General features: G+C 32.4%; 3 protein-coding genes across 3 annotated transcripts in view; all 3 read left to right on the top strand.

Annotated features, from left to right (window-relative positions):
• The window catches only part of LOC130452446 (myogenesis-regulating glycosidase-like), a 19,976-nt gene extending 16,129 nt beyond the window's left edge, over positions 1–3,847 (top strand). The window contains exons 10-12 of the mRNA XM_056791729.1: positions 714–852; positions 1,723–1,885; positions 3,633–3,847. Of these exons, the coding sequence (XP_056647707.1) occupies positions 714–852; positions 1,723–1,885; positions 3,633–3,823 (493 nt within the window). The 3' untranslated portion in view covers positions 3,824–3,847. The remainder of the gene's footprint in view (positions 1–713; positions 853–1,722; positions 1,886–3,632) is intronic.
• A 1,476-nt stretch (positions 3,848–5,323) lies between these two features.
• LOC130452447 (GATA zinc finger domain-containing protein 14-like) lies at positions 5,324–6,537 on the top strand. Its single transcript, XM_056791730.1, has 2 exons — positions 5,324–5,614; positions 5,827–6,537. The coding sequence occupies exons 1-2, from the start codon at positions 5,430–5,432 to the stop codon at positions 6,476–6,478; spliced, it is 837 nt and encodes a 278-aa protein (XP_056647708.1). The 5' UTR covers positions 5,324–5,429; the 3' UTR covers positions 6,479–6,537.
• Positions 6,538–53,191: 46,654 nt separating this feature from the next.
• LOC130452448 (leucine-rich repeat-containing protein 24-like) lies at positions 53,192–229,881 on the top strand. Its single transcript, XM_056791732.1, has 3 exons — positions 53,192–53,360; positions 173,564–175,281; positions 224,922–229,881. The coding sequence occupies exons 2-3, from the start codon at positions 173,646–173,648 to the stop codon at positions 225,203–225,205; spliced, it is 1,920 nt and encodes a 639-aa protein (XP_056647710.1). The 5' UTR covers positions 53,192–53,360; positions 173,564–173,645; the 3' UTR covers positions 225,206–229,881.
• Positions 229,882–288,358: the final 58,477 nt, after the last annotated feature.

Genomic DNA, 288,358 nt, shown 5'->3' on the forward strand with positions numbered 1-288,358 from the left:
GAGGTCGGTCCTATGTAGGCAGCGTCATAATTAATACAAGGCACTTGATATATGATATTACATCTTCTGTTTTTAGGTGTTTTAGTTTTCAATTTATTAAAATATTTGGATAACGTATCATGATCTTTATGACTTATACTAATATATTTATTAAAATAATTTGATAGAAGTTGAGAAAATCCTTGTACATATGGTAAGGAAAAAATGATAAACAACATATCCAAGAAAACAAGATGAACAGACACTACAATCAAATAAAAAATAGAACAGATACGAAACATCAAAACATAAAACATTTGATATCTTAATGTTCTATTTTATGAGCGGTTTCTTATTGGGAACGTAGCAATGAGAAACCAAAGTGATATTTTCCGAGCTTTCGCACTTTTGTATTCATCTTCTGGGACTGAAATTATGGTCAAACACAATATAAGAAATTTTATATTTTTTATAAATATTTAAATATATTTAAGTTAGTCCACTTTGGGGTTTCATTACCACGTTCCCAATAAGAAACCGCGCTTATAAATATATATATATATATATATATATATATATATATATTTGATTATTATATATATATATATATATATATATATATATATATATATATATATATATATTTGATTATTATATATATATATATATATATATATATATATATATATATATATATATATATATATTTGATTATTTGATTTCATTATATGTAGAGTACTTCCTGATATGGTTGGTGGTAACGGATATAGACAGCAGCCGAATGCGGAATTGATAGTTAGGTGGACACAAGCCAATGCATTCATGCCATCGATTCAATTAGGTTTCTTACCATGGGACTACCCAAGTGATGAGGTAATAAGTTTTATTATATCTTATGGCTTATTTTGAAATAGTCTAAAAAATGGTCTGCAATATGATACAATATCTACATATGATTGAATTGTGATTATTTTCTCAAATGTATACAGAGTGAGTGAGAGCTCGAATCATTTATACCGCGAGATCTCGAGGATTTGTATAGTTTCTGATATACTTATAGTTCATTAAAGGTCTGATATCGGCAATTTTCCGTTTTTTCGACATAATTGGTTCTGCGTGACGACTTGTCCTCTTATCTCGTTTTCTACTTCTCCATAACTGATTATGCCATGGTAATTGAATTTCATTCTCTGTCGTACTATGTAATCTTTTAATTATAACTTCACTCTAACGGATTCTTTTGATATTTTCATGCATAATGTTTTTCAGTAGAAATAGTCATATTATGCTGGATTTCTGTAGGATTCGAGGTATTTAATAATCTTCAAAAGCTTCATTTTCGACACATATCAGCACAGGATTCCAATTTCTCTTGTAACTATCCTAAAAAAGTTCATAAGTTAGTCTCAGGACTACATGTGGTGAATAACCCTGTATAGTTTATTTTCTCCCTTATAAATTGAGCTTGATAATTATTAACAAAAGTTTCAGTATGTGTGATTATGCTACAATATTCATAGTGAGTAATATTATTTGTTGTTTATTCTCAACGTTTTGTGGGCATTCTAAAACTTGTTATAGATTGAATGAAATCCTCATTTCATTGAAATTTTGACCACAACAGTTTACAAACATTAAATAAATATGATCAATTTGAGTTCAGTGGAATACCAGTACAGATATTGTGGATATACTGACTTCATAATTTTCTGAAAATTATTTTATTTGTTTATTTAATTTCAGTTTGACACAGTGGAAATTGTTAGAAAATTTGTTAATTTGCATGAAGAATATTCCGATGATATAATCAAAGCAATGAAGGACTGTATTGAAAATGGAAATCCAGTGAACCCTCCAATATGGTGGATCGATCCCACTGATAGTTATGCATTCTCAATCGCGGACGGTAAATGTTTTTTTACAATTTTTTAGCCACTAGAAATCTGGATTATCAATCTTTCCTACCATAAAACATTCGAATACGTCAAAATTTGAAAACTATTTAGGACTGTACGTCTTTGGATGGTCTAATATTATCTAAGTCAGATGTATGTCAGTGCTGCAGCTACATAATATTTTTATGAATGAAAATAGTATCACTGTTTAATTAATCCACTTAGAGTGATATTGACCGATCGTTATACTTATTAAAAATAATCAGTTTCTCTCACTTATAGTAATCTTGAATGAATACACAGTTTATTAGATATATCTATCCCTATTGACAGAAGAAACAAGGCGTACAATAATCTTCTGATTAATAACACATGTTGGTTGGTTGGTTGAGAAGAGATAACATTTGTCTAGTATCATCTGGGTAAAGTTGTTCTTGTCTTGGCAGTTATGGTTTTTATGAGTGCCAAAAGCCATATATAATTTGCTACAGAAAAAGTCTCACAGTTTGCGAAAAAGAAATATCGATTAAGCTACAAACTCAACCCTATGAAGGGTAGAGTTAAAGAGAACCATCTCTGTGCTACAGAAAGTGTCCATCTAATCCTTTACGTTGCTACTATAGCATGAGTAAATTTTAAATAAGGTAACATAAGTAATCTGTCGGTTTTAATTCAATGCCCAAAGATTTTTTAAAAATTTCTAATTTTGCCGGAGTCTGTAAATTAATAAAAAAAGATATATATTTTTTGTATAAATTTCAATTGTATGAATTTGTGAATATATAATTAAAAAATATATTTGAAATTAAACGTGTTACATACTGTAGGTCTAAAGAAAGATAATGACTTCGGCATACTACTTGAGTTACTTTTCATTTTATGTCCTCTCGGACAACTTTTCACTGAACAAATTTTTCCCGTTATGATTCTATTGTCTATTAAAGTTTTGTGATAACTGTTACTTTATAATTACTTGTGAAAATTCTTACAAATTCACAATAATTTATTAACTTTCAGCGTTATAAGCTTTTCTAGGTTATATTTACAAAATTATTTTGGACTACGTGAAGAGCTTGGAATTTCTATATCAATATTTAATTAACGACTCTAGTCATTTGAAATATTAAATTTTCTAACACCGCATACTTCATCTATCTCAAATAATATGATATCTCGTCCGACAGGAGCTCTACTTTGGTAAAATTTTGAATTATAATTTACCGTCTACAAGCGGACAATTTTTAAGCTTTTATATTGTGCTTTTGTGATCAATCGTCAAGTAAGCTTCCTCAGAAGAAAAATGAATTTGTTAAGGGAGGTAAAAAAAAAGGAACTCGAACTGCATGAAGTGTTATTGATAATTTTGTTTTGAATTAATGACAAAATTTTGATATAAATATAAAAGTGGGTGAGTGTGGTGAGAGTACACATCCTAATTCTTTGAAAATGAACTAGAAAAAGTACCTCCACATGTACCACTTAATATAACACTTGTTAAATTCAATGAAAGCAATAAAAATAGCCCTTATTTTGAAAATATACCTGTCAGAACTAACAAGCCGTAGAAAACAGAAAGTCTTGACAGCGAACGCTCAACATGTTCCCGATCATTACCGTTACCGATAGGTAGCAGTAGCGTTATTATAAATTTTAATATTACGTAATAAAATCTCACTTTTAACACTTACGCATTACATAAACTAACAGTATCTACAGTGTTTAAAGGATGATTACAATATAATTATTATTGGTTTTCAGAATTTCTTCTTGGTGAAAATATTTTGGTAGCTCCAATTTTGGAAGAAGCTGCTAAACAAAGGTCTGTTTACTTACCGAAAGGAAAATGGAGGGATGCGAACAACAACGATATTATTTATACGGGTCCTTTGAACATTACAAATTACATAGCTGATATTGATATTCTCCCGTATTTTATTAAGCTTGAATAGAATATATCAATATTTAATTATTAATTGTTATTTCATTCACCTTTTCTTACTCTGAATGTGAAGAATAGTTGCATTATGTTGAGTGGAACAGAATATAACACTAACATGTCGGAAGTTTCAAAAGTATCTTGATCAATAAAGAAAAAAATCTTAGTATCCGAGAAGATATCCTTAAGGTGAAGCTACAGTTGATTAGAACTAGATAAGAAATAAAAATAGAAACTATCTCTTAGAAACAACTGCCAGCCAATGAATACTGACTCCAAAAAAAGCATTTTCTGTTTGAAATTGGCCCATTTATTGTTTTCTGATGTTAGTTTGAATTCATTAATTTCCTTCCCCAAGAAGGGATGCAATTCAACTCCAGATTATGAACACATATCGGTACAAAATAACTTTTAAACGTCAATTTTTATCTTCCTTCAAAAAAATTATTGGAAAAAAAACTAATTTTGTAACAGGAGAGACCTAAAATCGAGAACATTGTTTCTAACGAAAAATTGAGCTCGCTTCACCCACTATTGCGTGAAGAAACACACTTTACCATCACCATTGAATCAACAAACTTTTGTATTTTGATAAAATTTTGGTTACTAAAACAATATTGTATGCAATTTGTGTATAAAGGCTTTTTTCGACTCATGTGATAGACGATATTCGCATTCGTCGACAAAAAGGCTACTTTACTCACTTATTACATAATCGGAAATAACTATTTATTGTGTCTTTTTCCAGTAGTGTTCAGAATAGCAAGCCCTTTGATTTTTATTCATTATGTCTATATATACGTTGTTTTGAACTAGTGCTGCTCTACATTTATTTAATCAGATATCTAATCACTTCATAATAAATTATGAGTAGTAAAATCATGTACAGGGTGATCTAATCTTACGACAAATTTCGGTATATGGGTTATTTTGGAAGATTTTAGAAAATTATATTGAGACAAATATTAATGTCAACAAGGTCCATATTTTATTACCTCGGAATATAGAGAATGTTGTATAACTTCGTTACAAACAAAACAAAAAATTGTTCAAGTAAGTATCCCTCTATATTACACCTACTTTGGATTGCTTATATTTCTTGAAACTTTTGGCGTTATACAGATTCCCTTAAGAAATATAGACACGTTTATGTAAAAATCGTAGATAAATGAACCCTTTCTAGCTTACTGTACGTATTCATATTCAATTACATTCTGTTTTGTATATAGGGTGGACGGAAACTTAATTCTCTCATTTACTCCCTTCTTCCAAATGACGCCTCATATTTTTATAGCACAAATATTATTTATTTATGTTACTTGAATTTTTTTAACAGTTTCTAGGTTTCGAGATAATTTCAAAATTTGCATCTCAAAACCATTTTTTTCCTAAAATAACTCATATCTTGAAGTTTGTCGTAAGATTGGTACACCCTGTATAGTATGATTTAGTTCTGTATATTCCATTTCTAACAGTTTAAATGTTTGCCTCCATTGATCTTTGACACTTTGATAATAAATGCGACCTATTAATCAGTAAGGTTGAAAAATTCAAGATTTCATGAATCAGATTATCATAGTTTTATTCTTTGAAGTTGTGTATAATTGAGAGCCAAAAAAATGAAGGCCCATATTATATTGGCATTATACATGCTTTATATATTTGACGTAAGCTCTGCTGACAGTGGAGACGATATTAAAGCAAGAGTTGATGCTTTGAATAAAAGAAATCAACAAGGGCTTCCCAATCAAGTAGGAACCCAACGAAATCAACAAGGGCTCCCTAATCAAATAGGGACTCATCAGTAAGTATGATTTTAATTTCATGTGATCCAATAGTTTTCTGGAGTACCACATCAATCGTATCAAATAATATACAGTTACTCGATAAATGTAATTTTTTTTATCAATTTTTATTTTTTGAGATATTTTAGAGGGATAGTGCATAGAGTTAGGAAAATTTGACAACGTATTTTTTTAATTTTCTTCTCCATTGATATACTTAATTTTTTCATAGTAATGGAGTGAAGACATCACTAAACAATACTGAGAACCGATACCCCAACTCAAATGGGAGCTACGGAAACCAAAGCAATCGTCCATTGTATCCAAACATTCAAAGCCAAAACTCACCAAATAATCCAAATGTAGGAAGCTACGGTAATAGACAACCCAATCAATTAGGTACACAAGGAAATGTTCCAAATCCTAACAATTTCGGTATTCCTTATCAAAACAATAATGGGTTGCCAAGTCAAAATAATTTTGGCATACCTAATCAATTACCTAATTCTGGAAATCAAGGTCAATATACAGGAAATCAAGGTTATCCTAATCAAGGTAATATGGGATACCCAAATTGGGCTAATCCAGGACTAGGAAATCAAAATACAAAAAGTCCCAATAGTCTTGGTTACACTAATCAAGGATATGGACAACAAGGTTATGTAAATCCAGGAAATCAAGGTTATCCAAATGCTGGAAATCAACTATACCCCAATGTAGGGAATCAAGGATATCCGATAACTGGAAATCAAGGATATTCTGCCTCTGGAAATCAAGGATATTCTGCCACTGGAAATCAAGGATATCCGATGACTGGAAGTCAAGGATATCCTGCCACTGGAAATCAAGGAAATGTTGGAGGTTATAAAACTCATCATTATTGATAAGTGTTACCATTGAAATGTTTGTTTATACTAATTATTAATAAAACTATTATATCTAATATATATATATATATATATATATATATATATATATATATATATATATATTTATACGTATTTATCATTAATTTAGGCATGAATTCCATTGAGAACGACACCTTTTTTCGAGACTATCTGTTCTAAACTAAAATGAAGGTCAATACAGAATGATAGATTTCAATAGACCTGGAGATAGAATTCCATCTCAAGTGAATATCTATTAATAACTGAGTTCAATTTTATACTGTTAAGATCTTTTTATATACATTTCGTGATGATTTGTTTTGATTTTAGGTCCCTCTCCATAGAAACTCAGTTTGACATTTCGATTTACCATCGGTCGTTAACAAATTAGAACTTGACATTGACAATTTGCGTAATTATATTATTTAATATATTATCTATATCATGAGTATCGAAATAAATATAAAAACAAAATGGAAATATTCTAAGAAGAAAAATCAAGTTTCCCTTTGTTTTTTAAAATCCAAAAATATGTAACAGCCAATAAATACATTTCACCTTATCATTTAGGTCTTCCATATAATTAATAGCTTCCTCGTTCCTATGTATGGGAACCATTTCTAAAAATTCTTTTTTCCGTGTATTAGATTCCGTTCCAAGAATTTCCGAATTGCGTTCCAAGAATTCTCGAATCTTTATAATTATAATAATGTTTATTTGATATTCCACTGTTCTTTAATGGAATTTTATTTGCTTTATCCTATTGATGGCCTTTTCATCTATTTTCTAAATATTGACATGTCTGCCCCATGTAGATAGCGTCACAATCGTTTGATATATATATATTATATATATATTTATTGAGTTGTTGGGAAAGTTCTTATACATATGGTATAATAATTATATTAATGGCTGGCTACATATTTTTGAAATTGGAAAATTAAGAAAAAATGATTATTCTTTTTTTAAAATCGATTTCCATTTTGTTTTTAATTTATTTTGATATTCATAATTTGATCAATATAACTACGCAAATTGTCATTGTCAAGGCATATTTTGATAAAGACCGAAGCAGGTCGAAACATCAAATTTTCACCCATTTCTTTTAAACTTTACTTATGAAAAGACACCTAAAATCAGGTCAAATCATTACGAAACAACCAAGTATTTATGGAAGGTGGACGTTAATTACGGAAATGTCCACTTTGTTTCGAGCTGGTACAGTCATTTCTTAACCAAAAAGGGACAAAAAAATTGAAGAGGTGATTAGGTGAATATTTAGGATTTTGATTAAAATGGTAGTGAGGGGTAACCTCACTTACAAGTGATATATATATGAAACATATATATAAAAGGAGTAGTATATCTAGTATAGATACAGCAGATCTGAATAACTCAAAGGTAGGGTAAAAAACACTTCTTTCAATTTGCAATTTGTGATAGGAGGAGATGTGAAAAATTCTCTTACAGATATAGAAAGGGTCATAAGTGATTTTAGTATGAAGTGATTGACATAAATGATATATTTTAAGAAAGATTTTTGTGAAATAAATTCTGGATGTGTTTAACTGCTAGTTTTTTATGTAAAAAGCAAGCACAAAAGGATAAACCCTTTTTGACTCGAATAATTCGCGTGGTCTTTGCCGTGTCGAGTGGCTACTGGATATTGATCTTGTATTTATGTAGGTTGTAGTGTACAGGGATGAATTGCCTTGGTAACTGATTCCGCAGGCTTGCACTTCACCAAAAGAAGGAGCAGGATATAGTTAGATAAGTTCTGGGCGTCTGCAGGCGAACTCGGTTCATGAGCCTCGTCTGACGTGTTAGTAGGTCTTGTAAATACTAGTTTAAGGGGGATTATGTTGTACAGAAGAGTATTTGCTGTAGTAATATCGGTAAAACATAGGAAGGTCGGCGACCTTTCTTCTATGCTCTAAGCTATCGAAGTTTCCGGTCAGCTCTGTATCGCCTATAAGTCGAATTGCTTTTTTCTGTATTCTGTATTGAGTCGAGTATATATCTCTTAGGTATTTTAGATTAGTTCACCAGTTAGGTACCAACGATTTTGAAAAGTGAGTTACCTGTCTAGAGGTATATGCGGCTTGCCTCTTCTGGCTTTGAAAAGCTTGAATGTAACTACCGCACTCCTTGTTTATGGATTGCCTCGCACTCCCAAAGCAGGTACTGTGGAAATTTCGGTGGAAAATAATGAGGAATAATTTAGTAGTTTCTAATTTTTTCGATAAACATGAGTCGTAGCTCTTCAAATAAATATACATTTCGGACCCTAATTACAGGCAAGATTTTTTTGGTATTGTGGTGGTGTTGGAGTTGGCAATCGTCTTTAGAGCAAGGCTGCAAGGGACAGATGAAATGATTTTTTCCGTCTTATACAGGGAATAAATGTATTCTAGGAAGTGGGCGTAGAATAAACTTTATTTCAATTTAAATTACAGGCTAAAAGATAAAGTTTTGTCGCGCAACACTAGTTAGTTTCTATTGAAACCACTCGGCACAAGCAACTTTAACATTATTTTGACGTCTCCTGTCGTTCTCAACATTGTAATATTAAGCCTCTGGAATTTCACTCATGAATTTCCAAATATCAACTCAAATAATGATAGCAAACAAAAGTTTTTCGATAACTTGAAATACATTAAAAATATTTATGTTATTAGTACAAATTCCAGTCAACAATTGATATAAATTTGGATAAATAGGAAAAAACTGATTGTGTAATGTGTATTTGATAAAAATTTCATGCTACGAGATTTTCGTTACTTATTTATTATGCTGCTTTTCGAAGAATTGAGCTGTTTTGCATCATTTCTTCAAAATATCAAAGATAAAAGACAAAATGTGTGCAAATAATCGACAAACCTAGTAGAATGATATTAAAACTTCGATTTATATCTCCTCAAGGATTCCGTAACTCAAAACTTTTTTTAATGGGAGAATTAATAGTATCTCTTCTTTCGGTCTTATTGTGTCCAAGCCCAGTATATGCTACAATCCAATGCTACAGTTATGGCAATAAATGCATTTGGGGGCTATAAATATTTGGGCGAGCAGCGAAAGTATGTAAAAAAGAAGGGAAAATCTGAGACAGGTGATTTATGTGGCTGTCCTACACAATTGAGAACTTGGATAATACTAATATATTAATTATAACTAGAACTAAAACTAAACTAAGAAGTTCTTTTCAGCTTTGTTACTTTGGTAACTCTCGAACGATTTTTATTCTATTATAAAATAACATCATTTTATTACTGTGAGAACATAAGAATGGTAAAGCTAAGAGTAATTCTTGTAGATGCTCACCATTCAATTCAATATTTGGATACATCAAAACCAGTATCATACCCATCAAATACATAATAGAGAATAAAGAGGAACTGAGAAAAATATGGCAGACTACCAGTGATTTCACTGGCAAAACCCAGCAAAACACATACGTAAAAGGGGCATTGAAAGAATATAATCATCAAGAGATCAATTACTTTCTTCAAACTTGTCTAGCATAGGAGACAAAAACTATTCTTTATGGAAACTTAGAAAAATACTGTAAACACAGATATAACTCTTATCAGAAAAACTGATGGAACCTGGACAAGAAGAGATAAAAAGGAAGCCAGCACCTTAGGTAAACATCTTAATACAACGTTTTAACAGCAAATTGGAGAGATTTCTGCTGAAGCCCAAATTGTTCATAACCGGCACATTTTATGAGCCGTATAAGATGAGTTTTCCTATCAATAAGTTTAAGATTACCGGTATCAAAGAAGCAATCGAATATCTGAATAATAACGGCCCAAACATTCGGCAGTTGAAATAATTATATACGTATTCAAGGTTGTTCAAAGACTGGCCTTCTATCCCTCAAAGTGAAATGTAGCTCGAATAGTTTTACTCCCTAATCCCAACAATGATTCCACACAACCCTCACTCTAACGTCCATTAAGCTTCCTACTTTCTAAAGGGATTAAACATGATCATAACTGAAGATAATTCATTCCACAAACACACCAATTCGGATTACCACAACAACACAGCACAATAGAAAAAGTTCACAAAGTAGTTCAGAACCGCAAAAGAAGCACTGGAAGCAAGAAAGTATTGTAGACCGGATTTTTTTAATGTCTCAAAGTCTTTTTACAAGATGTGGTACCAAAGGCTAATTTGAGAAAACAATGCCACTTCTAACATCATACTTAACCGAGAGCTTTTTCCAGATAAAATCCACTATGATGTAGCTTAAGTAAGTGTCCTCTGACTTACACTGTACCTCCTATATACCGTGTAGATGCCAACATCAGACAATATCACTATCGCAATCTATGATACCGTCGTCATGGTTTCTTATGAATTCCTAGCGTCCTAGCATGTTTTTAGCCAAGGCAAATTAAAGTTATAAGCTCTAAGTCAACATACATAACATCAACGTTAAGAGAGGGCATTGTCCCAACTGTAAGTATGAACAACTCTAAATCACATGGAGAAAACATTTATGAACAAAAAACCCACAACACAATCTACAGAAACATGTACTGGTTTATTACCCGCAACTCCCATCTTAATGTAGACAAACTGCTAATTTATAAGTGTGTATTGAAGCCTGTTTAGATATATTGTCCTCAAATCTGGGGAACCGCAAGTGATTCAGTTACGCGAATTATGCGGTGCTTCCAGTCAAAAGTATCAGGACAAATTTGCTATGCCCCTTGATTCATTCCTAACAACATATTACATAGAAACCTCCATAATAACGATTAAAGTTATCGACACTCCAGTGCTTATCAAGTACCTACCACCATACTAATACTTAGTGAACAATCTTCCAACTTCACTACAAACCAGAGGACTGAAAAGACAAGACGCACTGGACTTCAATGTTAGTGCATAATTGAATGTATAAATTATTTGAACCAGTGCTCATAGAAAAACTAGGTTTAATACCGATTATGTCAATCCCCATTCTTAAGCAATCATATTGTTTCTTGTTTTGTATAAAAGATTGCAATTATCAAAGATATTGAAATTTTCATTTCAATTGTAAAGATTTTTAACTATTAAATAGTTTTCGATAACGGTAAAAAAGTATCTCTAGAAAATTGAAATAAACATCCCTAGTTTCATTATTTTTCATTTAAAACTAACAGGTTGGAATCGATTCATTTTATTTGGGTTAGTGGATTTTTGTTTGGATTTTGTTAGTTATTCCGACACGGTATTCGACGCACTTGTCTTTTTTCTTTAAACATCATTTCTTTGTTAGGTTCGCACAGGACCCCTTGGGCAATAGTCCAGTTAATAGAAATTTTCGCGTGGAATTTTGATAATAACGATTTCTTTGAAAATTCGACTTTGCGTAGCATTTATTAAAACATTCCTCAATATATACCCTGTGCCGAAGTGTTCTTTTACCCTAGGAGTGAAAGGAGATAAAAACTTTTATGGGCAATGTCACCTCTCAAATCGATGGATTGAATAGTTGTCTGAAAATTTTTTAAATGGATTCCCGTGTTACTCACGATTGAAACTGCATTTTTTACTGTCGAAACGCCTGTTTTTTGACGTTTTTCTCACAAATAACTCAAATAGCTTCAACATTATCAAAAAATTATTAATAAAAAGATATAGACAATGAAAAAACGCAGAAAATCATGTTTCATTGACCTCCATGAATTATTACCCGTTGAAAATGGTTAGTTTTCCAAAACATCGGAATATTCTTCAATCAAACGTGATGATAAATTATTTGCATACCAGGACTTTTTCTAAAACTGTGTGTGTTCATGTTTCGTGCTAAAGCGATTATACAGATAAAAATATGTTGAAGCTGCTGAACGAAAAGATATAGAGCAAAGAGTTTTGAATATTAGCTGCCCCAAAATTAAAATTACGAAGATCCTATAGATCAATCAATTAAAATAGTTGAAGTGAGGTTTGTGATAAGATTTTAAATGGAAGAATTGTTCCAAAAAACTTATTTCGAAATTTTCCTTTTCAAATGGATTATTTAAGGGACCTTTGTTTGTCGAATTGATCATAAACTTATTTGAGAGTGTAAACAGACTATTAATAATTCATATTAACTTTATTTCACCGTTGGACTGAACTACAAGAAGAAACATGGTTAACATCAATTTTATGATGACATCCTGGATATTTTCGTAATATTCACCCACTAAACGATTACGGGAGCCAAGGATCTGACAGGTGAATCACTGGGGACAAGCGGATTATCTTGTAACCCTCAAGGTAAATGTCTGTTTTGCCTTTCTACTAATTTCCACATTCACCATCCACTCACTCCCACAATAGAGAATATAGAAAAAAAGGTTTGTGAATAATTATTTGTGAAACTGTTCACAGACCATTTCATATATTTTTGTTGACGAACAAAACAAAAACTAATATTTATTTGAACTAATGACAGCATTTCAACTTCTTCCTACTCCCTTCACTGAACACACGTTTCTGCAAGTTTTACGTTGGTTTAATACAAACCGCACACTGTTTACTTAAGAACGACTCAATAAATCTAATAAGAACGTTGAAAAATATTTTGTTAGTTCGTTTCCTGTGCTGTTGGCTATTTAGTCAATTTTTCATCGTCGTGCCGAGCTTAACGATTCCCCTAAAACTGTTTTGACCTCCAGACTAAAATTCCGAAGCATTTTTCTGAACATCATTCATTTATTCTTCTCATTCTTGTCACGAACATAAGTACAGATACCACCCTTCAATTTAATTTCTGTCTGAAGACTCCTGGAGATAGATATAGAGAGGCAAGTAACTTTTTGATATAGTCATTGGCGTGCCATTGAAAATTTATTTTATATAAATATAAGCAGTTTAGACAATTTGAAAATGCTAAGCAACAGCTCATAGACCAAGTATATTAATTTCTCTAGGACTACATCGATTATGTAAGTCTTTACAACACTATAATATGCACCCCACAAAAATTATCGCATCACTGATATTTGATATATGATAGGATATTTTTAATACTTAATTTTAGTTTTTTGGGACAATATGTATATGTATCAACTGAATAGATACACCAGTCTCTTATCATGGGCAAAAAAATATCACAATTCCTTACAAATTTTTTTGGAAGCAAAAATGCTCGAGTAAATCATTTCTGTCTTGGAGAATGCATCGAGATTGAGAAATTTCTAAACAAATTGTGTTATTGTAAAGTGAGAATTCAAATTTATTTTGTTAATAATGGATGTGCGCCAACGTTTAACAAGACATGTGATGATGTGTGTGATCAGATAGACGTGTACCAGTATATAGGCGACGTGGTTAACGGCACGATCAGGTTAATTTTAGTTGGCTCTATGATGGTTTGGGGAGGAAATTCTTTAGAGGGTCTCACGGAGTTAATACCAGTGAATGATGGAAGACTTTAATGCTGATAGGTACGTAACCAATATCCTAGAACCCCATGTAGTGCCCTATATGCCTCATATACCCAGATTTGAAATTATGAGTCCAAACGGAAATACTATCTTTTTTAACATTAATAATTATTCGATATACTCTGTATAATATGATGATTGACCTGTTATTTTTTCTCCTCTCGTTTTTAAAACAAGAGTTTATAGTATTCTATACACACGGGAAGACGGATGTAAGACAAACAATACTCTATATCTCGCATATTTTGAATTATACAGGGTGGTCCACTTAAGAACCCTCAATGAGCAAAAATGAGGACTCTATACAAAGTTGCAGTTCAGTTCTTTTGGTAATTGAATTGTTATAATTTTCTTTAAATGAATGGAAAAATTTTATTCAGGGAACGAGTAGAAATATTGGTGTTAGATTTTTGTGACGGAAACTATAGAAGTAGTGTGGAAGAATATAGGAGAAAGTTTCTTAATCTCGTGGTTCCTTTCAGAGAAACATTTTTTAATGTTGAAGAATGCGCTGGCTAAACAGTAGAGTTTTTGAGTGTTAATCGAGAAGGCCCTATTCAAATGAATGTGCGACATAAAGAACTCATATAAAGTATAATATTTGGTATTTTTAAATTGAAAGGCTGCAAAGGAATCATCTCACGTCGAAATTTTCAAACCATATTTTAGGTCCTATAGCAACTTAGGGATGTAGCTTGGTATGGAAGTAAGTTGCCCCAAATTCTATTCTGGGCTGTTTTATACACACTTTGTTGGTTCTTATGAGAAACAACCTGTATATTGAAAATAAAATATGCCAATTTTGGTCTTTGTTTTATATACATTATATGAAAATGGAAATGAAAGAATGGAACAATAAATCAATAGACGGAACATTTTTGGAATAAATACCATTAAACAAATGTTTGATGGTACATTACGTTAATTCTGTTATAAAAAAAATGCCAAGATTTCTAAAAAACTTCTCACAAATGGGCAATTTTATGTGTTGATAAATAAAGCACTCATATCAATGAAGCAATGATATCACTGTAAGTTACACGTTTCGGGTTTTGAGTAGATTATGACATCATTTATATCTGCCATAAGTACTAGAAAATAACAAGGACAAAAGGGGAGTTAACGATGCCAATTCTATGTAAATGTGCTGGAAAACGATCCTGGTTGAATATTAGTCATGTTATCACCGTTGTACGCTATCTGGGGGAAAAGAGAGAGTTTCGTCTGGATGAGGTATTTTGAACCTTTAAGGGTTATACCAATGCTTAATCGTATATTCTACCATATTTCTCACACGTTTTTATGTGTTAATTTTCGTTCGAAGAATAGTTGTTCCTCTTCAAAATTACGATATTATTGACACACTTGAGAGTATTTTATGAGATTTCTAGCTACCACACGAAGTGGTTACACACTGTAAAATTTGAGTATGTTCTTGTTAGATTTTTCCGTACATTTCTATATAATTATTAAATATTCATATTTTTGGGTATAACTAATATTTTTTGGTAATGTTCTCTTCATCTAAATGTGACAGTTCATTAATTGATTGTAAAAACTAGTAAAATTTGAATTACATATTTCTATGTATATTTATATCGTAATAAGAATTTCATTAAAAGGCCTACTGTTGATAAATTAGTGAAATTGTGAAAATAAACTGCTGCAGTAACAGATTTTCACTAATCATGTCGCAATAGACTATTCTACATTAATACATGGATAAAAATCAATAAAATTTAATTCAAAATGTCTAGATCATTCTAAATAGAAAGTTAATGAACAGATGAAAAATTAGATGATCTAGAGCCTAAGGTTGTGAATTTACCTTGCTAGCACTTTGATCTATTGATCTATTGTGTACCCCGGACTGTTCAGCATTCTGGTGGCTATGCGGCTTACCTCTACCAGCTAAAAAGCTTCAATGTAATTACCGTAGTCTTAGTTTATGGATTATCTTGCACTTAGAAAGGAACTGTACGTGGGCTTCCTTTGTTGTTTTTTCTAAAGTGACAAGAGCTGTCGAGAGTTTCTCGGATGTTCTTCAGGTGGTAGTATACCGGGCAGTGTCTAATAACCATAGCTGTAAGTCTGCTTAGCTCCTCTTTGTTAAATGGAAGATCCATTTCAGACCAGTTTGTGAAATAGAAAAGGAATTTTTTCGATGGTTTCAGACCTTGGGTCATATTCCATGCTTCCGATTTTTACTTTTTTCCCTCTTCTATATGACCATGACTTCTATAAAAGGAATTTTACGCCTTTTTGCTCTAGATGTCCATTGCCATATACTCCGGTGTGGCCAGGTACCCGCTTTACAGTAACTTGTTTGCTCCCATCGAGTTAAAAATTCGATTCTAACTCTGACTCAATTATATAAAAGTTAAGTGTTTGCAGGTCTGTTCTGTTATCCGACAGGATGAATATCTTTGTGGTAGTTACATTGTGCACAGTAAGCTCTGCATGTATTGGAAGTTATGAATAAATAATTAAGCAACTTTAAAAAATATTTTTCGGATTTTCACTAATAGCATATTATCGAGTTTTCTAGAACAGATAATATGCTTCAAAATGATCACATTTACTGAAATAAGTTTTGAACTTGGAGCTTGGAACTGCACATATTTCTAATTTCACTTCTCAAGGTATAGATGTGGCTAGTATTAGCAGATAATTGATTACCGATTCCAAATTAACCTCGTGTAAATGCAGACAGTTTACTCGCTACTCGCTACTACGATTTTAACATGTTTGATAATACGAGCGCTTGAAATGGCTGCAGTAGTCACGTGACTATTAGCGCTAATGAATTCGGACGTCATTAGCGGCGTGTGACGCTCGCCTAGCGCTAGTCACCACTCGACAGCTGTTGTTTGTTTGTCAAGAACAGAGGCTGTAGGCTGTCGGAGGTGAAGTGTAATGTTAACCAGGTGAAGAAATTTAAACAAATATTAAAAATTTACTTTTGTTTGTGAGATAGTCCTAACGCCAATACTATCAACAAAATGTTTCATCATTTAAAAAGACGGATTGGAAACCAAAATCAAATTAGTGAAAGACTACTACGATTTTTGTTTATTAGGAGGTTACGAGTGCCATTGTTTTTTTAAAAGTGAAAGGTTCCATTATTAGAGTATTCTGTACGGTTTTTATTAGCAAGTTCCCTGAAACGAGTATATTCTCGCCTCTTAATCCAATTTCGAACCCACAATGTCCATTTACTTTCATAATTATCCTTTTCACACAAGTCTTTACACCAGTTCCTAACATTTGCATCCACTAAAAATTTCATATTTATAGCTGACTAGCTCTAAAATTAGCAGCTAATGTTAGTTTAAGCCACATCGAAAGTCATAGAAAATCATCACACGAACATACTCGTGATTTAACATTTTTTATCAAGTTTCAAATATCGTTCTGAGTACGTTCACCATTAAAAATATCAAACGATGGCAATGTAAGATTTGACATTTTCACACTAGTGGTGCCGTATCCCAAAACTTATATAGCAACTCTCGTAGTATGCCGAATTAATATTGATTCGAACTTGTGGACTCGACTAGCAAAAACAGACATTAAGTGAGGACTAATATCGAAAGGTTAAAATAAGGTCCGCGTCTAATTGGAAATCAAATGAGAAACCTCATACGATATGAAATGAAGCAATCTAGCAATAATCTTTTGTGGATATTGGATATGCGATTTTCTCATCCAACGAGGATTGCTGCGTGATCAGTATAAACAATTATGCCGGTTCAGGTTCTAAAAAACACTTGAAAAAAAACTACTTTGGCTGGACAGAATTCATTATCATGTGAAATTATTAATACAGATGTCTATCTCTAGGTAAGTTAAAAAAATCTTGTAGTTATATTGATATAAGATTCATATGTAGTTTGACACCTCAAAATCAAAAGTTGATTACTGTAAATGAACTAACATTGGCCAACAGTCTCAATTTATGAATATAAGTGTTAAACTAGAATCGATGAATTTTTTAAAATACCTTGGTGCTTCATAATTTATTTATATTCTATTTTCCACTATATTTCACGTTTTGTCTTGCACACAATGATTACTAGATAAACCAGAAAAATAAATCTAACGCAATAAATCAAAAGTTCTGGCTGGTCACTCTGCTTAGTAAACCCCTGCCTTAGTAAACCTCAATCAAATAATTTCGAGTAGGAAATTCGAGGTGCAATGATTTATCATTCTGCTAAAAACGCATTGCAACTAACCGCATTTCCTATTTCAGGAAATATTCGATTACATAACAAATATATGCTACCGTTATTTTGCAGATTATCTGTCCATATCAGTTGAAGTGCAAAAATTGATTCAATTCTTACAAGAACTGTATAATCTGCAGAATACCTATGTTATTTGCAGATTAACGATCATGCATACGGTAAATTCCAAGAAACAAGTAGATCAACTTTTCTTGACACACACTAGATTCAGATCTTGCATATAAATGCTTAGAAACTCCAATTTCAGTGCCCAGTTTGTGTAGTCTATTATCAGATCTCTCAAAATCTACGGCTAAAATTGAACGAGGATTAGTTTCTGATCTACCTTTCTCAAGTATTTTTATTCTGACTGTAGTTCTTTTTTGTATATAGGATGAGTAGCATCAGAAACTGATATCATTTTCTTAGCTTATTTATCCAAATCTTCTTAGGCCTTTCCACGTTGTTTTTTTATTCATATTGTTTTTACATATTTCACATAAAATCTTCTTCTCCAGACTCGTATCATCACAAATTGCATGATCAAATGAATTACCTTCAATGCAGGTACGAGAATCTGATGACTCTAGATTAAACTACATACAGTACTGATACGATAACCTGATCATTATGTATTAGGAGTATATTAGAATGAATACGCTCCTCAGCTAATTCTTGATTTTTGAAAGGTACTTGATCTGAGATAACTGGATTTTGAACAACAGTAATATTACTTTTGTCTCTAGTGAGTTCATTTGTGAAAGGATCTTTCAAGTTTGTGAGGGTTTTCGTGATTTCGTCTTGATCATCCTGTAAGGAAATTACAATGGAGTCCTCAAAATTTTCATTCAATAATGACTGTAAAGGTGTTTTTTCAAACAAATCAATTTCCGCGTCGTGTAAGTTTTCACAATTTTCTTCTCTATGCCACGAGTGGTATAATAAATGAAGCCAATCCAACTTATGTAGCATCACCAAACATATTTTTATGTGGACTTTCCAACATTTGATCTCAAAATCTAAGTGTTAGGTACAGGAGCTCAATGTATCAAGTAATGATAAGCTACTTCATGTGCGACTTGGCATTCTTGCCATTCTTCTGACTTTTTTGTTTCTGTTGACAATTTTCACACACATTGCACATTCAATCCTCCCATAATGATGAGCAGACAGAATTCCATAAAAAATTACAATTCACAATCATTTGCTATTAAGGTATTCGATTTTATAATGTATTATAAGGAAAATATACTGAAACGTATAAAATTGGCATTACTTTGATGAAAAAAAATGCAATAAAACAAAATGAGGACAACTTAATTACACTCAAAGATTATTATTCATTGATATAGTTACTGAAAATATATCTTAGTTTGAAACTGAAAGTTTTCGATACCATTTTGGTTTCATCTATCGTAGTAATCTATCAAATTCCAACTAACTAGAATATTGTGCACCAAGAGGCAAGAGAAAGGGGCTTATTATACCTCGTGACACGGTATTACTGCAGAAAAGTAGCAGAGTAGGATTATCGTTGTATTTAATAAAACTGACAACATCAAAAACGACTTCGAATTCCAGTTTAAGCCCGTCCTCTAGCGTGACGGAAATCAGTCTATCATTATTATATATTGGATAAAATGTCCTATCAAAGCTGTCGAACCGAGCGCATTCCCACTTCAAAGAATCGTGAAAGTTGAATGACTACGTAGAAAGAACAATGAAACTGCAATTAAAGCAGAGTTAATAGTAATTATCCAACTACGTGTAACCAATTCCATTTAATACTTGTCGATAATATGGCTTTTAGGTAGATGCCGTATCGTAGTTTTACAACTGCCATGCTATCATTATTAGATTAACCCTATTGAAGTTATTTTATCGAAGGCAATTAGTTAACGATACGTACAGCTACCCAAACAAAAAAAAGCCGTGTGGCAGTATAATTTTTGGGACATGTGGTTAATATTTTTGTTGAGATCTTAAATCGTAGAAAGATAATGACCCTTCCATATCAATAATGATATTTTTATAATTAAATGAATGATTAAATGGTCATGAAATTAAGTATTACTCAATTAACAAACGTAGTAATGTCAGAATATCACAAATAATTCAGATTTCTCTGCTAATGAAGCGTGAATCTTCAGTGACGAGTGCGAATAGACGCCAGTGATACCGTGCGGCGAGCAATTTTGCGATTATATCAAGTGAAAGGGGGAAAATAATCAATTGACCATTGCGTCGCGAATTATATCCCAAAAGTATTTGCTACTCAAAATTCGTTTATAAATTTATGTTTAAGTTTTATGTTGTAATGGTCAACGTCTCAAGAAAATAACGAAGTTGACTCTCGAAATATACGGGGATGGTCCCAGAAGTACCTACATGGCCCAACAAAGAAAACATGAAAATATAAGTATTTTTGAATGTCATCTCTTTTTAGCTCCATACACTTTTCCCAGCGATGTTCAATAAGTTCGATACTCTTTTCATAATAAGAACCATCAAGGTCCTCGAAATAGGCTTCAACTGCCATATGACTTCTTTATTGTTGGAAAAGCTTTGACCTCCGAGCCATTTTTTGAAGCTTGGGAACAGAAAAACAGAAAATAAGCTAAAGGGGCGAATAAGGCGCATGAGCTGGTTCATTGTCTTGATGAAATACTTTCCTTCTTAGCTAAATTCGGCCGTTTTTGCTTGATTTCTTCGCTCAAGCGTCGCAATTTGTATAATACTTGCCGTTGATAGTTTTCCCTTTTCAAGATATTCAATGAAAATTAACCCACGCGCATCCCAAAAAAACTGATACCATGACCTGTTCTTCAAATGGTACAGGCTCTGGCTTCTTTGGAGCTAGTTCTCTCTTTTCAGTCCATTGTTTTGACTTTTTTTTTTATTTTGGGTGCGGGTGTGAAGTGATGAACCCACGTTTCATCCATGGTTACGAAACGGCGTGAAAGTCGGCTTTATTTCTGTGAAACATTGCCACACACTCGATGGAAACATATTCACGGCACCGTTTTTGTTCCATTCTGAGTAAACGCGGCACCTATCTTGCGCACATCTTTTTCATGTCCAAATTCTCAGTTAATATGCGATGTACCGCAATTTTTAGAATGACTATGTCTGATAGCTCGCTCACTTTCAGTCGATGATGATCCAATACCGCTTTGTGGATTTCCGGACTTCTCACCTCATTTGGTCGACCACTGCGACTCTGGTCGTACGGCATCGTTTTAACTCTGCTACATAATATTTTCTGTCGATAACGAAGGTGCAGTCTCATCCAGGCTAGAATCTATTCCAGTTTTTATATTGGCTTCAGATGAAAGTATTATATCGCATGACCAATTTTTTCCATGTTTACACATTCACTGAAAACGTTCATTATTTATGGCTACCAAACAAATACCTAACAACGTGGCATCTTCAAATTTGGAACATATGATGTATAGATTGTGTACGTTCTAATCCTGTTGTATTTTTTTTATCAACTACCGCCATCTCTAGCTCAGACCAGATATTTCTGGGACCATCTTCGTATAACAACTACGAAAAAATATTTGACTTGACAAACTTAGAAGTAATGTGGAATATCCTAGAAGCGTGTGGACTATTCGATAAGTACACCAAGATTATACAATTTTGTTATAACAATTCTACAACCAGGATACGAAACGAAACAATTATTATTATCCTATGGAATGAAAATCCGAAAAAAAGGAAGAAAAAGATGTGTGCTGTAGCCAACTATGACTGATAGTGTTATAGATCGGATAATGAGTAAAACAGGAAAAAATGTCTGGAATAGAATCAACTAGAAACTATTCGAAAAACTGGAGGACCTGGAATTTGCGGATGACATTTGTCTATTAACAACAAATAGAATTCCCCTGCAAGTGAAAACTAACAGGCCTCACATTTGCTCAACACCAGTTGGATTAAACATAAGCAGTGATATCAAAAATATTACATTAAAACCGAAACTGGCAGTGCCATACAAAATAAGGTACTGAAAATAACAAAATTATTAATAGTGGTTTAAATCAATATGAAATCTATTTCTGTAATAATGGGCCGAAGCTTGGAAATATAATAATCCTAGAAAATGAATAAACAGATGCCTACGAATGAATTATGTAAATCTTTCACGATAATCGACCAATAAATATACGGTCTTTGGGCTGTTTGGCCGTCTTCAGTTGTGTCTTGCTCTTGACTATTATACAGTAATGTTTTCAATTTGAGCGAAATTCAATTCCTTATTTTTTCACCCTTATTTGATTATAAGAATGCATTTGAAGTATTATGATGCTACAAGTTTGCTGATGTTAATCTCTTTTTGATCTATTAAATATTTGCTGGTATTGTTTACTCCAATATTGTAATATATTGATGCTGAAAAGTTACAAAAACAGACGTCCTAGTTCTTAAAAAGACAAAAACTGTTTTTAAACAAGAGTTTTGGTAAGATCTCAATCAACATAAAGAATTTTAGTTTTTTGGTAGTGTTGGTGTTTTGTTTTTAGGAGTTCATTATTATGAGTTACACTTATCAATTCGTGTTTAACCATTTCCTCTCGTTTGGGAAAAAAATCAATATTGAAGTATAAGAGAAAAATGGATATATGGCATTATATCATATACTTGAAAAGAAACTATTATTAACAAATTCATTCATGGAGTTGTTCCTTTCTATTAGTTTAAGTGTATACAGAAAACTCTTTTAGAACATGACACCTATGAAATTCAATAAAAATTACATTTGTCAATTTATGTTTGTAAAAAGTTGAATTGAAAGGGATTATTTGATAGTGATGAAGAATCTCATTCGACACCATATTCTTAAATCAAATTCTCATCTCATTCGTTTTGCTTAATAATTAGATTTCTAATGAACCAGTTAATTTTACTCATCTTTAAACGGTAGTTGGAGAAATTTATTGAACTAATATTTTATTCAAATTTGTGGAGAAATTACTACCTACGTTACTGAGTTTGAGGTTTAGGGGTTGAATCTAAGTTGTGTATAATTGATTTTGTTTTGCTTTGACGGGCTTAAATTAATGAGTGAGGTTGGCACAAATAATTATTTCGTGACAAAATATCTCGGGGTCGGTTTTAGTGAATCTTCTTCCTTTTATGTAATTTCTGTTTTAATTAACAGATGACTCTCAATAAATATTTTCAAACAAACCTCTGTTTATAAAGAATTTTGAAATAAATATCATAATCTGTTGGTAATATAGAGTATAAAAAATTATTGGATAGATTTAGTTTCTAGGAAAACAGTTAAAAAGGGAGATTTCTGATTCTTTTATATGGTTATCATTTGAAAAAGTAGTGGACTTGAGCTTTTAAATGTGTATGTTATCATTTATCAAATTATGTGGGTTTCTATATACTACAAATGTGATTAAACTTATGGAAAATGGAGTCGACCTAGTACTATCCGTCCTTCAATAAGATATTATACTTCTAACAAGAATTACACAAAACTTTTCAAATCAACTGATCATCACATTTGTGTTGTCTTGCCTTTTTTAGCTTATGGCTTCATTGTTTCTTAGGAAATTCCATTTTTACATAAAAATCTTTAGTTTAATCTATATTAAGGCCAATGTCAATTTATTCAAGATTTTTTTCAATTCTGCTGTCTGTTTTAACAACCACAACAACACAGCCATTGTTCGAACTTCAGTTTTATTGGTTTTGTCATAATTTCGTAGATTGTGATTTTCATTATGGTATAACTTAGATCATCCAAGTTTTACCTCCAATCACTATCTGATATAACTTCCGATAGATTGAGAGCTCCGTATACTTCAAAAAACTATTGAGATAATCATGGAATCGTAAATCATTAATAAATACGTATAATGCAGTGAGTAGACTCTAAATTGAAAGAGGCTTTCAAATAGTTACAAGCAACTATACCCATCGATGAAAAATATCGTACTCTCGTCAATGCCATGCCGTAAGATGTAGATACAGCTTGTTAATCTTAAAAACACCCCTGTGATTGTGATACGCCGTAGACAAACCAGCCTCACTACCTAATAAATACAAAGAGCGCATTTAAAAATTGTATTATTGCACTTCCCACTATATATTACTCAAAATATTCGAGCAATCAAAGTCGTTAAATTATAAACAACGTACAATAAGTTTTCAACCAAAAAGCAGATGTTGGGCCTCCCATAATAAATATTTGCAACTTTCTTTAATCTCGAGGTTTCATTTCTTCCAAATATTTTAATATCCAAAATTTAAATGGTTCATTAACGTGTTTCTGCAGCAGTGTATAAATTTGACCGAAATAAGTTTTCATTGAATTCATGAAATTTTTCATAATCAATAACAACTTTTTGTTTAAAAATTTGAATGGAAATCACTCTACTCTTCACAAAAAGAGAACATCATAGTTCACCTTACCATTATATTGTTTCTTTCTGGATTTTAGGTCTCTTCAAAATGTCAAATCAAATATCTCTCTCAAAATATTTTTTAGTTTAGTCGAAACGTCAATTCATTTCTACTAATTTTGAAACAGAAGAGACCTAAAATCAAAAACATTTAGAAATATAAACAATATGAAAAGCTCTAAGAAATAAGAAATTAGAGAAACTTACCATTATATTAACAAATTAGGCAAATCATAAGCTTGAAAATTCTGAAATTATTATTAAAATTTAGAATAGAAACAAGCCTGAATACATATGCAATAATTCTCAGCATGTTTCATCGACTGTACTTTTAGAAAATGGTATGTCATGTTATCCTCCTCACAATTCAGTTTTTGTTTATCCTCTGCGTATTTCAGGGATCTTTTTTCGTTTTCAAGGAAACATGGGGGATTGTTTATAACCGAAACACTGATCTGTTGATAAATTTTATTTGGACGTTTGGTCGAACCTACTGAACTGTGCTATTTTGAATTAAACCCTAGACGAAACGAACTTAGCTAGAATTTTACGAGTGGAAAAAAGGTATAGTGAGATGCCGTTTTCATGAGCTTCTCATTGACCCTACACACAACATACCTTCTTATTTGAAAAAAAGGTGGGTTAGGCTACAGTCGAGAGGCTGAAAGATATATTTCTATTTCATTTCCAACAAATACGTCCAACGTAAAATCAAATCACTTATTTCAGCCTTCTTTCCTAGTTGCACTGCATTGGATAGTTAATTAATTTTCTTCATCTGAATCGCTGAAAATAATCTTGATAAAAGAAAACTAATAATGAAAAGAGATAATCATTAAATCCAATTAACAAGAAGAAATTATGATGAGAAAATATATCCGCACAGATACATAATACCATAAATAAACTACGAAATCAACAAGACGAAACGGGGTTATATTTGCAAGGGAATACATAAATTTGAGTTTACAAATAGGGTTATATATTGTTCAATCAAGGTCTTGATTGCGGTCTCTCTATGTCTCATACCAAGCAGATTATCAGGAGAAACACGAACTGAATAATTGTTTGAATGAAACAGGACACTATACAATCAAATCGCATTAGAAGTGATATCATGTTATTTCTTCAATAATTACGTTCACAATACAGGATCTAATCACTGATGAGATAGATTTAGATGTTAATAGTGGAAGAAATATTTGTATATGAGTTGTTAAAGTTGAACTGAAGTGAATAATTACAGAAAACCATTACCATCCTACAAGTGAAGTTTTTATTAGTTTTTTATGTTAGCTAAATAAGAATTAGCGGAATGGTATGCCGGCGGAATTTCTGAAATTGGATAAACAGCGTCTAATAACACTCCGTTTGTGGGCGACATCCCCTACTTATTTTTCACATATTTTTCCTTTTTTTCTTCATATTTCCACTTCTAGCCGTTAAACACTCGAAAGCAAGTAATGGAGTGTTTGACGACATTGTTACTATTTATAAAAGTAGATTGATTCTACAAAATACAAATATATAACATTTATAAACAAATAAAGAAACAGTTAGGAATATTTGCTGCACGAGACTGGCGCTTTCAATACTCACGTGTATAGTTCTTCCAATATCAATTGCAGAAGATAGAGGATCAATCAATATTTCATAAATACGCCCGGGACTCATACCAAATTAAGAAATGAAAAATAATGTTTACTGCCCGTATAATATTTAGTAATTATCTAATAAACCATCAGTCCACGTGGACTCTCATCTCTACTGTTTACCAATGAAATCATCGAATCGTAAACATAAATGCATTTTTATTGGCCGAAGCTGTATGTACACAATTTCTTCGAAATATTCCTGGCAGACATTGGCGTCGCTAGGCGAGATTGATCTAATTAACAAATTCATTTGAATAAATAGAAACATTGGTGTTCTTTAGACCATGGTCGAATGAAAGACACAGTCTAATTTAGAAGTATTTATAAAAATAATAAATTTATAAAATGAGGTATCTACGCCTATGGTAGATCAAATAAAATTGTCGGCGAGGGTTTTTATAATCTGCAATTGATTTTGGAAGAACTATAAATGTTTACTGAGAAATTTACGACAGTTTTAAACTTGCATTGCTCTTATCGTTAGAGTATAAGATGTTTCGATCAGTACATCTATAATCGATGCAGAGTTAACTTGTCGACGTTTTAAGCGTGAATTCTGTATTTCCGAATTGCTTGTTGGTGTTAATCAGTAGAAATACTTCTATTTTGGGTTGTATAAGTATGATTTGTGGTTAATATCGTGTATTGATTTACTGTTTAATTATGCCACGCGAATGTGAGTAAAGTTGTTGGTCAGGACAAGACTTGGGCTCCTTTAGTTTGCTCTAAGACTTTTTACAGTAGTTTGACCAAATGGCTCAAAGGTACATGTAAATCAATGGTATTATCTATGCGGATTGTGTGAACGTTGCTTTCATCTTACAGACTGTTACTTTCTTATTACTACTGTTACTTTCGTAACGTCTGATTTTCGAGCAAAATTAAACATACAATTCGGTATCCCAATGTTCCTTTAGCTTTAAGACCTGTACTTCACGAGTCTTTCCCATTGTTCACAAAAGAAAAATGTTTACGTTGACCAGCTCTATATGTTTTTTCAAACTTGAAATGGGTAGAAGAACTTATATTTAATGATAGATATTCACATATCCTATTCCACTTTTTCTGCCCGTATAATATTTAGTAATTATCTAATAAACCATCAGTCCACGTGGACTCTCATCTCTACTGTTTACCAATGAAATCATCGAATCGTAAACATAAATGCATTTTTATTGGCCGAAGCTGTATGTACACAATTTCTTCGAAATATTCCTGGCAGACATTGGCGTCGCTAGGCGAGATTGATCTAATTAACAAATTCATTTGAATAAATAGAAACATTGGTGTTCTTTAGACCATGGTCGAATGAAAGACACAGTCTAATTTAGAAGTATTTATAAAAATAATAAATTTATAAAATGAGGTATCTACGCCTATGGTAGATCAAATAAAATTGTCGGCGAGGGTTTTTATAATCTGCAATTGATTTTGGAAGAACTATAAATGTTTACTGAGAAATTTACGACAGTTTTAAACTTGCATTGCTCTTATCGTTAGAGTATAAGATGTTTCGATCAGTACATCTATAATCGATGCAGAGTTAACTTGTCGACGTTTTAAGCGTGAATTCTGTATTTCCGAATTGCTTGTTGGTGTTAATCAGTAGAAATACTTCTATTTTGGGTTGTATAAGTATGATTTGTGGTTAATATCGTGTATTGATTTACTGTTTAATTATGCCACGCGAATGTGAGTAAAGTTGTTGGTCAGGACAAGACTTGAGCTCCTTTAGTTTGCTCTAAGACTTTTTACAGTAGTTTGACCAAATGGCTCAAAGGTACATGTAAATCAATGGTATTATCTATGCGGATTGTGTGAACGTTGCTTTCATCTTACAGACTGTTACTTTCTTATTACTACTGTTACTTTCGTAACGTCTGATTTTCGAGCAAAATTAAACATACAATTCGGTATCCCAATGTTCCTTTAGCTTTAAGACCTGTACTTCACGAGTCTTTCCCATTGTTCACAAAAGAAAAATGTTTACGTTGACCAGCTCTATATGTTTTTTCAAACTTGAAATGGGTAGAAGAACTTATATTTAATGATAGATATTCACATATCCTATTCCACTTTTTCCAATCAGAGATTTTCACTCTACTTGAATGCTAGTGGCACATTTCTCATAATCAAAATAATATTGTCATCTGAAATCTGATTTGGTGAGCATATTAAACAATATTTCAACTTTACCGAACAGCAACCAGTTATTGAGCACTGATCATATTTAAATAAATTTTTTGAGAAATTATGTTATACTTCCTTAAAATAGGTAGAAAATTCCATCATTTCTCACAACAGTAATAATTTCTTGTACTTTCAAGTTTTCAAATTTTCCTTGATTATCTCAAAAACTATAAGGAAATATCCAAAATACTCATTTTTCACAAAACTAGTTGTAGAAATCTGAATGAGATTTTCTCTTGTTATTTTCTCGGAAAATATACTTACAGTTCATATAAAATGCGTGTTATATTTCCTTCTTGTTTGCACATTCTCGTAAGAAATAGAGCGAAAATTGGTGTATTCCATAATGCTGAAACTGTTAAGAAAAACAGATATGGAAAGAACATCCAAATTCAAAGAAAGATTTATTTACCTTAAAAGCATCAATTTTAAACATGGCTTCATTGCGTAAGTCACAGAAAAATAACTATGTACTTCTGAGACATGGAAATGATTTGATCAATAAATTGTATAATTCTGATCAGATTCCGCAGCAATCATATGATCTGTGATGTGAACGTCATAAGCAGATTCCACTGTTTCAGTCTTGAACTGAACACTTTTTTTCTTTGAGCAAAACCAAATCTCTCATGAGATTATTAAGCTCCAATTGGTTAATCAAGTGCGGTGCTCGAGGACTGACAGGGGCTGTAAATTCTGTTTCAATTTCGTCGTTTTCAAAACTGCTTGAATTTTTTTTTTCAGCATTTTAAGCTAGAGATAGCACAGAAATTTCTTTCGAATGAGGTATTATCTTTTGCGGCATTGCTAAATATTGTCCATCAAACCAACCGACCAAATCTCTTTGAAATTAGGTAGAGGTACAGCAGATGAATATTGTTTGGTGATTTTTGATAGTATTAATGCACGTATAAATTTTCAAACTCATAGAATTCAAAATAAATTCAATATTCAAATTGACGATGATAGAAATATTTCTAGTCTACTTTGGTGTTTCGTTGTCACGTTCTTAAAAAGAAACCGCTCTCTGGGGTCTCGTATACACTGCGACCCAAAGAATCTATTGTGTCCCCCTATCTTGCTGCGATACTGGAGAATCGAGAACCTAATGTTCAAGGCTAATCCATTAATTCCACTTTTTAAAATGTCTAGAATGTGGGATGGCTTCAACTGCGAGAGATCTTCGTCTTCTATTTCAAGCGCTCCCAAGTGTAGTGCTCAGGAGTTCCTTTGTGTTCCACACTTCGAGAGAATGGGGATAGAGGCTTCGTTCTCTGTGCAACAAAATCTGCACGCCGCATTATCTGCTAGATCTAGCGTCTTCAGGTGTTTTTTGAGGCGACAGTGCCCCGATAGAGCTTCTGTTAGTACTTGTAGATACTAAATACTAGACTTGTTGATATATTCAGCAGATCTACTCTAGTTATAGATTCCCAGGAGAGTCTTTGCTTATCTCAGCCCCTGTAGGTTGTCCCAATAATTGGTTTTGCTCGTATCTACCTTCTTTTCCAGTGCTTTTTGCATTATGCTGTAGCTAATATAACAGAAAAGTTCGGGTCACATGAAAGGCTTGTTTATCCCCGCTTTAGAGTTATCAGCTATTTCATTTTCCTAGGATATTTTTTGTAGAGAATTTTGTACCCTACATTCTTTGTTACGGCAGTTTTTTTCGAATTTCCAATAGTTTTCGAGTTGTTCGCGTTTCAAAACTTCTTTGAGTTTCAAGCCTCAAAGATTCTAAAATCCGTACCCGTTATTTGGTTAAGAGTAGCTGAACTAATCCAGAATCTATAAAATCAAAGCTGCCCAATTTAATTTAAGGTTTTTTTCTCAAAATAGCCTAATTAGCCAAGAGTATCCTTCAATAACTTTTTTCATATCAGTCACATGAAAGACAGAAAAATAGATTTTCAGAATTTGAATTATGTTAGAAATTGGTATTTTGTTGAGCAGGGCTATACCTCAAGAAATTAAAATTGGAATCGGGAATTTTTTATCCCTTACCAGAGTCGTTTCATTTATATTGGGAGCTATTGTAACTTCATGGTGATGAGTAAAAATATTGTTACAATAAAATAACTATATCCTCCGGTTTAGAGTTATCGGAAATAAGACATCGATCGTTATTGTAAATTTACCGGTATGTTCATATGTTACGGATACAAATTGGTTTTTACGATAACATTTATGCCGAACAAAGCCATAACTTCGCACCTAAATAGAATGAGTTATATATGTACCTGAACATTTAGGGTAATGTCGTAAATTTCTTTTTATTGTTACGATAACAATCGGTCCATTCGAATGAACACTTTGCGTAGATTTGCTCTACAAGCTATTTTCCGTATATTCTGCATTTCTCAGGGAATTTCTGATATTAGTTTGATAGAATATATCTCTATAATGGCTTTGCTCGTTTACCATACTTTCAACTTGAGATTTGGAGCTTTGTTTCGGATAAATCGTGGTTTTTGTTTTGGTACAATGATTTTTTTTATATTCATACGTATAGTCACCATTTTCTGTATGATTAACAAAATGTATATGCAGTCCAATTGACCAGATATACCATATAAATTATAGAATTATTAAGCCTACCAATTTTTTACAACTATAGAATAACGTCAAAATATCATTTTCTAAATACTTGTCTAGTTTTCGAGATATATAGTATAGTCCACTTTTATGATTGAGAGAGTAATAAAATTAACCTGCTTGTAACTTTTAGAAAAAGTGCAATTTCAGTAGAAGTATGAGGAATACTGTTTATGTAGGTATAACGATTTAAACTTTCATTTTCAAAGAACCTAAAGTTCATGAAGAATTATTTATAACTGTTGTAACCAATATTCACAATGAGTGTGTCGATCTTTTCATCAGTAATATTGTCCAGCTTTCACTTTTTCTCTTTTATTTTTTTTATATAAAAACTTTCATAAAACTACATTTTTTATGTAAGTTGGTTGACACATTAGGCATTAACTAGATCAAATTCATAAAATCCTGATATACTATAACATTTACAATACAATGGTATTTCCCAATCTCATTTCTATTATTGTGAGATCAAAATCAAACACATTTTTACCCAAAGTCCAACAAAATCAAAGTCGAATTTGCTCCAAATTATATGTAATAAATTTGTTTAAACTCTAATACTTGGTATTTCAAAATATTTTTGTTTTTGCTCTTTTTCGTCAAAATAGCCCTTTAGTCAGCAGCACTTTGTCAAACAGATCGGTCTATCTCCTACACAATCGGCGCTGATGACGTAGTACTTATTTGGAATGGATCTCGGACAGTATAAAATATATTCAGACTTCTAAACTTCTTAAGAGAGTTAATACTAATCCTATCGACATGAAATTAACACTATCATTCTTGTAAAATCAATTCGTACATATTTTCGTTGAAAAAGAACATACTTTTCCAAAATAACAATTTGTGTGTTTGTATGTAAATAATTTATAGCAATCAAATATTGATGTTTTCTCATTAACTGTTAACGAACCAGTTTTTCACCGTTTACGTGGCGCTTCCAAGTTTCCTCCAATCACATTAGAATGAATAAAATATTGCACACTGCACGTTGCAAATTGCAGCTAAACTGAACAGTTAAAAATACACATCTTGGATCTGCTTAGTACATGGAAAAATAAATTCGATGAAATTTATCGGAGGGAGTTCTTGGAACTAAAATAAAACCAAATTTCTAATATTCTTTAGCTAGATACCAAAGACCAATGAAAGCATGAAAACTTATTTAAGCTCAAGTACATTTATGAAAATTTTAGGGGATATTTAGATTATTCTATAATAATATTTAAAATAACCGTTTTGGGAATATTTAGATTACTCTATAATGATATTTGAAATAACTGTTTTGGATTAGTGAGTAGGTTTTATCACTCTTTCGTACATAAAAATCGACTATAGAAAAAAAGAGTATTTAGTCCAATGTCCTTGCCTCGGAAATCGAAAAATTACACCAAATGCTTCCAAATAAATTTTCAACTATATTTTGGCACCAGGAATAATTTACTTTCAATCTCAATCTCAAGAACTTCCATACAATGTATTGTGAGGATTGCTGTAGTTATAGTGTAGATAGTGTGTTCAGTATGAATATTACCGATCGTTCTAAAAACTCTAACCTCTACAGGAACTCGGGTTTCCGGTTGATCAAACGAAATTTTCTCAACAAAGTCGTTAAAATTGCAAAAACTTATCAAATTTTTCGTTTTTTGAGTATGTCAAAAATAAGGAGGGCATACGAAAAAGTAAAAGTTTGGAGTGAAAGATGCAGATCGTCAGTTTAAACATCAAAATATGTCGTAGTACGTACGTAACAGTAGATAAAAAATTAAATGGAATCCTAGGGCACTCCTGTTTTCTCTATATTGTTATTGAAGGAGGGTACAGCGCTTTGGCATCTGCAATATTTTCGATTTCAGCAGTTTTTTTTGGAACAATATATGTTGTCTTTCAAAAGAATGTCAAATTGAAACGTAGCTAGACCTATCTGTTTTTGAGGGTGAGGAAATCTTCCAAAGACTTCTAAGAAAGGTTCCCAGGTGAGTTGGTTTCGTTCGGTCGCCCGGACGCCTAATAGCTATAAACCCACCCTTTTTTACACCGGCACATGTGGAAGCAAACATAACCTCATATGAGCAGGCTGTACTCTCTCACTAAACTGTGAAAAAAGTGAGTGTGGTAACTAAACAGAGGTATAGAATTATGGGAATCTCCCCAGACGCCATAGGTAAATGTTAAAAAGATAGATTAGTAAATGATATTACGGTATAGATAAGACTATACAGGGTCTTTCAAAACGTTCACATGCAAATTATATCACTGCATTAAGCGAAAAAAATCGATCAAAAATCTCTAAATAATCACATGTTTCTAACACATAGATTAATTGAAAATTAACAATAAGTTTCAGCTAATCAAAGCTTGTGGAACGCTTAAGTTCCTCCCTATCGAGCGGTCAAGAGAGCCATAGAAGTATTTAGCTGCTGCCGCATTTTTGAACTTACTTTTGTTTCTAAAACGTACTCGAAAGTTTTTCGGCGCAAATTATTATCGATTGTTGAACAGCTGCGCACGTCCAGTGGCAAAAGTCGCAGTTAAATAATTATTAAAAAAATTGTTTAAATAAAAACACAAATAAGACATAAATAGAACGGTCAAAGTGTATGAATAAAACCTCATGTACATTAAAATATTAAAATTCCGTTTCCGTTCTCTTAGTTCTTTTCTTTCGTTGTCTTCGTCTCGGTCATTTCACCATTTTCCTCAGATAATGCTTGTGTTGTCGAGATGAAATTTCATTTGATCCCGCTCCCAATTAGTATCATTTTCCACTAATAATAATACAAGGTCCTAGTTTTATGTCCAGTAATCCGTTTTATAAAATATTCCAGAGGGTCGGTGCTAATCTAACCTAATCTCATATAACCTAAACTATACCTCACCTTACCTAACCTAACCTAACTATTTAGGTATTATTGTATCAATGTTACTCTTGAATGGTAATTTGATAGTGTGTAATTATTTGTTTTCCTTTTTGGTTCCGATATAAACACCTGGCAACCAATTCAGCTATAAGTATTGAAGGATGCTTTAAATCCTGATAACTAATTGGCATGTCGGATTAGTGAAGCTGAATTTACCATCTGTTTTTTTATTTTCATAATTGTAGTTTTAACTATATTGACGCAACTAGTTTCCTCGCTGACAATCAGCCTAAGGTTATCTGTCAGACATATACAATTACATTTCTTTTTTTATTCTCCCAATTGTAGAGCTAGGTGGCGGGTAACATACGTTTCAATTTGTTCTTTTTCCCTTATTTCATTCCCATTAAATGTACCTCGTATTGCAATTTAAAATTCAAATCGGTTTCATTTACTTGGAAAATTAAGGAAATTTCCTAAAAGAATTTACCCAGGGCCATTTCGTTAGGTTAATAATTTAAACTTGAAAGATTTTCTTCTGGAATATTTATGTTTGACTTCTTGAAAAACATTTTCGCTAATTACCGAGTCGAAGGGTAGGTGAAATCCCGGTGGATTTTCATTTTATCCTGAAATGTCTTTTTGAAATGGTGTACATTAATAATTGAAATAAGTGATATAATTGAGACAATTGGACAAAAATTTTTTAAAACATTAGGTGCAAATTGATAATTATTTTTTTTAGATATCAAATTTAGTCATTTATATTAAAATTATATTAAAATGTAGATAACAATTACGATCAGTCGCCGTTTCAGAAAGCCATTGTTCTGAAAGATCCACAATGAGACGTGGACGAACACAACGCGTTCTAAACGTCAAATATTTTTCAGAATCCGGTGTAGCTGATTTGGGAGATTAGCTACACGAACTATCTGAAGTGAAATTTAAATTAAATCTTAGCCACTACCTTACCTAACCTAACCTAGCCTAACCTGGGAGTAAGGATACTGATTTATATATTATTTTAACCAGGTATGTATACTCCTACTACTTTCAGTGTTGTATTGTTCATTTGTATGTCTTGTTGTATTTTAAATTACCTTGGTATTTGCTGAATTCTCTTAAATTTTGAGACCTACTCCAATGCTCGTGATGTATTCATTAGTTGCTGTTTGTGATCAGTACCATATCGTCAACGAATCAAAGTGATTGACGTATTCTTCGTTTTGTTGTTAGAGTTGAGTTTCCAGAACGTTTCTTCTAGTGTCATTATAGAGAGTTTGAGAAATGTGGTGTCATTTTGTCGTACACCTCTGGCGGTTGGGCAGAGATTCTTTATATATCATTTCTCTAGCTTCCTTATATGTTGACTGAAGTATCTATAGATTGTTTTTCAACACTTTTAACACCTTGATTTGTTAGTGCTCCTTTCATGGCTTTGCGGTATACCGAGACAAATGCTTTATCAAAGTCGATATGGCTCATGCTAATAGTAGTTCGAATAGTTTCGTTCAGATAATAACCTCTCTCAGTGTTATATGATCTTTTGTAATGAAGCGACTCCCAAATCTAGCCTGTTCTCTATCTTCCTTTTGTATGGGCTTGGGCTGTGTGGACAGTTTCAGGCTGTGTAGAAAGTTTCCGACCTCACCTAAAGATCTCAACACTTATCATTATAAGTTGGGGAATATATTGAGCATCGAGATGTCATTAGATATTTATTTTTGGGACGCGTCGATTCACTACACACTTGAAACGAAAAAACAGTCATAACAGTGTTATCTGGTGGAAAAGTGATGAGGAATGTTTTTTAGGACAGTCAAGGAATTCAAAAAGATGAAATCATAACAAAAGAGTATAACGGAATATTGTTTGATAATGTATAGGTAGAAATCGCAAAAAAGCGACCGAATCGAAAGAGATTTAAGTGCTACGAACAAGGGAAATGGGTCCTTAGGCCGGCCCTGTCCAGCTACACTTGAATTTTAAAATTCGGCTAATTCGTGTGACGTCTTTCACATTTTTTATAAATGGCGAAAGCGCCTTTTAGAACATTTTATTGTAGCGGATGGTTTAGTATTTCTTTTAAGTAATTTCTAGGAAAGTCTATTTGATTATTTCTTCTGTTTTTGTTCTAGAACTTTGTAGAATTACTTTCCTTGGCTAAATTTCCTGAATTGTCTTTGGATTTCGGTTCACCTTCCACCTTATCCACCAAATCTAGTCCCCAGTGACTTTTCCTTGTCCGATAACTTTAAAATTTTGCTTTGTATGTATGAATAATTCCAAATCGTGAAACTGAAAATTATTTCTTGGAATTGACAATAATTGTAATGACATATGAATATGAGATAGTAGCAATATTTCCATCTCAATATCGGGTTAAAAATACTTATAATACTGTGAATGGGATCAACAAAAAATCCGTGTTGACAACAGATACTCGACACAGGTGTTCTATGATCACGTGATTTGGGAATATTTTTTTAATTAACTATTTAATTCAACTATTACTTTCCATTTCCACTCAGGAATCGGTGTTACGTGTGGTTTTCACATTACGACTCTCATGTTCACCACAGGCGTCATTCAAAACCACATAATAATAATTTTATAGAACGTGAATAGATAGAGGAAGACCACCTGCTTGGCTTACTCGATAAAAGGGATTATTAGAAAATGATTTTTTCCCTTGGAGCTATATAAAAAATCAAATGTTGTATCAATAAATCAAATCGAAACAGAAAGATAAGAGTAGGTTTCAATAATATTGATGTAATATTATAAAAGGATCATCCGCGTTTTTCACTATATAATTATTACAAAAATTCGACCTAATTCTTATATTAGTGACTAAAGATTTCTTTACGGGTTTAATCGGTATATCAAGATCATTTATACAGGCATCGACAAAGAACTTAAAAATTAAATGAAAAAATTATAGAATGTATGAAAAAACCTTAAGTTCACTTTTCGCCTCACCTTGTATAGACGTTTGTTGAGATTCTAATGGAGATACTGCCATATTATTATGAAACCTGTCGAAAACTGGAACATTGTATGTGGGCGAAAATTGGGAGAGGCGCGTTCGAAGTTTATAATTCTATTCTAATTTGCACTTCACACATTTTCCAAGGTTCTACATGGATAATATTGAATTTATATTGAAAAATCAGTATTTTTCATATGTCCGTCTTAAAATATGTATCAATATGATGTGAATATCAATATTTGAATGAATAGAATTAGCTTTTAAGTATGAAGCAATTCATGTAAATGTAAATGTCCTAGGTTGGAATTTTAAAAAAGATAATTCCAGTTATCATACATTTCCAGAATCTAAATGAACAGTATAGTTTCCAAAAAATTTTTTTCTGTCGATTCATCAGTCGATTTGAATGTTTGTAGGTACTTCTTGTGACTAGTTGTTATTCACTTCATAGCAAAAATATCCACGCGGATTGAGAATATTCACTGGACTATAATGACTTTGTTATCGGCTACGTTCGAGTATCTACTCAGTTACTATGAAAATTTTACACTCTACCTGAAAGAGAGAAATCCACTGTTACAACGTGACAGTTTTATCAAGAAACTTTTGAAATCGTTCCATAATTACATCCTCAGGGAAATTGAAGTCATAAATTTCATAAACTTCTCTACTAACTTTAATTCATATCAGTTTGAGTAATAAAAATGTGATTTTGAGAGCTGGAACATTTTTCCTTCCAACTTTTGAAAACTCCAAGAATTCACTTTGTTGCTGTATTTAATGTTTTTAAAACAACATAATGATGGTGGCTGTTGTAGCGAATGTATAACTTTTTATGTTTCAATGGTTGAACGAGGTTTTATGATTATCCATTTTTTTTTCTCGGTTGAGGATTATTACTCTTAATGTTCGTATGAAAGCCGTGGAAAATTGAATTAATTGACTTTATTTAGAAAGTTATGTGGGTAAATAGAATATAGAGAGATCCGTAAAAGGCACGATACACATATATACTGTATGTCTATGCCCTGTTACGTCACGTGGAAATCAAAATGTGTAGTAAAATGTATGTTGTATACCTGTTATGAAATTTCGATTTCAAGTGTAATATTTGATGAAAATCTTAATATATAAAAATTTGGTGTCCGTGTGTATGTTCTGAATGAACTCAAACACGAGTCCACTGATATTCATGAAAGTTGGCACAAATTTGTAATTTGGTTCAACTTAAACGATGGTATAGTTATTATTCAAATTAATGGTCTCAATAATTAATAATTAATAATAAACTGATCATCAACGTTGATTGTTGTTATTAATCGTAGTTTCCATAAGACTGGAACTGATGGCGCCTTAAGCGAAATTCTTTACAGAAAACTGTGAAAATTTGTCCTTTGCACCTCATAGATGGTGCCATACTGCAATGCGTTGCGTACATTAGTTCAAATATTTTTTTGTTACTTCCAACTTACAGTTATTTAGTTTCGCATTAAAAATTCAATTATTATTTTTAGTAAAATATCACGCAAAAAATCGAACATTAATGCCCGTAGCAAGAAGACTCGATGTGCACGTGTTGAAAGAGCTCATGAATCAGACGAACAGAGAGTAGAAAGAAATGCAGCTCAAAGAATTCGCACAGCTGAAATTCGTTCACGAGAACAGCATGATAATCGTCGACAAGAAAATGCATTGAGAACTAGGGTGGCACGTCAACAACACATAGATTCGTATAGAGAGCAAAACCGAGAAAATCATCGAACCAACCGCGCAGTAACACGTGGATCATTCGTTCTTCTTGCATTTATTTATGATCGAACCAGTCATCAATTACTCGGCTGATTCCAAAATTACTATTGGTGCGATGGACAAAATATGCAATCATTGTCAGGCGTTAAAATTTCGCAATACCAAACAACCAGCATGTGTTACACATCAGAAAAAGTTATATTGAAACCATTCCCTACTCCACGTGAAGCTTAGAAATCCCTTCTTCCTGGTATTTCAAATGAATCAAAATTATTTTTTTGTAAGACACGAAAATTTAATTCTTGCTTCGGAACATCCAAAGTTGGTGATTTTTCATCTGATGGTTGTAATTTTGAGACAACATTCAAAATTCAAGGCCAGGTATATCATAAAATTGGATCATTGATGCCAATGCCAAATGGAGATCCAAAATTTGTTCAGATCTATAACAGCAACGCTGCTATTGTGTCTATATATGTACTATTCAAATGATTATTGAATTTACCAGTTAAATTTCACGTTCTTAAGGCCGCATACTGTTTACAAGGAATTGCCTGTTCCGTAAAATAAGAGACTGTTTAAAAAATGATAAGGAAACTTAACTCCAAAATATTGTTTCTAATATATATTTCATTCATTTCTTTAAGTTAATATGGTAATTTACAATGTAGATAAGCGATATTTTAAACCTAGACAATTTGGAATATATGGAACTACCCTCTTCGAAATGAATGGAACAAACACGCGCTAAAATAAATAAAACATAAATAAGGGGTATCGTATCTTAATCTTTCCAACCAGACTGAAACCGTTTTTGTTTATAATTCTAGAAGTGTATCAACATAAAATTAGTATAATTATTGGAAAAATAAGCATTGTTATTTCGTGATTCCCGACATTCATTTACTATATTTGAAATTGATTTTATGTTCTTTCTTTTCTATTTCGATAATTTAATATAAGTACAATCTATTAAAAGAAAATAATAACAATTAGGCCAACTCTATATCCGCTAAATACAAAAAAAGATCACAAACCCACAAAAACCCAGTAAATACGTATAACTCCAGCCCAATCTTAATGGACTTGAAAACATTCTGATTCCAGCGTGACATCATGCACGACGCGTGTCAAATCCAGCATACCGGTGTATGTGTATCGTGGTAAAAGGTAACAAATAAACGAATTTGGAAACAAATTTATTGTTCCAGTACTGTGGCATCTGGTTTTTTCATTGGAAATTGGATTGGAACATCATATTATCAGAACGTTGCACTTACAAAAGCGGCTCGATGTTTGCAGTTATAAGTGCTTATACGATCTTGTTGCAGAACTGTGGCGATAGGATAGAATATATACTCACTGTTTGGGGTGATTCAAAACTTTGTATGCATTTAAAGACCAAAGAGAAAGATTTTTTCGATTATTACTCCATAATTTTCAAATCAAAAAATATTCCGAAAACGGTACACAGTGTCGAGTTTTATCAAGAGTATATTTTTGGTGTGAAATTAAATGATATTTAAGTTTGATTATTAGATAAATTCAAGATTGAATGGATTAGCTTCCAAAACATATTCGTATAAAATATCAATACAATGTTGTGTTGCGGCAAAATCGTAAAACGTGTATAAGGATAACGATACGAAGAAAAATAGTGAACCAAAACAATGATCAGTCCATGATCATCACGTGAACATCCCTGGAGAAACGGTAGCTGCATCGTTATTGGTTTGTTGCGTAATTCTCCTGAACATGCCTGACACGGATACAGCTGATGACGTTGTTGACATTAGTTATACCCCGCATAAGAAAAGAGCTAAAAAGCGTCATTTTAACGCTAGCGGATATCAAATGAATGCGAATATTTATAAAAATGGCATGCAGAAATTGATAACAAGTTATTTCTAAAACGGAAAATATTTCGGAGTGCCTTCTTCAAGTGTCTACCGAATATATAGTTCTAAGAGTAATTAACGAATTGGATTGACTTTCCAACGGATTGAAAAACCCATGAAGTAGGTAATATTTGGAAAAACTATTTTACAGGCTTTTATTTAGTGTCACTTATCTGTGTATGTATGAGTATAATCAAATTTAAGTTAATTTTGATTGACATCTACTTATAGCACATAGCACTATATATATTTTGATCATACGCTATCTCCAAAACTATGGAACATAAATGAATATTCAATTCCCTTATTTTTATATATAATTTCTTACTTAATTGTCTATTTCTACATAACAACTAATAACAACTAATTGAGCTTCCTCCATTTTTAGAGCTATTCTGTGAGTCCGCTAAAATTTCATTGAAATAAAAGCTTGTTTCTAAAAAAATCTTTTTACTATTATTTATTATTGGGTTGACTTAGATAATTTCCATATTTACTACAATTCAAGAGAGTTCAATTAATAGCAGGTTTTATGTTTTGTATAAGCGCCGAGTTTCAAAGGGAAAATTGAATTTTAGGAAAAGGAAAGAGACTAATAATTAATAACGTCAGAAGTGAAGATGGTTTTCTGCCAGATGCTTGGGTATTTGAATCGAAAAAAACCCGTAGACTATCATGAGGAAAAGGACGGGATGTCTGTCGAAAATTGTTTTTTGAAAACTCTATCGAAGTTTGAAGAGAATTGTGTTGTCGTATTAGACAATGCTTCGTATCACACGAGGGAACTTGAGAAAATTTCAACAATGGCAACAGGAAAGCAGGTATTCAATAATGATTTACTTCTAAAAATATCGATTTTAATGTAACGATATTCAAGTCGGAGCTTTTATAAACTGTCAAAGACATAAAAATAAGTATAATTCAAACATTACTGATGAACTGGCCAAAAAGCGAAATAAAACCATTTTACGATTCACCATTGTGAACTCAATCCCATTGAGTTGATCTAGGCAGTTGCAATTTTGCTATTTTCCTTCGATAGAGTATAGCAGTTAAATAAGGGATATGTGAACATATACATTGAACAATGTTTTAAAAATTTCCCTGATTAAAATAATAGGTTTTAAAAGACGAACAAATGGCATATTTCACTCCATTTACGGCAAAAACCTATAGAAACTAGCGAGAGAATCCTATCACATTGTGTATGCCAACACATAACATTCTACGGCGAATTTCAAAAATATGGAAAATATCTAAAAAATCAAACGACCCAACAAAGTTGGTCATACATATGCGCTAGCTTGTATTTCAATGCCTCAATGGAGGCTCTATATGTTACTGGAGGAGTTATTTCTAAGTATCAACTGGCTGAGGAAAGATATTAGTGATGTCAAAGTAGAGAACGAACTTCTGAATATGAAAGGAAGTTGCCTAAACCATTAACAAGTTGCATTCGATATAAGATAGGATAGAAGTGACGGCATGAACCAAGAAATTGATACAGAACGTGAGGAATTGGTATGACCGTCTTCTATTTGACTAACATTGATAAATAAATCAGATGAAAGACTACGGAAAATACAAGAGGACAAGGCGTAACACACTCTAATGGAATGCGGAAGGTAGGGTAGCACCAGAGACTTGGAAGAACGACAGTTCAACGAAAACGAAGATAGAAAGAACTGAAACCCTGTTGGGAACATAGTTGAGGGAGTTCTGAAAACTAAGTAGGTAGACAAAAGGAAAAAGTTTGGGTAGAGTGGAGGATAGGAAACACTGGCTCTCCGTAGTATACAATTTGATGTAAATCCGGGGGTTGGTCGTATAATGTAGTTGAAACGAAGGATTTTTTAGTGGGTAGTAGCAGGAATATTCAGTCCTCCCCCCAATCAACTGTGAGGTTGAGATGCATTTGCTCCTTTAAAATAAAATTCACGATGTATGATATCAACGCATTCAGACTTGTTGGGCCGTTTGTACATTCGTCTAATGCTGATTAATTTTCCTTTTTTAATAAAAAACTACAAAATATTTGTATGGGGAAAAAGGTTCAGAGAACAATTTAATTGTTTTGTCTTCAATATCCAAACATATAATATCGTTAAGTTTGATTAATTCTTTGAGAGTCTTTTGTACTCCTTCTCTTCTCGTCTTTGTTTGTATAATAATACTTGTACTTATTTCCTAGTATTAACTGAAACAAGTGTTTCAAAAAACTTATACATAAACTTATAATTAAAAAATTTTACCTGACAAATAAGGATGACAAGCCACTAAACGAAAAAGATTCAGTATCTGCAGCTCTTATCTATAAAGAGTTTATGATAACATAACAGAGGCACGTATCATAACTTTTTAGAAAAAACATAATGATTGAATCACTTAATTCATTTCAGTCAACTGTTTAACACTTTGTCAAACTGAATAAATTCCATTTTTCAAACTAAAAATGTATAGATTGAACAAAGATTGAACATATTCATCATTATTCTAGTTACTATTCTGTTCATTAAGTTGTCAGCATACTTTTTTCATTTCTTGCTCGAATCATGTATCAATGAAAAAGTAACCTTGCAAAAATTCCAATTTCCAAGAACGATATGTATTCCTTAGAGGAATAATGAAGCACATTCTGCAAAGATATTACTGTGATGAACGGTAGCTTAATCATAATGTAAGATGGCGGTATTAGAAGATTAGGTCATAATGAAATACCCACAGAACAGGATAAATGGTCCGAAAGAAATAGAGAGCGCGGCCTGGTAATTGTAGGTTCCTTTTTACATAAAATGAGGTGCCGACAACTTACTTTTTGTATGAATCTTTTCACAGCCCAGGAAAATTTTCTGTCGTATTTTTATGATAAGTAACAATAACTTATCTTATGGAGTTTCAATAACATATTCGGGATGAATCGATTTTTCTTAACTTTATTCGTTTATTCCAGGCAGAACTTCATCAACAAGTTAAAATTTGATTGAAAACCAATCTTTTTGAATACAGAAAAACGAAATACGTGATGTAATTAGCGACCAATGGCTATTCCATTGGAATTATAATGACGGCAGTGAAATGATAGGACACCATAGTGGATTTTCTGGCATATTTACAGAACTGTTGAAGTGATAAGTTTTGGATTTATTGCTCATGGTGGCTAAGCACCATTTGTTTTCATTCGATTGAGTTTGATAGCTGATCGTTATGCTTATATAAATGGTCGTCTATATCATCGAACATGAATGTGATAAGGAGGAAATTGTTCCATGTGTACCGTACCATCCTTTCAGACACTGGTGAAATTGATACAAGTACGTAAATTCATGTTAGTTGAAGTGGGATACAAAAACTTCGACCAACTACTTTTGTCTATCCTTAGACTAGTAAGTACAGATCATAATGTTTTAGTACATCATACTCTAGTTGTGAGGCTATCCTATAAAAAAAATCAAGGTAGTTAACTTATTTCTTACGGATGTAACACTTGTAGTCTGACAGGGGCATCTAGTGAATAAATAGTGCAGTGTTGCTCAAAAATTGGAGTGAATACATTTTCTATTAATTATTCAAAGCAAATTCTTGATACTTAGCATTATTCTTGTACTGCATTGATGAAAAACTGCAAACTTAATGCCAGCTATCCTTGAAGACGATCTGATAAATGGTCTATAAATTCGTAATTCACGCTGTTGTAGTATTATTATTTATCTGGGATAAACTCTACGCTCTCTTTCAATGAGTTATAATCTCTGGTTTTAAGAGCCACACAGAATATTTACTAAAGATATTTATGCTACGAATGATAATATCTGTTGTTTGAACAAAATAAATTCAATATATTTTCATACACTCAAATTTGAAGGTAAAACGCCACGAAATCTCCAAAATCCATCTTCATGGTTGTATGGAATATGCGTTAGGAGCTCAAAAAATACTATGGCTCAATCAGATTCTACGTATATATTGACAAATATTAATGATTGTATGAATTTGTAGGGCAAGGAAATCCCTAAAAACTAGAACAAGTCATAATTCATAACACTCCACAAAAAAGGTCTCAAGAAAGAATGCAATAACTACCGGGAAATAACAACAGTACTAAAAATTAATTTGGACAAATAACACGAAGAAAATGTAGGAGAGTACCAAGGAGGCTTTAAAAGAGGGAGATAAATGATAGACTAACTTCAGTTGCTGGTATATTTTAGAAATATTGACAGAAACACATAAAAATCGATTTGTTTTGACGAAACATGAAGATATTCATATGTAAAATATTTCGTGCATTTAACGTGGGTGCTATAACGAATTTTCATTAAGTCTTTTCTCCTGAAATACTACTTTTGTATAATGAATGAATTTTTAAGATAGTAGAGAACATAATTTTGATATATGTAACCATTCTATTTGTTATAACTTGTCACCATTTTATGAATTATATATTACGATAAGGTTATATAATATCTATACGTACTAAGTACTGATATCAGATTATATCCTTTTGTTAGTTTTATTTATGCAACTATTTAAATTTATGTATTATAATCAAGAAAGGAGAAATAGAAAGATAATAGTAAAAAGTAGTGAAGCAGCAGGAATGGTATCAAAGATACTGAGATATATCACGAACAGAACATTACCTATCAATATGTCAAGGCCAGAGTTCGTGCTACGGACTTTGCAGATCACTGTCTTCCCTTTTTTATGATACGTTTAAACGCGAGCTTCTTCTTTACAATATTCTAAGCTAATAACTTATAATCAGATGTATTACAGTCTTGTCCCAAAACTTTAAAGGTTCCATGGTTTAAAATATCGTGTTACTCTCTCGGTTTAAAAATTTTATGTTTCTTTTTAAACTGTAGACCAAAAAGTAAATAAGACCTGTCATCATGATGCTACTCTTGTAATGAGGGAAACGCGAGTTTGAAAACAACCCCAAGATCAAATCAAACTTGCCTTCATTTGACAAGCTATTTAACTGCAGCCTCGATCTTCTAACCGAACGTAGAAACCCTATCTTTTTTTGGCTGCTTGTTATGGTCATGATGTACAACAATACCTTGGTTATAGAGCCAAAATTGCCTCGAATAAAAAATTTCGCCAACAGACAATCGAAACAAATTTCGAAAGAAATTTCTCTATGAATATTCATGTATTTGAAAAATGTTTTTGCTCTCAACTTATGAAGCCTATATTTGGTACGAAATTCTATCATATTCACCACAAACTCCTTACAAATAAAACATGTATCTGACTGTGAATTTCCAAAGCCGAGGTCAGAGTTTTGAGAAAAGCTTTATTTTGCTCAGCCTTAGAATATTTGAAATGTGTTGTGTCACAAAATACTTTGTATATCTTCTGTGTTATCAAATCAAACAGAAAGTTCCTTCTTGTGTATTTTTCACGCGAGCAGTGACTTTCTCTGCATTTCTTACTGCTTATGTTTGTCTGTATCGCTTCCGAAATATTTTTATTAATTTGTTTTTGTACCCGACCTCATCGTTTTTCAACTGATAGTTCTCCAGAAATTTTTTAAAAATACCAAACTCTACTTGCATCCAAAAAAAAAAAAAGTTCAGAATGACAAATATATAGAAGGGACTTTTTGACCTACGAGTTATCGTTTGAAAGATAGCAGCACAAACAGAAACATTGCCTCTAGAAATTTTCATGGATTGTTTGAGCGAGTTTTCTGTTTCGCCTTAGTCTTAGTATTTTTGAGCTCAGATACAACAACAACAAATTTGAAAATATCTACTTATCAAGTATTTAATTTCTTGTCAATTCTCCTGGATTACAAACAAACTTCGAAAACAAAAACAAACCTTTTATTTTGTTTTCGAAGTTATTACATGCAATGTCCGCTTCTCCTATTCTCTCTTTACTGTAGCACGTAATTTTTGGTCTCACTTTATCGCAATTTTCATACATACTAAATTGCCGTCCCTTTTTTGTAAGGTTGAGGTTTTTATTGAATTGTCCAGATTATATTTGATTCATTTTTCAAAAATAATAACAAAGCACAAAACAAGTGTTGACACTGGTGTGAATAAGCACTTCACTGGACAGAAATGCTTTATTTAAATGATGTAGGTGCGTTACTTTTCGAATTTTTGAAAAGAATGGGAATAGTTATTGAGTTTATCCGCAATTTGGTAACGCTATAGATCCCCGACACTACCGCGTGGTCGGGTATACAATATGTATTATAAGTGAAAAATTTTGAATATTACCATTAATTATTGCTACAATTAAGAACCATATCACAGTCATTGTAACAAGAAGAATTTTTAAAATGTTTTCTCCGAATATATATCAACATCATCAGTAGATAGTTACATAATAGTTACATTGTAATTGAAGGATTCCAAACCATATAACAAAGTCGTCTATACGAGCATCCAGCCAGAAAACAAGCGGCCATTTCTGTGTCACATTAATTGACTACGGTATCTATAGGTGTTATAAAATACAAAGTAAGTTTTCCGTATAATTGAATTGACCTGACACGAGGATTGTTTCAAATAATTATTCTAACCTATTTATAGTCTCGTAAAATTAGATAAATTGCAGAGTTTACATATAAAAGAACTTTTCTATCAAAATAGGCTTTACTTCTAATAGAAAAGTAGAACTTGAATGATAATTAATCTTAATACATATATAGGTATAGTAATAGACGTAAATTCGTTGCTAAAAAAACAGGGAGTGTATTGAATTTTTGACTTCTAGCAACAATCAAGCTAAAAAGTGAAATATAATTCTTGCCATAAGACTAATATTACTGACAAGAGAACTAATGTCACTTTTATAACAGCGTAAGGTGTTTGCCAAAACATTTTAAACCTAACGTTGTATATAGTCTCATACCTAGTCCAGGGACTTTAGGTCTTCCTCTTCTTTATTCTCTTTTCTTTGCTGAATATGGTCATATAGAAATTTAAAACCCATGGCACTCGTTATAATTTTTTACTATGTCCATTTCGACTCAGGTCTTAGTTGAAACATGTCATAGAAAGCACCCCACCCTTTCATAGTAGTGACATTAAACCTTAACCGAAAATGTGGCAACTGGCAGACTACAGCGCGCAAAAATTTGTAAACTATTTGTAAATCAACACGATCAAGCCGTGTAATCCTAAGGGATTGGGTAGCTTTCTTATCCCCGAGTTTCGAATTTCTAACAGAATTTAGATATACAATGGAAAGTGAAATCAGTTCTAGATGCCACCTTCCTGTTAGTGCTTTTTCACATTATAAATAATGGCTGAACTGTCAAGAATGTATTAATGTGATTGAAACAAACTGTGATGCAGTGGATTGACGAATTCGAAGATGACGCAAATCATATAGACGAAATCATGGAAGCTCAGTATGACAGTTCCTCAGATAGTTTGAGAAAACTAAGCCTCGAAAAATGTGAAAAAGGAGAAGGCGGAATATCAGGAAGACAACACTGTTAGCACAGTTCGCAAGAAGCCAGCTAAATACGTTTGCAGCAGGCTCGGGATAGTTTGTTTTTTATCTTACACTTGAAAATATAACATTGCAATAGAATTCCTGATTCTCAAAAGTGAAGCACGTGATTCTGGAGAAGAAGCCACGCCTCTTTCCATTTGAAATTTTTATTTTCTGAGAGGAAATTGATTGAAGTATTGCGTTACATGAAGTTTATTCAAAGAATCATATTGGAAAATGTAATTTTCTTATATCTGGACAAATAGTTATATATTATCAGGCATAAAAAGTTGAAAATCCCGAAGGATCTGTCCCTGTGTTCAGATCTTTCATTCCATAAACATCTAGTCGTATTTCGGACCGCAAGAGCTGATGTGTGGGATGACGAACTCAGTATATAATTGTGAAATCTGACCTGAACGGCCGATCAGGTATTTCATAGTTGCTTAAAATCCTGACGGAGGGATTTTATGAATTACTTCCCTTGCTATGTATAGTTAAATCACGTCGTTTATCTTTTGTTCACTCCATACTGCTGTAATAAATACAATAAAAATAACTAGCACGCTACAAAACACGTGATTACTCACACAAGTAGAGTGGACAGAGCTAGAGGAAAAACCGCAGTCCTAATCGTTCGCCGATATTGACTGTCGTTGTGCATTAACGAGCAGAAAATTTGAAAGAACTAATCGATGCGGGATCAAAATGTTCTAAAATCTTTTCCGTGTATGTATAGCTATGTGGTAAAATACCAGCAATCCAACATTATTGTGGTTTTTAAGTAAACATGATATCAGTACAAAGTTTTTCTACTTGTAATTGAGAGATTTCCACGTTGAAGAATATTAATTTATAATTTAAATTTGACGTATTTCGGGATTTCTTATTTCTTCCATTTGCCCCTTAACACACTGTATATGTTGGTTGATCTGAATGCATTGTATGAAATATATTGAGAAACCAATATATGGTGTTAAATTCTCTAAAAAATTTTCGGTTGTTATAAATCACCTTGTAGATCGGTCTCCTAACAAAAATCATAATAAAAATAATAAATGATAAAATCGAACACTGCTATTTCTAGTATTGTTTGCAGAGAAACACTGTATGAGAAAACAATGTATAAGAAGACAAAAATTGTGAAAATCACGTGGAATGTATAGAGCACATAGGAACGAGGTATCTTCAAAATATAGAAGAAATGAAGACAAAGTACAATATAGACCTCAAACAGATCAGAAGTTGAATAGTAAAAAAAGTTAAATAAAAATAAATAATGAATAATAAATAAAAGGAAGATACATATCATTTAGCAATGAGAAAAAAAAACAGATATTGTGGAGTAGAATTTTATTTTCAATACTTAGACCCATGACAAATGAGTGCATTTGAAAGGATATCAGGATATCAGAAAGCGATACCAGAAAGATTATTCCACATAAAATTACAAGTCAAATATAGAAAGATAATCATTATAAATGAACATCACCAACAGAAAAAAAGGACCAGGAAACAATAAGATCTATGATACCATAAATAAAGTAATACAAAACACCCCAGGATATGATGTTAAAATAATAATTGGAGACTTAAATGGGAAAAGAAAAGGTATATCGCAATATTACGAGAGGTAATAGTCTACATAAAAGTAGTAACGAAAATGGTAGTAAATTAATTGAAAATCGAACGAGAATAGCAAGCGCGGTCTTTGTTTACAAACACATTCATAAAATGACAAGGATAAAAATTCAAATTCAATAGAAGGTCCAGTCAGAATGACGATCAGAAATTGAAAAAGAATCTGAAATAGGAATATTCGAAAAGCTAACAAAAAAAAAAGAATATATAAGCTACAAATCAGTTGAAGAGGAATGAGGACAGTACAAACAGAGGACCTTTGCCTAGAAAAGATAAAACACAGAAGAAAAGTGAAATAGTTTGTTGTCGAGTGCAAGGTAGCAACGATAGAAATATAACAAACATGATGAGAACAACAAAAAAGGGAAAAAGAATATTGACAAAACGATCGACAGAAAGGAACAGCTGAAAAAACAGTTAAAACAAATGAAATGTCACTATGATAATAATGAGATTAACAATTTCATGTAAAAGTAGAGAAATCTAGACAACATATGACGATAAGATCGAACTATTAAAGAGACTGAGAAGGTCAACTAGAAAACAGAAAAATAATGGAGACCAAAATGTTGGACAAGACCCCAACAGAATAATAAGTATCCACATTTACAAATGATCTGAATAATAATAAAAATGCCGGAGAAAACGGAAAAGCCCGTAGAAATTATAATATATGGTGAAAAACACAACAAAGTAATCTCTCACACAGGTTGTGGTAAGAGGAGAAAATGTCAGATACATTGAAAATCTAAGACCAGGTCTTATAAATTATAAGAATAGGTTGAATATGAAGGCAACAATGCTGCAAACTATAAAGGAGGATCAAGAGCAGGGCGATCCCTGATCCAAAACAACAGCCACGAACAGAATGTGGGGTTACATCGTCATTTCATTGAATTTGAACCGGCTTACGACTCAATACACAAAAAGATTAAGATACTTGAAAAAGAAATACCGAAAAAATGAGAAATGTTATCAAAACAACATAGGCCAATAGAAGTAATAGAATTTTGATAGGAAACGATCGGATAATTTTGGAGTGATTAAAGGACTAAGGCAAATCGATCCTTTCTATATAAACCTATTCAGTATTATATTAGGATTGATAATAAAACAAAGAAACATACAAAAAACAGGGTTTTGTCTATGTCTTTGTCTATGAAGCATAGAATATTGTATATGTCGATGAAATAGTGTAACTAAGGAAGGTTTTTAATAAATTTGTGGAAGACAAAGCGAAATACATAGATAAGCGCTCTTAAGTCATAGATAAAATCAGATACACGAAAAAATTATACCTTTGAAAAAGTTAATTGATGACATTCTAGTTAACTTAAACTTAAATTTGAAATTTTGTTTTCCTTTCTCTTGATTGACCTTGTAGTGCGGAATCCTAACATAAATCATTAATGATAAAATGAACTTTATCAATTCTAGTATTGTTTTCAGACGTCACAAAGAGGTAACAAACGTACATTCAACAGTCAATCAAACGGTTACTCATAATGACTGACAAAAAACAGTTTTTGAAACTTTTTGTTAACGAACTGTAAAAACTAGACTGCTCTCACAACATGTTCGAACTCAACATGTTCGAACTTTTTATTGTGATCTCTTTTCTGTATTCATCACACAAAAGCGAATACTAATAAAAACTTTCTATCTATCTACATTCAACGTACTAAACCAGTGTTACACAAAAAGAAGGAAATGTATTTCTGTCCTTTCAGTTCAATTAATTACATGAAATGGACTCTAATTCAATAGCTCTGGTTTAAGTATTTGAATTAGACGAAAAAGGGATTTGGTTGGTTATTGAAATACGTCTCCACCACTCGATTATATAGTTGTGGAACCAAAAAGTAATCCAAATGAAGTTAAAAAATTAACTAATCGTGAATTTAACGAATAACTAATCTACAAATTATAAACAGCAGCTTACTAATAAGTTACTTTAAAAATATATACGAGGATAATAGAGATAAGGATAAAAAATTGAGAAGGCGCAAAGTACCTATAGAAAAAGGAAGCAACAACAGTTAGTGCCATAAGGAAGATAGGGATGAGAATAACATTTTTTTCGCGTTAAAAAGACTTAACGATGAAAAGGATTCCTTTTTTCACGTATTGTATCACAGAAGTCACTTCTGATTTATTGATTCTTCTTCTTCATCGTACGTTAGGACTTAGTCCTATGTTTGCATCAATGGTTGCCTAGCTGCAGATGGGATGATGAAGAGCAGTCGGTTTTTCTTCCTTTGCAATCTTTGCCAACCTGTCATTTGACATTCTCTCCACGTGGTCTCTCCATTCCTTAGGCCGATATCTCGCCAATCTCACTACATCCTGGATGTCACATATCTCCCTTATTCCATCATTTCTCTTGTGGTCAAATAATGAATGTCCAGCTATTGATCACAGCGTTCGCATTTCAGTAGTTCTTACAAGCCGCTTAGTTATGGCGTTCTCTGCTCTGGTCTCTATCGCGTATGTCATTACTGGTCTCACACGGGTCTTGTATATTCTGGCTTTGCTCCTGGTAATCAAATATTTCTTACGCCAAATTACATCTCTCAGATACACTGATATTAATGACGCCTCTTCTATATACAATTTCATATACAACTAGTTTATATAGGTTGGTATTTTGTTGGTCACAAAGAACCGCTTACATCAGTCTGAAACGACTCCAAGCTATATTTTTTGACTAATTATTAATCAAAAACGATTACCAATCAATGCCAAATTTTAGAATTGAATCCAGAGCCACAGGTTACAGCAATGTCTAGTACCTTTGCCAGTGCATGCAAATAATTTTGCTTATTGTTCAATCAAAGTCCCAATTTTGAGAAAACGATGGAATGTATAATCAGATAACTCCATTATTGGCACGAAGTTTCAGTCTCTTTTAGGAAATTAATAGAGCATAAATTATTAACAAAAGTGTAGGCTTTCTAAGTAGTTTATAAACAATTACGAACCCTTCGACATTTCTCCCATTCCTCTCTAAATCTTTCGTGCAAGAACAATTTAGAGTATATTCTAAATTATGATTCAAATTTTAGCCTCCAACAGATGTGCCAATGAAATATTCAAAGAAATACATTAAGGCGGATTTAGAAAAGAAACAAAAAAAAACAAAATTAAAAATTGAGTTTACTGTTGGTTTTAACAAATTTTTTCCCTTAAGTATAAATAATAAATCACTTAGTTTGATTCCAAAATGTGGCAACGAATTATAAGCGAATGATTCACGTTACTAGAATTAGGAAAGAAGAAGAGATCTGAAGTCAAGTCAAGAAAGCTATAAAATTGATGGGATTATGACATGGTAGATCGACTTCTTCCTGTTGCCTCGATCCTTAGACCGATAACTAGTCATGAGAAATCGGTATTTAAGTGAATAATCTCGGAAATCATTTCTTGAAATCAACGTAACAGACGACTCAGTACTTCTAAACAAAAACTTCCATCTCACATGTACTCTCAAAGATTACCAACGTTTTATGTGTGATACTTCGACCGGTAGGGAGCGCTCAACTTCACAAAACTCCCTCGCCAGTTGGTAGTTCAGTTTCGAGCTGATCTTCGCGGCCTACATTTCATAGAAGTTCCTAAAGGCAACTCCCACTTCGTACGTTAAATCCAGCGGTGTTACGGTTTTCCGAACAAATGAAATCGGTTGAATTATTTTAAAAAGACGACGTATACTGAGATTGGATTTCATGTAAAATGTTGCATGTAAGTTTTTTGTTAAAACTTTGTTTCTAGCGTTTGAAATAAAAATCGGTGTAAAATTGTGAATGAATATATTTAATGTATATGTATTGAAACTTACCGTACTTATAATATCTATTCACATAGCGGTATCGACACGTTTTATTAAATTCTTAAAAACGATGAAGCATTTAAAAGATGTAGTTATTGGAATGTGTTATTGCATGGAGCGCGTTCATAATACAATATAAAAATATGGAAATTCTTTTACACCGCATCCCTTTTGGACTTCCCAAACTATTTTGACTCTGCTTCGTTTATTGTTCCACTGCTTGTTTCTCGTTATAGAACTCATTCTTTTAGCTGATCTATCTGTCCTTATTTTTTTATGCAAGAATCAATTTTATGTAATTCTCTCTTTATTTTAATAACGTATATACATTTTTCTGATATCAACCCATATCAACCAAGCTTTACTTCTAACTTTCTGTGTTATTGATGTTATAAACAATTACTTATTTTAAAAAGGCAAATGAACACTATCTATTTCACTCCAGAAATGTTTTTGTCCTAAAATACTCATTTCAATTTTTAATTTTTACCAGTTTAGTTCCAAACAGCGTTCACAAGTTGACATGTAGTAGCTGTCTATCTACTAACGATGGTACAACCCGTCGTTATCTTGTTGTTCGACGCTCCCAGCGTTTAAGTATTTTCCTCTAACTTCTGGAAAATGATTATAATCAACCCCAAATTCCTCGGTTTTCAAACATCCATCAAATACAAGTCATTTATCATGAAGATTTCTCCATCATGGGAGAAATAAACTTTAATCAATAGTTTCAACCATAAATAACATGAAACATAGAATATTGGAAAATAAATTTCACATTCCGAATTAGAATTCGTTCAGTTCATTTACTATATGGAGTAATATTTCAATTAACCTGGCTGGTGAATTGAAAAATCATCATTTTTGCACTGTTGAGTAATTTTGGAACTCGAGTTTAGAGTTAGTCAGATGGAATTTGTCAGAGAAAGTCATGAATATTATTAGTAATCTGTGAAATGCTTCTTTCTTTTGGAGTTTATCTTGAAAACGTCGCGAAATTTCAGAAATGTTTTTCAATTGAAAATAGATCGTCGATGTCGAAGAAAATAGGGTGAGTTTTCGACAACCTGGTATTAGTCTTGGTAATTGATAGAGGAAAGCATTTGGTCCTGCGCTCTCATAACAATTTTGATGAAGTATAAAAATTGTACATTCTTTTGAAATCAAAGAGATGTATAAAACTGATTTAGAAAATTCCTTGCAGTGTGACAGTAGGTGAAATTAACGTAATTTTAACGGAGCTGGAATTTTTGGAACCAATGGTGATATTCATACTTAATACATTGCTTACACTATCACTACACCACTACACGCTCACAATTACACTGTCTGACGCGTTTTTCGATAACCAAGTTATCGTTTCTGGAGACTGAAGATAAATTCAAAGCTAATAACTTCACTTACCCTTTGTATACTAAATTTTTTTCTTTGGCAGCGAACATTTTTTTCTCAATTATAGAGTAAGGAGTAGGTCCTTTGTCCTTTGTCTACTCTGAAATGTATTCAACAATTCATTAATGAATACATTTTTGAAATATTTAACATTATACCTATCTGTTTGGCAATTACGACTGGTAGCGTGATAGACAATACTCGAATTTCCGGTCCGTCTATATTTTAAATGAGCTATGTGTTCTTTAAATCAGACATTAACAGTTTTCTTAGCCTGCCCGACATACGTCACGTTGAAAAACCACCCGTCGTTCGACTTTGGCGAGTGTACAAAAATAACAGAGTTTCAAGTGTTTCAAAAATTAAAACTCTCTTCTAGTAACCACCTTTCAAGGGTTATATCACGAAAAGAAGTAGGTCGAGAAAACTTGGTTGAAGTAAAAAGCTATCTTAATTTCACCTCCCGAATTTCGTCGCATGCATTTGGAAAAACCCTGTATATATGACTATTTTCGTGTCTTAAGGAGTACCTCTTTAATTGAGGTTCTTTTGATATTTTCAAAATTTGACGTATTAAATTTTTATGTTCCTTACTAATATTGGTTTCTAACCTTAAATTTTAAATTAGAGGCACTCTAATTTCTTTCCTTTCCTTTGTCTTCTGTCTTTGCTGCCAGCGTGGTATTATCTTCATATAACATCATGCAGTAACAACTGAGATAGTTTATTAACAGATGATGATCTCCCATCTTCCCATATAACCCTTCGTTAAACTTTTAAACCTAATAGAAACCATCCAGAAGAAATAAAAAAACAGTAGCAGATATTTAAAAAAAGTTTTTCATTTCAATCCATCTAAAAAACCTTGATTATGTGATTTTTGGTTGCATATAACTTAACAATTTTAATTTCAATACGACAATGTACAATTTAGCGAAATTATTCAGATTAATGTCTGATTAAACCCAATTGAAAATTAAAATTTCATACATACAGTATAATTCAAAAAGAAATTATTTGATCTACCTAATTCACACCTCATCACAAGCTCAAAGTATAAAACGGTTAATGCATCCAGCATTGGATTAAGAAATAATGGGGCCTGTGGCTAAAATCGACTTACGAGCCCACTTAAGGAAATTGAAAAATTTCTTTCTCATAAAAATTCATATTCTGTATTTATTTCGTTTTCAATGCACAGCCTTGTTAATTACGACAATCGCGCATATAACATTATAGAGCGATGTACATTTTTTATTTTCTTCGAAACCGAGAACAACCTTTCTGCTTCACAATTCGCTATAGGTATCAATTATCTCAATTCGTGTGATTTCGCTTACGCCCTTCTGTCAGAGCTCCGTCGATGTGAATATGCACATAATAAATCATTTACTTCGACATATGGCGGACTGAATAAGTGGCATTTCAATGGTTTTTTTAGAAAATTTCTAATAAATAAATTCCATAATTTTTCTACATGAATGAAATTGAACTGTTCCAACAGCTAATAATTGCTTTTGAGTGCCTCTTTTCCTTGTGTGTAAGTTACTTGTGAATCACTCTTCTACATTCCCCAATTTACATATGCTGCTTTCTTTTTGTCGCTTATTTGATACTAAATTGTATATCGTCAATTTCGGTACGTGTCCTGTCTAACGTCGCTTCCTATCCATCAATGTCCTCCTAGCTAGTCTCATTAGCACTCACATATCTTCCGTTTTCTGAAGTCTTCTAGTCTTGAGTGTAAGTAATTGTCAGTCTAATTATTGTATTGTGAGTTGTTTCCCCTCAAGTATGATAGTTTTGTTGATCTTTTCCTCGAACTTAGCTCGACGTTCACATACATTGACACTTCTACACTAAAATATCAGAACCTCATCACTTGTCGAAAAAGACAGTTTTATCTTCCTATTATTATCATCATATTGAGTCCTTTAGCTACCTAATCATGAATTCTTGAGAGGATCTGTTTTCACTTCCTGCATGTCACATTGTCGAAATAACCTACGATGTTAACATATCTTTCACAAAATATGTATCTTTTCATTTCATGTATATTTTTTAAACAATGTCCATGACGATGTTAAAACGAAGTGAGGAAGTGAGCTTTGTGAATTCCTTTGTCTTATATCCTTTCCTGCCAGTATTGGTTTTATGTCCTTTTTATTAATTCTGACGTGATTTCGGATAACTTTTCCTAGGTTTTCATTGTTTTGCTAGAATCTTGAGGAACTTGACTTGCGTGTAAAAGATATATGACTTCCCCGAGTTCAATGCAATCGAGAACTTTTTCTCGGTCTGCAAAACAAAGATATACAAGTTTGTTATCTTCCATGGAATTTTCTCTCATGACAAAAACTGTTACTGTTCGTCTGAAAGTATAATCAAGCTGTCGATTCTATTCACTATGATATCTGTATATTGAATAGATTATGAACTTTGAAGTAATTTAAGATCTTTTCATCGTCCTTTTAAAACAGAGGTAGTGATAATCAAGCGCCACCGACAGTAGCCCGATAATTTAATTCTTTACCAAAACTTGAAAAACATGTTCTGTGGTATCTCACTTCAAATTTATTTATATATGCGTACAGAAGGTTAAGTTTTGTGACAGGGGGTAGATTATCTCTTGAATGTGGGATTTGTATCCGATAGAGACAGATATATGACTAATAATGGGAATAAAATCTATACATAATTATGTCACATAATGTATTCTTCTTTTCCGTGATAGGCATAGGGATGCTGATGCTGTATACCCTAGATAATATTGACCTACAGCCTGCGGACCCGCCAACATCTGTTGCCCCGAGGTACTGAGATTCATGTCAAATTCCACGTTGTTCTTGGCGCAGACTGTACAAGCTTGGAACTATGTGGCTTATTCTGACCTTACACGCAGAAGACAATCATAAATCATCGTCGCTTCAGTAGTTACTCGTTGGTGAAATTGCGTCAAATTTTATAATAAACCAAAAAATAAACCAAACTTATGATATGTAGGTAAATAATCGTGAAAGTCCGGGCCGAGTCTTGTGTGAGGTAGCAACAGTAAAATGAAGATTTTCATGTAATTTTGACAATTCCAATATCAATACAACTGTGCTTACAAAAAGTGACTGCGTGAACAGTATTTCATGGAAAATTCATATATACATATCTAAAAAGACTCTCAGTGATTGGCCTTATTGAAAGGTGATAGGAAACAACCAATAATTTATATTACATTACCTTAAACTTCAGTCATGCAATATCAAAAAGTCCCGCTGAAGCTTATGTCAAGGTGAAGAAAACAGAACTTCTCCGGAGTGTAGACAAAAAAAAGTGAATACGGAAAATTTCCTTCTGCAGATGAGGATCTGATAGTTTATCACAGCCTTTCTTCACTAAATAAATTAAGTCATTATAATATATTGAAGGTTAAGAAAGATTATCTAAGTAAGATACTGATATGAATAGATTGTACGTAGGTATCTCAAATCGATATGCATACCATCATGGTAAGCGACAGTCTAACCAGGAAACTAGAAAAAGTTAAAGAGCCTAAAGAGAAAGTGCTATGTTGTTTCAAAGATATTCAAGCTGTCTACTGCAGCATATTTCACCTATTAAACACTGGTAATACGAGAAGTCTAACAAACCATTTTCAATATAAATCTAGGGGATAGAATAATAACTTTGGAACCGGGGGACGGTTGCCCACAAGGCTACTATGGTCATTACTAGCCTATTAAACTGTTTGCCAATGCAGAATATGAAGTTGAATATGTCGTTGCGTGCGTGCGGGGTCAGCATGATGATATCATATGGGATCAAATGAAATCTGCACTGAAAATCGCTCATAGAGAGTATGTCAATGAAAATTTGAGCATGTATCCCTCAAAGACTATCCTAGTTCTATTAACTAGGAGAAACAACTACTTACCATGTCAGATATTGTATATCTCAGGATTACCTTCGATCAGAGACTAGCTTGGATACTAACTTTAAAGCATATAGCACAAATTGTACGAATAAGCCAAGCAGCTTTCGAATGGTGTCCAAGAACAGAAACATTAAGGAATCAACACTAAATAAGCTGCAAACAGCTCCTTGTCTTACAATAACAGATGCGTTACTATGATGTTCCACAGCAGCACTAGTGGTCATCTTAGTATTGCCTGACTAGAGACGTCTATAAGAAGTAAGGGAATAAAGTGGGCAATAAAGTAGGCAATAACAGCATGCAAGGCACCGGACATGAAGCCCGGTGCCCTAACTAAAAATCTAAGCATTTTGAAGGATTGTAAGGAGTCGATAATGCCACGGATGCCATATCTTCAAAACTAAGCTTTATCAAAAACAGAATAACAAGTCGACAGCAACGGATAATGTAGAGTTTTGGTTCTTACGAGGCCTACTGTTATTCGACACATACGAAAAAGCTGTTCACCTGACGGAAAAGTTGAGTCAATTCTTTTCATAGGATCACAACCTTTATACATTTCTCGAAAAGCCATTAAGTCACGGTCATGAATTGGAAAAACAAAAAGAGATCAGAAACATAGAGTAAAACCTCGCCCCAAGTTTGAAACAATCGAAGAGATTTTTTCCTTATTCTGCCAAGAGATCTCAAAAGGCCTCTTAATTGAACAAAGATGAGCAAAGGATGAATGATCATTGGACACTATCGGGTGAATGATTATCTGAAGAACATCGTAGGATCTCCCAACATCTCCAGTCGTTTCTACAAGAAAACAAAAGAAATCGCTTGACACTTCCTCTGTGAGTGCGACACTGTCCGAGGTACATAATAGATCCAAGTGTTAGCAAGGTAGATTCACGGCTTTTGCGCCTTATCTAATCGAACAAAACTCAAATATTTGGAGATATCCATCCTAATTCTGCATGAAAATAGGGGTTTTGATGAAAATAAGTTCCGTTTTTATTCTCTTGCAGAAGTTTTGCAATAACATTAAGAGTAAGAGAAAATTCATAATATTGGCAAAAAAATGTTTAGTACTAACCATAGATCACAATCGTCGGTATTTTATACCGATTTTTATACTAAAGTCGGTACATATACCCTCTCAAAAGATATCATAACGTTAATTACTCATAGGCTCCCAAACTCTTTACTTCGAAGAATTATTTATATAGAAACAATGTACCAGTACATTCCGCACATAATGAGTGCATAAAAATTTATATAGATTTAATGATGATGAATAATCGTTGGCACTTGGCCCAATTTCCATTACAAGTGTTCATATATCTTTGAATCGAACCAATAAAAAGGTGCTCGCCATATCCAACTACTTCCAATACAAAACATAACAATACAAAGTTCGCCGGGTTAGCTAGTCCCCTATATCTCATTTGCGTACGCCACGATAAGTAAAATATTAATATGCCTGTGGTATTCTCATTTAGATATTTCTTATCAAATCAAAAAAGGGTCACGTTATTATTGTGAGACACAGATTTATAATTAAGAAGGTATCGATATAAGCAAGAGATACTTTTCACACCGTAATCGATTGAACTGAAAATTCCCCTAGATAAACTGTAGGAAAAGAAAAAATGATTAATAATTATTTCTATATTTGAACCGATTCTAAATTATACAAATTAAAATTCTTCGTCTAAGTTCGAGTGATCACGTTTCAGAGCACTACGTGGGAATCCTATGAAAATCGCTCAACTTTCGCGGAAAATTTCTGTAATTTTCATTTGAGAGTCGAAATGCTATAAAAAAGGGGGTTTCTCCGACCGATCGATCTAATTGGGAGTATGAAAGCAAAAATATATTCTGCTCCATACTGCTTCACATGTAGTACCGAGATTACTAAGAAACCAAAAGATCAGCTTTATAAATACAGATTAAATTTCAAATATAGATAATATTATTTGAAATACATTTCCATTTTTATACATATATATACAGGGGGTTTCAAAAAAAGTGATCTCGTCTCTATGATATACAGAAAACTGAAAAATCTTATATTATTAAACAAAATTTCAAGTGAACTTGAATATCATAAAAATTACAAGATGAAAATTTAAAAAAAGGCTAATAATATAAAATAGAATTCAATTAGAGTAGATGTTCAAAATGTCCTCCGTATTCACGATTATACAAATCTATCCTTTTTTCCAAAGAATCCGTTAATGCGGTTAGCCTTAAATCTTCTTATATCTCGTATAAGTGATTGCTTGAAAAATCCAGGTACATATCACGATTCCAATTTCCAGGTAGAATGTGATAACATATCAATTTATTACCAAAAGTTGCTGCCAAAACATTAACTTTGAATATCTCATCACACCAATAGTGTACATTATGGGTGTCGAAATTTTGATTGATGGCGTCTTTTTCTTGACAAAAATCCCCTCTAACTAACTAGAAGACTAATTTGTTTGTCCTGCCATATTCCTGACGCTGACTGTTGGATTTTGATGAACTAAATTTAAAATCATATTTTCCTTATTAATGGTTCTTGTTGTTCTTGGCGTACCATAATTTATTTTTTTAGGTCTCACATTCCTAGTTCCTCGACAACGGGGTTCAATTGCTCTAAATGATTTTTCACTTGGTAAGTTTCTTCGAAGAAACTTTTCTGTACAATACGTAACAGCTGCACTGTAGTTTCCTAAACACACGCCTAAGGTTAATAACATGTCAGTTATTCAAAATTTCAGTACATTTGGATGAACAATATCTCATTCAACAAATAACAAGGTTCCAGAAATTAATCATTATTTATTCAACGTCATAAATATCAATGAATGACAATTTTCAATGGCAAATTCAGAGATGATGCTATTGCCATCTAAAATTCAAAGTTAAAACCTGAGTATGAAACAAACACTTTGAGTCCCAGAACCGCACGTCATAATCATCGAATGGTTGTTTGTTTTATACTAAGGCCTCCAATTGTTTGAATTACTGGAACACCAACCTTATTTACCAGATGTGGCTCTGTCCGACTATCATATCTTTCCTCAACTGAAAAAAAGTTTAAAAGGTCGTAAATTTTCTTTCAACGAGGAGTTGTGGTTTGCAGAGCGAGAAGAACCATTTTTGTTAAAGGTCTGGAGACGCTGCAGGTTCGCTGTAATAAATGTATTCAATTAAGAGGAGAATATGTTGAGTAATAAAATATTTTGACATGAAATTTTGTTTGGTTCTATAGTAGGCTAAGAATTTTTCAAAATACTCTCTTAATTAATTTTCTTGATGTCACATTATATAAAATTAACAATAAAATGAGAATAGAATCGTATACGAAAGCAATTTGATCCTCAGGATATTTAAACTTCGATTCGTGTCTGCCTATGTCACAAAAAAGTTCAGTGATGATAAGTTTGGCTGATAGATCTATCCAACTATCAGGTCCTGAATTTAGATGTTTAGCTATTCAAAAAGCAAAAACTGCATTGAAAGAAAATAATTATCCGGAAAAAATAATAACATATCCAAGAAAAGGATAAACACATACTACAATCAATTAAAAAACAAAACAGAAACGAAAATTCAAAACATAAAACATTTTTCCTTACGATATGTACAAGGACTTTCCCAATAATTATCGAATTATATCAATAAATATGATATTAGTATAAGTCATAAAGGACATAATACATTATCCGAATATTTCACTAAATCTAATTAGTTTCTTGTACAAGATCGATTATATAAAAACTTTTTCCACCACAATGATATGTAGCGTAATTCCATGGTTTTTTATATTTCAGTATGTTTCTAATTACACGTTTTTTGACTAAAAACAGAGAAGATTCTAAAATTTTGGTTCAATTTCAAAAACAGCAAACGTCTGAGTGGAGTTGATCAAGTTAAGAGTCAATAGAAATATCCTTCTATTTATTATTAATGTAAGATGATAAACATTCTGAGATAAAGCTGCTCCCTAAACTCTAAAATGTTCACTGTAGCAGAAGGGTTAATGTCAACATGACTATTAAATACCCAGTACTGCTTGTTATTCCTCCAAAATTTACTTAATAAAACTAACATGTGGTGATTCAGATCCATGAGAGAAGCTAATTAATAAGAGATGTTCATACATGTTTAGTTAAGAACAAAATTGTTTCTTTGATCTAGATAATAATACAATAACCTAAAAAAAGAGGAAAAGCTTTTATGTAATCGAAATCTACCAGGAAAATATCCATGAATGGTTGATAATACGAGAGTTGCTACTTGAGTTTTGAGATATGATAACATAGGTGTGAATATGTCAATGCTGACATTGCCATCATAAAATTTGATATTTTCAATGTACTCAGAATGGGTTTTGTTTACACATACTTGGAATATTCATTTTGATAAAAAAATGGAATTAAACCGCGATCATTTCCATCCGATGATTTTGTATGACATACGACGTGGATTAAACCAATAGCAGTGTGCCGATCAACTCGCTTCAAGTTTTGGTAATGACGCATTTCGCTACAGGATGAATTTCGTGAAAGTCGTCCAAAATGGGCTGTGTGCCAGAAAACATCGATGGTGTGAACTGATATTGCAAGATCCTCATTTGACATACTTAGACATTAGGTACAATCGTATACATTCAATATTGCATGAACATTTGGCTGTCAAAAATATTTGTTCGCATAGTTTTTTCAGAATATTTGGACATGTCGCCACTGTTCAATTAGAGCAGCGTGGAACGGTCAATTCTGTATGCTATACCTGTTTGTGAGAAGTGTTTGTAAAAATAAAGGAAACTAATCGCAGAAGAATCATTCTCCATCACGACAATGCCAGCTTTTACACAAAAGTTCAAATAAAAACGTTTTGGAACAGTCAAAACATCGAATTGATGAGTCATCCGCCTTGTTTCGCACCCAATGATTTCTTATTTTCGCAGATGAAAAAAAAGTTACAAGGTCAAAGATTTTCTTTACCTGAAGATGCATTCAAATCCCATATTTTAGAGGTACCTATGTCGGAATGGAATTAGACAATTGATTCAAACGCGTCTCATTTTACACCTTAAAGTGGCAACTCTCGTACCATTTTTAGTTATCCTATTCAAATCATTATCCAACTTCTTTTGTTTCTGAATGCTCCTGTTACACATATTTCAACATACTGGAATAACAACACCTTATATTTTCTCATAATATGTGCTTGTTCCATTATATTATGGTGGAGGTGGAGGTGGAGGATGGAGGTCCTAACGTCCTCCATCCGACGATCTGTATCAAAAGTCTGTTTTTTTGGTTTTCTTATTACTCCAGAATGAAAGTTTTTAGGTCTTTATCGTCTTCAAATGTTATTAACCGTGAGTATGAATGCGTTTATAGCATTGACCCTAGGAAGTGGTAAGTGGTCTAGAGAGTGCTTGGAATTTCGGGATAAATATACGTAAGAAAATTTGTTAGGGGAAATAGTGCGCACAGACCTAATGACTACGCAAAGTAACTGTACGAGGACCATAAAACATTTGAAGATTTCATGATATTGTTAAGTAGTCTCATAACAAAACAGGATTTCTCTATGCGTGAATCTTTACCAGTCTCTCAACATTAACTTGTCCATTACCAGTCTTTTTTAGAATATTGATTTTCTCAACATCTAGTGATTTTTCAGCAAGACACTTCCAAAATCCCGTCACTTTTTAATTGCATTTATTCTATTGTTTTTATCCGACTAGTCTCTCAATCTTATTGCCCACAACATCACATCATCCACCAAATTTTTTCCAGAAGTTTTGCCACTATTTCTGTTGTTCTTTGCACATGCGATCTTTATTGTTTCAAGGCGTAATCTGAGATCTTATGTGACGAGCACCATTGCACATTATCAGAAAGGTTTATAAAAAACATCTTCAAATGAAATTTCAACCAAACACGTTAAAAATCACACATTTCAAATAAAGATGCAAAAATTTGACATACACTTATTACAAACAAAAATTTGATGAATACTTTGATCGCCTACAAAGCTCTTGACTCTCAGTGATATACTCAAATTTCTGTCTAAACTCATTCCTTTGTATATTTATTAAATCAATTATTTTTCTTCTTTTAACAGTAGCATCATAAATTTTGCAAAATAGTGTATAATTTACAATTTTCTCTGCAGTTCAGAGCGTACTGATATTCTTTGTTAGACGTTGTTTTTCTTTATTTTCAAAGCTCTGATAACGTTTGATTATTTCTCTTGATTATTTTTATTGTCCTTTTTAATAATAAAAATTGAGCAGTGGATAATTGGCAATTTTGTATTTCACAGAAGTAACAGTTGTGACTGATCCAAATAAGAAAACATTATATCGAAAAAAAGTATAACGTACTCGATTAACAAAATGTGGGTATTGAGATACTCATTATATAACCCACTGGAAACGTTCCCAAAATAGTTGACGTCAAACAAGAATTTTTGATGATACAGGATAACCTCGAGAACTCTAGGATGATGTTTAGAAATCGAGCGAGAACGCAATTAAACTCATGCAAAGTTTTTTCTAACTCGTACAAGATAATTTTGAAATATTAAGAAAGCGGTGTAGCCTCAGGAAACCATTTATCTTTAGTTTGACTTCATTGCTCACCAAAAATATCAGCATAACATACTTGGGAACGGATTTTCTTAACATTCTAAAAAAATGACAAGTGCACAGAAAATACTCATTTGAAAAGTCGTTGAAAATAATGTACTATTATAGGAGAACATCAAAAAAGTTGTCATTCACTCAATTATAATTAGTATCTAACTGAACGATCAGCTCACAATGATGAAAATAGGTTTTCAGAACTATTGGAAGAGAAAATAACCGTGCGTAATTATCATCAATAGTTAACGATAATCTGTAGCTGTTAAAAGAGCTGAATATTCGTAAATAATATACTTTTCTAACTTATCAATTGACTACTAATAATGAGAGATAAACTTAGGCACTAGCGCAAATCATTGGTATATGCCTCAGCAATTACTGGGTATATCCGTCAAGGTTTAGATTTAAATATTTATCAATCGGAATGGAACAATTTGTCGTCATTAATCAAAATACGATCCTTCTTCATCAATAAACTTCGGCCATCGAGATTTCGATGCAGTTTTTGCTTCCTGGAAGGCTTCGACAGGGATGTCTCTCAGCGACCTCGTCATAATAATTCTAATATTGTCCAGAGTCTCCAGATGTGGTTTGGGTCGAGAGAACAGAAATTTCTTGGTGGAGCTTCCAGGAATCCTCGATATCCGGCCTGACGCGGTTGACTTATTGTTTCAATATTCATACCACTTCAACGTAAAATTCAGTACTAAAGGATCGAGAGACAATCATCCTCAGAGGCTTTCAGAAGCATTGCGAAAGTCTCGCGAAAAACTTGATTTCGCACCGCTACTCGATCGTTATTTCTAATCTGACCTCGTCCGCGTCCTGTCGCTTCAGAAACTCGGAGCTTGGTCTATTGTATTGTCAAAACCTACCTCTATCTAGCTTTTACGCCCAAACGCGCACTGCGACGTAGTCGCTTCATAAAACAATTTAATGTATTATTTTCCAGACATAGTACTCAATTTTGACTGAACCTGAAACCAAACCATAGAAGTTAAATAATAATAGATTGACATATTTACCTATACACTTCCGTTTCAAAAATGTAATGTTATTGGCGTAAGAAAGAAAGTGCTTTATTTGACAATTGATTAATTAGGACAAGCTGATTACACTGTTCACACTACCACAACACCAAAACTCAAAATTGACACGTGTTTCTATTACCAAGTTATCGTCTTCAGAGACTAGAGATACACTAAAACCTATTTACTTAAACTTCCTATTTATACTCTCCCACTATTGAACTTCCTTCCGCGAAAAACAATTCCAGAGGATAAATCCACTTCGGTGGGAAATTTGAGAATTATTCCTTAACTAATAAACTATGGAGTGGACTGTTAATAATAAGCATTTGGTTTCTGTTTAAACAATACTCAAATTTAACAATCTCAATGTTTTCAAATGCAATTAACAATTTATTGGTAGCATTTTTGAGAACATGGCAAAAACGCAGTTAAAGCTCATGTAATATAATTCAGAGAAAGACCTTGGACGTATTTATTGCAAATAACATAAATTTTGTTCCTTTGATCGTATATAGGGTTGTTATAAAGCTGTTAGAAATAACATATCAACATACTCTTTCTGATTATAATATGATTGGAGAACAACAAAAAAGTTACATATATATTTTGAGTGTTATCGACGGGTAAATTAATGGAGCGGATGTTGAAAATGTTTTCTACTCTCTACTTGGCAGACCTCCAGGCGATAATAATCCTAAGTCAATGTTGAATAGCGTACAAAAAAAGTGAAAAGTGGTTGAATTTTTCTTAACAACTTTCTTGCCTTAATAAATATTGGATTATTTTATTACTAGAATATCTGGAATAAATCGAATTCGACAGTGTAATTTATTAATGCGTGTCCCTTTCAATTTATCATATTAAACATGTACTTATATTATAAGAGAGGAAGTGAATCAAAAGATGTGAGATGTGGAAATTGACTACGAAGTCAAATTAAATATTCTATAATTTGATTTGTGATAATCACAAAATTGGAGAGCATACTACAAGTGGCCGGCTATATATTTTGGACGAATATGAAAAATTGCACACTGCAGATCCACATTTGTCAACAATCTCATTTGCCCAAAATTATGCTGCATCCTTGGTATGAAAAATATACTTCGACCAAGACCTTATGAAGGATGACTATGTCAATAAATATACTTCTGTCTAATCCCGTTACTATTTATCTAAATAGAGTAGTTAACAAGATTCATCATATTTTCAGGAAAGATAGTCCGCATGGAATATACGAAGCTTGTACCCAGCGGGTTGAAAAAATAAATTTTTTTACAAGTATCATCAACGGGATTAGTTATAGTTGTCGAATTTTATAATGGAGTAGATCCAGGTATTTCTTTTAAAATACTATGATTTAAAAAAGCGGGCCTATCCCCACATATTTGTGTTATTGTCAGAGAGTATCTCGATGAAATATTTGCATGCTACTAGTTGAAGATGAGTAAAATTGGATAACGACCAAGATCACCAGACTCTAAAACTAAATTGGATCACTTTCGTTAGAGACATTCGAAAGACAAAGTTTATCAACATAGAAAAGCTAATATTGAAGATCTAAAAAATATAATTAGAGTATATTACTCGTAAATCGGCATACCAGGAAAATCTATATGGAATTACCTAGACGGTTTTTAGGAGACAAAATCCATTTTCAAAATGGGTTGAGAGTTTCAATTGAGAAAATGTTTTAATATCCTAGAAATATATGTCCAGTGAAAAATTAATTTTAAGTTACGAAAATATCTACAGGGTGCCTAATTTTTTCAAGTACAGGAAAACTCCTTTCATTACTGCCTCTAGAACTTTTTGAAGTTCAAAGTCTTGTTTCTGTAATTTTTTCCGCAAATTAGTTTTTCAATAGGTTATTCACTACACTCACTCATGTCAAGGGCTTCGAAATACGAGAAGCAGAAAATATGGTTCAATTTTCATTTTTGCAGAATCCATTGAGATTATGAAGTTAATCGATCTTACTCTGGGAGGATTATCTAGATATAAGAAACAAATTCACATTCATTAAAGCAAATTTATTAAAACTAACTTTCTGCCCTATTAATATTTTCAATGGGTGGAATAGTTATTTGTATGAAAGTGCTACTTATTTTTAGATGACGCATAAGATCCAAAACTTTTTCTGAGAAAGGAAAATAAATAATAGAGAATTATAAACATTTTATTTATTGAACAATATAATGTCCTTAATGATATTTGCAATGTCAATATCAATAATATGCAAAAAGTAATGTTGATCTACTAGATGTTGATGGAATCTCTGTAGCAAAGCATTCAATCCATAATTTTGTTTTTACTATGCTGTCGTTTTTTTATTTCCATTCGTAGCCTACTAGTTTAACTACACTAGTTCAGGAAGTGTCTTTTGGTATATTTTTGCATCAGATTTCTAGCAATATCAGAAATTTCTTTTTTTCCTTCAACTACCTCCGAGAGCATCGTTTTAAAACCTGCCATCCATTTACCATTCACAATATTATTTGGAGAAAACATGTTTTGGTTAAATTTCGTTTTTCACATGGTTTTCAATTATTCCGAAAGAGCTCCTATTCTTTAATTATGAATTATACAACCCATAATTCATAAGTTATTCTGAGAAATAATCATAATTATACTACTGATGTTAATCTGAAGCTATGGAAGGAGTCAAAGAACATCAAACAAATCTTCTGTTTATGCTTGAGACTAATAATTATATCAACATTCTTTTCTGCATTATTTTGGAACCTGTTGTGAAATTCCTTTCAAAATTATGGCGATATCGAAAGAAATATTGATTTTAAGTGTTTCTAATTTCGTGAATAACGATTAAAAACTATTAATAAAGAAGTTTGTTAAGGATTCTCTCCACATCATTTTAAAGAATATTAATTCTCCAAATTTCCTCATCTTATTGAAAAAAAAGACAATTAATCTTTAAAATTGCTATAGATGGTGGGAGGGCGCACATTTTCAAGTTGATGAGAATTTAGAAGTGGAGTAGAATTCTATGAAAAAATATTCTTATAGAATATAAAAAATAGAACAAGGGCCAGTGACCAATTTTAGGTGGTCATTTCAAAAGTCATGAAACTTTTCATAGTCAAACATTAATATCTACAGACGCTGAAAAGCCACTTCTGGCAGCCCTATGTGACCGGGATGAACTACCCTAAATTTTTAAAGAGAGTCAGAAATAAGACTCAATTTTGTTAAAATATAAGTCATAAAATCCTAGGAAATTACTTTCGACAGTATTATTACTTCAAAAAATTTTTGGCAGAACATTTAGATCCCTCCTAATTGTTGACAGAACATTCTAAATTTTTATAAAAAAAATCCAAATTTGTCTTTTCATCAGTCTTGAAATTTTAGCATAATAAATAAAATTGATTAATAAGTCATAATATCTAATGCCAGAAAGAAATTTCAACAGTCTGCCAGAGCGAAAAACGTGTTCGTGCGAGTGCGAGCAATGCATATGGAAACCTGTAAGTGTGAGAGCGCTTATTGAGCGTCTGTAGACTTTATTGGACAAAATATAATCTAGTGGAGTAGGAAATGAAAGAGTCGGCTCGAATAGCTCTAAGTTGACGATAAATTATGTTTTGGCGTGCTGGCTCAGAAGCTTAGTTATTTCACAATTTAATTATCAGAGTTATGATCTACCTCTCTAACCTATCTTTATCCAGGCTTAGATATAAGAAATGAAAAAAATGAAGAAATCTAAATGTTTCGTATGAATGCCAAGTACATCATAATTGAAATTCACAGGAAATTCCTGGATAGGGGCCCAAGAGGAGACAAAGTTATGATACAGGGCGTTTCGGGACTTGGTGATTAGATGACGTGAAAATAATACTGTGACATGAGAAAAATTTATAGTTATAGGCCTTTAAAGTTGCTAAATCAGAACTTATATTTGAGTATATTTTCGAAATTATACAATCGAACATCATGAACTTTTCATTGATGATTACTACTATCTGAAGGTCAGGGGCGACTCATGCCCGATGGTTTACAATTTACAATTTACAATAACTTCTTCACAATCTAAGGATAGCAAAAATAAATTTTTCAATCGCTTTTTCAATAAAAAGGTATGTTTGGTTTAGAAGATATGTAGATTTTCAGATCGTTATATTTTTTTTATGGAAAATTCTGTGGAAGATAGATCGCAACTTACGGAAAATAGATTTTTCTACATTAAATAACTTTGTTTCTATTATTTTTTATGATATTTTAGGAAGCGTCTTACCGAAAAAACATGGTAAGGTCAACAACGAACTATAACAATAATAGTTGATCCTGATCCCACAACTAGCTTACGCAAAATATCACTAAATTTAACGCATAAACGATAACTATCCATAGGATTCTCTAGGAGAAGCTTCTCTACCCTTTTTAACATAACATTTTATTTGATAAGTTGTAGGCTAACCAAATACATTTTTCTATATTTCAAATTTTTCCCTATGTAACACGATGTTCGACACTATGCAGTTCAATTAGAAATGTTTGATCAACAATACGTTATACTGAATAGACCATCAGGAATTGAATTTTGTGAAATTCAATCGCAAAAGGTAAATAGAAACTCTCATATTTTTTTCCGATGAATAGTTGATCTCCACAATTACAACATTGAAATAGTATTCGAGACCGTACAACACAAATGCCATTGATGTTAATGTTTGGACGGTATTATTGATACAACTATTATTTAAACAGATCTTATTAGAAATACAGTAGCAATTTCAACAATATTTTTCCCTAGCAGGACGGTACAATACTTTGATTCCCCAGTTTGCATTGTGCACAAGAAAAAAACATTATGAATAGAATACTGGTAAAAATATGTTAAAAACCAAATCGGCGATTGCACATTTACGCAGTATCTTTTTAAAATTGACTACTCAGTCAATACAAGTGAATTGGAAAATGTTATTGAAGAATAAGAATAAATTGATGAATTATCAATAGTAATATGGATGACAACAGGCTAACACAAACGTGGCGCAAAAAAGAAGATAAAATATAAATATGAAATATTAAATCAAATTGGATGCTAAATAAGTAAATCAATTATACATCAATAATAATAATTAATTATGACATACAGATATCAGCGTTTTGAAGACTATACTAAACCGCGCCACAAGATTCTCAACTAGGTACAGATGTTTGACTATAATCTTGAAGAGCCAAATAAATTAGTTTTAATTAACAGAATGGAAAGTCTATACCCAATAACCTGGTACCTATTTTACCAAACTGGGGTAATAATCTGAAAGCTCAAACAACTGGACAAAAATATACAAGTTTCATTATTAATGAAAATAAAGGAGTTATTTACAGTTCACTAAATATTGTAAATTGATTGACTGGAAAAGTAAGGGTTATCCAGATGGGGTTACCCAGATAAATAAATTGATGAAAAACAAGTACGAACGTGTAATAATCTAGTGGTTTGCAATATAAAACAATGTCAATGTCACAATTGGTTATCTCTGACCAATGCTTCCGTCCAATTTTAAACAACCAATATACTTTACGAAACAAAATAAAATACATTAAACATGACCTTAAATAAGAGTTATACATAAACTGTACAGGAAAATTACTAAATATGACTTTAAAACGCTGCAAAAAATCAAGGACTGAAAATAAATCAAAAGAAAACAAAGTCTATGGTACTCGGACAAAATGTGATTGGTAGAAAAGAATACATAGAGATCAAAGCGGAATAGGACAAGAATATGAGAATTGTGAATTCGAACACTGTCAAATAACAATGGAGAGCGGACTGAAATTGAAATGAATATCCAAAGGAAGTTATGCCATGAAAATATTGACTAAATATAAAGAGCAGAGGAGTTATCTACAGCAGCAAAAATTAGTTTATATCGAACAATAATGCGACCAATAGTTACACACGGAAGTGTAACATAGGTTTCAATAAAGGCTAAATAAACAAAACTGGTTATATGGGAACGGAATGTGTTGAGCAAGATTTTTGGATAACTAAAAAGTGAAGGACTTTAAAGAAAAAGAATTAACAAAAAATTGAAGGATTTGTATAAATACCTATCAATAACAAGATACATGAAAGCCCAAAGAGTTAGATGTTTGGAACATACTAAAAGAATGCCAGGAAATAGATTTGCAAGAAGGGGTAGGGGGTACAAGAAGAAGGGTAGACCATAGAAAAATGGTTGAAGACAGAAGGATATTAGAGAGGTAGAACGGAATTGAAGCGCAAAAGTACAAAATCGCATTTTGTGGAAAAGAAATGTGAAGAGCTGATGAAGAAAGGAAAATAAATCATGTACCTTGAAGGCCTGTAGTATTGTAAACATATATTGTTTAGTTAATTCAGTATTTTATAAACTGTCTGATATGTCTGTTTTATTTAAAAACGTACATTTTATATATTTTGTACATTACTTTATTATAACCCCATATATGATTACATTCATTCCATTTTTATTTTCATAATAACTGTTAATGATCTCCATACTGCGACACTGTTTTAAAAACCTGGAAAACCTCTTTATAAGACTACTGTGTAGTCAAAATTCAACACACGAGTATTATCAGATTACGGTTCCGTGGTAAATTGTAGTTTATAAAGTTTTGGAAACACTTTGAAGTTCTGTATGGTTGGACTTCAAGTTTGGTTAATACCAACACTGAAAATAAAACTATGAGACCGAACGACTATTGTATAAGCGTTTCTGTAATGGACTCGAAATACAACTGATTCATAGAATCTGTTAGACATGTGGTAGCAGTTTGGAAATGAAATTTATTGAGAACAAGCTCAATAGTCGTTCACTGATGTTACATTGAACTCAATTTTATCGGTTTTACGTTATTAAATTGTTTGATCAGCTGAAACGCACATACATTTGCAGAAGAAATAATTTCATCAAATGTTCACTTCCACTAAAATATAAAATTATGTTAGTATACCGTAGGGAATTATATCTATCCAAATTTTGAAAATTTTTAGTTAGGTTTCTTTTTCATTTAGACAAAAATCGCGCGAGAGTTAGTTTCTTAGAAGACTTTTATTTTTTGTCTGTTAGTTGATTTGAGAAATTCTATTCATATATCATGAATAATTCAATTGTGAAACTTTTTTTATTTTCATAATTTTCCAAAAAACTTCGTCATTTTCGAAGAAAAGTTGAATAATTGGAAACATGTTTTCAACAATGTTATTTAAATGGTTACAAAGAGTGAAGAGTTGACTCTTTCGCAAGTTTCACACTCATTCGAACAGGACGTTTTCTATGAACACTTTCCTGTCAACAATAGAAAATCTGTGAGGAACTACGCGATTAGTAAACCTCCTTCAATATTCTTCCACGCTTTTTTTCCAAAATTAAAATTTTACAGCCATTAGAAAAAGAATACCAATTCTATATGGTTATTGTCATTTGATGTATAAATCCATATCAACTCATGACTCTCTTTAGCTTCTTAAATAACATTCTCAAATATCTTAGAAGTTTATAAAAAATTCAAAAATAAATTATGGTATAAAAATGAAATTCCACACATCAAATCACTAATAAAAACCTTCTATGAAAGTAAGGTCACCCCTAAATAATTCCCCATAATGGTTTGATCACGTTCCAGAATAGATTATATTTTGGACTCTCCTATACGCCTCGGCTATATGTCGGTTCTTCTTATACGGACAATCTGTAGTTTTTTCTAAATTTTTTTTTTCACTACCCAATTTTGATATGAAATTGTGTATTTAAGTATAAAATTTATTTTTTTGCTATTTTTCGGGTACATATGTTTATATTCCATCGATATAAATTTCTATAGGTTATTGTCAACAAACTTGGCGAAATAATTATTGTTTTCTCATCATTCTCCAGTTTTCTATTTACAACAAGAAAGTTTTTCAAAGTCACTAAAAATGTGTGGTGCCTGGCGTTGTCGTGATGGTTCTTTTGACAAACTCAGGGTAATGTTCAGTTTTCTTCTGTAATCTAGTGAATTGTTAACAGTATATAACTAAATCGATCGTTTGACCATGTTTCTAACTCCTAAGGCCCCTTGACATGGTGCAAGACAACGTGCAATGCAATGCAAGACGCAATATTTCTTGATCAAAAACATGCGCTGATAGAGTTCAACTGATAGTTTCATACAAAATCTCGCATCTAGTTGATGCAATTTTTATTGTGTGCAAGTTGAAATTCTAGGGAGAAGTCTAGTTACTTTTCGCGTAACAACCGTCCGGTCCATCAGGCTCAAAGAGTGAGGCAGCGACAGATATCATTATTGCCAATTATTCACCAACCACTTTTTTCTTGTTCATTTTACTTAGCTTTGTTATTTTCATTTTTAAACCTATATTAAATATAATTTGACAATTTACTTATGGAATTTTTGTGGTAGAGTAGCCATGATGCAGTGGTAAGAGACTTGTATAATGTCAAACGACGTGCAATATTATACTATGAAATATTGTGAATTTTGAAAAAATTTCGTGCAATTTCTAGAAAATTGTCTTGCATCATGTCAAGCTGCCTTTACACAATATGAACAACATCACCTTTGCAGTCCTCTCTCCCACTTCACGACGGTCCTACTACGATGGTTTGATTTCAAATTTCTCTTATTGTATTCATTTTTTTGGCTCATTTTTCATGAATAGCTTAATTTAATTTTGTGTCATATATTTCTAATTAACAAATTTTATAGAGTCAACAACATACCAAAACATCAAGTTTTTTTGTAAATCCAAACTTTTTTTAACGACATGGATGTGAATTTCTCGATCAAAATGACATCGGTTTGCTTAGTTACAGGCCAGCCGAAGCAGCACATAAGGAAGCTATGTTTTTTTCTTATTCTTTATTTGAAAAATACCAATATTTGTAGCATCTTATAGTTAATAATTTAAGCAGCATATTTTTTAAACAGTCCAAGGTTATATTGGAAAAGTTAACTTGGTCGTTAAGTTTTCTAGTCGTCTTAATTCCTTCTTTAACAACAACGAAAGATTGCGGAATCGGACTAATACTTTATGTATAATACGATGATCAAGGAAAATAGTTTTTTTTATCATTATGTTCTGCCTCGATTGAAATATTGTGATAATTGTAATAATGGTACAATTTGTCAATATTCTTTGAAATACGATCACCCTGCATCAATACACAGATTTCTACACGGTACAGGCTTTAACGGGAATGCCGTGAAGCCCTTCAACGACCTCGTCGTAATGGCATTGATGTCAACCAGGGTCTCTAGATGTAGTTCTTTTAGCAGCCACCTGAGCTTAAGGAACAAAATGATCTTTGGGAGGTCAACATTGGTACTGTAGACCATCTGAGATAACGCTGATTGCGATTTTTGTCATGTAGTCGCTCGTGAGGAAGTTTCCTATAATCCTTGATGTCGGTTGACTCTTTCCTTCCGTCTTTATAACACTTTTATCAGTAACGGTTTGTCCCCATGGCAAAAATTGGCTGTGATGTCTCTGAACATCTTATGCTGCCTTTCTGACTGAAATTTTGAGAGATCATCATTCCTAAAGTCTTCATGAAGCATAAAAGCATTACAAGTCCTTTGAGTTCTTAAGCCTCGCGCAAAACTTGATTGCTTATCGCTCGATCGTTTTTTTCATCTTAATTTTTACCGTGCAGAGAGCTTGCACTAATATAGACCTTTTGTCTCTCCAGAAGCTTTTACTGCAGCCTGGTCCTCTGTGTTGCCAAGACACACTGCTACGTAGCCCTACGTTCGAATGCGCGATTCGACGAACATTCGCTTCGAAATAGATTAACATATTTTCCGGATATATCACGTATATTTTTTCATGAGAATTTTAAAATGCAGAAAAGTATGCGAAAGAATTACCGTTCCGATTTCTCCGAAGTATTTCTCTTTCTTCTGTCGTCAGTGTGCTTTTAGATTAATATAGGATAAATAATTCTGTTTCAAATGTGAATTTAGAATATTTTATGTTTCTCTATCTAAAATTAACAAATAAATTTCGAATATAGTGAACATATGAAACTCCAACACGTGGAACTTTCCAACTAACTTTACGAATACTGTTAATCAGACACTCGAATAATTCTCAGTTGAGAACAGTGTAAGCAGTTCGATTTATCATTTCTGCTGCTTCGATTAACGACTATATTTCAAAATCATGTTCTGTTTCCGTTAGTTACTAAAGAGCAACTCCACTATAATTAATCCAATTTGTCAACTACACAGTTTTTTTATTTCAATTCAAAATTCGAATATAATTTATGCACACAAACAATGTGATATCACAATTATAATGAAAAAGTTCCTTGCGAATATCTCGGTATTATAACCCTATTCTATTAAAAGTTGGCAAACCAGACCGAATTCATACATCCGAGGATTCGATGCAGACATTTTGAAACAAACTTCGTCGGCATTGTTCAAGTTAAGCATGAAAATCCTTCCACAAAATTAATATTCTCAGCTAGAATAACTTCTTTTGAAGTTTTCTTTGAGATTCGTCGTGAATGATTTTGTTTTCTGGAAAATACGAGTACATGATTTGAAACGTGAGACTGCAATCATTGTAAAGGACGTCTTTGAGTGTTCTTTTCTCCGTGATAGAATTATTTTCCAAGAACTCACGTTCTTATTTGTTACAAAACATAGCTTAATATATCTAATATGGTTGATAGAAGAATTGATTTATAATAAAAAAAGGGAAAAGACTAAAATAATAGAACGCGATCGTAACACCATAAGTATTTTAAGGATAGATTATCTATCAAAATTTCTGATAACATTGAAAATCATTCAGCTTTAAACCTAAAAAGTTACTCTGGATAAAACTCGATACTGTGTACCATCTTCAGAATATTCTGATTTGGACAATATGTAATAATAATAACCCATAGTGGTATGGAGTGATGATAAAATCATTCATTGATGAAATAAAAACAAGAAGACAAAATAGACCAGGTACATAAAGTAAAGTTTAATAAGAACTAGCTGAGGGATATAACAATGGAATAGACGAGTTTATAAGGAAGATGGTATCTGGTCTAGCAGACACGATGAAACACTGTCGTTTCTCTTAGAAACTCGTTTTCTGACCACCACCGTCATAGAAAGAGGCAGACTCTGCCAGAAGGTTGAGGCACCAAAGCAGGGCTCTCGTTAAATCGCTTCCCAGATCTTTACTACAGAAAGTATCACTTGGGTTATCAAATCTCCGAAAACAGACAGAATCCACCCGATTCTACTCCAAGAAGTGCTACTAATCCTTATAAGGAGGCTTATGGTCCTATTTTTTGCTTACTTCATATGGAGTTATGTCTCTAATATCTGGAATCTGCTTCATCCCAAAAGCAGGAAGAAAACCTAGCTCAGTAGCTAAATCTTCTAAATCGTCCTATCAGTCTACGATTAACTTCTTTCTTCTTGAAGACGATGGTGAAAATTTTTGATTCCTACGTTAGAACGGAACTGCTAACAGATGTCCCTCTACATAGAAATAATTTGTTTACTAAAATGGTGAGTCAACTGGCTCTGCCTTGTATATTCTAAGCAGGAAACTGGAAAAAGCTATCAAGTATGGGAAGTTAGCACAATGTCCATTTATAGATATTATAAGTGCTTCCTTCAGAATGTCAATATATTACATCAATCAGGCACTGGTAAAAGTCGAACCAAACTGGTGACTTGTATCATGGCAACCTTGAATAATCGCATTATTGATGTGAATATAGGGAAATAAATCATTAAATGAAAAACCGGGAGACGGTTACCCACAAGACGGCTGCCTATCGTCACTACTATAGTCATTAGTAGTCGACCATATGCTAAAAAATCTAATCAACGTAGAATATGGAGTCTGCGGAAACGCTGATGTGCTAGCGATGATTGTGCGGGTTCAGCATGATGGTATCGTAGAGGATTAAATCCTATCTGCCCCAAAATTCTCCCAGAGATGGTATGTCAGAGAAGGTCTGAGCATAAAATACTTAAAGACTACCCTAGTTTCATTCACTGGGACAAAATGCGTTCCAAATATCCTCAGAATTAACGAGGTCGCACTAACCCTTAAGTCAGTGACCCATAAGGCACGAATTGATCTGTAGAACTGCTGTAGAATGGTCGGAAAAACATTGGGACTTGAAACCCAAAGTTATGTACAAACTCTTTGTACGTGCTATCATAAGTTATGCCGCTTTCATTTGGTGGCCAAGAACAAAATCCAAAATTGGGGAAATTGCCCTAAGTAAGTTACAAAAGGCGACTTACCTTAAGAAAACAGGCGCTATTTTAGACTTACCCCCTTAAAAGACCTGTATAGAAAGTGGAGCAATAAAGGCCATGCAGGAAACAGAGTATTTAGCCAGGAGACCTGACTGGTTATTTCAGCATTCTAAAGGAATGTAAGGTGCCCATAGATATGATCGCGTCTATGACTACTTAACAAGATTATTTTTTACTGCAAAATTATAATAACAAGTTGACAGCTATGGACAAATGATGAGTGATGACTCGAAAATGTTAAATGGACGAATAGGGGCAGGAATATATGGACCAGGAGCCAAGCTTTGTATCCTAATAGTTTCAGAACCCTCCATATTCTAGGAGAAAGATACCCTTTTCTTACATGGACAGCTCATTGCGCACAATTTAACTTCCGTAATGTGAAGATAGTTATCCTATTAGTTAGAAAAACAGCCCTACAAATACTTTACTCTCATAAAATTGAGTCAAAGCTAGTATGAGATTGCATCGAATTTTTGAACTCAATGAAAGTTACTTTGGGGTGAGTACCTGGCCACACCATAGTAAACATACAAGCAAATCACTTTGAAAATTGAGTCTTAGTTGGTTTGGTTGACTTAATATAATACAAGAATTGAGTTTTTACATTTAATTTATGAAATACGACTTGAGAAAAAAAGTACGCATGATTAAGATCGATTAAAGTTGATGGTGGGCTATATTGTGTAGAGAATGGAGTTGGAAACAAGCAAGGTAGTGTGCTCTGATAGTAAAACTTGGTTACGTGAAGGTTTACAACGAAAAGTAAATAGTTTTGACGAAATAAGTGAGTTTTCCTTAATCTCCATTACCTATTCTTTCATTCCTTCAACCGAATGATGAGTAACATACTGTTAGAACTAATTATTGTATTGAAAAAATATTCTATTGAGGGAAAAAAACCAAATGCGGTGACTATCGAAGAACCAGAACATACTGCTGCTACTGTATGAAACCATCTAAAATTTATTATATTCAAATGGTTAAAAAGTCCCTAAATAGCTCTTACCACTGTCAAAAAAGACGAACAGATAATTTTTCATCTCCTTAACATCAAATGTATCGATCGATTTTTATACATCCCTCACTGAACCGGCTTGAGATTTCTGAGAACAGACAGATCTTAGAAATACTTTTCCATAAATCTTCCAAAGCCCTTTTAGAGAAATTCAATATTTATATGAATTTTGCTAGCTTTTCCCACGCTTCATATCTGGCATTTAAACCCGTGAATATTGATCATACTTATTATTGAAATGCTATTTCCAATTCCAGTCTGGAATTGAAAAATATTTTTCCAGGCAAAAATCACACGGTAGGGAAGTTTCGTTGATATATTTACGTCGAATATGTTTTTCATTCAAACATATTAACGGTAAATACGATAGAAAACATTTTTTTCCACGCCAACATTTTTATTATTCATTTTACGCGCTATTTATGTATTTATATTAATTTTTCTTATTAGAACATTTTCTAGTTTGATTTTATTGTGTTATTTTGATGATAATGATGTAGGTGATCTATTGATTAATATAAATACGCAAATTGTCAGTGTCAATATCATATTTTTACTTAAAGAAAAGTCGAAACGTCAAATTTTATCTTCCATCCGAAAATTATTAAAAAAACTAATTTTAAAACAGAAGAGACCTAAAATAAAGAACATTTAGATACATTAATATAACAAAATGTCTAAGAAATAAGAAATATATATGTATATATATAAATATGAGGTATTTTCCAGCTAGATCATGAGCCTTTTCATAGTGAGATTGTTCAAAATTGAACATTAAATGTATTAACTCTGAATATATTCCGAGATTTCGAATAATTATGTATTCATCGTATGGGAATGAATTAGTTAAGAATTCGGGTTTGGTAAATTTTGTAATTTCTTTCAAAAGACATCAGATTCATCAAATTTAAATATTCAAATTGAAGCTTGAATAGGAATATTGAATAATGAAGGAATATTAAGAGAATCAATAGGCTCAATATTCCAACGTGCATCAATCGTCTAAGTCATCATAGTCTAAGAAAAAGTAACCGTACTATCGTCACCGAATTGAAAATACCTCGACATACCTACTACCAAAAGCTTTGGCGGTAGAAAACGTTCAGGATGGCCTCGGAAAGACACATCCGCTGCAGATTAACGTATTATGTTGATCAGTAAATGTGATCGATAACTCACGGGTCCAGAGGTAGCAGCTCAAATCAATTAATCTAGGGATCTGCCTTTGAGTACTTCGAAAGTAGATAGAAAATTGAGACAAGCTGGCCTTTTTTGAAGGGTGGTAGTGAATAAACCTCTTTTGAGACATCTAAATAAAATTAAAAAGTTGTGTGCTAAGGAACAAAAAATTGAACGTATGAAGAGTGGGAAAATGGATATTAGATCAATGTGCAATCCTGACTGTAAAACACGGCGGAGGCTCGGTGATGGTTTAGGGATATTTCAGAGAAAAGCCAACTAAAAGTCTGTGGAAAATTCAAGGGATGTTGGAGAAAATAGGAAAATAGGCTATAAAAATATTAAAGGAAAATGTAGTGCGTTACGCCAGCGCCTGATGGGCAAAAAATGTAGTTTCAAAATAACGATGCACATTTAAGAATTATTTTCTAAAAATATCTTGTGAGTTAGTGGAGTGCATGTGGTAATACAAGTTAATGGCCAGCAAGATCTCTGAGCTTAGCGCCGTTAGATTATTTTCTATGAGGATACCTGACAAACAAGATTCATCAAAAATCTGGCTAGCATCGAAAATGTAAAGAAGAATATTAGTTTTGCTAAGATAAGGGTAGAGAACATTTGATACCTATACTTATATTAAAGAAGTTGTTGTTATTTTCAGTGGGTTTGGGTTCTTTGTTGGGAAATGATGAAGCCCAAAGTTGATAAAATGTTCAGTTTATTGAACATAGTTTCGAAGGGTACCTGTCAATGCACACAAAAATCAGTATCTAACTTTTACAATTTTGATAAGAAAAATATTCAGGACTTCATTTGAAAGCAATTTATTTGTTTACAATTCTTACAATAATTGATGAACAAAGTTTTGGCATGTGGCGACAAGATTTGAATACAAAAATAAAGCTTAATTTGATACGAAATGAACATACATATTGTTCAAAAAAATTACTCCTATTGTAATACAATTTGAGTTCATATACACTGATCAGTAATTTTAGCCATCAAATGTTGATCAAAACCATGGTAATTTTACAAAAATATTTTCCCGTATAAAGTATAAATATTACAAAAGCTTCTTTGATATAGGTATAGGTAGTAAATGTTCTCTACACTGATCTTAGCAAAACTAGTCTATGGAAATTGTATTATAGTCTTAGCTCGTATATTTGATCCCATAATAATAATTTTAAGATCTTCAATACTAGCCAGACTTTTGATAAATCTTGTTTGTCAGGTATCTTCATAGAAAATTATTTAACGGTACTGGCCAATAACTTCTACTGCCTCATGCACTCTACTATCTTGCAAGATATTTGTAGAAAATAATTCTTAAATGTGCATCGTTATTTTAAAACCACTGTGTTTCAATAGAGACATCATTTTCTTCGTTGGAAAACGAAAAACCTTGAGCAGGTTATAATTCAAACCATAAGAAGTCGAAATATTATTTAGCTGTAAACTATATCACAAAAAAGTATATTTCCAATAAACTTATATCTGCTCATGTATTTTTTTCTGAGGACGCTGCATTTGAGCTTCATAAATGCAGTGGAGATTTTCGTGACTACAGAAACGATATTTGTACCCGTTGATCACTCCATTCAACCACAATACATGAGTGGTATTTATATATTCTAATGAAATATCAATAAATATGGATATAGCATAGGACATGAAGCAAAATCCAATTTTTCATACAAGTCTAAAACATATTACCGACATGTGCAAGTGTTTCTTCTTAGCTTGTTCCAAGAACATACAAGAAGGATTGGGTGATAGGTCAGAAGAACTTTCAATAGTATTAACAGACAAATCCTGGGGAATGTAGAAAATGATTTATAAAAATGCAAGGACATATCCAATGCAATTGAAAAATAAATGTATAAAACATAGGTAGAACCAAGTTGTGATATCTGGAACCTTTGATGATATTCATACTGAACACACTGTTTACACTACCACTACACCAACACTCACAATTACAATGTCTGACGCGCATTTCGATAATAAAGTTATTATCTTCAGAGACTGAATTTCACCCAAGTCATTTGTGATAGTTCAGAATACTTTTTTTAAGAAAACTTGGTATATCTCATTATCATTGCGATATGATCATTATATTTTGTTCTATCCTAAATTACTATAAATGTTTGTAAACTAAAGGCCTTACTCCTCTATCGTTGTTTACGACTAAATAATTCTTGTAGCTTTTTTATCATATCACTATCCAATTCATATTTTTTAACGCGACGTATCTAGTTTTTTTGAACGAAAATAAAACGTATCCAATTTTTTCATTGTGCAGTAACGAAATCGGAAAATGTAGAACTTGCAACAAAAAGAAGAAATATATGTGTTTCAAACGACGTTTGAAGCTTATTTAGGACTGCTATATATAACCATCCTGTAGAGAGATAAACGAAATCTTGTCCATCTTGTCCCTTTTTAATAAAAGGAAAGTTTATCTATTTAGGCCTACAAAGGATGCAAAATACGAAAAAGAGGTAGTGTAAAATTAACTGTATGAAAAAGTTCCGACCTCAATTTGAAGGTCAGGATAAATAAAGCAGGGAAATATATTGACGCGAACATCGAAAGATTCTAACTAAAATTTCAGCCATTATTCAGGCTTACTTTTTATTTGACAATTTATTATCGAGTTATTAGATATTTGATTATAAAAGGCAATATGCTTTCGCTGTGTAGTCATTAATAATCATAAAATTTTACGCAGCTGAATTCAAAAGTGTCCGAACCAGCAGGAATAACAACAAGCGTTCGGACGCCTACAAATACGACAATCAGCGATATCATAGAAAGAATTTATCAAATTGTACTAGACGATCATTAAATTGAGGTAAGAGATTCATTTGCTTTATACTGACTGAAGAAATATGCAAGCGTAAGTTATCTACGCGTTAAGTGCCACGTTTGCTCAATTTGGACCAAATTTACATTCCAATTAACATTTTCCAAGCCTTATTGATGTGATGTTACTGAAATGAAGAGGATATTTTCCGTCGATTCACAACTGTAGGCGAAAACTGGATTCACCACTACACTCATGAAAATCTTGAAATGAAATGGATAAATGCTTCTATAGACCGGAAAAGTAACAGCGACCGTTTTTCGAAATAATAATAGAATTGGGTTTTTGGAAATAAAAATTATTGATTTTTTTCATATATTTTAACACTTTATTAACAATAATATTAATATTTAATGCAAATAATTAAACTTCTTTCTCATAATTTATTATAAACAATTGAAAATTGATCAAATTTGATAAAAAATGATTTTTCATTAGTTGTAACCTCATAACGTTATAACTATTTAACAGTCCAGCGTTTACTATTAAAAACGAGTTGTTAGTTGGTAAGGATTAGCTAAGTGTGATGAAGGATTTATTAAGGGAAAGTCTGATAATATTCCTGATGTTGATATAATTATAATAACCAATTTTTCAAAAAATTACGCTCGGTTTCATTCTTCTGAAGTTCGAGGTGCCGAGGCATCAAGGTAAGTATATTAAAAAATAATATAATGAATGAAAATCTTCAATTACTTAATATTCATTATATTAAAGATAATTATTAATTTCATAAATTGTAGAGCAACGACAAAGTTATGTTCAACTAAAGACCGCTTGACATGGTGCAAGACAACGCGCAAGAAATTGCGTGCAATTTCATCAAAATATTACATAGACGAATATTGCATGTCGTTTGACATTATGAAAGTCTCTTACCACCGCATCATGATTGCCACTAATCAAAATTCTAAAAGTAAAAATAGGCAGTTTAAAATTGAAAATAACAGAGATGATTAGAGTAAACAAGAAAAAAGTGACCAGTGCATTACTGGCAATAATTATATCTGCCCCTGACTTGCTTTTGGAGTCTAATGGATAGATTAGCTAGAGAATCGGATGAGGAAAACATAGAAAAATTAGTTGAGTATGGATGAAGAAACATTTGAAATTTGAATTTGAAATTTGAAAAGTCCTAATGAAAATAAAGCGTAATATTAGTAGATTAGAAACTCAGCGCATGCTTTTGATTAAGAAATATTGCGTCTTGCATTGCATTTTGCATTACATGTTGTATTGCATCATATCAAGCGGTCTTTAGTCGTTATAATAATATTTGTATTGTAAAAATATGTATTTCCAAAACACGGAATTCGGAGTAAAGCTTATTCAGTTACTTTAATTATTGATAATTTATATTCCTATTAAATAAGATGTTCGATGTTATGAGCAATAATAAGCTTCAAAAACTTGTTGTTTTTGTAGTACATAATGGTACAAAACAAGAAATATAACTTTTGAGGATCGACATTTTCAATATAAATTTGGACATTTAACAATCACAACAAAATTAAAATTATCAAAACACATTTTCACTTTCTCCTCCCCAGTTCTCGTTTTAAAATGCCATAAAATGGAAATACTAAATACCTACTATGTTGCTGACACTGCAAATTCCGAAATGTGCTAAACGAATTTATTGAAAATGGTGCGTACGGCAACAGTATTACCTAAATCGCAAGCTGACGTTTCGCTAAGCCAAATGTTCGCCGTGTTTAGCGCTTTCGACACGTATCGATTCCAAGAAATATTACGAGAATACAGGTGTTCTCCTATCATAAATATTGCATATTCTGAGAATCGAAGGGAGACCTTTTTACTGAATGGTTTAATCATTTAAACACCGAAAAATTAAAGCTATTTAGATATAATTGAATTTAGTGTGATTTCTTCTTCTCCAATAACACATTTACATTCCGACTTAATATTAGTTTCCCTAGTAAAAATTGATCTTGATCAACAAAGCTGACATTGAACAAACTTCCTAACAAGAGTGAGCAGAGTAAAATGGAGGTGAATCCCAGTGATGTCTTGTATATGTAACAGAATGTTTTAGTTATCTCCTAATTTGATAAAGACGGGAGAGAGTCACGAGATCAGACACTAATGAATTATACGAATCTCAATTTCGTATTCAGAAGACTCAAAGTCAGTTAAATGAACCCCAAAACCCACTTTCTTAATCAACTTTGATCGAATTGCCATAATAAAGTGAATTTTGGTAATTGAGTTAGTAAGACCGATATGATGTGGATATTGTGAATGTTTGATCAATAAACGTGATCCAGGAGAATAAATGTCTCTGAAATTTTAGAATGTGAAGTTTCAATTAAATTAACGGCATGTTGATAGGTTTTCACATACAAAGTAGGCTTTTTGTTACCGCTCTCTAAAACAACACAAATGATGGAAAAAGGAGACAAAATTGTAAGCAAACACGGCATAAAATCTTCTCACATCCCTGCATGAAGAAGAACAATGAGATGCATAGAAAAACATAGGACTAAATCGGGAATAACAGAAATAAGAAGTCATGCTATGGGCATAACATGCTTTCCATTGATTTTCAACAATCCCTACAGATTAGAAACTAATAAAATTCTTCCTCACAGTTACCGTCCGACTGCTTCAATCCCAACAATTGCAAGGTCATGTGGAAAGTCGCTCACCAACAAATAATAGTCATCTTGAGCCTACTACAATCATCAATACAGTATTCGTAAACATAGTTCCACCGGAGATCTCTTGACTTATGTTACCAATGTGTAGGCTGAAGCTGTAAAAAGCAAGATGCAAGGGGATATTTTGAACTTCTGCAAGTTGTGATGTTCGAGAAAGACCTGCTTTGGTAGCTAATTCCACATGCTTGCACTCCTCCGAAGAAAGAAGCCCCGATAATTTGTTCTGGACTTCTGCAGGCGAACTAGGTGTTCATGAGCCACATCTACCTGTCCAGTAGTTTGTGCTAATACTGTAGGATTATGCTGGACAACTTGGAAAATCATCGGTACAACAGCGTCAACTCTAAATCGCTTGTGAGTTGAATTGCTCTGTTGTTAATTGAGTTCAGCCTCCTAAGGGTATACTTGGAAGCCGAGCTACAAATGTGTGCACAATACTACAAAGATGGACGAATCTGGGTATTATAGAGGATAAGAAGTTGTTGCGGGTTATCAGCTTTTTGGTCTTACGGAGGGCTTCAAGTTTTTGTGAAGCTATAGAGAAATTTAGTAAATCCCAAACAACTGTTTTGAACATTTTAAAGGCTTTTGACCGGATGTGGCATACGAAACTTATGAAATAATTAAGATCATACGGTTTGCAGTTCTCATTTTCAAATAGCTCAGTAGCTTCCACAAAGATCGATACATACATTGTTACACTTCAAAAGGATTTGAGGTCAACCCCTGTGTTTCCTAGGGTTGCATCTTGTAGCCTACTCTCTTTCCAATGTAAATCAACGGTCTACTCAATGAAAATGGAAATAGCACCCTGGTTTTGACGTTTAAATCAGCTGTCTCAGACACAATCTGCTGATTTTACAAAGAAAGCTGGCGCTGTGGCTCTGAATTTGTTCCTGTCTAGAATTAGGGGAAAGTTAGGACAGCGTGGCATGCACAAGATTGTTCAGAAATAGAGCGTTATGGAAGCAGGCATGCCTTTGTGTACTTACATAAGAATGTCAAGGTTGTTGTAATAGATGAGAATCCGATATATTATTATTTTATTATTTAATAGCCAGACTTCGTAATTTTGTAATCAGTTGCATTGACAAAACAATACTTTCTTCTTCAAATGGGGTTGGTTTCCAGAATTTCCTATCCTAAAATGTCTCAATGTTGATTTCATGAAATTTTGCGAGCCACACCCAATCGCCCGTACCAATTGATTATTCTGTGACTAGTTTATAATTATCAAAATTATGTCGAAATACGATTATCGAACAAAAATATTTTCAAATAAATCCATTGTTTGCGCTCCTGGTTTTGGAGAAAATACATTACTTAATCATATTCTTAATAATCGGAAAATCCATTAAAAAAGCATATTCGTACGAATCCGATCGTTAAGGTATAATTGAATTGTGAAAACCCCTTTAGGTAGGTATTACGCTTTTTATGAGTAATGTCGTAGAGATTCAATCTCCGAAACCTATAACCCGTATTGAGGAAATTCTTGACCCAACGTGGACAAGGAATAACTGAAAATCGATACCGAAGTTCCAAACTTTGGTCTCGATCTGCAGTAAATTGAAATTCTCAACTAAGTTAGATTGAGTAAACCGTTCTCTGGCGTGATTGATCGAAGATTTCTCTTCGAATTAATTCAAAATCCGGTATTATGTCCTCCAGAACGATTTTCAGTGCGACGTTTTTCATTTCAAATGTGTTACTCAATTATTCAATCGATTTTATTGGAAATTGTGAAGGATAGTGACCGGAAATCGGGACTCTATAACGGCGTGATTAATTTAAAATATCCAATATCTGAACTGAAATACAAGATCCGCGTTTTAGTTTCTGAATTTATATTCCTAAACCTCCATACAAGCTATTTCAGTGAAAATTAGTTGAATAAATTCAAATATAAATACGAGTTGAAGTGGGAATTAATGGTGAAATGGAAACGAATCAATAGTTTGATATAAAATCTTAATTGTTCTCCTCCATCATTTCCATTCAATAGCAATGCACGTATTCCAATATTGAATTCACAACCGGAAGCCTTTCTGGAAAGTCTCTTTCCCACCTATCTGCTGTTTTAGTAGAAAACAACAAACATTTTTTGAGTCCCATCAAATTTTTATCACCTCTCACATCATCTCTCCCATATATATATATATATATATATATATATATATATATATATATATATTTCCGAAGACGAAGAGCTGAAAAACATTTTTTGAGAAAAATAGTAAGCACATCAACTATTGAGAAGAAAAGAACTTTCTTTGAATGTATAGTCCAAATGTTTTCCACTGTTTTTCTAATAGAAATAGCTCTTCAGCAGATATTTGGCAGAAAGTACGCCGATTTCCTATTTATTGCTTCTTGATTTCTGTGTATTAGTTGCGTAGATGTGAACATTCGAATTGTGATAAAGCCAAGGTTTGTCTTAGAAGGTTACCGTGTCATTCACGAATATTAAAAATATTACAAAGATTTAGTTTTTCTGTCCATATTTCCAAAAACTCTATTTAGGGAATGACGTAATCCAGTTCAAAATATTGTGGTTATATGTTTTAATTGGGTCACTTTCAGTACAACTAGTTATATGGACGAAGGTCTATATAATTATAATATTTGAAGCGGGGCTCATCTAACAAAGAAACAATGCCTGATTTTTTTATTTTTCAACAAAGTCTTCTTCTATATGCTAAGCTTTTTTATCCTTTTTATCCAAATAATTGTTGCCATCTTTCGTATCAAAATAGGCGTATACAAATGTGATAACGTCGTCGCCTGATGGAAATCTTTCTTCTGCAAATGAAACTTAGAGGTTAGGAAACAGAGAAAAGTCACGGGGGCAAATCATTGTGAATACCGTTGAGGGTTAACCAATAGAGGCCAGGTCGTTGAATTTTAGCCATGGTGATCGCCGAAGTATGAGAAGGAGATTACTTCAAAAACAGTCACCCTAATTCAATTTATCTCTTCACTCGATCAAGCAATGATACGTAATAGTCTCCTGGGATTGGTTTCCTTTTTTGACTTTATCTACAGTTATAATTCTATGAAAACACAACTCATTCTGTTTAAGACGCTTCAATGAGACCTGGAAGATATTTTTTGATAACTTCTTCTATCTCTGTTAATCTGACGATCGTCTAGTACCATTTGTTTTGACGAACGCTCTTCTTCAGCTGTGGTGAGGCTCTAAAGGGGGGAGGAAGCAGTGGCGCCATTTGCTTCTTCCCCCCAAGAATCAGAGGAAGTACTTCGAGCATCAGATTTATTAAAAGGTTAAAGGCAATTACAGAGAGAATCTCGTATTATTCCATGCCTTATTAACAACAATTTTATATTGGTTTTATATTTTTGTAAATTGCTTCAAACGGGGTGGACTGATCTTGTCAGGGTTATCATATTAAACATGACATGGCTGCGCTTAAGGATGACTGAAGCTCAATTGATTGAAATGTGTTCTCAGTATTTTATCGACTTATTCATTCTTGTTGTATGTCTATATGTTAGAATCAACATTAAAGCTTGAATCTTCAATTCTTCTAAGATTCTGTTTATGAAATTTCAAAATTCGGCGAATTCGCGCGGTGCATTTGATACATTCTTTTTATAAATACCGGACGCGCCTTTGACAAACTTTTCAATATAGAAGGCGGTTTATTACAGTATTTCTTTCAAATAATTTCTATGACAGGCTATTCATTTCTTTTGTCTCTTTTTGTCTAGAACTTTATTGAATTCTATTTATGGTATATAAATAAGATCATATAGCGCAGTTAGTTTAGTTTTAGATAAATATTCGTAGTGACAAATTATAATAAAATGAATCATCATAAATTTTAATACAACTACCAATATACGAAATTTGAGAAAATTATATTGACAATTATAGAAAATATTTATGGCTATGTCCTAAAACAGATGACATGTTTATTTGTCTAGTATAGACCAGGCAAATGTACGAACACGGAGGCTGGAAATTTACAAATTTCGCTGAAGGATATGTTCAGCAATCTCCTAGAAGCAAGCGAAAAATTTGAGACCAAATTATGTGACGTACTGAAGTTAATTAAATTTATTGTAATCAAACAAGTAAGAGTACTTTCGGGGGATACCAGCTGAATAATATCACGAAAATGGCGTTGGCTATAGCTCTCACTTCTAGTGGTATTCTAATAACAACTTTTCAAAATTGCACGTTTGCGATTAGTATAAACAATTAATCTACCACAAATTAAAAATATAGATATATAATGCAACACCTCCTTCTTAGTTTTAGTTCTTTAATAAATTTTTTCTACGTCCGTTATAATATTCACGTTTTTTTCATTCATTTGTATTAACAAAGAATTTCTCAATCGGTCAGAAAGCGCGGCAAAAAGTATCCTAGTGATTCATTTTTCCACTCTTTTACGTTAAAAAAAAGGCTATAACGTTTCATTTTGTAACGCAATTATAAAATTGTTTCATCCAAATAGTGAGCGCCTCGAAAGTTTTCTTTTTATCAATTCGTTTTTTCGATAAACTGTCACACTTTTATTTCTTGATATTCGTCAAGAAAATCCGTTTTATGTCTATTTGAATTTACCTAATCCAAAAAACTACACTGTGTATACATTTCGACGCTCTTCGGCGTCTCTATTAGTAGTAATATCATTCAACTAAAAAAGCACCGTGGGTGGAAATCCAACACAGTTGCGGAGGGTTACGTAGACGAAATGGATTCCGCGGTAGAAATTTTAATGAGAACAACTAGTTCTAGTTCAAGCAGTATTGTAAATGTTCACGATCCTACCAACAATGCAATAAGTACTAATACAACTTTGGACGATGTTACTTCTATGAATTTGTTAAATGCTGTCAATTCATGTACCAAAAGTAATGTAATTTCTTCACTTCAAATTAATAATGTCCACAGTTGTACTTTTAATATTACTATTTGTTTCACTACTTTCGAAATTGAAAATGATAAAAGTTTTGACGAATTTTTTAAAGTCTATGGAGGTACAAAAAATTTTGTATGAAACTCGTGAGTTAAGTAACTTTTTCTCGTTCGTAGGAATTGCCTTTCTACTCGTGAAAAAAGTATTATTTTACTCCCTTGTTGCATAAATAACTATTGTTTGTTTGTAAGCTAAAGGAGAAAAAATCATAGGTATAACATGGAAGGAAAACTACCCTTCGCTACGCGCTGGGCATTAAATGCTCGGGAGGAGAAGTAGCACTTTCCTCCCTTGTTATCCAAATAACTAATCTCAACTCATATTGATAAGTGCTGACATTCCGATTGAAGTCGGAAATTGTTCCAGATAATCCGATTAGATTTAGGATATTTCATTTTGTCATATTTTATGTAATCGTTATTGTAAAATGCACCATAATAAAAATATTTAAACAAATTTAAATTCTTACATAACGGATATTTTAATTGGGAGGTTATTTTCAGTCTATCTTTCCCCCTCACAAAACTTCTCCTTTTTTCTTATTTAGGATGTTTTCAAAGTTTGAGTTTCGCATGTCTTAATTTAACTTTGTTTTCTAAACAAAAGTTTAGTCGTAACTTATTTTTCTTAATTATAAATACGTTTCTTCTTAAATGTATTAGGAATTTATCTAATGGAACTTTTCCTTCCATTAGATGTCGTAGCATACAAGAGTTTTCAAACTCAATTTATCAATAGAAATTGAGGAAAACAAAAATTCAGTCAATAAGCCTCTTTCATGTATTTTCTTCGAAAACAATTCCAGAATATTCGATAGCTACTTGATCTATTGACGAGGAAGAAGTTTAATTGCAGATCCGCAATTATTATTTAACATTTGTTTTCCCGGCGAATACACATTTTATTTGAATGGAGCAATAAACAGGCAATAAACAGTTACTGGGTTGATTTCCTAGATGACAGGTTTCCTGGATTGTGCATTGGAAGGAGAGGCCCAATTAAATGATCTGCCAGGTCACCGGATTTATCACCTTTAGACGTTTTTTCTTTGGGAACATTTAAAAAATGAAGCCCGAGTCCATAGAAGAGCTTCGCCAATGAATCACAACAGAGTGCAGAAACATAACACTTGATATGCTGCAAAATGCCAGAAATAGATTTAAACAAAATCTGTATTATTGTATGGAATCAAATGGGTCACATTCTCAACATATATTGATGTAAAGTTTTAATAAATCAATTTAACGGTGATGTGTTCCAGCATTTTTGAATTTAATTACAGAAAAAAAGAGAAAAGCTAGGTGCAAACTTTTCGTTGGACCCCTCTGTATACAAATTTTTAAACAGAGGGTCAACTTTTAATGAGGTTTCATCTATGTAGGTTCCACCGATCCTGGGATATTTCTTTTTTTACGAAAAGAACGAGTTGGCGCAGAAATTTTATCATGTTGAATTCATTAGCAATTTCTCATTCATCGATTATCTTCTTAATATATTTGTGTGGATTGTGGTTATAATAATACTACACGATATTAGAGTAGAATAAAAAACTAATAATTGAAAAGCCCTCAATTGCCTGTGAGGTATAAAAACATTGATTATGGATACCTTGAATTATCAATTGTGAGATTTGTTGTTCTTTTATGAAATTTTCGTTCACTAGAAGAAATTGTTTTACCCTGAGTTCAAAACCAGAATTCTGCACAGTGTGTATTTTGAATAATGTTGTGAATAATATCTAGATCCAAATTTCTTAAGAACATTGTCGCTTTTAAAAATTTCACTGAATAATTGCTGGCGATTCAAATATAAATCAAAAAATATAAAAATACATATCAAATAGAGAAGGATGACAGGACTAATCAAATGACAAAGCTAAAGCGAAGCTAGTGACTGAGTATATTGAACTACCTATCTCTATAGAGAAAAAAATTTATATTTAACGGGAGTAATTTTGAGAAATATATAATTTTTTTAATATATTCAAATACCTCCCTATATTTTCACTAAACTTACCAATTCAGTTCCCGAATTCACGTGTCGTGATTTATGTCCTGAATTCTCATTTCCTCATAAGGCTGGGAACCTTGCTTGTCTAGAATGCTATTATAAACTTTAATGCCTCTAATCTAGTTACTAAAATCCGTTGTAATCCCTTAGGATCTTGTCAGTGAAATTTTGAGATAATTCCTGGGTGAGTAACCACCCTGAAACCAGATACAAAGGCAATTATAGTTTCAGAATGTGATCGTTCTTATTATTTATTAATGATATTTCCGATTGAAAATTAAATGAATCAAATTTTCAATCATAAGAATTGCAAGAATAAATTTAACCTCGGGGGTAATTTTGAGAATTACAGGATTTCAATGAACATTAGAAATGGAAATACTTCCAAGATTTGATTTCCTCAATTAGAAGCATGAACAAAGTCTTCAGAAGAAAAAATGATGAGAAAAAAGACGATATAAAAAGGCTTTAGAAGCATATTTAGGTTTTTTGGTCAACGTGAGAGAACAATTTCGTTACTGAAGAAGATATACAACCGAATAATTAATTTGATAAGAAAAGATTTATAGGATTTTTTTTATATCAACACGACAGTGCAGCAGTTTATTTCATAAATTAATGTAGACGTGGCTCTTGCCCAGCGCACCATCAATGAAAGAGTATTTTTCCATGTTTTTGAAAGTCAATAAATTTATTTTTGGGAAAAAAAAATTTCAATTAGAAAAGACAACGTTAATAAAGCTTTTTGAGACCTAGTGGCATTTTGAGAACACTTACTGCGTAAATTCCATTAACTAAAACTCGATCATAAAACCTCCACCAGCTGTCAACTAAGTACTTCGACATTTATAGTCATAATTCTGTAACGTTTTCCGTATTTATTTACACAAGTTCTATTCGTTAGGTGAATTAATAAACACTATCTCTCACGTTCTTAATTTATTTACACATTATACAATACACTTAACTTATAATAATTTACTTTTAAATATCACTCAAATAATTTCTTCCATTACTTTTACTAAGTCGTTATTTTCACTACCACTATTCATTTAAAACTATCTATTTGCGCTACATTAACTTATTTATATACCACAAATATGTTTCTACAAAATTCTAGAACAGAAAGAAACACAAAAAATAAATAAATAGACTTTTCTAGAAATTATTCAAAAGAAATACTGTAATAAATTGCCTTCTATAATAAAAAATTCATCAGGCGCGCCCACCATTTGTAAAAAAAAAATTAAAGGCGAAACACTAATTCGCCGAATTTTAAAATTACATTGTAGCTAGACAGGGTCGACCTAAGGACCCATTTCACGAGCTTAATCGTGACAATACCACTAGACACACGACAAGTCCCTACGCTCGAATCGACATCTCTTTGCGATAGTTTCTGATAATTCTCTTTTGTCTAACCACTCATTTCCCATGTTTGGGTTGTCTAGATAAATCCATTTTTCCCGCAAGTATCAATGCATCTAATGAAGTGATCATATTTTGGCAGGGCAAGGAGCTGTTTCAATACATCTCGACGATTCGCTTGAATCGCGGTTAATTCGATAACCAACGATGTGCGGTTCGTTCATTAACTATGTCTTCCCCTTCAATTCCACATATAATCCGTAAATGTCACGACTACTTTGAACTTTTGTTTCCAATAATGTACAAACAATACACGAAATTTTGAATTAGCCTGTATAAATTTTCACATATGAAAGTCGTCATTACTTACGAGGTACTCTCTGGAGAAAAAAATCTTTTCAACTACTCGAAAGCTGCCTTGTTGTGATAGAATATTTTAAATATTCCAATTTTGGCAAACGCAAGTGCAACATTACTATATACAGAGAGTCTGAAGTTTGAAGGAAATATTAAGTATAATAACCTCCGGTTTAAGAGTTTATTTTGATGAAAATAAATTTTTCTCTCATTCTACGAGTTTTTAACTGATAGATTCTAAAAATTTGTGAAATAAAACATGGATTTGATATAATATATTTCACTTTAATCAATTATCACATCAGGTATGTTGGAATATTCTCAATAATAAAATAACTGTAAATAACCAAACTCACAATGAGAGCTTCGTAAAAAATACCACGGTGCACAACATAAATTTGTTGTTCGTTGTTCGTTATTTACGACGGTGAGATAACATAAAGTTTCTCAGTGGAATAAATATTTTGGGAAAGTTTAAACAACCCAAAAAGCGTTTCGGAACGTTGAACATATATAGAATCTACATACCGTTATAATATTTTGGAGTACGAAATTCTGTCAAACTCATTAGTCGACTGGGTAGAAATTAATGGAAAAATCATGTCGGAAAAATATGGAAAATAAATGAATATAAATATATGAGAAGAAAATCGCAAACAGATATATTGAAATGAGGAACTTTCGTAATATATTCAAGGACTTAATATAATACCGGTCATCAAATAAAGAAAATGCTATCAAGGATGTTACCACTTTGTAAAACCATGATTGGCTTACAAAGGTAGGTAACGATCATTGAGGATTGTACAGAATTGTTCTTATTGTAACCAGCGGAGATAATTTAGTCTAGTTAAAGCTGGTACATGCTGCATATATTGGTTTTCAACTCCTTTTAGGTGATTTCTTCGATTCTCGTCGTTAATGTTTCAACATTATGTTTCCACAACGGATGAAGAATTTTTAGGTGGAATGTTATTAGTTCTTGTCTGTCTTTTTAATAGGGACCACATTAATTCGATTGGATCTAAAACACGTACGAAGGTAATCCAAAAACAGTGTGAACATTCTTTGTTAATAATGTTTGTTTCTGATACAACTATGAAAAATGTAAATCTTGTTAAAGTAGGAATTCCTGCATGTCTGCTTTGGAGAATATTTGATTGGAATTTTTACAAGTTTGTCTCTAATGATACGATGTGTTATCTCACACAATTACACTGTTTGCATTCAGTGCTGGTTCCATTTTGTTTAACCAGGACTCCCTTCAATATCCTTATGGTAATCTAACGAACTATCCCCAACATGCTTCAAACTTAATGAAAATGCATCATTCACCACCTTGTACCCCACCGCAATTTAATATGCATATGCGTTTACATCCGGAATGGGATGCTTTCGTTCCACATTTCCAATTATATTTTATCCAGGCTTTACGAACAGTATCGTGGCTGCCAAACCATATTTCATCCAAGTAATAGATTTGTCCTCCCCTATCCCTATACTCTCGAATTCTTGTTGAAAATTCGTTTTTCCCTTTATCATACAAATACTTTCCATTACTGTTTGCCTTATGTACTGTTTTATATCTAAAGCATACCTCAAAGATATGTTTCTTTTTTACTACTGCAAGAATACCTCGAAGATCTGGAATTATGTTTGATGCGGATATACTATGAATTGTTTCGCATATAGGAGCTAACCTATCAGGTTTGATTTTAATTCCATCAAAAATTCTTTATTTGTCTAATTGTCCCATCTTGCTTCTCAATTTTCTAGAGTGTATTCTAAAAAGTATTTGTATAGAGCTTCAAGAATATATATATATATATATATATATATATATATATATATATATATATATATATATATATATATATATATATATATATATATATATATATATATGAAGAGAAAGAAACGATGGAACTGCTAATTTTCCGAAACAATTGATTCGTAGATATATAGAAGCCTTGATTCATTGGCCTCATTCATTAATAGATTGGAATCTTTTGACCTGCACATTTTCTTGTTGTATCTTAAGAAAAACGTCTATGGTACAGAGGTAAATTCACGTCACAATTGGAAGAAAAAACTCTACGCCCCTTTGGTGACATCATACCTAATTTCCAATCGCTTAGGAGATAAATGGATTCTCTAGAAAAAATCTTATATTTGGGTCTATGCGAAAACGGACGACATTTTGAACACTTACCTTGATTATATTATGTATGATCCTAGTTTTAAGTTCAATGGATTATCTAGAAAAAAAGATAGATTTGGGTAGTGGTTCCGGAAAAATTGTGAAAAATGTGTGAAGTTACTTATGAAGACGATTTCCAATCTTCTGTGGTTTCGGGTCACAGATTATAACTGATCCCAAGCATGCTCCATGGAATTTAGGAGCACGTACCTAGGCGGAAGTAGCAGATGAACAAATCTCTCACTCCTTCTAAGACCACCGCAGCTAGAATGGTGCTAGCAATATCATAAATCAACATGACATATTCCAAAATATTATGTCTTCGAACCAATTTCTTAGAGCAGTAGTAGACCAAAGTCGTAGGAAGTATCTCAAATATTGATGTGAAAATTCCGAAGAATATGCTAGAAAATTGTCGTGATGAAGCCGCCAATCACTGCTATTCCAAAGCTGATGCTATTTCATAAAATTCATTCATTGCCTCAACTTTTCATTCTTGTGAAGTTTCGGAGTATATTTGTGATAAAAACACCCACACCATCCATCCAAACAGTATCTACTTGGCTTCATATCTTACGTACTTGATTGGCGGTTTAGCCAATATAGCAGTTATCCCCATTCTTTGGGGATAGTTAAAATTCCATTGAAATTTTGAGATATATAATACTGTAAATTATAACAATAAAAAGTAGCAATAATGATAATACACTGAGATTCAATTGAGGTATGATATTGAAAAATGTCAGCAACTCTTCAGGTATTACTCGAGTAAGAAATTCTTAAGATCTCGTTAAGAACGCAGAAGATTATGAAATAATTTGAGTTCTCAATTATAAAGTAATCAATACATTTGCGGATTAAAGAAAATTGATAACAATCCAACTAGAATATATTACACGACACGTCTTCGTGTATTATTTGGCAAGCCTACAAAGTGATAATGGTATAAGTTATGCTCAGGTGTTTACGTTCCCGACAACAATATCTAAAGAATTATAATTACGATATATTACAAACGTGACACTTACTTAGAAAGCTTTGTTTTCAATTGTACTTCTACGCAACGATAACCTTGTTTTGATACTAATCTGTTTCGATTCTAATAAGTGGAGAGCACAAAAGTTGAGCTGAAATACAGTGAAACACATATTAAAATTCACAAGAATGTGCCTTTGAAATGTACCACTTAAGTTTCTCCATTTCTCTCCAAGTTGAGAGACAATTTTTATCAATTGTGGTAACAGAAATATAGATGATTGAATTCTCAAGTACAGATTTATATGTTCACTTGTACAAACGGATGTTTGATTAAACTATGAACGTGAGACATTGATACAAATATATGCACGTTTTTTAAACTGACGAGTACTGAACATGTGATGATTTATTCTATACGGAATTTTGATCAAGTCCAGAATAAAACAATCAACCAGTAACTTAGGAAAACGCCAGAACACATGTATTGATTTGACGTTTGAATGATTTGTTGATAATGATATTTTTCTAGATCAAATTAGCTGCATTTCAGCATTTTCTGGCTAGGTCGTGTGTATTTATGGTCTTTGAGAAGTTCTAAAGTGCCAAAAAAATGAAATCTTATCATAATTTCTTCATCTACGCCCCTCATCCTCCATCGTCTACTTGTTAGACTAGCTATATGGCAAAACGCAATGAAATCTTAGTTCAATTTCTAAGATCTTCAATATTTACTAGATTGTTTTGATTAATCTTGTTTGTTACATATCTTCTAATTTTCTAGCTTCTGGGGATCTTGGGGGAGTTCTAGGACTCATTAAAGTAGAGAAAAATGGACTAGCGGGTAAACTAGCTTAAGTTAGTAACGTGGAGAAACCCTTCATAGGACTTGAACCCTTCTATGGAATCAACTGCAGGAAAATATGGAGAGAACTCTAGAGAACAAGATATATAGGGAAAAAAACCAATTTCCGGAACAAACCACAGGGGTCAAGATAGGCGAAGACTCTTCTGGGAAACTGAACCAGACAAGATCTGTTGAATATATCGACCTAGGTGAGAACAATATACGAATACAGACAGGTGTCCCGTTAAGGCATTGCCGTCTCATTGTATGCATGAAGAAGGTAGGTTGAGCATAGAATGCAGCGTGCATAGTCTAAGTACTACGTGGAGGTGTAAACATGCCACACACATTCCCTGGAAAAGTGAGAGATTTCGGAGCTTCAGAACATTATACCTGAAAGCGTATAAATTAAATAGGAGTGGAAGATGGTTGGCAGCTGAATCCATCCAACATACTGAACTTGAATGAGTGGAATTCATGGATCATCTGTGAACACTGAGCAAAGGAGATACAATAGTTACAATGATACTCTAAATTATATACATTTAAATATTCATTGGTGGGCAACCAATAAACTGAGTAATAGTACTGGCCTTCAACAATTGATACCATGGATCTGAGACTGATTTTAAGTTTGTTTTACATAGCAGTACAAAATATGGTCTTTTTTAGCTTCAGAGATGAATAAGAAATTTTCGCAAAAATATATGTTCAATATTGGGGAAGTTTTCCGAATTAAAGTAACTCGCCCAATTTCTAAGCAGTAGTCGGATGTCATATGAATGTCTCGTCTGTCTTGAAATTTATTTACCATTGTTTTACTCATGTTTTGGTGAGAAAGTACTATTTTTCTTCGTTAAATTCTCCCAAATTCTATTGGAATTGATCTGGGTGATTGTTGACAGACTATAATATATACTCATGCTAAAGTCTAATTTCTTTAATCGAACTCTCATATTCTCTACTACTCTCCATAGCTGTCCACCTTATGCTTTCCGTGGAAATTTAATAAGACTGCTACAAAAGATTTCCACTTGAGCCTTTCCATATTTGAGGTCTATCAAAGATACCTGCTTCTAATTTTTCGATACCAGAACCAGGAAATTTCTGAGGAATTAATTGAAAAAACATTAACCATTTTTGTCAAGAGCCCTAACAAATTGCTTCATTGCTATTTTTTTTGCTTGAAAATGAACAAATAATTTTCTCTCTTCAAATCAAGGGATATTTCCCTAACAATAAGAGTATCTTCTTTTGGAGTCCAATCACGTGATTTGGTCGACTGACTCGTAGACAAGTATAGATATTCAGTATAACCATTCAAATGGCCTAATAAATAATTAAACAGCTTCAAATCTGCATACCACTCAGCTATGTTCAGTATATTTCATTTTATGCAAAAGTGTCGAAACTACCCCATATTATTTTCTCACATATCTTGAGTAAACAATTGAAAGGACAGCATATTTATTTCCATTATGCAGAAGAACTGCTTTGGGACTTCCTCAGCATGTTTCTTGAAAAAGTTCTAATCTCTGATGGGTCATTCTATATACAAAGTCATGATTTACTTGGGAAGAAATAGATGTTTCATTTCGATCTTTTTGGGATTTCTGCACTACCTGGTGAGAAACTCGTATTAGAACATTTTTGGATGAGAAATGGGTGTTTGTTCTTCAGGAATTTTCGGGTATTTCCATTTATGGCAATTGTTTTTGTTGATACCCACTATATTGAGCATAGAAAAATAACAGTTGTCATAATTTTCTGCTCTAGTCATATCATAGGCACTTTAAACTTCAAGAATATACGTGTGCCTTCTTCCATTGTCACAGATGTTCAAACGCATATTTCACGTACACTTTGAGGCACACACACACACACACTTCATTTTGGTATCGAACTTCAATACCGAGGTTAACGAAATACAAACGACTCACAGTGTTTGTAATTGTTTCGAGCAATATATGTATATTCACCATAAACATAGCAGAATAAATCGGAATGTTATTGTCTTCGTAGTAATGACTATTTGCGAGAAAATTAAAACAGTTCTAAAAAGAGGTTAGTTGAAAAACTAGAGCTGATGAATTAAAATGACGTATGTCAATATGTTGCACCTTACCAATTTTATTGACACTGTACATAAAAAGAGCTGCAACAAAGAAATTTTCCATTTCTCGAAATAGTGGTTGAATTTTTCTAGAAGTATTTCAAAACTATAATAAATGCTTTGATGGCAGTTGATATACTCAAACATAAAACATAACTCGTTAGATCTTAAAATGAAATATGGTGAAAATAAATGAAAATATCTTTGAATAAATCATGTGTTTGTACAATATATTCCCATACACTGTATTTCTTGTACATTTGCCAGTCGGATCGTTTGTAATACTTTCACTCATCTTTTTACGAAATAAATCATGAAATATCTTGAAAAGCAGGAAAATGTATTACCTTCTAATAGACGGTTTCAATGCGACAACTGATGACTTGATTGAGAAGAGGTATGTATCGTTTATGTAACCAAAATTCTGTTTCAAGATATTTGAACGGAATAATCAAGTCACCCTCCGAGAAAAGCTATTAGAGGCTTATCTGTCATCCTATTCGAGGATTAAGGAACCCTCACTGAAGGGATATTTACCCACTTTATCAGCCGTATATCCACAAGAGATATTTCCAAGGACTAACGATATCTACAAATAGAAATATTTTGTAACTGATTTATGAAGTGTGGTTACATCAGGTCCTGTTTTACTAATCTCGTTTAATTAATCACATTATAAATTGAAACCGCTGAAGCCAATGGAATATAAATGGACGTAGGCTAGAATTTATTGAAAACTAAGCAATACCAGTTCAGTATTTGGAGCAAATCTTATTATATATATCCAAAAATTTCATGGAAATAGTATTCTGTTATGAATCCAATGTAAGATTTAAATAATGACAATAACATTTGAACATGTACTTAAATATATCTAAATTAAATCACACAAGTATAAACAGTAACAATGGACGGCTTTAATATTTTCTGCATCCAAATTCATTATTTTCCCAAAAAAATTATTTGATAGATACTTTAGAAATTATGTATAAAATTGATAAAACTACTTGTTATTAGCAATAAATGAAGCAAAAAGAAGAAAACAGTTTTTGGCATTAAATTACTGATCATCAATAGATCATCAGGTCAAAATGTGGTAAATTCACGGCCTTTACGCTATAGCTTATCTAATCTAATGTTCTTGATTCAATATAATATTCTTCGAATTTAATATGTATAGATGTGCTGATGGTTGCATCTCGATTTTGTAGCTTTAGGACTGCGGGCTTATATAGCTCGTCCACTACGTCTATCTTTCTCACTCTTATGCAAAGGATACAAAAAGAAATTTATGAATCCTGGCAAATCTAATCAGAAAAATGAGATATTTTGATCGAATTATTGCATTAATGTCAGTCTCTGACAAATAATCAAAGTTAAAATTGAATCTGATCTCTCAAATTAAGGTAAAATCGAGTCTAAAAGTCAGTTATAAAGATGAAGATGAAAATTAGTGATTTTTCAAGAGGTATGGGATTTGATTTTCGAAAAAACAACAAAAAATTTGAGAAAATATTGATGAAATCTTTATTGGAATCGATAGAACGATTAGTATCATTTGATGTTTGAAGATGATTTCATGCAAATGTTGACCGCAGCTCCGCTTTAGTTAGCCCATGCACACTCTCTCCAACATATCGGCCGGTATTTCACGAATAAATGCTTCAATATTGGCTTCCAGTGCGTCAATAGTTGCTGGTTCATCCCTGTGGACATTAGCCTTAACAGTCCCACAAGAAATAGTCCAAAAGCGTTGAATCCGATTATCTAAGCGGCCAATTAACGTGAGATGAACTGTTCACCAAAGGCGGCTCTGAATTTGGCCATTATTTCGAGTGCCATATGGCATGTGGCACCGTCTTATTCTTATCTCTTATTTCTTATCCATTCACAGTAACGTTCCGGCTATCGCCCGATGATGCTACCGGCCCATAATCCACACTAAACAGTGACTTTTTTGGGATGCTTGGTAGTTCATGCAATGCTTCTTGCTGATCTTCACTCCAGATGTGGCAATTGTGGTTGTTGACGTATTCATTCAACCAGAAATGAGCTTCCTGCAACTTTACCAGCGCCCATTCTCCAAATGTTGAGACGTTGTGGGAGATCGTGTGGCTTTAATTCTTGCACCAGCCGTATCTTTTAAGGTTTCACACCTAAGTCCTTTCACAAATTTTCCGCGTTGTGGAGTAACAGAAGCCCAATTGCTGCGAACGGCGATGAATCGACTAAAAACGTTTTTCAAAAAGGGAACAACTGGTCTACAGATTCGAAGAAAAAGCTGTTAAGACAAGAGTTCAATTAAAAATTAATTACTTCATTTCAACAACGAAATAGTGCTACGGACACTCAAGAAAACAAATAATTTTGTAAAAAAATATATGATAATGTCAAAATAAATCGATACAAGAGATTTTGCCCTTGTTTCCGCTTCTTTCCAATAAACAAGTCTAACTTGTTATGATCACATAAGATAATGCGAAGTGAAAAATTGTTACGACTAGATTACAGTAACCAATAAAAGGAAAATATTTGTCGTTCGATAAATAGCATTGAAAAAATCTTCATGTAAAACCCTATAAAAAAGTCTAATAAGTTATTTGTTCAGTATCCCCCAACAAATATACTGGCTTTTACATATTACCCAGTGGATATTATTGACTAGAGCGATAAATTTGTGATTATACTACTACTGTATTGAAGAGGGCATTGTCAGAAGAAATCACATTATCCAAAAAATTTTTGTAGCTCCAATATTCACCTTACACCTTTGAACAATATTCTAAAGTTTTGCCTCGTCGCCTTATTGTAGAATGTGTGGAAATTTCCGTTTGAAACGTTAGTCTTGTTTGTTTTGGGACACTAAATACTAGATGTGGCAATTGAACAATAGGACAGGTGATATAAAATATTTCATTTTGAGTTTGATTTGACCATAGGAAAGAGGTAGAAGTCGCACAGCGTAATATCTGGCGAATAAGGTTGGTGGTCTAGCCCTGGGATGTTGTATTTTACCAGAATGAGGACTAGTTTTACACATACTTTTCGCATGTTTATAATTTGCATTTGAAAAATGCCGCACACATTCTTCGACAATTTTTATAGATTTAGCAATCGCACGATATTTTTATCCAGTTTCGACGTGGAAGGGCAACCCGAACGTTAATCATCTTCAACATCTTCTCGGCCAACTTGAAAACGCTTGAATACAATTGTTTCAATAAATTATAAGTTTAAGCTGATGTTTTTTAAGTTCTATGTGAAATTTCACATCAATCCGTTGCTTTATTTTTACGTCGATCATTTTTAAGGCAAAGCAAAAAAAAACAGTCTCCATACAACAACACCAGAACAGCTACACTGGTTTGTCTACAGGCACGTTATGCATCGCATTCGAAAGAGGCGGTTTAAGGCTAAACAGCTTTGGCGCTTGTGTACTTTTTCTGTAACAGCGCTAGTTTCTTTACTTAATAAACTTAGTAGTTTCTCAATGAATATATAAATTTATATGGGCATTTCTCAGACTTTTATTAGTTTAAATTATAACATAAATCAAAATACATTGGTTTTTTTCAATTTATTTTTTTGACGCATTAATCACATAGGATTATTAAGAAATTTGGTGTATTCAGAAAACGATTGGGGAATTGAGAACTTAACAATAGCTTAGTCATATAATCTATATTTTATTGATCATATTGTATGTGCCTAGTTCAATATCTTACCTATATTCTGATCAACTGGTTTCCTTTGTGATTGCGGGAGTTAATTATTTTTCCATTTGTTTCTATATTTTTTACATTCGATGTGTTTGACTCTCACTATCACACATTTCGCTTATAGATAGTGGTGTGTGATATATGTATAACCGATTTGAGTTGGAATTATTTTGCACCATATCGAATAATCTGCAAATGAAACTGCAGACAGATTCAAAATTTTGATTAAAGTTCATATCCTAATCTTCTACGACGTTTTACTCTATGGCAAAATAGATTTACTTCGATATTGCTGTTTATAGCGTATTAGGGATTTAATATTGTTTTCACCTTCGTATATTCGCTTTCGAGAATTGAAATACGGAAATTTAGCGTTGGTTGCGTCCAATTTTATAACAGCAGTTTCGCAAAGGAACCTTTTATGTTTAGAAAGTGGAGAAATATTTAAATTATGCCGGAAATATCGACCGCGTCGTGATGGGGAAACGAAAACCCTTGTCTTGCGAAACTAGAATTCTGCAAATTGTAATTCTGTGGTAAAAGCATGTTGGGCTTTTGAGGCACATCATTCAACAATTTCAATGTGTATCTACATTGACAATGTTATATTTATAGCAGTTTTCGGAAAAGCTTTTTCTCAGCTTTTTCAACGAAAACAAATTAAAAAAGTATTCACGTTAAAAATCAGAAACTTGTCAATACAATTCCAGACGTGTCCGTTATTTTTATATCAGTAGAAATTCTGTTGACGTGGTACATGTACTAATCTAATGTGTCACTCACAGATCATTCATGAATTGCAACAATATTTTTCATAGCAATTTTGGTTGTACAAAGTTGTACACAACCACGGTACTAGGCTATTTACTTTTAATAAGTTCGTAACAAAAAAAACTAAGAAAGCTTGTAACAAACAATGTGAAAGTATACAACGAAATGCGTATTTAGCTTATCCTGAGAATTTGATTTTTTGTATGGTGGTAGATTCGCGCCCACCCATCAGAAAGCTTGCTATAAGCAGACTTCTTGAAGCTAGAAGTTCTAAAAATACATCCATGTAAGATTTTTTGGGATACCCACAATTTAATTGATTATTTTTATACCAGTAGATGGATAAATTCTACTGACGTGGTTTATGTGCTAATCGAATGTGTCCCTCACAGATCATTCATGACTTGCAACAATATGTGAATACCACATAACTGACTATTTACAGAGTAAAGTTTTGTTAGGACATGTGGTATTAAGTAGAAATATTTGGAAAAACCGACACAGAAAATTGCATGTATTGTCAGTTAAAAGACAACACCGAACACACTAGAGGAAAAGAAAAGAAGCATTCCGAGAACCAAGTTTCAGTTTGATACTTGAGTTCCAAGAGAAACTTCCATTTAAGGAGGGGGTAATGTTAAAACTCGTCCCCGACATGAAACCGGCCCTGTACGGTTATGATGGAATCCTAAAATTCGGCGAAGTCACGATACGTTTGACATACATATTATAATCTGCGGAATTCGTTTGAGGTTTGTTATTATGTATGTTTTTATCATAGCCGACAGTTTACTCACATTATTTTCAAAATAATGCCTAGAAAGGTTTTGTTATTTATTTGTTTACTTTTTAGAATTCTAGAAGTGAGAGACAGTGTTTATAAATTCGTCCCACGAATAGAAAGAGTGTAAATAAATAACAAAAACCTCACAATATGCAACATGTACCAGTTTCAAATAGATTTGTACATGATTTAATCGACAGTGATTCATAATAAGTGTGTTGTAGTATATGTATTACTTAATGTTTCTAAATGTTCTTGATTTTAGGTATCTTCTGTTTTAAAATTAGTTTAGAAGCAATAATATATCAAAAGGTCTAATGAGAGATTAAAGAAATTTGTATCAAATAATTGGGGAAATTTGAAAAAAATTTCCAAATACGCCTTCTAGTGGAAGACTAAAAATTCTGAGAATATTTTCCATTTGTTTCTCGGGTCCATTTTAGTTGTAATTTATTTCTCCCTGAAACTGTAATATAATCCGTTCTTGAATTATGACCGACAGCCGTTTGCAATTACCTAGCTGATACAAAAATGTCATCTGATATTTTCTGTATAATTCGAAAATATAAACAATTATAGGTTCCATTCAAAATGTAAATATTTTATTTTCTGTATAACCAGAAGTGCCACATCTAAGATAACATATTTAAACAAAACTTTACAATTTGATATTTCTAACTGTATCCGCCTTTAAGTTTAATTGAAATTTTCAAATTTTTAGTGCCAAATCCCGTATGCACAATATAAACCGTGAAGTTAATTTTATTATTATGAATATTCACATACTTATAGATATTATCTTTATTTCTCCCACAATTTTTTGAAAATACTTAAATTTATTATTTAAACTAAATCAAAGTATAACTGGGATGTCTCTACATGTAAGTATTTTCACTCTAATATATAATACTGATGAGTTTCCAACTCTACTGAATGTTGTAATGTCTTTGGGGCTTACTGATACGTTAACGTAGACTTCAACTTTTGATCGACCGTATAAGATACGTGACATTTATGTGCGGTGACACCAGAAACATTCGTTGTAATAACGGCACTAAGATAAATTCAAAATCGATGTGGTAACCGTTGAAGTGAAACGTTTTCCAAAATCCGGACATAACTTAAAGAGTTAATCAATGTTGTTACCTCAATTCTATTTTTATTGCTTACTAAACTTCGGCTAAAGATCGTTTCGAAAACTTTAAATGTATTTTCCATCTTTATATCAGAATTTTAGATGTATTAGAGTTAGTTTTAGTTGATAATATAGGTCTCCAGAAGTTTGCATTGAGATCGAGAACTTTCTAAGCAAATTGTGTTATTGTATAGTGAAAATTTAAATATATTTTGTTAATAATAGTTGTACGTCAACGTTTAACAAGACGAGTGACGAATGAAGAAGCCGCTAGAATCATCGCGCCCATACTAGATGGCCGCAGTCAAAGGTACGTCGCCGGGGTAATTGGAGTTCAACAAAGCACAATATCCAGAGTTGTTATTCGCTACCAAGAAATAGGGCAGCTAACCAGAAGATCCGGACAAGGCCGCGGAAGGGTAACTTCGGTAGTAGATGATCGTTATTTGAGGTTAACGGCATACCACCGCTCGAAGGCTGCAAACAGATCTGTTGGCTGCTCATAATGTCCGAATAAGCCTACAAATAGTTCGATATAGGCCGAGAGAAGCAGGTATACGAGCTAGAGTGCCAGCTAGAGATCCACGTCTTACCAGAGAACATCGAGTAGCCGGATTGGAATTTGATCGAGAACACGCAAATTGGAATATTCAAGATTGGTCCAATATTTTCTTCACGGAGTTAGTACCAATGAATGATGGAAGTCTTAATGCTTACAGGTACATAACCAATATCCTAGAACCCAATGTAGTGCCCTATATGCCTCATATCGGTGACAACTCTGTGCTAATGCTCGATAATGCTCGCCCACACACTGCTAAAGTGGTTTGGCACCCTGAATTGGCCTGCACGTAGCTCGGACCTTAACCCAATAGAGCATGTCTGGGACCATCTAGGATGGCAAATTCAGCAGCAGCCGGCACCAATAAGAACACTAGATGATCTTCAAATTGTTCGTTTTAACTTCTGGGAAAATATGCCACAAGTATACGCCCAGAACCTGTGTAGAAGCCTTCCAAGACGAATTAGAGCGAGGGGCGCTATAGATGTTTTGTACAATTTTTTCGATATTTTCTATGTTTTGGTAAATTAAACTTTTTGTCCTCTGTAGATTAAACTAATATAAAATAAATGTTGCAAAAGGCGTATCTATTGGTGTTTTAATTCATAATAATAAGAAAATTCTAAAAACAGGCAACACATTTGAAATATTTAAAAAATAATGAGTAAGCGATAATTTTTGTGGGGCGTATATTTCATTTTTTCAACGATTTTTCTAGGATTCTTTGGACTCAGTTGATTGATTTTCCTGTCCCTGCACCATCAAAATAATCAGTAGTTGTTGGACAGACTATATAGTTCTCGTGGAAGCTAGTCGGGGTTCAGATCATCGAATTTGTTTTAGTGCGCAATTTTTTCTTTGTTTCTATAGAAACTTTTGATTGTTTTCTTGAATTGATACTATAATGTTCAGTAATAGATAATGTAAATGCAGAAGATCCCTCAATACTTCTCAAGTCAAGCCTTCATAATATCATAATCAGAAACAAGTCTAAATCAACACACTGATTTTTTTCCTAATTAATTTATATGCTTGAAGTTGTTCCCTTTATAAATTTTCATGAAAATTCTCAAGAAAATGCACATGACATTTAAGAAATATCGTTTAGAAAATTGGTATTACAAAGAAAATTATAAACAAGTCATTTGTGGTGATCTCTATGTTTAAGACGGGAGACTTATTGGTCGATAGTACCTATATTTTAAGTTTATCAGTGAATTTTCGAAGTTTCATATCAAAAGCTCGTCTATTATGAATCCGCAATCGTTTAAAGCTCTACTACTATATTTGAACTCAACGAGAATTGCCGCAGCTTATGAAACTCGAGAACGTTAATAAAGAGCGCACCTAAAACATGTTCTAGAGAAATACATCAAACGTTAATTAAAATTCTCAAAGCAAACTATAGAATGTACCTAGTAGCCAGAAGCAACTATTTATGCTACCGAGTGTACGTAAGGCTTTAATATACACTCCTAAACAAAGACCTTCAAATTGTCGGTAATTTCGGTTTAATGTATACACTTGCACAGCACAAAGTGACGATTGATCGTTTAAACACTTACAACATATACGGTCTCAGCCAATATTGATAGGTCTGGAAAAGGGTCGATGCTAAATTCATATAGGGATGTTTCTTTTCGGAATCTACTATCTGTCTAATATTTGTAAACAATAAGTAGAAAGGATAACTTTACAGCTTTTGACATTTGAAATTATTCTTCTGTTTTAATTACATTGGTACAACTAAATCTAGTCGGTCTGTCGGTTTAGAATATTTTAGATGACGCAATTCTCATGTTGTGTTAAATAATTTCTGATACAATTCGCGGACGAAGTGCTTCGGTGGCTTAAAATTGGCCTATTTCTCATAAAATTTGCCAACGACTTTGCGAACAGTGCTTGCACATGCCAATTTTTTTTTTGTTTTATGTGGTCAAATTTAATATGAATACAAAAATAAACGATGAATTTCTTCTCCAGTTTGTAACCAATTACAAACCACTTCATCACATTATTTGAAATCAAAATGAGAAAAATAGTGCGCATGTGTCATGCACGACACGAAATACAAAATCTTGGAGTGTGCAACCTATGTGGACCGTTTCAGTACTGAATTACATTAGAAATGCTAACATTATTTCTTGTATGCCAAGCATAAGTGCTATATTTCAGAAGCCTTCAATAACCATCAAGATCTATATTAGACAAACCTGCTAATTTACACCGCAACATCTGATAATCTTGGTGCAGCGTCGCCAACTTTCGCGCACAGAACCAAAAATAAATATTTTTTAGTTAAGTTCTGGATATTAAGCCATCGGATCTCTCTGGTACATAAAATGAACGAAACAGATGTTCTTAAAAAAAGTTCAAAATATAGTTGTAGTCAATTCTTATGTAGGTGCTTCTTATGAAAAACTTACAGAATAATAGGCACTACATGAATACTCTTCTGTGCACGTAGAAAATAAAAAAATCATGTCATTAGCCAGCGGCAAAACAGCATTGATCGAGGTCACGAGAAAAGAAAACAGCACTGGTCGACAAAAAAGACTTTTTTGTAGTAACTCAAGAATGAATGACACAGTGCGATAAAATTGGTAAAATATTTAATATTTATTAAAAAAATAATTTCATCTTTTTTATATTGACATTTTATGAGGTGTTGCACTTTCTCTTTTCAAAAACTGGCAGTAATAACCCATAATGGCCGAATTCTATCGTCCTTTCCATTTCCATTGTTCTAATATTTTGGTGGAACCGTGCTGATCACTGACAACTCCCAAATTTTCGGAAGAAAATGTCAAATAGGAATGGAGAAAATGAATTGTAAATGTCAATTTGTAGGCGTCTAGAAGTTCATCAACTAACTGTTGGTAGTTTGGATCCATATTGTTGCCCTAGAATCCCCCCACTCTTTATCCATAGCCTTTACAAAGTTCCCCATAAATCCAAGTTTAATGTTAAGGGAGGCAGAAGGAAATTTTGAGATCTACAAGGGGTATAAACTTAACATTTTGGGATCCCGGTTGAAACTCAGTTCTTGCTTGCAAATTTTTTTACATAGTGTTTATCTACTACCCGACTATCCCATATACAAAGAAAACAGCAATGTTTCGTGAACCCTCCCTAAAGTCCCATAAATATTCCAATCATCTTCAGGTCCCCACATATTATCTGCCACTTATACTTGTATTTAATTTTTTCTAAAAGCAAGCGAATATTTTCATAAGTTTCTTTCATCTTCACAGAATGAGTAACTGGTTTAGACGGTTTCAAATTTCCATTGTGTCATAACAATGCTTTTGAACTGTATTTAGACGAGTTCATAAATAGGTGCCACTCACTGGAATTATTTTCAATATCAAGTTCCTTCATTAGACCATCAATATTCGTACACGTACGCAACGAACGAATTTTCCATACTGTAGAATGCAGAAAATGTTGCATTTCTTTTTCTAAAGGTCGTGATTTTTATCTCTAACAAGTTCTTTCCCTTAAGACAAGAAGCAAGAAGTTCAAACTGTTGCTTTGATAACCTCAAATCACGTGCTAAATCATTCAACTAACTTTGAACAATCAAATATGGCTCGCCGGAATTGGTACTTGGAGTAAAAATAGGGTCGGTGCATTGTTCTTGGGAGCTTCCTGATGATACGTTGTCTCCAGTATCTTCTAAAACAATATTTTGCGGATTCATTCATCCACTGCATCAATGACACGTTTCAAGTAACACAGCACGCGTGAGGGCCCACTGCTTGTCTTGGTCTCTAATTAAAGTACCAAAATATTTGAAATAGGCTTTTTGACAGGGATAATTAAGTTTTTGAAAAGTGGTACGTGTTATGGCTTTATAAATATTTTTTCTATTAATTATTTTAAAAATGAAAGTCTCACCTGTGCTACGAAAATCTTGTCGGCCATTGCAATCAGCAAAGCCAATGCTTTCGAATTAATCATTGCAACGAAAGGTTCAGTTTATATTTTCTTTTTCTCCACATAATTCCTATAATACAAGTTTAGAACTAAGTTCCATTTTTTATATTACTAAACCACAATGGCTGAATAGGGGTTGAGAATTCTAGTAAGTAAACGCAGCAGTTGCAATAGGCAGTTAACATTATGCAATAACTTTCTTTCTAAATTAGATGTTAACGATCTATCCAGTATTACTTTTATTTAACAATCTTTTGTTCCAAAATAATGAGCAGTACCTACGAAAAATAATGGGTACTACATTGTAACCAGATACAGTGCGCGTTACTACGTCTACACACTTGACATAAACCATGCGTGTTGCAAAAAATTTTGCCGAATGCTACGAAATACAAGAATTTAAGTGAGACATTGATCCGACTTCAAATGTATGGAATAACCCCTCTTGTAATCACGTTGCTAATTAGATTGCTTAGAATGTATATATTTTGTATTGCTGGACAAAGGCTCTTTCAAACAACAAGTATTTAAAAATCACATAAGCAGAATCGGATTTTTTTCATAAAAAATTTACCTCCCCCACCTCTTGTTTGAAGAGATAGATAGATTTGTGAAATGAGATGTGCTAGAATCAATTGAAAAAAGGCTTATACTATAAAAAAACCACTTAATTGGATAAATTTTTGGAAATTTAGCTTTTTTAATTTCATAATTTCAAATTCAAATTTATATTTCCACTTGTTTCTCGAAGTCATTATAATTTTTACCCCGAATCTGTAGTATAATCCGTTTCTGAGATATGGCCGACGGCCGTTCTTAGTTCCGATACATTAAAATGACTGGGAACTGAGATTTAGGGCCAGTGCGTTTCGGAATAAAAAAACATTCCTAAAGCTTTATACTTGAGAAACTTTTTGATTGCATTGGATTTAGAAGTTGACGTGCCTAAGTAGACACAAACTTTTAACTAACCTTATTGTTTGAGCTTGGTTGAGAATTACAATGGGTAAAGAAGTTACTCAATACGGCCAAGAAAATAAACAAACTCGAGAATGAGCTTGGATAAGTTTTTAAGTGGAATTTTATTTTATTCAGACTTAACAAACTGTCGGAATATTGTATTTTCCGCAGTAAGTTTTGTTATTATTTCGGGAGAAATTGTAGCGAAAATAGTTTGGGCTAATAAAGTTTTTATTTGGAATAAATAATATTAAGAACTTTTATATAAACTCAACAGTTTTTTCTGCAACTAGAGAAAAATATAATCTGATCAAGTTTATTGATGATTTTTTGAGATGTTTTGATATAATTTTGAATATGGGTGATAAAATAACAATTATACCAGTCTACACAATTTCTGTAACACAGTCCAACAAGTATTGTTAAAGTGGTAATACCTCCAAATAAGAGAGAAAATATTCATAAGTGATTAGTAAATTTTATGAGAAGTTGTAAAATTGAAAGCTAAATATCTCATGTTATATTTGTGGAAAATTCATGGTTTCAAGCCATACCAATTTCTGCAAATGTGAAAAAGGCTGAGTTTTGGTGTTGTAATCGAAAATTATGACAAAATGTGTATGTGCTGTAGTGTGTCATTGGTTCAATGAATGGAAGTGAAGTTAAGAAGTATTCCTTTTTGCAGTTGTAATGGTACATCGAGAACCCAACAATCATTTTGATTCCTGTCAGTTTTGTATTATGGCGACTATAGGGTGCTCTTTAAAATAAAAACGTGTAATAAAATATCCTAATTTGCAATCTGCCTTAAGATCTGTTCCTTATTTGCCCGTACCAACGGAGTTCTTAGATTGACAAGAGACTTTTTAGAGAAATAAGATAATAACTGAAGCTCCAAGGAATGGTGTACTCTATTCACACCTTACTATGACTGCCCTTTAACTTGGTGCACCATTCTGTAATTCTCATAGTTTGAAGATCATCAACCATTTCAATTTCAAATTCCCTCTTCTCTTCCTATTGTATACTTTAACATTCAAAACTTTTTATAGTATTTGGCACTATTCTATTTGTTGAATATATCCGAAGTCATTAGATTCTTCAAGTTTTGATACATAGATCTGCATTTTGGTATATCCAAATTTGCAGTCTGTCTTAAGACCTCTTCCTTATTTGCCAGTACTATGGAGCCTCTAGATTGGCAAGATATTTTCAGATCAATAAGATAACGTAAGCTCCAAGGAATGATTCCACATATTAATAATGGAAAGACCATCATGTTTTTGTACTTATATTGATGGTTCCTTGCAGAAACTCGAAATCAAGCATTTTCCTTGTAAATGACGTTTGTTAATAAACTCACCAAAATAAAGTTCAAAAGCTCTAATAATACATAATGGGAATTCAAAATCTCCTGTTCTTTTAATATTCAAACTATAGAGTCTTCAAAAAAACAGATGGTTTAACCGCAGTGTACAACTGGTAAAATGGAACTGTACTGTTTAAAGTTCCGTCAAACAGTGAACAATATAAAAAGTGGAAAGGCGTAACCCTGGCATTGTTGGGCTGAAACAAACTCTATTTGTTTGTGAGAAAATTTCTAGGAAAGTTATATTCTAAGGAAGTGGTTAAAACATGATTGGAATGGCACTAATTGCCATTCAGAAAGTAAGTAGTGTATTGGGAGTATGAGATTTTATGAAGGATAAATTCTAGAAAATGAATGTGAATAAATTTGTTAGAAATATTTTATTGGAAAAATTAACATTTCAACTGATGTAATATTTTTCAGATAATTCTTTGCGAACCAAATTAATAAACTGGGGAAAACAAAACAAGATTTTGTGGGGATTCTAGAGCAATGTATTTTGGCGGAGACTAAAACATCAGCAAGAAAAAGATGATCTAAAGTTGAAACACAATCAAGACAAAATTGAACAGGATTTAAAACATAGAGAAAAGGAGCATGGAATTGAAATTTCAATTTTGAATACAATTTCCCACAATTTATATCAAAATATTCTCATAGTAACTGAATTATTTATTTCAACAATAATGTATTAATCTTGGTGAGATGAATAAAAAAAAAGAAATTTATAACACGAGAGTTTCCATATATCAATAAGTCTAACAAATTATAACGTCAAACATGGAATACAGCACAGAAATGCTTACAATAAACCTAAATATTGTGTTATTATATTCTGTCTAACTGAATTGTGTCTATTAAATAGATGTAGGTATATTTGTCACTACTGAATCAATCTAGTTGTTGTGTCATTCGATAATTGCTGCTTTATTTTCATCGATAGTGATTTCAGGCTCATATCTGTCTCTTATTCAAAATATTACCTCCAGGTGATAATATTTTTATGTGGGTTCAATCTACTGCACTTATATATTTATGATAATGGTTTTTACGGCGAATTTCTTCTTGATCCTTATGCAGCTGCTGTTTTGTCTCAGAAATGTCAATTATATCAGTCCTATTCAAGTTATTACTTTCCCGATTACTCGGCTTACAGTGGACTTAGAATATATATAACAACATTATTATGTAATACACATCTTACGGCTGTTTCCATACTTTATAACAGTTTCTACACATTATAACACCTGACTACTTGTGAAATCTCTCGTATATTTTATAACTTTCTATAGAGTGGAAGCTGCTCCGACTAAGAAAGACGGAATGGAAATGATCTCTCTATCCTTGGTTCTGCTCATTCTCAAGCACGCGCAGTATAGATAAAGTGTCTCAAACGAGAGAGAGAAAATGAATTATTACAACGTAACGTAGGGACGTTGTCGATATATGTTATCAATTAATATTGTGTTAGAACTAGGACGAAAGTAGTGTCAGGTATTTTTTGCTTACGTAATTTATAAAAAAAGAGAAGCGTACTTCATTCTATGTTCTCGTAATGTTGAATTTGCGCTTTGTTTTCTGAATTTTCAATTGTTACTAAGAGGGTTATTTGAAAATCATTTACATTGATAAGTTCCAACTTATGCAGCTCATGCCTTGTACAAGCTCCCATAATACCAAAAATACATGCTATCTACGAAAATAACGTAGAGATTTTCGCTAATTCAGCTACCATTCGCCATCTATTTGTTTTTCAACACAAATTGATTGAATAATCACCATAAGTATATCGTAAAATAACGTATCAAAACAGTTTCTCGTATTAATTTAACCACGATCATTGATTCAATGTTATAATTATATTTACATACACATGTCCGTGTTTAGATAATGCCTAAATCATGAATTGCAGGAATTTGTAATTAAATTAACGTTGCATAATTGATAAACAGGAATTTACCAACCTCATTTGCATCTCCGTTTTTAGACAACAGCTGTTGACGTGATGCTAAGTTGGTTGAATATATATTCAACCTACTGGTTGTTTACCAGCTAGAGATTCCATTGAACTTAACAGATGATAGTAGAAATGTGAATTAATATTAATGCTGAGTGTGTCAAATTTCAGTTTTAATAGAGAGATCTTGTTTGGCATTCGAGGTAAATTTAATATATATTACTCTAAACTTCAATAATTTTTACCATTCCACCAAATAACTTAACCTAAAAAACTTTACCATTGAAAACACAAATAAGGTGATTAAAATTGCCCTCTTGATTTCATTTTTCAAAAATCGCAAATAATATGCAAAATTCCTCCAAATTTCATGAAATTACGATTTTTGTATCATCTGATATCAGTTAACAAACTCTAATGGGATTGTTTGAGAAATTTACTACCTCAATCTTTAGATGTCAGTATTTATTCATATAATATCTTTGCGCAGTGAAATATCAGCCATTTTGAATGCAAAATTTCAGTTCAGTTTGACTATTATATGAATTTATCGTTGTAAAATGGAGAATAAATAGAATATTTGTTTCTGAATTGCAATACGCCTAGGCAATTGAAGAGTACAGAAGACTGCAAAATTCTGGGCACCTGAAATCAAACATGGCCGTATTAGCTTGACTGATGACGAGCTTTCGGGACAAACAAGAACGACGAAAACCAACGATAACATCGGAAAAGTCTATTGTCATATGAAAACTATGCTTTTGCCATATATTTACTGAATCATGCGCAAGCTATCCGCAGCTTTGGTGTCGCTCAGATTCAACCAAATCCGCATTCAAATGAATATGTTATTGACGCGATACAAGCAACAAGTAGGATTTTTTGCACCGATTCATAACATAAGATGGAACCGCAACAACTATATTCAAATCCTACAAATGTTTTTTAGTTTTCCAAATGCTTTAACTCTTATTTTATTGAATTTTGACTACAAGGATTAGTTTTTACCTCTCACAATAATTTGTACATATTGGCAAAAAGCAGATCTTAGTTAAGGGCAAATAGAACTCAATTTCAAAGTATCACGCAGCTCTATACGTCTTGATGGAATTGTAAGGTGATACCATATTTTTACCTTTGTTCCCTAGACTATCACTGGTCACATCAATTACAAATTCCAACTGTTTTTGAAATTTGATGTCTCCTTTTTTTTAGTTAACGGCGAATAAAGTGAGGGGCCCTGGGTGTTCTTGACTAAATGTCTATGTTATTCACAAAATAAAAGTAATACTCCGATGTTACTTTGTTCCAGCACTGGATTTATGTTTGGAAGAGGGAATGATTTCACGAGGATTATTAGTAATACTTTTGAATAAATTCTCATTTACCATGTTAAATCCTCAAATCAAAAATGTTAGCATCTAGTATAGATGTTTCTTCTTCAATTCTGTAATTTCTTCCTTCACAAAATGCCCAAAATTGTTTCCATATTGTTGATTTTGATTTCCTAGTATTGGACGGTATTGAATCTACCCCAACTTTTATTAATATTTTCTTCCAATTGCAACATTCTTTTCTCAATATTGAAACTTTGATATGTTCTCAAAGATTATGTCACATATGTAAATTTTTGGTGCGATTTTATTCCGAAAATTTGCCTTGGCATTTCGAAAAATTTTTCGGAAATAAATCAAGCTATAAGGAGATTTTTAGTGAAAATATCGAGAAAGCTCCAAAAATAAACGATTATGAGTAGCAAGAAATTATATCCGAATAATCGATTATTTTCTTGGACCCTTATTCATACATATTCAGTGGTCCAATGACAGTTAAGAGATGGATTAATTCACAAATTGGATTCAATAACCTACTGAATCATTCACGAACTCTAATTCAGTGTGTCAGTAGTTAGCGAAGTTTGACTTCCGTTATATCTGCTTGTGTGGTTTTTCATTCATAACGAACTGTAACATCAATTTTTTAAAATAAAATTTTCAAAAAATCTGGTTCGGTTTAATCGCTGAAAGAACATGTTAATAAAATTTTATTAATCAAAATGTGTTCATATTATCCTTAAACGTAGAACTCGTACTCGATCGGTTGCACTAAATCGCATCTCAAAATCTCAATAAAACCCAACTTAATCAAAATTGTTAATGTCCATAAAATGAACAGCGATCGAATTGAATATATATAAAATCATTTTAGAACTTAGGTTAGGTAAAACTTAGAAATTGAAAACACCCACTTTTAAAAAATCATTTTCTATATTTTGCTGTATATTATTAACATTTTGTTTTCTTGATTCATTAAAGAATTTAGGAAAATGATCACGGGTTGATATGATATGATATTCCTTGCGAGAAAAAGTTGATTATGGTTTCCTGACTTCACCGTTCTACGAGTCGATTTTTAAGGTTCATGTCGAGTTACAACTAAAAAATGATGATCGATTATTTTCCATTGCTTGAGTAGTATTTGTTTCGATCATGTATGAAATTTTCTTTCTTAAGGCTGAAAATTGCTTCCAAACGTATCTTTGAGTTTTCTGCATGTACAGAGGTGTTACAGATCCAATTGCCTCAATGACTGTTAAACTTGAAGCTATTCCGAAGGAATTCATTGCGATGTCAAATCGTAATTTCTTCTAGCTAATTTTATCTTGAATTATATAATTGTGGTTATATTTCAGGTTATGAATTTTTATATTCACGGTTTGATCATATTTTAGTTACAGTTATCAAAATTTCTTAGTTTACCTTCATAAATTTGAACTGATTTCCTTTTCAGATTATATACAAAAAACACTTTTTCCCAAGATTAATGATCTCCATCCTGTTTTCCATATAAAACACCTAATATATATCCTGATACTTTTTCATTACGTTGAAAAAGATCCCAAAAATGTCGCATATTTCATTTCCAGTCCTTATAAAAAGATGTTGCGATATAAAATAGTCGCTTTCAGAGAAATAAATAAAGCGAAGAAACATTTTGGGTCATTAGCGCACGTTGTTGATATTGTAGAATTGTGAAAGAGGAACTGTATTGTAAAATGACTTGTTAAATATACATTGGGGTTTCAGTATATTCAGGAGATTCACAGAAATAATTGTTAAAATTATTTCAGCCTTTCTCATCATGACGTCTTTCACCACGTAGGAGGCACCATAACTTCATATGGAGTAGCCAACATATCAAAATGAAAAAAGTAAGCTATAATTGCCACGAGAAGAATATCATACATTCTGATACTGCAACCATTGAATAGAGTAGTATGACGTTTAATTTATAGTTTTATTACTTGAATATTTTGCTGGAGCATGCGATGCAGCCCTGCCATCATAGCTTAGCAAACTCGAAAATCGAGTCTTTCACGCATATTTTGTCCCAAGAAAGATTGTATACATCAAAATTGTGGAAAATCTTTTCTATAAAAATAAATTTCCTATAATACTATAGATGGAGATTTCAAAATAAACTCATTTTGAACCCTCAACTTTACTGAAATGGCTAGGGAATTTGTTATTTGTTTTTTGCAAAATGGTAGTTCATTTTCGTTTTGACTTCACTGTTGCATAGCTAGAGTTTCAGAAATGATTTCATATAACAAGAATAGTCCCTTCATTTCTTTGTGTATATTCATTCAACACTTCTATTTTGTTGTTTCCTCCGCAGAAAATACACGCTTCCAAATTCAGAGTACTAAATATGACAATAATATACAAAATGCCATTGTTTTGATTGGATATTGGATATTGTGGATATTGGCACACAGAAAGTAACACGAGCGGAGTTCAATGTAATGTGATGATGATCAAGGATAAGCTTGCTACGCTATCGACTAGATTCTCTTTATTCTAAACAAATGAAACCCTGCCACGTGACGATAACTCGCGAGTATGTTTGATATTCCTCAAGGTTCTGGAGCACCAGCAATATATCCCCCTAAGAGAATTAGGCTCATTAAACACAAAATAAAAATATGGGAGTGCCAGAAGAATTTTTAAATATTTTAAATTAGTTCCCGATTATTGGAAGATTCGAGTTGCTAAGCAATTTACTTGGACTTCTAACTCCTGAGCTGCTTTTATAACCATCTCAAATAATGTTGAATTATATTCGATAACGTCATAACCATATAGATAAAGGCCAAGTTACAGTTTATAGATTTTCAAGTGAAGTAGCAGTAATAATATATTAACAACAAAGTATCATCATTTTATGTAATATTCAAAGTAGTCGCTCTTGGTAGCTGTGGGAAAATATTTTCTCACTCATTCATTTTAAATCTCTTTAAAGCGATAGTTTTATGTATTTAAAAAAAAAAATTTTGAGTTATGTAAACTGTTCGGAGTTTTTGATATCTTTTATTCTTGTTTCGTTTTTAGTTCCTTGAGATGTAGAATTCATGTTGAACGTGTGCGAACCAACTCTTTTATTATGCACTTTAATTCAAACGAAGAGATGGCATATAGAAACTGCACTCACAAACGGACGAATTGAAAAAAAAAAAGATTTTTTTATGTTTCTCCAATTCCGGAGAAGGATCAAAGTTTTAGTTTTCAACTAAGAGGATATGAAGCTTAGTTAAGTGATAAAGTTTAACAACTCGCTTTCCTGTGATTTGAATGGAGTTTGAAATTTTTCAAGAAAATTCATAAATAGAACTAAAAGTATAATAGTTGGAAATATCCTACAGTATATTATCAGCTTTAAAACTGTAATTTTTCTATTGATCTTGTGTATGGGTGAGTAGTTATAATATTTCTTCATTCTAGCTGTCCCGGCAAACGTTGTTCTGTCATATAAATTATATCTACGAAATATCTTTCTAGTTCAATACAAATAACTAACTTACTTTGAGTGTGTAGGGATGTACTTGTAACCCAAAGCGTTCTAGATAATGAAAGTATGTTATAATTAGAGTAATAAATTAATCTTTATTAAAGTAAAAAATTTATCTTAAGTTACAATGCTCGATCGCCGTCTAAACATCGAAAATAATTATTCATATTTTTACTATCAATTATGTCTGTTAAAAAAATAAAGATTAATATCTCGGCGCAATAAAATGTACAATATTCTTGGTTAGTCCATCTTTAGCCAACACAAACAAACTGTATGGCCATAGCGAATGCCAATCTAATTGGGAATTGAGTGCGTTTGAATTTAATTGGTACATTTGTAGGAATCATAGGGATTCGTGGCAGTAACACATTTTCGCATTGAAACTTCCTATTCAAAATGATGGCTTCGATAACGTTTCGGAAGAGTTCAATTACAAATACCGCGACACGAAATTTTTTTATATTAGAGACTGGTCTGATCAACAGAGATTATTCATTGGTTGCATGAGATGATTTTTTTTAATTATTAACACAAAATGAAATATGTAATTACAGTGTATAAAATGTAACCTGTACATTTGTTTGATAGCTTTTTTTCTCCTTATCAGGTATTTACATGCGTATATCGACTTTTCTTTCTTTGGGAGCTATATAGGTCGAAAATGAAAAAAGGAATCTAAATAATATAAGGAATCATTTAAAGAATCATTTCAGTTCAATTAATTGAACAACTTCATTACAATGACTTTGACAATAAGCAATGAAAATAATATGGTGGTATAAAATGAACAGTATCAATGAGGGAAATCACTAGAAATCTTCATCATGACTTTTTCAAGTTGTTCAACCTTTCTGGGTATAGTTATTTTGTGAAATCCTTACGTTTTGTTGGCTATGAAATTAATGCACCATAATCAATTTAAAATATCAAATCATCTACTTGTTCTTGACCTTCATGCGTGGACAATCCAACCTGTTGCCAAATTACCGAAAGCAGTATATTTTTTAAATCCATTGAGCTCACAACTTTCAAATGAAGTAGTATAATCACCTATACTATAAATAAAGATCTTGGTTTCAGTTAATTTTCATTGTCATTATGATAAATATTGGAAATTTTATTTATAGATAATACACAATCTAGATATAACATCATATTGAGTTTTGAGTTGTTATGAAAGTAGATTTATTGATAAAGTTTTGAACTTCTATCAATGATATATGGGTCGCTTTCATCAACAAACTTTTCTCACTTACCGATAAAACCGTGATTCCGACATTGTAGAACTTCCGATGTTTCTGGACAAAAAACTGAGCTAACCAATTTTCACACAATTTTACTTTATCTTTACACTATAAAGATAATTTTACAGAGACTGGAAATAACGATAGACCAACGAAATAAGGTTGGAGTAACTTATATGGTTGAAACATCAAGTCATCCTAACCAAACTGTCGCAATATTTGCAGTTATTTGCAGCTTCGAGTCTAGAACGTTTTTGTTCGTGATACACTTATAAACGTCTTTTGAAGCACCGCGATTGATTTTTTTTAACATTTCCTTGCATCAATCAACACAAACTTATTTTTCAGCGATGGTCAAATTATGCGGTATCCACGCAAACACTTATTTTAGACAAGAAAATGTTCATGCAATAGTGAATATATGCGAGTGGAACTAATGTCCAAGAATGCTTCAATCTCACGGTGTGTCACATGACGATCTTGCGATATCAGTTTACGAACGGCATCGATGTTATCTGGCAGATTTGGACAACGAAATTTATAGGGAATGCGACAACGATTGATTCCAGAAGACCAGCGAAACACGGTGACTTCATGCGAGTTAATTGGCAATCTGCTGTTGGTTTAATCCTCGCCGAAAGTCATAGAAAATAATCGCCCGAAAATGTCAGCAATTTTATTTCATGAGTATATATTTACATAGGTGTTGCCATATCTTAAAACTTAAGTTGCAGCCCTCGTACGAAGTTTCTTAGAGATGTCACTGAATTAAATATGTATTTATACTTTCTGAAGAATTTTATCGACTTTGTAAAAGTTGACCGACCAGAGCGACGTTCAACTCTCAGGTCGAAATCAAGCCAACAAATTCAATGAAATGGCGCTGCACTTTTTTGTATTTGGAAGTGCCCAAAATTTTACGAATGTGGCCATTCGTAATATACATTACTATAGTTTATTATTATTCCTCATACATCATATATACCTTATTAGGTATGCAAAGGGACCACAGAGTGACCCAACGAATATATAAGCCACTTACATAGTTTGGAATTGATTTCAATGTAAAATTTTTTCTTTTTATCAATTGCAGGTAGTACCACCCCGGTTGAGGTCAATATATGGGCTTAGCCTATTGTTATCCATTCACAAACACCAAAAATAGTGTGCCAAAGGCGTGCCGGTAGGATACTCATAAAAAGAAAAGCCGAATCTGAAATAGGGCTGGAATTAGGTAGAGGTACTAATAGAAGGTTAAACGGTACCTGTTAAACGCAAAACGCAACTGTATAATCTACTACTCCAGTAATCCATACATAATATTTCGATATTGACATTTCAGCCCACAAAACATACTTTTCCTAATTCTCTTACGCAATTACTTGAAATTTTAATATCAAGACCTAAACCTATGACCGACACCGAAATTGAGCCGAACTGAACGGAATTTCTCATTTTATTACTCTATACCTTTATGAAGTAGACTATAGACGTAATCAATTTCAATGGAAATAACCAAAATAATTTTCCCTGCAACTATCATTATTCTTTTCTTGCATTGTTTATATATCATTTTCTTCTGGATGTGGAACGATTAAAATTCTGACAAACATAGTAGTTTACGGTATAAATATTTCTTCTTTTCCCAGTGGTAATTATATGTTGAGCTCAGACGTTTACTGTCGAGGCGTCAACAGAGGCATTGTAATCCGAGCGAAACATATAATGACGCCGAGTGATATGGTACGAGAGGCAACATCAGGAAAACAAGAATTTCAGGCCAGTTTTTAGATATACTATTGTTAAACCTTCAGCCAAACCGAATAATTGCACTAGAACTGTCAATTCTTTGAATATCAACTTCTATATGTGAATTTGGAGACGGTTTATCTGGCAGGGTTTGGCTAACATATACTACGCAGTATTTGATATCAAATTTAAACTAGATGTGCTGGTAATATTTACCGTTGACGATAAATTAATTTCAGATAGATTAGTTTTGTTGTAGAATTTTTGTGGATCAGGTGAAGTAAATAATAAACTCGTGAAAACTGAATACTTTAATTAAAACTCGTAACTCGAACGTTTACAAGTAAAGCAAATAACCGACTGACTCTAGTAAAAATACGATACACTTTTTAGACCTCTTTAAACAAGAACAGAGCGTCATTCTTATCGTTAGCAAAACATACACATAAACGAAAAACTAAACCAGTAGATATAAAAACGGTCAACAAATGTATCGATTACAAAAAACTCGTATGTCAGCCTAAAAATGCCGACACGCTAGTCAGTGATGCTTTTAAACACTTCAATAAGTTTTTCTGTACTTGAGCTGTAAAGCTGCTGTAACAATTTTTGTGACATCCATCAGTATCAAGAACTTGCTTCGGTAACTGTACACTAGCATATTTCAGATTGAGAACATTGAAAATAACAGCAACAAATACACCAATGTGACTAAACCAACGCAATCTTGACTACAAACAGCTGGTGTAGTCAAACTCGCTTGCGCAATTTACTCGTGATTGTCTGTACTCTTCCAACATACCCAATGACTTTTCACTTTTAAGTCGGCGTTTAGTAATCGAATTATTGTTCAGTAAATCTATTTAAGGTATTTAGATACTTAAATAACAGTTTTTTTACTCAAAATTAGCGTCTGGCACAGTTTGAACAACAAGAAAAATATCTTGCAACTTGATTGAATTTATATGTGACAAAAAATAGAAGGCATTGTGTGTATCTCAATCGAACCTAACCTAACCTAATCAATCATGTATTGATACGATTAGCGCTAGAATTACCTATTTCGACACGAAGGCGTGGTTTGCAATTTTTGCCTCATTTTTCAAAAGCATAAAGAAAACTGCAATTTATTTATCATTTAGTAGTAAAATAACGAAAATCATTATTTTCCTTGTAAATTAATGTAATATAATAGAATAAAGTTATAATGCCAGAAACATGTAATTGATTATGGAAAGATCCTTCCTCTGTTTCGGTATTAGAACAAAGTTCCTCTTGCACGTGTAAAAATGTACTCCATTCTCAAACGTTTTTGGTAATTTTCTGTAGTGGGTTAGTGCCCCTTAATAACAGTCATGAAATATGGACAAAACAGACAAAATTTCTTGACTACACCTAACCTCAATATGAATGGATGGTTTCATATATTGAAATTATTATGTGTCACTCTCTAAAGACGTGAATTGATTGTGGGGGTTGAAGCCATTGAAGTTTTTCATCCGACATTCTGCTTACAGGAGTTTTTGTTGATTTAAGTAAACTTTTGAATTTAAATCAAAGTTAACTGTCAAATACTAAGCACAGAGCAATCTAATGTTTTTTTAAAAAAATTATTACACCGCAATTCTTAACTATTCAACTCCCAGACGATGAATTAACTAGAAAGCTTATAATATATTAAAGTTAATACACTTTGGTGTTTAATTTTGTCACATTCCCAAATTGTCAAAAATAAACACTGAAGGGTCAAAATATCAAACAAATTCCATGAAAATAAAGTCAACGCCATTGATAACCAACTAACCTCACTTATCCTATGAAATTCAACTTCACCCATAACGATATAACCTATAAAATTAAATGTCATTCATTATAGAACCAATGAATATTTAGCTACATTTATAACGACCTAGCGTATAAAAATTTATTGTCATTCATGAACAAAAAGCAATCAATATTCAACATAATTAACAACAACCTAACCTTATCTAACGATTTCTATCGTAATCCGAATTAATATTTCAATAAAGCTATCAAGCGTCAAAATGAATACCAAATTGAATTTTGAAATCCATGAACTAAATTTTTCTACAAGAAATAATACAATTTGAAACCGCCGAATCTTAACTAATTATTGTTAATTAATTTTATTATCGTTACACATTTATATATATTTTCATATAATAACATTTGTATACGTGTACAAATACATTTGAATTATTTTTTCCAGAAATGGAAATTTCCTTTTAATCCAGATTCGTGCGCCATTGAAATACATATAGTTCCAAGTGCTTAAACCATAAATAAAACCAAAATATAATGAATTTTTCTTTTATTTCGATGTTGAAAGTTTCACGGCGTTCTTCTAAAACAAAGAAAATAGAACAAAAGATATTATACACAAGTTACCGAATACAGAGGACATTTTGTTGGATGCAAATATATTTAAGCGTTCTGAAGTCTTAGAAGTAGGTCAAGTGAAAACATACCGCATAATAGGTTGATTTTTGCTATGTACGAGGGATATTTGAGATACACTTATATATAATTATATTTAGATTATTCACAATGAATTGGAGAATACATCCTATCGTTCGAGAGATTGAATCTGCAGTATCGTCAATTTGCTAATTGTACATTATGGGAAAAATTAAACAACAAAGTTTCAAAAAAGAACTACAAGACGATATTTATTGTTTATTGTTTATTGCTGCAACGCTCGTCAGCGTTGTTCATAACAATAGCGCGTAAATGTAATTTTTCTGTATCATTCAATAATAAGTTTGCCTTTGTATTTTTCTTCGACCTAATGGATTAACTATTATGAATTGGTGGAATCATTTTTTCTTTTCCAAATCAACTCACAATCTGTTTTTATTGAAACAATAAGTGAATAGTAGTTGAATATAGGATAATGAGTGGTGGGATTGAACCTTGATTTTCCGCCCTAATTATATAGTCTATGCAAGTACTGGGAAGCTTGTCCCATATAAGATGACAATAAGTTTATTAAAAATGCTGTAGTTGGTTGAAATATAACAGTGAACATAAAAATCATTAAAAAATTAAGACTACACCTAATCCATGTGAAATATTTTGAAATCTGTTAGCGATATCCTTCGGGGTAAATATTTTGATTATATATCAGATGAAATATTTTGATATTAGGTTTTTGGCCTGTTCATTGGGGACATCTCTGGATAAGATTTTTTTTTTGTGAAAACAGGTTTGTCTCAAATATCAATGCCTTATTCTCGAGAATAGAACATTGTGATTTTCCTTCAATTATCCGATATAGATGTCTACGTTTAAATTCGAGCTGATTTCTTTTCGTGATGAGGTGTTTCTTCTCAGAAAGTTTCCCACCTAGATGGATTCCAAAATAATTCGCATTATTCCTCAGTCGATATTGTTTTTAATTTATTATAACGAATGGACAGTAACCTCGTCTGTATGTGTAGGTCTCCCGAATAGATTTAAACTCGCAAGCTTGAAATCGCCTTTTTTTACCATTGTTGCAGCCTCAAAATTTGTTTGAAAGATTTTTTATTCAGTTTAATGATCTAGGTGTAAAGGTACTAAGCCAGTGTCATCGGCAAATCATGCATGTTCGATGTGGGTAAATCGAGTGCACGAAAAAGATATAGAAAAGAGATTTGAATCGCTACCTTGGGGAACACCTTTGTTGATTGAATGATTAAAGTGAAAGAATTTTTTGATTTTGTGAAGTAGACCTAAGTGCCCGATTTCAGGCCTGCCTTATATCGAGAAATATATCGGAATCATTTTTTTTTAACCTCCAGATCTTTCATGTTGGAATAACTTGTTTTTCACTTAGAATTTGAAAAATTGTAATAAGTATATAGGCGGCTACACTTCTTCAGCCGGTCTCGCTGACTTCCCAGATTCAGATTTAGAAAATATTCCAGCCAATTTCAAAATAAACTAATATATATTCCAGTTATTGACTTGAATTGATGCCACATTCAATATCTATGTATCTAAGTTTTAAAATATATGTATAACAATGAATCAAACTTCACACAATGATCATCAAAAGTAAGCTTTTATATTAGATCTTCAGCATTGGTTTTGTAACATCTTAATTTTTTGATCAATTTCAAATGAGAAATCAACTAGTATTGATTATTTCTCCAGCGTGTATAACTGATCGCGCACAGTCTTCCACGTAATAATGATTAACATCTCTATTTGATCTTGATTAATTTTATCACAACCTTTAACCAATTTCAGAACCAAATCATTGAATTATTTTGGTGTTTTTTATGAGCGAAAGGAAAAAAAATCTGCAAAGTGATGATAGTTGATGATGGCCTGCAGTATGAGCCTCTCTTGCTACGTGTATCAATTACCAAGGAACCGCATTAGCATTACTTCATGTTATTACTACTCCTTATCATTGTTAATATCCGCGATTATTGCCCTGATCGTTTTTTCACTTCTTTGCTATTCCAGAACGCTACTTCCTATTTTGCTAGTGGAGTCGTATTTCAACGTCGACAATTGAGAAAGTTTGCACAGTGCAATGAACATCGCAAACATACGCTGAAAATAGGCATTGTATATTAATAAACTATCCATGTACCTGTACTCTAATAAACTATCCATGTACCTATAAGACACATTGACGAACCTGATCAATAAATTTCTGCATCCAATTCCAAGTTTCGCGGATTCCCAACACTCTTGCCAGAGGATAAATATCCACTCGCGTTCTAAGGTTCCGATGTCCGTCACAACACCTCCATCAGTCCATTACACATCAGAAATGCGTTTCTTTTGAATGGTAGTACCCTAAATGGTACCTCAATGGTAGTACCCTAAATGACACAGCACAGATGGCGTTCTTTAGTCACGTGTCAACTTTTGCACTTAGCTATAGTTCGTCACAACGTCGTCATCACAATCTACAAGAAATACTTGAACAGGTGGATCGTTTAACAGAAATACATTGTAAAGAATCCAAAGCTCAGATAAGGCCCTGAATAATGTCTCTATAACGGCTAGCAAGTAGAGGAGTCTGTAGAACCTGGAAGACAAAAGTTTATAGAGAAAAACTCTCTCCTCGTCTAATAATACGAAACTTCGAGTCTCCATTTGTTTAAAACCTCAGACAAATATGCTGACGGTGTTAATATTGAGAAGTAGTATTTTGGGCTCTCTTATGAGACTTTGAGGACTTTGACAACGTTATTCACTTGGATTATATACTTATTACATTAAAATGTCTCGAAAGAGCTGCATTGGCGAATTATATCTAGATATAATTACTACTAGAGCATTTCTAGTAGTAATTATCTCAATTTCTATAGATTGAACCTTTGAAATTATATTTTTCGCAAACTACTTGTAATAGCAATAATAAATATAAATTTATGAAAAAAATCAACCGAAAGGGTTGAACCTATATTGAATAAAATGAGAAAATTATATGATATATTCTATATTTCTCAAAATAAATTATTTACATTCTAATTTCCATATAAAACACCTAATATGAATCCTGTTACTTCCTTATTAAGTCGAAAAAGATTCCGAAAATGTCACATATTTCATTTCCGGATCGTATAAAAAAATATGTTGCGATATATAAAAAGAGGTATATAGAGATATAAATAAAGCGGAGAGGCTTTTTGAATCATTAGCGTTACAATGTTAAATTATTATATTAATTTATGAGCTGTAGGATCTACAAGCATTTTTCAAATCTCAATTTGGATGGAACTATTCATACCTCAATATATGAGTTCAGGAAGATCATATTTTTTTGAACATTGGCATAAATAATCTTTCTGAACTTCTTTGTACACCTGAGATAAAAAACCCACTTATACAATAAAATTCCTCAGTTGGTATTCTAATGAGAAAGATTTCCTTCCAGCTATCGAAAAAGCTGAGGTTACAAGATTGAAAATTCGTTGGAATAACTGGTCTCTAAAGATGATTACACATTTCTCCCAGAATCACAGAGGGAATCCTGAAAAGAAAAACTTTTTATTTTGATTGAAATCGTAAAAAAATTAGGCGTAGACATTCCAGTATTATTGTATGTGATTGCCTTTGTTCATTTCAGATTTTTATCACCTCTTTATTCCAAAAATTGCTTTATGAGCTCCAAGAGCTATAGGCGTTTTTAAATTTCAATTTTTCTCTCGAGATTCAACTAAATCTGTGCAAACTTCAATATGTTTGCTGAGAAAAAATGAGTTTTTTCCTAAATTTCCTAAATTTAAGCAAATCAAATTTTATGTTCATTTTCACGCTTGAGATACAGGATGAATTATATCTCTTATACCAAAAATAATGGTGAAATATGAATGATAAAACTAAAAAAAATATCAATTTTAGTCACTTCAATCAATCATTTCATTTACAAACGGAAAAATCGCTTAATAATATTTATTATACCACTAAATCTCTCAAGTAGTTTCATTAAGGAAAAATAACCGTTTACAAACAATTTTCAGAAGCTGAATAGTTCTCAAAACACGTTTGAATGTTATTTGAATAACTTATTTTATTGAAGAGGACCATTTTACTCGACCGTTTTATTGAGGTGGTCAAAACATTCACAAAGTAACAATTATTAGAGCTACTTTGTCCACACAAGAGTATTCTTTTCTACTAATTTGTTATCTCACTACTCAATATTTATATTATATCAGTAAAGACTTCTATTTTACCACTTTTCACTTATTATTTAAAACCCGGTTAAAAGCTGCATTAGGTACATGTTAGATAATATAAGAGAGAAAGAGAAATACTTTATGGTCAAAAAATTGTAGACAAAAAGCTTGTGGATACTAAATAACTAAATAAAGATAAAAAAAGATAATAGTAATAGGTAATAATTAGTATATAACTCCATAGCAAAAATTAGTCCAGTATGTATGTATAGAAGTCGTTTACAGAGTAAAAAAGGCACTTTCCAGTAAATGTGCCCTCAAATTATTGCGGAATACCGGAATTGATGATATCGATTTGATTTCAATTGGCAAGTGATTGTGCATCTTTCTGAAATTGGAGAAGCGTGCTTACGAATTAGGCAAACGGATTAAAAGATGAATAAGGAACTTTCTCATTTTTATTATATAATATTAATGATCATGAAACGTTAAAGTGGAGAAACTGTATAAGATAATTCCAAAAATAACGACTCCCTATTGATAGGATCAAATTCAATTATTCATATAGTTCTTCCAAAAGAAGAAAATTAATATTTTAATGACTTTTATTGGCATAAATGACAAATTTTCTGGAAATGGTCTATTTCTGAATAAGTGAAATAATCTTAACGTGACAATAATATGAGAATCAACCAAAATTTTTACATTTAACATCATTTAGAAATACTTTACAGTGAGAATATGGCTACGTGTAAGCTTTGTTCTCTATCTCTAAATAACCCTTAGACAATATGGGCGATGCCACCTGATTATTATTCTGTTTTCACTAATTTTGTTGGTTAACACTTTGGTTAGGGAGACACAATGCTGATGTAGGCTCATAAGAAATCACACCGTCATCTTTTTTATCTGACATTAACCAGAAAAGACCCTGTAGGATAGCATATAGCTCTTCAGTTTATATATTAGATATATCGGGTAATCTGATTCGCAAAGATTGCTTTGTTTTCTGAATGTATACTGCAAATCCAACTTCATACTTATTACACTAGTCTTGAACTTGAATTGAACTTTTTTGTCTTAAAATAAATGTATATAAATATGTTAATCATATTGTGATAAGACTTAAAGAAATGTCGTAACGCTAAATTTTATCTTTTTTCCAAAAAAAAAATAGAATTTTAAAACAGAAGAGATCTATTTAAATATCAAGAATATTTAAATTCATTAATATATCATAAAAAACACACCAGAACATTCAATCTATAACTTAAGTCGACTTTTCCCTTGAAAAAAAAAAAATGTAGCGAAACGTTGAAGAAAGGCACGCCACACGAAACATCTTTGCTTCTGACACACCATGTTGGATCCAATTGGACATATTCACACAGTGGTTCAATAACTTTCTTGAACACGTTTGCTTAACTGCTGGAAGACCTGTGCATCTAATATTAGATGCCCATCACAACCAAAAAAGAAATTTAGGCAATGTGAGAGCTCCCAAACAAAATTTTCTCACTATAATTTGCTACCATCCCACGGCACAAGATAAATTAATGATGGGCGCATTTGATAAGCTTTATAGTGAGTTTATTAGAATAAGTAACCGACTAGTGAATCACTTTGACATTAGTGAATTTTTTGGAAATACCTACTTAGAAGTCTTAAGTGGGAAAACAGCTGTGGATATTTCCTGTAAACAACGCAGATTTCATCTTAGAGGCACAAAAGCACACGGACATTCCAACTACAATAGAGGATTAACAGCAGCAAGCAGAAAAAATCGAACAATTTTCTTTCGTGCAGCGGAAACCGCCTACCCTGACTTAATTTTGCTCAGTAGAATTTAACAATTTTTGATCATGACTCATATGAAAGGAACCAGAATGATGAATTAGAACAATCATTATCGTTTGCTAAGACAACTTAAACTAAAAAATCAGGTGAAAAGTAACATTAACAAAGAAAAAAAATAACACCTCTGCAGCAGACAATGTACCTAATAGCTAGTCCTAGTGGAGTGAAGTTCAAGCCTAAGGAATCTAAATTTGTAAGCAAACAGATTAGTAACTACTCTTCTGATGGCTCAGTAAAGGATGAGTTTTTCTTAGCTGTTTCTTGTAGTGATGAAGACATCCATCTGAAAATGGCGAGTGTACTATTTGCGCCGCCCTGTTTTCCAGACACAAATGACGAGGATGGATATAGTGTCTATGTAATCTTTGGGACTACGAACTGTATGCTGGTGTCGAAAGAGACATCTATGTTTGCAATTTTGATGCAATGAATTTTATATTCAAGTAACATCCCATTCATGATGTATTCCAGTGCACTCATATCATCCCACCATTTTAATGAGTGACGATAAAAGTATTTTGCTTCATTATAATAAATATCCTAAGAGAAAAAAAAATTGTTTGGTGCAAATAGGGTAAGGTAAAAAATAAGATCAAGCAATGGAGATTCTCATTATCTATTCAAAAATATTGGGAAAATACAAAGGGTATTTCACATAATACCCTCAATACTCTATCTGTAGTAATTGTCGTTTTCTGCCGAAAAATATTCATCCATTTTGCCGTTTGCATCAAATCACATTTATTAAATTTCTCATTGTAAAAACGAACATTTTCATAAACCCATTAAGTTCAAAAACCTCCGTACATTTTAGTAGTTTTAGCAAATTTGGTTGGACGAAATATTTGAAACTATTGTATCATTAATTAGGTCGAGACTGAATGAATATGGAAGAATTACTTTATTGATGATGTTAGTTTAGGAATCTATCATTATTAGATTTGTTTAATGATATAAATCCTGATAGAATTTCTCATACTTCCAACTCAACGTTACTTAATAACTTAAGGTAATTCATTAAAATTGACAATGTGAAAAATATTCGTGGTTGTCGAAAAAGAAGGTACGGGACAAATGAAGATAATGAGCTCATTGTTATACTAAGTATACAGGACGAATCTGAATATTCTATCTCAACACTAAAAAGAAACCATTTTAGTGAGATATCTTGAAGTAGACTTTAAAAAATATCATCTTTATAAAGTGCTATTATAGCAAGTATAAAACAAAGATGATTATGTGGAACAGTTTTACGAAACAATTATGAATGAAATTGGTGAATTATAATATTATTGCCGACGAAGCAACATTTTATGGAAGCGGATATGTTTTTTTGAAATCATCATCATCGTCTAAGGCTAGTTATTCATTTGAAGTGGTTAGCAGTGAATAATCAATCGTGAACACAAATCTAATTGGTATAGGTAAATTGTCACTATGAAGTACTGGTCCCTCAGTTGACAGTGAATGAGGTATTTCACAGTGTGTTAGAGTGAACTGCTTAAGAAGGAATACTTCCTCCCAATCACTCAAATTCTTCACATAGGTTATGCAAAAAATATGTGAAGCCCAAGATTTGCTTGATGAGCTATAAGGAAACCAAAATCCGAACGATAATTCTTCATAAAGAATGAAAGTTTGTTATAGTATTTAATTCAAGTTGATTATCCAGTAATATAATAAAACTATATTTATCAATGAGTGTACATGTGTACTGCTGGTGACCAATGTTATTCATTGTTCGTCACAATAATTTGGAAAAATATCAAATTTGGAATTGGTATGGCGAGAAAATAAATATTGTATTTATTGGAAAAATGCTCAATAGAAGTATGAGGAGGAGCCATAGCAAGAAAATATGGAAATTTTTCAATGATGTTATGTTTTCAACAACATTATGTTCTAATATGAGTTTCTGGTACATATTGAAAAGTAATATTCTCTTAAACGAGAATTTGGGTATATAATTGAAAAACTCAAAGTGGCTCTTTTCAAAAAAGAAATCATTTCAGTTTATTCATTTTGTGTACTTATGCTCTTAAACAATCTTTGTCAGCAAATTTGAATTCATAAGTGTATTTTTTGAAAGGAAAGTTTGAGAGTAAGATTCGTAAAACTTAAGTTGTACTTTGGAAGTTTTCAGAAGTTTCTTACCTGAAATATTTAATGAACTTGCTGGTTGAATGGGGAGTGTTACTTTCACGACGGAAATAATTATCCAGTTTATATGGATGAACTGCATTTTATTATTAGATAAACTGAACGTAATTATTTTATATTTAATAGTTATGGGAATCGGCTTTGCTCACATATACATCTATTTATTGTTATAACATTTTCCAGCGCTTCAAAGATAAGTAACCCAATCACAAGTGTCATACGTTTTTTTGAATGATCAAAACCCAAGGTTCCATTTTTTAGACAATACTCAAAACATATCCCTTCCAAAGACAATCTAATAAACTAGAAAAAAGTTGATCACTCTGGTTTTTCTACCCATGTAGGAGCCCCCAGACTTTAACGACGGGGCTTAGCTTGGGCCAGCGCTGAAAAACTCGACCTTAGAAAATCGATAACTTCCCAGACTTCAACCAGGACCAAGTCTGGATACACTTAGCCCCGGCCATTATATAGTCAGCCCAGACTGTCCAAAGGCCATCCAATATTCACCTAAGCCTAGCCAAACTCTGGGTAACCCAACCTCGGTTATCCTATAGTCAGCCAGGCTTGACAGAACTCTGAATAACTATATATCTTATGAAAAATAGATATCCTTTATGTATCACAGTCATAAAACTATAATTTTATTAACAATATATTGAAAATCTATTTTTTCAAGCAACCAGACCTGGTCCAGACTTGTAAACAAAACAAGGGACACTGTTATCATTCTACCAAGTCTTGGCCAATAACGGCTTCCAAGCTAGGGTCAAAGTTGTACATTCTTAGCCCAAGTCTGAACTTATACTGGGCCTATCGTAAAATCCTTTATGGGTATTAGGTTATTGTAGGATATTTGGAGAAAATGTGAAGACACAGACAGAGTTTTCAGATGATATGATATATATGTTGGTATTCACAAATGGGTTACTGAAATAGAGAAGCGGTAAACCATTTTTACGATTGACTGTAGTGATGAAATTCGATCATATATTTTGACTTTTTTCTATATTCCCTGAAACAAGTATCTACATATGAGTTAACCTACTTTCAATAAATCCAAAGTATCAGCAGAAATATTCTATCATGTCATATTTTTTCTTTGACCAAATTACTACATATCCTACTTACTTTTTTCAATATTCGTCAATTCTGAGTGAATTATGTCATTTCATATATAATTGAATGTCGACTACAATATGCAAACAAAGTTGTGGATTTTTTGAGAGCTGCATGATTTTGGATTTCCTATTAATAAACAAGATAAACAATGGTACCGCATGTGCGTATGGATATAACATATACCTTTCTTTTCGTTCACCATTATATTGGAGAGAACCTTTAAAGCATGAAAATAGCTCACTGTTATATTTGTGTTACGAAGAAAGTGGAATTTGAAACGAAAAATGAGGCAAGTATTTTATATGTCTATTACTAAGCCAATTCCACATTCGGAAGATTTTTCATGTCCAATTTTTTCCGCCAATTCAAATGAAAATATATTAGATATCAATGAAGTAAAGTTGAAGCTGAATCTTTTCCTAGTTATTCAAGAAAATATTCAACATTTGATTATTCGAGCTAAATTATTATGTCTGGAGATTTCCAATTGACAAAATCTAAATAGAACTTCTTGAATCACGCTGACTATAGTGGAAATAGAAGTGAAGTTTATTCAAAATTTTTCGAAAGTGAATGCGAGTACTTACTGAATACTGTTTACAGTACCACTACATCAACAGAATTACACCGTGTGACGCGCGTTTCGATCACCCAGTTATCGCTTTCGGAGACTGAAGGTAAACTAAAACCTATCAATTTGACCTACTTATTTTATACTAAATTTTCCTACCTATGAGCCTTTTCCACAAAAGATTATGTCCAACGGAAACACTCCTTCGCTGGGAAACTTCCATTCCTTAACTACTAAACTGTAGAGTGAGCTATAAGGAGTTTTGTCTCCTTTTAAACAGTTCTACATTTAAAGAATTTAATGCTTTCAAATGCATGCAAAAATTCATCATTAGATACATTTTTTATCAATTTCATATTGTTTGTATTTATTTTATAATCATGACTAGCAAGGTGATCGGCAATACTCAATTATTCTTTCCATCCACATTTTAATCCATTTAACCCAGACAGCTAATTTTATACATACCATTTTCATCCTTAGGATTACCCAATAATTTTGTCAATGTATAGCTAGATTCATAAACCAATTTTAAGCCCACTCTCCTAAAAATGTCTTCCAATCTTTTGGTATGAACACGATTGGAAGGTACTAGAGCAAATCCTTGAAATGGAAGCATACGAACTTCACAAAAAACTGGGGTGAGTTTCATAGAAACATATTCTAGGTCAATAATTCAAAATTTAAGGAGATGTCTGTTTCAAATGAGACATTATAGAAAATGAAACCATAGTCCAATTCAATTTCTTTGAAGCTTATCAACATTGCTGACTACTTTTATTCACAGACTTTCGACATAAAAGAGATGGACATATTGAATAAGAGTTTGAGTTTTACTGTTTCTGGCTATGGTGATCTTGGCGAAATCATTGGGTATATTGGAAATTCCATTTAGTATATCTCTTATGATCAATTTTGTCCAAGAGGAGTCAGATCTCGAGAAACACGTCTATCAAGGATAAAAATCCATCAGTCAGCGAAAAGGATTTTAATGTTATCAGGCGTTTGAGGAGAAATATTGTTTCTAATTGAAAGCAGATGAGGACAGGTTATTGTAATCTATAAATAGGACTAGGGAGAGTTGATAGTTTAATCGAAATAGGACCATACACCAAAATTTGAAAGATTTTTTTAAAACAAATTATTTCAAATAACCCAACAATGTCAAAGCTTTATTCCCTTCTCAAAATTCACCAACCTTTGAAGGCAATGAGACCTATCGTTTCAATTTGTGCACCTAATTATAATATTCCCATCTGGTTATCGAGGGAGGGAGAAAACATACCCATAAAACCAGAATGTTTTTCAGCGAAAAATCGCTTGAATTTAGCAACAAAGTAAAGAATGTAGAAACTGGAGATTTTATTCTCCTTTGATGTAAGTTCATTATTTTCCAGTGTGCCGATTCCGTTGACCTTGGAGTACCTTGAGGACTTTCTGAACTCTAGTAATTCTGGAGTTGATATAGTAGAAGAATATTTACAATTATTGAAAATATGTATGGAGCAAAGCAATTTCCAGTACACACACCACAGGTGTGAGCAAATGGACCATTTTGAAAAGCAGATTATTGGAAAGGTCCAATATGTAGATGACATTAGCGCTATATTTAATAAGAAAATGTAGGAGAATTTATTTTGAAACTCAATTCAAAATGTTCATTCATAAAGTCACTTATGAAATGGAAAATAATGGACAGTTACCATTTTTAGGCAGTTTATCAATTACAACGTTACGTGTGGGTATATCTCGGCTGATTCTTTCCATTGTATCCAACATAAGATGACTAGTCTTCATTTCCTGGTATAACGTTTAATACATTTTCCAAATAACATCTAACGATACAGTAAGGAAAGAACGTTTTTGTAGCTGTACTTAACGTTTATGATAATAGAATTGTAGATAGGTAAATTAACCGTTATAGGTTCTAGAACTATCTATGTGAAACCACCATTTTTCTAAATCAAAATGAAAAACGAGAAAAATTTCATCTGGTACCTCCCAATCTTGTTTATTCGAAAGGATTTGAGGGAACATAGTGAGTGAGTTGGAAATTTGTTCATAAATCCAATTATATATTAATACAATTGTTAAGTGATCGTAAAACGATAAAATACCAAATTTAGTAACTAAAGGTGTGATTTTGTTGCGACGTCCAGCGATGGCGGCACGCCGTGACGTCTAGTCGTCGAGCACTTGTACGTTTCGGAGACGCTATGGCCAGTTGTCGACGGCCACGTCTCGTTTGCCCAAAAACAAGACAAAAACAAGATAACGCATTATTAATAGATCAAGTGCATAATTTCCCATGTAACATTTAGTGTTCTTCCAAACCAACTGCTTCAGTATTTTATTTTTTCTGGCTCCTTGGACTAATGTGATTTATTGGTTTCCTCTCGTATAGACAGCAATAACATCATATTACCGCTGGACGTCGTAACGAAATTACAACTTAAAAGATCCAAAGTCAGGTTTAAAGAGTTCATAGCTCATTAAAACGGACCGAGAAATAGAGTATTGCCGAAATCGCTACCAGTGATACACATGAATTGAATATAAATGATGTAATTTTGTTGAAAAATGTATCCAATAATAATTCGTTGGATATATTTGGAAGTATTGCGATTATTAAATGCATAAACAGTTTTAATTGGAACAAAGGACCTATTCCTTACAGCTCACTCTATAGTATAGTAGTTACGTAAATGTGAAGTTCGCCCGTTTGGGGGAGAAGTTAATTTGAAATAGTTTACTTCAGTCTCTGAAGACTATAACTTGGTTACCGAAACGTGCGTCAGACAGTGTAATTAGGCGTATTGGTGTAGTGGTAGTGTAAATAGTGTGTTAAGTATGATTATCACCAAAAATTCCATACTATACAATACTATTAATGTATTAACATCCCGGGAATTTTCGAGGCAATGAATCCCAAGTATAACTAAACAAAATAAAGCTTATTCGTTGATTATCTGGAATATACTGGTAGTCTGAAACCTCCTTCATTGTACAAATAACAAGCTATACTAATGAGGCACATAGTGAATTGGGAAGGGAGCTAACACTCAGTCGGTACGTTAATGAAACCAATAAAGTCTGGAACATCAACTGTGCATCGACCTCTATTGTCTTATTATAGTAAAGTGAAGTAAAAAAAGAAAAGCCTGTTTGAAACAAGTATATTCTGGGCAAATTGAATAAATAAGTCGTTGGTAGATCTAAAAAGGATCATTCTACTTATTTTACACCTTAAATGGGGATTTTTGAAAAACTTTTTAAAGCTCCAAAAAATAGTAGTGATGTATTCTGGTATTAGCAGATATCATTTCCAAATGTACCATAAGAAAAACTGATAGTAAGAATATTTTTTGGCGCACAAATCAGTTATACTCGAAAAGTCTTATCTGTCAATGAAACGTCTGCCGCGAAATAATTCAAAGAGAGAAGAATAGAAGAGCTTTTGGGAAATTAATTAAATGAGAATTATGAAGATGTTGATGACTTATTAAGAAATTTTTCAACTCATAGGAGTAATTATGTTATTCATGATTCGTTTTAGAAATTTTGGCAGTATATTATGGGATTACTGTTAATCTATAATAAGAGAAACTCACAAAAAACTATAGGAGAATGACTGAGATTTTTAATTTACAATTATATTAATGTTGTTCATGAAAAGTTAACCAAGTTTTATAAGGACTAGAAAATTACTGAAACTAGATGTTAGAGGAAATTTTTATTATTCTTTTGACTAACTATTACTTGAATAATATTATTAATAATAGTTACTCTCAGATGGGGCTATGAAAACCGTGTAGACGATTTTAATTGATAGAATTATCTGTTCCCACTAGTTTCGCTTTGACTTGGTTGAATATAGTTGCAAAATTAATTTGATTTTAAATTGATTTGTCTACAAACATAATTTGGCAATATTGCCTTTCAGGGATAATTTGACACTACGGTTCAAGATGATATATCACGGAAATATTGTGATTTGACAATAAAAGATACTTATGGCAGTGAAAATAGAGATTAACATGTTTAATACTGTTCTCAATTCGACTGTTTCTCTTCCCTTTTTTTCAATTTACAATTTACTCTGTCCAATCTTATCAAATACTCTGTTATTCTGTTTCGTATGTAATTTTCCAATTATCGCCTTCTGTATTATAGTGTTATAATTTTCTGTCGATTTATTTGCACTGATATCTAACAATATATTTTGATACGCAGTTGTTTTTCCTGAAGTATTTTCCTCCCTTTCTATTTCATCCATCCTCTGTTCAATTTATATGTCAACTTTCAACATCATTTTTTTTATTTACTTAGGTAAACAATCATCATCAATCATCGTCAATATTCCTACATTCAATTATCTCAGACCAAAGAGAAATATCAACTTGAACCGGCTCCCCCTTTCATAATTTGATATGGAATTCCATTTGGAATAAGATAGAAATACTAAATACCTACTGAATCAACTACTCTATTAAGACCACTTTGGAAACATACCAATAATTGTGTGGAAATGTAGAAGAGGCATTTCACAAGTAATTAGTATACTGTCAAATTTACCACGAAGCACATTTCAAACAATTGAGAGGATATTGTTGCAGCTATTCGGTGAAAGGTATCAATTAATAGATTGTGATTGAACACAATCTCCATTCTCTAACTGTATTCCAATGGAATTTATGATATATGATGAAAAAAATGAATCGAAGGAATTTTTATAGCAAAAATCATTCTATTGCATTGGATAATACTATCATCTATCATAAATTCAATTGTGACTTATTTGAACCCGTTCTTTGGTCAGTTTCTTGTATCATCTGATATCCAAGGTGGCACGATATATCAAATCAGATAATTGAAGCCGCCTCTACTAATACCTGAAGTTCAAAAATTCCCAGATGGGATTCAATTAGCTTTTGTGGCAATTACTAAAAAAAAGCAAAGTAAGGTGACAACTCACATATTGTCTTGACGAGTGACATCTAATGAATGGTTTCCAGTTTGAAAATTTTTAGATCTTTTTCAGAAACATCTCTATCGTTTGATATATTATGTACGTAGTGCGGTGCATTGGCTTCATATAATAAACAATCAACAAGCTTAACACAAAGTTTCAAGTTGCTGCTTCGATCTATTTCATTGAAGTACAAATCGAATGACCACTCAGTTGTTCTGAGAATTTTTTTCTTATTACAAGTTTTTATTAACAATCAGAATATTTTTCACATTCTATAGATTAATTTACTCGCGAGTGTTAGATTATCTAACATCTATAGTGTCTTGGTGAGGCTTACATCAAGTGATGCAACCTCTTATACCTCATATTAGGTCTATTTTCAGACTTTTCGGGTTTTGTGGCGTTAACAACTCCTTTAGTAGTGGATTTGGGTGGGTTCATATAGTTTGGTGGTATTTGAAGATTCTCTCTTGGATAATTTCTTGTACAGTAGGCACTCACAGGTCCACGTGAATGGTATGATTTGTTACATATCACGGAGCATCTACTAGTTGATGGAGTATTTTATATTGGGAATTCTGAATAATATTAGATTTGGAAGCGCAACCCCATAGCTCTATTCCATATGTCCATATAGTTTTGATGACAGATTTGTAGATAAGGATTTGTTTTCAAGTGAGACTTTGCATTTTTTCCCTATCAACCAATATTCCAATCTTTCTTTCATAACAAGTTGTTTCTTTTTTTTTGTGATCTATTGTTTCCAGTTGAGTTATTTTTCTACGTGAATTCCTAAGTATTTGGCACTATCTGCTTGAGGTATTTACGTATTGTTTAAGTTAACTGCCAGATATGTACCCTTACGTAGCGTGGATGTTACATTTATTAATTTGGTCTCATTAACATTAATCCTCTATAGCCACTCACGTAATTGGTCAAGATGAGCCTATACAGTATGTAAAATAGCGGGCCTAGTACACTACCCTGTGGCACCCCTGCTGCTATAGTAAAATTTTCGGGCTTTTTGAAGGCAGGGGATCCAATTCTGTGGAGGTAAGTTCTCAATTATTCTATATAGGAGTAATTTTTCAAGTATTTTGTACATTGTAGGTAGAAGGCTTATTGGATGGTAATGATGACACGTTGTTTGGGTCTTTATCAGTCAATATGATTTGTGCACCTTTATATGATTTTGGCCAGTATCCGAGTCTCAGAAATGCATTGTAAATGTATGTTAGCATAACTGCCCCTTTTTGTGGCAATTCTTTCAGCATTTTGACGGTTATTAGGTAAGAGCCCGGTGCTTTTTTCGGGTTCAGTAATTTTATTCCATTGCTTACTTCTTTTGGAATGTTTATGTTCGTTCATTCATACAGGTGTGGCTGTTATCTTAGGTTTTTTTGAATTTTTCATTGGCTTACAAATTGAATTATCTGTTCTTGTTAATTTGGATACGTATTGGTCAAATTGGGCATACCTTATTTCTTTGAGTTATTTCTTCAATTTATGACTAATCGATGCAGAAAGCTGCTAGCTGAAGTTGTGAGTGAAGGTGCTGAAGAACTCTTCGAGATCATTTTGTTTTATATTATGTCGAGGTGGGCAATAGACTACGGATATTGTTAGTTCATATGGCAAGGTTGTTGTGTGTGTGTAATATACATGATGTACGTGAAATGTGTCTCGCTAACAAGAAGTATATCTGTTTGACTTCTCCTTTATGCTGTTTTAAGCCATTGGCGTTCCATTGTGCTATTCTAAGAAACATTACGAAATAAATTTATCGAGTATTGTTGTTGGTATGTTTGAAACCATGCTATTTTGCTGGATTAGTTGGTTGAACATGACTTTGAATTCGTTGAGAAACTGTGTCAATGTATTAATCTCCTCTGTTGATCCAGTGGTGTTTTGTGAGTTATTGTTGGCTGCTTCTGCGTATCATTTGTTTGGAATTCTTGGGTTGTTTGATTTCTGCATATATGTATTTGGTTAGCATTTGTAGGTATGTTCTTTTTTGTATTCTGGGTTGTTTGTATGGATTCTGTTGATTAGTTTGTAGTAGTGTTCGCATCCTTTATAATTAGCAGGGTGTTCTCCAGCGCACAGATCATATTTAGCTGGTATGTCCCTTGGTTTCTTACAGCTTGTAGTGCTGTGGCCTTGTCCAAATTTTACGCATACAAATGGTTTATTACAGGACGTTTTTTAGAGGCCATATTGCTGGCATCTTGTTGTTTTAATTTTTGTGTTGTGGGTCAATCTTAATTTTTTTATTTTGTAGTTTTACGAGTTTGTAGACGTCTTGTTTTTTGCCGATTCCAAGCCTACGAAAACAGATTTATAGGTTCCTTGATATATCTGTGTCTGACGTTTATTACATTTATGACTTTGTGTCCTGATTTGTTTAGCTCTTCTTCGATTTCTTTCATGTTAAAGGAGTGATGCTAATATTTGATTATAGCTCTGTAGGATCGTTCTTCTTTTAGTTGGTAGGTGTGATGTATAAAGTATTCATTCCTCAAGTAATTGGATAGTTTTCTATAATTATCTGTGGTATTATAACTTATTCTGACAACATTGTTAGCCAGGCAATTTTTGGTGTACTCTTCTTATTCTAAACAGTCGCATATTTGTTCTATCATTTGGCTGTAGTTGATTACTCCATATACGTATATACGAGTGGCTTAAGTTGTCTGTACTTTGGACTTATCTTCATTTGGAGCTGAATGTTCTTCTATTGTTAGATAACTGAACCTGTTCTTTGTTGTAATGGTATTGTTTTCCATTCTATCGCTAGTTCTTGATGTCATCTTCCTTTTAGTGGTTCTAACTTGCTGCTATGGTATTTTACTTGTGTTCTCCTCTTTAATACGTTCGTACTAATTGCTGACTGTTGTATTCGTACTGTACACTATTATTGATTGCAGATGGTTGTGGGTTGAAGGGTGCTTGTTGCATGGGTAACAAGGGATTAAGGACTATTTGTTGAGGTATTGCCCATTGTAACAATTTTGGTTTGTTGATATAATTTGTTGTTGTTAATTTTATGATGCTGGAATAAAATTGTTTTGATACGCTACTGAAGTAGTGGTAGGATAAAAAGTTTGTACGTACGTGTTTGGCTGGTAGTCCATATTTACACTTGTTACCAAAAGAGTTGTTAACACTTTCAATTTACGTTTTCACCCCAGTTTTTATTTCAAACATTTTATCATATTTTCGATACTTCTATTGTTTTGTTTTATAACAATTTAATTATTATAACCGGGGGTCCGCAGCAATTGAATTCTCATATAGAGAATACAGAGAAATGTTTTAAATCAAATACAGAATGATGATTTCGGTCCATCAGTTTGGTCTTAGTTGCTTCCTGGATCGAGAATTATTGGAAGATTTTACGAAACATAAAGAAAACATTAAATTGGTGGAAGAAAATCCAAAAACAAGTGTTCTAAGAATTCCATATGAGCATTAAACTATGACAAAAATTATTGAAAGTTGGGTGTCTCGAATTATCAGTGCAGTGCGAAAGCATTGTCGAGTAGAATGTTGTTCAATTAATTATAACGGGTGATCAAATTATTTTCACTTTGCGAAGTCTCGAAAAGCACCAAAAAAGTGATGGATGACTTTTTGGAACTGGTACAATCAGGTACAACCGTGAACGAATAGCTGAGACATCTGCGTCAAAAATTATCAGAATATGACTTCATATATATATCACCATATAGGTCTGATCTGACTACTTTTTGTTCGTGAAGCTGAAGGATGGGTTAAGGAGTAGATTATTCAACGGCGACGATGGAATGGAACAGGTGGTGTACGAGCATATTGACTCTAAAGATACATATTTTTATTGTGGCATTGAAGTGTATGCAGAAACATAGAGAATATATTGAAAAATATTTCCTTTCATTCATCACCTTTCTGTTTATGATGAGCAAGAGCTCATAGACGCACTACTTTATTTGAACGGGAGCGATTGGACAAGTGATTGTCTGTGATATTCTGACTCCTACCTTTTGGAGTACTAAAGGAGTATAGAAATTGTGACTTGACGCGATTTCTGATAGTATATGTTTGATTTTCTTAGGAATTTTTTTGCTTTGAGGGTTACAAGTCTTATAACGTATAAAAATATGAAAATATGAATGAATGAAAATGCAAGGAAAATCGTCGTTTTCTATATTTTTTCAGTAATTCAAAAGGTAGAAATCGGAAAATCGCAATTAAATTATTCGGTGAACTTACTGAGGGATATTAATGTCTGCCAGAAAACTATTAATTTCCTTTGGAATCGGCCTCAGGTAATCATTTATGTGAAAGGTTGCTAGTATTGATAACAATATATCAACTATTAAAACCTCTTCTAATGGTTTTTGAATAACTTTGATATAAATGTTTTGTGTTATGTTGTTGAGTCTGCCTTTGTAATTTCATATCAATATATATTAGCGTACTGCATCTCATAGCAAGTCTTCATTCGCTCACTTTGATATGATAATGTTTTCCAGCAATGTTTGAATTTATGTTCTGAAGTGGTTCTTCTTGTTCAAAAATCCCAAGTTGCAGTGAAATCGTAGGTCTCATCTTGAGAGGAAATTTTCTTACGCTCCCTAGCTAGCTACTGACAACTACTTGCAAACCATCTAGTCTTGAAGATTACTTTATCGGTATAAAGTGAACGTATTTCAATAAGTATTGTCTCAACTTACAAAGCTGTTAAAGGTGGGAGATTGGTAAAGATTGGTATTGAAGAATTTTTCTCTCTGTGGTTGTATATTTAAATTTTCCAGCTAAGTCTGTGTTGATATGTTCACACAGTTTTTGTTTAGTTTTTTATTATCTATATTTCTCTCTTGCAGTTAGCTGCTTCTACCATCTCATAATTTTTCATTGAGTAAGATGTCTTACAACATAATATTTTCAATTAACTTCATGAACTTCACGATTTTAGTATATATGCTAAATTTTACTTTATCAACTTCTACATCAACGCCATAAACTGCAAATATAACATAGTTAAATGGAAATTTAATCTCTATGAGCCGAGGAACGTTGCATCTGCATATATAAGACATTTTGAGTGACATGTTCGAGTGAAATTAGATTCAAGATTGACATTAATTTCATATATACCGCTCCACTTATTTCACAAGTTATTAATCAGGTCTCGAACGAAGATTGTCCTTATTACCTGCTATATTTTGGATTTGTTTTGAATATTTTAGATAATATGTCGGGAGAAGATATAAAAACGTCAAGTTCCACGTTGGAAACATTTTAAAATGATTAACTTAAGTATATAATCCAATAAAAGCTGAAATTTGAGGAGATTATTCAATTAATCGATTGAGAAATTCATATTCTTTTTTAAACAAAATTTTCAAATCAATATGGAAAGGTAGCACGTTAGATACAGGGCGTTTCTAAATTCATGCGACAAAATTCGGGAGGTAATAGTTCGTTTGCATTTAAGATGGGTCTTTTCAATAACATAATTGAGTTTTTATATTCATTTGTGTGTCATTTTTGTTGCTTGTCATTGTTCCTAAGTTCTTAAAGGTGTCAACTACTTCGAAGTTGAGGTATTTTATATTATATAATTATAACTAATAAGTCCTTATTCTATGTAAAAAATATTTGTATTCTCAAATTTTTCCTCAAAATCAATAGCTACAGAGAAAAAAAATAAAAACCGTAATTTATAATTTGTTTAATAAATGGAGGGGAAAAGAGTGAAGATGTTTAATATATTTATAATATTATGAATAAGCTTGTTTTTAATTACAAAGTTTTGGAATAGTAGGTTGTTGTCACCTCCAATCGTGTGCACTTAATATTTATTCAAATTATAGTAGGGTGTTCACTAGTAAGTTTGTAGGCTGTTATTTTTGAGTTATCTGTGTATTGTAGCATGTGTACAAAAGATGAAATAGCCGACATGCATTTTGTGGATTGTATGGTTAATGGTAATTCTTGGAAAACATCTTTGTGCTGAAAAATATCCGCAATGAATGACGCCTCATCATTCCGTATTGGTACGTATTCACAACTGCTTATCCGAAAATGGAATGTTAAAAAGAAACTCAATCAACACTGGTCGTTTCCGCATAGTAGGAAATGAAATGGTAGAACAAGCAATTTTAGATGAATATTATGTACACCCGGAAACAAGCACAAGAAAAATTGTCACCACCCTAAATTTCAGCCATTTATATGTGTGGAGAATTTGTTAAGGGTAGCAATATGTTTGAGTTCTTTTACCTAAAGATTTTCCTAAACGAATTAGATTTTGTGAATGGATAACACACGAAATGCGACAAAACCCTCAAATTTTGAATAATGTATTGTTTACGGACGAGGCACATTTTTCGAAAGTATCTATCATAGATTTTTGCAATAATCACGTATATGCAGATAAGGAGCCCATGTATAGAGCAATATTTTCAAAATTTTTTTCAGAGAACTTATGGATTACACTTCAGTCGGACTGATAGGCAACATTTAGGTCCAACATATCCTAACCGTTTATCGGTCGAGGAGGGCCGCAACATTGGCCTCCTCCATTTCCAGAGTTAAATCCTTGTGATTTCTGTCTATGTATTTGGTATTTCTTGCATTCATCTTGAATCGTATGTATCTTTACTGTTTTCCACTTAATTTAGTAAAAGAATTATAAATTATGGTGTTTTTATTTTCTTCGCAGCTATTGATTTTGGAAAAAAAATTTAACGATGAAACATTTTTTAATAAAACAAAGATTTATTTATAGTTAATTTTATTTCACAAAATTTCATCTTGAAATTTGATATGAAACAAAGTGAGGGCTGCTAATTTCACCCCCGTATAATGTAGCGGAAATATTGAAAAAATATCCGTTGTTAGTTCTTTGTGAGTGCAAGAAAATGAGTTTCTAAGTTTCTAGCTTTAATGAATTTTTGGAAAAACCTTTTAAGGGTGATATCTCGGGAAAGGGTGGGCTAAGGAAATTTTGCTGAAGGAAATATCCATCTTAATTTCAAATGAGCAATCACCTTCTTAATATTGTTGCCTGAATTTAGAACCTTATGTTTCGTCCTTTATAGAAACTTCGAAAATATTCATTCACAAAGGAAGTGTCTCTCTATTAAATTACATAAATGCCTTAGCAAGGGTTGAGTAATTTATTGTTAGAAGGCGTACATTTGAGGAAATCGAGTGAAACACTTATATTGAGCTTCTCAAAAGTCCCCCTCCCCTTATTTTCGCTTCGTTGAGTGGTGATACTAAGAGTGATGAAATTTAAAGCGTGTGAATAAGCTTCTGTGAGCTTCCTCACTAGTAGTAGGTGAGGATTTCCAATGTTTTTTATGGATAAAATAATGAGGAACTAAAATTTGAGTTTCCCTTTAAATTAATGGATATTTTATGAATGTTCCAAATATGTTCCATCTATTTCCGGGCAGTGAAACATCCTATCATTAAACTTATTAAAATTATGTCCGGTGACTAAGGTTGCCATTCTACTGGACCGCATCGTCCTATCCATCTACAAGTATATTTCTCATCTTACTGCGAAATAATAGTGTGCAGGTACATTATTTTCAAGTGACCAAATTCATCTGTATTATCGTTTTGGAGAATTAAGTAGATTGCAATCGACTATGTGGTTTCCTAAATTACCTATCCAGACATTTACTTTGAATAAGAACTGTGTATCTTTTTCCGAAACATGTGAGGATTTATGTCCCTCCAATAAAACAATTTTCCTTACACGGACTTGTTGTTGTAAAATTTTAGTGAACATATTATCATAGAACTTCAGTCTTAGTCGGAGTCGTCATCTGAAAGTTGATGCCCCAACTCTCCAACTATAACAACTTATTTCTCAGTACCAATATTTGGTCAACCCGATCGTTTGACATCATGAACATTAGTTGTTAAGATTGTAATTAAGATAACTGTTACTTTGTCATCTAGAACGCGTACCATTTTGTTCAAGTAGATACCAAAACGTCTCGTTAAGCAATAATTAAATTAAAAATTTGAGATATTATCGCATGTAAAAAACGGCAATTGAGCAATCTAACAAAATATTAAAATACCCGCCGTATGCTTTGCCGTAAGTTTTTGTGTGGTTATGAACTTATTTGTTCGATGCTAGACTTTATTATGGTGGAATTACCTCTCAAAAAGTTATTACTAGAAGAAGTGCGAAATTTCCTCCCGGAAATGTGTCGTCTTTTTTCCACTATGCAGTGTTTTGCTTAGTGCAGACAAGCGGGGAATAAAGTATATTGGAAACTTGTGGAATATGAGCAGGATTCTGACTGAATCCTTTATTTTCATTTAATAGAATCAAGTTAACTCCACCTAAAGCTCCAAGTTTGTCCTTGTACCATTCAACTGCCAATGGGTTATCACTTTGTAGTATTAAAAAGTATTAACTCATGTTATGATAAACTTGAACGCAACAGTAAAAATTTTAGTAATTCAATCACAAAACATACACAAGTGTCCGAAATTTTATAAATTGCTTGAAAGCTTACTTGTAGACCGACAAAAAAACTGAAAAAATATTCAGCTTCAGCTATATCAATCTAACTAAAACAGATCTGAAAATTACCTATAGATTCGTTTTAACACTATCAAAAAAAAAATAGAAAACAACTCTTATTACTGGAAAAAGCTAGCACGGGTACATACAAGGAAATTTTTCCCTTCACGGCCCCCAGTGGCGTATATCAGCTTGATTGAGAAATTTTTTTAACCATAGGCGAACATTTGATTCTTCATCAATTAATACCGAAAATCAAATTTTTGTATTTATTCATATTAACCATCAAAAGCATCGTTAATCCAAAAAACAATAGTATAATTGAATAGGTATTTTAAATATTTTGCAAACGAGGTGTCACGTGCCATATGGACTCATTTAATTTTATTACTTCAAGATACCTTGTAACCGATACTTATCACGTAACCTGTTGCCACCAGTACACAAGCTTACAATAGTTTATTTTCACTCTTCAAATTTCGTCAGTTATAAGTAAAAATCGCTTGAAATAAAAAAGATGAGAAGGGAACTTTCGATTGAGAAGCCCTGTATATCAACAAAAACCTGGTGAATTAATAACTTATTGAATTTTCGGAATTCTGTCAATAGTTTACACAGTCCTTCTCAACATTTTGACTGTGTATCCACGTATAACTTTTATTCATCTCTTACACTCTTCTAAATAATGCGGCTATGCTTTAAATTCAGTTCAATTTAGATGTTTCCAAAGAAAGAAATTTGAATCCACTGAGGCGAACGATCTTAGCGGCCATTCTATTACTTCTCTTAGAGCAGCCATCTACCAGGAAATATATCATGTAGTTACTGCTTGACTGGAAATTCATATTACCAAATGCATCAATCGGATTTTTCATAGTTAGTCATAGCTTTCATAGTAACCACAGGTCTAGTACATCTTGAAGCAATATTTTTCCTATCAATACCATCTCATATACTTCTTTTTGATATTGTGAATGAACAATAGAGAATCATGAGGAATGAGTTTCTTCTCCATTGGCGTTTTTCCAATTTCTTTGATGGATTTAATTTGGCTTGTTTTGAAAGACCCTAATGGTTTCTTGCTTAGGAGTAATAAGCGTAGACCCGTAGAATTCATAAAAAGCAAATTTTTTCGATTATCTAAGCATACTTGTAGGATCAAACACAAGCAAATTCTTCACAGTAAAATGATCAGGTAATATATTGTATATGCAAGTCATAAAAATGGTCGAATTACATGGTATTTCCTATGAATATCTTGTCTAATCATTTTCCTGCCTCCGAGAATTTTGACGCTCCTAGTTATAATTATTATACGAAAATATTCTCGGGTAAAGTGTCAAATGTAAAAATTTTTTAGTTTTAGATTCTATGAAAAGAATACAATTGCCTTACTCTCTTTTATTCAGTGTCTATTTTTTCAAAAGAAGAAGTTGAAATTGATCCTCAAATATTCATAATCACAATAAATTGACAAAATGATGAGGTTGAGGTTATGTTCAATAATGGAAATATGACACCGTAAATGTCAGTAACAGACAGAAATAGTTACTGTTCTCAAGGACATATGAGGATGGTCCCGAAAGTACCTGACCCAACAAAGAAAACACAAAAATTTTGGAAAGAAATATATTAATTTTTAACGTAATCTACTTTTAGCTCTACACACTTTTACTAACGATGTTGAAGAAATTTGATACCCTTTTTATAATAAGAATCGTGAAGCTCCTTCAAATAGCCATTAATGCCGATATTACCTCTTTATTGTTGGAAAATCTTTGGCCACCGAGTCATTTTTTCAAATATGTTGCATCAGACAATTCATAGTTTAGATCAGTAATTTGGGCCATTGCAATAACGAATGTGTGAGCTGGTGCATTGCCTTGATGAAACCACCCTTTCTTCTTATTCACTTTTGCTTGATTTCTTTGCTCAAATGCTCAAAAAGTTTACATGATACTCGCCGTTGATGGTTTTCCCTTGTTCAAGATAGTCGATGTAAATTATCCCACGCGCATCCCAAAAAACTTACAGCATGACCTTGCCTACAGATGAAACGGTCTTTGACCTCTTTGGAGCTGGTTCCTTTCAGGTTTATTGCCTTATTTGTTTTTTTTTTGTTTCGAGTGTGAAGTGATGGACCCACGTTTCATCCATGGAGGAAATGGTGCAAGAACTTGATTATATTTTTGTGAAACATTGCCAAACACTCGATAAAATCATCTTCACGACGCTGTTTTTGTTCCATTGGGAGCAAATTCTTGCGCACATCTTTCTCACGTCCAAACTTTCAGTTGATATGCGATGTACCTTCCTTTTTGAAATGCCTATCTGGAGTCGTCACAGTTGATAACGAATTCCATGTTTACGAAATCACTGACAACGTTCACCTTAGATAGCTGCTAAACATATGTAAGCAGCGTAGCGTCTCCAACCTTGAAACATATGCTGAATATATTGTAATTCTATCTATAAAATTAATTAATGAGATATAAATTAATCAAGCTACATCTGAAACATCAAAAACTGCTTTTTACTGATAGGTACTGATTTGACTACATACTAATAGAATGCTATATAGAAAAATGTTTAATGTTTTGTTCCATACGATTTTACAAAAAGTTCGTAATGTTTTTGATCTAAAATGTAAATACCCATTCAAATTTATACCATATTAGGAGTCCCGCAAAGGCTAATAGATTTGAAATGATCCAATCAAAAGATATATATGCTAAAATTAATTGAAAGCTCGTTTGCTTAAACCAATATCAATTTTCGTTTAATCAATACAAGGCATTATATGTATTAATTGCAAAGTTGCTGTATGGGTAACAGCGAGAGCTACGTGACTAAACAGGTTTGTTTCCAAAATAGAAGCTGTTTAAAGCAGGAAATAGTGTAGTTCTAGTTAGAACTATGGTAATCAACTGGAAATTAAATTTGGAAAAAATGGATTGGTATTAGAATGGATTAACTACGTGATATTTATTTTATATAATTAACCTATGATATAAAATTATTTTCCATCTATGGAAAAAATCGAGCTGAGAGTGATAGCTCAGGTAAAAAATAATGTGAATTCTCACACCTAAGATTTAGGATGTCCCGATAAACCAGATGAAAGCAATTTCTAAAGAAACCTTACAGAAATGCTCTTAGTTATTGATCTAGTATTTGAATTATTGTATTTCCAGACAAGAAAAGTATAGTCTTTGATAACACCTTTGGTAACTATAACATAAAATTCCGTTCAAATTTACAGCTACACTATTTTCCAAATTCTGGATTCCACAAAATTGTCTTATGTCATTAAAGATAGTTACATACACAGAAAAACTACGTTCTACGTCGACCATTATGATAACCAAGTTATCGTCTTTAGAAACTCTAGTTGAACTGTTTACCGTATGCAATAATAACAATTTACCTCCAATAGTCTATGATCGAGTCTTCTTGTTGGTTTTTAATCCTTTAACCTGAATGTTCAGATCTTCTTTATTAGTTTTGCTTCTTATTTGATCTCTTAGGCTCACTTTAATATTTCTCAATGTTTTTGTATATTCTTTTGTATATGTGTACTTTACTAACGGTGGATATTATGTTCTTAGCCAAATATTCTTGAGGCCCCATTCACTTGGGTTCGTACCTCTGGTTTTCAGTTTCTGACGCTTATGATCTCGACTTCAAAATATGTACATTGCATACACTGGTGGATGGGGTTGCCGTCCACAGCTAGTTCACATCTTATAGGCTCTTTAGCTGTTACTACAGATACTGTTTTTTCTACAGGTATCTGCATAGTAAGGTTTTAAGCTGTTATTTGGAACCGATATAGCAAATGCTTCAGGTCGTTTTCGGATATCAAAATTACGTCGTCAGCGTAGCATAATATATTTATTGTTCTTTGTCCTATCTTGTATACTCCAGAAACTTTTTTCACGATATTGATGATTTGATCCATAATTGTATTGAATAAGAATGGGCTCAGACTGTCTCAGAGGCTTCTAATAATTATTAGTTTTACAATAGCTCAGTATGTAATTAAATCCGATTATAGATTTTATTTACAATTGTGACTGCCACTGGCCGAAGAAAATTTTTGAATAAATTTTTTTTAAAGAAAAATAAATTGTAGCAAAACCTCTCGTTATTATTAAATTTGCAGCAAAGGAAATCATGAACTTTAGTCCATTTATCGTTTATACTAGATAAATATTAGCTTACAGAATAATCATGTACTTTCGAAAATTGAATATTTTACTAACAGTAAAACGAATAAAAATATGATACTCGCTTGAAAATAAATTCCACCATGAATGTTAATCCGGTGACTAAATTTTCCTCGAATCCAATTTCCAGTATCCGTTATTGCCAATTTGTTTTATATTGACAAACATAATTTTTTTTTATTATACTATTGATTTTTATTGTAGAAATGAATGATGAGAATACAAATTATTAGCATCAATCATTTCGGCATATAATCAATCCATAGGCGTGTCTTATAGATAATCAATGAAAAATAGATTTTCTATTTTGAAGCAAAAGGACTGTGAAGGGTACTAGGAGATTTCCGAATGACAATACGTTGAATAATACATCATGGTAAAAGCAATAGACTGTTAAAAATGAAAACAAATACTAGCAATACATAAAAATTATGAGAATATATCATATTTTGAAAAAATTATGTTTTACGTGAGCTGCAGCAAATATCTTCTAAATCTTCTGCCAGAGGCGCACAACTATGCTTCTTTCGGGCTCAAAAGTCACAGTTATATTAAGATTTTAGTCGTTTGTCTGTCATCTGTTTATTTCTTAGATTTTCTGCTTGAAGCTAGGAAATAGTGCTAAATCAATTAACCAAATGCATAGCAAGATAAATACAAATATTCATTCGAACAATTACCCAATCATGAGTCATTACATTGAATTGTTGGTTGGTCATTTGACCTGTTAATACCCCGTCAAATATCAACTCAAGACGATAGACATGGCCTATATTTGTAGCTGGAAGTCAACTGTAACGACTTGCATTGATACTTTTAGATTTAGTGGAGGGTATGATAATGAAAAAATATTATCTCATCCTATTGGCTGACGGGGAAATTAGCACTCAATATTAAAAAATATTGACATTTTATCTCTCACTGATGATAATTGAATATCATCATAAGGTGTTTGTCATCATCATATTTTCTCGTCTCAACAAGAATAGTAGTATTAATCCAACTAACTTGTCATTAACATTATAATCGCACTCATATTTAATTATACTCATTATAAGTTAAAGGTTTTGAATTGGAGGAGGAGAAGGTTCGTCAATTTTAGTTGCATTATCAGAGTGTGGATGAGGAGTAAACTGGTAATGTTTGAAAGTGGATTTGGTGGTGTGATATAAATTTTGCGCGTACATCTACAATGTAATTCATCCTATGAATAAAGAAATTTCTATCAACAATAACAAGTAAGGGTTTATTAATCTATAACTCGACGAGTGTAGCTTGAGACTCGAGTTTTGGATGCGCGATAGTCATGCTGGTCGGAATATGTCGAGAGGTCATTTTGTGCAAGTAAGCACCTTGCATCTATTCCAGTGCCATAGCAAAAATTTCAGTGTGAAATTATTCATTTTTATTTAACTCTCATACATTTTATTCAACATAGAGTTTAGAAGTCAAGTAAAAAATAAAGTTTGTATAATCAGAGTCGGGAACTAGTAAGTATTCCCCTAAAATTCATGAAAGAGGAATCGACAAGGCAGGAAGTTGTTACATCTCTTTTTAAGGTATGTTTCAAAAATGTAATTTTTATATCGAAAGGAGTTGTTATAAAAATTCGAAATTAGAAAAAGGGTCATGTAGAAATAAAGTATTAATTCATATTATGATTATATTTAAGGTTAATGAACGTGTTGTAGCTGCTTTAGGTATACTCGTAATCCGATGCAGGGTACTTCATATATCTAAAGAAAGTAAAATGATTGATGATAGAAAAGTAATCTGAATTTTATTTCCATGTAATCATTTAGTAATAATTTTGTCAATATCTTGAAATCACTCGTTTGACAAAGATACGCGTCAAAAATTGATATTGAGCTTTAGTTCAAATTAAATAAAGTTTTAAGCAAATTATTATAAAAAATACTTGTGACTTTCATTTAGGAGTTTTCAACTTGCTGGCTTTAAAGACAATTACAAGATGTAACCACACATATTTCGTCGATATTGTGATTTTTGATAATGTTTATATAAATTCACAGAGTGTTTGTCTTCAAACAAGTCCTCCTTGTTACAGAAGTACCAATGTGACGACGCTGTAGGTCTTCCCGCTCTCAGTAACGCATAATATCCTTTGCTGTCTCCCTTCTCTGTTTGCGCATTTGAAGTCTCAAGCCACATTGGTCAAGCTGTAGTAAATTCACATTTTTTAAGAATTGGTAACATGTCTACCTGCTCTTCATCATTCAATATAAAAGTGGACAACTGCCAACCCTTTGTAAGCTCGTATGACGAAAAAATACTAGCAGTTAAATGAACAAATAGAAAGGAAATACTAGAAGGAATCATTATAAGCTTGGAATCTATCAGAATGCTGGAACGAGATTGAAATGTAACAGTATAATATCTAGAATTGTCATGTAGAAAGATAGCACCTTCATTTAACATGTCAGTTCGCTTGCATAAGATTAGAATGATCAATCTTGTCGAACATTTTCTACTCGCTAGTACACCAGCTGAATGACAAGTAGCAGTATCTGTGAGAAACATTCCATATGTTGATTTTAAATGCTGGAAGCTGCAGCTTTATTTATGATAATATTCAGTTGTTTGAAAAAACATGATTTAAGGAGTTTTAATTTTTTCTGAAGATTCCTTTCTGGTTCAATTTATTCTATATAGTATATTATTATACATGTCTGTGAATATATGAACTCCTGATTAACTTTTAGATAACGAAAATATTCTAGGCGAAAGTTTGAATCCAAATATTATCTTGCAAACACGATTTTTTTTACAATGTCCGACTTGTATTTACTTGATATTGTTATGAACACTGATATACGTGAAACTTGTCCTGTTAACACATCATCGAAGCTAAAGTTTGACGGAATCTCTGGGTATTTTATCGGTGGTTTTTTGTAAGATCTGTTCATCTCTTCAGTGACTGTTTTTATAGAAACCACTTCTGAGAAAGCCTTCTTTATTAACGATTATCTCGATATTACCAGTCAACAATTTCACGTCATAGTAATACATCAGGAAAGTAACAACAAAATAAATGACGTATCAATAAATTACATGTCAATTATGTAAAAAAATATTAGTGAATAGTTATTAAACGTGTAAGTACGTGAATAGTTGGATAGTTGGTGTATAAATAAATTATGCAAGTGAGATACACCCTGTGTATAAACTATCCCATCCGTTATGTGATTAAAACCTATTCACATTAATTAGATAAAGATTAATTTATAGGGTTAGTCATGAGGAATGTGATATAATATTTCTTTCAAGCGATAAGTGATTTTCAAACTACATAAAAAACTAATGAAAACGGTATATGTGACGAAGTTGTCGTATTTTTATTCAAACTTCAGTGTAACATCAAATATTAACAATCATAGAACAACCATAATAATATATCACATGAAAAGATATTAATTTAAAAAATTAAAATGTAAATATGATTTCGAGTATTTTAGCTGGAAGGATAACTGCATCAAATTAAAATAATGATAAACACAACAAAAAACAGTAACTGATAATAATAACATAATGACATGATTTTATCAGACCGTCGAATTGGGCTAAAACGGATATCTGAAGCACTGAATATTTCATACTAACGCGTTCATCATATAGTTCACGTCAATTTGGACATGGGCTGCTGCATAATGTTGACCAAAAGCGTGCAAGGGTAGAAGCATCGCGTTCAATCTCGATTTTTCAAAACGATGTAGACTTCTTAAACCGAATTGTTACTATGGATGAGACTTTGGTAAATTTCTACTATCCAAAAACAAAGCAACAATCGATGGAATGGTGATACTCTGGTTCTCCAAGACCTAAGAAGTTTCGTTCTTTCTCCAGTTTTTTAGGATTGCCATGGAGTAATCATGGTGGATTATTTGGATAAGGGTAGAACAATAACTGGAGATTACTATTCGACATTACTGACCACTGTACGGGAAAAAATTGAAGAGAAAGGAAGCGGAAAGCTTTCCAAAAATATTTTGTTTTTGCAGGACAACGTTACTGCACACAAATCTCATGTTGTCACTAAACGTCTAAAGAGAGCCAGCATCTCATCTTTTGTAGTTAGCTTTGCATCTGTTTCTCTATCATTTCAGCTTTAAAAAATACACTCATATCATATCTTACAACTCATCTGCCAACTAACACCATAAGAATCAATTCAATTTGGCTGTTGCTTTAGATTTTTGATGACGAGATGCTTTTCTGTAATGTATTTTGTACACCGGTTGAAGAATTTCCACTAATAACTTTTCATTTTGTTACGAACGTGTCTCCGTCCTAGAACCGGTCTTGAATCTTTGAGTTACCAGCGACAGAATGAAAAAACGATACGACACGGAAGCCACAGACGGCGGATTTGAAGAGGAGGATAAAGTAAGGCTGTACAACCCGACGAGGAGAAAGTGATTTTCTCCAAAATTAGAAACATCATACAAATCCATACTCAATCAGGAAAAGGATCAATAATTTAATCTATCGCATAAACAATGTCCCCAATGGCAAACCAAAAATAGTCCACCAAAATCGAATAGTGTCGTTTGAAAGAGACCACGAACTAAAGGAAGAAGTGAACCAGTTGCTAGAAGAGCCTTACCCTGCCTTATAAGAATTTTTGGGTACTCACGGAGGTACCGGCAAAGCTAGATATGGACAACATTAAATTCACTCTGACGGAAAATTATTCGCTATCCTGCAACATCCCTGTCAGTATCAAGAGCGAACGAGGATTAGTAACTGTCTTTTGTAAGAAGTTTGGTCAATTAGAGAAACTTGAAGAGCAGATCCCAGCTCAACACGATACACATTTTTCCTAGTAATCAAAAATTAATTTCAGGGTCAATCCTCCTACCGCGATGTGTGTGAATCGCTTCAAAGCCTCCTCGACCATTTGTTGGAATCCAACGTGAGGAAACTGGCTATAACCAAGACAGCGAGTAACCAGTTGGATTGGTGAGTCGCTAGGAACATGGTAGAGGAGATATCACAGGATCCGGGGTTCACCTATTAATTTACAGCTGTCCACCCCTTCATCGGTACTTGGTGAAGATTATACCTAGTTATATCCTGTTATTTTCATACGACCGGAAGTTGTAGGAGTGAGCCAGTTCCAGGAGGAACTTCCATCTAAGGAGAAGGTAATGTTACGAACGTGTCTCCGCCCTAGAGCCAGTCTTGCCTAGATGTATTGGAATTTTAAAATTCGGCCAAGGTGCGCGCGGCGGTTCTGATTTATTTTTTACAAACCACAAAATCGTGACTTAATCAAACCCATGGAGGAAGAGGCTACAAAGGAAAAAGTATCAGCAGATGGCTATTAAATAACGAGACTGCGCACCTAGCGGGCGCCCTAGTCGGGTGGAGTAAAAATCGTTTCCGTCATTATAATATTTGTGCAGCGGTTTGAAACGAACGTGTTTTTTTCTCGTGTCGAAAACCATGTGTGACGAAAAACAAGAGCAATGTATTAATCAATCAAGAAACGGTTAGATAAATTTTACACGAGGAATTACACATGACAAATATCTGTGCTCTGTGCGAAGCTGGTAACAAAAAATCTGACTCCTGACCAAAAGCTCTTGCGGATCTGCTCAGATTTCCTTGAAAGGTAAGAAAAAAGATCTGCTTTGAAAAGGACCCGATTTGAGTCGATGGAACCAAAGAAGACTTCCAGCACTGCTTCGATCAATGGGAAAAACGTATGGAAAGGTGTATGGCGAGATGAGGGAATGTAGAAGAATTTTTATAATAAAGCCCTTTTTCGTAACCAGTCTCGTTATTTAATAGCCAGACCTCGTATCTTGTATACAATTCTCTCAAGTTAATTTGTGCTCTGACTCAGTTCCGCACCTTACTGTATTCTTAATTGTTACATTAACTATAAAATTGGATCCTTCCATTCCGAAGAATTCTATATTGCATATGTGTCTGATATGACTCCAATAAACAGAATCCATTTTATTTGAATGAGAAAAAACCTATTCAATTGAAGATGGACAACTTTATCTCTATAAAAATAACTTTTGAATGCGGTTTTTTTCTCTATTGTACGTACAAAGAGATTACAACAAAGGTCTTCTCATTCCAGTATTAACCGCTGATCTTTTCAGAGAATCATCATTTTCTCAACTACGAAAAAAAAAGGAAGTTGTGAATCTTTCCAGTTTTTCTTTTTCTTCAGAAACAAGCTGAACCCATAAAAATACCTATTAACCCTATATTGTGTATCTTTCAAGTTATTTTAACGCTGTGAGAAATCAAAACGTAAAGAGATCGAAGAATTTTATATCTTCCGAATGACTAGTAATTCATCTTTTTATTGAATGAGGACATATTCTTTTTTTTTTAAGGTAATATTTGATCTCTCAATATCAATGACTTTCAATCATTCATCAGAAAGCGTTCATAGTAAATACAGCCGCGGGAAAAATTACTTTTGCAGTAAAAACCATGTTGTGAATGAGTTATGAAAGATTTAGTTGTGAACGTGAGGAGCCCAAGGGAGATTTTGAAATTAAGTGGGGCTTATCAGATTAATATAAAGATGGGTATATTATCTATATGAGTATTTCAAGCCAGTATAAGGATTAAATACAGGGAGATGTGGTCAGGGGGACCCAACAGGTTAATAAAAAAATCATCTGAAATACTCTAGTGCGTCAGATAAGGGGGTTCAGTTACGATCTAAGAAATCCCACTTTCGCTTATCTGACGGTTTGAGTGTGCTCTAAGAAAGTGGGAGTGGGAACAAATTACAAATAACGCTGTGTAGATTTATTTAAGCGTAGTAATTTTCTGTGTATATATGAAAAAATTAATAAAAATCGTTAAAAATTATATGCGCATGCAGCTGAGGTAAAGATGGTATTTTCCACTCCGCGCCACTAGTCCCTTTCACTTTCTTTCTATAACTTATTCTCTCCCAGCTTCCCCACAGTGTTCTCCAATATTACAGCTGTTAATAAACCACGTTTTTGTTTTGTGTACAATACTCAAGGCTGTAGCTCGAGTCGAATTTGTTACAGGTAGGGCGGCTGGGTGATAGTTAATAATTTATCATACTTGATTTGCTCTGAAAGCTCCTAAATCAATCCCCATGTATGTGATTGACCTCTAGGTATGTAGTCGGAGCATAGTAATGAAACTATATATGCTAATCGGGCGTCGGATTATTTCACACTTTCAATATTTTGCTGTGTCCTTGGTTCACTTCCACATCATCAGAATAAGAAATAGGAGTATCTGTTGAGTTCACTTAACACCCCGTCTGAGAATCTGACGTGTCCGAGTGAAGTTTCTCCATTTTCACCCCTTCTGCATATAAACTCTCACAACGAAACTCATCAGATTCATATATATTTTATTTCAGTGACATGATGGGTCAGGGTCAGGATCAAAATCTGACGCATTCGAATTTGTCACTTTTTTTTACAGTTTGTAAAATCTGTACACGTTTCCTTTATCGCTTAATGTGGAAATATTATGGGATCATTTTTTTCTCTATCATCTTATCATTAAATTCTAGTAGGTTCTCGAGTAAATTCGCATTAAGCATAATGGGCTCCTCAAATTTCAGCATTTGTCAAGTCGTGGCCCTAGCTTTTGGATCCAATCATCAATGTACTCTGCTGCAGCAGTGAAAATATCATTTCTCGGGCGTTTCTAAGCCAGAAATTCTATGAGTCTGGTGGCGTTTAATAACAGTATATGTATACTTCTTAACCAACTTTTTGTATCAGCTGTGTATTCATGAAATTAGGCCGTTCAGATCATCAAACTAACACCGGCAACAACGAGAACTTAATTGCGGCGTAGTCATAGCAGCTAACCTTGCACTGACGTCACTATACAAGATGCGCGAACACGATGCACAATATGTCTTCACTTTAAAAATGAATGTATGAACTTCGAAAAAAAAAAAAGAAAAATTATTAAGTTTGTTCTGTTCACCTCTATACCTCTATCCAGCGTGGAAAAGAAAAAAAATGAGAGTTCCATTTGGACTAAACTAAGAACAGTAAACGAATTCTTCGTATATTTCATAAGGCTTCCCATACTTTCTGATCAAAACGGTGGCGGTTATCGAAAACTTTTGTTCTATTATAGCAATTTTTGCATATTTAGTCTTATTGAATAAACACACAAACGTGGTAACGATTTCAATGGGATATAATGAGTAGTTATAATCAAAAGTTATGAAAATAAATCTGACTAGCAACCTCCCTCTATATTCCATAAGAATAATACTTATACAGAGTGTTCCAAAAGAGCCTGAAATGAATTCAATTTGAGTAAGTGTTCGAAATGTCCTCTGTTTTTTTAAAGAATCCGTTGATCTCCTAAATTGGTTGGGGATCAGGTATGAAGTCATTTTTACGTTGAATCTATTTCTTGATGTATCCTCTGTAGTATAGACTTTCTGCTTAAAAGGATTCGAGAAGGCGAATTAATTTAAGCTCTACCAATCCATGGATACGGAAAGTTAAAGCTTTCGGTAAAATCGTAAAATTTGTTTCTTCATCGCCAAATAGTTGTCTACCTATCTCAGAGACGGGGTGACAATTTTTAAAAACACCATATTTAGAAGAATTGTTGAAGCCGAACAAGATCTTATAATTTTGATGTAATCTGGGATTTATATCTTTTGCCATGATAAAAATTTCAAAATGATTTCAATATTACTGTTGATACTACTGAAATACGACGCTAGGAAGTGAAAGTTAAAATGTGCAGAAACAATGCAAAAATAACAATTTATTAATTTGTCCTCTCAATTGATTCCAATATGAATCTAGAATATAGATTTGAGTTTTTTCTATTTAAAAACCCAGCTAATATCTTCTGTGCCTTTCATACTGATACGTAGTAAGATAATTTTTTCCGAAATCGGCAGTGAAGAGAAGCATTAAGGCCAATTGGTCGGTAGAAACCGGCAACGAAATGGCTTTTTAGTGCCTAGGCACTCAAGTTACTGATCCGCTTCATGTTCGACAGCAGTCAATTACACGTCAACCAGCTTACTACCTTTTAAATTTACGAATAATTAAAGCTGCATTAATAAAAATAAATGATAATTAATGAGATTTGCTTGCCGATTTTTAGAAAATAATCATATTATTCCGCTGTGTAACTAAACGCAGCAAACCTATTCTGCTCTTCCCAATTCCAAATATTTTCAAATCTTGACGATTTCGAAAAAACTATAATATGTAACGCGACAATAAAGTCTCTTTTTGCCAGTTGTCTGTTCAGTTGTCTCGACTAAATGCCTCTGCCACAAATATCCAGCTTCGTAACAAAAGTATGGCTCTAGTGTTTTGATATATAAATAACTAATATTAAAGATTTTGTGAAAAAGCCTCATAAGTTTCTGAGCTATATTTCTGTTTGTGCTTCCAGGGTTTACTCGTCTAAAAATTATTCAATTTATGTCACCAATGGGGAGACTCACCATATTATATAAAAGTAGTCTATACATACACCTAAATACATATGTAATCTTCAAATAAATTCACTGATGGATGGTAACTTAGTTTATTTCTATACATACTACGCAGCAACATTATTTCAGGGTTGTATACGATGGATGTCTAGAAAAGAGATATCCAGCGATTTTAATTCAGTTAGAGGATGAGGCAAACCTATCCCAGACTAGACTTCACAATGAGGCACAATGTAGAATGGCTCAAAAATAACGCATGATTTTGATTGTAGTATGAATGGATAGTAGCACTCAGTGAATGCCGAGTTTTTACAGCAAGAATTATGAAATATCGCGAGTTAGCTGTATTCTCATCATTGTTCAAGAATCTTTTGGATACGTTACATTGTTGAACGTAATGGTCCGAAACCTGATCGCAGTATGACATATCTTTAAGTGAACTTGTTTAGTGCACTAGGACAAGATGACCTAGAGGATATTGCGTAAATCTCAACAGCGTATCCTGACTTATGGGTTGAACTTTCTACAACATTTTGATTATTCTTTGTAAATTACTTTGCTGTTTAAATGATATTTAGTAGCTTTCATTCGAACGATTTCATGAGAAAGAGACAATTGACGCTTTCGTGCAGCTAAAAACCATCAAGTGTTGTATTGAATACCACTGGAAGTCGTTAGAGAAATATCACCTGTTGACTTTACGTAATAATGATTACGATCTTAATTGGATTGCACACTTACAGCATTTTATAATTATTTCATCAGACACATTAACTCTGGAAACTTTGATTCAAATTACATAATTGATTGGTTTTTCAGCTTTCTATATTTTTCGAATAATTTCTTATAATTTTTCATATAGTAGGTATCCCACTGTTCCAATTACTCCCATGTTCGTGATATATCGCAGCATTATTTCAATGGTTTCTGTGATTTTTAATATTTTAGCTTCCAATATTCGAAAAATATATTCTATTGTTCCGTCAAGACACTTGAAATGGGTTACGAAGATGTCTGGAAGGTATTAGCGTGTTTAGATTGGAGAGTTACACCATTCCTATTTTTGTGATCCCTTATTCATCCTTACGTTTATTATCTTAATACTCATCACATTTTTGTTCTCTTGCGTTCGCCTTCATCTTTTTTTTTCGATTCTTTCACAAGTAATGAGTTTCAACTAGTTCATTTTTCATTTTTTCCCATATCCATTATTTTCCTTCATACTTCCTTGGGACCTCATGTTTTTGTCGAAATATCTCTCATATATTTTTTCCTCCTAATACAGTTAACTAATTAAACATGGGATTCAATTACCTATTAGAGAAATTCAATCAGAAATTCTAAGGAGAAAAGTCAACATAAACAACAACTGCTTAAGAAATTCAAGTCTCGAATAAAATAAAGAAGTTTCGGGGTGAGAAAAAACTAAATTGATTGTTATTTACCTAGCTCTCGGAATAAAACTTTGAGAACATAAACTCGGGAATAAAAGCAATTAGCTTGTATCAGCCGCTCCGCTGAAGTACCTACTTGCATAAACTTTTGTTTCTGTCAAAATGAAACAGTTCTGCGAAACGGTAAATGGGAACAAACTAAATAAGTAAATTAAGTTAATTGCTAATAGTATTCAGTGGGGTATTGTTACAAATCTGTCGACAAAAGAGCAAACAGGCTAAATTAGATTTTTTACACATGTGTTATTTCCAGTCAGTAAAACTCCATTTAATTTCTTAGGTTGGTATCTTCATAATTTATTGGATGAACCTTGATATTTCTCATAAATCATTTAAGAAAATTATATCAATGAAGATGTGCCACATTGTTCACACTACTAGAGACTGAGGGTGAACAGTTTACCTTCATTCCCTGAAGACGATGTCTTGGTTATCGCAACGCGAGTCACACAGTAAAATTGTGAGTTCTGTTGTAGTGAGTGTGAACAGTCTGCTCAGTATGAATATCACTAACTTTTCCAAAAATTCCAACTTAGTTAAGATATGAAGGAAATCGTTAACATTAATATGAATATCAATACATTGAAAGATATAAAGCATTTACCAATTAACGAAAATTAATTATGACCTATATTATATTTCTAGTAACATATTAGATGAGTTGACTCATAACTGGCACTACTAGTATTTAATCCATAAGATTTCCTCTTATCCATAGTCTTCAAAAGACACGTGTTTTAATTTTCCAACTGACGTACTCGTATTATTATTTTGTGAGTTATAACATTTTAAGTGAAGTAACTAGTGTTAATAAAGTATTGTTTTCAATGAAACAAATACTGTTGGAGACAAAGCTTTGTTTGGAAAATTATATTAGAATCTCACCCCAGGAAAATCAACCGTAGTGGATAGGAAACAATTTCGAATAATACGGCTCTATAATTTCACACTGAAGTCCAATCGACAGTCGGCGAGTGCACTGTACGTGATCTTAAAAAGAGGAAAACTAGAAACGGCGACTATCACGGTAGCATTATTGGGACGTTTGAGGATGAAATAGCGAATAAAAGTCTCATAAGAAGATGAAAAAAGTGCGGTTTCATTAAGAGAATGTAACATGTTAACTATATTGAACAATGAAGTCAAACTCTGTGTCAAAAAGATTTTTTCTATGCTAACTTACGAACTTTTCATCTCATGTTAATAACTTTAAAATTTTGCGAGGATGTTTGTCCTGTATTATTGAGTATAGAGGTGAGTGAAACCATCTCAGTGAATCAAAAAGTGTCCGTTCAAAAACAGATAGTAAATTGAATCCTTATTTGAAAATAATAACTATTTTAACCACAAAATACTAACGTATATAATAACTTTATCATAAAACAGCTTGTTAATATCAAATCACCATCCATGTTTGTCGAAGAATTTTAAAGGTCATAATTATCAATTATTTTTGAATAAGTTGTTAAGATTTCAAATACTGTATATTTGTCAACTGCATAACTGGAGTAAAATACTAAATTTTCCACTTGCTATATTAGCGCTAGGTTGGTGAGTCTTTGAACAATAACCTGCTGTTTACAGATGGGCAATTTTTCAGCTTTCTGCTCATTCACAACGGTTCTCCTCATCTCTAAACTCTATACTTCAAACTAACTAACCATTATAGTTGAATCAGAATAATAAATCTCTTCAAAATCTGTCAATCAAAACCAAGAATAAAATCAAAAGTTGTAGAACTATTCTTACGAAATAATATACCAATATTTACACAGCCCGCTCGCACCATAGCCTGCCCACCAATCTGTAGAATCGGGTATCGAATAAGTTTTATTTGTGTCGCTCCATTCTCCATTAGTTTCACTAATCCCTAAATACTTTGTTCGCTTAAGACTGGAAAAATTTAATTTAAGAGTTCTTATTTTCTAGCCAAAAAGACTCATGTGAGTAAGTATTAGTTTGTATGACAATCATATGCAAAAGCTTATCATCAAACATTAGTCTAAACACATTTATCTAGTTACTGTCATCTACATCCTCAGACTCGACTTCTATATTATTGATAGCTGCCATCAACATTGAAATATCCTTGATTTTTCACAAGCGAGTTTTATTTGAGTCATCCATTCGACTAAAGTTTTTGTCCGCCCTATAGTTTTCGTGATACACAACAATTAAAAACAAGGCGATATATTTTGATATTTATATTTTGAAGAACATATATAGATACAATATATTGATAATGAAACCACAGTATGTTATTGTTACATACTTGAATTTTGTATTCATGAATCTAACCCCTTTTTGCAAAATTTAAACAGTCCCCGTCCAATTTGTCTCACAATAACTCAATTGAGTTGAGCTGGGGCGATTGTAATCACCAGATCATTACTTTCGGTACATTCTCCATTACCAATTCTTTCAAGTACTCTTGAGCTTGAGATCGTTATCATTCCAGAAGATAAATTTTCGTCCGATCGAGTGTTGGCCAGAACTAAATTTTTCGCCAATATTTTCCAAAATCTCCCTAATTTTTACCAGGTCTCCAGTCGCACTTCTTCCAAAATATCCCAAAACATCACCGAGCCTCCGTCGTGTTTTACAGTCGGGACTACAGATGGATCTTACATCCGTTCTTCTTTTGCCTACGCACAAGCACTGTTCTCTTAGACCCAAAAACTTCAAACATCGATTCATTAACCCATAAAAACTCTCTCCCACTCTTCATGCGTCCAATTTTTTGCTCTGCAACCTCTTAATCTTATTTCCACCCTTTTTAAAAAGCCAGCTTCTCTCAGTCTCATTTCAACTGTAGAAATGCTTAGAGGAAAATCCTTTGATTCATTGATCTATGCTGCTATCTCTGTGCCTGTAAGTCGTCAATCTGGTCTACTGATCAGATCAATATATTTATTTTAAGCGGTTGCAGTTTTTTTATGCTGTCGTGAAATTTTTCTCTTGCCAAAGCTCTTGATGGATGCCATATTTTTCATGTTGTAGTCCACGGTATGTCGAGGTATTTTTGATTTGGTGGCAATTGTATAGTGATTTTGCCTAGACTAAGAAGACTTGGAATCATTCCCCGGTTTTCAACCGGTAGTTTCTCAAAATTTGCAAATATGCGAGAAAGAAAACAATTCGTATACGAACTTCACAAAAAGATGTCTTGGTCGAAAAAGTATAGATCACAGCATGTACTCGTCATCACTGGGACAAAACTAAAATCTTAAACTTAGCTTAACCAACAAAATATAAACATTTGCTCGTATAAAGTAATTACATAACGGACACTGTTTTCGGTTTGTAGCACACCGTTTCGACCTTCGCTTAAAAATTTGAAAGAGTCATTAAGTGTATTATTTTGGAATTTGATGAATGGATGGGTGGGCAAAAAGCTTTAACCGGTAGTGTATATAATAGCACCTATACAAACCAAATGATTCCAATTACCAAGACGTGAATCCATAAATGAGCAATTATATTCAATGTGCTACGGATACGAGAATATTCAAATAGTTTGAGAGGATGACGTTATTAGATTTGACAGAAATGACACTATCCAGGGACCTAAATCTGAATTAATTATTTGATATCCGTCTCTAAAGGTTGGAACATTGTAATTTCATTACAAGTGGAGAATTTTCTGTAGTTCATATCGCTAACTCAAAGCGAGTACTTAATTAATATTAAAATCTTTTCTGGATTAAATAGGTTTCTAACTAGCAAAATATATTGAAATGAAAATATTTGTGAAATTTTTTTACTTTAGTGGAATTGAACTGATGATAATTGTTCAACAAATTTTAAAAATAACCTCAACGAAGCATGTTACGATTGAAGAATATAGTGAACAAAACTTGGAATGTAAAAATATCTTCAAATAACTAAGGGAGTGTAAAAAAATTGTTAATTCGAAGATAACACATAAAATGTTGAGACCTTCATTCTATATTGTTTATATTCAGCTTCCATCTTGTGAAACTTTTAAAAGATTATCGATGGAGAAACGGAAATAAAACAAAATATGCACAATACAAAAAAAATTTTTTCTGGGATTTGTTATTGAATGAATAGTTATCTACAACGGAAAGTAAAAATTCATACTAAATTAAGTTTACTCCTGTACATGTTAAAGTCAAAAATAAATATTTCCAGATTTGAATTTGAGGTGAAAACGATGACTTTTGTTTTGTGAAAAGTCTAATATAGGTTCCAAAATGCGTAAAATGATGTTCACACTTTGTACATCATTTAAAATGAATCCATTGTGAATTCATTATCGTCAAATATAGTCTATCTAGCATATATTTTATTTTAATTTTACTGTTCGACGTCAACATGAAATATGGGCATCTAGATTCCAATGTAGTAGCTGCAAAAACACATTAGAATGTGGGAAAATGGATCATATTTTTATATAATACTACCTGACCCGGCAAAAGTAGTTTTGCCATAAAAATTATTTTTAGGGAAGGAAAACAAACTGGATGGTTTACCCACTCAAGAGCCATGCCACGTATAAATGTCCATGTGAAAAACATGGTGTGCTCAAATCTAAGCCACAAACAGACATCGTTTGGCCATTGGGACTTATTGATAGTCATTGCAAATGCCAATCTAATCGGGAACTGGATACGTTTAAATTGAATTAGCACATCTGTAGGTATAATAGGGATTCGTAGTATTAATATATTTTCACCTCAGAACTTGCCATTTGAAATGCTGTCTTCAATAACGTTTCTCATTAATTTTTGAATGACTTATTGCGTACCGTTGCAGCGAGTTGATGGCGGGTTCAAATTACGAGGCAAAATAATCGGAGATCCAACCTACAATTGTAAATTATACGAGTGCATGCCTGGCAAATCCAGTGAGTTCAGAAACTCTATCGGAAAATTTACAGCTTCGCTGGCATCGCAAACTGTACCAATAGATTTATATGATACCAAGTTCCCTGGCAACAACTGTTGTATCTTTAAAGATTTAAATCGTCAACGTCCACATTTTTTTCTGCTAAAATTGCTCTTTCTACAAGCCATTCATGATTTATGTACTGTTTGTGTACATCGGGAAATATTTGTTCAATGAGAGCATCTTGCGAATCAATGATTGTGCAGAAATCGGTCGGTAATTTTACGCATACAGTTTCATCTATAGTAACTTTTCCATAACCGATATCTAGGAGTTGTTTTCAGAATGTTTCAGCGGATTGATCTTGAAGCATTTGAACACGCATATTTACTTTCAGCTGTACTTTTTCAACGTTACGCCACAATGGCGATGATTTTAAGCAAGCATTAATCTCATCAGCGTATGTTGAGTGTAGAATGACGGGAATTGTTTATCTGAAATTACCTGAAAGAACTAACAGAGTGCCGCCAAATAGTTTGTCGGTGTTTTTATTATCTTTCAATGTCCTGTTCAACGCGTCAAGCGAATGTTTGTGTGCCATAGTACATTCATACATGATAAATTTACACTGTTTCAGGACTGTGGCCATGGATGATTGTTTGTTTATGTTGTACCCTGCGTCAGGGTTATTTTGAATATTTAGGGGTAGCTGACAATTTGCGTATTCATATTAATCAATAGATCACCTACATCATAAATATAAAAAAATTATAAAATAAAAATTGAAATTTGTTTTATTGAGAAAAATCAATTTTTTCTTAATCCTTACATCTCAAATGTGTAGCAGTACTTGATTAAATAATGTGTATTTTTATACGAATTTACAAAATAGAGCTTTAAATTTTACTTAAATTAATCTTTTATAACTTTTTCGTTTTCATGAATGTGAACCATTTCTAAAAATTCTCTTTTTCGTGTATTAGATTCCGTTTCGAGAATTTTTGAATCTTTATAATTGAATTCATGTTTTTTTTTGGTATCTCATGATTCTTTAATGCAGTTTTAATATTCTTTTACTTTTTGGTGTTTTATATTTTAATTAAGTGAAATATTTGGATAACGTATTATATCCTTCTTGACTTGACTATACTAATATTATAGTTATTATGATTTTAGTAAACATTTCGTTTACTTGGTTGATATCATCTATAAGATTCCATTTATATTCGTTTTATAATAACATATAAAATATCTCGCTAACAGTTAATACACTGTTTGTTAACTGATTTTTACGACCTCCATTCGTGTCAAATCTTTCTTGGGGGATCTAATTCCCAAACCACACACACACGTGCTGAGTTATAATCAAAAAGTAAAAAAAAAATATTAAAAAAATAAAACCGAACAGTACGATAATCAAACAATATATATATATATATATATATATATATATATATATATATATATATATATATATATATATATATATATATATATATATATATATATATATATATACCAAGTGAACAACACCAAATTATGTGAGAATAAGTGAATGCAGAGATACTTGTGGAGATCGAACACTTAGAACTTATAATCTTGCTGGAACAGATTAAATGTCTCAATTATATATCATAGTCAATTATAGAGACTATAAAATATAACTTATTGTCACTTTAATATACAAATGTTTTATTGCGTCCAACGAGAGAAACGTAACAAATCGTATTTTACATCAAACAAATATTTGTAACTGAATGGACAAAATCACTTTATTGAAAAATTAAATTCATCAATAGAATAGCAGATGATTAAAATTGATCCCGGGTATATTGACCCAAACAATGCGGCAGATTTAACTAAACGCTATAAAATAGTTGGACGACGTGACGCATGACATTTCACCACAAATAATTAATATCCTTAGAATATAGTGTCTCTCGGTGAAATCCGTCAGATACCACAATTTCACGAGTTCCTACATAATCTATTCCAATCCATTATCGGCAGCTTAGTTTGCATGGTGTTGGAATACTAATAATAACTGCAGTATCTTACTTAAGCTCGTTAAGCTGCTATTAACTTCGTGGTTGATTGAATAAGATATACATCGATGAATGCCTACGTTACAACTACGTTGAAAGTAATTTAAGCAACAGAAACAAAGTCAATATTTAAATAAATACAACAAAACTATTGTGAACTATTGCAAAGTTGAAGACAAAATTTGACCTAAACTGAGCAATCACTATTTTGAAGATTAATATTTTTCAGAAAGATGCGCGCGTAATGTGTCACAGCAATTGAAAGTGCCGCCGTGTCGATTTCGAAAATAATTAGTTCGGATCTTGAGTGCGTTTTGATTACAAAAACAATTTAATTATGGCAATCTCCGTGGACGGAAAGTGAATCAAAACTAAAGCTTTATATGTGACGCCTTTTCCATTAACATATAACATCAAGAGATATTTATCTTCTGCTATACAATATAGTTATCTGATAAAACGTGAAGAGAACCCAATATGTTATCTTTGTAATATAATTATAAAAGTGGATCATATCCATAGAATGTCCAAAGTATCACTTATGAAAAACCTAACACAAATGTAGAGCTATATCAAGATAATAACAATCATGAATCGATTTTTTTTGAAAATAATAAATGTGGGTATTCGATTGAGTTTAGTTTCTTCTTTTACGTCGAAGAATTTATTTATATATCTACATATATAATATCGGCTGTAGGGGTATAATTGTACTATTTAGCTAATTTCTTATCAAAAAGTTCCAGTCCTTCCTATCTTGCGCCTTTTTTTTGCTTCATGATCATGACCTTTCTTTGTTTTATAAGATTTTTCCTAGCATGTTATCCCATGCTACTCGTGGTATGCGTTTTGTTGTTTTTTGTTCATGAGCTTTCTCTATTCTATTGTTCAATTCTAAATTCTATCTTTTATTTTATATAAGAAATAGTGTCACCACATATCTACTAAAATTTATTTTTATTTTAACCTCAATTAGGCGTTGTAGAATGTAACCGTTTTGGAATCGATACAGAGATTACATTTATTTCTTTAGAGTGGAAGGTCGATAAGAAATCAATTCCTTCAATGACTTGAACGTTTTAATTAAAACAGAAGTGATTAAGAAGCCACAATATCTAAAATATTTGAACATAAACGAGTGGCATTTTGCAATTACATCAATTAATATCGGGTAACAACATTCCTAAACATGTAGTGTAGATTGCTATGAATATTGAAGCTTTTTTTCTCTATGATTTTCAATATTTCTCTATTTATTCATGTGAACTATAATAAATAACCAATTTACTTTTTTTTCAGGAAACTTCAGCATCGTTCGAACATCAAATTGCAATGACAGGCGAACAAATAACATGAGAATTTACATGAAACGAAATGCAGAATGTATTACAGAACTCTATTAATGCTAATGTTATTTGTCGCTCTAACGTCGAGTTGTCCTTTTCCGTGCATATGTCGATGGAAGAATGGGAAACAAACCGCGGAATGTGCCAATAAAGACCTTCTAGTCATTCCAGCGTCCCTAGAGAGCGACACTCAAGTTTTAGAATTCTCTGGAAACAATTTGAGGACGTTGCATCGGGAGAAATTCCTGAAACTCCACCTAATGAACTTACAAAGGATTTATTTGAGCAGATGTAGAATCAGCGTTGTAAACGGTCAAACCTTCAAAGGTCTGACGAACCTCGTTGAGCTTGATTTGTCGGAAAATCTATTAGAATCGGTCCCTTCGGACTCGTTTCAAGACTGTCCATCGCTAATGAGACTTTCATTAAGTAGAAATCCTATCAAAGAGCTCAACGAAAACGCTTTTAAACATTTATCGTTATTGAGCATGCTGGAACTCAGTAATTGCGATATTTCGAAGGTACATACGGATACCTTCGACGGTTTATATAGTTTGGAATGGTTAAATTTGGAATCTAATAAAATGAAATCATTTCCGGCGTTACTACCTGCAAGCTTAAAAGGAATTCAACTACAAGGAAACCCGTGGAAATGCGACTGCAATTTATTAGATTTTCAAGAATTTCTCATGAAATTCGCGTATCCTTTCTCGCACGAACCCGTATGCAAAACGCCATCAAGTTTAGTGGGTCGAAAAATTAAATCTGTTCCTAAAGACGAACTCGCTTGTCTCCCCGATGTGTCGCCGACAACGTTTTATTTGGAAATAGACGAAGGTAAAAACATTTCGCTAGTTTGTCAAGTCCACGCTATACCGGAAGCTATGATTAATTGGTATTTCGAAGGGCAGTTATTGAGAAACGATACATACATCTCACCGGAACTACACTTATTGTATTACGTAGAGCAGGGATTGCATGACAAACGTAGTGAGCTCTTCATATTTAATGCCAACTCTGGAGATACGGGAACGTTCATATGCAACGCTGAAAATTCTGCGGGAGTTTCTAACGCCAATTTCACTATACGAGTCCTTTTAAAGCAAAGCACCAGGCAGGAAGTCGATGAGCTACCAATGGAGTTGGTTTTTATCGCTATTCTAGTAACAGTTTCATCAGTTCTACTGTTGTTGGCTATCACCGCGGTTTGCGTTCTAAAATGTCGTAGAAATTCACGTTTGAGAAGGAAACGTGATGATTCTAAAGTTGCTTTCGGCAATTCGACCGCGGATACTATATCTAGAGAAAGTTCGGACACTATAACTCAGAATAAAGGCTCTAATTTCAAATTAGTGAATTACGACGAGTTTAAAATTGCTCATATTCACAGTGATGAAAATGTAATTGCTGTTACTCACAATCAAGCACAGAAGTGTTATCAAGAACAGAATCCCGATATCATAAACGGGACTGAAATAATAGAAAATAGTGATTACGGGGTGATATTGCAAAGACAGCATTCGGTGATGAGAAACGTAGAATACGATTATATGAGTGATCAAGGGGTTAGTGACTGTAATTTATATTTCATGCATGATGTGGTGCTGAATCCAATCGTAAACTGTTATCGAACTTTACCTAATAAAAGGAGAGCTGCTAATGCCTCGTTTGGTAAGTAACAAGTCCTAGTTACTTCAATAACTTGATATAACGATGGACAATTTTCTGGGAAGTGTCCGATCTAACATAAAAATAAGATATTTTTTCTTCACAGAGCAAACTCCAAAATATGACGATTCACGAGAATTAACCTCTATCTTAGTTGCGTGGAGTTATAGCCGGAAGGCCAATTCATTCAATTTTTCCTAATCCAACTCACCTATTTGAATATTGGCGGCTCGAAAAGTCTCTTATATATAAAATGTGGTGGTTCTCCATCATATATAAACTGGTATAAAGAGTTATCTTTTGAAAGTAAATTACGTCTAATAGTTAGGTCTACCTAACTATTAGACGTAATTAGACTATATGCCAGTCTGTCTAAATGAAGTTATAGTGCTTACATGCCGTTGATCGTCAATGATATTCAAAACTTCTCCATCTCGCGAGTATATTTTAACAGGACGTTCTTCATCATCACTATCAAACTTGCCGGTTTCTCGAGCAAGTCTATAATCATTAGAAAAATTTTTGTCTATGAGAAAGCCTGGGATTCAGAAACCTCTTCAGATAACCACCAATAACATAGCCACTTGGTCGCTAAATGAGAATTATTTTTAAAAATTTTAACAATCTAATCATTAAAAGAAGTGAATTACAAAAAACTTTTTTGAATAACATTGTTGAAAACATGTCTTGGGTTATTCGACTTTTTCTTGAAAATGATAAAGTCTTATGAAAAATTAAAAAACTGAAGAAAATTTTAGAATCAAAGTATCCATGATATGAAATTAAAATTAATCAATCAACTAACATATAAAGGACTTCTGTGGAAATTAAAGGTTGGATCACCCCCATTATCCCCCAGAATGATAGAATCACCTTCTATTTACCATTTTTCAATGCTCTTATCCATCCTATAGAGTGTACCAAATTTGGTATTTCAAGGTTGTAATGTTGAAAATTTTGGGCTCTACCTTGCCACACCTCAGGAAAGCAGCTTGGGTCGGAAGAAAATTGTTACAGTTGTTTACACAAAGTTTACTCAGGTGAAAACTATATATAGGGTTACGCTGAAATAATACATGAAATTTATAAAACTTCGCGTTGAATTTTATATTTTATTCCAATTTCTTCAACATACTGGGTGTTTCTAAATGCATGTGACAAATTTCAGGGGGTGATTGCTCGTATTAAATCAAGATGAGTCTGTTCTATAATAAAATTTCCTCGGCTCACCCCTTTCCAAGATATCATCCTTAAAAGGTTGTGACTAAAATTGAGCGTTTATTTTTTTTTTCTAAAATTTCAATGAAGCTAGAAACTTGAAATTCTGTAATTTTCGTGTACTCGCGAAGAACTAAGCATGGGTATTTCATACACTATTCTTACTACATTTACAGTATTTATTATGAATTTATTGGAAAAATTATTTTCCCTACAAGCTAAGGAAAAAATTCAAGAAAAACATATATTTTCCAATAGGACAAGTTATAATTTTATTTCATAGAACTTCATCTGGAGAAAAATATTTGATATGAAATAACGTAAAGATACTAGTTTTACCTCCGTATAATGTAACAGGAATATTGAATAGATGCCCGTGGTTCTTAACTAAAACCTCAATTTTTGTCACCACCCAAGGGTGATATATCGGAAAGTGGTGAGCTGAGAAAATTTTGTTATAAAAGACCCATCTTAATATCATATGTGCAATCACTTCCTGAATTTTGTAGTATGAACTTAGAAACACCCCCTGTATATCAGAAATATGAATCTTCGAATCTGTCGAAGTGATGACGGCATTAATATTTTTTTCAAATCGGAAACTTTAGAGAAACCAACGATAAAATTAATAGAAACGGAAATAAATGAATTTCAGAAATAACTTTTAAATTAAGTGAACATTATATTAGAACAAAACTATTCCTTATAGGAATTGTTCAAACTGTACCCCGTTCAGTATTTGACATAGGGACAATGGTAGACTTGATTTACAGATTTTGCGATCATCTGCGAACTTTTGCTAGTAATTTTATGAGGAAATTAAGTTTTTAAGCATTCAAAAACTCATGTTGATACGTGAAATTACATTATATATACCTCCGTCTACATGCGTGCAAAAAAAAAGCTTTTAAAAGATTTCATGATACCCAATGGGATAATCATTCTAAGACTTTTTTATTTGTATATTTTTCAAGTTACCTCGGATAATTTAATGTTGTGGTTCTGTAAAAGGTTATGTAATTATAATAATTTTCTATTGTCATTAAGAAGTGTGAAAGGTCATCGTCATTTTGCATAATATTTTCCAAATTTTGATTGATAAAACACTGATTGTTGAGCTTAATAATCTTAAAAGAAGAATCTGATTGCACTCCTTCTGAAATTGTAGAAATTGCGCGAAATGTAACTCAAAACAGTATCACTTAAAAAATTATACGGAAAAAGTTCTTATTCCATATTTCTCAGAAAAGTCTAGACAATGTAAATGGAAATCATAAACGTATTATCCAATATTGGAAATTATTTAAAGTTAAACATCGAGATGCTACGCTCGGGTCTTCCATTTTCGCATCTCGTACCCAAAAGTATCATTTCATGCATTTGTATCATAAATAACTCTTGTCTGTTAAATTCTAACGAAAGAAATACAAATCAATAAATTGATTTACTATACCATTTAAACAAAACGTTGCCTCTTTTGGATACTATACTATTGAGAAAATTTGTAATTCCATCACAATGCCTCATGAATATTTCACAAAATTGCAAACGTCGGTCCAGATCTTCTCCTGAGTGTTCGGTTTGAACTATGTATGGGTGCACTTTTTCTTTTTTTAAAAAACCTTCCTCCCAACCAACTATTGTTGTAAAGCAATGTCTGTGTATGAGACTTTGAAGTTTATCGTCGTAAATTACCATCATTGGAGTTTTTATCATCTTCTTATGGGTAGAGTTATACCTATAATATAATATAAATTTGGTTAGGTTTGACGTTAATTGTAAGACTGACACTGAAAAGCATTTGGTTTATTGGAACAATTGAGAAAAATGCTACAACAGATATTTTCACTTGCTAGTTTGATGTTTTAATTCTTTTTTTACATAAATCCAAAATCAAGTTTATTTTCTTTCTATCGATTTGTCGATCGATATTAGCATTTTTTCCAGAAATGGACATTGTATGCTTTATGAACTTTGCTCATTACTTTATCATAAAACTCTTATATTCTAATTATTTTATGCGATTATATGCACCCTTATTCCAAAATTGTCTTTTAGATGTCCTTTGCTCACTCCTTTAAGGAGTGATCATTTACATTTATATATACTATTTATACTAATCTTTCAATACTTTTGAATACCGTAGATATGTAAACCGTAAACCGTATATTCTAAAAAATGTATTATTAACTCGATGTTTATCTAGAAACCAACGAGCATAGGCCTGTCTTGCTGGATAATCTCCTCCTTCCATGACATGCACTTTCCATTGTGACGCTATAAGGCAGAATCTTGGAATCTTCATTCAAATTCAAAGAAATATTCTCCGTAGACTCCGAAAGTGTATAGAATTGCAAAATGCCCTCTTCTAACATCTATTATATATATATATATATATATATATATATATATATATATATATATATATATATATATATATGTTTTTGGTTTTATTTGTCCTTCGGATAATATACTTAAATTTAATAATAAAATAAAAAACGAGGCGTCGTATAAGAATTTATTTCATGTTACAGCATTATTTCATCAGTCCCGAATTTTTTGCATCGAGTCTAGGAACACTTTGTAAAATGAAAAATATATAAAAATAAAAACTAAAATATTTTGCCAACCAACAAATCAACACGAGGTCTACCAACCACAATCAAAATTCGTTACTTCATTGAAATAATATTTTATTAACATAATAACCAATTCAAATTTGTGACAAAATGGTATACGCCAAACTAGGAAATTAAACAGAGATTGTGTAAAATTTTTAATTTCGCTTTTGAATATTCATTTTCCTAATTACTTTAACTTACTTTGACTACTGGAATAGACACCCGAGTACTCCAATTTATTTTGAAATTAATTCAAATGCAAAAAAAACGACTAGCCCGACCATCGTTTTGGCTTAGTTCCATATATAACTTACTCGGTTATAAACAGCGCCAAATTGCCAGAATGAAACACAATTCCGAATGTTGTGATGTAGATAACCGACCAACACTGTTTGTAAAATTAATTTTATTAGCAATAATAAATAATTTGAAATGAGCCTCTTGTTATTATGAGGTTTTTAGTAGAAATCTTTAATACAGGGTGCTGTTTCATTTTAGGATTTATCTTCAGTTTGATGTTAACATTTTCAGAATATTTTTGAGCATTATTTTTGATTTATATTAGGCAAGATATTTACAAGTATTTCTCTATTTACGAGGGTTACCTGAAGAATTATGTATGCGTGAGATATCCTTGCGTTGACTAACTGCCGTGTTTCTTCATTTTGGACCAAAACCTAATTCGAATGAGCATGATAAATAACTTCAAAACATAAGAGACCTAAAATAAAAATGATTTAGAAACACAAACATATATAGAGGTCTAAGAAATAATAAATAGTTCTGTTTTAAAAATAATATCTCCAAATAAAATCTTGTTCATTCGCTTTGCCTTAAGGGCTAAGTCTGGAAAACGAGGCGACAGTTAAAAAAACTGAATCGGCCTAACTCAACAAAAAATTAAATTTTGACTCGAAATTTCTCCTCTACGCCATGGATTAAATTGTCTAGGCTTAAAAAACAATGTTACTATTTTCGAGGTCTTCGCTTAGCTCGCCTTAAATACTAACCCTATTCGGGGTAGCGGAGCGCGTTCATCGAAGTTTGTTAAACGATTTTTGTTGGGATCGCGGTGCGACTCTGCTTGCAATCATATCACGAAACTGACTCCAAGCCGGTCAGAAACTCTCCATTTTCTAAGAGATCTTTTCATTGATTAAGATCCCCCGTGCAATTTGTTTTTTTTGTGGCATGTGAAACACATAAGCACAATATCGTACATTATTTGATAAAATTCGTTACTTTGTTAATGAGACACTGTTCGACAAACATTAAACTATTTGCAGTCTTGCGAAGTTAATGCTTACATTTGTTTTCACGCGTGAAATAATTCCTTCTCTTCCAATTGATCTTCAATAGGTCCATGTTTGACTACAAGTACTTAGGTCAAAAACATCAAATAGCTCTTCATTATGGTCTAAATACTCGATGGTCAAATCAATGATTGTGGTTAATGAGAATGTCAACATTTCCCGTTATTCTATGTTAATATCTTTTCCAAACTAGAAGAAGTTGAAACATTTATGAGGGACACCCCAGAGAAAGACATTGCCGGAGTTTGTCGAAGAGAAGACATCATAATTTAGAAGTAGATGATGTAGAGGTTATAGATTCCGAGTTCGTATTAATCACACAAAAACACATGTTCGACGGGTTTTTACTGTGATCAACAGCAATGTGGTCTAATATTTGGATGTGTTGAGAAAATATAAAAATTTTCGAAAAAACTTTTTACTAAACGCAATTTTGGTTGGCGGGGCACCTAAAAAAATTGCTGAATTGCTCAACCTTGAGCATCCAGAAATGTACAGCGGACATTGGCTGTTGGCCAACGCTGAGACTGATAACAATGTTATAAAACGGCATGGTGAATGGAGGAGTCCATTAGTGGCTGAAAAATATGTGGAAGAGTCCGTCGAAAGCAAAAAGAAGATAGCAAGAATAAAACAAGGAGATGAAACTTTTGTACAATTGTTAAACCAAAACCACACATCTATCAGCAGTATTGAAAATAAAGAAATATATCCAGTAATTCCTACAATGAATGTTTCTGGTAACAGTAGTTGCACCATTACTGTTAACATTCAAGAATTAGAATGAAAGTTTAGTTATTGATGTTGTTTGATTTTTTATTTCTAATTATTTTAAAAGCGATTGAGAGAATTTAAAAGTACTGTAAAGTACAAGGATACCATGAAGTGCCATATGCCGGACTCAAATTAGTACTGTAAAGTCGACTTTACAGTACAGTATGAAAAAAAAATCATTTTTTATATGACAAGAATATGTGTTATGATCACAAAATCATTACTCTTAGGTCGAAGTCCAAGTAGTGCGTCAGACAATGTAATTGTGAGTGTTGTTATTTAGTACTGTGTATTCAATATTACCATTTCTAGAAATCACAAATCATTAATACTGAGACTTGCTATAAGAACATGAAAATCATGTCAATATTCATATCAATTTCTTGAGGCTTATAGTATTTTTAAATCGAATGAAGAATAAAGAGATGTATAAATGAAGTAAACTCAGCGTATATGGCAAATTAACAAAAAAAAACGACTGACACCACTCTATTCTCCATTTCATAATTAGTAATACAATGGAAGCAGACGTTCTTGGAGTTTGGAACAACTTTGTTAGATACATTTCAGACTTCAGGAAACTCAAAAGCTCCAAGTGCACAATTTATATAATACATGTTAGTAAGCCACATATTCTGTATAGTTCTGAATCAAAGTAAACCCAACTATATTTCTACGAAATAATCCAATTAGTAGGATGTGCAGCGAAATATATCTTGGTTAATTCGTTCGTTTGAGTTCGTTTGTCAGAGTACTGTGTTTTGATGATGCATTTTGTAATGGGCAACGAACGAATTCTCCTCAAAATTTGCGACACTCTTAATTTCTCATACATGATTTTTTATTTGCTCAGCTGAAATTATTTGTAATTGAGTTTGAGAATGAGACATTAATGAATAAATATTATTTTCCAGCAATCAGAAAATTTTTTGTATGGATTTTTTCATTTATCTTTATCTAATGCTATTGAGTGGGATTTCTGATTTGTTCAGCTAAAACTATTTGAAACTAAGTTTGAGTGTTCGATAAAAAGAGATTTACATTTATTGTTATTTCCATATATTTACAGTTTATCCTGTCGATTAGGATTATTTCAAATATAAAGCATATTTACTTCCATTGATTGACGCTTCAATATTCAATTTATATTTTAAATGTGCTGTTCAATAATTTATGTTCGTAGCTCACAATCCGAGTTCTAGTTTTTTGCGCCGTCTCGAATATTATTACTTAACCTCTTAAGCCATCCGTATCTACAATTACAAGTCGATTCCCAGAATTTCTTACGCGGTTGCCAAACTCTCAATACTTTAAAATATGAGTAGGTAGTATGGATGCCCATACAGTTTCTGATTCCGCTCTCATGACGGAATGGACCCAGTTCTATATGTTTCTGCCATATTAAAATAATAGAATGGATATAAATCAATACTTTTTGCTGGTGTCTTGAGAGATAACCTTCACCATGTTCCTCATACACATTTATTCAGTCAGTTCCTTCATTTTCAACACATCGCATAGCCTCGATGACTATGTACCGCTTTTCACGCATCTTTGCACGCAGATTCATCTCAAAATTTGCTCAGCACTATAAGGTGAAGGGATAACTAATTTTGTTATCCCTTACCAGGGATTTTTGGATATTTATTAATGATGGGGATATTGTATACCATAACTAATTTCTTTGTAGCGTAAACAATTCTTGTTACTTTGCATTGTCTCAGTTTGGTTTTCGAGATACGTCCATAAGCACTCAAGACATTTTTCTAAGAAGAGTGTCAGACAGTTCTCGAATGTATTTCACTACTACTCTCTTTTCAAGTTTCCACATACTTTTCATTAAGATCATCATCATTTTCATCACCATCTCCTATTGTCATATCTTTGTTATATCTCAAAGCATTCTATACTTCTTCATGTTGAAGCGAAATAGTCAATGGCTCAATTTAAATTTTGGGATGGGCTTATAAAAGCGTGATCTACGTATCTGAACAAGTAAGCCCTCAGAATACACCTGGATGCCATCAAGTTCTTAGGAAATGATGCAAAATTGAGCATACTAAACTCCCATTGTTCTTCATATAACTCTGTCTCTCTCTCTCTTATCTGGGGTCCGTCGCATACTGGAATTGCTGGAAATGAATGTGCAGATCGCCATGCCAAAGAAGCCACAGAGAATCCTCCTAAAGTCCCAGTTCAGCTTGCCAATGATCTGAAAACTAACTTCAAAAACTTCATTCAAAAATCTTGGTGTGATATATGGAGCAAGAGTACTACAGCATTATATAATATCCATCCATCTACTTCTCACCTTTCCTTAAACTTTTTGTTGGAGAGTATCTGTGACAATAAGAAGACTCCGCATCAACCACACAAAACTTAGTCACGGCTATTTGTTGTCGTCAGAAAGTCGTTTCTTAAATATAAATCATTCACGTATTGTAATAGATTTTGTGACAGTCCTTTATTCAACTTATGTATCATATGATTGTTTCTGTGTGCCAATGATTAGCGCTATCGGGGCACGTTAAACTGAAGTGAAAACAAAATCCTGTGCGACCACGATAGAATTCGAGAAGTTACTAAACACGGTGGCTTATTATGGTGCTTTATCACTATAGGTGATCGGCATATTGCTGTTGGTTTAATTTACGTTGGAAATCATAGAAAATGATCCCACAAAACTGTTCGCGATTTAATTCCATTTTTAGACCAAAATTAACATTCCAAATATATTTTTACAATTCAAATAGAACTCGTAAGACAATAAGTTCTCACTACGTCCAACATTAAAAATGTCAAATAATTCAAGATTCAAGATAATTGAACGACGTTTAGCATATGTATCAAATTTTATTTACATTGGTGAGTTGTCGGTAGCCAAATGATGCAACTCACCCCATCGTGATTTCAGATGAATGAATTACCAATAATCCATATGATTGAAAATTAATTAAATTTTTGACGGTTTTCCAAAACTTACTGGAAGTTTCGATTTTCCGTGACTAGGGCAATTGAAAATCCGGAGGAATGGAATTATCTGGATTTCCGGGAATAACTTCATTCACGGACGTCAGGATTACATTTGTTTCAAAGTTCTATTATTGATGTTCTATTGCTGCTATCGGTTTGATGATAAAATGTACAACGTTGGTTCATAAATTGATAAAAAGAATTCGAGGAAATTGTTCTCTTGATGTTTGCTCGATATTCATTTAGTTTTATTAAGGTTTAAGTTTGACGTACTTGAAAAGTAGAATTGTGCACGTGATAAAGTTTGATAATTCATCTCAATATAAATCATATTATTACCGAGACCTATATAAAATACCAAAGTTTTGAATTCTCCATTTTTTCCTATTTTTTTATTCATTTTTCTAGATCGATTATAGTTTTATTCCAATGGATAAATCAAATCTCCTATGAGTTCCGTGGATCCAGTGACAGAAATGAAATAGCCATCGTCCTGTGCAATGGTAAAAATTTTCAAAAAATCAGTTATTCGTAACATTAACATTTAAATTCAATTATCTATCTAACAATAAACGTATTTCTGTTCTAAAAAAATCCATATCCAAAGAGTATCGTAAACTAAAGTATCACGGCAAGTTTAATATGCCATTTTCATTATACTTTTTTAACAAAGCTGGCTAATGCTACTAAACTAATCAGAAGACACATTTTAACTAACAGCTAACGATTCAGAAACAATTCTACTTCCATTCTCTCGTGTTTTCGGAAGTTTTTGCACATATATTCTCATATTTTTCATTATTTCAACTCCGTTAAATGCTGGCTTATAATTCCTTAACATAATATACGAAGGTGCTATAACACTACATTGGGCTAGAGAGTTAGTAATCCTGACATCTGAACGAGGAATAGATTGTGATCGATGTTTCTCAATCTAAGACTTTTTTCGATGTAAAAGAGAAAGACAAAGTAAAATAAACGAATTTCATACTAAACTGTTATAGAGAACCAAAGCGGAATCGACTAACATCCACCCGTGGACAGCAATCTTATAAAATATTTTCTCAGAATGTCAGCAGATGGAAAAAAACTCCAGCGTGGGAGAAATTTCTATTTCAGATTCCAAATATCAGAAGTGTTAGTAGTAGTTTCAGTCTGTGTTGATATTCATTGAAAGTTTCAAATATAACTCCCATTACTGCCGATCCAAAATAACAAGCAGATAAGAAACAAGCATACAATCAATGTAGAAAATGTACCATTAAAATGTTTTCGAAGATCTTATGGTGAAACAATTTTCAGGAACATATAAGATACTAAGTACAAAGTACTCGAGACGATGTGTGTTCAGGATGCATAGGACTGAGGAACTAAACGTTTGAAAAGATGAAAAGATTGAATAATTGCCGATTAAGATTATCCACAATCTAGGAACAAAAGCTTTTTTCACTTTGCTAATGTCTTTGTCTACCAATAATGTCTTTTATTTCCAAAAAATTATGTAATTTCCCAAAGTTTTTAATAGAAAAGCATACTTTAGAAAACGATTCCTTAACAAATTGAAAAGTTTGTGTTTGTAGCCCCCACTTCTAATTGAACACTTCTACTGTGCAAATTTATTGCTGGAAAGACAGAGACAGATTAATAGCTGCAAAGGGATGGCAAGTGCAATATTTCCAGCTTTCCAACAGCAATTTGGAGCGTATTGATACAATAAGGCTGATTGCGGATAGAATTGTGACACCTCACTGATGGACATGGTGTCAAAATTATTGGTTTCTGCGCCTGAAAATGTAAAATTTGTGGAGGTAATGCTCCCTATCATCGGACATTCATGTATACCAGCTCACTATGAATTTGTCAATATTGATAATTGAAAATTGAAGTTATCACTTAGCCAGGGGAAAATATCGTTGTTTTGATACTGTGTGGAAGGTGGAAACTGATTGGAAACTGAACTAGCGAAGCACTACTTGCGTAAAAGGGACAAAATTCGATAGAGCGGTGGTATTCCAAATTTAATCATAGTAAGAGATTTATTCCAACACATTGAAATATAATCCGTTGATAGAAAAAAAAACTCCCCAATGAGTCGGCTATTTCTAAAGCCCATTTAGAGAAAATTCGCGAAATTAAGATCCTGAATTTTTATGTTAAAATATGTTATGTTAATATCGAACGTTCAGGAGCCAAGAATATATGAAATGATGCCGTATGCGAAGAAATTGAACAAAGGAAAGTCTAGATTCTCACTTTATTGTTGCATTTTTCGAAAAAATATTTTATACATTGATTTGTTTGTGCAAAAATCCTTTATCTTCGCCTCAATGCTTTTCATAATAGGTAAACTTCTTTAGTTATTCCAAAATCATCCATTTCTATAATTCATATCAATTTTTCAATTTTATAACTCAAAACTCATTGTCTGTTGGTTGAAATATCTGCGTTCCAAACTAATGTATTGATGTTATTACAAAAGTAGCTTATTTGAATTATGCTACATAATAAAAAATATGTTATTTGTTTGATATAATTTCTTTAGTATCACAATTTGGCTATTAGACTGAAGCGTTACTCAAAAGTTCAGTTCGATCTTCACATGTAACAAACTTGAGAGCTGAATACAATGGAACATGTACATGAGTTGCTCCAAGAACCAGAGAGAACATTCCTATGTTTTTGAATATTTTTTTGCTCAAATATTTTCCAGAACCAAATTATAGAATAGTAACTTCTTTTCAATTCTTTTATGCGTTCATCAGCTTCTGTTTCAAATAGCTTTAACTCTACTGCTACTGTCTTTTATTGTCGATGGTGTAACATGGCAGTCCGCGCAAACAACATCAATAGCGAAAGGAATTTCCAGAAATAAAACAAGTAAAGGGTGGGTTGTCACCTTTTCCATATAAATTGCCTACTGAGAACCATCTCACCAAACAGTGTCAAGATACATTCTTAGTAAGCTAGTTAATAATTTCAAAATTCCCAGCAAAACTCAAAATATCAAAAATATTTGTTGCATTGCACAGATGGGAAATGAGAAATTGAATTGTTAATATTCACAAGACCAATAAGGCTTTAGCTTAGATCTAATAACCCATCTGAAATTATCATATACTTTTTTTTGTCAACTTCAACACAATTATGGCTATTTTTCCTATATCTTGAATATCACTTCTGAACAAAAGTTGCTGGATGGAGCTATAAAATACTTTTTGAGAAACACCAGCGTCTAATTGTTTCAATTTTATGTGAAAAGTATATCTGATAATACTCTCGAGCGAACTTATTTTCTTCTAGTGTACATTCCATTATATGATGATTATATGATGTTGATCTATTGTAGTCTTATGTAATTGGTTGAGGATGTTTTGTTTTGTTTTAGTGAATCCATGAAAAAATATTATCATTCTATAGTACATTTACATTTAAAGGTAATAAAACTTAATGGGAAGATATAAAATAATTTATTATGGTCCGTAAGCTAAGTTAAAACACGAAAAAAATTCCATGTTGTATTTCCCGGTTTAAGAGTCACAAAATTGATGAAGCTCGAGAAGGTGGATTTCATGTGACAAGCTTCTTTACGTCTTCATCCACGTCTCTCAAATGCCTACTCTCCCTCTAATGAGGCTCTCACTCAAACGAGTCTTTTGCACCGAAGCACACTGGACCAGAATAAAATTGAGCGTAGACCCGCATTTGGAATAATTCCTCGATAAAAAGCAGGCTTCCATGAAATATTTCATGTCTCACTTCGTTACCAACAATAAAAAGTAGCAATTCTAGAAAGGAAGGATAAGGGATTATTATGGTAACGAGCAGGATACATCGCGATATGAATAAATTTTTTGCAGTTTGAGGTGTTGATGAAAAATTATCTAATTAGAACATCCAGATTTGTGTCTTTTAATAAACTCTCATTTACACGGGTGAAGTAAAATTACATATTGCCATAGGTGAGGTCTATCTGGACTAGAAATTGGAAAACTATTTTCAGTATATCGAGGTTCGATTTATTGAGGTGATTTCTGACTGACTTCGCTATATAGATGTAAAGCCTCATGATAAAATATGAATATACTCAATGTAATATAGAAAAAAAATGTACCCGTTTCATTAAAATATTGTACATATACAACAATACAATTTACGCCAATTAACATTGCTATTTTTTGAGTATTTAAATGAAGAATTTTAATAACAAACATAAAAAAAACAGGTAGAATTAAATAATTACGTAACCAGAATAAGAACAATCCTTGGTCATTATTTCACAATAAAACAATTGACTCAAAAATCAGATACATATTGAATGTGTGAAAAAAATTAAGCCGAGCTTTGAAAAAAATCGGAAATTGTTGTTTGTCTACCTGAAAACGACACTTTGTTAAATTCATCATCCAATACTGTAATAGATTGGATTGCCCGATCCCTCATTACAGTTTTCTTTTGCAAGAATTTCCGCAAAATAGTAATAGCACATCGAGCATCACGAAGTGTGGGATCTGAATCCGGTTCCTCGACATGACAGTCCACATTGTCCTCGCTGTGATCTTCTTCTGCGTCTGTGGAAACGGATGCGATGATGTCTGCATCGCTTAACTCCCCGCATATAGCCAGATCATCGTCAAAACTCACAAATTCCTTGAAAGTCAGCTCTTCAATGTTTAAGCTCTTTGTAGTTTCGCTCTATCGTGCAGGAGTTTCATCTACATTAAGAGGTGCATCAACAGCCTTACCATCCTCTTCAACTGTTCCTTCACGATCTTGATCCGTTTAAACCCGCATTTCTTGAAACAATTCTCAATGGTTTTTTCCGTCACATTTGTCCACGCTTTTGAATCCATCAACATGGCATCAAGCAAATTAATTTTTGTCAGATTTTTCTCGTCGATGTCAAGGAGAAACTGGCGCATCACTTCTCTCCTGTAAAGAACTTTAAAGTTTTTTTATTATACCTTGATCAAGAAGCTGTAGTTTTGATGTGCTGTTCGAAGGAAGGAAATCAATTTTTATGTTTTTGAAGATCCCCATGAGCTGCATAATTGTCTATAAATATGAGAATTTTTTTTTCTTCGCATCTCCTTGTCTAGGTTCGTTAACCATTTTCCAAAAATGTCAGATTTCATCCAAGATCTTTGGTTTGATGTGTAGTCCATTGGTAGGCTTTTAACCCCTTTGAAACATCGAGTGTTTTTTGCTTTTTCCAATCATCAATGGCCTAAGTTTCACAGTGCCGATTTGGTTTGCTGCAAGAAGTACTGTAACTATCTGCTTGCTATTTTTTCCACCATGACACAAGTCCCGTTTGAATGTTAAGGTTTTGTCCGGTAAGCATTGATAATAAAGTCTAGTTTCATCAGCGTTAAATATATCTTCAGGATTGTACCCTCTTGTTAGTTCAAAAAGTTTTTTACTCCACTGTATACACACATTATCTTCTATTATCTTTGGTTTACCGAGCTCTTTAGCGAATTCTGTTGCTTTTCCCTGTAAGGTTGGACCACTTATCGATAAGCTTTAACACTGCTTTAACCACTTCATAACACACTCGTCAATGTCTTGGAACTCGAGCTCTTTAAACCTCTTTGATGACGAACAAGCTTGATTTTCACACTTCTCCCTATTTTTCAGAATTGTAGATAGGGTGTTCGTGGGTATTCCAAACCGTTTCGCGATATCACAGTTTTTTTCAACCCCGCCATTTACGGCTTCAACGACTTTCAGTTTTTCTTCATAGGAAAGGGTTTTGCGATTTGCCATGTTTTGAAAGTCAAACTGAAACGTAGTACGACACAAGACGAAATCTATTGCACAACTGTTAACAAAAACTGAAACAAACTGGAAACAAATGTGAGTGGGGTAGTTACAGGCTTTTTCGACTGAGCTTCGATATGTAGAGGTTTACCCACAAAAATTTCGTTTTGTAGAGGTGCGGTGTAAGCTAAGGAATTTTGGAAAATTCGATATATCAATAACAAAAGATTCTATTTTTGCTATAAGTTACAAGGTGTTACGTTTGAGGAGAAAATGAAAATGAAAGCTTCAAATTTCCGTATACGAAAAAGAGAATAATCGATATTGAATGGAATCCAGAGATATTACATCATATTATAAAATATTATAGAACTGTTTCTTCTAACGTATAGTCAGCTAAGAAGCGTTGATTCAGCTATGATTTTCACACAAACTTGTCCATAAATCTCCAATGATTTTGTATAAAGTAACAAAACCTAATGTCACACTGTTCAAAAAATATGAGTATTTAGATTTCGGTATTATATATAGAAAATTATATGTTTGTTTCATAACTCAGTTTCCCAATATTTTGTATAGTTGAAGAGTATTTCAAAATACGGATTTCAAAGACCTATAAACCGAAGTATACTGTGAGATTGGTACATCTTGTATATGTACAAAGCTCCAGATCCTATAATTTTTTTTCAATCATCTCTGGTTCTCCTAGTTTACGTTGAATAGAAGAAAAAGATGAATCACATAATTTGTAATAATTTAAGGAACAAAATCCTTTATATTATGAACAGAAACTTATAGGGATTGGGAATAAATTACCCAGTCTCCCTGCTTAGGAGATTTTTTGAGAGTTCTGGCATGAAAATTTCTCTCCTGTCGACCATTTCCTGGTCTATTTTTCTATTTTTGGAATTATATCAAGTGCCCGACTGTCGAGTCACTTGGACCAACAAAAATAATTCTCAGACAACAGTGCGACAACTTGACATGTTAGAAGATATCTTGAGAGAGAAGAGAATATGGAGTGAAATAAGAGGAATTAAGACGAATTTCAGATGACAGTCGTAATTTAATGTTTCTTGTAGCAGTCATTTGCAATCCCCCGAATGTAAGTAAATGATTACTGGGAATAAAACGTCACCGAAACGGTGTTGTTTCACAATTTGATAAAGATATCTTGGAAAATGTTTGATAAATTAATTCAAATCTATTTCCAACAAGTAAAAGCTAATGGACATGAATTTGAATATTCACCAATAACAGTAATGATTATTTAATAATAATAATTTAATAATAATTTAATTTTTTTAATGGATTTGTCGTCTTTAAACCACTCAGCGAATGAATGAAACATTATAAGAGCAATATTTCTCTATTAGCAAATAGTTGTGGTGAATGAATTTTGTAGGATAGGTCTTTCCAGTGTTTAGTTTGAGTTACTATGTTGCGATATTTGAGGCTGTTTTGTCTGAAGGTGCTCTAGTCTGATTTTATTTTCTCGACTTTCGGAAATGGAATTTCTATTTTTTTTTTCTTGGATAATTAGGTATTTCATTTGGTTTTTTGGGTAATTTCATGCTGTTTGTTGCCTATTTGTTACGAGTTAAATTTCAAAACTTTGCTAATTTGTCAATTTATTAACTAGACTAGAAGGATTTTTCTTCGGAATAAAAGTGTCACTCAATGTAAAAAGTAGGAAGGTTATCAGAATTCATATCTTATGCTTCATCAACATGAACGTAATGTGACGAATCTATAAGGTCAGGAATTTCGCTCGGGTCAGTGAGCTAATAAATTGGCTTAACACTTGTACGTCTGACCTTTGAGCATATTACATCCTGTTAAAGTCTTTACTTTCAATTGTGGTCAATCTAGATCCCAAGTGAGTGTTATTTTCATTGGTGGACAATGTATTGTTACTACAACATCATGAGCTTTTGTTTCGATGTTTACAAATGTGGCTTTCATTCGCTTAGATTGGTAACAAATGTCTGGTAGTGCGAAATGGGTTCTTTTATAGTAATTGCGATTACAACTTTGGCTACATTGTCAGAGTGAATGTGAATCCTTGAATTCCTTTAATTTGATGTATGGCTTCCTGGTACAGTTGGTTTCAGAAATGAGGAATACATCAATTGTTTCAATGTTCAGAACTGCATGCAATTCTTGTTGGTGCTGTAGCAGTCTATTAGCATTCCATTCTAATATTCTCAGTTATTTAGCTATTTTTGGTTATGAGGAACGCACCTTGAGTACATTTTGCCAAATTTAAAATTCGCTCATTCATATTGTGCAGTTTATCCAAGGTTTGCTGGAGCGTGATGTCAATGTTTGTGTTTAATGGTCCTTGTCGTTGAGATTTTTCGTAAGTTTCAATTGTATTCCTGTAACTAATTGGCCATAAGTTTCATCTTGGTTCAAACTCTGATTTTATTTTCATGGTTTGTTTTTTTCTTTCTGAAGTTTAGCAGACAATTTTGTTTTGCTCACTTGTCACTTTTAATTTTTTGAGTCTCCTTAAATACAATACAACCTCGGTAATTCGCTGTGCGATTTTGGCCAGAGTAAACACAATTTGGGATTGCATCTGTAAATAAATCTGTAAAGTCAATCCTTTGTGAGATATTTTCCAGTGCATTCCACGAATTTAGGTTCTAAAGCACATTATTTCTGTATGAAACCATAAGCTTGAGGTCGCTTACACTGCGGAGTTAATATAGATTTTCTAATTAGTTGTATTATGTCAGTTATGCTGGAAATGTTAATATCTTCATCATTTCTGAATGGCATCATAAATATATTCAGATACTATTTTGTTCTGTATTTCAGTACTTTGAAAGGACGGTTTCGTTTGTTTTCGTTATAGTGCCATGAGTAATCTTTGACAATAATTGTCTTAGTAAGTGTTTAGTAGGATTCTTCATCCAAGACATTCATTTTAATATCTCCATCGTTGATAATCGTGATTTGAAATCCAATCATTTTTATTACGAGTTGATTAAATGCATCAAAATTAGTGATTCTTACTAGGATTATGGGAGGCGGTTGTTGTACTTTTTTAGTTTTTGGTTGTTGTGGAGGTATGAGTAACGTATGCATTTTTCGTTCTTTCCTATTTTCTATTTTTATCGATTTTGTCTCTTTTATAAGTTCTTGTTCATCAGTGAAATATTGGTCTGGCTTATGTTCATCCGTTTGACTCATTGAATTATTTATCAAACGTTTTTTTAACCCTTTATATTTTTTTCTGATATCCAAATAATTTCTTCACATTTGCTTAAATTGTTATTATATTGCTTTAAGTGAGCTTGTTAAGCAACTTTTCTCATATTCGGCGCATTATTTTACTGTATTGGGAGTGACTCATTTGTTGTCTCAGGTACCGATGTTTTATTGTTGTTTGGTTATATGAATTATGTGTTGCACGACACTGTTTCCTTCCACAGTCACAAAATCAAAGTTTATTCATATTGTTTATCTCGTAGGCAATTCCTGGTAACAACTACCCACTCTCCATCTTGTGATAGTCGTCCGTAATTTCCAAAATACTAGTCATGTTCGATTGGTTTTTGTGTCTATGCTATATACGAAAACAGGGTACCAAAAATCGGTCAAATCCAAAATAGCAGGTGAAAATTAGACCAAGAAAATTGAGACTGAATAGGTAAAAGAATCAGCTGAGACAAAGATGATGGAGAAGATTAAAATTGCGAATGGAGAATAGAGAGATAACAAGAAAAAAGTCTATTTTATAACCTCATTCAAACAACCAAATCCTCACTGTAATCTGGCTTGGTATCATAGAAAAATTGAAATGTTCTATAAATTATAAATGAAAGAAAATTATGATTTTTCCAGATATAATAGTTTATTTACTACTACCAGATCAGAACTGACATTTATTCAGTTGTACTCTTTAAGAAATATAATATTTAAATGAAAATAAATGTTTTGGACCTTGTGTAATTGAGTAAAGAGCACTTCTGTGACGTTTAGTTACAATTCCTTTTTGGTCTACAAAAAATTATTTAGAAATTTAATCTAAACACCTAATAACTAGGTTTCCTTACTTTTACTCGATTAATTTTTCATTAGGCACTTTTCTCTTCTGAGAAAATCGAAATAATTACAAGCAAGTTTTTTATGTAGGTTTCCTAGTGACAGAGAAAATATTTCCACAAAAGATTTAAAAGTTGAAGTGAGATTGATCTGACACTTTCATCATTAAGAACACTGCTTTTAGTCTAGTCGAGAAATGAGTTTTCTGTGGAAGAGGATCGAAAGAGTGGAAAAATTATGGATGACATTTCATTCGATGTGGAATCAAATTCTAAGAAATATTCTATTTGTCTAGGATAGAATGTCAATTGTCATAAAAAAATGTAAAAGAAGGTACGGACTCAGAATTGGGTTTATAATTCAAACACGGTAAATTGTAAGATCAATCTTCAAAAATACGAGGGTTATCTGCGACTATTTCGATATAATAAAACATTTATTGACATATTAATTCTTATTTTTCATCATAATCTCCTTTCTTATTCCTTTTCTCTCAACGTAGGAGTAAAAAAATAATGAAAAGGAAATTTGATGGTTATGAAACAGGAAAAATTCGATAGGGACCAAATCCGATGAATATGACGGGTGGTCAACCAATTCGAAATGCAATTTGTCAATTTCAGCCATTGAGATTACTAAAGTGTAAGAACGTGCGTTGTTCACGTGGAAAAGTACTTCTTCGAATGCGATCACTTCCTTTCCAATTTATCTCCTTACCTTATCAATGAGAATACAACCTGTCTGATTAGTAGATGGTAGACGTTCTAGAAATAATGAGCGAAATGCAAAAAGCTTTGCTGAGATCATCTAGAAAAGATCTTTCAGTCATATAAGATGAAGAGCTCACTTTGGAAGAACATCTCCAGATTGATCAATCCGGAAAAAGTTCCAGACATTACGAAACTTATGATGATACCCAACCCAGGACAACAACCACATGAAGCATCGTCTTACCGACCAATTTCTTTACTGACTGTTATGTCGAATCTATCTGAGAAAGTTGAATGACTCAAATCGCTTATCGAAGACAATGACATTATCCCATTCCATCAATTTGGATTAAAACTCAAGAAATTGATACTGGAGAAACACTATGAAGTGTTCTAGACCTATCCTCCACTTAATGTACACATGTGATATGCCAGAGCTAAAAGACAATACCATAGCCACCTTTGCTGACGACACTGCTAATTTAACAATAGAAAAGAGCAATAGAGAGCTACTAAAAGCTGTCCACTTTTTCTATGATTTTAGAAAGAGAAGAGAAGAACTAGGACTGAAATAAAAATGACTGATTAGAAGAAAGTCCAATCTGTCTCTACATAGTAAGCTTATGCTTTATAAGTAGATGCTTAAGCCTTACTTATCTTATCTTGTGTGACCCCCATAGGAACCTGGAAATGGAAAATGTTGATCAGACCATTAAGAAAATAGCAAAGAATTATTAAGATGTCAATGTCAACGTAAAGGTTATCCAACTTCTTGATAATACTAATTTATGAAGCTTGTGTGTGCACGTTAAACTTTAGTGGAATCTATTCTACAAAATCTTACGAACGTTGATAAGTATATTTTAGTTTCAAATCTTAAACTCTATTAGATTGATTTAGAATTGACTTTCTTATTTGTGACTGTTGATCAGATTGGAGTATACTGAATGCGTTTGTAGGAGTTTTATTATTATTATCAAAATATTTTGATAAAGACTTAAAGAAAAGTCGACACAGAAGAGAACAAAAATCAAGAAAATTCATATATATATATATATATATATATATATATATATATATTTCTTATTGGGAACTTGGCAATGAAACACCATAGGTATTCGAAAGCTCGGAAAATATATTAAAGTTAGTCCACTTTTGTGTTCCATTGCCACATTCCCAATAAGAAACCATTCATAATATAGCTGGCAAAGACTTTTTGATAATTTGATTATGATTAATAAGCCACTTTTTCCACTAGATTGTACATTTTTGAAATCTGTGCATTGTTCCTAATATGTAATAAAGAAAATGAATCAGTTTTTTTATATAATTGAACCACAAATATCAAAGGAAAATTATCCGCGTGACTTAGTATAAGGCAGCCTCTACAACTCTTCTTTCTCTCTCCTATGACCAAGAAAAAAAAACAATTACTTAATAGAAAATAATGGGAACGAAGTAATTTCGAACTTCTTACTTATAGTTCCGCACATTTTCGAAGACGAAGTTTCCCCATCTATAAATGAGTGAAAAGTTGGGAATGTAGATAGCGAGAAAATCTGCACGGAAGAATCTCAGATAATGCATTTCCTGATACGCAATATTATCTTGATGTCTTGATGAGATAGTACAAGAAATATTTTTTTTTATATAAAACGAGAATTTTTAGGGAGAATAACATAATAACAAACTCACAACCATATTTTCCAAATTCCAAAAATAACCATTTCAGATAATTCCTTGAAATTATTTGTGTTAACTCAAGAGGTAACAGCCAATATTCGAGTTCAATCTCATTTTAAACTTTAATTCAACTTTTAGTTGCTTATGATATCGTAAAGATTTGGTTTAAATTTAGTAATACTATAAGTTAATCAGAGCACTTTTCGAGTGAATTAGAATTTTTGAATAGATTTTATTCATGCTTCAAGGGACGTGAATAACATTTACAAGTAGAGAACAATTTTGCAATCTAGAAATAGCAAATGCGAGACTAATAAAAATACTTACATCCTGAATTAAGAATTTCACTCCCAAAATCTTATTTCCAAAAATATTATTCACAAAAACACATAACAACTTCACAAATGTTAGATGGATTTAATTAATCTCACTGATTGAAGTAACAAAACTTATTAGATGAATGAATCAACAGAACTCATTAAAATGGTACTTCGCAACAATTTCCATTTATATTAAAATTACTGCTGAATAAGTATCTACAAAATATAATTCATTTCACATTTTAATTTTTGAAGACGTCCGGATTTTTCTAGATGTATCTTCCGTGAAGTATTCCATGTCTTTTTTGCTTCTTGCAGAAGTCATTGTTGGATTGTTATTAATTCAATTCAATACTTTTGAATGAGATTACAGACAGCCTAGAGCGGTTTCTAAAACTTAATAAGCATTGGTACTTTATATACAACGTCAAGCTGAAAGTTTATTATCAAAAACTGGAATTTTTAATTCAAATAACACAGTCATATGGATAAAGAAGAATCAGCAAATATTGGTTGTATGTTACTTGAGGCATCAAGCAATGTACCAATAACTCAAGAAATGGTACGGAAATCGCGCATTTAGCGTACTTTCTTGAAAAATCTGCCGTATTTGAGTCTCCATCAAGCTTATGTTTTGAATATTTCATGTTCAAGCTCATTTTAATAGAGAAAAAATTTCACAATGCTTAAGTAAATTTTTCCATGAGTTTAACGTGAGAACGGCTTCGACAAATGTATTTGATTGTTTTCAATACATTAGTAAAACTAACTCACCGATCCAATTTATTCGCTAATTTCAATCATACCAATGACATTTTCTCTTGGGGAGTTCACATTGTTCAAATAACTTTTTCAAGTCGAATGATTTCAAGTGACATGAAAAAGAATTCACCAAGTAAACCCATATATTCAGCTCACTTGATCGACGGAACTCAATGTGCGATGAGATGAAAGCACATACAGGTCTTGAAACGAGGAAGGCGAATGTGGATAATTTCAAGGGCGTTTAATTATCTCACTCTGTTGCCGCCAAGTCGTCGGTGTGATCGAAGGATGGATAATAAGCACCTACGCAATGCAGCTTAATGGTGTCAAATTGTGTTGACCTTATAATAAAAGCAGCGCCGCGTCATGGCTATTTCAAATACTTAAAACCCGTACATTATGAGACCCACGTTGCCATGTAGAAATTGGTCTCGGGTCCAAGACCTGTATGTGAGACGACGGTTGTAAGAAGTACATATTTTTTATACAAAAGAAGTAAAAAACCGAATAGGTATCAAAAATGGCCACAGGTGAAGGGTCTGAGGACAAAATAAAAGCAAACATAAAATTGTTGAGTTTGGTACTCTACACGGGTATTCTAAACTTTACAATAGATAAATGACGTAACGTAATTTCTAGTTTAATATCACTCGTATCTTGTTTGCCGATTTTAAATCAACATTGCTCTAGTAAGTAGTGAAGCTATTGTTCATTTATACTATACTATACATTATACATTTATACTCTCTAATCCAAATTCTCTACCTCTTTTTTTCTTGCACAGTTTTTGCTATTTCTTCAGATACATCTATTGTATTCAATTGAAATTAACTGAATTGCATTTATATCAAGAGCACGTATGTACCAACAATTGAATTCATGTCAATTGAATAAAAATGACTTGATCAACTCATTTGAACTGAACAGTGTATACGTCCTTTAACACGTATAATAAAATTATGAAAACAAAATACGCAGCTAAAATGAATAAAGCAATAAACTGATTAAAAAACCACGGGAGTTATGTTATACAGAAATAAATATTACAGGCTATTACATCCATGGGTAAGTACGTGAATGACGATCGAACAGTCGTTGCCATTACAAATCACAATGACTGAATGACACGGTGTGTTATATTATGTCATTTAATGGATCTGAAAATGATATCAGGTTTGAATTTTAAAATGATTGAGCACGTCGTAACATAAATATGAATTTTTTAGTTCACCACACGTCTCTAGCAGTCATAATAGCGCTGATATGAATTTTTCATAGTTTAAATTTTTACTCCGCCCTCATTTCTTCTTGCAACGCGCCAATCGTTTGCTTACGGCACCAGCACCAATCGAGCTTCGCCGAACAAACAAGAACTGCATTAACACCACGTTGTTTGACCACCTATCGCGTCGCAATAATTGTATTTTTAGTTAAGATGCCAGGATCGACAAAGGCTAGTTTTAAATATTGTATTGTACCAACACCACTATTACTGCACCAAATCAAGTGTTTCCAATTATCCCCAAGGGAGAAAAATTACAGCGAAAATGGTGTGATGCAATAAAAAAGGTTTAGGAATATTGATTCATCAAGTACAAGTAATTGGTTTTGTTGTAAAGATCATTTCGAGGTAAATAGCTATTTAATATTTTATATATAATCACACTTAAAATTTACGATAGAGGGTGACTTGACGTATGATTAATTTTTTTTTGCATGGCGTGGCTTTCATATGGAATCCTGAATATTTTCAAAGAAAAAAAGGCGCATCACCACTAATAATTTTTAATATTCACGTTCAATATAGAGCAATTTTGACTGCTAGACTACTTTTTCAAAGTGAAAATCGGTCTAACTTTCAGAACGAAAACTCTTTTAAAACTATATTTTTTATGTAAGTTGTTTGGCACTAAAAATCGAATTTGCTTCAAATTCAATGTAATATATTCGTATAAACTTTAATACTAGGTATCTCAAAATGAGAAGATTCCGATCAAATAAAATATTTTTCCCTCCATGAATATGGCATTCTATCTATCTGTTCATCTGTTTTAACTCGCGAATTTTAAGTCATAAAATCGTTATTTTTGTTAAATAAGTAGTCATTGCAAAGGAATCTATGTGGTGCAAATTGTCTGAAGAACCACGAAAAATTCCCTGCTTCATTTTTATCAACAAATCTATTCATTGTTCTCAAAATAGTTTTTGGGACGGATCTCAAGCGGTATAAAATATATCCAGACTCCTAAACTTTGTAAGTTTGTTGATACTGATCCTATTGACTTGAAATAAACATTATTCTTATGAAATTTAGTTGGGTTTATTTTCGTTCAAAAAGAAAATATATAATTAAAAATTTTTCAAGCCCATTTTAGATCATTCCTTAACGCCGTAAAGTTGTAATCCTCCGAGATTATTATGAAGCCAATGAGTTGAAAAATCAATTTATCTCGATTATCAATGACATGAGTTGAGAATTAAATAAATATTTTAAACGTTTTGAACGAATTCGAATTGTATAATTTGAAGGTAATTGATTTCTCCTTTGGCGTATTCTACGCAAACAACATTCCAATTTATGTTGATACAGATGAACTGAAATGTAAACAAACCAAGGGTTTTCACATTAGAATCATATTATTAATAAATATGTTGGAACGAGGATGACAGTACACAGAATGATTGAAATTTAATGAAATTCAAAAGTTAATTTGTTAAAATGAATCTATTCACAAAAGTGAAAGTGAATGAAAAATTCGAATAGTATAAAAATTATTTTCTGCGTATAAAAAGTAAAAAGTGTCCAAATTGTATATGAACGCCAGGGGATGGAGTAAAAATACAGAAATGATTATAGAAGATCGTCCATTCACCGATAGATCTAACAGATCTCCAGTACATTGACCATAACTGAAAAGTTATTATGAGTATTACCGCAATGTTTTGGATCAAAAAGAAGTGAAAAATTCATTAAGTAAAAGTATTTTTCATATTATTTTCATATAATTGAATAAAAACCATTCAATATTTTGTTGCATCCCCACGTAGTACAAAAGTGTGTTATCACATTAGAAGAATTAAGAGAAAATAACAATGAAGAAACAAAATATTGAAAATGTGAAGCCACGTTTGTATAAGAAGAAACCAGAATCAACTTCTGAAGAAGAATGTAAAACAGATTTGGATAATGGAGATTTATCTGGAAGAGACTACAAATATGATTGTGTAAGATGTTTTGAGGACTACTATGAAACCGAAAAAATTGAAGATTGAATCTTCCCTGTTGTTATCTTGGTTGTTTTGTAAAGCGTCTCTGTAATATGATAAAGTAATGTTTTTGTTATTTATTTAAGCACTATTTCTAACGGTGGAGTGAATAAAGAAACAAAACAAGTGAATAAATAGAAATTAGTTTGAAGAAATAATGTGAACAAGTCGCCTGCTATGCTAAAAATGTATAAAAACAAACATCAAACGAATTCCTTGGTGTATGAAACGTATATCGAACGTGTGGCGCCTTTGCCGAATTTAAGAATTTCATTATAACCGGACAGGGCCGGCTTCATGTCGGAGACAAGTTCGTAACAATACATTTTCTACTTCTTATCCCATTTCTTTAAGGGGAAAGGAGACGTCAGTTTTCATTGATTCCGGCATGATTTGCATTGTGAAAAATAAAGTTAGAGTTACCAGCGCTTTGTTTCTGCGATGCAACGACCAAATCACTGTTTTTGCAGTTTGGTGATGTCGTAGCTACACGAGGTTTCAATTTTCGAATATCGATATGACCAAGGTTTCATTTCATTGATAAAAATTTGAATGATCTGGATGATAAACGGAAACATAAAGCTCCATAACATGTAATAGAAAATGGTTTAGTACAATGCCTCGATAAAATAAAAAATATACTCATAATTACTTTTCTAGACAAAACCTCGCTACACAAATTCTTTTCAGTCCTTCTTCAATATCTTATTCTCACAAAATATTAAACAAAAACATACTCCGTCCAAATTGGAAGTTTTTAGCCGGTAAATTATCTCCTGCCAACAATGACTTAGTCATCAGCTCTCCATCTTTTGTTCTGATGTTTTTTCTTTCAAGACCACAGCAACCGCCATTAGTTTGATTACAGTCGATGTTTTGTAGAAACGCCGTTCGTGTTGGGAGAATAGCGCAGGAAATTCAAGTAATCTTTGATAAATTATAGAAGACTCGCAAAAAAATTATCCTGTCCTAAATAAGGCTATTTTCAATATATGTTGTGGATTAGCAAATTTGTTGATGAATCTTGTTACAAAAACGATATTGATACACGGTGATGAGCAAAGTGTATATACAGGGTGATTGATGAGTGTTATGAAATTCAATACCTACTCTGTCTTTTGAGATTTAAATTTCAAAGAGTAGGAGATTATAGCATTTTCAATACCCTGAACAATGTAAAAGAAATTCAAGAATGAAGATTTGCTCTATCCAAAGCATTCGAATGGGAGTATAAATTTTAGTAAATTAAATATTTCGTTGAAATTCATTGAATCTGATTCAGTGTTAATATATATATTTACAACTGAAAAATTAATCATTAATAGTGAGTGGGCTATTAGTTATTTATAAAAACTGGCATTTTATCATTGCTATTTGCTATTGATTGTAGAGGTTGAATTGCGCAGACAGAGGAAAACTAGTATATTAAAAATAAATTACGAAACGAAACAATAACATACCATCTTATTTTCTAAAGTATATGTACACGTCTTCATTATCACAATATGTGCTAGAAATGACCTCAAAAGACATTTATGCCTGTTGAAAGCAATAATTTAAGTTTCACATCACGAAGTATTCCTATAAATAATTTCGTATTCGCTCCATCATGTCATCTAATGTTGTTCATGCTTAATGAGAAAAAACGAGTCTTCTCCATTGAAATCTGGTGTGCTTGTCGACCACTGTGCTAGACTAGTTCTTCCGATTTCGCTTCTAGGAAATTATTCATTCAGTTCAGCATTAATTGATTGATGAGGGGGAGCAGACGCACCACCATGTGAAAACCAAATCTTTCAACGTGTACTAAATGGGAATTCTTTCACTAAATGGAGTAATTGGTAAAATTGAAAATCTAAATATATCTCAGCATTTAAATGTTCTATAAATGTGACTACTACAGTAACTATCCCCCAATTCAATGACCATCTTGTTTAACTGTGTACCATTATATGACATGTTTTAGATGATGAATAATAGTGAAAGTTGTGCCTGTTAACACAATAACACAATAATTTTCTTTCATTAAGCGTAGCTCCATATCTAAATAAAACATGATCGAAAAAGTAGCTCTGTTCATTAAATTTTCGTAAACCATACCCACAAACTGTTAAGATTTTTTCAAAATCAACCTTATTTAATTTCTGCAAGTAAATTTGTTACGATTTTTCTAGAAAATTGGTTACTATTTTCCAAACATAACAGAGCATGAGTGAGATTGTGATTAATTTTAAAGTGAAGATATGTAGGCTATTCAAGGTCAAAGGAGGCACTGAACTTTATCACACTACTTAACCATCCTGTATAACGTGAAAAAATAATGAAATAACTTTATAAATGGAATAACTGTTGTTTTGAATGAAACTATGTGTAAGTAACATAGTAAATGAAAATATCAATAAATATCATCAAAGTTGTATATATCCGTATAATATAATTTTTATTAGATACCATTACCAACAACAAAATGTTTATTACTATATTATAGTTATCTAAGAGTCTTTCCATCCCCTTATTTTTTGTTATAATTATCAGAAATTTTGAAATTATGTAGAAAAATTTCACTCCATTGAGAATAAATTTCTAAAGTCTCGATTTATCTGTGAAATGAATAATACATAACACTAGAAACAAAACAGAAATCAGAGATAGAAAACAAAAACTCGAATTTATATCAACAGTAAAATCTCATATGCTACCATATAAATACATAACCTTCTTAATACTGGTCCTTAAAGTCGACTCTGACTACTATGTGGTTCTGACTTGTCTTAAATCCGCTATCTCATCAACTGCATAATCAACGAGCTCACTATCTTGAACATGAAAATGAAGAGAATACTAGTCTACACCTAATATGCAATGAAATTTATGCTCAGACTGCGATAGGAAATACATATAAACTAATAAGAGGGTTGTCTGAAAATTTCAGCCTAAAGACATATCAGCACTCATCAATATCAATTAGTAAATAATATATTTGCGCTGGCGTTGACAGATTCTCACTATAATTTCGTTCGTCAGTGGTGTAAGTGAGTCGTTGTGCAGATTTTTGTAAGATTGAGTATTGAGCTGTCATTGATTATTAGTTTTAAAGAGCAATAAGTTTATGTGAAGAACTATTAGAAACTCTAGACGGAGACTTTGCAGCTTCAGTAAAGGTCATGAAATTCAGCTTAACTGACAATGAACGTTTTCTAACGGCGAAAACTGCGATATCCGGCGAAAATATGGAAAATGTTCAACAAACGGTACTTGATGACTGTCTAGTTGAAGTTAAACAGATACGAGGATATATTGAAAAATTCTTAGCCTACTATAGAAACAAACAAAATATTTTATTATCAACATTATCAACATGCAACGTCCCTAAACCTTTCAAAAAAATATTTCTTCTTGCTCTGCAAACCAGACCTCCACAGCTTTTATTACCTCGTCATTGGAAGAAAATTTATGACCTTTTAAATTTTTTGTCAGTTGAGGAAAGAGAGGATAGTCGGACGGAGCTAAATCTGGTGATCAAACCCTAAATCACGATTTTTTTGCATGGCAACATGAGATTTGTGTGCAGGGACGTTGTCCAACAAAAAGATAGGATAGCTTTCCGCGTCTTTTATCATTAATTTTTTCCTGTATAGTGGTCAGTAATGTCGAATAGTAATCTTCAGTTATTGTTCTACCCTTATCCAAAAAATCAATCATGATTACTCCATGGCAATACCAAAAAACTAAAGCAAAAACTGTTCCAGTAGATTTTTGAACACGAAACTACTTAGATGTTGGTGAACCAGAGTGTCGCCATTCCATAAATAGTTGCTTTGTTTCTGGATAGTAGAAATGTACCCAAGTCTTATCCATAGTAACAATTCGGTTTAAGAAGTCTGCATCGTTTTCAAATGGAGCACAGATCGAACGCGATGCTTTCTCATATCCAAATTGACGTGAACTATATGATGAACTCGTTCGTATGAAATATTCAGTGCTTCAGATATCCATTTTAGCCCAATTCGACGGTCTGATAAAATCATGTCATGAACTGCATCGATATTTTCAGGGACTGACACAGAAACTGGCTTTCCCGATCGGTTATCATCTTCAATGGAAAATTCACCTCTTTTCAAGCTTGCTGTCCAATTTTTCATGGACGCATACGGAGGACATTGATCATCAAGGGTATTAAGCATATCTTCGTAAATCTGCTTACCTCTTAATCCTTTTAAATACAAAAATATGAATTCACATTTTGGAAAAATTCTTCCAAAGTAATATACAAACTAGTGACTGAGGTATAAATGAGAAAAAAATAGAAGAAAAGTTTGACTAGATATCCTCAGAGCTTATAGTGTCACATAAAGCCTCCGTTCTCGGAAACAGAAGAGTTTCTATCTAAATAACATCTATCTGCTCATTAATAAAAAACAGTACAGAGAACACATTATTAAACGCACTAATGTAACAAACGAGAAACGTCGAATATAATTTTAGCAGCTTACAACATTCCAATATATAGCAAAAACATACAAATTTCTCACACAGACAGAGAAAATTAACACAAACAACTTTTGTAAACATCAAAACTATTTTGAAAATTCGATAAATGGCAGAATGGAGATCTAGTATTCTGTTGTTGAAAGGATGGAGAAACAGCGAAGCCTATGATGGCAATGAGAGAACCAGGAAAAGAACCTATATAACTAGGCGAGAAAAAGGATATATCACGAGTGATAAATAGCAGTATAGGGAAGCTCACATTGAGGGAATAACGTTAGGGTCTAAGTTGGTAGGTTTTGTGTACCATCTAGGTTCTAAGTTTGATCATGAGAATCGTAAAAAAATGAGAATGGAAATACTATAAATATTGCCCCTAGTGTATTTAAAAACTCTTCACACAAAGTGGATTATATTCTTGTAGTGACCCAAGTTCACCTACCTGAATGTTAACAATTACATACCATTTAATAAAATCGTTCGAAACTCTCTAAAAATGCAGGGTGGAGTATTTTCACTTGATATGAGTCAAGATATCTTTTTGACATTTCAATATGAATACAAGAATCCTCAATATTTCTCGTGCATCAATTCTTTGATAGGTATTCTCATCTCAAATGTTGATCAAACTACTCACCTCACAGGAAGAAGATGTACTGACTGTTTGAATATGGCAAGTTACGTTTAAAGGCATGTCCCAAAGATATGGGAACAAAAATCATGCCTCTTCAATTTTTTTTCATGAAAACTAACCATATCATCGACGTTGTTTATCAGTTTTCCGAATTATAGAGAATAATCTATTCATATAGATTATGGAAAATATCAGGACTGTTACTTGAGGAACTCTACAATCAGTGTATTGTGTTTTAATTTTGTGTTTCTAATTTTAACATATTGTTGTTATCTGTTTGAAAACAAAAGTATAAGTTTTAGTGAAACACCTATATGTGACTTGACTTGAGTTTTAATTGGTCTATATTAACAACGTAAATACGGAAATACAATGATGGTGCCACTGTGTAGGAGATACAAGCAAGAGGATAAACTAACTAACATACAGTCTATGAGCGCTTGACACTATTATCTTCTATGCAGAGATTACCGGCTAACCGCACCAAATGATACCAGAGAAGTTATCATGTTAATTATATCAAAATTAAAGTAGATATTCTGAAAGGAAATGATTAAATAAGTACAGTAACAAATGAAATAAGAATTATATGAAGAGAAAAAGTTATAAATTATTTTACAGTGTGATTTAATTATATTGGAAACACTTACATAAAATCTGAAGTAAATCAGGGTTTAAAAAATTATTTCCAAACGTCAATGATTGTTCATTTCGTTTTTAGTACATACTGTGATATACGATGGTTGCTATTTAAGCTATGAGATCCGCGAGGTGTAGCAAAACGTTGACCTCGCAATTTATTGTTGATCTTGAGGAATAAGAAGAAATCAGTAGGTGCCAAACAAGGACTGTACAGCGGATGATCCATCAATTCGATGTTTTGACTCTTCAAATCATTTTTGTTTGAACTGGTACATTAGAGCTGGCATTGTCGTGGTGGAGAATGATTCGTATTCTGCGATTGGTTTCATCGATTTTTTCGAACACTTCTAGCAAACAAATGCTAATGTACCATTCAGAGCTGACTGTTTCACATTGCTCTATTTGAACGTTGGCGACATGTTCATTTATTCCGAAAAATCGGCGATCATTTGCTACGCCCTCGAACAACTCTAGTTGTATCGGCTGATCTTGAAAAAACCATACAATCGATTGCTGTTCCGTTCTGGGATCAAATCAATCATCGCCTGTCATAATCTTATAAGATCTTGTGAAGTACCGCTATTGAGATTTTACAGCATACTTTCGCACCAATCGACAAGAGAGTTTGCAAGTTATGCGGTATCCAACGAAAAAATTTTTTATACACATGACCATGCTGTATTGAATGTATGCAAGTGGAACTAATGCAAAGTATGCCTCAATCTCATAGTATGTCACATGACGATCTTGCAATATCATTTTATGAACAGTATTGATGTTTTCTGGCACAACAGCCAATTTTAGACAACCATCACGAGTTTCATCGAAGTGCGACCACGATAAAATTCGGAAAACCAGCGAAACACGGTGGTTCGAGATGGTGCTTTTGTAAACAACTCAAATAGAACTCGTATGACAACACTTTCTGAGTAAGTTTACCATTAAAAATGTCAAACTTTATAATGGCAATGACAGATTTCACATATCCACATTAGTGTTACCATATCCCAAAACTTGAGCAGCAGCCCTCATATATCAAGGGAAGTGCTTTAAAGGCTAGAAACCTTGAGCTGCTTCAAGCTTACCACATGTTTCATTATGTTACGTGTTCAATGCTAATTGCCTGTATAAATGCATCTTTAGGAACAAATCACCATAAGATCACTCACATTTAAAAATTTCATCGGTAACATATTCCCTTCACAAAGAAGTTTTTGTTACAATACAGCTGCCTCCACTCTATCATTCCTACCATAGCTTATAACCGAATAAGTTCAAATCTTTCTGTAGCATCCATATGATTCTAGTATTCTCCGAAGTCGCCCAATCAATGTCAGTTCGATCTGATACATTACCCAGGCATATAATGAAGTGGAATAGATCACCCAGTTACAGCGTTCATTACATTGTTTCCCAAAACGTTAACATTTGACAAAAGACTCTATTACTAACAAAGGGCATGTAGGGCACACGAGCTCCAACACATCAACTTTTCCACATATATATATATATTAAAGAGACCCATTATTGCGAATGACTCATTTGCAAAACCATTGAAAACAAAAAACTTCTCTCATTCCTTCTCATAACTTGAAAATTTCGTGGATATACATATCAGTTGCTTTCTGCTTAACCCATTAATGCTCAGAACTATGAAGTTGTCTTTAAAATTATTGGGGTGAATGGTTATGTTGAATATGGATAAAACTAGAACAAAAGATTTGACAAAATATACCGGTGAATTTGAAAAATATAACTAAATATACTAGCTACAATGAAATAAGCAAAAAAATCTCAAACGTCTCTCGCGAAGACATTTAGAAGTGATTTAATCCTGTCTCTATATCTATCACTGTACCAATGTACTTCACTTTTAAAGGTGGAGATGTGAAGATACTTTTCGATGATAGAATTATGCAGGTACCATAGAACATTGAATAATATTATTAGTAACTCATTTTGCACAATTTCTAGATATGATTCTAGATATGATAGAGAAACATATCCCGTAAATGTACTACATAATTTGATAACAGTTTTATACACCAGAATATGTTGAGGTAGTGACAGCTTTGGTTTTCTCCCATTCACCCCATGAATCTCTTCCAAATCTCATTTGCTTCCTTTTGTTGAATATTATGCATTTTCCACGTTAGTCTTTTGTCTACATGTATGTCCGTTTATATACCTTTATTTCTATGAGCTGGAATTTATTCAGTATAACTGGAGGGTACGTGTATCTTCCCAGTGTAAATAAATTATGTTAAGATTTCAATGTTCAATTTGTTAGCCATGCTTCTACTTTGTTGAATTTTTTTTTGCATATTTCTGCTTACTACTTGGGGGGTCGTCGTTAGACGGTAATATTACTGTGTTCACTGCAAAGGTAGAGACTGCAGTTTGCTTTGTGCTGGCAAGTATGGAGTGTATAACCGATAAAATACCGGTCCCAATACAGTTCCTTGGAAAACTCCGGACTCCGTATGATGTACATCAGTATATTCTGTTATAATTAAGTCTGTGAAGTGGAATAGTAATACTTTTTTTCAGTTTATACAGCAGACCTGAGTCTTCTGAATAATTTTGCCTGTTATGGGATAATATGAAGGTACTTTTTAGAGTTAACGTATTTCAGAATCTTCCTTATAATTGTTTGGTACCTGAAGCTCTTTATAGATTCATCCACTTAAAAAGGAAATTCTTGTTAATTATTTATTTCCTCCATGTCCTCTTTGTTGCTTTCATGCGTCAACTTGGTTGGTTGCTGCTTGCCACAGTGAATTAGTTGCTTCATCGGAGTTGAATTTTCAGGGAATTTTCAGACTAGCTTATTTTTGTAACTTCAAATAATTTTTTCCAGATTCCTTCTAGGTTTGTATAGTTTATATTCAATTATTTTTGATTTGCTCTTTTGCTATATTATCTGTAGTTTTCCTATATTCATCTTTTTTGTCTCTGGTTATTACATAATTTTTGTCATATTTCAGTATCTTTCGTGCTGGCAGAGTTGATTTTCAGGCTGTACTTTCAATAATTTTAGTGAGAATCTGTACCGCTAATTCTATCTATTGAGGATTATATAACATAGAGATTTTCTACCATTATCATTATTTCATTTACGATTATCTTGGAATGATGAGATTCAAGAAATTTGGAATTATGAAATTATTCGAAATATATCAAAAAATATATCAATAATGATTTAGTCATACTCTTATCAAAAATATCAATAATGAACTTCTGAGAAAACTTGCCAATGTGTGATTCAAATAACATAACGAATATGTTATGAAAATTCTAAAACTTATCTCAAAAACACTCTCAGCCGTATCGCCATGGGTGATGAGAAATTCATGAGTACCGTACCTGACCTGGAAAGAAAACGGACATCAGTGAGGATTTTTACAACCGCGTTGTCATATAAAAAGCGGGGGCACCTATTTTGTATGCATTTTTTAGTAGGTTCTAACTGATTTCAGGCTATTTTCAAGCGAAGGAAATATTTATACACACTATATACCTTATACCCAAGGGATTTTAGGAAGAAATAAACTGAATATTGGTTTGGGAGCGTAACTGATTGGATAGGTTTATGTGAAGCATTAAGAAAATTACTTTTTTATTGTGCTTTTAATTTTTTGTTCATTCAGTAATAGAAAAGAATTTCTGAGATTATTGATAAATTATGTATATCATCATATTCACACTGTTGAAAATTTTTATCAAGCACTTGACCGATAACATGAAAAATTATACAAAAGTGAATTCTGATACCTAATATAACGGGATTGAAGGGATTGAAGGATCTGCCTCCTCAAATTTCAGACGCATAGATCTCGAACGAAAAGCTATACAAAAAGATTTCCATCTTGTTTCCATGATATGAGCTCTAGCACTCGATTTGATGTTAGTATAACTTCCAAACTTTCCTTTTGACCATGACCTAACCACCTAGGAGACAATTTTTTTGTAAAATCTCTCACAGCATCTAAGAAAGCAACAGTCCGACTGCAGACCAACTGTCCAGAAATAAAATTCTCACTACGCCGTCGCAAATAGTAAGTATGCTCTAGTTTTAAAATATCTTTGTCTAAACAATTCATAACATCACCAAACAAATGTAAGTCATGTGAATTACTCTCCAGATTCCTCATTTAAGAATCCCCAGATTTTTTTCCACTTGCAGTCTTTACTGCTGAAAATTATTGTTCTACCAAAATTTACGAAACATGGATTTTGACCTGTGAACTTGCGGTAGGTGGCGCAAGTGTAGTTAAATTCTCATCTCACTTTTTATGCTCATCTGATATATAAGATGCCACTAGAGTCCTAAAGGTATGATGAAACCACTCCGTAGGGTTTGCTCGAGTATGATATAATGTGTTATACTGCTGTTATTACCACAAAATAGTGAACGCGTAACACCAAAAACACTTTCGTCGGATGTCTGTTTTCTACATCTACACATAATAACAATTTGGAAACTTTTTTGGAAAAATTGTCTCTGGGATACTTCCTTTGAGGATAGATTAAAGAACCTCATTCGAACAATGCCACAATGCACAGTTCACATCAGAAACAATCTTCTTCTTCTATGGCTGAGGCGGAAGAGAAATCTTTTACTGACTCTTACAATCTTCTTTCGATGAAGAACTGCCAACTTAACTAAGCAATTCGCCTGACCTAGGACCTTCTCACTCATATATAAAGTTTCTTCAAAGTAGGACCTTATATGTAACTAATAATAAGTTTCGACATAATCCAACTTATCTCTACAGCAGAAATAGAGTGTAACATGATATTGTTCCACTTTATTGATGGAAGCTCATAAATACAAACTCTTGATGGTCCCACAAAACGTTTGCCATCACTTTTTCGGCCGACGAATCAATCTTTGCCTCTTTTGGAAAAGGTTCATCCTCTAGTACTCACTGCGTTGACTATTTTTTTGTTTCTGGTTCAAAGTAAGCACACGGGGCACCCAACGTGTAAATAACTCACTCACACATAATTATTCTGTTAGTATATGGCAAGTGAGCGTCTTCTAACTCAATTCGACGGTCGTCCAATACCATTTTGTGAGCTTATCGCTAGTTTCGCTAGTTGTCGCAGTTTTTGGCCGTAGCATAATATGGTCGCCAGTTAAGCTGAAATGACAACGTTTGATTCGAGCTGCTCATAATATTACGGTGGTGAATAATGGTGCAGTGACTTCATACATAGTGCTTAACCTCTCTTCCATTTCCGTAGGTGTAAAGCCTACCATACACAAATATTTAATGCTAGATTGAAGGTCAATTATTTTTTTTTTCATTTAAGGAAATCTTCACAACTACTCACAATTGTCAAACAGAAACTAAACATCTAAAATGGATGTGATTTCGGTTCACAGCTCACATTGATGTTGAGGACGGAAATTTTTTAGGTAACCCTCGTAGTAAATTCCTCTAATGTGATAACCAGCTTTAGAACACTGATTAAATAATATATTTTCAAGTACAAAATTCGTTTACCGTTTCAAATCAACTTCAGATACATCAAATCCAGAATTAAAAATTCAATCAAATATGACAGTGTTCTGAACTACCATTGTTGTATATAGTGCAACATGAAATTCAATTTTGATTCAGTTTTTTTCATCTTTTTATGCGCTCTATACAGAAATTATTGAAACTACAACTGGATGAAGAGTTAGGCTCACATTCTGGATTAAATTTTGATGGAAAATTAAACGATGAACCGACGCTTGAACGTTAAAGCGGGTTTTTCAGTATATAACACTCAACAACTCCCTTTGTTACAATTAAGCTCTTGGATATATCCCAGAAATGAACTAGAGAACCATATATGGAATAATAAATAATATACAAAATTCCACACTTGTGATGAATTTTAAGTTTACTAATTCAACTTGAACTCTGCAGAAGTATTGTTACGAATTCGACCGGGACCGGCTTCGGTCCTGTTCGGTTATAATGGAGGAGAAATACGCCGGTTTTCGGAAAACGTTTGATATTGTTTTTCTACGTGTTTTTATATATACAGCAGCGATTTCATTTTATTGTTTTTAGAACCAATTTTTAGAAAGGCCTTTTCATTTATTTGTTTGTTTACTCTCTTTAATTCCAGAAACTCTTTTCTAGTATAATAATAATTTCGTGCTGGTTTAGCAGCGAGAGTTAGTATATAATTGAATGTCATAGCGAACTGATCGAAATAGTGAAAAGTAACTGGTGATAATTTGGAATAAATTATATGAGTTGGCTTGGAATTAGTGGATAATTATTATTATATCCGTTGGTTAAGTCTAGTGTGAGTGTTTAAATTGATGAAAGTAAAAGAAAGTGTGTATACATTGACCACACTGTTAGAAATAATTAAAATAAATAAGAAAAATAGTACAGTATGAACACTTCTTTATTCCAAACATGACTTTCCTTTGGACGAAAAATTATATTGAAAGTGTCATTCTATATTATTTTTGTGTCGAATAAGCTATTATTTATCAAAGAACTAGGAAATTCAATATACTGAACTTTCAAGGTGTCTTGAGTCTAACGCCTCTCATAATATCCGTAAATGGTATGATAAGCTCTTCGAGTAACCCCTTTATTCAGATCTTTCAATACGCAGATGATCTAATTTTATTTTGTAGCGATAAAAATAACCAAACCACATGAAACTCAATTTAGAAAGCGGTAAATCAACTTAGTCGGGAATTTAACTGGTTTTTACTTCCCAGCCGCCAAATCAAAAATCATTGAAATCAGGTATGTATCAAGATCTAATATTGTCCCTCGAATACAGTTAAGTAACGAATACTTTCTGGTGTATGACGAACATTTACCTTCGATAGTTAACCTGGAAGGATCATATCAAAGAAATAAAAAAGAGTTATGTGGTACGGATAAATATCATAAAAATATTGGCTCACCTTCACTGGGAAGCTAATAAAAATATGCTGTTACAGAAGTATAAATCCCTCGTTCCCTCGATCCCTCGATTAAGGAAGCTTTATTTTCATGTCAGTAAGCAAATCTCTGAATTCTATCCAGAATACAATATAAACTATTTGCCTTAGAGCCTGCAGCTCCAGTCCTTCTAAAAGCATATATCGTGAACCCAATGGACTTCTCCTATGGTTGAGATGACAACTACTCATGTCATAATGTGCAAAAGTTTCAGTTCGACCCACAGTGACTCGATACAAATTCACAATAATCTCATAACTAGCATGAGACGATGGGCAAGTTGCAACAATAAGCTACATAAAATTCAACAGTCCATCGTCCTCAAAAACGTACCACCCATGAGTTGTAAAGACATTGTTGTTGTACGCAGACTAAGTATCGGACATACGCGACTGACCCACGGATATTAATGGCTGCTTCTAATCCTCCCTAATGTCAGCACTGCAATATACAACTGACAAGTAACCACATACTAACGAGTTGTTCAGACCAATAAACGCCGGCGCCTTAAGCACCAGCTAGGAAATTCGCTTTAAGAAAGTTAAAATAATTCGGAGCAGTTACCACGCCTAATCCATTATTTAAAAGACATCGATATAAATATACAAGGTGTTCCAAAGCTTGATCCAAAAGTACGGGACTGATTATATGAGGTGAAAATGCTATGATAGAATATTTTCTCATACGACCCCACGTTTCTGAGTTATAGGCATTTATAACTGCGAAATATGAACTTATATTTAAGTATATTCTCCAAATAATACATTATGAATTCTTAATGGATAATTACGTATGTTTATGTAGTGTGACGGAATAAATAATACTACACCACTTTCTGAAGGTTAGGGGCGGCTCATGCCCAATGGTTAACAATCCGTAACTTTTGCTGGGACAATATGTACAATCTAAAGAGAACAGAAATGAATTGTTCAATCGATTTTTCAACAACAAGGTACAGTTTGTTCAACTCGATGAAAGTTATTGCTCAGAAGGTATGTAAATTTTTAGATCATTCTACATGAAAAGGAAACCATTTTCACTGAAAATACTGATAGGAGGTACTGAAAAACAATCAATCAGTTTTAATTGAACTGCATACTATCGAACATCGTGTTACTTACCTAAGGAAAAATTGAAATGTAGAAAAAATTAGTTCGTTAGTTCACAACTTATCAAATTAAGACAAAAAATGACTATAATAAAGTAGCATGACACTATTAATAGAGCTAGTTCATAAACAAATAATTTCGAAGCTCCTCATTTCTTTTCCTCAAAAATAATTGAAGAATAAAATTTTGATCTACAGTAACTTGAGTATAATATTGACTTTAAGTCAATATTATATATAAGTTATTTTTAATAACGATTTGAGTGTATATATTGTAATCATATCCATATCTTTATATCATTTTCAATTTTTGAATTAATTTCAATATAAAATATAAAACAACAATCGATAGTTTTCTAACCCACAATTCGTGAGGAGAATTAAGTTGAAATTTCTGGAACCGTTGGTGATATTCATAGTGAACACACTGTTCAGACTACCACTACACCAACACTCACAATTACATTGTCTGGCGCGCGTTTCAATTACGAAGTTAGTGTCTCTGGAGTTTGACGGTGAACTAAAACCTAATAGCTTGACTTACCTGTTTTATACTGTATTAACCTAACCTAACCTAACCAATAAACCTTCTCCCAAAAATTGATTTCAGCGGGTATAAAGTTTATTATTAAGTTAACTTCCTCTGGGTTGAGGTCAATAGTGAAATGAACGCATTTGTGAATTTGAAGTGAGGTATATATTTCATTAAGAACAGAAAACATAGCGTCGGTGGTTAATTTATTAGGGAGGAAACCAAATTGTTGAGTTTCCAGATTTTATGTTTCAGAAGAAATGGCAATAGATTGTTTTTTTCCATTAATCTTTCAATTACCTTCGAACAGATTGGTAAAAATGCAATAGGACGACAGTTTCTACTGTAATGCTTCTCGCCACTCTTGTACATGGAAACAATTATAGCTGTTATTAAACAGCTAGGGAAAAGCCCTTTTTTAAAGGACTCGTTGATTGGAGAACATATAACGTTAATCATCACTTCGGGAAAATTTGAAAATAACTTAGTTGATTACCCATCGATGCCGCAAGAAGTCTTGTTTTGAATGCTGAGTATGGTTCGCACTAGCTCAAATCTATTTACAGGCCTAAGGAAGAGTGATTATTTCAGAAAGAATAAGCAAAGAGAGAGCATCATGAGTTATTTCAAATCTAATATTCTTACTAACGTTCACAAAATATACAAATATACAAGTAATATCATACATTTTCATATCAACAGTAAGCTCAGGAGCCACTGTGTAAAATTGAAAATGTCTAAATTTAATGACTTTGCCACGTTTATCAAATTTTTAACTATTATTTCACACATTATAATAATTTCAATCACAATGGATGTTAGTATCCATGACCTTGAATTTCAAGTTTCCTAGGGTCGCTACTTAAGTTTTTAGGAATTGCAATACTGATATGAATATGTTAAATTTGACATAATCGCCATAAAGTTTGACATTTCAAATGAAGAACGTACGTAAAACGTGTTATCATACGAGTACAATGACTATTGAGGTGAAGAACTATCTCAATCCACCGCGTTTCGCGTTTTTTGCGAATTCAATCGTGATCGCACGGTATCAGAAAACATCGATGCTGTGCGTAAACTCATATTGCAAGATCGCCATTTAACATACCGTGAGAATGAGGCATACTTGGGCATTAGTTCTTTTTGCATACATCCAATATTGAATGAACATTTCGTTCTCGAAATGGTTTGTTTGCATTGGATACCGCATAACTTGGCAATCGCTTAAAAAAATGCTCGTGTCGATTGGTGCAAAGGAATGCTGTCAAAATTTGAACGCGGTCTACAAAATTGTAACAAATAACGAAACATGTCATCAAGACAAGCCAAATCCAACAAAATTTGTTCGCACATGTAACACTTCGAAGCAAATACTCGTCTATTTTTTCGTAAATAACTAAAAATGTCGCCACCTTTCCATTAAATTAACGCGAAACGATTAATTCTGAATGGTACACAACCATTTGCTTGCCAGAAATTATAAATATTATAATGATATTATAAAATATCAGGAAAACCAATCAACAAAGACGAATCATTCTCCACCACGACAATGCGGGCTCTCACATATCAGTTGAAGCAAAAACGTTTTTGAAAAGTCAAAACATTGAATTGAAGGATCATCTACCGTACAGTCCTTGTTTGGCACCTAATGATTTCTTCTGATACCTGCAGATCAACGTTTTTCTACACTCGAAGAAGCGGTTGATACTTTGGAAATATCTTAATTGGAATGGAATAAATGTTACGATAATTAGTACAAACGTATTGCAAAGTGTATTGATCTTAATGGAGAGTATTTTGAAAAGCAATATAGCCATATCCAATTATGAATAATTGTTTTTATTTATTTATCTCAAACCTTAAGTAGCAATCCTCGCAGTTCTCAGTTAATGGCTAGAAAATAATATTTTCTATATGAACAACAAAATTATTTACAGTTACTCTAGTAAGACAGACATCAATATGAAGATAACCTGTATAAATCTTTGTATGGTCCCTGGTGTTAAATCCACAATAAAGTTTTTATAGTAACGAGCAGAATCTGCAGAATGAATTCATCTAAAGCATGCTACAAAAATATAAAATGTTTGTGAAGGCAATAAACATCGTTAAATCCAAACCAGGGAAACAGGTGGGAGGTAAAATCAGGTGATAAAGTTTATGTCACATAGAAAGCGTTATTTCCACTACTAAATAAATTTAAACCATCCGAAAAAAAATGTTTAATACTAATAAAAGGATTTTCTTGTTTCATTATACTAGAACTTCCTTTCATAAGGTAGTTAACGAGAGAATAAAGTTGACATTTTTATAAAAATTTTCAGTTTTACAAGATAACAGAGCAACTCACTGAACCTTTTTGACGTCACAAAAAAAGGATTGCAGTGTTGTCATTTGATTTATTTTTTTACCCAAACTATTGAGAAGGTGATAATAAAATATCAAATTACAAATATCCACTAAGTGTACATATCTAACCGGTTTAAAATCAGATACTTCACAAATGATGACCATAAAAAATCTATCCATTCAATGGCTGTAAGTAGAAACTAAGAACATTAACAGGTATACCAACAGGACCTCATCAACAGAGGATAAAACATATATCCACATACTTTTAGAATGTGTTGGTTTACATAAATCCAGGTTCTGAAATAAAAAAATGCCTATATTATGGAGCAATCTTACATTCTTGAGTGCTTAACGTACATTCATAAAATACAAGACATTGAAATTTATAATGATAAATTTTTTCCAAAATATAACACAGCGTGAAATAGAATTGATGAATATTGTTTGGTACTTTCTGTACAAGTTTTATTTTTGAAATCCAAAAGTTCTTTCGATTTCCAGATATTTTGTAAACTTTGTATTATGTAAATCTCTTGCAAACAATTTTTGATAGACACATTACTATTCTATGTAATATCTTCATCCTGCAAAATATTACGAACAAAAATATATGTAATAATAATTGTTTATTTTTCAGTTCCCTCAGTGACCACATTATCTCTATAATAATTTTTATAATCTTTAGTGATGCTTGGAATATATTGGAATATATTCAAAAGCAGTGATATTCAGATAGATATTCAGCTTTGCTGTATATTGAGCAGCCCAGCATAGTTCACCTTCCATATTGGCAAGCAGTATATCATGTTTATATAGTTTTTCCTTAGCAAACACTACATACAAGGTCATTAATAAAAAGTCCCATATATTTGCTATCACTGGTATCGTACAAAACAGAATAAACTTCATCTTTTGATCAGTATCTCTGTCCACGTGAGGGACTGCACTGTTCTACTCTGCTTTGCAACACACTTTGTGCGCGAACACGTAAGTTACAAAAATAACCTGCCCTGTGATATACTGCACTGCTCCGACTGCATTTCAATATGCAAAAGCCGTAATGTGCTCGAATGATGCAAATTTGTTTCCGACAAGTGGAAGATTAACGTCGGGGGCTTGAAAAGTCACTAACGCCAAAATCTGGTGAATTTTGTGGGTGATTAACCAATTCAAATTGCAATTAATGAATTTTAGCCATGGGTATCACCGATATGTGACAAAGTGTACCGATTTCGATATCTATTTCGAGATTCTCAACAGAAGGATTTTTCCCTTTTTCAAGGATATTTCCAATAATTTAGGCCCATTGTCAGAGTGGCGGGAGTTGGACCAAATCAAACACTACTCTTAATGAGTGATTTATAATTGTAAGAGAAGGGGAAAAAATATCGAATTTTTTTCCTGTTGGGAATTTTAAATAAGCATTGAGAACAGCTATGATTACAAAAAGCTACGGCTTCCTCCTAGATGTAAACCAACTTTCAAACTAGATGTATTATAATGAAGATCAGAACAACAATCATCTACCTATACCTTTTTTGATTAATTGGCTAAAATAAAATATTTTTCCTCGTCAAAATACATTTAGTTCGAGTTTAGTCTAGTTGCTAACGTTGTCTAGTCAGAAGTTCAATTAAAATTGAACGTGGAACGAACTTTAACGTATTCCTTCAACAAAATCATCCTGAACTTTATGAGAAAAACAATTCTTTAATGCTAACAACTCTAACGAAGAGTTTTTTGCCTTATTTCATTACGAATATATTTTCAACATACCAGACCCAGAAAAATTTCAGTTTTACTCAAAAGGAACAGCAGAGATGGCCATTGAGAAGTATGTACTACATGCTATCCACGGTGCACGAAATATATATGTCACATGATGTTGAAATATTGCAGAAGTCGATTTTCACAGTCGAAATGAGACTCGAACCAAAGAGAAAGCATCTTGAAACTATTAATGTGGTTTGGAATCGCAAGTTTCTTTTTAAATTTCTTTTTCCTTATTTTTTTTATTTACAAAATTATCAAGTTTTCAAGCTTCATTGAATTCCTATTTGTGAAGATTATTTGATCTGAATATACACTCCACTTACTTGTAGAAACTTGATCAGGTAAGACCAACCTATCATGAAAACTTCAGAAATGTTTATCTTCCTAATAGTCTTCTAATTCCTCATTAGCTCTCATTAGATCAATTTTTTCTAAATTCCAATAAAAACAATTGAAAATTTTTAACATTTTTTACTCTGAGTCGAATGAAACCAACCCCAGTTTTTTATAAATTGACTCAAAATATTTTTTTTCCGCTATTTGGCTATTCGGCTCTACTGTGCGTTGTCCTTATGGAAAAGCACTTCCTTTTTTCCTTTACCTCTTCTACCAATTATACTATATATTATATCCTGTAACAGATCCACCTTTTTAGAAATAGTAGATGAACACAATCACATGACTATCACAAAAATTGGTAGCCATTACGTCTTCGGCGATGAAACCGTCTTTGCTTTTTTCGGAGCAGCTTCGCTTGTTGCAATCCACTGTCTTGACTGTTTATCTGCCTCAGAAGTGTAGTAGTGGATCAAAGTTTTATTAACAATAATGAATTTTCGCAAACAATACGACTTATTTTACGGAAACCATATCAGTAAAGTATAAGAAATTGATGTTTATTCGATTGTGCGTTTGGTCGATAGTAAACAAACACAGCATTCAACGCGCGGATAGCTCATGTATGCATAATTAGTTTGACACGCCTCTTAATCTCTAGCCTATTTATAATCTTAATCCGACGGTCTTCCATTACCATTTACAGAACTTCTTTGATGATATCACTGGTTGTCGCAGTTTAAATTCATCTGCCTTAAATTTTAGTATAATAAATGATTGTACAGTATTTTCGCACAGAGCTTTTAAAAAAAATATTTAATAACAGATAGTTACTCAATTTTTCATATTTTCAGGAAAATCACAATGACGACTCGGTTGTACGATTACATGTGCAAATATATTTTTCAATTCAATAATGATAAGTGCGGACTCCAGGAATAGGTCGCAAACTTTTCAGACGTCCCTCGTATTTGTGTCATTGTGTTAATAATTCTTAAAATGTGTTGAAGAAACTTTCAAAGAAATACGATAATTATAAAATTATTGGTTGTTTCTGTGAGACATAAGTGCAAGGGAATCTTTCTCTTCACTTCTGACCAAATAATAGAGATTCTATTTTGATTACTGTGATAATAATTTGCCTTCTAATATAATGCTCCAAACTCAGCAATCACTAAAATACGTTTCAATATTTTTACTCGTCAATAATATTTACTGCTATCTCTATAGTTTCAATTTCATTCGGGCGCCGGTTGTTTTTGACGTCTTCTTATTCGCATGAAACTTCTGACGCTGAGAGCTGCGCTGTTTCCCTTCGCTGTAATGAAAATCAGCTTTAATTATAGCAGTTTCTGAGACAATAGAAATTATTCAGACAAGTCAAGGTATTTTTAATGAAAGGAATAGCAATACTCAAATAGAGGAATGAAATTTTTGCGACAATTATCAAGAACCAACGAATGAGACGCTTCATACACTTAAATGGAAATAGTTATACAATAAGCATGAACAAATCGGAGTAATGCAAAGAAATATTATATGAAGAAATAAATAATATATCTGGAACTTAGAAAATGGGAAATATCAAGTTGAACGAGAATGGGAAATATCAAGTTGAACGAGAGAGTAATAATTTATTTATTGAACCTAAGGAAAGATAATTAGATTCCAAGAAATTGAACAAACATGAGATTGTAGAACTGACCCTAATCAAAGAACAGAAATAAGGCATAGTTAGAAATTTTGTTTTCTAAAGTGAAAGTTGTAGTTCTAGTAGAAAAATCCCAATTCACGTAAGTTTTGTCATTCAACCATTCGAAAATATCCAAGAAAATGCAAAAACTACATCTTCCGGTTTTTAATCTTTAAACTAGGACAGAAATTTGTGGATTCATTTCAAATTTGGTGGAAAGCTGATATGTATCTTGATCACAATGAAGCTCGAGTTTTTATTTTGATTCATATGGATTTGTTTCAGAGTTATCGCGAGTTTTTGTTGAGTGTGCGAGGCTTGAAGGCATTTTTTTGTAAGATTATTTATTTCCATTATTCCCAAGAATAATCCGCTCTTGATGATTCATTGCTCAATAAATCTCTATTTGAAAAAGTATTCTTTCATGTTTCTAATATATAATATTTACTATCTTGGACTCAGCAATCGGCAAATACTAAAAAATGTGCATTCATTAGCGTAATAATAAATCTGCTTGATCTCTATAAAATCGATCCAGGAAGATCCAAGCTTCTATTCAATGAAGTTCTAGAATAATGAAGTCACTGTGTGAAAGTTTCGTTTTCAAACAAACTTCGAGAAAACCAAAACCTTCACTTCCATCCATGGCAGTAAAATATGTTTGTGATCTATTTTCCTTTTTCTGGTTCTTGAAATGTCAATTTTATTTAATTGTGTTGTTAAAGGTGGTGATGTTTGTATTGTATTATAGCAAATTGTTTCGAGACAATAGTTGTTGAGAATTAGTTGAAATTTTCGTTCAATGAGACGAAGATATCTCCTCGACTCCATATGTCAATGACATTTCTCCAAACAGGTTATGTAGTTCGTCTGTGGGGGATTTAAAACCATATTATAATTAGGATCTAATAGTATTTTTGTGAAAATTGAGAAGGATTTTCATATTTGCTCCTCATTTTTGATGAGATGGGTTACTAGCTTCAGGCTGTTTCAAAAACGTTATCTCTAGAATATATAGAAAACTGAAAAAATTGGGGTTTTAATAGTGAAAAATTTGCGTAGCGCCATCCGTATTTTGCAGAATTCACTGGTAACATTTATTCACTAATATGTTTTGTTAGTTGATACATCCCATGGATTTGTTTTTATATTTGACTCAGTTACACAGTTTCTACTCGAGCACTCTTCAACAAATACAATGACGGTCCTGTTTCTTTAAACTCATTTTATGCAATTGATTGACAACAACGATAGTCATATCTCCATCATATTCATTTGATGACTTTTTTTGAACTCAGTTGGTTTGGTGTTTTTATTTGTGCATATTCCTGAATCTATTTATCGTAGAGTAGAATGTAGTACTTTTTGTGATAGACGATGAATGTGACACTTTATGAATAGATTTTATATTCATCTCCATAATTCATTCCTTGTTATCATATATATTATAAAAAATTGTATAATGAAGATCGTGCAAAGAGTTCACCATTATTATAATTTAAAAGACCTCTAGAATGAAAAAAAATTATGTATTGTGATAAATACCTAGCTCAAAGTTGTTTCTTATCCACTGGATTGAAATGATTATTACAATTTGTTAACAGATGGCGAGAGGATATCCGGCAGAGTTCTTCGTGAAAGAAGGATATGATTATTTTCTCATTGTATTCTATATTTTTAAACATCTTAGATACATCTGCATCTCATATTTTCATAATTTCGCGAATAAATAGGGTAACCTCTTCATCTTTTGAGCTGATTTTCTTCTTTTGGTTTTCCAACCTTTCTGTTCTCATGAATAAATTGTGCAGATTCTAATGTATTGATCGTGTTTTTTGAATCCAATTCAGGTAATATTTCTCAATCTTTTGAGTTAATTTATTACTAGCTTCAATTTTTTGTGTGCTTCTCTCATATTATAATTATCTCCAATTTTAAGCTATTCACATATATTTCTTCTAAATAGATTTACGAAAGAAACTATATTATTTATATAATATATTATATTATGTTGTTTGTTTCAATTTTACTATAAATTGAGGTAATGACATGTAATTTGTAACACTAGAAGACAGTCTCGCAGATCTGGTTCTGTAGACCACCCTTTTCTTGTTAAAGAGTCTTCGGTTTCTGTCAAGCAATATTGAACATAACTTTTATGAGGTTAGATTTGTTGATCGAAATATCAAGTGGACTAAACAACAATTTCAAACCAAATAGGAATACTGGTAAAATTCGATACTGTGTACCTTTTCCGGAATATTTTGAATAGAATATTATAATAACCATAGCAGCTATAAAATGAAGATAAAGTTATGAAATATGTAGTAGTAGTATGCGTTGTGTAAATTTTAGATATTTCCTCGAGTAAACAGACCTTATCGATAGAATGATTCGTGCTAAAAAGCTGTTCTTTGTTGTAGTGTATCACAGAAATGCATTAATAGGTATATTGATTTTCTCTTTGACAACTCTCATTTATTAATAGTTATGTAGGATGAAAAGTACACTAGACAAAAATGCATTTGGAGCTATTGAAAGACGACGTTGTCAAGAAACTGGGAATGTGAGACCAAAGAATTAAAAAAATTAATTATGGTTGACCAGGTGTTCAAGTACTTATGGGATAATAGAAAAACGGAACGTTTTATTAAAGGCCAAGAGCTCTTATCAGACGATGTACTGATTAGAGTAGATTTTTGTCAAACATTAGAAGAAAAGAAATGAATTGATAAAAATTTCTTGTCATGAAATTTTATTACAGATGAGGCCACTTTTACGTTATAAGATATGTTGTACTCCCATAACGCACACTAAGTGAGAGGGGAATCCATAAGTTGAAAGGGTATTTCTTTACCAACACTATTTGAAGTTATTATTTGGGCAGCAGCTTTTGTAACAAATTTAAATTTTTTGAACCATCATTTATTCGAGATATTACGAGACTTATTGCCAATCGAGCACAGATCTTTGTTTTCTATGCACGATTGCATTCAACTGCTCTTTGACAGAAGGTGTACTACATGATTGATTAAGTGAATATTTTCTTAATCGATCGATTGGTAAAGGTGCAGAAGCTCTAATTCATTGACCAACTTTGTTATTAGATTTTAATCCTTTTGAGCCCACAGTCTGGTCCTTTTATAAAAGAGTTCATGTTACAAAGTAAATTCACGTCAAGACATGGAAAACAAAATTCAATGTCATTTAAATGCCCTCATAGCTTATCTCCAATATTCAAATTGTCTAATTTTCTTCTAGTGCTTTGTTTTCAATTCATAATTTTCAAATCAAAATATTCCCAAAAACTTATAGTATCGAGCTCCACAAAGAGTGATGAATGTATCATGGGATGTATCTCGAAAACAAATAGCGTTACGAGAATTTTTTATTAGCAAATCTCGAATTTTTTAGTTTTCTACCTATACTAAGGAAGGACTCACCTTTTTATGAAACTACTAGTATAATGAATTATCGTTTAAAATATCTAGAAATTTCATCAAATCCCCTTTTTCATAATCCAGCTACTTTTTGTCTCAACTCGATTCGATCGTGTCGTTCAAAGGTTAAAAGAGGATAAGGGACTTCAGTTGAGCACTCAATGTTATTTATGTCAACATATATTTTACAATCATATTTTTGTTTCAGGTCGTTTATCCAGAGACGCGGAATTTCTAAATCGAAATCCGACAAATGCAGCATCTACAGCATCTCCGTTGACCTACGAGTATTTCGAATGCGACATACGTTACACCGCCGATGGATATCCAGTCAAAGCGTTAGATAAATGTCAACAAGCGGTGCCGAATCCAGAATCGCATAAATCATTTAGAGAAGCGTTGGAATCCGGTAAGGAGGAAATCGAAGGAACGTTGCCGATTGGGCCCTCTTGCGGCCAGGAAACTCATCCATCGAACGTGTTTCATACCTAGACTGAATTTTAATACGTATTTTTACATGTGATTGGTTAGGATTTCTGAGAGAAAAAAATAGAATAAACAATGTTTGCGTTTGACGAGAAGTCATCTTATTGAACATATACAATTCTTTTTGAAAGCTAAAAAACTAAATTATCGCCTATCATTTCACAGTTAAACTCTCTATAATTAATTTTTAGAGTTTGAATCTCATGAAAAGGAGGCTATTGTGATCAGTGAAGGCTATTGAAGCTATTGTTATGTTGTAGGGTGGTATGACACAAATTATTGCTTCAAATACATCCGGATGGTTACGACGTTTCAATAATAGGCACAATCAGATTTCGAAGTAGGCCTCAACTTTCAGGAACATCTCTCGTATTGACCAAGATATACTACAATAAAATATGGCCGCATCACTATCACAGAACGAAGAAACGTGAGCGCAACACCCGCTTTAGCAATAATTTCCGATTTACGGAGAGTCAGTTAGGTTTAAATCATATAGAGAACGATTATAATCCTCCATAAACTATGAGCATGAAGATAATGACGCTCTATTCCAATTAACACCTCTGAAATCTCATTGCTTGATGTCGTGCTAGAGTAGGATGAAATTTTCATTGGAGCAATGTAATAATCACAGAATATGGATTATTACATCAAAACGGGCATGAAAGCTTTTGTTTTATCTCTGTTGCTAATTTCAACTGTTGATTTAAGATGTACGAATTCAAACTTTACTCCAATATTTTTTTTTCGATGAAAGAAAGTAAATGTTCCAAATTTATTTGAGTCCATTTATTAATAGTTAATATTTTTATTCAGACTTAAACAGTTCCAAAATGTGAACTATACTTCGGAAAGTAGCTATTTTCTCTTTATTACCTACAGTAATGTAGGTAATAAAGTAATAATGTAGATATACAGTAACGTAGATACTTTCAAATCCACACCGCTTCATACAGCATAATATTAGAGTACTTTCTAACATTCTCTTTGTAAAACTCTGAAAAGTAAGTGGGTAATATTCACTATCTGACCTCCTCGAAGTAACTTCTATACAAATTGTCTCATGGAAACTGTCTCACAGTTTTAAAATGTGTTGAAAGAGAAAACTCGGTCCACAAGCATAATTTTGAGAACTAAATAATCAAACCCGAATTAACTTTTCTTGTGGTTTACTTAATGTCTCAATAATTTTCGTTAATTCCATTTGACGCTTATTGGCCTAGACCTTAGAATAGTCGTGTTTAATTCACTACCTGAATTGAACACGCTAGACTTAGTTGGACATTTCGTGAGGTTGAACAATTCTGAAAACTCAATTTTTTGTGTGACATGGAAAACAAAACCAGTATATTCATTCATCTATTTTTTGAAAACAGACATATCTTAGGTTAAGAAATCGCTCCAAAAATGAAAAATATATTCCAAAAATCACACAGATAAAACTTTTATATTTCAAAAATACGTAGAAATGTCTTGGCCGTCATATGACTAGTTTCCACTCTATTATTACCTTCTGTACCAGAGCTTTCCGATCTCTTCTTCGTATATGTCAAACCATTGAAGGCTTTGAATCTTTATCACTAATACTACATCACCCTTATTCAACTCATCTTTGATCTCGTGATTCGTTAACCTTTTTAGGCATTCTCCATCGATCATCGACCGGTCCCAGTATGTCCTCCAATATTCGATGATCCTTTTCGTCCTCCTGACAGGCACATGGTTCCGGCTCCATATGTAATGACTGGTCTAATTCCTGTTCTGTGTATTCTCAACTTTGTGATCGTGCTCAATTGTTCACTCTTCAGAAACTTCACATACCGCCAGTACACTTTAATCACCTTTCTGATTCTGTACGCCGCTTCTATTCTTATATTATTTGCATCGCTAACTATCACATCCAAATAATTGAAATCTTCCAAGCTTCAGTTTTCTCTGACTATTTGTCTTTCTCTTTGTTACCAGCATGGACTTTGTTTTTTGAACATTCACCTCTAGCCCCATTTCACCATGCTTGTTGATGAAATATTCAAATTAGGTTCATTAACAGTTAATACTAACATATTTCATTTTCATTGTGTATTTATTTTTGAACGTAAGAAATATCGCTATAAACGAAATCAACCAGTTTCCGATAACCGGTAATGGATATCTTTGAAACTTGGTTTTATAGACTTCTGCCAATAAATGAAGCAATAAGCTTTACATTGCGAGGTTCCTGATTTCATAGTAATTCCATAATTGAAAGCATTGGGTGGTTAATGAAGATTCAGATGTATTTGAGAATCGGCATAATTTGTAACTAGCTTGGTTTTTCTATGGAAGTGGTCAATCAAGCAAATAACCTTGAATACTAACAACTCTAATAAATGATTATTTCAACCGTCGCGGAGATTCTAGAGGAGAAAAAGAAAATATCACCTCTGAACCGTCTGATACTTTCCGAATCATCGTAAACGTAACTGAATGTTAAGTTTGAGCTAATAATATTAGGAAAATATATGGAATAACAGAATCCTGTGAACCGTGATAAAAAGAATTATTGGGTAGGCTGATAAGTCCGTAAGCTAACACAAAAATGACGCAAATGGTATTCAATCCCTATGATTTTCAGTTAGCCCTCACTTTTAAAAGATAAATGTATAAATTTGACACCTTTTGTACTATTAGTTTATGAGTTTATGAGGAATTTTGAATAATACTACATTTATTATTTTAAAAATTAAGGTTATTCCAACATTTGTCCAGAAAAATTAACCTTGGAAAAATGGTTTGATAAATTTAAACTAGTCAAGATCAGCACCTTGGACAGTGCACTCATGTTACGCTCCAAAGAATCTGTCACTGAGAAAAACGTCAAAACTGTTCACAAAATAATTTCGGATAACCGTGAGGTGGACCTGATTAAAATACTTTATACCCTAAAGACAAAGATATCAAAGACGTGTTGATCATATATTGAATGAATATTTGGGTATGTGCAAACTCTGTTCAAAGGGGGAACCGCGTGAGCCCACAATCGACCAAAAACAACAAAGAATTGATAATTGAGCAGTGGACCTGTTCAAACGTTAGATTTTAATGAACCCAAATAGTTGTTTGTTTTCTGTATTGAAAGTGATATGTTATAATTTTCCCATTGACAGGATTATTATTTAACAAAACTGATGTCGCATAGATCATCAAGATTTATGAATATTAATAATATACTTTTTCAATTGTCTCAAATTTTTTGTTTAATTATTAGGCTTAGAAATTCAATCAGCTATTAGAATCAAAACCTCAAAAACTTCAAAAGAAATTGAAATTTATACTCCAGAATTTTCCCACTTAAAAATTTTTTCAAGGAAATCTCACTGTACTATCATTGGAATGAAATTTCTATTTTTGCTACGAATCAGTTATCGAATTTAATTGTTCCAAATTTCAAAGCCACAACAATAAAAAGTAAATTCAATACATATCAAACTACATGAAATGTATTGTAACGAAATTCACAACTCCATTTATAGTTGAAAGTTATTTATTTTCATTTTAATATATTCAAAATTCAACAAAACATCGTCAAGTCGATGCTGTTCCAATTTTAATGATGAAAAATTCGAAGGACCGAATAGCAGCACACTCATTCAAACCGTAGCTTGGAAAACAATGAAATTTTTTCTTTGTCGCTCTGAAACCTGATTATGCAATTAATTCCCACAAGTCGAGAACTGTAACATTGGAGAAATGGAGATAAACCAACAATTTTTTTGAACCATATTTTTTTACTGGAGAATGTATTCAAATATTTGCATAATTGAATTTTCCATATTGGTTATTCTATTCGAGAATATTTTTTTGAACCATAATCTGAATGTTTTCTGTGAAAGGAGTATATCCCATACTCAGTAATTGTATATCTAGACATATAGATCATACTTTTCTAGTTTTGTGTTTATATAGCAAATAAAATAGCATGTAAGAAAATAGGAAGCAACGAAAAGAATTTGTTTATACGTACAAATCAGTTTAGGGAAAGGGAAATACCCTGCGCCAAAAAAACTATGGCTCTTTCATCAAAATAGCACTATTTCAATGTCAGCGCTATTATTGTTACACTACTAGAAATTAACAAAAATAAAAGGAAATTGGCAAAAAATTTACGATTAGTTTTGGATTTTTCTTCTTATCAGTCTCATAGGCATAGATCTGAAGTACACAGTTATCTTAAAATCAATATTGACCATGGAAGAGATTTTATCAAGGGATCATATTGTTAGAATAAATGATCTTATTGAAGACAGGTGCAATATACAGTTGGCAACTGCACCTGCAGATACTGTAACTTTGAGACAAGCTTTACGAAGAAGACATTTGACGGCAAGATAGCATCTACAAGAGTTAGCTGAACTCGAAATGTAAGAGTAACTCCAACAAATTTAAGAGGAGGGTCTATCAGGTTGTGGAGTGGCATATCTATAAGATCTCACACCCACATTAAACTATCATATAAAGTATCAGTAACTGCTCATTGGTACATTGGAGATATTTTATATGTTGTTCCTAATGCCCCTTTTATAAGTAATGACGTGTTGATCCATTATACTCACGTCCTCATGTAGCTAAAATAGTAAACAAGTATTTCCAAGTGGTGAATATTGTATTGTAAGTATGCCACGGCGTTGTCGTCACATTAGTAGAGTTCGAGAAAGTAATACATGTTAATAAATTTGATTTATTTAGTTTTAAAAGAATTACTCATTACTGATTCTATGTTTGTATTTTTAGGTTCCTTTAACTAACATTATAAAATACTTCTATATTAATTTTTGTCTGTTATTAATTGAGATACAAAAAATATTTAAGACTACATTTATTAGAAATCATCGTGATTCGATTTTTAAAGAGAACATTCAATGATTATTGGATTTTTTTTAATTGTGTGTATCATTTGATAGGTATGTATGAATAAAATACGGTTTTTATTTTTCTAAATTTCCCCAGAGAACATCGGAAAAAAAATTATTTAAATTAATTGCATCAAAAAATAGAGCAATACATTTGATAATATTGTATAATTGTATTATTGGAATGAATTGAGGTGAATTGGTTTTGTCAAATATACGCAAAGCTAACTCCATTCGCTAATATAGAAAAAACTTTTCCAGAGAAATTATTTATTGTACCAACATCTACAATTGTTGAACTAATTGCCTCCAAAGCATGTATAGTTACTTCTCAAAGCGTAGCGTAAGTTTTTGTATGCCCTCTTCTTAAAAGGTTAACGAGGATAACAAGTTCTTTAAGCTCCTCATCATCGTTTAAGTGTTGACCATCTAGGAAAGATCTGGAAATTAGGAGAAGTGGAATTCGCTAGGAAGGATAATCAACCACGTCTCAGCCAAATTACTGTGGAGTGTCAGGATATCCCAGTTTCGTCTATAGTTATTATCCATGAAATGCAATTATCATTCATTGTAGCGTGCCAATTCGTTATTGTGATGTTCTGTATGAAGTTTTGAGTACCAACTGACAATTGTCAATACCAATTGGGTGGACCAGTTAACTAAATAACTAAACACGAACGTCCACATGTTGCTATCGTTCACTCAATTTGCTACATTTTTCTGCTTTAGTGAGAATAGCTGTCATGCATGTTGGAAACTGTGATCGCAGCTCTGTCGCTGCACAATGGGGCGAACCCCATATGCATTTGGTTGACATATAACCAATATCTGAAATTTCGAATTTCCCCATATTTTTTTGGTAAAGCCGATTTTTTTTAGTTTTTATTATCATCGTCCGTCATAAATTTTTTCAAATTAACTTCTATTAACTTCAAATTAAATATCTAATTGACGCGAAGGTCCCTTTAATTAAAAAACACTACCACAATTACTTTGATGAAGCAAAATTAATGAATCGTCTTATTGACGATAATTTAACTAAATCTTCTGAATTTGAGATTTTGCAGCTTAAACTCTTATAGACTCTTGAAGTTTTATTCGTTGAAAAACATACAAAAATTAAACATTACGTTACTTTCCATTAATAATTACTTGCAGATTCGTGTAGGCTTACGAGGAAATTTTTTTTTCCATTCAGCTCCTGCTTTTTTCAAATGCTGTCTCGATGAATTCATTTTCATTCTTTCAAATATTCGTTTACTTTATGAAAGTATTCTTATCTTTGATCCTCTTGAATTGTAAAAATTATGACCAGGCATCTGAACAATGGATTCATGATCTTGGACTCCAAGATATTCTAATGAAAAAGGAGTTCTCATAAAAAAATGATATAAGTAAAAGTTGCCGAAAATAGAGCGAGCAATCAATTCACGACGTCAAATAATAGGTTTCCAATTGATATAAGTGTCTTCTGGGTTATCCTGAAAATCAAAATTGGAGTTCAAATACAGGAATAGATTCCTCGTTGAACAATAATGGAAGTTTATGTCTTACTATTTTTGTACGGCCAACAGTCTGGTAAAACTATAAACGAAGCTTATATTGTGGATATATTTCGTAGTATAGAGTGTATAAGGTTCAAAATATCAAAATACCTGCTGTGCACGAGTACATCGGCATAGCCAAAAAGTGGTCGGGTACAAATTTAATTAATTCTATGTTTTATTCTATGTCAGTTTCTGGAGCGAATGCTGGGTAACAAACTGTGACATTAAAAGTATTATTTTTTATCTAACAGAGATTGATATTATCAGCAAAATTTAACAAGAAATGAATTTTTACTCTTTGCCAGTTACTAAAAGAATTAAATTAAAAATGCCATGTCTGGAAACTAGGACAATGTGATTTGACATGTCAAAATATTTTAGCAATCATTTTTTTCAACTCACCCTATATAGTGACATAGAAGTTTCATATTCGTCAATTTTTATTCAACGTCCAATATCTGTCGAGAGGAAAATGCGAACTTCTGATGGTTTCCGTTTTATGTTTGGAAAGTTGATATTGTGAAAGAGAAGAAGAATCGTGAATTCTTTGAAAAGTGCACATTTCTATTATGTGGATATCCTATTGCTAACCAGTATAAAAAGTAGCTACTACATGTGTCTTTTGAGTAAATTAAACATTTCAAACATCTATATTCAGTTTGCCCCGGTAATTCCAGTCAAAATATATTAGAATATGACTATTAAAGTAATTAATTGAACTTAATTAAATAATCGGTTATTCCAATTGTAATGAAAAAGCTACTTAGAAATCATTCAAAAATGTTATCAGGAACATTTTTGTGACGGAGCTATTCAAAAGTAATTATAGGAAGATAGCCAGAATTTGTAAGATTTAAGTATATTTCTATTATTCATACCAAAATAATCAAATTTTTTTAATTATCAATTACTTGCACTTGACAAGACATTTTATTATTCTTTATAGTTACCTGTGACCTGAATAAATAATAACTCTTGAATCTGAGGTTTCATAACTCTGTAAACTTAATTTAAAAAGGATTCATTCATTTGACACTTTACAAAAAATGATGTTATGGTCCTTAACCAAACATTTGTGAATATCTTCAAAAATATTGAGGTTTTCTGTAGAAATAATTCCATATATTTTACGTAACTGATGAACTGATACCTTACAAATGATGGCTGGAGCTAGAGCAAAAACATTAGAAGTTAAGCATTTATTTAAAGAGAAATCCACAAACGTGCATTTCACGAAGAATACATACTGAAAAATCACAAATTTATCCGTTAGTAAAAGTGTCTATAGTAATTTATTTCTTACAACTCCAATTTAAGAGCTGCAGCTGTTTAAATGCAGAAAGTCAAGTATGCTCAACGTACCCCATAATTGAGCAAGGCTATGAGGCAAATTGAGTACTTCGAACGTCTAGCAAAATGATGGGTTGGAAGTTAACTAGACAAGAAATAGAATTTCTGTTTGATAATCAAATTTTTATTCACAGATTTTTAATGACGGAACAATTTCATTTTCTCCCCCTTCTAATGCGTGCTTTTCGCGGATATTTGTCAGAACAGCAGACTTCCTTTCTCTTCTAAGTTTTGGTTGTTTTTATAGGCGCTGCCTTTGAGTAAGGTCAAACAATTTCTAGCGAAAAAGCATCATGCATTAGATCAATCGGCTCATTTTCATAGTTGCATCTATAAGTTACGCGTTCAGCTTGGCTGGTTGATGTAGAAGGAGTGGAATGTAGTTCAGTGCTGGACATCATAAATAGCTTATCCGTTTGTAACCGAATTCTTTTGCGGCGGAACTTACGCTTATCCCCTCATCGTTGATCGCCTTTGCACCAACATATAAGTTTTGAGTTTGACGCTAAACTCAATCTTGGGAGATCAGAAAAAAATTTTATTATAGGTAATGAAACACAAGGTGGCTTCAGACGTAAATAAGAATGCTGTAGTCATTGCCAATGAGTACTTTTGGACGTTTAGCATCAAACTCAAAACTTAAATGTTGGTGCAAAGGCGATCAACGATGAGGGGATAAGCGTAAGTGCCTCCGCAAAAGAATTGGTTACAAACGGATAAGCTGTCTATAATGTTCAGCACTAAAATTAATTCCACGTCTTCTACATCAACCTGCCAAGCTGAACTTATGGAAGCAACTACGAAAATGAGCTGGCTGATCTAACGCATGGTTTTTCGCTAGAAATTGTTTGACCTTACTTAAAGGCAGCGTCTACAGAATTCAACTTGTCTCAATAAATGAGGCTATTAGGTGCACTACTTGAAATAAGAGCAGAATATATTGATTGATACTATAATAGAATTTATTCAAAATATTTTTTCTCGTAAACGTACATCATGAATCGAAATCTCTACAAGCCTTTATTCCAATTAAACAAAACTCACCCAATTATTGTACTGTATTTTATGTGCCAAATATTTTCAGTGGTAACTTTCTATATCATTGCAAACAATTGTATATAATGATAGAATTTAAAAATTGTAGATAACAAATTGGATACTGTTAAAAATTGATTGTATTGGAATAAATGAATTACAATATAGTGTTATGACTATGTATATAAACAATTAATAGCACAATTGGTAATGTAATTAGTTGGTAGAATCAATAATCAATCTTGGAATAATTTTGTTGATTTTGTTTTCCATAACTTGTATTCATATTTTCAGGATATCACTTTAGTTCAATAACAAACATACGAGATGAATTAAAAGATTCATTTGAGAGTTCTATTTCTCCAGTGTATCAGTCTTTATCAAAATATGATATTGACACTGACAATTTGCTTATTTATATTAATCAATTAATCAATTATATATATATATATATATATATATATATATATATATATATATATTTGTCAAAATAATATGAATCTATAAGTATCACAATTGAGAAGCTAAGCTTCAGAACGTTCATGACTGAAAAAGTAGAAAATTTTATTGTAACATAAAAAACTGTTATTACATTATTGCCGATAGTCTGGTACTTCGTTGAAGTCGCCCAAGGCAAGGGGTGGATTCTTCAATATTAAAGTACATTAGAAGTTTAAACAAGTACACAAGATATTCACAAGTTGATGCCACAGCTCCTCAAGAATTAAAGATACTATTCTTAACATCTGTATATGTTTGAATTCCCTGAGGGAAACCGGAAAAAATTGTAATCATTCAATTAAAATACTCACAGGAGGTAATGAAACACGAACATTTCTGGTAGAAACACTGAATAGATAAATGATTATTTGCACTACATAGTGTCGAAGATCATATAACTGGCATGAGGAAAAATTTGAGAAATTAATAAATATCAAATAAGCTTCTGTCTGATATGAAATTTAAAATGGCAAGCGACACAATTTGTTTCCATATGATATAATTTACCATTATTGGATATGCCAAAATGCATTTGGTGTATGATCCAGTTTCCATAATTTTTTATAAAACGATATTTTAGGAAATGCTCTACCAAAAAAAAAACATGGCGAAAGTCAACAACGAACTATATGAACACCTGCTTTGAAGCAAAATACATTAGATGCAATTGATGCTTATTCCACAACTAGCGTACGCAAAATTTCACTACCACTCAACGTATCAACTACAACTATTCATAGGATTCTCTAAGAGCAACTCCTTTACCCCTTTCACATCCAGAAAATGCAAGCTATGGGAGTAGATGATTATCCAGCAAGACTAGCCTGCGCTCGTTGGTTCCTAGATAAACAACGAGTTGATAATGCATTTGTTGGGAAGGTACTTACATTTATGAGCAGATGAAAATCCTCCCGGGACAATTTGAAGAAAGAATGAACATCGATTTTGTATTGATGTGTGGGTAGAAGTTGTGGGTAAGAATTTAGTAGGTCCATAATTTTCAGATAATAAGATGAATGGTGCTCGGTACTTAGAATTTATTCAAAATGATTTCTCATCTATGTAAATTAATAATATTTTTCTAATAAATGGATTGGTCGGGGAAGTCCATTTGCATGGACATGGTGAATTGATTCACTTTTTTGGGCTTAAAAGCATAATATATACAACACCGGTAAACAAAAGGAACGAAATGATCATAGAATAACTTTTATTTTAGACTAAGTTGTAGGCTTACTAAATATTTTCTTCATTCAAATTTTTCCCTTATGTAAATAACAAGATGTTCGACATTATGCAGTTCACTTAGAAATGTTTGATTGTGTTTTGATACTTCTTGTATCAAAACATCTAAAAGGCAGATTTACTACTATATAAGAGTTATTCAGTTGAAGTAAGTATAGTAACCTATGAGAGAACACCTCTGACACTGTAACTTCATGACCAAGTGCCAAATTATATATAAGAGACAGCTATTAAGAAGACGCAGGACCACTCAAATTAGATCTTTCCTTATCCAAGTAAGCTAGAAAGGGTTTACCCGAGGTAGCACACGACCGAATAACCGTTAAGGGTGTATAGCTACCGGAGGTGACTCTTAACAAGATGAGATAACCTCCCGGAATCGCGATGAGGACCTGTTGGTTTGACGGAGGATGGTGGAATGTCCTGTTTACCATCCATCCGTAGTGTTATAGCGGTTATATCATACGTGCTTGTCTTTCAATTTCTTGAGTCAAGTGAATATTGCTTTAAAGAATAATACAGGATGAGTCATGAGGAACTTTACATACTTCTACCATATTTTGAGTCCCTTGGAGTATATCATTAGGCTACTAAGAGTGTGAATACCTCTTCTTTATTATTTCTTGTGAGAAATATTGAATTTAAACAGTTCATTAAATTCTCGATGATTCAGTTGACTACTATCAAGTAATCAATTTATATTAGCTTAATTTAAAAATTACAGGACCGGCTTTGGAAAACTTAATTCAGGTATTCGTATTGAATATTACACCTTGTATAATATTTTCTTCGAATGCAACCAATCTTCAATTTTTAGTGAATGATCAAATCTTATCAAACATAGATCGACCATAATTACGTATCATATAATAAGGAAATAATTTGTAAACATGTTATAAATCTCGAGTCTTTTGATCAAAATAATCAACTGTATCGAATGACGATAACCACACACAAAAACTAATAACAAGAAGTAGCAACAATTTTAAAACAATAAAGCTGCGTAAACACAATAGACAATTAAAATTTATAGTCAATTTCACAAAACAACCTGTAAATTAATGAAGACGAGAAGTTGACACATTTAAATAGCTTCATTACATTCTCTTTACATATGGTAAAAGTATATAAAGATCCTAAGGACTCACCCTGTATACTGAATAGAATAATCAATCAAAATTAGTCTTTTCATCAACTACAATCTTGTCAAAAGCCCATCATTCAGTAAAAACATGATATGACTTTTGAACAAAGCTGTAAGTTCGAAAATATTCTTGATATACAAGGTTTATCCTTTATGAATTATATAAGGATGATACTATATATTTTTACCTGATTCTCTGGAGAAGCAGAACTTTAAAAATAAATTCTGTAGCTATAAATTTCATGATTGTTGATTCACTTTATTTGGTTTGTTACTTAATGTCAGTTTAGGAATGAAGTTTTCTATTATAATATAAATTATATCTAGTATTTAGATAATATCTATCTACTTAGTTATGTGAATGAAAAAAATGTCTAGTTGAAAAATAAAGTTCATAAAGAATGTTGTTTCATTTATGACCTGGATAATAATCATACCTGACACCATTCACTTGAGTACTGATTATACTTACATCAAGATATTCTGTTGCTGATGGTTACACATATTGAGCGGATATTTTTTTTTAATTCAATTAGCCCTTAACGAAGAACCCTCAGTCAAAAATTTGAAGTCAAACTGAAGAAATAAAAATAATAATTTCTATTATAATGGGGACTGATATGTCCGTCGACGTATACTGGAAAGCTGGAAAAAACTTCGTTCCGTTAATTTCTTAGACCTTTTATTGCTTGTTTATGTTTCTAAGTCGTCTTGATTTTAGGTTTTCTGATTGAGAATTAGTATTTTTTAAGAAAAGTTGAAATTTGTCATGTTGACCTACTTTAGTCTTTATCAAAACTTATGAAAAATCATGCTTATTGGCTTTCCAATAAATTATTTATTTATATTTATATTCGTTCCTATTTTCTTCGCATTTGTACTTTCCAAATGACTAGCAAATATAAGTTCTTTCTATCGTTCCTCGTCTAAATGTTGGATTGTGAGACTTTCTTCTCATTATTCTTTCAGTAGTCTTCCACAAGAACTAGTTACTATCTTCCACGTATTTTAGCCCCAGGAGGTGAAAATTTCATTCTTTGTTATCTCCACTGTACTCATAAATTGTGTTTGGTTCATTCTTATTTATTATCCTTGTATTCTTGATATTATTGTCCTTCCTAGTATGAAATTTCGAATGGTGTTGTGGGGGTTAAGGACACAAAATAAAACTGTTTAACAGTTTTTTTCAAATGCCAACGTTTAATTCCTTTATTTGGTCTTTATGGAGGCTAAAAATATATAGTACATAATAACTCAAACGTTGATGAAGTAAATAAAAATTGTGAGATATAAATAAAGTCTATATATGTATATATACCTAAATGAATAGTACACACAGTATATGATCCAAAAATTTAGACAAAATATATAACATAAACAAATAAGAACATTGTTGTAGAAAAACAAAGAGAAAAAATTATTTAATGAAACAAATACACATATAAATAAAAAACCTGTAAAAACGACATTCCTCTTCAAATTATTATATGGCAGTCAAAAGATAAAATACATATTCCGCATGAAGAGATTATTCTCCTGTTAAGATCAGTTGATGAATATTCCCAAACTTTTCCAATATAAACCAAAGTATGACGGTAGAAACGGTTAGAATTATTTTAATTGCTTGCATCAGGTACTAGTCCGGTCAGAGTATGTTGAATTATAAACATACATTCAAAAGATGGTTATATTGAACCTAACCATATGTTGGGCTAGAGCTATTTCATCTCTTTTGATCTCATTACGATTTCGACAATCATATTCATGCTGGTATATTCTATAAACAAAGTGGACAATCCATTAACACATATCAAAGACGAAGCACCAATCTCCAGTATTCCAATGTGATTTATAAAATAAATTGTTTGGATTGCAATAAGCGTTACATCGATATGACTAAACAGTACTTGAAATTCATAACATACCAGCATGATTATGATTGTCGAGAACATAATAGGAAGAAAAAAGATAAAACAGCTCTAACCCAACATCATTTCATCGATGGTCACAACTTTAATTTTGATGTTGTGAAAATTCGGGATAAGGAACATAAATATTCAAAAAGAACCATCAGTAGTACTTGGCGCGTACAATGACTTTATACGTTTATGTATTAGTTACTTCAAATATTTTTTTTGTTTTTCTGTTCTATACAACAATGTTCTTATTTGTTGATATTATATGGTTCTAGATATTTGGCTCATATACAGTGTGTCCTATCTATATAGACACACATATATAGATTTTCTTTTACACAAAACACTAGACAGTTTGAGTTTGAACCTTCAACCCACAGCACTATTCGAAAACTGAAAATACCATTATTTAAATGATCTTTTATCCAAGAATGTAATTCTTGAATTGATCTGTAGAGCAATCACATCAATTCAAATCAACTATGAAACTTTGAACTACACTACAAAATTAAAATTAAAATTCAATTATTTCAGCATATTCTCTCACAGAAGCAGTATAGTATTATGGAATAAGTACAAAAATAATATTTTTGTTGATGTAATGGTGATTCCAAAAAAAATTCATTCAAATACTGCCATAAAAACATTCTCAATGACGATTATTACTAGCATTTGAAATTATTTCAACATCTTTCTGTATTCACAAGTTCAACTGAAAAGCTTCTACCACTTGTCTAATTCAATCCAACTTCAATTCGCTCTTACTCGTATTCTCTATTTTACAATTCTCTGAAACTTTTCATTGGAGCTAGTTGAACTCTAAAACCGAATAATTTGCTATGATGTTCGAAATAAGATTGAAATTGAATTTCATTTTCCTCTTGTTATAGTTGCAATTTCATGTTCGTTCATGTTTTTTAAATATGTCGTGTTCCTATCCAATTTTGTTCTTAATTTGTTAGATGTCAATCAAGATTGTATATCGTATAGTTGAACCTCAGGGAATTTTGCTCCCAATCCTTCACTCCTCCACTCGAAGTTTAAGGTTGAATGAATAGTTTAGAAATATTGAAATTCGTTAAGCTGCAAACTCCCCAGTTGTGTAAACACATGTTTTGAGTTGCTTTTTGATGAGAGAAATGTTATTTATTGACAGAAATATTTTTCTTGCAGTAAGTAATACAAAAAATTGAGAGAGCAGTTTGCTAATATTTTAAGAAGAGTAATTTAGATGAATTATTGTAATCTTATAGTTCAATCTCCTCAAATGTGTAGATGATATCCTTAGATTATTATGTAGTAATAGTGGTGTTACGAACAAGTCCGCTATATGGATCCTACTGCCGGTCCTGTCCAATTGTAATGGAAATCTCGAATTCGGCGAAAGCGTCTTTGATGTACGTTGGATATACCCGAAATCCGTTTGATGTTTGTTTTATATAAGTTTTTATCATAGTAGTATCATGAATAATATCATATCATAGTATCATGAATAATGACTAGGAAGGTCTATTTATTTATTTTTTTTGCTTTTTCATTTTCTAGAACTATTGAAAAATTTTTTCTCGATATATCTCAAGAAATGTATAAACGGCAAACATTTTTATTCAAACCTCTCTACCATATATACCATAAAAGCTTATATAATTAACGACGTAATTAGTGATGCCGTAGGTGTACAAAATGTCCATCATTTTCTATACGCTGACGGTGTAAAGGACTGTAGTTTCAATTTCTGCAATTGAAATACTTCGTATTGCCTGTCGTATTCCTTCAATACAATAATTTCTTATCGTGGGTTTACTGGTTTAAAAGAGATCTTTATTCGGCCCCACAAATGAAAATCTAAACAAGTTAGGTCTGCAGATCTGGGTAGCTGAATAAATGAAGCTCCACGCTATACTATTACCACGAATAATGTTTTAAGAGCATTTCACGATGATTTTCGTTCCATAAACTGTTAAGTTGAAAAAAAATTCCCAATTATTTGTTCACCTAGAATCTAGCACCACATATTTACAGACCAATAATCCTGATGATAGATCTCTTGCATCCAACGGGGATTCGTTACGGACCAGTAGTAGTTTTATGGTGATTCACTCTACCATTACTATAAAACGTAGACTTATGTGTCAAAAAAATTCGTGAAAGTAATTCAGTACCATCGTATATCATTTTCACTTGCTATTGTTGGACAAATATGTAGGTTTTTACTTATATTTCATGCTTTGAAGCACTAGCACAAAAAATTAAACATTTTTAAATAACCCTAAGAAAAAACATATATACATACTTAAGCTTTCATGCTCCTATTTAAATTTGTCTAGAGAAATCACAATATCTTAATATATGAAACAACGCCTTGCTTGAAGCTGTAATATAATTCGACGGCCCCATTCGATACATCATTAAGATATGCATTGAATTATCAACTAGGAGTAGTCAACATTGAGATTCTTTATTATATTGACTCCCTAACACAAACGGGAAGACAGTTTCAACCCTTGAAAAATAAGATTGAATCCATAATTCTTCTTTCTTTCATAATTGGTCGATTGCCTATTCCCTATTCAATGACTTCTGTCACCTTGGCTCTAGGTTGTCACTCCACCTCTATCATGGTCGACCTCTGCTCCGTGTTCCAATTGAAATTTCTATTTCTCTTGTCTTCAAGAATAGTTTCGTGTTCGATAATCATGACCATGTTTCTGATGTTGCTATGTGAATATGTGCCTTTTTTATTATCGTAGATGTTTGTTTCGCCCTAGATTCAGAAGAAATCCCGCGACCTTATTTGCTTTGTCTATTTCGTCTATTACGTTGCCATAACTGGTTATGTCAATTCCATGGTATTCGAATTTCATTCTCGGTTGAATTATTTCTAGTTCTAATTTGCATCTAAGGGGCTCTTTTGTTGTTGTCATGCATATGGAAATAGTCATATTATACTGTTTCTCTGTGAGATTGAAGGTGAATAATAATCTTTTGAAAGTCATCTTCATTTTCGGCACATATCATGACGTCAAGGACTTCGATTTCTCTCTCAACCATTCCGTAACCGTTACCTAGACTAACCTTTTTTATGATCTCATCCATTATTGGGTTGATTAACCTGAGACTAAGGAACACTCCTTGTCTACAATCCTTGTTGAGTGGTGTGGGTTTTGTTTGGTTACCAATAATACGAGCTTCAGCTGAGTATATGTTCTTGATAGTCTGGATTATATTGATGCTTCTATTGTATAATAAGTAGGTGTATGATATCTTTTTGTCTAATATGATCAAACAGTTTTGTGAGGTCAATGAAACACAGGAATGCTGATTTGCTATATTCTATGAATTCCTCAACCAGTTGTCGTAGAATTATTACTGCATCCTCGCAGAATCTTCCAGATCTGCATATTTGCTGCTCATCTTCTAGCGTTGTGATCAATAATAATTATAATTTTTGTAACGAGTTTTATTTTTGCATTCAATAGATTTATCTGCCTTTAGTTGGCCCGTTCTTGTTTATCTCTTCTAAATATAAGTATAAATATACTGGTTTGCCTTCTGTCTGGTATTTTACAGTCTAGTATTATTTTACGGGTAGTATTTTTAGGCTCTTATGTAAGATGCTGGTCACAGTACTTCAGTAGTTCATTATGGAATCAATCCTGTCTGTCTGTCAATAATCAAAAAAGTGTATCATGGGCATATAAATAGATGATAACATGTGGGTACAAAGAACGTAAAATATAAAGAGTAGACCATGGGGGAAACTAATGCCTGGAAAACTGAAATATTAAGGTAATACTTAATGCAATACAATTTGTAAGTTCTCAGACTATCAAAATACCTTTCACAGATAATTTTATCCTTAATGTCTTGCATTAGCGCAAAAAATATATAGAATATGATATCTTAAACCGGCGTTTACGTGATGCGAGAAATGTTCCGCGTTTAGTGAGAAATTTGCGTAGTATTGGCAGCTTTCACCTCAATTATGAACACATAATAACAGAACTGGTATTATATCTGAACATACCTACTATTGATTTCACACATTAGTAAGAAAGCGTCACTCGCAAAGGATAAATCGCTTATCACTATACTGAACATTATCCAATTGAAGATAAGCGGTTGCCCAGCATATTTCTAAAGTCAATAATTGTAATTGAAGTTGCTAAGATGTCCAAGAATGGGTAGAAATATATTGAGTGCGACGTTCGGAATTCATCTAAAATTCGGTTCTTTTGTCTTATTCACCCCTATACCTGGTGAGATTATTTGAAAGCTTCTGAATTATGGAGATCTATTATTGAATCTGGCAAAAGTAACACCATTTGAAGTTACGAATAGTTATCCGTCTCATTATCTCATTATATTTGTCTGAAAAAGTATTAAAACAATAATTGAAAGATTTTATTTATTCTGTTATGATAACCAAAAACGTGGTCTTGTTGCAACACAACAAAATTGATGTAAAGAGAAGTGTAAAGATCCATTTGGTGGAACAGTAGATAATTTTTTCAACAGAATCAATTTTGTTGAAATTCGTGGAGTCGTTTAGAAATAACAGCTATTTGTTAGAAGAAAAACTCTGACTCACTTCTCACCACTTTCTTTCGATAAATATGTCAAAAAGTATCGAGCAAAAATTATTCGAGCTTGATATTGAAAAACTTATATTTTTTGATAAAATTTATTTGGTAAATTTCAATTTATAATCACTTTAAAAGTTATATATACAGGTTACGACTCATTAGGAAAGTGAAACATTTTTCACGGTTATATTTTAGCAATCTCACGAGGGTTATCTGAAAAGGTATGGAACTCAAGCTGAAGGTGTCAACACTGGTATATATATGTTGGGATATTCTGCACTGCACTGTACCATCATTTAGCTGCTACAACTAGTATCGAGATACATAGAGATATCATTGAAAAAGTTTACAAAAGAGTAGTGACCTATCGTCCGATTAAGGTGAGAGATATTGATGAGATAATCAGCTTATCAAAATAACACATTTGCTATATACTGACTGATCAACCCGTAAGCTATCAGCGCGTTGCGAGCCGTGTTCGCTCATTCGAATGATCATTTCCCAGACCTTATTGATGCAGTAGAGGGAACCTGTTCCACCATTACACTTCTGAAATAAAAAATAGTCAAGGTTATAAAAGACGGTTACATCGACTGGAAATGTACCGCTGACTACATATATGAATTTCATTATATCTTTTTGACCTTCTTAGTTATTCTTTATTGAAAAGTATGTAGATTACACAATTTCATCTCTACCGTATTGTGGAAATGATTTACTATAGAAACAGAGCATGCTAAATAATCATAACCTTTTTTACACTAAATTTATTATAAATGGGGAGAATAAAATTATAATTGAGTCGTATAGGAAGCAGATTCAAAAAACTAGTGTGGTAATTTATCACTATTGCATTACCTATTTATTAGTGCAGAAAAATTAATTACTCTAGCAACTCATCAACTAACCCCTACCTCGCCAGCTTAAGCGATAAGTTAGCGAGACACGGGTTTATCTTGCGATACAGAATAGATAACAACATTTTTTTTACGCCTTAATTTATCACTTGGCTCGAGCTAATAGACTTTTTATGCTCCAAATAGCAAACTGCATTGTTGTAGCCCTTAACGGGGGGTGAAACATTTTATTAGTGATTTTCGTAAGTGTGGGTGTTCACACTCATAAATATTCCATTACCAATTTATTTCCGCAGAAAAAAACAGTTGTTCCAACCCCTAACCAATCAATCTCTACATTGATTAAAGTAGCAAAATATTTTGGTGGCATACTTTAACATGGTAGGAGGGGTAGAAATGCTTCTAAGTTTTGTTTCGATAACTAACGATACTCTTCTCTTAATCTATTTTTTCAATAATTTATGACCATGTACTCTATACCACAGAAAATAGAACATTCAACCAGAAAATGAATAACTGAATGTCTTGGTTTCTTTTTCCCGTAGTGAAGGTCCGTGGAGTAATAAATAACACCACAAATACTTTTCACAAGTAACAAAATTACAAACAAATTAAGGATTAATTGAGTCGTAATTGTTCACCCAGTGCAAAAGAAACTAATAAATTCAGGCTGTAAATATCTTACTCAATATTCAATTATTATTCGTCATCAAAGAGATTTTCTTCTTGAATAAGTTCATCCTCAAGTTTTTTTATATGTCTACAAATACTAGACCATTCCTGTACTCTCACAACTGCAAATGTAAAACTTATAACACCTCTTGATCAAATCATCTTTGCTATTTGCGCAAAATATATTAAACCTAGTTTTAAAAGGCCACTTAAGTTGGCCAAGTAGTAGTGACAAAGTGCCCTGTATTTTTTTTTAAAAAGCAAATAAAAAGGAAAATAGGTAATATATCTAGGTGTTTACCTGTATATTTTCAAAGAAATGGTAATTCCTTCTCTGCTTCTTTTTCGTAGAGTTACTAACTTTATGTACAATTTCTCGTCCCTGGCTATGCACAACAACACCTTGCTTTGCGACTTTTTTCAGCGACATTATTAAATTTAAAGATATTATTGAAGTATCCTAAAACTACTTTTTTTTTTAACAATTGGTTACTCATATTAGCACGACCCAAAACACAACCAAACTCTAAACAACTACAAATATCACTAATAATACCCCTTTAAGATTTTATGAGTGAAATCGGGAAACATCGAAAAAAGAATGCCAATAGAAAAAATTATAATATTCTCAAAATCTTTGTCAGGTATGACGTGCCTGTGTTTTTCTTATTTGATTCGTACTAAAATGATTTATTTCTGATTGCTTAAGATTCAATGTGAAGAGGCGTGGGGTTTTTTCGGTAGATAAAGTGTTCAAAATTTATCAGTGATGGTCATAAATTATCCAAAAATAGATCAACAGTTAGTTATCGAAACCTTCTCCTTTCCCCTTTAACGTGTGCCTCCCGAGACTTTTGCTGCTTGAATCATTGCAGGGGTTAATTGGCTAGTGGTCAAAGCAATTAATTTTTTTGGTGGTAAGAAATAAGTAATAGAATATTCACAAGCGAAGAAACCGTCACATATCGAAAATCACTACGAAAATTTTTCACCTCCCGTTAAGCACTGCAACCATGGAGTTTGCTGCTTGAAGCATAGGAAGCCTATCAGGTAGAACTGAATTATGGCTTGAAAGAATGTCGTTTTCTATTCTGGATCACAAGATAAATACGTGTCCCGCTTACTTAACGTTCCAGCTGGCGAACCAAGAAGTGAATGAATTAAGGGTTATAGTAATTCTTTTTTTGCCGTAATGAATTAGTAACAAAATGGTAATAAATTACTGTACTATTTTTCTTGGGTTTGCTATTTCCACCTCGCTGTCTCACTAGACGCTTCATTATTCTTTATTTTCACAAACATTATACATTGTTGGGAAATTACAGTACATTTCCAATATTTTGTCCCTATGTATTGCTCTGAATTATGTTTATCACGTATCATAATTCAAAATATTAAATATTTTCACCGGCAAGCACAAGTAAACGTGACCCAATTATTATAATTAGTTCAGAAAGCGGAAACCGGATATATGTGTGCACTATGTGATTGCATTGACAGGTTTTTGAACATCGGCAGTGATTTTCGAATCACGGTGATTCGATATAGGTGATAGATATACCGCAGAACTCCGATAAAGATAATGAACACTTTCGGTAAATAATAGATTTTATACGTCTGTAAATGAAATCTTGAGCACATAATGTTGAAAATGAAACATTCAAAACTTATTTTGGAAGAGAATGCACTAACATCAGAAAGTACGTCCTTTGACGATTTGTTTAGAATAGAATGAAACTCAAAATATGTCACAAAATATAAAAATTACTTGTTATATCATGATTGATATTCATTGTTACTAACTTTGAAAACTTATCGATACAATACTAGCTACATATATGAAAATCTCTTTTTGTTTTTTGCATAGAATGCTCTAATGAAACAGTGATTGCATATTCATGAATAGAACATTTTCTACAGCAAATTTCGTTTTAAAATCCATAATGCATTTAGTTTGTTTAACTCGACTCATCAGTGTTTCCGTTAAATTCGTTTCCATTCCTACATAGAAAATTTCCTCTAATAAATATTTTAAGAAACTTCAATTTTTAAACCTCTATTATTATGATATGAATTCTTCCAATCATTATAATTCAATATATCTTATTTTCATTAGTCGGGGTAAGAAATTTACTTTACTATTTACTCAAAAACGAATTTGCTAGATGTTTCACTTTTTTTTATAATTGAATGATATATAAATATGAGAAGTTATGAATGTTTATGGATGACGTAACTAAACTTTATTCGTAACATCACACTCCTATTTTTTTAGCATTTATCTGGGTTAGTACCCAGGACTCAAACCCATACAGTACAGTGGGCCTAGTCAGCACTCAACTTTTTTAAAATAATTTCTTCTGAGTCTTAAGAGGTCTGTCGATCCCCTGATTCTTCCTTTGGCGTTTGCATTTCAATATATTCAGTTTTCTCGTAATTTACCTTGATACCTATTGGAATTTATTATATTCCCCTAGGAATTGCATGCCTTCGGTATTAGATTGAACGTTGTGTCCGTATTTGCGCTTCCAAATTCCAGATTTAAGGTTATTAAATAAAATAAAAAAGGGCTCTCTTTCCTTTCAAAACTATCTGATAGGCCGTCTTCAAACAATTCTTAGATCTTAGTTCCATCCAGTGTCAGTTTCACTATATTTAATAGCTTTTGTGTAACAAATGAGAATTTAAAAGCCTCCTACAGCTTGGTATTATCCATTATATCGTAATTTACTTATAATCTATGAGCTTAAAAATTTTCCAATATTTTTTTTTCTACAGTATATCATCATACTAAGAGACTCAAAGATAAAATTATATTTTCAAAACATACAAAGGTGAAGTTCATTATTGCAAAATTAATAATGGTATTAAACATTTGGTATTTGGATTAGTTCAAAACTTATATTTGAACTGCTAACAATATTATGAAAGCCAATACAATTAAAACATGATCGGGGGAGTCAATTTAGAGAAAGTATTATATATGGAAAAACCAACAGCGAACACATTTAAATTAATTCCTACTTCTTCATTATTCTATATTTATTCCATTTATTCGCAGATTTTCAAAAATATCGTTCAATTAGTACTTAACAACTGGACCTATATCTTCCCATTGACAAGTGTGTAGTGAAGGAGATCTAGTCGATCACAAAAATCTTGCGATATATTGGAAACACAAATTAATTAGGACCTCAATGTAATTTCAAAAGGTGTGTTGGAAGCCGCTCATAAATGCAATAAGAGTCATTGCCAAAATGGTACTACTTGGAAAGCGAATGGAAGAGGGTGCACTTGAGTCCCGCAGAGCTAATGAGTAGTAAAAAATCATAACTGAGACGAGTTGATCGGCCACCTGCTGTTGGTTTATTTCATAAACTTGTCTGTATGTTTGCCGTTGCTGTTGACGGTAACTGTTACAAAATAAAAAACATTGAAATGTATAAGACACAGCTGCCGTCGCCGTCTGCAGTTGACGACTCACAACATAAAAGCTTTTCATCTTTTTACGTCTGCCGTTCATAGCAGCTTTCGTAGCAGAAGAAAAGCTGCAATCACATCCGTTTACGATTGTCACGTAATTTTGACCTATGAGCGTGAAGTTGAGGTTATTTTTCTCTGTGCTTCATTTTTTTATGGTGTTAATTTGGATTTGATTGCACTATTTGATTTTTTTTGATTTGGATTTTTTTAAGTATAGATTAAAGTAGATACTTTTTATTATTTCTGTATAATTATTTTGTTTCAGGGGTTCCTAAGAAAAGATTATATTATTTTCTAGGATTTTTGGTTGGATTAGGGGTTATATTTTTATTTTAGAATATTTTTTTTCTATTTCCTTTTGGGGTGTTTTTTATTTCTATATGAATGTTAGAGGTTTTTTGGAAACCGATGAGGAGAAATCTCAACTTTGGGTGAGAAACTTTCTAGTAACCTGATTTACATAAAATACTATACTAGACTAAATACCTGCTTTCTAGTTCTAAAACCAAATTTTATCTTTAGAAAACTCTGATGTACCTCCAACTTTTGGATAAATGGACTAGACCTCCTGAAACAGGCAATTCAAATAACACAAAAAAACCCAGGCTTGGCAACATATTTCGGAAGTGATGAGTTTTAGTGTGAGTGAATATTTCCATTGTTTCTACTTTCTATTGAAAAGTTTCATTATTTTTTTATTGGAGGACTGCATCAAAGGGTGGCGAAACTTAAGAGAACGTTTTGTGAAACAACGGAAAAATTTAAGTTTAGGAGCCAAGGCTCCTGAAATAATCTAGCCATTTTATGATCAAATGGCCTTTTTATTCAAAGTTTTTAAAAACACGAAAATAAGTATGGGCTTCGGAATTAACTCCATATCAAACAACAAAAAGCCGGCTATCAAGCTAGTAATCAAGGGAAAGTAGGCTTTCCTCGGCCTCTTCTATTTGGAGTGGCTACAAAACGATTGTGTCTCCTCCGGAAGAGGTAGATTTGTGAATTTTGATAATTCTCTTGTACCTTATTATCCAACTCTGTCACATTATCTCCAAGTATACCAACAGATTTTAGAGGATCGTGATCTGTTCTTCAACCATCACTTGGTTCTTCATCTCTCCGCCCCCAAATTTTGGAGGACAATATAAGTTGTGAATCTCAAGATTTTACATTCCAGTCTGACAGTAATTATGTAAAACAACAATTGCTTTTATAATATTATCAATATTTTTAGCTTTAGTATTGATCATTTTTTTTAATAATCTCCACCTAGCTACTAGAATACCAAGAGTATCTTCAATTACCTATCTCGCTCTAGAAAGTTCTATAGTTGAAAAATCTTTGATCACATCTCAAATTTTTTCCAGGGTAAGACCTCATAATGCTTTAAAGAAAACGCCTCATCCGCAACAAAATAAATGAGGTAATGAAGTAATTGTTCTTGACAATGGGTTTTCTGCAAGTATATTTATTCCATAATCCTCCATCCTTTGCTCAAACATACTGTGCATGAACACCAACAAAAAATACCAATGTTTTTTTTCAATTAATATAGAAGAAGCAACTTTTTGATCGAGCCTGTATATTTACGTGTTTGCAATTGATACTTCTCAAACAATTAGGAACATTCCAATGATCTTTAAATCCTTGGGATATATTATGGTACAGATAATCAGACTTAAAACATACTATAAAGGAACGCAAGTTGTGTGAACGGATAGTTGAAAGTCCTATATGGAATGTAGTGCCTGCATAATGGTACCTTAAGACAAATACCTAAAACAATATAAAAAAAGTTTTGTGAATGCGTTCACCGTTAAAAATTTCAAATTTTGTTATGACGATATCAGACTTGACACATCTCAAAACATGAGTAGCAACCCTCGTACAAAACAATTTCAACACTAAAATTTTGGTGGAAATATACCATTATATTCACTTTATTCAATATATCAAGTTCGATGAGAAGTTTTTCGATAGTTAGGTGCACTCAATTCTCTAATCAATTGTTGTTTGTGATAAATATTTTTCCGATTGAATAGTCTTCCATCCATTTATTAAGCTTTTAGTTGTTGGTTACGTTAACCTTGAATGATAGCTAGCATTATACAAACGGTGGCCGCATTAATGAGAATTAGGGTTGCATTCGAGAGATATGCCCTTCAAAAACATAGCAATTTATTTTGTGTTGGTCCCAACTGATTACATTATCCTTTTTGCTCTAGTTTACATCAGTGAAAGCGAGAGAAGGTATCCAAAGTATGTTACAAAAAAAAGTAATAAATTATTATAAAAAAGTAACATTTACACACATAATAAATCTTAACTAAACGTTCAATTACGAAAATAATGAAGTAATATATATGATTTATACAGTGGTATTTTCAGAACAACTATTTAGAAGGAAGATGGGTTGAATCATTTTAATTGATTTTTTTGAAATTCGCTTTTCGTTTCGATAATGATTTACTTCGAAAAAATTACTACATGATAATCGAATTTTTTTTATAAGATCACTAGCTCTAAACCTCCTGATTGAATAGGCAATATAACAGGGACTGTGGAACTTAAGCTTAATGTAGTCAAATTTTATGGACTTATATTTCTTCTTTACTTTAGTCTACAAATTTTGGGTTAAATTATACGAAAGGAACCCTTATATCACTGACGCCACTAGTAAATAAATCATTCGCCTTAGTTCAATTCCTTCTAGACTAGAAAAAGAGTTGTTGGATGCATTTGAAATTATTGAGATTATTATTCAAACAAAAGTTTGAATGGGAACAAAGAGACTTTTCCTTACAAGATGTTTCTTGGTTGAGGAATGAGAGGTTCATTGGTAGGAACATTTATTTCACTATAAGAACCTGGATATGATAACTGGTAAGTGTTGGTATAGTGGTTGCGTATACAGTATGCATATACATACGTCTGCAACTTCATCTTTTCAATGTTAACTTGTATTTCCATCTCATCAGTTCACCATGCTGTCTGTTTTTTATTATAATTGTGTTTGAAATTTCCCGCAGACGTTTCATGCTGAGTCTGACTGCAGTTTTGCAGAGCTGCCACACTTCTTCTAGGATTTTGCCTATGAATGTCTCTTTCATAATTTCTAATTCAATCTTCACCATTTCTTCATACCTTTATATTATTGCTTGGTGCTTTAATTTGTAGGATTGTATATTATATTTGAATGTTAAGTTTTACTTTGTATATTGCACTTTTTACCTCTTTGCGTTACAAGTAAATAGTGATTACTGTTTTTTTCATACTCACGTTTTATGCGAAGTCCTTTATTATTGTTCTACTTTCTTTTTCTACGAATATATATAGTCTATAGTTGGCCATTCGTTTCTGCTACGCATTTCTCTTGCATACCTTTATGCTCAAAGAAGCCATTAGTTATAACCCAATTCTGTATTTTATAAAAACCTTCTTTTTGTTGTTATTTTCAGTGGTTTACCATGTTTACTACTATGCATTTTGTGTATATGATCTTTCACGCCAACTCTTCCATTAGAGTCTCCTGCTACAATTACAGTACCTTTCGTTGCTTCTACCGTTACATTTGAATCATCACAAGATTTAGTTCTATTCTCAGAATACGCTTCCCAATTGTCCAATGTGTCTTCAATGACTGTCTGAAACATGCATTACATTTCGACTTTTGCTCTTTCATTTACATGTACTCCACATCACATTAATAAATGCCTATTTTGAAGTTCTGTACTTCTTTTTCCCTCCTTCTTTGTCTATGATAATACCAATAAATCTAGTTTTGCCTTTTCGAATTCGCTTACCAACTCTACCTCTTTTCCAATTATCTCCCTTATATCCATGTCTCTACTTTAGTTATCTTTCTATTTGTATCTCCCTTGACCTCATCAGTTTACTGTTTTCTATTCGTTTTTATTGGTCTAATCCTGTTTCATTGCTGGGTCATTATGTTATATATCTCGTCTTTGATAGTATGTAATCTATATAACTATCTGACGCTTAGAATTCCGACAATCATAAATAAGTTAATACAGTGTAACTCTTCTAGGTTGGGAGCATATATGCGAATTCTGAGGTTATTAACTTATTTCAACCCTTTTGTTTCAAATAGTGAAAAATCAATTTTGGAACAAAAATACATAATGCTCATTCCAGTTTTCGTAGCATATTCTTGTGTATTCACAGGATTCATTATACGAGTGTTTTCTGAAAAATCTCTGATCTCAACCTGACGATGTCAATATAGACTGGAAAATATAAGCAAGCGTTCAGAGATTCTTACTAAAATTTCCTTCACTCATCTTGCAGTTCTAATCTGGTGGCACAGTCTGAGGATCGCCACAATCGTTTTCCATTTGAAAGTTGAATGCACGTACAAGTGATTGGATCAAATCAAAGTAACGTATTGATCACTCTAATATGCTTGAATATGCTGAAAACATAGAGCTGCTTCTAAAAGTGAATGAAGTTCTCCATGTTCTCCACGTCCCGACTAAAAATGTTTCATGAATTCCTTGAAACATCGTAAGGACCTATGAGGTTAAAACAAGGTCAACCTTATCAGTGTAATTCAGACGGGGTCCACGCTAAGATTACATCTGGATGACCTTATTTAATATAAATTAATTTTTTGTCAGATTCTCTTGTCCTTACAAGGAACCTCTCAGGATCACTTTACTGAAAAGAAAAATATGTCTCACAAGGTTATAGCGATGAGGTCTATACCAGGATTACATCAGAGTAACTCTATTTAAAATACATTAATTTTCATCAGGTGGTCCTGTGGGAATTACATAAGGATAACGTTATTTAAAGTACATTGATTATTTATCAGGTTTTCCTGATCATGTCGATACCCTGAAAGTCTCAGGATCACCTTACTGAAAAGAAAGATATTTTTCATCTTTTTATCCCGACAATCTCCATACTAGGCTTATATCAGGATAAAACTATTCAAAATACATGGATATTCATGTCTCCTGATTATGATTATGCAAAGAACCTCTCAGGATCCCCTTATAAAAAAATATTTCACATCAGGTTATCCTGACGTTTTCAATACTAGGTTTACATCAGGACAACCCTTTTTACAACACATAAATTCATTATCAGGTTTCCCTGATCATGACCTTACAAGGAATCTCTCAGGTTTACCCTAATGAAAAAAAGAATATTATATGACCTACTTCTAAATGTGATTGATATAAACGTTTTTAATAACAATTTCCTTCTTACTTTTGTATAATAACCTTTCTGATCACTTTCACGACTCTACAATTTTCACAAAACGATTTTTTTTTATTCACTTCACGTACTGATGAAGTCGATGGTCGATTTACAAAAGCTGTCATGCATACTTAGAGTTGGGTAGATTTTTTTTATTACGTTTATTTTTATTGAAGATACATGAAAATAATGTTGCTTTATATCTTGAATTTAACTTGAGATTGAAAGTTAATACGTAATAGTTTCAATACACAAAAAGTATTATTGTCATAGTATAGTCTGATCTTAGACTCACGTATATTGTAAAAAGGTACTCATAACATAATTCAATAATATTATGATAACTATTTGAATTTTTTAAGCATTAAATAATAACATTATATTCATTCAATAAATCATATAACATTAAAAATTCATTTTATTGCCTGAATCCGGCATTACTTATATAACTCAAAGATATTCATTGGAACTTTTGTAATCGAACCATAGTTATAGTTCGTCCAATATCAATTGCAGAAGTGTGTTACGCGAAGAACAATCGATAAATACTCACGGCACTCATACCAATATAAGAAATGAAAAATAAATATACTTCAAAATATTCCTGCTAGACATTAGCGTCGCTTGGTAAAATTTATTTAATTCATAAAGATATTTGAATAAATAGAAATATGGCGTTCTTTAGACCATGGGCGAATGAAGACAATGAAATTACATAGTGTGGTGAGAATAAAGACAGATATGAATTAATGATAAAGATACAAACACAGCCAGTTATTTTAAATATATTCGAATGTTTAAAAAAGAGAAATATTCAGCAATCTGATAATGCAATCATAATAAGAATTGCTGAATTAACTAGAGTAAATAAACTTTTCATTTATCGAGTACTCACGAAAGGGGATGCTGTGGATCATTCACATAACCATAAAATATTCAAAGAAAAACTAAAATCAGTTGACAAAGCTACTCAAGATTTTGTACGTAGGACAATTCATAGTTTATATAAGGAGAACACAAAAATACAATTGTACTACTGCAAGGTAGCAGATTATCCAGAATCATACCAGTTTAGAAACATTAGAAACATTAAATACAAGTTTTGTCAGCATGTGATTTTAAACTCAAAAAACTGAATAAACTGATGGCAATAACCGAATCGTCAAGGATAGTTCGATGGCGACAAGATTATTAGCGTAAGATCAAAGTCCAGCGTTCTAATAGACACATAAGTTATCTAAATGAAACATGATTTCACAGTCACGATGTAGTAAATTTCGGTTGGGTTGACAACAGTAAATATTGATGTTTGAATGGGCCATGTTCTAAAGGGAAAGGCATTATAATTATGAATATCTACTAAAAAAATTAACAGCTTTTACCTAACATTCCACCACAGTCAGTAACCGTTATAGACAACGCATCCTATCACTCGTAGCAACTCCTCAATATACTAAAGAGTAGTGGTAGCAAATTTTAGCATTTAACTCCGAAAAAAATATTCCTATTCCTGTCAACGATCGTGAAAAAGGCCAAACAAAATAAATAATAATATAATAATAAATATAATAATAATAAATAAAAAATAATTGTTTACTGTTATGAACAGTCTAAAGTTAGAGAAAATTTATTATATTGACAAGCTGTGCCAAGAACAGGGTGATATTCTTCTCAGACGACCTCCTAACTATTGCATATTTAACCCTATAGAGTTAATATGGGCAACCGTGAAATCAGAATTACGAAAATGTAATTAGTCTCCAGAACTGAGTAAACTCGTAAAAAAAGTTCTAGCAGCAGACCGCCAAGAGCTTTGGAAAAACTGTGTTGAACATGTTATCAAAGAAGAAGATGAATATATGGCATCCCCTCTTTAGAACCCTTTACAATTCAATCAGATGATGACTCCAGTTCAGACGATTGTGACTACCGTTATTTTTTATAAAGATAATTTGGAATTGAAATGTTTTATTTGCGAAGAATATATTTTTCTTTACGGTTTTTGCTCTGAAATTCTTTTTCTACAAAAAAACAACTAACCTAACCTAACCTAACATAGTTCCAAGATCTATTTCAAACTAAGAAAATATAGAATAAGATATATGATGATGGAATCGTGGAAGATAAGTAGATGATGATTTCCTTTCAAGCCCAACACGTTTAACAAAATTACTCAATACTCTGTAATGTTGTAAATTGTAAATATAGCAAAATGTCATGCAAAAAATGCCAGATTGGTAACAGATCCCAAGCGTGTACTTGGGATCGTGGTAGATACGTGGCATCACATTACATAAATTCAATGAGTATAAATAGAAAATATCGATAGATAATTCCTATAAGAGAACATTAGTAAGTGTATTTCTTTAAAATTCATATGATTAGGCTGAACGCTGTATAATTTTTTATTTTCAATATTAAAGAAAAAAGTAGAAATTGAATCTTAAGTAAACATATGTTATTTTCCAACAAAAATAATGAGAAGTATCAATTACAATTTTGGCGAGAATGTAATTTCAGGTTTAATTATTGACAAAATATATATCTATACATGAATTGAAACAATGTCCTGATAATATCACCTGTTTCATTTATTATTTATAATTTATTCCAATTATTCACTTAAAAGTTTTTTATTGTAAAATTCATAACCCAGTCTTTCGGATTCATAATAAAGGTTAAAATTCACAATAAGATCATCACAATATTTCATTTACAGATTTATAAAAATATATATTTTGAACGATTTTCGTCACAATAAAGCATTTTCTCCCACTTTGCGCTTCAAGTTTATGTGACCACAAACGAATTTTTCCTGATTCTTACCTTGAAGTTTTACAAGCAGGAGATATTTTCGTCAAATGAGAACGTTGTCGTTGTCGTAAATGCCTATTTCCAGAAGAAATACATCAACTATTATTTGGGAGGGTTGAAATGTTTGAAGCATCGCCGAGCGTAAATATTGCAAAGGAGACTATGTTTACAAATAAAAATGATTGTGGAAAAAAATTGGTTGGGAACTTTTCGGATAACTCTCGTACTTCTAATTACTAATAAATAATTTAAATTCAGATATTTATATTGTAAATTATAGAATAAATAGAATTATAAAACCTCACGAAAAGTTTATTTCTAAATAATGTCATAACAAAGACAAATATTTACATATAAATAATTCCCTATGATCTGATGGATTCATAATTTCCGTTGAAATTATTGGGTATTTTTTTATGGATAAAGTTAAAATACCGTTTAAGAGACTCAGCAGGAAGGATTTGTAATCTAAATCAAGTACAGCGGATCGACGCCATGCAGTCATGATACCCAATACCGTTTATGCTAACACGGTGCCAGAAATTCTGCATAAGCATTATTTTGACTTGGAATTTGACAAGCAATTTTACATGGTTCAATTCAAGATGTAATCTTCTCTTCTGGTTGATTGAATATCTCAAATAGGACAAAACTCAGGTACATAAAACGTCATTTAAGTTGACCTAATTTTCGATGATGTTCAAGTACTGTTTGGTCAAATTGTATAGCGCCGCATCAACAAAAAAGGATATTCATTTATTAAGATCTTTTAGAAGGTCAAACTTTCATTTGCTGTTTTTATATATAAATTTCCATAACATAAATTATGAATCTGGAGCCAATTTTTTCATTCACTTTTTACAATCATCAGGTTGTAAATTATCTATCATTAGAGTAAACAGAAGTTGAGAAATCTTCATTTCCATTCCATAGTTATTTACAAATAAACGTCAATTCGGATTTTAGTATTATATTCAACGCTCGAATATCTTTCCGATTGTTGTATGTTGGTGGATACATATTCATTAATATTTGCACCAAAGAGTGTTTTTCCAAGAAAAATATCGCAAACACATTTCAAAATTTTCATCTGGATAATGTACCTTCTACTACAATAATGAGTTTTTGTATAAAGGAATAGGGGGATGCTTGAGATTCGTTCGGAAACATTGTCTTTGAATTTCTTAGAATGTAGGTCTATTATCTATCGAGTGTAACACCTAATATTATTCTCACGATCATGTATTCATGTGATTATAATTTTATACAACAATATATGTATTAACTGAAGTCTGTTGATGTAAAAGGGTTTTGTTTTTCGAAGGGTATTAAGCTACTCTCATTTAGCCATTGTTTATGATTTACATATCTATGTTTAACCTCCTGGAATTTCAGTCATTTCATATCAACTTTGTAGTATGTTCTGTGGTCATATAGAAAATAGACCTCAATGTTTTCATTTTTAGCACATTTATTCTCATTTTCTTGTCAAAAGTTAATTTCTTAATCGTATGTGAGAGTGTGGTGAAGGTACGCGTGTTCGATATCAGTAGCCGCCCAATTTGTACTGCTATGAGAGCATTTTCCATACCTTCATTGTTCAAGTACTGCTGAATTATTTTTCTTCTTCAATTGCATTCAAATAATATTTTACAAGGACTAAACCTGAATTAACAGTTACGGAGATCCCTATCCTTCTGTTTCTAATCGGTTTTTCCAGCCATATAAGGATCTAAAAGTAGATCAACCCGTCACTCTGCCATGTAAGTAGCAGTAATGTACTACGTTATTTGCTTTGACACGAAAACACTTTTACCTATTCTAACACAAATCTTTATAACTTCTATATCATAACTTCAAGTCAATATTTTATTACATTCAACCTATTCAATAATCTTTACTCACAGAAACAAATTGCTCCTAATCAAGCAGTGTCTTGAAAGTCTCTACAGTTTTTAGTGGGGAAAGGAGTACAAGAATTATCATTAGATAAAAAAAACTTCTGATAAGAATAATTCAACAGTATTAGCTAAATGAGAATTTAGTAGTAGAATCAACACTGATACGTGTTAGCTAACTGTTTTCACCACAGGAAGCGAAATTCCTAATTGAATATATATTGTAAAATGCATTATACACCCACAAAAATTCAAGCGAGGAAGCTGATGTATAACAAGGTTAAGTCTCTGAAGTTGAAATATCCAACAAAATGATAAAGGAAACTGCGTACTCTAAAATGTTGGATTTCCTGAAAAGACTACTATAATTGGATCAACATGTTGCTCTGCCATCTCACTAAGTATACCGTATCATCTCTATTTACTTCATTTTACTGATTAAATTTGACACGGACTTATTTTAATACCAATCTTCATTATCGAGCTCAAAACAACTTAATACAAACATGCCAACGCTTAATCCAATTTCCTATACCCTTGCAAGCATCGCATGGGATAAGTTTCAGTGCCTGAAATCAATAACTTTTCATGCAGTGGATTTTTGAGTTGATGAAGGAGGAAGAATAACAGGCAGCTGAATCCGGTTAGGTTAAAATAACTGGATAACTTTCATTTCGTGTTTGGCGAAAAAATAAGTTAACATCATCATCATCAGAAACATGTATCACATTTAATAATTGGATGCTCTAAGCAAACAAATGTTCTACACTTAATACAGTCGTAAAACGATTATCGATCTTTGTTACGCTCTTAAATTGACCCACTATTATGAGTCCATTGTGATCCATATCACGGAAATCCAAAACGAATATAATGAGCATCACCTTTATTTTCCTACTTCCCCTTGATCCTTACCTACGTGGTTAAGCATCTTATTTGCAACCTCCACTCAGCGTTGCTTCTGTAAAAGATTCATGTTCTTCAGTACGAATGTAGTATTGACATGCCTCAAAACCAAAACATCAACTAAAATATATTATGATACCAAAGCCGTAATTCCATTAGAATTTCAAAACTTCAAGCAAACTGGTTGCTCAATGTCGTCAGAAAAACAGCCGAAAACCACTCTCTAATTGTGGCTTGTGACTCTCAATCTCCCACGAATTTCATGAAAAGTTATACCAATTTATGAAAAAAAATGTTTCGGGATCGATTTACACGTGCAGTTTTAATCCACCAGCCCAGGTCAGATTTGATTAGACCATGTATATAGGGTGTCCTACGACGAGTTAAAACTATCTGTATATGGCAAAATACTTATAGTAAAATCATAAAAATTTCTACGTTTGGGTTTTCGGATACGATCTTTTTAGCTAAAATATTTTCAAAGATGGCCGACTTCCGCATACAAGCATACAAGCACAAGTATTTTACTTTATCTTGTCAAAGTCTGTAAAAAAAATCAAATCAAATCGTATTCTCTAATCCAATTCCAACTTTTATTCGTTTCCGAGATATTTGAGGTTTTGAATTATTATTGTATTTTTTAACAAGTTTAAATTTTTTATGTATACTCTTAGTAGACTTTGTAATAAATGACACTTTTTCAACTGTTGATTGTTATTACTTCCAAATATCGTTAAAATGGCTCGTTCTCAATTTAATAACGAAGATTTTGTAAATTTGCTTATAAAACATGGTGAATGTGACAAAGTTTCTACAAGAACATGTACTTTGTTTGCTGCTAATCACATAATAGTACAAACTTAGACATTTTCATGATTGTACTATGATTATTTTGCCATATACAGATAGTTTTAACTCGTCGAGGAACCTATATACCTGCTAATACTCACCAAACTACATGTAAACGCAATTCTGATTCAATCTTACTACGTTATTTATATTCTGTTATCTTGTTATCCGTATAGTCACTGTATTCAACGGATGACTACAAAAGTGATAATACCATGATATTAAGCTACTGATCGGGTGGGAACTTTGGGCAGACATTCCTCCAAAAACTGCAGGAATTATTTGCTTTGGTATCAAACATAAATTTGAAATTGTTGATAGTAAGTTATAAATAACATTGTAAAAGTACATTTGATTACTATTTATGTGTATTTTTTCATTAAGCTAATTTTTCGCCTCTATCACGATTCCAAGTCTTAACCGTGAATAAAAATGGATAAACATAACTAATTACTTTTTCTTGAAAATAAACATTTCTCATTATCTTATTATTGTGCGCAACAAAATCCGGCATTTCCTTATCAAGAATTTGTTGAAGGGCTTTTTCCAATAACTCTATTACCCTATTTCCCTTTTCATAAACAAAGAAGTCGTGAACTTTCCTAATTATATTTCTTCCATCATTTCCCAATTGTTTTCATAATAGCTTATTCTCACCATTTTCCATATCCAAACAACCAACACGAAACAAATTCAGAAAGTAATCATTAAAATTTAATTTTTTGAATGAAAAAGGTCACAATTAAACCAAGAGTTGCTGAACTGTTGAAACATTCAAATCTCACATATTGGTAGAAGGTGGAGAGATACCTGCCGAAAAATTGGGAAGGTGGATGAAAATTTTTTTATGTTACTAAATCATTTGGAATTAAACTGACAGGGGTCTAGATTGTAAAGATATATTATATGCAAATAAAAACAATAGTTTACGGCAGAGACAGTTATTACTAATAGAGTTGTCATCCGTTAGAGTAATTTCAAAGGCCCCAAATATCTCGCAAAAAACCTATAAATAATCAGGCAGTTACCCTTCCTTCGTTATACGGAAAACAAGTCATGAATTTATTACATGGTGAATTATTGGCGGAAGAATTGCGTTTTCATGTTCGTTGAGTGAAAGAGGACATAAATGAGATTAGTTTTATACTGCTTTCAAAATTTAGAAAATTTCGCTGTGGATATAATACCCCAATGTGATTTTCTTATTTTAAAGGCTTGGTTGGTCATCCATATGCTCTATTGCATTCCAAAGTTCATAACTCTTTGAGATATCGCTTAATGTAATTTTCATTCTTGACTGATTCTTGTTATCAATATTGTACATGTTTTCAATGCTCAATTTCTTAATTTTTTCACAGAATAGGAATAAATTCAAAAACCATTCCTTTGACATGTATTTGGGTTTCCAGATTTTGAATGCTATTAATGACTGGAATGATTATTGGAGTATTGAAATGAGAAATTAGGTAGGAGAAGCCAGAGAATAATTGAAATAGAAGTACACTATGAAATTTAATATAATATTAGGGATAATACATGATAAAAGGGATCAAAATATTACATTTTGTTGTTGTTATGATAGATGATGATACAAAATATATAATTATTCAATACATAATTGTAGAATTGAAATTCAATTATCTCTCAATATCATTGAGATCTATTAAATTCATATTTGAGGGGATTTGTAATGATCTAGGTTATTGAAATCTATTGATTAGCTATATAAGTTAATAAAAAGTGTATTAATATCATAAATATCAATTAATTCATTGAGTGAAAAAAACATTGATGAAAAATATTTGCCTACATACATAATAAGATTATTCAAATAACAAATGAGTGGAGTAAATTTTCTCAATATAAATGATATTTCATTATAAAATTATATAATAATAGTAGTGCACTGCATCATGAAAAAATTCAAGAAATCAAATAAGCTGTGTAGAGACAAGAGCTACTGTTCGTGAAAACTTTGAAAAAGGACACCAAAGTTTAATCAATATTTGATGTCCTGACGGATTTTTTTAAATCGTATCCATTATCAAACGTTATTTTTGTGGCAACAGATGGAGCTCCTGTCATGGTTTGGCGATATCGAAAGTTTATATAGATGTGTTGTCACACACCGCCATCATTTGCGCAGGTTTAACTGGGTTGACGATCGTATATACATACGAGTATGTTTAGTGATTTGCGATTTTTCCGTATTTTCTTTGATACATTTTTCCTTCTGGCTCAAAATATTCTACAATCTTATACAACATTAAACTGATTAAGCACTTGTTAAATAGTAATAATACTCTCATAGTCTCAAATAAACGGTGGCAAATTATATCAATTTATTAATTCGTTTTGTTTATTCCTCACCACTATACTCTTATATATATACTTTTTGTGATTTTTCTATTTGCATTTTTTTTTCATTTATGGTTTAACATTGCAATTTTCTCATAATCAGCTCTTTTTCACTACAAATCTGTTTTCTTTCATGTCACTTTATCATGAATTATTTTTGCGACGAAACCGAAAATCTTTCTTATTTAACATCTGTCTACATGCCAACATCCGGAATGTTTAAATTACCACACAAGAAATTTCATCATAAAATTTTCCTTTTCAGTAATTCAAAATGTTTATAACGTAAAAAATATTCGAATATATCGGGGATCCTTTTAGCGAGTAATTAACAAGAAACCGGGTTTTTTCTCTCAGATCAATGGAAAAAATGTGGTGTAGTTTATGGAAAGCAAACGTCTCGAGATCCCTAATGTAGTAATGTTCCACCCTCGGCGCCTGGATGGAAGGCGTCGGCGTCATTACGCCGGTCCAGAGGATTATCGTCTTCGTTGAGGAATTTCCTGAACAATGCGGTACGAGTGTATGGGATAAATCATATTATCATGAATAAACTCGAACTAAACGAAATTGAAATAACTGAAAACCACAACTATATACAATTTTGGTCTGTTACCTTATGTTTCCGTTTGATTCAACAAAGTATTGATAGACTGAAAATTTTGTTATCCCATCGTCTTTTCTTTTTCCTATATAACTCTGTAGTTATTTTGGTTTCTAGGTATGTAAATGGCTATGAATCTGCACCCAACAAGAGAGGGAAAACATCAAAACTTGATGATGAAGAGAGAGGGAGACTTTGTACGATGATTTACCAATTGGGACAAACATAATTGCTATATTCAAAGTAAATGATGTCACTATACAAGACATTTTTAATAGCGTTGATCATTGACTTCAATTTTTGAGGTTATTTGTTATTGATTCCACGCGAAAACACATGGCAGAGTTCCTCTAACTTATGTTGTTGATAAAGAAACCTACCGCATTGAAGATAACAATTCAAAGTGTGGAAACGTCGAGCAAAAGAAACATCTCTTCTAGTATGACTAAGTCTGCGGAAGCGATAACATAAGATCACTTACAAGCAAAGGATTGGTTGAGTGGATAGTTGAAGCCCCAGTGGATTTGATATTAGACAGACAACCTATTCGATTTGCAGGTGGGAAGTAATTGGGTGATACATCTGCGTAGAATTTGGTATTTTCTGTTCTGTAGTGATACGAAATTTCTTTGTAATTTGGTGTTAGACTACAAGCCTAGTGAATGTATGGTATCGATCGGCAGTTGAAAAAGTTACCAGATCCATCGTGTTATTGTTGAAGTACTAAGAGAAGGCTCATCTTTATCTGCCACCTGTAGATGTGCTGGAGACGATCGAATAAAACGGAATGGATGAATAGTCGAAGTATTGTCTGTTCTAACAATTTTTTGATGAAAGTAGAAACCTAGGTTTGTCACAATACCCGTACCCTTATCTTATATGCAACGTTCACTATTATTTATTCTTGTCTTTTTGTCAGTTTATTATATGACTTGAATATTATTATGATATTTTATGTTACTTCATAATTGTATCAAACTAAACCCATTGCTCTCTCTATTCCTTTTTCTATTAATTTTTGTGTGTTTATCTATATTTTGTCACTTGTTGATCTTCTACAATTTCTCATATCATTCTTTTTCTCTAAAGCTAATGTAGTGTCAATAAATAATCTTCAACTCTATTCAATACGAATATCAACAAAAGCAATGGTTTCGTTTCATAAATGGTTTGAGTATCACAGAGTTTCATATCACGAGAAAGATTTTGTCAGTAATTACTTGATATTATTTTGGAAAAAAAATACTGGTCAGATACCAAGAAATTATCAATTTTTGAAATAATTGAGCATAGACCTTGTTTTCGATCCTCAAATTGTCAAGTCAAGTTTATACAATATGAAGTTAACACATCTCCTCTTGTTTCGGTATTATTTTGCCTCCATTGATTTTTTTTGACAGAAGGAAGACAGTCTGTCGACAGTATTTACAACGTTTTATCAAAGATTCACCTGGGTAAAAGGTGTAGCGCCTCTTTACATTCGTAAAGGGTGTTTTATCTAGAATTATCCATATGGCAATGGAATATTTTTATTCCATTGAGGGCTGCTCAAATATTTTTGGTAAAGTTTAATAACCATAAACGTCTTTATTCTATGATTCCACTGAAAAATCACTCGCAATGCTCTATACTTGTTACTCAGACGTATTTCTTCGAAACGTACTTATTACCAGGTTAGAATTATGAAAATGTACCGCTTTGAAACTTTGATAATGTGGATACAGTTATGAATGCTAAAAATTCACTGAACAACATACAATACTAATAAAGAAATAATAATATCAGCCAATAAGAATGAAGAATTACTTGAAGAAATTGAGTATCGAGAAAAAAACTTATTTGGGCCGAGGGATTTTCGAGTTGCAGCTGATTAAAGATGTAAAAAACGATAAAATAGAAGGCAGAAATCGGGCCGCGTATCCAATTTACAGATCCTCCACAAAATCGTGTGTTTTTTCCCAGGATGGTTGTGTCAAGAGCCCACTTCTCAGATTTTTGATTTAACAACTTGTCTGGTAAGATAAAGGGGTTGATAAAAAACAAGACTGGATGAAATATTCTGTCACATCGACTAAATAAAAATCCAGATAAGCAGAAATCACTGATAGATTTCTTGTTATCTTACTATTTGAATGTAATGTATCGCTAGATTTATACATTCAGATCTTAGTTGAATATTTCTTTGGTCATTTGATCCAAACCAACCAAAAATATAAGCATCAAGATAACAAAAATGTAGTACGATTGATGATATATAGGGCAGACTTATCCACTGATACCGGCTCCAAATATTATGATAAAATACTACTTATCGTCTGTGGCTATGCAGTTTGCATTAACGTGTAACACACAAGAGCCTTTATACAGTACTAACGTCTGTGCGGCAAGTCCAATAGATCAGCGATTCTCATAATTTTTTGGTTAGGTTACTAACGTAAGTTAGTTTTAACATTTTTCCCAACTCACGATTATCCAGTTCATCTTTCAGCTCCATCACTTTCAGAGCATCAAGTCTCCTCGCCATTTTTACCTCACTATTTATCCACAATACTCTACATCTGACACCAATGTAATGTTTTAATTATTTATTCACACTATTACTATCGGTGAGGTAAATTTATAAACACCGTATTTCACTTATTCAATCTATTTACAAACTACACCACACTTAACTAAATTTTCTATTTCGTTACTTCACTATGTCTATTATAAACTAACTACGCTGAGCAAACTCGTTTATGTATCCAAAACGAAGTTCTCAAAAATTCCAGAAAATAGAGATAAGGACAAAAAAGAAATAAGTTCAAAAGAAACAATGTTATAAACAAATCGCCTACTATGATGAAAAAATATATAAAAACTAACTTCAAACGAATTCCGCGGTATATAAAACGTGCGCATTCAACGAATTTTAGAATTCCATAATAACCGGATCAGCTTCATGTCGGGGACGAGTTCGTAATAATGATTATTTAAAAAGACCATGTTTTCATCTGTTTTTACAAAGACGTAAAGGTGGCATTTTCAGAATAGCACACGGAAAATATTTCCGTGCGATTAATAGAAGAGAGAAAAATTGAATTTAATTATAAGATGAAACAATTATATTCTTTCACATTCGTAAAAAACAACGGCATAATGAGTATATTCAGCAATCATATAATTGCAAGTGCGAAGAGGTGAACACTTTTTGTGTTGTTTCGATTTGTCTTTGTATGGATTCTTCTACGTATCCTTCTACTACGTTAGAAGAACGCTTCCGTACCCATATCTGATATATTCTTCGAAAAGTTTCAGTTTCAAGTAAGTTTCGATACAGCGCTGATACGAACCTACGATTTCGGTACGCAACAACAAAACAAACAACAAAATATTCTACTGACGCAACAAATAAAATATTCTACTGTTTACATTTTTATGACGCATGTCTGCATATTTACAGTGCAGAGAACTTGAATATACATCTCTATTTGGTAATAGTGAAACTTCTTGACATGATTTTTCCTATGTCGCAAAAACACAACTATAAAGCGCCCATTGTTTATTGTCCTCATTGTCACTCAGACGTAATGCTTCATATCAAATCACTTTTGCCAGTAATATTGTTCATCTGAAGCTTGAGTTGAGAATGTGGCTACTTGTTCTGCCTCCTGAGGTTACAAAAAGTAATTGGAATTCCTTTTATAGCTAAACAACTTTTAAGCACCGAGAACCGACTCCATAAAGTGGTAGAATTCATATTCTTGGCTTTTTAGACAAAATAAACTAGAAGAATATCATCACTCACATATTCAAGCATTACAGAGTGTATTTTCTTGGTGCTACTACCTCAAGGAGGCAGTCAAAGGTTTCAGATTTCCGCTATAAATATCGGTTATCGTGCTGGTTCTAGTGATGGTTTTGCAATCGTCATCCATATATTCTTGAAACCGCTCAAAACTGTTCGAGCTCTTTCCATTCTCAGTTTGATGATCGGAATGTTGATGGAATTTGTTGATGTGTGGTGGTTTAACTTAATGAGTCCGCGTCATTACTGATTGAATATGTAGTATATTGTATTGGTTGCTACATCCATATATGCAATGAACATTGCATTTGTTGTTGAATTGAGGTTTCAATTTGAATTGGTTCCCCATATGGCAGTCGACGGAAATTAGGTATATGCGACTTACAGTTATATGTTATTTATGACAAATAGGCAGAATGTGCCTATTTTTGTGCTCTTTGTTCGATATTTGCTAATTAGCGAATAAAATATTGGTCTCAAACAGATGCAAATTATAGAGGTTGCGGGAAAGTAAGTAAAAAGGTAATTTTTATTGACTCTACTGAACTACCTTCGTTTAGTTTTCACTGTTTAAAACTCAGGTTGGTATCAACAACTTAGAAATAGGTATTTCAATTTAGGAAAACGTCCACAATGGCTGGACAAAATCTAAGCACTGCATCTAACACAAAAACTGTCTTGTATATGAATAAGCTATACTGTGAGTTAAATTTTATGAAAATTCTTGGTCTTCCGTTGGTCGCTATAACGAGATCGGACATAGGTACAAAATTGATAATTATCCTCAATTGGAATAACAAATATACAATTTGAAAAAGTCATCAATAGAAATTTTACTAAATTTTTACAACTTGATAGAGCATCCATTGCATATCATATTTGCATGAGATAAGCAGATAGGCACCATGCAAATAATTGTTCAAGTTGAGAGCTCATTCCAATATTATTCAGCATAGTAAGAAATACCACCAAAGTATTAACGCATGGTATTTCTTCATATATTTGATATGGCACACATTTTGTCTACAGTATCAACGCCTCGTCTTGTGAAATTATCATCAACTCAATCAACAGATAGAATTATGATGTTGAGTGGAGTTTGCACGTGGATTATAAAAGACTCAAATCCTCTTCTCACTGAAGTGAAATGAGCTGCTCAATTATTTCCTTCACTTGATAGTAATGAATATTGATGGCAACTTTCTTCTATTTTTTTGTACCATTCCAGCATGGGATATGTTTTTTTCTCTAGTTCATCCACAAGATCCTTGTCGGCAGTGATATCACGATCAGATCAAAATAAGGATTAAGTGATTCTTCCTACCCCATCTCTTGGTTTATTACTCACAAATGAAGACTGATCTAGTTGAGATCTCGCGTGTATGTGTTTATTCTAAGTGAGTCATGTTTCTGTGAAATGCGGAGAAATTTCATAGATGGTTTTAGTGTTTTTGGGCAGTTTTGTATGAAATTTATGTAAAATTTCACATTCTGGAGCGATCCAATCTACTGTTGCTTTTTATTCTTGTATTTTGGTCATCAAAACAAAGACACCGTAGCAGAGATTTTGAACTTTCATTATTCATGACAAAGCTGAATCCACACCATTACCATCTTCAAAAAAATAAAGCAGTAGTCACTTCCAATAACGTATTATACGAAATCTATTGGTAACGATAATAGCAATTCAGAAATTATATTCTTATACAGTGGAAGGAGTATTTTTTGTCGACGAAAAGTTTGCCAAGCACTCCATAGTTGTACTCAACGCTGGTCAATGGTTCTTTTTTGGATTACTCGACAACTTGTATTTACTTCATAATTTTAACTAAGATACTGTCAATTTATGAGAAGTCAATCCCATAAAAACACTCAAAACCAATGAGTAATGGTTCATTTAGAGAGAAGAATAGTGAACCAACGTATATCATGTGAACTAAAATTCAATGTAAGAAAAATTTCAAATCCAGCAGCTGAAGAAAATAGGAATAGAAAAACATAAGCTGTATTATACATCTCTGTGTAAAATCCAGATTGAGATTTTCCATCTGTTGTGTGCCATAGAGCGATATGCTTGCAGTGAAGTGTGCATAACTGAACATCCATATTTTAAATTTTAAAGCTCTGTAGTTTTCGCATCCCCCATTCTTTTTTTAAATTCGAAATTTTCATTGAGTTTTTACTTCTTTTTACTTCCAGAAAATATTCTTTATTTGATGAGTTCTTTTTTTATACTCACAAAAATATTTTTGTTCCTCGCTGAAACATAAATACAAACAAATATTGGGCGAGGATTGTTACTTAAGTTTTGAGTTACTCTATTGAGATGAATACACTGTTGTAAACGCTGTAACCAATTGTCGAAATTCCATTTCGATTGAGATACCTCCAAAACATGTGATTTAAATGCATCGACCGCTTCTTTGGGTATAGAAAAACGTTTAGCTCGCAATTGATTGTTGATCTGTGGGAATTGAGTCCCATCCAAGAATTGTACAGCTCATGACTCATCAATTCGATATCTTGTCTGTACAGAAACAAGGAAAAAAAGCCAAAGTATATCTCAATCTCACGGTATGTTACACGACGATCTAGCAATGTCAGTTTACGTACGGCATCGATGTTTTTTCGCACACCAGCCTATTTTGAACAACCAAGTTCACCATGCAGCGAAGTGCGACTACGATTGAATTCGGAAAATCAGTAAAACATGATGGCTCGAGATGATGCTTCATTACTAAAAGTTGAAGCGAGTTAATCGGTTCACTGCTGTTAGCGTAATCCACGTCGAAAGTTATAAAAAATCATCGCACGAAAATGTTCGCGATTTGATTCCATTTTTTGACCAAGATGAATATTTCAAAAATCTGTAAAAAATTCGAATAGCACCAGTATGACAACATGTTCTGAGTACGTTTACTGTTAAAAATTTCAAACTTCATGATGGCAACGACAGATTTGAAATATTCACATCAGTGTTGCCATATTTCAAAACTTAAAAATCATCTCTAGTATTAATACATAATTATAGTAGAAGCTTAGCGGTTTTTCTTATTATTTTAACTCAACAAATATCTGTTACAAGCACTTCTGCCTAATTTAGGAAGAGAAAATTGAAAAGTTCACTTGGAATCTTAAAAATAGTTAACTGTTAACGCACTACAGTGACGGTAGTCGAGGGTTGAATAATGTAAACAATTTTTCTTTGAAATTGCCAATCAATTTGTTTAAAACACAGGCGCGTAATAAGTTAGTAATATTGACTGTTTGTTCAACGAGGCGCAGCCAAGTCTAATGAGATCTCTTCCACCAAAATAGCATTTTGTACATTAAATAAATATAATGAAGTACAACTTTTCTTTTTTGCTGATGTTTCCTTCATGTCTTACAATTTCAGTTGTCAATAAATTAAAAAATATATATTATTTGGTTCAAGCAATCGATTAGTGAAGTATGTTAAAATGGAGGTATATCCTACAACATATCCAACAAAATAATAGTTTAGTTTGAAACGATACAATTTAGGCATCTATAATTCACCATTCTGTTGTCCGATCTTTTTAATAGTTTATCGGATTATCGTATTTCATCGCCAACAAAAAGTCATTTACATTATAATGAAAACAGTACCAATAAACCGAAATCTCTTCCAAAAGCTGCATATTAATAGATCACTCTGGAACGTAATTGAATTTGTCAGTTAGATGCTGACGAGTGTGTTTCCTGCCAACCAATCACATATTCTATAAATCACTGAGCAAAAGCGAATTCCCTAGTTCTTGATGAGCTCCATATCACGTTCAAATCCTCTATGAATTACACCCTAGTCGTAGACGCGCTTCAGAATAAAAAGATTCGCGGATTTGTCTTCCGCCGTGTCGTCTCATTTTGCATATATCTTATCGTCAACGGCTGCTGCTTCAGAAAATTCAAATCAGGGGCGTATCATCATACAAAATATTATGTCGTTTATTTCTATGTTGAATTTTTCAATATTTTGAACACGTATGAGAATATACAGGGTCATAGAAATCAGAGTTCTCTGGAAATTTTATATATTCATGAAACTTTTCGAAAATATTGGACAATATGGATTTGTATTATGACATTATACAGACAAAATTAATTTATACCTTATCTAATTTTCAAATAGGTGATTTGTCATATGTGAACTGTCATTATAAATGCATTTAAATGAATAATACAGACGTGATGATCATTAACGATTTTTTTGATATTAACGCAAACTTTGCAAAAAATTCTCAAAAGTAACACTTGAATATGAAACGCAATGCCTATAGACTTATTTTTTCTGTTACATCAAAAGTGAATGCTCCAAAAAATTAGTAATTTGCTATAAGTAAATAAAATTGTTTCCAAATATTTCCGAAATAATATATTTCATTGCATACTAGTTTATTATGAAAACGAAAGTGTTAAAGTACCAGAAAATCATTTTTTTTTTTTCATAGAGACAACAAACATAATTATTCATACATATCAGAACTGGTATGAGATTTCGTCCAGAAACAGGATCACTAAATAATCTTGTATCAATTCATATCGTACAATGGCTACATTGGCCAAATAATCTAGTTTTTCACGAACTATCTTTTCCAGGGTATCGGAACATCATCAGTTTGATTACAACAAGATACATAAGGTAAAGTTGGTAGAGATGCCCCAAATCTCTTATACCTGACGTAACAATCTTAATTTTGCTGATTTAAATGCAAAAAAAGACATGTTTGCGTATATCAATTTTTATTTATTTCTGTGATGTGCATACAAAATTGCAGAAATAAAGATACTATTCTTCAAAATCGAAAAAAAAACAATCTTCCATTTGGCATCTTATCCAACTTCTAAGGTTGGGTAAGATGCCCCTTACGTGAGGGTAGTAATGGCCTATAGTTTTAATATGGAATTATTATTTTCTCCTTCCTTTTTTCTTATTAACCTTATAGAGAGTTTCGAATTTCCAAGAAAAGATCGTAACAAGTCTTTTCCGGTAGCTTTATTTTTAAATTTGTCTTCTACCCAAATGACGAGTTGCAAATGCAAAGCTGAGTAATTTCAGGGTACATCCCACTAGCTTTATTTCAATTGCGACATCGTGACTGTCATCTTGCCCTACTCTTCTCTTTTCAGCTTCAGTCTTCTGTGAAGTGTTCTTGGCGGTATTCCATGAGTGTGCGGTGCTAAATTAGTACCCAGCTTACTTTTCTCAACTCAATGCATTTTCTTCTGTATAGTCACATATATGAGGACATATTCTTTTATACAAAAGTAAAGAACAATACAAGTATACTGGCCATCTCTACCTAACACGACTGGAGCATCTCTACCAAAAAGTTGTAGCTGATGACCTATCATGTAGGATGAATAAACCAACAGATAAATAATTTTTGAGGTTAAGATAATGTACCGCCTGTACCTAGATCTATACTAACCAAACTGCCGATATAACGATTACAGATTAATGTTTCTAAAAATTATTCACTATTTTATATAGAAACCCAAAATTTTGTCATAATTTTTTTGAGTACAACTGTCGTTAAAATATGCCTATAAGTTTTATTTCAAATATTGTAGTATGTTCTGCACTATAGAAAAATATTTATAGTTTCCAGATATTGAGTATTTTAATGATGCTATAGATTTTCGTTCAAATTCCTCACATATTGACAATTTATATTTTAAAATTGGATATTTTATCTTATATTTTGGCCACAATATTGTCAATTTAAAAAAATTTTGATTTCTTATGTGTCAAGATTAGATATTAAAAAAAAAAACAGAAACTGATAATATATAGTTTCATGACGAGAAAACTAAATAACAAAAATATACAGTCATTTTTTCATATTAATGGAAAAAACATTCCAAAATTCAGATTATTTGAGCGTATAAAAAAATATTATTTTTCCTTTAACGTTTCCAACATTAAGTCATGGTTATATGTCCGTAAAACCCAAAAAAAATATTGGACTGAACTTCGAATAATATCGAAGTGATTGGATATTTGGTGATTCTCGAAATATAAATGATATAATCATTGTCACCAATTGGTAATAACCCTAGACTTTGCTTCTAAAGATAACAAAGAAGACTGAAGGACTACCACAATGCCTTTTCTGTTTCTTATATTGCTAATTAAGTAGCCTAACTGTGAACTTTTTCTTACATATAATTTTTTCTATTTAATTAATATGAATTATAATATAAGAAAACTAAAGCTATTATCTGTTTATTTCCCAAATTCTTATACTCATTTGCTTCCTAGCAGAATCGAAAGCTTATGAAGTAAAAATTATATTATTAATTTTATGAAAAAACTTATTGCAATAATTAATACTGATATCAAAAATTTACTCAAACCATCTCTCAATAACAAAATTTTTGCAAAGGGGTACTTTTTTGTCAAGCCTGTAAAATTGGACATTGTCCGATAGCAGTAATTGTAATCTCACAGCAGATATCTTTTGTCTCAAGATATTAAATGTGATTTTTCATGACAAGGATTTATTATATTATCCTTCACAAGTTCGTCAATACTTAAACGAACAGTTTCTGCATCAATGGATTTGGACGTGAAAGGGAGTTTACTTGACATGGGTTATTCCATATTGGAAGATTTTTTGAGAGCGAGTCTCAGAAGTGAACAGTAGAAATTTTGTACATTTACTTCAAAGTGTTACATTTTTATTTCTTAATTTGTTATTGAAAAATATTTGACATAACATTAGAATTAATCGAAAATTTTATAAGCAAAACTCAGTAACCGATTAGTGTAAATGAATTGTACAGAAGTTGTTTCTAACTTCCTAGACCTTTTGATATATTAATGAATCTGAATGTCACAATTAGTACAAGGCACTTGATATATAATATTACTCCTTTTACTTTTTGGTATTTTAGATTTTAACTTAGTGAAATATTTGGATAACGTATTATGTCCTTGCTGGCTTATACTAATATCATTTATTATAATAATTTGATAGTTGTTATGTTTCGTTTCTGTTCTGTTTTTTAATTGATTTTAGTGTCTTGAATTTGTTATTTATCATTTTTTCCGGATAATTATCAATCAATGCAGTTTTTGTTTTTTGAATAGATAAGCATCTAAATTCAGGACCTAATAGTTGGATAGATCTATCAGCCAAACTCATTTTCACTGATTCACTATTTTGAGGACCTAGTTGGTTTCGTATACCATTCTGTTCTTATGTTATTATTAATTTTATATAATGTGTCATCAAGACAAATGATTCTTCTATTTTGCTCAACCTCAATTGTGAATTGAAGTTTTTTACGATGAGAATTGAATTTTTTATTTATGTTTTCAATTTGATTCATTGGTACAGCAGTAATGCAATCATCTACATACCAGAAAAAGAATGGAATATTTATATCAAGTTTGCTTAGGGCAGTTTTCTCAAGATCTTCTCATCTACTAAACTCTCAGTGCTCATTATATAACAGTCTCTCTCATCTGGCTTCCATCGCCAAGTCAAAAAAACCAACTGCATCTACTACATACTACAACTTAACCGTAAGGGAATACTCATTTGCCCAAGAGAGTTCTTGGAGCTCCTTAAAGCTACCAAGCTGTAAAAGAAAATAACATTTATGTAAAGTAATAGTCCTTCATGCAAGTTTCATATTTTTTATTACTGTGCCAATGATCAACGCAGTCGAGGCACGATAAACTGAAATAAAAAATATTTTCTTATCATATTACTAGTAATTCGGGGAAAGCAAATTGATTCACTAGACCCAACCAAGTATAATTAGCGCCCTCTGTTAGCAATATTAATGTAGAGTCCAAAATGGCAATCTTCATGTCAAAATAGTCAAATTGCTAAATCAATTAGATACTATGAAAACATGAAAGTTTGTTGCTTAATCAAAATCGATATTAGAAATCTAGGCACCCATTATCTTAGAAAAAAGGTATATTTGTATAAGGCATGTAGGGCTAAATAATAATATTTTGATTACCAGACTGAGTCTTTCTTTTAATTACCGGATAATAGAAAGCTCAACTAAGTCTTATGAAAATTAATTTCTCCATTTTCTCACTATCCTGTAACGCTCATCTCTGACACTTAATCTAGTCTTTATCTATTTGTTTCGAACATACGAGCTTGTTTCGTACGCCGCTGTGGAAATTAAAGAACGATTACGGTATCAAATGGCAGCTTTTCTCGCTTAAAATTGCTCTTGGAAAGATTCGTATCAAAACCTGCTGTTTATGTTGAGATAAAATTAATTGAAACTATTCTAATGCGAGAAAACCACGAAAGAACATGTGGAAAGAAAACATTGTTATGACGATTATACAATCTCGTGAAGATCACTGATTATCGTGTTGAATAGCTTAACAGTTTTCATACCGCTATTGTAATAACATTCTCTAGGATTTTAGTTTTATTGAGAGAGAGATAGAGAGAAAGAAATGCTTTATTGTGAAAAAATTGTTACAATTTGTAGACAAAAGCTTGTAAAAACTGAAAAACAAACTATGTGCAACGATATTTCTGAAATTGGAGAAGCGTACTTACGAATTAGGCAAACGGATTCAAAGCTGACTAAGGAAGGAAGAGTCCTGAGCCCTGCTGTTTAGTCCGAGTAAATATCCAACAACTTTCTTTTGTAGTTTGAAGATTCGCTCAAATTGAGTCACACCACACGTACCCCAGAAGGCAAGGTCATATCGGAGATGCGACTCAATAAGTGCATAATAAACTGTTAAGGAGGTGGATAAGTTCTAGTCTTTGGAAACTGATCTCAGCGCAAAACACGAGGAACGTAATTTCTTATATTTGGCGGCAATATGTAACTCCCATTTCAACTCCAAGAGAAACTAGTGTCTTCTGCAAATAGACATATTTTGCTACTGTCTAGATAGGTAATGTCGTTTATAAACAAATAAAACAAAATAGGGCCTGGTACTGAGCCTTGGGGCACTCAACATTCTATAGGCTTGCAAGATGACATAGTTTTATCAACCTTTATAAACTGACTTTTGTTGGTAAGGTATGACAGATGTAGAAATGATATATCTTATTGGTTTAAGTACTATAATAAATAAATCTTACTATAGAAATGAGACAAAATAATAGAGAACAAAATTGTAATTAGAATGTGTGCTTTACTCATACTTTTCATATTTTCTTCAGTTAAAATTCTAGATTTTTTGGGTTGTAACGTATTAGACCATCCCGTTGACTCCAAGAATTAGTAACTATGTTACCAAATTGTTTGGTCATGGCAATCAATTTATTTGATTTGATTATACCAACATCATTACTTCTCACAGATCTTTAAAAAAGAAGAATACATCGAGAATGTTCACTTATAATCTCTTGGAGATTAGATTATTACCGAAAATTTTTCGCAGGTTTGAATTCTCGTAATAAAATCGCAACCAAGAAATTATTTACGGATGTTAATTCAAACTCGTAGGAGATTCGGTTCTAAAATTTTATACTTCATCGCCTTGCTGTATTGACGTTTCCAACATGTCACGTTATCCGCCTTATTAAATTTTAAAGTCGCAAAGAAAGTATGGTGAAATTAGAGGTCATCATTACAATCAATTTTGTACAAAAGCTGTGCAAAAATATTTGATGTATCCTTGAAACATTCAGGCCTGAATCCTGAGCAATATTAATTTAATGGTATGAGTAATATTTCTTCTGAATCATTTACTTTTTCAACTATAACTCCAGTGCTGAGAGGAAGAAAGTAATAACGAAGTAATACTTCATTCGCCGTTGAAGAAAGAAGAAGTAGAAGAAGAATTTCAAAAACAGTTGGAATTTCTTATTTGTTACTAGAAAATAACATGTATCTCCCTCTATATATATGTACCAAATAAAAATAAATATGTACAGAAAAAATTATCACTTATTAATTTTACCCTTTGGTCAAACCACCGAAAAAATTCTAGAAAAATTATTCCTTATGGGGGTCAACCAAAAATTTGAAAAGGCTGCAACAGATAGTTCCAGACAAACTCAAAGAAATCTCCAAGGTACAAATGGGAAGAATCTTACAAGATATGAAGACCAACAAATAATCTCTTTAGGCTTTATTAGAAAAAATTATCACTTATTAATTTTACCCTTTGGTCAAACCACCGAAAAAATTCTAGAAAAATTATTCCTTATGGGGGGCAACCAAAAATTTGAAAAGGCTGCAACAGATATTTCCAGACAAACTCAAAGAAATCTCCAAGGTACAAATGGGAAGAATCTTACAAGATATGAAGACCAACAAATAATCTCTTTAGGCTTTATTTATAATTTTTACCACTCTATTGTCTAGCTCTATCGTTCCATGTTGCTCATGGAAGCCGAACTTGTGGTTAAAGTCTTCGAAGAAAAAACATTTGTCTAAGTAGCATTTCTAGATGTAAGTCAAGCCTTGTATAAGGTTTGGCATGAGGGGTTGTTATAAAAAATCAAGAATAAACTTCTCACGTTTACTTAATATTAAAATCATATTTGAAAGATAGACATTTCCTTATCAAATGTCAAGATCAGGATACGGGATAACACTCAATAAACTTAGGGGTACTATAAGGAAGTACACTTGGACCTATACTTTATCAAATTTATAATTCTAATTCGAAAAATTTGATTTAAATACTACCAGTGGCATAGACTATGGGTAGAAAGAAATTCTCACTTGACAATTTCGTACTCTTTCCTTTTAGACGAATATTAAATCTTTACAAATTTCAATGTATTCCAATATATTGAAATTGTGACGAGAGTATTTTCAATGGAGTCAAAAACACCTCGTATTTAAATTTCTGGAACCGTCGATGATATTTATAATGAACCCACAAGTCACGCTACCACTAACCCTACTCTTATAGATTGCGGGTTTCAGAGACTGAAGGTAAACCTCGCACAAAACGTGATTTGTGAGCTTAGTGTAGTATCGACGTGAAGGGTCTATACAGTACTCTGAATCTCGGAACAAACCAACATTTTGTGTTTTATTCATTCATATTTCACCCTCTGGACTTTCTGTATAAAATATTCACACTCACTAATGAATTTCCTACTATATTTTGCTAACCATATGATAATATTTTTTATTTTAATAACAACCAATATTACCATGAATGTACCTCAGTTTTACGAAACTCACTGATGTGACAAGAGATGGGTTGATCGGTGTTTGAATTTATGTAGTCCAATTTCGAAAAATTTTTGATTAGTCTTTTATTATGTCGTTAACAAAAACTATTTTTCAAGGAGACATCAAATAGCAGCACCTACTCCTTATTATATCGAATATAGTAGGTCGTAATCCAGAATATTAACGCAAAACCCTCGTAAATTTAACGACGGCAAGATCTTATTGATGTGTTAAAATTTCCAATAAAGTTGAGTCTACTCCAAAGTTGCTACTATTCTATTGTAACATGGTTGTGTGCATGATTGCCAATTACAAGTTTGTAACGATGTAACTAACGTTAGTAAGATTGCTCCTTTAGTTAAAGGACGTACAATATCGACTCAATTGTATGAATTGGGAACGTAATCACAACATATAGTTTATTACTATTCAATGGCCCCAACAATTAGTTTTCTTGGAAACAATTTCTTTTCACCAATCTAATGCTTATGTTAGTGGTAAATAATGTTTATAAGTTTATACAATTTGTGAATCTCTGTAGAACTTTCATCATTGCGTTAAATAAATATCTAACCATACTTGTAACGGTATATTAACAAAAAAAATTATTTATATAAAATGGCTGGAAAACAGTACAGGAGTTTTTTATTAATTAAATTGAATATTTTGAGATGAAAAAAAGTAACGGCGGACCTTATCAGCCTCCTCAATCTGTTGAGGAGGTATTAAACTGAAGTTACCATATATTCAAGGACATATCAATTTATATTTTAATTTCTGATTGTCAATTGCGTTCAAAATATCAGTAAACAAGGTATCTTCTGTTAAAAAGAGGAATAATCCAATTTTCCCAACACCATTCAGTCGGACACATCATTTAAAATTAAAAACAGAGGATGTACCCGAGGGAAGCAAAATAGCAGTACGAAATATCTTATGTAACATATATGGAGCAAGTAAGTGAATAAACATGTGAAACAGTAATACAAAACTGTCACATGTTCTTAACCATTAGATTAAAGTCAGCTTACACTTAAAATAAACTTGAGGATAATTAGGATTACACATCACAGTGCATGTAGTATTTCTAAACAGTGTAATTTTTCATCAGTTGCTTAGAGTGTGATATTTGAAATTCTTGGAGAACTGGTAATTCAATGTAAAAGTAAATATACAGATTAGGTAGTTTTGAACTTTTTATTTTTCAAGGAAACATCTATCAAAACCATAGATTATGACGAACTGAAGAATAGAGAAATTCTTTTCATTTGAAGTACGTCTTCATTGGTGATATTGAAACACTTGGGATCTGAATATAAAAAGAATAAAAACAAAGGAGCTTTTATATAATAGACAAATATTAGTGTTTCAGCACAGCGGCTACCAGCACGATTGTCCATAAAATACTTGGATAATTCATACCCTGATAAATGAATATAAGCTGGAAGCGAATCTTTTTGAGTACACAAGTCATTAGACTATTTCGAAATTTTATCTCGAAACGAATTGAATAACTCATCTTGCTAGGCAAACTACTCGATAAAATATTATCTAGATAGATAAGAGTACTTAAAGAGTAAAGCTTGTTATTGTTTGTCTTCAACCACTCTTAGTAGTGTGAATGAAAATGTGGTGGTCACTGATTATTCAATTTTTTTTTCATAACGTAGAGTACCAATAAAACTAGAGATAATGATGATTCGATGAATTATAAACATAATTTATCTCTCAAGTGTCTAATTCTCTTAACCGGCAAAGCTACTCTCATCTCTCTTCCACAACCAATCTCTCTACCTCTTCTACGCAACGCTGTGTGTCTACAATCTTGCGAGGAACAGTACCAAATCCCTGATATAGTGGCAATAAAAAGAAATTGAATATTTTTAATTATTGAGAGCAAAGTTGTCAAAACTTAACGAAGAAATATAAACATCTCTAAAAACATGCTCAATCGATATATCGCCATTGATATTGCGTTTGTTTAAAAAATTTCGATTATTATGAGTTACACCCAATATATATTCAACAATCCAAACAGGGCTGGATCGCAATGTTTTGAATGTATATTATCTATTCGATTATCATTTCTAATTTCATCTTCACATATTTGTTGGTGTTTTCTGCTTCTTTGAAAACAGTTGACTGCGTTACGATTTTATCAGATAGAGAACGAAGAGATGGTTGTTGTATTTTTTTTGCTTCTCCTTGAAAGTTCCTCATTATTACTGAATTGGTATACTTAAGAATATCTGTCGGAGTTGTTGTTTCTTCATGCAAAATATTTCCTTTAATTTCAGTATCAGTATCTATGGTTTTAATATCTATCATCATCTACTTTCTCGAAGAGTGGTATGATATTTTCTCGTGCGATTTCTTATTGTTAAAGTAAATTGAATGATCATGATCACAAATTGTAACGATCCATTTTCCTATTTTTTGTACGACAGAGTAATAGAACCCAATTTCTGATCTAAAACTAAGTTTAGTCATTTAAAATATAATTAAAAAATAATCTAAATATTTTCTAGATTTTTTATAAATGCACATGAATTAATATAAGGTTTTTACGGGTCAACAGGCCTGTGTACTAAGTATGTCAAAACCATTTTATATAATTTTTTTCAATGAGTAGGTTAGAAATTGTGTTTTATTCTAATTCCAAAAATCTCTTCCCAACAATTTCCACCAAAAAACCATTTAGGTTTTTGCATTTAGTTAGGAGGCCCAAGTTGTGTACTATTAAGAGTTTAGTTTAGTTGCAACTTGCAGGTGCAGTATGCAGTCTATTGTGAATTATAGTGTGATTTTGAAAAAATCGGTCTTTCAACAGTTAATGTAGAAACATCAATATATAATTGTTTCACAAAAAAACATTTGATGCCAGAGTGTAATTAGGAGAAAACTGAGGAAATGTAGTGAATCATACGATTGAAGAAGAGAAAATATGGAAGTAAGAAAAAAGAAGTGATAAAATCAATGAGTCACTCATTGTAATTACTGGTTGTGACGGTTTATCTTCTGATTTCGTTTTTATTCGAATTTGTAAGAGAACTATCATTTATGAACATGAAGTTGTTTAAAAGTCGAAGTTTAAACTCCTATACTTAAATAACCAGTATGACACAAAGTTCTTATCATACCTTGTTGAAAATGATGCGATTTTATATTTAGATGTTGTAAAATAGGTTGATTAGGTAAAAATATAGGTGTACACCTGATACATTCATCAAATTTATACAAATGTAATTTCATACCAACATACTCGGTATAATTTGTAATAAGTAAGTATTTTAACTGTTTACTAAAAGATGTGATACGCCTTTGCATTACGAATGCTCAATCATTTTATTACTACCCAAATCATAAAACTAGGCTATAGAAAAAGTCACTCTCACAGTTAGTATCTCAGTAATCTCTTCTAGATAAATGAAACCACTTACATATAGAATATGAAATTAATAAAAAGGAAGAGTCGGATTTGGATTGATCGAATACATTAACAAATTTCGTTTCTCTGAGACTCTTATTAATGAATGTTGAATAAATTGCTGATCTCTTTCTCCTATCGCATCGATGGTTCTCAATTTTCTTCATAATACGACATATGGCAGAATGTGACATCGTTATGATATTGGCACTCGTATTGATTATAGAAAAACCTTATCTCAAAGAGAGATTAGTGATAGTGGTATTTGAGTCTCCATACTGAATTTTTAACAAAAAATTACTAAGATAAAACATAATATTTAGCTCGAATTAGGTCGTTCACGTTGTTTCGTGGTTATTTAGCATTAGAGAACCAAACTTATACATGTTTAGAACTAGTTAATTTTCAAGAAATTTGTAAATGATGCTGATGAAAGCATTAGCAAATTGAATTTCGATTTTCTTTTCTATTATGTGAATAGTTTCACAATATAGTGGATTTTAGTATTAAATTTTGGTCAAAGAATAATAGTCGGAGCCAGGTATATTTTCGGTCAATTATTTCTTTTCAAGAGAAACTTCGTGAAATGCATCAGGGACTTGAACTATGAACATTCGCGATCGTCAGCCCCAACTCCGTGGGTGGGGCAGGTAGTGGCGACCTCCCACGCATGGAGACACAAAAAGTTTTTTCAGTAATTTCCTCTTATCTGAAAATTTGTCATATTATATTTTATCCAGTATTTTGAACGAAAAACAAAGTGAGCTGACTATAACACGTTGAATTATACGTCAGCTGGCTGCTTAACGATGAAAAAAAATTATATTTTCAATGATTTTCTCTCATCTAAAAATTTACCTGGTGATCGTTTCTATACTATTTGAAAATGAAAATGATTGTCAGCTTGCTGTATCTCAGTGGAAAGTTTGTCAGCTAGTACCTTGAAAGGTGTAATGCAACATTATCCATCACCTACTGAATCTCATCAGCTGAAGACTTTTCCCTCTACTTACAGCTAGCTGAGTTTTTTTACTGTCTACTAGAGTATTTTAACAATTCTCTCATAAATTTTTATCCGGGAGGAAATAACGTTTATTTGGCAATATACTTGATTTAACAGTCTGGATAGCAAATATCAAGTTTAATAATGGACGAAATTTTGGCATGAGTAAATTAATTAATGAATTATTGCGTATAGCACTTGATAAACTTCTATTTCAATCAATTGATTATATATAACAATTAAAATTGATCTTTTTCACTCTCTCTTTGGAAAAAATAGTAGTCCGCGTCTACAGTAAAACATGATCATATGAAAAAATAAAAATATAAATTGATACATTTTCCAGGCTAATTGATTATCTCCACAATCGACATTGGTAAATGAGTCCCAGAAAACCAATCAAATTCGAATCGCTTGTCTATATCTTCCCAAGCATAGTCTGTAGGTTCTTCAGTTGTTGGAACTTTAGGGTTAACGTGCGCGATATAACACGCCCTTAATTATTGCTTGTTTAGTTCTGATTCACATGGTGGTACTCTTCAAGTTGCATTTTCATTGTAATATTATGGTTAATAAATAAAACTCAGACATTACTTGAAAAATGAATTGATATAACATCTACAAATATCGATATTAGGTAATTTTTCCACTTAAAGCAATATTAAATCGAATTCCGTATTTTTCAGTTGATTATTTTTAGTAAATTATAATTATCTATTGCATTAACGACTCATAACTAATAAACCTCTTAATTATGTAGATTTTGATCAGTTTTATTCATTATGTATGGTATAGGTGTTTGAAATAATTTTATTTTGATCGTGAAGTTGAGAAACTCGCTACGCTCGTTTTATAATCATCTACACTCACAAATGTAATCATACTTTCAACATTTGTATCATAAATTACTATTTTGTTGACAGAATACTTCAAGAAGCATTGATTGAAGATATACTTAGACGTGTTAATATAATAATATGTTAATCGAAGATTAAGTTTTGTGGATGCGCCAGTAATTCGGTTTTTGTTGCGGCTCTTTGTATTTTTTTGACCCATTTACATGTTTATATTTTTTGTGACCCGTTTTTATAGACGATTTTTAAGAGAGCTTTGCTGGTATGTTTATGTGAAATTGGGGATTTCCAGGTAAAAAAGTTTCGTAAATGTGATGATAGTGTATGAAACGTCTCTAGCAGGGGGAGTCATGAACGATTTGATGTTATGTGAACACAAAAGGATAGTGAAAAATGAACCACACGGTGTATTCAGATATACAAGGTCTGTCTATTAAATAACGAGACTGGTTACGAAAACGGGTTTTAATATAAAAATTATTCTACATTCGAATACTCCTCTCCCCTCACCACACACTTTTCCATACGTTTTCCATATTGATCGAAGCTGAGCTAGAAGTCTTCTTTGGTAAGGGCCTTTAGGAGCTCTGGCATTTTTTGCTTTACCGCTTCCATCAACTCAAATCGCGTTTCTTTCAAAGAAGATCTTTTTCTAACCTTTCAAGGGCGCCAACGGATCTACTCAGACCCATTGTCCAAGAGCTTCTGGTCAGGAGTCAAATTTTTTGGCAACAACTTCGCAGAGACTTTTGTTATGTATAATTTTTCTAACCGTTCCTTTATCGGCGTTTACAGCCTAGGTAATCATCCGAATGATCATTCGACGATCTGTACGCACGATACGGCTGATTTCGGTTACTATTTTCGGAGTTAGAACAGTCACAGGGCGACCTGGGTACTCTCTTAGCCCTCACTAAAGCGCTTACTCCACTCCACGCGGATAGAGAATTTTCCCCATAGGCTTCTTGCAATAATTTATAGCACTCAGTCGGAGTTTTCTCAATTAAACGAGAAATTTGAGATTGACACGTTGCTCCTGGTTTTCGTCACACATGGTTTTCGATAGGAGAAAAAGAAAAAAATACGTTCGTTCAAAACGCTACTGCACAAATACTATAATAGTGACAGAAACGTATTTTGGGACGTGTATAGTCAACTTATCTAGATACTCAACGCATTATTCGTTTCTCACCCCGCCCGTCTAGGGCGCCCTTTTATAAGATGTATTACTGAAAAGCTTAATGGGAATAAAACTTGCTTAGATGAATTAGAATGATAATATGTTACTGATTTGATCTTTTCATTTCGAATAAATTTGCTGCACATATAAACAGATTTTTAGATTATCGTGATATCGAAGGCTGAAGACATTTTTTCTTTTTTAGGTTAGGTTTACCTATATATTTTTATAAGGTATAAAATTGGTCCACAATTATTCACATTTATTAGCGTCAAAGGCTCAATATTCGCAAGCTCCACTGAAATTTATTCGAGAACTGAGGGAAATGATCTTGATCGATATGTTTTCGATTGAGAACATGATATCCCTCATCCGCCATGGCCCTAAAGGATAGCCCGTAAATAATTTTTGGTATTGACAATGACCATATAGGTAAATCGTGAACCGATCTAGGGTACTCAGCATTTATTGCCAAGATTCTACATTTTGAATCTGAAATCTACCAAACGACAAAGTAAATATTAACTTATTACGATTGTCGTACCTATGAGCTCTTTCAACCATTATTTCTGGCAAACCCCACTTGTAAAATCTATAAATCCATAAAGATTCATTGGAATTTATACCACAAACTTCATAGTTACAAACCAACTTCACATAATTTTTCATTACCAGAGGGAAAATATATAATTTTAGGCATGTAATGCTGTATAATCAAATCATCTATTTCAGTTAGACATCTACTAACTGACTGATATCGTTTTAATATGAGTTGCTTATCAATGTTTGGTAAGACCAATTTGCAAAGAAACTCAATACGATGAGTAATTCAAGTATTACTCAAATTGGGTTATATTCATATTATAATATCTCAATACGTCCAATCCAAATTGTTAAACATTTCCATGTATACTACTTTCTGTTGGCGACAGCCACGAATAAAATCGCTAATAATTTATTCAGCTTGTAATAGGTATCGAAAAGGTCTATCTAAAGATATCGAAGAATTCAATTATTCTGAATTTTTTGTTTTGGAAACAAACAAATGAGCGAAAACTCTATTTTGTGTGGCAGAACAAACTCTGTTACTGAATTATTTGAAACGACAAATCATATCTTGAATTTTTGCGTATAAATTCAGAAACAAACTCCATATATAGGAAGTTGTGTGTCATTTCTTCTCATTTTACATCACCTGAAGGAAAACCATATCTAATCAATATTTCATTAAAAAGAGAAATCGAGTTTATAAAGTGAACATAAAAATCTTGAGAAGACTTCTCCGACGTAGACAACCTGACAAGGAATCATTCCTTCCCATTCATGAAAGTTTTAATTCTAAGAATTAGATCAGGTAGCTGGGGAAGTTGTTCACGACGTTCACAAAACGGGACGTCCGATGAATAAAACATTAGCGTAAGCGTTGCCTGTTCTGTCGCCATAAACTTATTTCAAACTAGACATCGAATCAAAAATGGAGAAATTGGTTAATGAAAAGACCCAAACAGAGAATGATTACATTTTCCACTTAAGTCCGTAGCATAAGTAAAATGCTGTTATTATTACTATTATGAAAAAATATTGTTTCCCTTAAAAATTTCTAGGTGCTGTAATACTCTATATTCAACCATCATCTGCCATGTATGAGGCATTCTGGAAGGTATGAATTATACTCATAAATATTATTGCGGGCGTTCAAACCATTGAAACTAGTTCATTTCTTCGTAATATACAACAAAAAATATTTCAAACGATATTGGACAGTGTTCATTAAATGCTCGCACACATATATTATAGATTTTCTGATATAAACATCTGATACCTGTTCCCTTCCACCTTGCCTACATCTTATTTTAAATGGTAAAGTGGAGTGCGGTCCTACATCTAATGTGAGAAGTATACAGTTAAATCGTGGGAGTGACACAATAAAATGTGAATGTGATTAACTACTAATCTATAATTACCAGAAAGTTCAGAAATATCTTGTGTAAGTGCAAGTTGTCATATATTACTGGTGAGTAATTCCGCAACATTAATATAAGAGATAAATAAGATATAAAACAAATCAGGATTATTAACACCGATAATCCAAATTGATAAATATCAAAAGAAAAAAAAAGCGATAAACAAATATCGTTTAAAAACCAATAAAAATAGAAATCCAAACTGATAAAAATACAGACCTGGACTGAATCCAAATAGAATAGCAAAATTAAACCAAAATAACGTAGCTGGACGAGTTTTGCCAGCCCAGTAAGTGTTGGGGGCTGAATTGAGTAGGTACCTAGCCTCGTTAGGTGTGCGTTGAACAAAATAAGAGAAAATGAATGAAAAAAATGAGAAGGAAAAAATTGAAGGAAGGTTCTCACAGATAAAAGGTAATCTCAAGAACATGGAAGAAAAAATAGACAGAGAAGCATATATTATAGATGAATTAAAACAAGAAAATCAAAGGCTTAATCAAATAATAGCCGAAAAAGACTGTAAAATGTAGAAAGAGAAATGAGGCGCAATAATATAATTTTTCATGGAATCGAAGATGGAGAAAATGAGTCATTAAAAAATAAAAGAAAATATACAATTCATAATGGGGAAAATAGAGGTAGAAGTCGAACCTGGTTTAGTAGAATGCTACAGAATATGAGCATTTATAATAAACAAAAAGAGACCATATATAGTTATATTCAAAAAATGGAACAAAAATTCGAAATTATAAACCAAGCTGTAAAACTGAAGGGTACCAATATATGGATTAATGCACACTACTCGAAGAAAGTGCAAATAGAAAGGAAAAAGTTGTTACCTGAAGTGAAATAAGCCAGAAAACAAGGACACAACGCAAGGCTCAAATATAACAAATTAATTGTAAATAACAAAATATATGGAGCAGTTGCATATGTGGAGAAAAGTCGAGAGAAAATGACGATAAGAAACGTGCGGTCAGCGATCTTTACCTAGAAAATGGAAGGGGGAATAAAGAGTAGAAGTTAAAAAACTAATAATTAAAGAAAAGAACATTGATATATTGGAAGTCAACAACGTAATGGAATGGATAATGGCAAAAGGTAAAAACAAGAGAAACAAATGGAAAGATGTAGAGAGAATGGCATCATGGAATATCAGGACAATGTTGGCAATGAGAAAAATGGAAGAAATTACAAAAGAAATGTTGGAATAGGAAAAAACATATTGGAATTCCAAGAAATACGATGGAAGGGAAAAGACAAAGATGAATTCTATGAAAACCTGTTTAAGGTATGCGAGGACGTCATAAGACATGACACATTATTAATTATTTGAGTTATGAATGCAAAAATAGGATAAGAAGACACTCCCGACACAAAACAACTAAGAAACAAACAAACATAAGAAAGAACATTACAAAATTACGTGGATGATACCAGGAAGTACCAAGGGAAACCAAATAGATCACATCTTCGTATCAAAAAGAAGATTGTATCAACATATAAAGAAACAAAATAGAGAGCGAAATACAACAAATATCAATGAAAGAGAATGGAGTCAGTATTTCAAAAAATTATTAACTAACGAAGATAGTGAATACGAAAAAGATAATACAAGTGACAATGTAATGATATAATAAACAAACTGAAACACAATAAAACAGGAGGACCAGACGAAATAGTGCATGAACAAATAAAATATGATGGAGATAACCTAAGGTACAAATATTCAAAATCATACTCATAGAGTATGGGAAACTGAAGCAATGCCAAGAGAGTGGTCTATTGGATTGGTTATACCAATACTGAAGGTACTAGAGTAGGTACCCGAAGGAAGAGTTTTGGGACTGGTATTGTACCTCTAACTTGCCAACCACAATGCAAACAGCACCTTCGCAGACGAC

The sequence above is a fragment of the Diorhabda sublineata genome, chromosome 1 (assembly GCF_026230105.1).
Source record: "Diorhabda sublineata isolate icDioSubl1.1 chromosome 1, icDioSubl1.1, whole genome shotgun sequence".
Taxonomy (NCBI): domain Eukaryota; kingdom Metazoa; phylum Arthropoda; class Insecta; order Coleoptera; family Chrysomelidae; genus Diorhabda; species Diorhabda sublineata.

Bases quoted from the DNA above. Each gene is read 5' to 3' on its own strand.
- LOC130452447 (XM_056791730.1), top strand. From the start codon at position 5,430: ATGAAGGCCCATATTATATTGGCATTATACATGCTTTATATATTTGAC. The intron at 5,615-5,826 runs GTAAGTATGATT...ATTTTTTCATAG, and splicing joins AATCAAATAGGGACTCATCA to TAATGGAGTGAAGACATCAC.
- LOC130452448 (XM_056791732.1), top strand. From the start codon at position 173,646: ATGTATTACAGAACTCTATTAATGCTAATGTTATTTGTCGCTCTAACG. The intron at 175,282-224,921 runs GTAAGTAACAAG...TTTTTGTTTCAG, and splicing joins AGCTGCTAATGCCTCGTTTG to GTCGTTTATCCAGAGACGCG.